Source organism: Muntiacus reevesi, chromosome 3 (genome assembly GCF_963930625.1).
Source record: "Muntiacus reevesi chromosome 3, mMunRee1.1, whole genome shotgun sequence".
In the NCBI taxonomy this organism is placed as follows: domain Eukaryota; kingdom Metazoa; phylum Chordata; class Mammalia; order Artiodactyla; family Cervidae; genus Muntiacus; species Muntiacus reevesi.
In genome coordinates, this window is record NC_089251.1 from 175,329,786 (window position 1) to 175,595,455 (window position 265,670).

The following is a 265,670-nucleotide window of genomic DNA, read 5'->3' on the forward strand; positions in this document are numbered from 1 at the left end:
GAAATTAGAAAATTTAAAACTCAAATAATAGCTTTCTGGGAAAAACCAATAAAGTTAACATCAAAACATGGAAACTAACTTCTAAGGTGGGAAAATGTCTGTTATTCAATTGACCTAACTTCTTATTTTTATCAACAGGCAAACTTAGAGATAATGAAAAACAGGTTTTTCTTCTCTGGAAGAAAGGTGGTGTTGGGCACGCCCTGGTCACTTTTTCTTCTCTTTCTTTTTTTTGTGTGTGTCGGGAGCTGGGACCTTCTTTTCTGGCTCCATCCGGCTTGCAGCTTCCTCCACAGCCTGAGCCTCCAGCTTTAGGCGCTCAGCTTCCAGTAATTTATTCCTATATTCTTCCCGGATGTTAAAGATCTTCTGCCGGGCCTCGTCTAAGGAGTCCTATTCCAAAATGAAACAAAATGAAGCGACAAAAACAAAAACAGCACACAAGTAAATAAGATCCACGGGTAGAGACTTATTAATGTTCCAGAAAAAAACTACACTCCCTTTCCTCATGCCAATAGCGTCCTGTAGGAAATTACTGAAAGAAGATGAAAGTTAGGGTGTGATCTCAAATGTTTATTAATGAACAAAACATGAGATACCAAAGGGCATGTGAGGTTTTGCAGAATGGTAAACAAAAGCACAAGTAGGAGAAAAATAAAGAGAAAGGTGAAGAAAGAGAGATGGATTTTGACCAAGCAACCACCTGCTTTAAATGAGTTCAGATATAATCTGTATAAAATATGCAGCCCAGCAACTGTACTCAGGAGATGACTAGCTCCCCACATATACTCAAGCCCTGACAAAATGTCTGAGTTGTGCTTGGGGAACTTCCTAATAATACCACTTCTTTTCTTCCTCTCTCTTCACCTTCACTTCTTAAGGTGGATGGTGCCACCAATTTCTGAGATTTTGAGGGATTCTGTGCAGCAGATTGGGTTGACTCTTTCTTTGCTGTTGTTGTTGGTTTTTTCTTTTAATTTATTTTTAAATTGGAATAAAATCGCTTAATAATGTTGTGTTGGTTTCTGCCTTACAACACAAATCAACCATAATAACACATATACCTCCTCCCTTCTCAGCCTCCCTCCCCTCCCCTCATCCCATCCTCTAGGTCATCGCAAACCGCCAGGCTGGGCCCCCGGGTATGCAGCAACTTCTCACCAGCTCTCTGTTTCACACATGGCAGTGTGTATATGTTGGCGTTATTTTCTCCATCCCTCCCACTCTCTCCTTCCCCCAACGTGTCCACAAGTCCATTCTCTGTATCTGCGTCTGCATTCCTTCCCTGCAAATATGTTCATCAATACCGTTTTTCTAGATTCCAGATATATATGTGTCATTCTATGATAACCCGTTTCTCTCTTTCTGACTTACTTCACTTTATGTATGACAGGCTCTAGGTTCAGTCTTAAGAGTTTTTGTACTGCTGGCTTAGGATTTGGCAGCCTCAAATCTGTTAATGCCATCTTCCTCCAGCTACTTTCCAAATTCACAGATGTTTTGCTATTGTTTTCTCTCCCATTCTTCCCATTTTGTGGGTCAGTTTCTAGTACTGTATTTAAGAGGGATTTCAGGGAATGAGTAAATTAGATGAATTTGCCAACTTTCTGAGAAGTTGGGAATGAAAGATTTCCAAGACTTCTTTCTACCTAGTTAAAATGTGATTCTATGATATCTTTTTAATATTACCAAAGAATCTGTCAACCGTGATCCAAGTGTATGCCCTTGTACACTCACCCGCATTTCTCCATACATTTCCAGCACTTCATCTTTCATTTTAAACCTTTTTTCTTGCTCGATATCACGCAGGCTAAGGAGTCGGTTCCGATATTGTCGAAACTGGTGGACCTCCTCTGCCTTTTGCATTGCCTGTTGTTGATTTAGCTCATCTGTTTGCAGCAGAGGTTCAATATTTGTTTTTCTTGATATAAAAACATCAAAAGAGAAACATAAGTCATTTGAGAACTCTGGAATGAACTTCAGCACTCAAATAATTTAAAATCTTATCAACAGAATAGTGATCTGAATCAAATCAAATATCAGAAAGAATAAACCACTATTTTTTCATGGACTAGGCTCCATTTGCTAAATCACTAATATTTTAGAAAAATAAATTATATGTACTATTTGAAGAGGTGTTTGTGGAATTGGTGTTTGAAACTACAAAATAATCTCATAAACACCAATTCCACAAATACCTCTTCAAATAGTACATCTAAAAAACTAGGTTTGAAAGTGTTTAGAAATGTGCTTTATAAAACTTATAGATGTGCTTGTACAATTGTCTCTATTAATTCTATTGTTTGGTTCCTAAGGAAATTCAATCTAATTAAATAACAGCAGCATGTATGATGGGGTTTTTCCATAGCTCAACTCACTTTAACCAGGCTACAAATTAAGTCCTTACAGAGAATATTTAAGTGCTTCTATAACTGACTTAATAAAACATTTGCTAAATTTAACATATAAGCTATATATTTCAAAAACTTCGAAGGCACTGAAAATATATTAGGCATTTAATTTCAAATTTTCAGTTGCTCAGCAACTGCCTATTGACAATATGTTCAAAATTCTATGAACACAGATGTCTACATTAATCATGCTTATTAAAACTTACCGTATATATTGATTTATGTCTACACATTCTAATTTCTTTCGAATAAGCAGTGGAGACATTTCCAAAATTGTTGGCGATCGTGAACGAGGCCCTATTTAAAAAAAAAAAGTCCTAGGCTTTCAAGAAAGAATCAACAATGACTAAGTAAATGATTGTATATCTTATTTAAATTGAAATATGTTGGTCTTACCATGTTTAATATGATTTAATGACTTTATTGAAGTATAATTATGCTTTATTGCTTATCCTCTAGCTAGTGTTACTATACTTGTAGTTAAATGGTGATACAAAAATTAATATAGAAGAAAATGAATATGCTCTATAGAAGAGTTACAAAATCACTCTATTTTAATAAAATGAAAGCAGAGACCAAAGAAGGTCATACTGTGTTACAAAATTTCATTATAAGCAAGTTAAATAATCTAATATTTAAAGAGTTTGATCTATCTGTGCAAGCTATACTAAGCACTATGGGGGTGGAATATAAAATTGTTTTTAAGACAGTAGCCAGGAAACGGAAACAACTGAAATGTCCAATGACAATTGAATGGATAAAGATGATGTGGTATATATATATATACATATATACACACAATGGAATATTAATCAGCCATAAAAGGAACATAATTGGGTCATTTACAGAGATGTGGATGGACCTAGAGTCTGTCATGTAGAGTTAAGTAAGTCAGAAAGAGAAAAACAAATATCATTTGTTAATGCAGATGTGGAGTCTAGAAAAATGGTACAGATGGACCTATTTCCCAAGCAGGAATAAAGATGCAGACACAGAGAATGGACATGTGGACACAGATGGGTAAGGGGAGGGTGGAATGAATTGGGAGACTAGGATTGACATATATCCACCACCATGTGTAAAATAGACAGTTAGTGGCAACCTGATGTATGGCACAGGAGGCTTAGCTTGGTGCTCTGTGATAACTAGAGGGGTGGGATGGAGGGTGGGAGGGAGATACAAGAGGGAGAGAATACACACATAAATATTATAAACATACAGCTGGTTCACTTCTTTGGATGGATGGGTGGGAATGCTTTGGGCTATAAGTCTCAATATACTGAGAGCACTTCTCCCTAAATTGACCCATAAATTCAGTGTAATTTCTGTCAAAATCTTAGTAGATATTTTACAAAATTTGACAAGCAGACCTCAAAACTTATATGAAAATGGAAATACCAAGAATAACCAAAATAATTTTGATAAAGGGGAAGGATTTCAACTTCATGATTTCAGAATTTATTACCAAGCTAACAATAATCAAAACATTATGACTTGACAGTTTCTTAAAAATTTAACCATAATTTTTTGATCCCTATTTGCATAAAATATCCAGGAATGGCAAATCTACATAGACAAAAAGACCGAGGCTGGTGGTGGGAATGCAGAGTGACTTTAAGAGGGCACAAAAGAATTTATTTGGATAAAAAGGAATGTTTTGAAACAATATTTGGTACTGGTGGCACAACTCTGTAAATTACTAAAGTGTATTGAATTATACTTTCAAAACTGGTAATTTGAAGTATGTAAATTACACATTAGTATTTTTTAAAAAGAGATTAAGTGATCTGGAAAGGCTGAATGGTTAATATCTTAGTCTCTAAAGTTTCTTTCTTGAATCTATTCTTGTGGGTTTATATGAGTCTGTGGGGGTAAAAAAAAAACAGTTACCTTTGATTTTCAGTGTTCACTTGCTATACATTAGCTACTCTACTGGACTAAAAGATACTGTATCTTTTTTGTTTTTCTTTGAGAATAATTGCTTTACAATGTTGTGTTAGTTTCTGCTATACAACAAAGTGAACCAGCTGTATGTTTATAATATTTATGTGTGTATTCTCTCCCTCTTGTATCTCCCTCCCATCCTCCAGCCCACCCCTCTAGATTATCACAGAGCACCAAGCTAATCCCCCTGTGCCATACACCAGGTTGCCACTAACTGTGTTTTACACATGGTGGTGGATATATGCCAATCCTAGTCTCCCAATTCATTCCACCCTCCCCTTACCCATCTGTGTCCACATGGCCATTCTCTGTGTCTGCACCTTTATTCCTGCTCTGGAAATAGGTCCATCTGTACCATTTTTCTAGATTCCACGTATCTGCATTAACAAATGATATTTGTTTTTCTCTTTCTGACTTACTTAACTCTATATGACAGACTCTGGGTCCATCCACTTCTCTGTAAATGACCCAGTTATGTTCCTTTTATGGCTGAGTAATATTCCATTGTGTATATGTGTATATATATATATATACCACATCATCTTTATTCATTCATCTATCATTGAACATTTCTGTTGTTTCCATTTCCTGGTTATTGTCTTAAAACATTTTTATATTCCACCCACATAGTGCTTAGTATGGCTTGAGCAGATAGATCAAGTGCAAGGATAGCTCCCCTCCCACTGAAAAAAGAAATTACACTGAATTTATGGGTCAATTTAGGGAGAATTACTATCTTAGTATACTGAGTCTTCTAGCTCTAAGAATCCCAACCTTCTATCCTTCCCCCCCCCCAAAAAAAAGATACCTCATGTCTAAAGGCAAAGGAGAAGCCCCAGCAAGATGGTAGGAGGGGCAAAATCATGTTTAGAATCAAACCCCATACCCACCAGAGACACTCAGAGACTTCAAACAAAACCTTAGCTCACCAGGATCCCAAAGCCCCGCAGAGACTGAGCCAGACCTGCGTGTGGGTCTCCTGCATCGGTGCAGGTCAGCAGGGGCCTACCAAGGAGGCAGGGGCTCTGGGTGCAGCTGCCTGGCCACACAGCCCGTGGCATAAGCCCTCTTGGAGGAGGTTGCCATTAGCTCCACCATAGGGCCACCGAGCAGATGACCCATAAGCTGCAGAACAATTGTATCAGAGAAATTCTTGCCCGTTAAGAAAGTTCTAGGGCCCACAACAGAATTCCCAAACTAGGGATCTGGCAAAGGAACTGAGAACCCCCAGGGAATGTGATTTTGGAGGCCAGTGGGAATTGATTACAGAACTTACACAGGGCTGGGGAAGCGGACTGTCAGAGGGCACAAACAAAACCCTGCATGAGGCAGGACCCAGGAGAAAGGAGCAGTGACCCCACAGGAGACTGGCCCAGACTTGCCTGTGAGTGTCCAGGAGTCTCTGGCAGAGACATGGGCTGGCAGTGGCCTGCCCCAGGCTTGGGGGCTCTGAGTGTGGCAGAGCGTGCCTGAGACCTTTGAAGGAGGTCGCCATTATCTTCATTACTTCCACCATGGTTTGGTCTCAGGTCAAACAACAGGGGGGAATCCCCACCCATCAACAGAAAACGGGGTTAAAGATTTAGAGTATGGCCCCCATCAGAAAGCTTCCATGAGTCTCTTATCCTTATCCATCAGAGGGCAATAGACTGAAAACCACAATCACAGAAAACTAACCAATCTGATCACATGGACCACAGCCTTGTCTAACTCAATGAAACAATGAGCCATGCCGTGTAGGGCACCCAAGACGGACGGGTCATGATGGAGAGGTCTGACAGAATGTGGCCCACTGAGGAAGGGAATGGCAAGCCACTTCAGTGTTCTTGCCTTGAGAACCCCATGAACAGAAAGAAAAGCAAAAAGATAGGACACTGAAAGATGAACTCCCCGGGTCAGTAGGTGCCCAATATGCTACTGGAGATCAGTAGAGAAAGAACTCCAGAAAGAATGAGGAGATGGAGACAAAGCAAAAACAACATCCAGTTGTAGATGTGACTGGTGATGGAAGTACAGTCTGATGCTATAAAAAGCAATATTGCATAGGAACCTGGAACGTTAGGTCCATGAATCAAGGCAAATTGGAAGTGGTCATATAGGAGATGGCAAGAGTGAACATCAACATTTTAGAAATCAGAGAACTAAAATGGACTAAAATTGGTGAATTTAACTCAGATGACCATTATATCTACTACTGTAGACAAGATCCCTTAGAAGAAATGGAGTAGCCATAGTCAACAAAAGAGTCCAAAATGCAGTCCTTGGATGCAATCTCAAAAATGACAGAATGATCTCTGTTCATTCCCAAAACAAATCATTCAATATCACAGTAATCCAAGTCTATGCCCCTACCAGTAATGCTGAAGAAGCTGAAGTTGAATGGTTCTATGAAGACCTATAAGACCTTCTAGAACGAACACCACAAAAAGATGTCCTTTTCATTATAGGGGACTGGAATGCAAAAATAGGAAGTCAAGAAATACCAGGAGTAACAGGCAAATTTGGTCTAGAGTACAGAATGAAGCAGGGCAAAGGCCACTAGAGTTTTGCTGAGAAATGCACTGGTCATAGCAAACAGCCTCTTTCCAACAACACAAAAGAAGACTCTACAAATAGATATCACCAGAAGGTCAATACTGAAATCAGATTGACTATATTCTTTGCAGTAAATGATGGAGAAGCTCCATACAGTCAGCAAAAACAAGACTGGGAGCTGACTGTGGCTCAGATCATGAACTCCTTATTGCAAAATTCAGAATTAAATTGAAGAAAGTGGGGAAAACCACTAAACCATTGAGATATGACCTAAATCAAATCCCTTATGACTATACAGTGGAAGTGAGAAATAGATTTAAGGGACTAGATCTGATAGACAGAGTGCCTGATGAACTACGGACAGAGGTTCATGACATTGTACAGGAGACAGGGATCAAGACCATCCCCAAGAAAAAGAAAAGCAAAAAAGCAAAGTGACTGTCTGAGGAGGCCTTACAAGTAGCTGTGAAAAGAAGAGAAGTGAAAAGCAAAAGAGAAAAGGAAAGACATACCCGTTTGAATGCAGAGTTCCAAAGAATAGCAAGGAGAGATAAGAAAGCCTTTCTCATCAATCAATGCAAAGAAACAGAGGAAAACAATAGAATGGGAAAGACTAGAGATCTCGTCAAGAAAATTAGAGACACTAAGGGAACATTTCAAGAAAAGATGGGCTCAATAAAGGATAGCAATGGTATGGACCTAAGGGAAGCAGAAGATATTATGAAGAAGTGGCAAGAATACACAGAAGAACTGTACAAAAAAGATCTTCATGACCCAGTTAATCACAATGGTGTGATCACTCACCTAGAGCCAGACATCCTGGAATGTGAAGTCAAGAAGGCCTTAGAAAGCATCACTATGAACAAAGCAAGCAGAGGTGATGGAAGCCCAGTTGAGCTATTTCAAATCCTGAAAGATGATGCTGTGAAAGTGCTGTACTCAATATGCCAGCAAATTTGGAAAACTCAGCAGTGGTCACAGGACTGGAAAATGTCAGTTTTCATTCCAATCCCAAAGAAAGAAAATGCGAAAGAATGCTCAAACTACTGCATAATTGCACTCATCTCGTACACTAGTAAAGTGATGCTCAAAATTCTCCAAGCCAGGCTTCAGTTATACGTGAACCGTGAACTTCCAGACATTCAAGCTGAATTTAGAAAAGGCAGAGGAACCAAAGATCAAATTGCCAACATCTTCTGGATCATCAAAAAAGCAAGAGAGGTCCAGAAAAACATCTACTTCTGCTTTATTGACTAAGCCAAAGCCTTTGACTGTGTGGATCACAATAAACTGTGGAAAATTCTTCAAGAGATGGAAATACCAGACCACCTGACCTGCCTCTTGAGAAACCTGTACGCAGGTCAGGAAGCAACAGTTAGAACTGAACATGGAACAACAGACTGGTTCCAAATAGGAAAAGGAGTATGTCAAGACTGTATATTGTCACCCTGCTTATTTAACTTATATGCAGAGTACACCATGAGAAACACTGGGCTGGAAGAAGCACAAGCTGGAATCAAGATTGCCGGGAGAAATATCAATAGCCTCAGATATGCAGATGACACCACCCTTATGGCAGAGAGTGAAGAACTAAAGAGCCTCTTGATGAAAGTGAAAGAAGAGAGTGAAAAAGTTGGCTTAAAGCCCAACATTCAGAAAACTAAGATCATGGCATCTGGTCCCATCACGTCATGGCAAATGGATGGGGAAACAGTGGATGACTTTATTTTTCTGGGCTTCAAAATCACTGCAGATGGTGATTGAAGCCTTGAAATTAAAAGACGCTTACTCCTTAGAAGGAAAGTTATGACCAATCTAGACCGCATATTAAAGAGACATTACTTTGCCAACAAAGGTCCGTCTAGTCAAGCCTACAGTTTTTCCATTGATCATGTATGGATGTGAGAGTCAGACTATAAAGAAAGATGAGCACCAAAGAATTGATGCTTTTGAATGGTGGTGTTGGAGAAGACTCTTGAGAGCCCCTTGAACTGCAAGAAGATCCAACCAGTCCATCCTAAAGGAGATCAGTCCTGGATGTTCATTGGAAGGACTGATGTTGAGGCTGAAACTCCAGTACTTTGGCCACTTGATGCGAAGAGCTGACTCATTTGAAAAGACCCTGATTTGGGGAAAGATTGAGGGCAGGAGGAAAAGGGAATGACAGTGGATGAGACAGCTGGATGGCATCACCGACTCAATGGACATGAGTTTGGGTAGACTCCAAGAGTTGGTGATGGATAGGGACGCCTGGCGTGCTGCAGTCCATGGGGTCACAAAGAGTAGGACATGACTGAGCAACTGAACTGAACTGAACTGAGAACTGCAGAAAGTTTGCATTGTTTTAAGTCACCAAGTTCATGATTATTTTTACAGGATAGGAACATCATACAGTTAAATCAATTTGTTTTTATTTTTATTAAATATTTTATTAGTTGTACACCTTGGGAATTTTGAAATGTTTCTAAATCAATCTTTTCCATTTTATCATTGTTTTTTGGGAGAGGCTATGTCAAGTTTTCACTGTGCCATGGAAAAAATCCCAATCTCCCATTGACCATTTAATCTTGATTTTCACATGTGGTTGTAAAAGTCTCCAGGAATATTGTAAAGTGATTAATTCATAACAACTTATTAAAAGGGATTATTCATTCATAAATGTAATCTAATGCAAAATTTTATAAGCATAAAAAACAATATCATCAAATTAGTTTTTCATTTTTCAAAAGTATGCCATTATCAGCAGGATACAAGTGAGAAAAAAGAATACCGTACTACAAACCCCAACTTTGCTCCATCATTAAAACAGAAATACAGTCATGTTTTTCACTTTATAACATTAAATAAAATATCCCTAAAATATTGGCATCTTATATACAATAGGACTCTTCTAGAAACCAGTGGTAAATAACTTATTTTTTTAATTATGGTTGGTCTGTGATCTTAGATTTCTAAAGTTCAAGTGTTTTTCTTAAGAACATATCTACTTTTGTTGCATTTATTTTTGGCATTCCAACTTGAATTGTTTCTATAAGACACCAACTCTGCTGACTCTGACTGGAAAGAAAATGTTTTTGATTAATTAGATGTATTCTTTTACATCCTTCCAAATAATATATATTTTAACAGAGAGGGTGTAAAAGGGGCCGAGAATGTTCATCTGTAAAACAGTTCTATCAGAATAAAGTGTACCCGAATAAGGGGCTTCCCAAGTGGCGCAGTGGTAAAGAATCTGCCTAACAGTGCAGGAGATGTAGGAGACGTGGGTTTGATCCCTGCATTGGGAAGATCCCTGGAGAAGGAAATGGCAACCCAGTATTCCTGGGTGGAAAATCCCACGGACAAAGGAACCTGGCAGGCTACAGTCCATGGGGTCACAAAAGAGTTGGATGCGACTGAGCATGTGAGCACAGAATTAGAGGTAAGCAGAGTATGGACTTGGACCTCCATAACAGTGTAGCTCAAAGAGAGAGAGAGAGAGAGAGAGAGAGTGTGTGTGTGTGTGTGTGTGTGTGTGTGTGTGTACGCGCATGTGTGCTGTCCTGTCTGCAAACAGGTACTCTATGGGATGAGTCCTGAGAGTATACATTTAGAAATATTTTTATAGCAATTACTCATCACTGGATCATTTTATTGTATCCTATAAAAGTTTCAGTTTGCAACAGAATCAGCAGAAAACTTTTCATTGTAGATAGTAAGAAAATAACCATTTAAAAGGCAGGGTGAAGAATGAGTGAGTGAAGTCGCTCAGTCGTGTCTGACTCTTTGCGACCCCATGGACTGTAGCTTACCAGGCTCCTCCGTCCATGGGATTTTCCAGGCAAGAACACTGGAGTGGGGTGCCATTTCCTTCTCCAGGAGATCTTCCTGACCCAGGGATTGAACCCGGGTCTCCTGCATTGTTGGCAGATTCTTTACCATCTTGAGCCACCAGGGAAGATCCATTCACTTATTGTAAAGCCTGGAGAGAAGTTTGGGAATAAAGACCAAGGCACTTTCCAAAGCCCCCAGAAATAATAGGGAAGTTGAAAGCCAAGACTGAGCTCGAACTTGTTGATGGCTTGGTGTTGCAAAAAAAATGCTTGGATGTGAAATCAATAATGATATTGTTTACATGTCCTCTGCCATTATGGAGGAAGTTGTTCTAAGTTACCTATTATATATGCAGATAGTAGCAAGAGTAGGGTAGTATTTGAAGAGTCACAAACAAATGAGTAAATAAATATACATACATGTATATGTATGTTGCTATTTGGGGATTCCCAGGTGGTGCTAGTGGTAAAGACCCTGCCTGCCAATGCAGAAGACATAAGAGATGTGGGTTTGATCCCTGAGTTGGGAAGATCCCCCCAAGTAGGGCATGGCGACCTACTCCAGCATCCTTGCCTGGAAGATCCCATGGACAGAGGAGCCTGGTGTGCTACCATCTACAGGGTTGCAAGATTTGGACGCAACTGAAGCAATGTGGCACACACATATATTGCTGTTCAGTGGCTAAGTCATGTCTGACTCTTCCGAGCCTGTGGACTGTAGCCCTCCAGGCTCCTGTCCATGGGATCCTCCAGGCAAGGATGCTGGAGCGGGCTGCCATTTCCTTCTCCAATGTATGTGTGTAGGTGCATACCAATGTAAAGCCCAGAGCACTTAAGGCTGACACAGGTCTACAATCTCCTATGGGTAAGGTGTCCTCAGGAGTGAGGGACAATTTGTGATGCACCAGCAGCAGAGGTGGGAGGAACCCACTAAGTCCCAGGGAAGAGCTGGATAACTGGACCTGTGGTTCTCAAGCAGGGCTGCTGCTATAGCAGCAGGATCTGGGGTACAAGCAGAGTTTCTGTGCCATATGAAGTCCTAGAACCACACGATAGCACATCCCTTTTTGGTGGGAGGGTAAGTAAATTTCATTTTGGTGGTGTATAATTAAACTTATCATTTTATATTAAAATGATAAGACATTTTATTTTATTATAACCTTATCATTTTATTTTAATATAAAATGATAAGACATATTTAAGAGTGCTTTGAAGAATTTTTTGCTTGAGGACAGGCTGCTTTGGTCTCTAGATCTGCCATCCCTACTCATTCTTACCTGTCCTCTCTGTTTTGTGACCCCTCCTTATTACCCAAAACTATATCCTCATAAGCGGCTAATATCTAAAATATATAAATAGCTCATACAACTCAATATCAAAAAAAAAAACCAATCTGATTAAAAATGGACAGAAGACCTGAATATACATTTTTCCAAAGAAGACATACAAATGACAAATAGGCACTTTAAAAAATGCTCAACATGCTAATCATCAGAGAAATGCCAGCCAAAACCACAATGAGGTATCACTTCACACCTTTGGAATGACTATTGTCAAAGAGACTATAAATAACAATTATTGGCAAGGGTGTGGAGAAAAGGGAACGCTTGTACACTGCTGGTGAGTATGCAAATTGTTGCAGCCACTGTGCAAAAGAGTCTGGAGGCTCTTTAAAACACTAAAAATAGAGCTACTATATGATCTACTCCAGGGTATATACCTGAATTCCACTCTTGGGTATATAGCTGAAGAAAATGGAAACTCTATTTCAAAAAAGATACATGCACCTCAAATGCACATGTTTCATAGTAGCACTATTTACCATAGTCAAAATATAGAAGCAACCTGAGTGTCATCAGCTGATGAATAGATAAATATGTTGTGTATACACACACACACACACACACACACACACACACACACACACACACATGTTTGGCCACCTGATGCAAAGAACTGACTCATTGGAAAAGACCCTGATGCTGGGCAAGATTGAGGGCAGGAGAGCAGGAGAGCAGGCGGTGACAGAGGATGAAATGGTTGGATGGCATCATTGACTCAATGGACATGAGTTTGAGCAAACTCCAGGAGATGGTGAAGGACAGGGAAGCCTGGCATGCTGCATTCCATGTGGTTGTAAAGAGTTGAACATGACTTAGCAACTGAATAATGAATCAATCTCTCTCTATATATAATATAATGGAATATATTGTAGTATATAGTGGAAAAATTTGTGTTAGAATAGAGGAACACAAATATTTAACATTGGTTATAAAAGATGTAGGACACTATAGATAAAACAAAAAAAAGAATCTATATTTAGTGACAATTGTATATGCTATCACTACAAAAAGAAATTTTCACTTTTATCTTTAAGTGTTTATTAATCAGGTCCTTGAGCAGATCACCACTCTAGTAATTAAAACGAAGACCTATGAATCCTATATGAATATTTTTCTGTGTTCAATCCTAGCCATCATATATGTTAACATAATATCTTTTCCAGAATCTCTATTTCAAAATATGGATTTATCTTACCAATAAGGGCAATACTTACTGATATTTTCCCTCCGTAAGCTCTGATCGCGCTCTTCCTTCCCTGCTGGGGAAGATCCTCCACTTTCACTGTTTGTTGACTTTGCTAGATCCTTCATGCCCTTGCCTACTTGCCACTTCTTCCACAGCATGCTCCCTGATGGGTATAGATTCTTTGTTATCAAAATTCATGGCACTCTTTTTATCTGACTCTTTCATGGCACTTGAAGATGTTACTACTATATGACATATGCAGCTCTAAAAAAAAACCTTGCATTCTATGAAATCACACACACAAAAATAACAAGACATATAGAATGCATAAATATGTAAAGTTCAAGAATGGGAAAAATTAATTCATTGTGATAGAGATCAGACAAATGGTTTCTGTGAGGAAGGAAAAGTCTGGGAAAGAGGATGAAGAGGACTACTGAGATGTTTTATCGTGATCTGAAGAGTGGCTCCTGAGTATACGTGAATGTGAAAATACACCAAGTCGCTCAATTAAAATATGTGTCTTTATTAACTGTAGTTTACATAAGGTCAGCCTTCTCTGAGCTCTGTTCTCCACTCGGCCTTGTCCTTAACTGGTGGTGAATCCCAGTTTTAGCAAAGAATCCAGCTAAACTAGTTTATTGAGAATCTCCCCACCACTGATATCCAATTAAACTTCTAATCCTCCTCACTTGATATTTAATCAAATTTCTCTTCCCTGGCCCTTGATACCTAAACAAATTCGTAGAAGTATTTTTTCACTAGTTCCCTGCTTGTTATAAATCTTCACTTGTTTCTGTTGTGTTCAGAACTGAGTTCACTCTCTCTCCTCCTACAACGGTCTTGAATTAAATCTTCTTTGCCATTTTTAAAAAGTATTCAGTGCAATAAATTTTCTTTTACATAAACTTAACATAAAATTAAAAAAATTAATAATAGAATCTAGAGCCTAATGAACAAGGACTATATTCTATTCACCTTTATTTCCTAACATTACATTGAAAAGAAAGTGAAAGTGTTAGTCACTCAGTCGTGTCCAACTCTGTGACCCCAAGGACTGCAGCCCACCAGGCGCCTCTGTCCATGGGATTCTCCAGGCAAGAATACTGGAGTGGGTGGCCATTCCCTTCTCCAGGGGATCTTCCCAACCCAGGAACTGAACCCAGGTCTCCTGCATTGCAGAAAGATTCTTTACTGTTTGAGCTACCCAGAAAGCCATTACATTAGACTCTACTTATTATAGGAGCGAGTACTTTAAGAGTTAGAAATATTTCAATTTTTGTCAATTTTTAGATATATGATGTAGGAAGAATAAGATGATCCTCTGAGTTTTTGCCTAAATGCTATAAAATAGGAATAAATAGTAAGGTTTACCTCATAGTTGCCTTGGGTTAAAGTCAGGTAATAAACAAAAGAACTTTGTGTCCACCCCAGAAAAACAGGATTAGGATGAAATTTATTGTTTATACTTTTCATATCAAAAGTTATGGAAAATTACTTTTATAACAGTTATTGAGTTATACTCTTGAAGATGTGAAAGTGGAAAAGCACAATTTGTGAAGTGAATGTCTTTAGCCTCCCTGGACAGTTCAGTGTGGTGATAGATGCAGGCAGATGAGTATTTGTGGGAGGACTCTCGGGTGATGAAGAGCACTGTCTGCATGCTGGCTGTTTCTTGGTAGCTTGTGAATTTAGAAAATTACTCTGGGTCTGTGTCCTGGTAAGTTGGAAATAATATTATGTATCAGTGGGATGATGTGAGTATTAGATGAGACAGAGGTAAAGAATCTGTCGGCCAATGCAGGAGATGCATGTTTGACCCTGGGTAGGGAAGATCCCCTGGAGAAGGAAATGGCAACCCATTCCATTGTTCTTGCCTAGAAAATCCTATGGTCAGAGGAACCTTGTGGGTTACAGTCCATGGGGTCACAAAGAGCTGGACAAGACTTAGCAACTAAACAATTGCACCTGATTAGTATTTCACAATCCCAGACCCAAGCAAGTTGCTCAATAAAAGTAGTTAACTTCATTACTATGATTCTTATTGCTATTATTTATTGTTACTGGGATTAGAAAAGTGCCAGATTTAAAGTTGTATCCCTGCCTTCGAGTTCATATACTGGTACTTTCTAGACTGCACCCTTATTTCTGGTTTCATCTTTTCTTAATTGGTAAAAATCATATCTACTTGGGGACAAAGTGAACATCTGCTTGGTAAGAAAATGTTTCAGAACCTATTTTCTTATTGAACAGTCCATGACTTTACAGTACTATAAGGAAACAGATGCTGAATCTTTTCTTTTTGGCAAGCATGGCTTGTTGACTAGCTCTTAAGAAGTGCAGGTAACGGCTCCATGCTTGGGGCAGCTGGGACAGGGCCCACTGACCTTCTTCCCCGGCTTTGGTTTGGCTTTCAGACACAGGCACGTACTCAGCATCAGGCGTTTTCCTAATGAACTGGCTGAGATAATGGAGACGAGCCTGGGCAGCCTAAAAGATAGACAGCATCAACACACAGTCCAGGAAGCACCATCTCAACAGTACTCGTGACAAGGGGAAATGTCAATGAATATGGCAGTCTGGTCCAGGCCAGCTCTTACCAATCATCAAAGAAAAAATTCTAAACCATTCGTGATTTTGACAGTGATTTGTGAGAACTAGTGAAGAAGCAGTCCTAAAACTTAGACACTGGGTAGGCCAGCTTAGATCCAGTTGCTCCTGAACTTTTTTCGTCTGTCTCAATAACCCTGAGTTGGGGATATGAAATATATGTAATAACAATGTTTCACTATGGCAGTGATTCCTATATAAAATAGAGAGAGGAGGAATCATGAAGTATGTGTATTTCACAAGGGCAGTGCATGCTTCCTCTTTATCTAAGGCATGTTCAGAGTACTTAAAAGCATGTATTAGACATTTCAATGCTTTTTTAGTTGGCAGTGTTAAGGACACAGAGTGTTAATCCCAGATGATGTGAAAGAACAAGGTGACCTAAGGTTTGGGCCATAAGTGGTACCATAATGTACTTTGCTTTCGCAAGTCATCTGGGTAGCCAGACAGTATTAATAACATTTCACAATGTGTCCAAATGTGGTCTTCATATTTAGTTAGCTGATGTCTGACAAAATTTCAGATATTTCCTAAAGTAGACTATGTGGTTTCACCAATATGGCTCTTCCTTCAGACCATGCCCAGGAGTGAAAGGTAAAGGATAATTTCTCAAACTCAGATAACCTTGATTGATCTTCCTGGCTCTGTCATCTCCCAGGCTTGCTTCATGGCTCGGATTTCATCTGCTCGTTCTGTATCTTTTTTCACTTCAAAAAAGTCTGCTTCATTGTGCTCAGTGACCAGCCTCAGAATCCAGTAGGGCTTATTTGGGTCTTCTTGTTGAGGGTGGACAGCGTACATCTGACAAGGCACAGTGACAGAGTTTGGGTCAGATGCTTTCTTCCTTTCAAAAGGGTCTAGATTTTACCTTATGATCCATAGTTTCACCATTAAGTATTTTACCCAAGAGAAATCAAAACATGTGTGCTCGCAAAAAGACTTGGAAAAGAACATTTATTTTAGCCTCATTCATTACAGCCAGAAAAAGGAAAACAATATAAACATCTGTCAATTGATGAATGGATAAACAAACTGCAGTATATTACTTTGTTGTTGTTGAGTTGGGAAGTTGTGTCAGACTCTTTGCGACCCTATGAACGGTAGCCCATCAGGCTCCTCTGTCCATGGGATTTCCCAGGCAAGAATACTGGAGTGGCTTGCTAATTCCTTCTCCAGGAGCTCTTCTCAATCCAGGGATCAAACCTATCTCTCCTGCTTGGAAGGCGGATTCTTTACCACTGAGCCGCCTGGGAAGCTCACATGGACTACTACTTAACATTAAAAAGTAATAAACTATTAATGCACACCATCATGTGATTGAAGTTCACACAGACTGAAATAAAGAAGTTGAGCATAGAATAGTATATCTTGTATGATTCATTTGTATGAAATTCCAGGACAGGCAAAACTTGCTTGTGGGAGAGGTATGGGGATGACAGAATCCACTGTGGGGAGGTTTAGGGGAATTGCTAAGCTTAGGGAAATGGGCTATAACCTAAACCTTGACAGAGACATGGGTTACATGATGAGTGCACTTGTCAAAATTCATCTCACTGAAGTATATATTTAATATTGCTGTATTTCACTGTATGCAAATCTCAACTAAAGACTATAAATAATTCTAAATTCCACTTAGGCTCATTTATACCATCTCTTTACATGAGGGCAGAAATAGTTATTTCCAAGCCTGAATATATTGATATACATTTGTTATGAAAGATAACATTTTGATGTCTTGTAGGATCACTTTCATGCACCTTAGACTGGGAGCTGATTGTCATAGGACTTGAAAATGTCTAGAAAACTGAGACTTATGGGTAGTAATCTGGTAGGTAGAGGAACTTGAATCTGATGTGGTTTCTAGCACTTTCCATAAGACTGACACAATGTCAATTATCCATATTACATAATGCAGATGGGGAAGTGGAGATTGGGTGGGGGGAGGACACTGAATAAAGTTTCATAAGCAGTTTGATTTTAATGTTACCAAAAAGATCTCCTAGCTTTCTACAATATTCCCTTACTACTCTGATGAAAATTTAAATCTCACAATTGGAAATTCTTTTATTTGTTCTTTCTAAAGCACAGCACATAAGCTCTTGCCATCTTTCATACTGCTTGATAAAGAAATATTTAAGAAACTTCTCCAGGATAAAGTTTTGATTAGGGAAGGGAACACTTTGAAGAACTAAGGGAAGGCCACATGTCTGTAAGAATTTATGGATTGAATTTAGCTTATTTGTTTTAACTTGGAATAGTTTCATTGTAATTGTTAATGACAGGACTATTTTCTCAGGAAATTCAAATAATTGATTTTATATCAGTGAAAGATAAACTGGAGTTACATTTAGAAAAGATAACACTAAACATTATCTTGAAGTTTCAAGGCAAAAAAAGTGGTTGATTGGAACTTCATCTATATTTTTGAGCCACATAATGTTACAATAAACACATTTTGAATAGAAAATATCATCTGATTCTTTCACATTTCAAACATAATTGTAATTTGATAAAGAATGTTCCATTTTTCTGCATTTTTTTCAGATGATATTACACTAAAAGGCAACATTTGGACTGTAGAATACAGCTAGTGAGAACATAAGTAATGTAAATTTAGGAAGAGATTAACTTCTTCATATGAAATAAGACCAGTGATCAAATAAATTCAACATGATTTTGGTGACTAAAGCAAAAATGCAAAGTATATGACATCTGGTTCATATGTTAACAAACTTTCAAACAACCAACAATATCATTCCAAAAGCTACTAAAATCAGCTAGTATAATATTAAGATTCCTAAAGCTTAGTTCATTATTATTGTCATAAAACCCAACTCCCATATGAATTCTGAAAGCAAACATACCCTTTGTGCCTCAGCTGATGGTCTAAACATCATCTTTTTCAGGATTCCCTAGAACTCTTGGGTGTTGAAAGTTACCTCATGCTGAATCCCACAATTCCATACTAAACTTAATGTATCTTCTAAACAGACTTTCATTTTGGAGAATATGCATGCATTCCTCACAGTTTGGAAAAGAAGAGAAGGCTTTCACACATGTCCATTTTTAGTTTTATCCAATCATTAGCTTTCTGAATAACTTTTCTGGACAATATTTTTTGCAAGTTTTTCCATTTTTTCCATATTTTCTTTCTATGGACTTCAACCCTTTTACCTGAATCTTATCCAGGTTTTCGTTTCAGCTTTCATCTAGAGGTAAGTGTCTGCACATTATGGGATTGAATCTAAAATGGGTAACAGGAAATAACAGAACGTCAAGTATTATACGGGTTTTTCTGTATCTGCAGCACTGTTGGTAACTTCAGCTTAGTTTTCAAGTGTGTGTCTGTCACAGTGTTTCTCACATCACTTTCATAACGTCCAATGTCCAACATTCAACGTCCTAGGCACACTAATGGGATGTCTGACCAAAGACATTTACACTCATTCATTCATTGCTGATACTGAAGGGTTTGTTGGAAGCAAACTTCCCTCTTGATGATCATTTTCCAAATGCACACTTTGCAAAGTAGCCTGGAGCAGCAGATGCAGCTCTGGTGGCCTACCACATCTTATACTGACAGCCTTCCAACTACTAAGAGCTAGTAGTAAAAGCTGTTTTGGGCATTATCCCTCTGTTTACCATGGTGCCTACTGCAGCTACCTTAAGACTTCTGGGATTTCTTGCTATTCCTATCATTAGTGTGTATCCCATTCTATCCTTGAGAATATTTCCCAAAGTTTGACTATCATAAAATGCAGGGCTCCAATTCATTTTGACAGTTCCAATGATGACATTTTGTGAAAACACATCTTATCTTCATTTTTGACAGAGTTCCTTACATTCACCCAAGGACATATGAAACGATTCCAACATGAAGCTATTATGGTGCCTGTACTTCCACCACAAATGAAGTCAAAGAATTGATAAACTGGTTTGTGTGTAAGTTCCACTGATTTCCATAATGTCTGAAGAGCTGTCACATCCCTTATTCCTCCATCATCAATTGTGCAAATTCTTCCTTTCACTGGATTCATGTAGCCAAAGTAAAGCCAACATTTTTCTAACTGCAGTCTGAAAAATGCCATCTTTAATTTGTCTCAGTCCTAAAAAATATGGAATAATTCTTTCTTTGGCAGCCACTCCTTTTCCCTGAGGAAATTTTTGAAGATGAAAGTCACTTCTTCAATCCATTAACGCAGAGCTTTGGGTCAGTTGTTCTTAATGCTTGAATGAATGCCCAGATTCTGTCATCAATACTTATCCTGGCAGTTTTTTCTTGTTGAAGAGGTAAATGTTTTTTCTTCTCTCCATTTTTGTCTTTGCTCCTAGTCTTGCTTACTTTTAACTTCCTCTTCCTGGAACTGAATCATACTTTAATTTGGTAACAAGTACACCAATGTAACTACCTACACTAAAGCTCATCCACCTTCATTGAAATGAGTAAGCGAATTTGCAGTACTTTGTTTAGTATTAATAGAAACCGGAGGAAGCTCAGGTGACCCACTTGGACTTACAGACTTGTCCCCAGCATATAAAGAAGATTCTGAGTCTAGCTTCTTGCAAGTCAGGACACCAGTAACTGAAGAATTGTATTTTCTCTTTTCAGTGTTTCTACTTTCAATTTATAATTTGTCTTGGAAATGTTTATTTCCTTTTTTCGAGACTTTCCCCCTCACCTTTCAAGTATGAATTAATATGATTTGATAAAAGGTAGAATGACTCTACAAATTGTGTGGGTAAACCATTTATGCTATGAAAATGACTTTGTTTACTCTTTCTCCATCTTTATACCCTGACTTCTCTTTTCTGCTGATTTAACACTATTTTTTCAGAGATTTGGCAGTTTGCTTAACATTTACCTGTTTTCATCGGCCACTATAGGATACTTTTCTTAATATTTGATAACTTGCCTTATTGAGCTAAAGAAATCACTTCATTCTGATTGCCAAAACAGTCTTTGAAACAAATTTCAAGGGTGACATATGAATGCTCACTTTTCTAAATCCCTTAGGAGCACAAATGCTAAATTTAAAAATTCTAATATATAAACCTTGGTTGCTTGTAGAGTACCAGTGTTACTTGAAGTATGTGCTTCATTTTGGTCTGTTTACATTTCATTTTGCTTATACAAAATCTTCTTTGTAGGCTGATGTGGCTTATCCTCCAATAATGCTGAGGTGGGCCTAAGAAATACAGTTGCTTGCTTCTCTACTTCTTCAAACAACCATTTGCATTATGGGATGCAGGCTGAAACTGCTTCTGTAGCAGTGGCAATTCTCCTCTTCCTGGCACTGACATTGGACTGGAGCTGTCTTGCAACAGCTGAGCTTTCAATGCAACAGATGAGCAGCACCCTGAACACCACCAGCCCCTCAACTTCTTCTTGCAGCCAGTGGAAGTTAAGTTAAGGTTATTTACCTTTCAATGTTTCCAAAGGCACACCCCAAGAGCTAAGAAATTACATCTTGAAAATGCAAGTGGACAGGTATTTCTATGACTGGAGTATGGGAAAATGGAGTCATCATCTTTGAATCTGTTCATTTTTCTTTAGTGTCTGTTTTACTACCAATATACTATTTGGTTAACCAAGCTGGGAGATACCCTTTGTTCCTTCTTGCTGTTTGTCATCCCTTTGGATTAATAACTACATCTTGAGTTTGTTTCTTAGCTAGTTCTTTGTCTTCTTCCTTTCTTTGACCTGTATCTGAAACAGCTTGTACTCTTTTGTCTGGACTATTGCACTGCTTTCTGATGGTCTTCCCATCTCTAGTCTTTTTGCCTTTAATTTCATACCCTTAAATGTCATCAAGGTATCTGAAATGTAAATCTCATCATGCCAATACACTTCTTAAAGGCCCCACCTCCCACCTCCCAGCCCTGCATAGCCTAAGCTGCAATCACCAATGACGGAAGATTTTGTCCTTACAGATTATTTGCCTTGAGTTCAGTGTTTAAACAGCTTGAATCTGAGTATCTTTAGGATTGTACTCATACTTCTCAAATTTCCCACCCACATACTCCTCCTTACCCCTAATCATTGGGATTACTTAACTGGCAGTGAAAAAATTTAGAATCAGATCCCTGGTTTATAGAGTCCCACCTTTCTAACCAAGCTTGAAGGCTCCTCTCCACTTGACCCTTACTTACCCTTCCAGCCTCTTACCTCATAACTTAGCGACTAAAAAACCAGATTGTGTTGGATTTTGCCTCAGCATGTCTTTGATCACTGACTCAGTTCAGGATTCCTCTAGGCAGAGGTACCTATCCTTTCTACCACTGTGCAGATCATACGTAACATCACAGCTCTCTTTTTTCCTTCAGTCTCCTCCATGAGACTGTGAGTTATTTGAAGGTAAGGGTTGTATAATATTAACATTAGAAATCCAAGTCCCCCAAACATCTTACCTATTAAAAGCTCAATTAATGATTTTTGATACTAAACTAAAGAAGACTGCTTACAGAAGATGTCCAAGGAATGTATTTAAAGTATCCAGATGATTGCTGGACATAAGGAGATGGAACTTTTCGATTTTTTTCCTTAAAAGATAAGGTTAAACAGTGACCCAATGAGCTTAAAGCTGTTAAGTGATTCTGATAAGAAAAAGCTTTGCACCCACCTGAGGCTCAAAGCGAGGTGCTTGTTTTTCTTTGGCTGTCTTTTCTTTCTCAGAAGACTTTTCTTTACCTTTTCTTGTTGCTTTAGAAGTTCCTGAAGATTTTTGTCCCTCACTAATAGTGTGGGAATCTGGACTTCCTAAGGTAATTAATTCCTCATGTTTCTCTCCATGTGCTAGCGGAAAAAAAAGGAAACCGGTGAGTCATGATATAACATATCATATAGGAAAAAGGGAAGAAGTCAAAGAAAAATGGTTAGTACAGACCTTTGGGTTTTTTTTCTTTTTTTAAACAAACAAGTAAGCAAATGAACAGAATTTTTATAACAACCTATGAGACTCACTTTTATACAATTGAGAGATAACTCACATACTATAAACCCCCCACTGAAATTATAAATCTGTAGTTTTGGTTTATTCATAAAGTTATGTAATGATCACTACTATCTGATTTATTCCTGATCTGGATGTTCTTAGGTCCTTTTCTTGCCTAATTGCCTTGACTAATATCTTCAGTACAATGTTGAATTGATTTATCTCTGCTTTAATATTTGTTAATCCCTTCCCACTGCCTATTTTGGGTTTAGTTTTTCTTTCTTTTCCAGTTTTCTAGTTTTTTTATTTTTAAGGTGGAAAGTTAGTTATTGATTTGAGATCTTTATTCATTTTAAATGCAAGCATTTATGGCTATAAATTTCCCTCTTAGTACTGCTTTCATTGGGTTTCCCAGGTGGTGCTAGTGGTAAACAACCCACCTGCCAACGCAGGAGACATAAGAGATATGGGTTCAATCCCTGGATAGGGAAGATCCTCTGGAAAAGGGCATGACAACTCATTCCAGTATTCTTGCCTGGAGAATTCCATGGACAGAGGAGCCTGTTGGGCCTTGGTCCACAGGGTCATAAAGAGTTGGACACGACTGAATTGACTTAGCACGCAGGCAGGCACTGCTTTCAAAGCATCTGGTACATTTTGCTATGTTGTTAATTGTTTTTCATTCATCTCTAAGTACTTTTAAACTTCCCTTATAGTGCACTTCATTTCTTCATGTGGATACGAGTTACTACCTAGTATCCTTTGATTTCAGCCTAAATGACTTCCTCCGGTGTTTCTCATAGAGCAGATTTGCTGGTAACACTTTTTTCAGTTTTTGTTTTTCTGGAAATGAGGCTTTGAAAGAGATTCAGTTCCAATTTCCTGTTCCAGGAACACAGACTTTTAGATTTCAAAGATACTGCTTTGCCGGAGAACATGGGATGGGACTGGGACAAGTAAAAATCTTATAAACCTTCCTGTCCTTAAAGAGATAGGGTCCTTTTTCTGGAAAAGAGCCTTTGGTGATTTCCAGAATTCTAAGAGATGATTCTGATAATCTCTGCTAGTTTTTTTTTTTTTAATTGTTTTTATGGAGGATTTAATTTTTTTAATCCTTTCTTTCTTTTTTTGGTATTTCCATTGATGTTCTCCTGGATTTCTTTTCTTCTTTTAAGCTTCTGAGTTATCTCTGCACGATGTTTGTCTGGAGCAGAATCCTGAGGGAATGGAGAGTTCACACAGGCCAGTTTTCTCACAGCTGCCTGGAGACCTTGTCATAAGAGCAAGAAATAGCAAAAAGCTCTGTGGAAGTAGGTGAGATTCCATTCCAAACAGCTCAGCTCTTGAATGTGATGAGTAGGCAAAGTAAAAAACGGACTGATTTAACTTGTGGGCAGAAAAGTGAAAATAATAAGACCACAGAAAGAAAATAAGGTTACCTAAATGAAAGTAAGAGTGAGGCACAAGGGTAGAGAAATGATGAATCATGGCAACTGAACCAAGAGACAAAGAAGAAAGGAAGACAAAGATTTTTATAGGAAGCCACACAATAAAATCACCTTCTATCAGAAACCCAGGAGAGAATGTAGAGACACTGCAAAGGGTATATTTTCTCTTTGGTTTTTTGAGACCTTTGGTTAGCCAAAAACTTTGAGGGTGAAAAAGCACTGCCCACACAGAAATGGGAGCCCATGTATTTCAGCACTGCTTCCCTGCAGAGCTCCTCATGGCGCCTCTGGTCCATACAGATGGTGCAGTACCAGCTCTCCACCTGTAGCCCAGGTATGAGAAAACTGGGCCTTGACCAGTCTCATTGGCTAGAGCTACCACCTCGGTTTCTTACCCCAGTAATATCCAGGTCCCAGAGGTCTCAGTGGCAGCAAAGTCAGGATTTATCTGGCCAGCGCTATATAACAGGGCCTCATAAAAGCTGGAGTAGAGGAAGTCATTCTTTTTATCTTGTGCTGCCAGACAACTCTGTTACCAGTAATGCTATGCTTATCGTAAAGCAGCAATTCACAATTGTAATGAATGTATGAATTACTCAGGGAGACTGAAAAATGTAGATCCTGAAGCTCAAACCTCAGAGAGTCAAACCCCTTAAAGTTTAATATTGTTGTGCTCACTTGCTCAGTTGTGTCCAATTCTTGCAACCCCATTGGACTACAGCACACTAGGTTTTCCTCTCCTTCACTGTCTCCTGGAGTTTTCTCAAACATATGCATTAAGCTGTTCATGCCATCCAACCTTCTCATCCTCTGTCACCCCCTTCTCCTCCTGCATTCATCTTTCCCAGCATCAGGGTCTTTTCCAATGAGCCAGTTCTTTGCATCAGGTGGCCAAAGTATTGGAGCTTCAGCTTCAGCATCAGTCCTTCCAATGAATATTCAGGATTGATTTCCTTTAGGATTACCTGGTTTGATCTCCTTGCAGTCCAAGGGACTCTCAAGAGTCTTCAGTCTTCTTCAACACCACAGTTCAAAAGCGTCAGTTCTTCAGGGCTCAGCCTTCTTTATGGTCCAACTCTCACATCTGTACATGACTACTGGAAAAACCATAGTTTCGACTATATAGACCTTTGACAGCAAAGTGATGTTTCTGCTTTTTAATAAACTGTCTAGGTTTGTCATAGCTCTTTTTCCAAGAAGCAAACATCTTTTAACTGATATGGAACCCAGGAATATATAGCTTTAAAACTACCTCAAGTAGTTCTGAGTCATATTTGAGAAAGACTTTTAAGCAGTGTATACAGCTTTTCCTTTTCATTGAAGCAAATGCTACAAAGAGCTGGGCTGAGGGGAAGGATACCACTATGTGAGAGTTCAATGAATCTGAAGGTACCTTTGGTTTTTATTCTTCTTTATTTATTTTATTTTTTAAAAAAATGTATTTATTTTAATTGGAGGCTAATTACAATATTGTAGTGGTTTTTGCCATACATTGACATGAATCCGCCATGGGTGCACATGTGTTCCCCATCCTGAACCCTCCTCCCACCTCCCTCCCCATCCCATCCCTCAGGGTCATCCCAGTGCACCAGCCCAGAGTACTTCGTTTCATGCATTGAACCTGGGCTGACAATCTGTTTCACCCTTGATAATATACATGTCTCAATGCTATTCACTCAAGTCATCCCACCCTCGCCTTCTCCCACAGAGTCCAAAAGACTGTTCTATACATCTGTGTCTCTTTTGCTGTCTCACATATAGGGTTATCATTACCATCTTTCTAAATTCCATATATATGTGTTAGTATACTGTATTGGTGTTTTTCTTTCTGACTTCACTCTGTATAATATGCTCCAGTTTCATCCACCTCATTAGAACTGATTCAAATGTATCATTTTTAACAGCTGAGTAATATTCCATGGTGTATATGTACCACAGCTTTCTTATCCATTCATCTGCTGATGGACATCTAGGTTGCTTCCATGTCCTGGCTATTATAAACAGTGCTGCGATGAACATTGGGGTGCACATGTCTCCCTCAACTCTGGATTCCTCAGTGTGTATGCCCAGAAGTGGGATTGCTGGGTCATATGGCAGTTCTATTTCCAGTTTTTAAAGGAATCTCCACACTGTTCTCCATAGTGGCTGTGCTAGTTTGCATTCCCACCAACACTGTAAGAGGGTTCCCTTTTCTCCACACCCTCTCCAGCATTTATTGTTTGTAGACTTTTGGATAGCAGCCATTCTGACCAGCGAGAGATGGTACCTCATTGGTTTAGATTTGCATTTCTCTGATAATGAATGATGTTGAGCATCTTTTCATGTGTTTGTTAGCCATCCATATGTCTTCTTTGGAGAAATGTCTGTTTAGTTCTTTGGCCCATTTTTGATTGGGTCATTTACTTTTCTGGAATTGAGCTGCAGGAGTTGCTTGTATATTTTTGAGATTAATTCTTTGTCAGCTGCTTTGTTTGCTATTATTTTCTCCCATTTGGAAGACTGTCTTTTTACCTTGCTTATAGTTTCCTTTATTGTGAAAAAGCTTTTAAGTTTAATTAGGTCCCATTTGCTTATTTTTGCTTTTATTTCCATTTATCTGGGAGGTGGGTCATAGAAGATTCTGCTGTGATTTATGTCAGAGAGTGTTTGCCTATGTTTTCCTCTAGGAGTTTTATAGTTTCTGGTCTTACATTTAGATCTTTAATCCATTTTGAGTTTATTTTTGTGTATGGTGTTAGAAAGTGTTCTAGTTTCATTCTTTTACAAGTGGTTGACCAGTTTTTCCAGCACCACTTGTTAAAGAGATTGTCTTTTCTCCATTGTATATTCTTGCTTCTTTTGTCAAAAATAAGGTGTCCATAGGTGCATGGATTTATCTCTCGGCTTTCTATTTTGTTCCATTGATCTATATTTCTGTCTTTGTGCCAGTATCATACTCTGTTGATGACTGTGGCTTTGTAGTGGAGCCTGAAGTCAGGTAGGTTGATTCCTCCAGCTCCATTCTTCTTTCTCAAGATTGCTTTGGCCTTTCAAGGTTTTTTGTATTTCCATAGAAATTGTGAAATTATTTGTTCTAGTTCCGTGAAAAATACTGTTGGTAGCTTGATAGGGATTGCATTGAAGCTATAGATTGCTTTGGGTAGTATACTCATTTTCACTATATTGATTTTTCCAACCATGAACATGATATATTTCTCCATCTATTTGTGTCCTCTTTGATTTCTTTCATCAGTGTTTTATAGTTTTCTATATATAGGTCTTTTGTTTCTTTAGGTAGATATATTCCTAAGTATTTTATTCTTTTCGTTGCAATGGTGAATGAAATTGTTTCCTTAATTTCTCTTTCTGTTTTCTCATTGTTAGTATACAGGAATGCAAGGGATTTCTGTGTGTTAATTTTATATCCTACAACTTTACTATATTCATTGATTAGCTTTAGTCATTTTCTGGTGGAATCTTTAGGGTTTTCTACATAGAGGATCATGTCATCTGCAAACAGTGAGAGTTTTACTTCTTTTCCTATCTGGATTCCTTTTATTTCTTTTTCTGCTCTGATTGTTGTGGCCAAAACTTCCAAAACTATGTTGAATAGTAGTGGTGAGAGTGGGCAACCTTGTCTTGTTCCTTACTTTAAGGGAAATGCTTTCAATTTTTCACCATTGAGGATAATATTTGCTGTGGGTTTGTCATATATAGCTTTTATTATGTTGAGGTATGTTCCTTCTGTGCCTGCTTTCTGAAGGGCTTTTATCAAAAATGGATGTTGAATTTTGTCAGAGGCTTTCTCTGCATCTATTGAGATAATCATATGGTTTTTATCTTTCAATTTGCTAATGTGGTGTATTACACTGATTGATTTGTGGATATTAAAGAATCCTTGCATCCCTGGGATAAAGCCCACTTGATCATGATGTATGACCTTTTTAATATGTTGTTGGATGTTGTTTGCTAGAATTTTGTTAAGGATTTTTGCATCTATGTTCATCAGTGATATTGGCCTGTAGTTTTCTTCTTTTGTGGCATTTTTGTCTGGTTTTGGTATTAGGGTGATGGTGGCCTCATAGAATGAGTTTGGAAGTTTACCTTTCTCCACAATTTTCTAAGAGTTTGAGTAGGATAGGTGTTAGCTCTTCTCTAAATTTTTGGTAGAATTCAGCTGTGAAGCCGTCTGGTCCTGGACTTTTGTTTGCTGGAAGATTTCTGATTATAGCTTCAATTTCCATGTTTGTGATGAGTCTGTTAAGATTTTATATTTCTTCCTGGTTTAGTTTTGGAAAGTTATACTTTTCTAAGAATTTTTCCATTTCTTCCTAGTTGTCCATTTTATTGGCATATAGTTGCTGATAGTATTCTCTTATGATATTTGGTATTTCTGTGTTGTCTGTTGTAATCTCTCCATTTTCATTTCTAATTTTGTTGCTTTGATTCTTCTCCCTTTGTTTCTTGATGAGTCTGGCTAATGGTTTGTCAATTTTATTTATCTTCTCAAGGAACCAGCTTTCAGCTTTGTTGATTTTTGCTATGGTCTCTTTTGTTTCTTTTGCATTTATTTCTGCCCTAATTTTTAAGATTTCTTTTCTTCTACTAACCCTGGGGTTCTTAATTTCTTCCTTTTCTAGTTGTTTTAGGTGTAGAATTAGATTATTTATTTGACTTCTTTCTTGTTTCTTGAGGTAAGCCTGTAATGCTATGAACCTTCCCCTTAGCACTGATTTTACAGTGTCCCATAGGTTTTGGGTTGTTGTGTTTTCATTTTCATTTGTTTCTATGCATATTTTGATTTCCTCTTTTTTATTTCTTCTGTGATTTGTTGGTTATTCAGAAGCGTGTTGTTTAGCCTCCATATGTCAGAATTTTTAATAGTTTTTTTCCTGTAATTGACATCTAATCTTACTGTGTTGTAGTCAGAAAAGATGCTTGGAATGATTTCAATTTTTTTGAATTTATCAAGGCTAGATTCATGGCCCAGGATGTGATCTATCCTGGAGAAGGTTCCATGTGCACTTGAGAAAAAGGTGAAATTCATTATTTTGGGGTGAAATGTCTTATAAATATCAATCAGGTCTAACTGGTCCATTGTATCATTTAAAGTTTGTGTTTCCTTGTTAGTTTTCTGTTTAGTTGATCTATCCATAGGTGTTAGTGGGGTATTAAAGACTCCCACTATTATTGTGTTATTGTTAATCTCCCCTTTCTTACTTGCTAGCATTTGCCTTACATATTGCAGTGCTCCTATGTCAGGTGCATATATATTTATTATTATTATATCTTCTTGGATTGATCCTTTGATCATTATGTAGTGTCCTTCTTTATCTCTTTTCACAGCCTTTATTTTAAAGTCTAATTTATCTGATATGAGTATTGCCACTCCTGCTTTCTTTTGGTCTCCATTTGCATGAAATATCTTTTTCCAGCACTTCACTTTCAGTCTGTATGTTTTCTTTGTTTTGAGTTGGGTCTCTTGTAGACAGCATATATAGGGGTCTTGTTTTTGTACCCATTCAGCCAGTCTTTGTCTTGTGGTTGGGGCATTCAACCCATTTACATTTAAGTTAATTACTGATAAGTATGATCCTGTTATCATTTAGTTTGTTCTTTTGGGTTCGAGTTTATACACCTTTTCTGTGTTTCTTGTCTAGAGAAGATCTTTTAGCATTTGCTGAAGAACTGGTTTGATGGTGCTGAATTCTCTGAGCTTATGCTTGTCTGTAAAGTTTTGATTTTTCCTTCATATTTGAATGAGATCCTTGCTGGGTATAGTAACCTCGGTTGTAGGTTTTTCTCTTTCATCACTTGAAGCATGTCCTGACATTCCTTCTGGCCTGAAGAGTTTCTATTGAAAGATCAGCTGTTATCCTTATGGGAATCCGTTTGTGTGTTATTTGTTGTTTTTCCCTTGCTGCTTTTAATAATTGTTCTTTGTGTCTGATTTTTGTTAATTTGATCAATATGTGTCTTGGGGTCTTTTGCCTTGGGTTTATCCTATTTGGGACTCTCTGGGTTTCTTGGACTTGGGTGACTATTTTTTTCCCCATTTTAGTTTTCAACTCTTATCTCCTCAAGTATTTTCTCGTGTCCTTTCTTTTTGTCTTCTTCTTCTGGGACTCCTATGATTTGAGGTCCCTGGGGTTGTCCTCATTTCTTTTAATTCTTTTTTCCTCTCTGCTTCATTTATTTGTTTCTACCATTCTATTTTCTACCTCACTTATCCTATCTTCTGCCTCCGTTATTCTACTGTTGATTCCCTCCAGAGTGTTTCTGGTCTCATTTATTGCATTATTCATTATTGATTGACTCTTTTATTTCTTCTAGGTCCTTGTTAAACATTTCTTGCATCTTCTCAATCATTGTCTCCAGGCTATTTATCTGTAACTCCATTTTGTTTTCAAGATTTTGGATCATTTTTACTATCATTATTCTGAATTCTTTTTCAGGTAGACTCCCTAGCTCCTCCTCTTTTGTTTGGTTTGGGGGGCATTTATCATGTTCCTTTACCTGCCGAGTATTTCTCTGCCTTTTCATCTTGTTTAGATTGCTGTGTTTGGGGTGGCCTTTCTGTAGTCTGGCAGTTTGTAGTTCCTCTTTATTGTGGAGGTTCCTCCCTATGGGTGGGGTTGGACGAGTGGCTTGTCAAGGTTGGGGAAGCTTGCATCAGTGTGCTGGTGGGTGGAGCTGGATTTCTTCTCTCTGGAGTACAATGAAGTGTCCAATAGTGAGTTTTGAGATGTCTATAGGTTTGGTGTGACTTTGGGTAGCCTGTATATTGACGCTCAGGGCTATGTTCCTCTGTTGCTGAAGAATTCGTGTGGTATGTCTTGCTCTGGAACTTGTTGGCTTTTGGGTGGTGCTTGGTTTCTGTGTAGGTATGGAGGCTTTTGGATGAGCACTTATGGATTAATGTTCCCTGGAGTCAGGAGTTCTCTGGTGTTTTCAGATTTTGGACTTAAGCCTCCTGCCTCTGGTTTTCAGTCTTCTTCTTACAATAGCCTCAAGACTACTCCATCCAATCATAAAACATCTAGGTTAATGGTGAAAAGATTCTCCACAGTGAGGGATACCAAGAGAGGTTCACAGAGTTACATGGAGAAGAGAAGAGGGAGGAGGGAGATAGAGGTGACCAGGAGGAGAAGAGGGGGAATCAAAAGGGGAGAGATAGATCTAGCCAGTAATCAGTTCCCTATGTGCTCTCCACAGTCTGGATCCCTCAGAGAGGTTCACGGAGTTACATAGAGAAGAGAAGAGGGAGGAAGGAGATAGAGGTGACCAGGAGGAGAAAAGTGGGAATCAAAAGGAGAGAGAGAGATCTAGCCAGTAATCAGTTCCCTAAGTGTTCTCCACATCCCGGAACACACAAAGAGATTCATAGAGTTGGGTAGAGAAGAGAAGGGCGGGGGGAGGAGATAGAAGTGACCTGGGGGAGAAAAAGGAGAGTCAGAAGGGGGAGGGGGAGAGAGTAATCAAGCCAGTTATCACACTCCTAAGTAAAAATGGGTACTGAAGATTGGATTCTTAAAGGTACAAAGTTGATAACAAATGCCAAAAAGCAAAGACTAAAAATCTAGAGTATTTAGACTCTTAATAATACAATATTAAAAAAAAATCACAAAAATTATAAAAAATATGTATGAAGTTTGCCTTAAAAACAGGGTCTTTTTTTTTTTTTTTTGCAAGGTAATAGTAGGTTATAAAAGTGAATATTAAAGGAGTAATAGAGGACTTAAAAATTTTAAAAATTAATTAAAAAATGGTAATGGTAAAAATATATTTAAGAATTTCTCTGAACCTGTTGTGGGCAGTGTGGGGCCAGTTCAGTTTCAGATAGTTCCTTGTTCCAGCTTATACTTCTCAAGACGTATAGGCCCCTTCCGACATAGTCAGTGCTAACTACAGGGTTTTAATCTGTTGCACCTGTCACTTCCAAAGCGGTTCCCTCTGTTTATTTTGACTTCTTCTGTTTGTAGGTCTCTTCAGTGTCTAATTTCTGCCGTGACACAAAGGGGTGAAGGTGGTCACTTATTTAGGCTCACTAGTTCGGTCGTGCTGTAGGGAGGGAGGAAGACTGCAAATAAATATCACTGGCGTGTGTGGGGAGTGCTCACATTATCTCAGCCACATTGGGTTTGCCCCCGCTCACGGTGTGTGTGCTTTCCCAGTCTACACTGCTCAGGCTCCAGGTTGCTCTGCCAAGGAACTGTCTAAAGCGGGCCCTGGGTTGCGTGCACTTCCCAGGTCTGAACCGCTCTGGCTCAGGGTCTCGGGTATTCCACAACGGCGCAGACTCGGTGGGCCTGCATTTTGTGCCCTTCCCAGGTCCGAGCAGCTCAGGCGACCAGGCGCTTGGCGAGTGCACTCTCCCCAGGTTGAGGGGTGCATCTTATGGCCTCCCCTGTCTCAACCACTCGGTTTCCTGGGTGCACAGTGGGAGCGCCGTCTCAGGTCTGCTGTGTGTCTCCTCTGGGGAGCTGATCTCTGGCTGCGACCCTCCAGAGGATGTCATCCGTCCAGAATCCCAGGAAGTCTTGGTTAGCGACTGGGAGCCTGCTCGCAGTTTGGTAGAGGGTACTGTCTCTGAGGACGAGATTGCCCCTTTCCAATTCTGGCCGCCGCCTCCCTGCCTCCCTGCCTCTGGCAGGGGATGGGCCGGTCCACAGCTGGCTACCTCTCCTCTGGTATTCGCTCAGTCCTTTGTTCTGTGAGCGGGCCAGCAGTGCCTTAGGTTAGGGCTTTTCATGGGATAGTTTTTTTTCTCTCTCTCTCTCTCTCCCTCTCTCTTTTCTCTCTCTCTCTGGCTATCCTACAGTTTGGGTTGCTATCTCACATTAGCTCCCTCAGATTGCCCTCAGGTCATTCAGGCCCGGTCCTTACCCTAAGAAATATAGCCTATGCCTCCCTGTTCAGCTTGCTGGTGGCAGATGTGAGTGTCTGGGCTACTTCTCTGCTGGGAGCTGCTGTTAAGGCATGTAATCTGTGGGTTTTATTTATTTATTTATTTTTCCTCCTGGTTATGTTGCCCTCTGAGATTCCAAAACTCCCCACAGACCCTCCCGTGAGAGGGTTTCCTTGTGTTTGGAAACCTCTCTTATAAGACTCCCTCCCAGGACAGGTCTCCACCCCTAACTCTTTTGTCTCTCTTTTTATCTTTTATATTTTGTCCTACTTTCTTTTGAAGACAATGGACTGCCTTTCTGGATGCCTGATGTCCTCTGCCAGCGTCCAGAAGTTGTTTTGTGGAATTTGCTCAGCATTCAGTGTTCTTTTGATGAATTTTTGGGGGAGAAAGTGATCTCCCTGTCCTATTCCTCTGCCATCTTAGGACCTCCCCCCTACCTTTGGTTTTTAGTTGTGTCTGATTCTCAGCCATGTCTGACTCTTTGCAACCCCATGGACTGAAGCACTCACTGATACTCTGTCCACGGGATTTTCTGGGCATGATTACTGGAGTGGGCAGCCAATTCCTACTCCAGAGAATCTTCCTGACACAGGGATCGAACCAATGTCTCTTAGTCAATTCAGTCGCTCAGTCGTGTCTGACTCTTTGCTAACCCATGGACTGCAGCACACCAGGCCTCCCTGTCCATCACCAACTCCAGCTTGTGCTCATTCAGCCTGGCATTTGTCATGAGGTATACTGCATATAAGTTAAATAAACAGGGTGACAATATACAGCCTTGATGTACTCTTTTCCCAATTCGGAACCAGTCTGTTGTTCCATGTCCAGTTCTAACTGTTACTTCTTGATCTCCATACAAATTCCTCAGGAGGCAGGTCAAGTGGTCTAGTATTTCCATCTCTTGAAGAATTTTCCACAGTTTGTTGTAATCCACACAGCCAAAGGCTTTGGCATAGTGAACAAAGCAGAAATAGATGTCTTTCTGGAACTCTCTTGCTTTTTTGATGATCCAGCAAATGTTGGCAATTTGATCTCTGGTTCCTCTGCCTTTTCCAAATCCAGCTTGAACATCTGGAAGTTCATGGTTCACATACTGTTGAAGTCTGGCTTGGAGAATATTGAGCATTACTTTCCTAGCATGGAATACAAGTGCAATTGTGTAGCAGTTTGAACATTCTTTGGCATTACCTTTCTTTGGGATTGGAATGAAATTAACCTTTTCCAGTCATGTGGCCACTGCTGAGTTTTCCAGATTTGCTGGCATATTGAGTGCAGAATTTAACAGCATCATCTTTTAGGATTTGATGATTCCAACTAGAATTCCATAACCTCCAATAGCTTTGTTCATAGTGATGCTTCCTAAAGCTCATTTGACTTCACATTCCAGGATGTCTGGCTCTAGGTGAGTGATCACAGCAGTGTGGTTATCTGGGTCATGAAGATCTTTTTTGTATAGTTCTTCTGTGTATTCTTGCCATCTCTTCTTAATATTTTGCTTTGGTTAGGTCCATACCATTTCTGTCCTTTATTGAGCCCATCTTTGTATGAAATGTTCCCTTAGTATCTCTAGTTTTCTTGAAGAGATCTCTAGTCTTTCCCATTCTGTTGTTTTCCTCTGTTTCTTTGCATTGATTGCTGAGGAAGGCTTTCTTATCTCTCCTTGCTATTCTTGGGAACTCTGCATTCAAATGGATGTATCTTTCTTTTTCTCCTTTCCCTTTCACTTCTCTTCTTTTCATAGCTGTTTGTAAGGCCTCCTCAGATCAACCTTTTCGCCTTTTTGCATTTCTTTTTCTTGGGGAAATGGCCTTGATCCATGCCTCCTCTACAATGTCATGAACCTCTGTCTGTAGTTCCTCAGACACTCTGTCTATCAGATCTAATCCTTTGAATCTATTTGTCACTTCCACTGTATAGTCGTAAAGGATTCCATTTAGGTCAAACCTGAATGGTCTAGTGGTTTTTCCTACTTTCTTCAATTTCAGTCTGAATTTGGCAATAAGGAGTTCATGATCTGAGCCACAGTCAGCTCCGGATCTTGTTTTGCTGAGTGTATAGAGCTTCTCCATCTTTGGCTGCAAAGAATATAATCAATCTGATTTCGGTATTTGCCATCTGGTGATGTCCATATGTAGAGTCTTCTTTTGTGTTGTTGGAAGAGGGTGTTTTCTATGACCAGTGCGTTCTTTTGGCAAAACTTTGTTACATCTCTTGCATAACATGTTTTTATGTCTCTTTTATTGGCAGGAGAGTTCTTTACCACTCTTGCCATCTTGAAAGCTCTGACACCATGCCCATAGACTTTAAATAACCAACAAAGAACATGTGAAATAAGATTATACCTATGAATAGTATCATACACCAGAGAAGGCAATGAAATCCCACTCCAGTAATCTTGCCTGGAAAATCCCACGGACGGAGGAGGGACTGCAGCTAGTAGGCTGCAGTCCACGGGGTAGCGAAGAGTCGGACACGACTGAGCAACTTCACTTTCACTTTTAACTTTCATGCATTGGAGAAGGAAATGGCAAGCCACTCCAGTGTTCTTGCCTGGAGAATCCTAGGGATGGTGGAGCCTGGTGGGCTGCCATCTATGGGGTCGCACAGAGTTGGACACGACTGAAGCGACTTAGCAGCAGCAGTATCATACACTCTACGTTTTTAAGATGTTAGCAAATGTCTGATGAAATGGAATCTCAAGCTGCCCCATTAGGTATTTCTGAGGCATTCTTTTCCTACCACTCATAGTTCTTAATGAGTCATACTGTTAGGCATATTTGATTCCACTCAAATTAGCATGTTCTAAGGAGGAGGGCATGGCAACCCACACCAGTATTCTTGTCTGGAGAATACCCATGGACAGAGGAGCCTGGCAGGCTACTGTCATGGGGTAGCAAAATCTGAAACGACTGAGTGACTAAGCACAGTTGACATACGTGAGCCTTACATAACTATATATATTTATATATTCATATATATGTATGGTATTTATATTTACCAAGTTTGATATTTACTTATATTTTATTTATTTATATTTATATTTACCATATATATTACCATATATAAATTTACCATTATATATACATATATAACATATATAGCATTACATAACTATATATATTTATATATTCATATATATGTATGGTATTTATATTTACCAAGTGTATATTTATATTTACCATATATATATATATGTAACACACAGACACCAATACAATTACAATCAAAGTGGTAAATATAAATATAAACTTGGTAAATATAAATACCATACATAACCATACATATATATATGTGTATATATATATATATATATATATATCTCTACAACATTTGGTTTCTTCAAAGACTCTGAACTGAAAATACACCATGCATATAGGTTTTTCTGTTCATATTTACCATGTGTGATTGTAATTGTATTGGTGTGTGCATGTGCTACATACATATGCGAATATATAAACATATATAGTATCTACAACCTTTGGTTTCTTTGCAGACCTTGAACTGGATACACCATGCATGTATTGTGTGTGAGAAAAAGCAATAATAATAATTATTTAAATTCAGGAAATTATTTTATATTTCTGCTAATAAAATTAGCACTGGGACTTGAAGACTTTTGAGAATGATAAAGCTTATGCTTATTGCAAATAGATTAGAACTTCAAATATGTAGGTCAGGAACATAAACAAAGGGCGTCCCAGGTGACTCAGTGGTAAAGAATCTGCCTGCCACTGCAGGCCATGTGTGTTTGATCCCTGATTCAGGAAGATCCCCTGGAGGAGGAAATGTCAACCCACTCCAGTATACTTGCCTGGGAAATCCCATGGACAGAGGAGCCTGATGGGCTATGGTCCATGGGGTCAGAAAAGAGTTGGACATGACTTATTGATTAAACAGCAGCAACAAACATAAAGACTTTAAAATAATGACTACTAATTATTATACATATAAAGGCAGATAATATCACCAAATATTACCTGCTCCATTTTCTATTTTCTTTTTTTTTTTCCTTCATTTATTTTTATTAGTTGGAGGCTAATTACTTCACAATATTGTTGTGGTTTTTGTCATACATTGACATGAATCAGCCATGGAGTTACATGTGTTCCCCATCCCGATCCCCCCTCCCACCTCCCTCTCCACACGATTCCTCTGGGTCTTCCCAGTGCACCAGGCCCGGGCACTTGTCTCATGCATCAGCCTGGGCTGGTGATCTGTTTCACCATAGATAATATACATGTTTCGATGCTGTTCTCTCGAAACATCCCACCCTCGCCTTCTCCCACAGAGTCCAAAATCTGTTCTGTACATCTGTGTCTTTTTTTCTGTTTTGCATATAAGGTTATCATTACCATCTTTCTAAATTCCATATATATGCGTTAGTATACTGTATTGGTCTTTATCTTTCTGGCTTACTTGACTCTGTATAATGGGCTCCAGTTTCATCCATCTCATTAGAACTGATTCAAATGAATTCTTTTTAATGGCTGAGTAATATTCCGTGGTGTATATGTACCACAGCTTTCTTATCCATTTGTCTGCTGATGGGCATCTAGGTTGCTTCCACGTCCTGGCTATTATAAACAGTGCTGCGATGAACATTGGGGTGCACGTGTCTCTTTCAGATCTGGTTTCCTCGGTGTGTATGCCCAGAAGTGGGATTGCTGGGCCATATGGCAGTTCTATTTCCAGTTTTTTAAGGAATCTCCACACTGTTCTCCATAGTGGCTGTACTAGTTTGCATTCCCACCAACAGTGTAAGAGGGTTCCCTTTTCTCCACACCCTGTCCAGTATTTATTGCTTGTAGACTTTTGGATAGCAGCCATCCTGACTGGCATGTAATGGTACCTCATTGTGGTTTTCATTTGCATTTCTCTGATAATGAGTGATGTTGAGCATCTTTTCATGTGTTTGTTAGCCATCTGTGTTTCTTCTTTGGAGAAATGTCTCTTTAGTTCTTTGGCCCATTTTTTGATTGGGTCATTTATTTTTCTGGAATTGAGCTGCAGGAGCTGCTTGTATCTTTTTGAGATTAATTCTTTGTCAGCTTCTTTGTTCGCTATTATTTTCTCCCAATCTGAGGGGTGTCTTTTCACCTTGCTTATAGTTTCCTTTGTTGCGCAAAAGCTTTTAAGTTTAATTAGGTCCCATTTGTTTATTTTTGCTTTTATTTCCAATATTCTGGGAGGGGGGTCATAGAGGATCCTGCTGTGATTTATGTCGGAGAGTGTTTTGCCTATGTTCTCCTCTAGGAGTTTTATAGTTTCTGGTCTTACATGGACAAATTCTTAGAAAAGTATAACTTTCCAAAACTGAACCAGAAAGAAATAGAAGATCTTAACAGACCCATCACAAGCAAGGAAATCAAACTGTAATCAGAAATCTTCCAGGAAACAAAAGCCCAGGACAAGATGGCTTCACAGCTGAATTCTACCAAAAATTTAGAGAAGAGCTAACACCTATCTTACTCAAACTCTTCCAGAAAATTGCAGAAGGTAAACTTCCAAACTCATTCTATGAGGCCACCATCACCCTAATTCCAAAACCAGACAAAGATGCCACAAAAAAAGAAAACTACAGGTCAATATCACTGATGAACATAGATGCAAAAATCCTTAACAAAATTCTAGCAAACAGCATCCAACAACATATTAAAAAAATCATACACCATAAACAAGTGGGTTTTATCCCAGGAATGCAAGGATTCTTTAATATTCACAAATCAATCAATGTAATACACCACATTAACAAATTGAAAGATAAAAACCATAAGATTATCTCAATAGATGCAGAAAAAGCCTTTGACAAAATTCAACATCCATTTATGATAAAAACTCTCCAGAAAGCAGGAATAGAAGGAACATACCTCAACATAATAAAAGCTATATATGACAAACCCACAGCAAGCATTACCCTCAATGGTGAAAAATTGAAAGCATTTCCCCTGAAATCAGGAACAAGACAAGGGTTCCCACTCTCACCACTACTATTCAACATTTTCTATTTTCTTAAGTGAAAGTAAGAAATTTTTACTAAATGTAAAGTATTGAAATTTACTAAAGGTGGCACTGTTGCTTCATGTTAACCAGAGGCCAAACTTTTTAAAGTTTTTAAATAGTTCTAGGCCTTACATTTTATCATGAGTTGTAACAAAGTAAATCTTTGAAAAAAATTAAACTAATATATTTTATTTCTCATATAAATTAAATATTGAGTTTAAATCAGTTAATGGGGCAACATTTCCATTTAATTTACATATAATTTTAAACTCTGTCACCAATGTATTAATGAAAGAAACGCTTGACCAATTTATATTTGATATATTTATAAATGAAAAGTAAGCTAAGTTAATAATTTCAAGACATTGATAACTTAATTACTCAAAAATATATCTCACTCTTAAGGTTATAGTTTGTAGGCTCTGGGTTGTAAATACAATTGACAAATGGAAGTGGACACATTGGCATTTTTTAATTTAAACAAATTGGCTACCCAAAAAAAGCACATTTATAAGCAAGAAATTACAGAATGATTATTCTGAATCCAAAAGCTATGTAATTTTCAAAAGATTGTCCAACATATTTTTCAAATAAAAAAATTTCCTAGCTCATTTTAAATACAATTCAATCCTGAATTTCTTTGCTACTTTCAGCAAAGGTGACACAAGGTGTCATTTAATTTTAGCAGCTGATCATTCACACTTAAAATTGTCAAATGTGATGTCAAAAAAGAAGACATGTAATTATTCCTAAAGACATTTTCTAGTTGGAACACACAATAATGATAAAACCATTTTTTGAAGTGCCCCTGGGTTGTAGGAACTTTATATATATTATCTTGGATCTTCATAACAACTCTGAAACAGACGAGTTATTATATAACACAGAAGTTATTCTAGTTTTACAGGTGATAAATAACCCAGTTTCTACTACTCAAATGTACAGTAGCTTAGCCACTCTACTGTATTTCTCCATTTAATGCTAACTTCCTGTAAAAAACTTAATTCATACTATTAATTTGTACCATAACCAAGATCTATATTTTACATTATTCCAGTTCTTAAATTATACTACTGTGTTCAGATACTGAAAATCCACCTGTGCTGGATTTTGAACTTAAGAAACATACACACTGTACATTACATCCCTGGGGGTTATTTATCTTATAACCAGAAGTTTGTGTATTTTGACCACATTTACTTATTTTATATAACCCCCAGCCTCCTCTTTGGCAACCACCAATCTGTTCAGCGTTTCTATGAGTTATCTTATTTCAGGTTCTGCATATAAGTGAGTTCATATAGCATTTGGCTTGCTCTGTCTGACTTTTTTTCCACTTTTCATAATATCCTCAAGCTTTATTTACGTTGTTGCAAAAGGCAGGTTTTCCTTATTTTCATTGCCGAATAATATTCCATTATATATGTATATGTCTATATATATATGTATGTATATGTCTTTACCCATTCATCAATCAATTAGCAATGAGGTTGTTTGCATGTCTTGGCTATTATAAATAATGCTGCCATGACCATGGAGGTACAGATATCTCTTGACAATAATGATTTCATTTCCTTAGAACCTATAGCCAGAAGTGGAAATTGCTGGATCTTATCGCAGTACTATTTCTAATTTTTTGAGGAATCTTCATCCTCTATCTATAGTGGCTGCACAAATATACATTTCCGTTAACAGTGTAATAATGGTTCCGCTTTTTCCATATTCTCTCCAATGTCCGCTATCTCTTATCTTTTTGGTAATAGCCATTCTAATAAAATATCTCATTGTGGTTTTGAATTATGTTTCCCCAATGATTAGTGACGTTGACCATCTCTTCATGTGTCTGTTGGCCATCTGTATGTGTTTCTTGGAAAAATGTTATTCAGATCCTTTGCCCATTTTTTAATTGCATTGTTTCTTTTCTTGATACTGAGTTAAATGATTTCTTTATATATATGTGTTTCATGTTTATATACATGTGTTTATTAACCATCAGATACCTGTTTTGCAAATATTTTCTCCCATTCCATAAGTTGCTTTTCATTAGGTCGATAGTTTCCCTTGACATATTATTGTCAGTTTACACAATCCAGATCTAAGTATCATCCTAGCCCTTTGCACCATCAAGAAGTAATGTCATCTTTTAGGAGTTGCCTTGTGGATGCTAGCAGAATGCTGCTTTTTATGGTGGAGTAGGTATTTCTGATGATGGAAGAAGGTGGTAGATGCAGGTACATAGTGCACAGCAGTGGAGAGACAGGAAGACACAGGACAGAGAATTTTTTTTTTAATATTTCAACTTAGCCAGTCTTGCCATAGTTGTGAACTTTATTTCACAGTAATAAGTGCATTTTTAGTTTTGTAAGAAATTGAAACTCTTCCAAGTTGACTGCACCATTTTGTATTCCTGTCATCAGTGTGTGAAAATTTCTTTTGCTCTGTACTCTGAGCAGCTTTTGGTATTGTATTATGCTCCTCTGTAGTGTACAATTTTATTTTTCAAATAATGTACATAGGATAATTTTATGATTGGGTAATCTTGCTTGAAATTTGAAAAGAATATACATTGAAAATATTCATTCCTTTAGATTTAATTATTGTATTTCATAAGGGTGGCTCAGTGGTAAAGAAACTGCCTGCAATGCAGGAGATGCAAGATGCAAGATGTTCTATCCCTGTACCTGGAAGATCACCAGGAATAGGAAATGGCAACCCACCCCACTATTCTTGCCTGGAAAATTCCACAGACTGAGGAGCCTGGCAGGCTGCAGTCCACAGGCTTGCAAAGAGTCAGATATGAGCATGCACACATGCAATATATGTTTAAGAGTAGAGGCTGTTTCAGATTTTTTAAAAATCTAAAGCATCATTCTATTTTTTCCTGTTCAGAAATATTGAGACTAGTTTACATTTTGAAAAAATAAACCTGAATTCTCTTTCAGTGGAAGATTCTTTTTCTCTTAAATATTTTAAAAACATATCTTTAAAGTTATATTTTTAACAACTTGGACAAAAATAATTTATAATTAGAAAAGTTTACAGTACCTTTGTTAGATAATCATCAAGTAATTTTTACTAACTGGACAAAATTTATTTAAACTTGACTAAACAATCATATATTTTTTGGTTTTCATAACCAAATAGTGAAAATGTTGAAACACATAATCAGTTAATAGAACAGGAAAAGACATGGCTTAAAGCATAAATTTTAAGCAATAATGTTTTAGTAATTATATGAAAAATTTACTGCTAAACATGTATAGATGATATAAAATGCAGGAATAGTATTTGGAGTGACATACCTTTGTTATCATTTTTCTCTAAGTCTTTTAGTGCTTGAACAAACATCTGTTGACTTTCAGTGAGAGTCCAACTGTTATATAACACTGAACACTGTATAATATACTTGTATACCTGGAAAAATGCAATATTTAAGTATAAACAATAAAAATAAACATAGTATATGCTTAATCATTTATTATTTTAGGCACATAATAAATGCATTTTTTTCTGGATCATACAATAATGATTTAATTAAATACTGTTAAATGGTCTCCAAAATTCTGTAATACCACAGTCTATAATATCCTCCCACCAGTACTATCACATATACTAGTATTTATAATTTTTGCATTTATGTTTATAAGATAAATTTATTTTAATTTTCTTACTCAGTTTTGGAATCTGAATTACATTAATCTGTTAAAAAAGACTGGAAGGTTTGTACTGTTTTTCTATTTTCTAGAATAATTTACTCCTCAAAAGTCTGTTAGATCTATCCTGTAAAGCCCCTAGGCCTATGCTTTTTGGAAAGGTATGACTTTGATTGTCATTTGTTTTATTATTTTTATTATTTCATATTTTCTACTTTTTGTGGAGCAGCTAGTCTCTTCTTCCTCCTATCCCAGGAATTTTACATTTAAAACAATTTTTCTAAGTTTTAAATCAGCTAGTATGTGTGTGTGTGTGATCAGTTGCTCAATTGTGGTCCAATTCTGTGGTCCCATGGACTGTAGCCTGCCAGGCTCCCCTGTCCATGGAATTTTCCAGTCAAGAATACTGGAGTCAGTTGCCATTTCCTCCTAGAGGAGATCTTCCCAACCCAGGGACTGAACCTGTCTCTTGTGTCTTGCATTGGCAGACAGATTCTTTACCACTAGCACCACCTGGGAAGCTCTAGCTAGTATAAAGTTGTATATAATACTTAAAAAAAATTTAAACCTGTTTGCATTTATACCTTCATCCTATTTTTTGTTCTATATTTGATTCATTTATATTTTCTTTCTTTTTTCTTAATTGATTGGTCTTACAAAAAGCACGTCATCTTTATTAATCTTAAAAAGCTTAGAGTTTAATTGTTGTAGATTTTGTTCCTTAAATTTTTACTCATTTTATCATTATTTTTTCTCCTTATTTTTGAGTTATTATTTTACTCATTCTCTAACTTTTTTGTTTCAATAGCTTAGTTCATTTGTTTGAATCATTCATATTTTCTGATGAATTAATTTAAAAATTCAACATTCCACTGAATGCTACTCTAGATGTGGTTTACAAATTTTGATTTGTAGTTTTCATTTTTATTGAGCCCTTTATATTTAATAGTTTCTTTTTAAAGGATTTTTAAGCTAAAGAATTATTTAGTATATTTACTCTGTTTTCACATTTATGTGATTTTAAGCTGATAATTATTAATTTCTATATTATTAAATTATGTTCAGATAACAATTACACAATATAGTTTGGGTTTTTTTGAGGCTTCTTGTGTGTTCTATGAAAAAGTATATTTACTCTTTATAAGGTGAAGTGTTCTATATAGATATCTAAAAGATTAAGCTTATACTTAATATTTCAAATCCTAATGATCAAATGTCTCTTGTTTTTCAACTTAATTTACTCTTTTCTGAAAAGTATGTGTTAAAATAATCAAGTATGAATTGCTAATTGATTTTTCTACGTAATCCTGTGTATGCTCAGTTGCTCAGTTGTGTCCGACTGTAGCCATGTGCCATGGACTGTAGCCCACCAGGCTCCTCTGTCCATGGAATTCTCCGGGCAAGAATACTGAAGGCTTGCCATTTCTTTTTCCAGGGGATCTCCCTGATCTGGGTATCAAACTTGAGTATCTACATTGACAGGTGGATTCTTTACTGCTGAGCCACCAGAGAAGCCCAATTACTATCATATTAGGACTTGGTTTTGACATTTTGTTTTTATTTCTTTTAATTAATTTATTTTCTTGATCTCCAATGGATAAATCATGTTTTTATTTGCTGCCTTAAATTATATACATTGTTCTTTATTTCTTCAATTTTAGGAAAAGAATTGTTATGATTTATGTTAAACTTTCAGGAGTAGTAAGTACAATTGAATAAATCTTCTAAATATTAATTACCTGCTGTGGTGTGCTAGCGTTTTCATCTATAGTGGGTATATAACTGGTTTCTTCATCCATAATAGGCTGACCAGTGTCTACTATTGCACTTCCAGGCCTCTTATAGGATTTCTGACCTCCTGCAGATTTTTTCTTGATGTATAAATCTTGCTCTTTCTTTAAAGCAGTATGAGTTGAAAGAATTTGCTTGCTGGCTGAATGTGAGAAATATTTTTTATGTTAAAATATGTGGAATACATAATCATTACTGTGTTATTTATTATATCCTCATAAAACACACTCAAAGGGACAGGTCAATTTATTTTGTTTTCATGAGATAAAAAACATCTCTGGCTTCTAGGAGATATCCTGGTCTTAAAGAAACACTGTAATGGTATATGACTTGGATAGAACAATGCATTTTCTGAGCAAACACTTATTGCTACAAGAATGTACAATTCAACAAATTCTCATTCATTCTGTGCCATTTGAATGACAATAAACTAATACCACATGTTCTGACTACTTCAGTGTTTCATACTACTTCAGTATGCAGTATTCATACTACTTCAGTATGCACATGCATGCTACTATAGTTTTTAATGTCTGTATTATTTCATAATTGACAAATCATATAAGTACCATTACAATACTCATGTGATTTGTTAATTAAATGCAGCTATCAAATGGTATAATTTACATAAGTTCCTAGTCCTAGATGGAGTTCCCATAAAAATAAATTTCTTACATAGAAATTTAATAAACTAGTTGTAAAATCTATACATTGAGGGTATAAAACATTGTGAGAGAAATTAAAGATATATGTTCATAGACCAGAAAACTCAATTTTGTTAAGATGCCAATGCTCCCCAAGTTTAACAAAATTCCAGTAAAAATCTAAAGCTATAAACCATATGGTATATCTATACAATGGAATAATACTCAACAATATAAAAAAGAATGGAGTATCAACAATATAGATGTACCTTAAAAACATGCTGAACGTGCTAAGTATTTACTTTTTATGAAGTTTTAGAAGATGCAAAACTAGTTTATTGTGACGGGAATGTTAACAGCGCTTGCCTCTTTGGGTGTTGGGAAATTGAATAGAAATAACCTGAGGGAATTTTTCCAGGTAACAGAAATGTTCCATATCTTGTTAAGAGTGTAGGTCACACTGATAGATAAACTTATCAAAACTCATCAACTTAGATTTATTTTTTTGCTCTATGTAGATTATACTTCAATAAAAATTAAAAATGAATCACAAAGTCCCTATCCTTTCCTTCATTACTTCCTTCAAATGTGTACTTAATCATTCATAACCACTGTTTTGAAAAATATTTGAGACAAATATAAAATAAGGAAAACATTTTCCTTAATATATGATAGTCTACACATAAATTAGAAAAAAACAACTGATTCCAATAAAAAAATGGGCAAAGTACTCAAAATTTTTTTCAAAGAAGGAAATATTAAAAGATGATATATAAAATACATAAAAATATGCTTAAACTGCTATAATGGTAAGCAAAATATAAATAAATCTTCAGCATTCAAATTGAAATCAGAAGTATGAAAAACCAAAAAATATGATAAAACTGTCATTCAGGAGAGTGGGTAAAAGAATATAAATTTATGCAAACTCAATGGAGGGTAATTTGGCAATATATACCAAAATCACTACTGTCTGTACCCAGTGACTCAACGGTTCTACTTCTAAGCATTTATCTAAATATGCATATTACATGCTTAGAAAAATGTCTATTCAGATTTCTTTAAAAAATTAAGTACTGTTTATATAAACTATTGATTAGATAAACATCACTATCAGTAGGAGACTGGTTGCATTAATTATGATAAATCATCAACAAATTTGAACGTTATACAACTATATGAAATAAAATGTTTTACTACTACTCATCCATATTTCTTCCTCAAATCCTCAATTGCTTAGATTTGAAGGAAAGTTATGACCAACCTAGACAGCATATTAAAATGCAGAGACCTTACTTCATCAACAAAGGTCCGTCTAGTCAAGGCCAAGCTTTTTCCAGTGGTCATGTATGGATGTGAGAGTTGGACTATAAAGAAAGCTGAGCACAGAAGAATTGATGCTTTTGAACTGTGGTGTTGGAGAAGACTCTTGAGAGTCCCTTGGACTGCAAGGAGATCCAACTCAATGGACATGGGTTTGGGTGGACGACAAGAGTTGGTGGTGGACAGGGAGGCCTGGTGTGCTGTGGTTCATGGGTTCGCAGAGTCAGACATGACTGAGCGACTGAACTGAACTGAAGAAAATTTTGTGGGAAATTATGAATTTTATAGTGCCCTTACAGCATGAATACTGATGTAAAATATTATTCCTAATAAGTATATGAAATATACAGACATGCTTTTAAAATGTCCATGAGATAGCAAAAAACCTAAAGAGGCTTAATATTTTTGTTCTTAGCTCATTTCAAAGCCTTCAATATCTTTGCAATGGAATTTATTCCTTCTCTAGTACCATATAATGCTTGTTTACAGGCTTCCCTGGTGGCTCAGATGGTAAAGAAACTTCCTGCGATGCAAGATCCCGGGTCTGGAAGATTCTCTGGAGAAGGGAATGGCAACCCACTCCAGTATTCTTGCCTGGAGAATCCCATGGACAGAGGAGCCTGGCGGGCTATAGTCTGTGGGGTCTCAAAGAGTCAGACACGGCTGAGCGACTTAACACTTTGCTTTTCTGTGTTTGCTTACAGAATATATAACTTAATCTGTCATGTCCCATTTCACTACAAATATAACACATATAAACACATTTCTTGGCATGTATTTTTGGTGAGGGCCTTCCAGAAATACACACAGTAAAAAATTCATAAATGGATATGTTTCCAAGAGAAGCACCTTAAAAAACCTTTAGAAAGGAAAAAAAATCAATATCTACTTATATGATTCATAAACATAAACTAATAGCATTCTTTAAAAATAAGAGTTTGTCTGACATCTAAATAAAGAAAATATCTAATCTATGATAGCTACCCTATCAACTTCTATGGAGAAAATTTTCAATCGTTTCTGTGAACCATAAAGAAGTCCTGAATAGATGGAAATAAATAGCCTTTACTTGCATAGAAATTCAATACTATGAAGGTATAATTAATCTATATATTCAAAGCAATCAGAAGGAAAATGATGTTTTGGTTTCAGGGGAAATTTAAAATATTGTATTTAAGTTCATTTAGAAATACAATTATGAAATAGGAGCATTTTGTAAAAGAAGAACATTCTTGGATAATGGCTCTAATTTGGGGTCAGTTTCTGAATTATGTTCTCATTATCTTTCTCCTTCATTGCTGTCACTTTCCTGGCCAGAAGTAAAAAAAAAAAAAAACAACCATTGTGTCAAATGTTTATGTGTGATTCTCTTGCTAAAGCTAACTTTTTAAAAAATTAATTAACTTTTTGAAGGATAATTGCTTTACAGAATTTTGTTGTTTTCTGTCAAACCTCAACATGAATCGGCCATAGGTATACTTATATCCCCTCCCTTTTGAAACTCCCTCCATCTCCCTACCCACCCCAACCCTTCTAGGTTGACACAGAGCCCCTGTTTGAGTTTCCTGAGCCATACAGCCAACTCCCATTGGCTATCTATTTTTACATATGGTAATGTAAATTTCCATGTTACTCTTTCCCTACGTCTCACCCTCTCTTCCCCTCTCCCCATGTCCATAAGTCTATTCTCCATGTCTGTTTCTCCAGTTACCCTGTAAGTAAATTCTTCAGTACCACTTTTCTAGATTCTGTATATATGTGTTAGAATACAGTATTTATCTTTCTCTTTCTGATTCACTTCACTCTGCATAATAGGTTCTAGGTTCATCCACCTCATTAGAACTGACTCAAATGCGTTCCTTTTTATGGCTGAGTAATGGCAACCCACTCCAGTATTCTTGCCTGGAGAATCCCATGGACGGAGGAGCCTGGTGGGCTACAGTCCACGGAGTCGCAAAGAGTCGGACACGACTGAAGGACTTCACTTCACTTTCACTTTACTATTACTCAGTCGCAAAGAGTTGGGCATGACTGAGTGACTGGACTGAACTGAACATTACTCAGCCATAAATTGCTAACTTTTAAAGTGAAATAATGATAAGTTATAAGAGCAGGAGGAGAAGGGGACGACAAAGATTGAGATGGTTGGATGGCATCACCGACTCAATGGACAGGAGTTTGAGTAGGCTCCAGGAGTTGGTGATGGACAGGGAAGCACAGCGTGCTGCAGTCCATGGGTTGCAAAGAGTCGGACACGACTGAGCGACTAAACTGAACTGAACTGATACGCTAAGCTAGTGTTTGCCTCTATAAATATAAATAAAAAATTTTGGAGAGTAACGTTAGGGGCAATTAAGTTACTTAAAGAAAAGATGTAAGGCTATAAACAGGATAGGAGAATCGCCCACAGTACCTGCTAAAGTTTTGGAATTATAGTATTCCTGCATGAAGTAAAGCAAAAAAAAAAAAAAAAAAAAAAAAGAAAAAAAAAAATTCTGTACAGCATGGATTAGAGAAAAGAAAACAAAGTCATGTTCAAGAGTAAGAGTGGCATTTGGACTAGCAAAACCTAATAGTACCCTTACTGGTCTTTACAGACTTGAAGAGAAATATGTATAAATATTATATTTTGTTATTTGGGCTTATCCAAATAAATATATAGAAATGGTGCAGGCAGATTGGCATGAAAAGGCAGAAAGACGAACTAGTACTGAAAATGATCTAGAGGATGTTCAGGGATGAAGGGAGAAAGATGGGAGGAAAGGCGACATGATCTGAATTAATTTGCTGTTTTAACTAAGCTCATTGTATTACTGATATAATAGGGAATTTCCCACCTTCCTATGTCTAAAGCATGACATTTGTGCCCTAATTGTGTCATTACAATGTAGTGTCTTCTCAATTCTCTGCTCCTCCAGATTTTCATTCATATTGGAAAGGAATGTCCCTGGACTGCAATAACAGTTTCCAGGGTCAATAAGAGAGAAGAAAAAGAGTCCTGATTTGGTTGCATTTATTTTAAAAAGGAGAAAGAAAAGAAAAGTGTGAATATTAGAAAATAGGTAACAGGTAAATTCTTTTTAGTAATTTGCCTATATACTTGAGATAATCAGCATAAACACTATTGGGAATAATAAGAGATCAGGAGAATGCCAGCCACCACATAGTTATGCAAAGATTAGCTAGACAGTAAAGTCAATTTTAAAATAAAGCATGAAGGCGGAAATCAGAAAAGGCAAGCTTATCAAAATAAATAAATATAAGTGGATTACATCACCCCATTTCAGAGATTAGAATCTTAGATTTAGTGGGGAAAAATACCCATTTATAAGAGAAAGGTTGAAAAGCTAAATGTGTGAACCAAAATGAACAGGCAAATGATAACAAATGAAGAACCAGCATTACTATCATACAATCTATTAAAATTGAAAAAATACTGCTGTATATTCATTTAAAAAATACAGCATATCAATAAATATAAAGCAAATATAGAACTTTTTTCAACTAACAATGTAACATATAGATATGTAAACTGGAAAATATTAGATATAAATTTGTACACATTTCACAATTAAAATGGATGCTAACATATTTTTTCAAAAAATTACAAGCCAATAAGATAAAATGTAAATGACAATTGAAATTTTAAATATTGAAACTAGCAAGTTTTCTTTTTATTATATATACATAGAGAGAATGTATGTGAGTGCACATGTATTTAGACATCAAATCATTTACCTCCAAAATAGAGAATAAGTGTTCTTTATAAAACTCAATGTAATACTAATCAAAACTGATTTGAATTAGGTCATAGTGAAAATATCTATCCAATGCTCAACACAGAAAATGTATAAATCATACTAACTCCAAAAGTTTAAGTAGATATAAACAACAGAAGACCAGTTAAAACAGTTATTTGGAAATTGTAAAAATATTACAATAGTTAAAAGTTAAAGGGAAAATATGACCTAACAAGCCAAATAAAAGAGTATATTCAAAACATAGGAATGTATTGAAACATCATGAATAAATAACTTTTATTTCAAGAATGTATTCCAAATTAAAAATTAATTTATGAGACTCAAAGCAATAAACTTTGATGATTTTTTATAAACAAAGAAGTAACCAATAAAGTTCCAAACTTATATTAAAATCCTTAGCCATCAATAGAAAAAAACTTTCTTAAATATTATAAAGGGTATTTATCAGAAGTCAACAACAAACATCACACTGAATGGTAAATGCTCTAAGCCTTCCTATTTAAGAATAACAAGTATATCATCATCACTCTTATTTAACATAGGTTTGAAGGCCCCAACCAATGTCACAAATAAGAAAAACAAATGTCAATTACCAAAACTGGTAATATTCTACTTTTGTTTAAAATGAGAATGTAAAAATGGACAGTAGAGGTGTAAAAGCTAATATACTAACAGTATTACTTTTTTCTGGGTTGTATGATTACAAAGGATTTCTTGCTGCCTTGTTTATAATTTTCTATTTTTCAGCTTTCTACATTGGGCATGTGCTACTTTTATAGTCATAACCAAGTTATTAAAATAAATGGATATATCTTACAGTATCACTGTTATTCCTTATTTCAGAAATAATTTTATTAATTAAAAGCTCTTGTGACTATTACATTGCAGGTAATAATTTCAACATTTTTATTAATTTTAATAAGTAGAATATTTTCTAAAAATAATAAATTTTGAATAAGAGTAAAAAAAGAGACACAGATGTAAAGGACAGTCTTTTGGACTCTGTGGGAAAAGGCGAGGGTGGGATGATTTGAGAGGGTAGCGTTGAGATGTGTATGTTATCATATGTGAAGCAGATCGCCGGTTCAGGTTCGATGCATGAAGCAGGACGCTCAGGGCTGGTGCACTGGGATGACCCTGGGGGATGGGATGCGGAGGAAGGTGGGAGAGGGGTTCAGGATGGGGAACACATGTGCACCCGTGGCTGATTCATGTTGATATTTGGCAAAAACCACTACAATACTGTAAAGTAATTAGCCTCCAATTAAAATAAATAAATTAATTAAAGATTATTTCAAAATAATAAAAATCTATTTCTTATTTGAAAATCTGAGAGAGCTCAAGTAATAAAGTCTTTAAAGTACAATTATAACAAATCTATCTTCAGGGACTAATGTCATGCACAAATGCAATAGTTTTCTAAAAATACTATGGTATCAAATTTTACCAATTTGCTATTTTATCTTAAAACATTTTAACCATCAGTTACATAAATATCTGTTTATGAATCTATGTACAACCAATTTTAAAAGCCACACTTACACTGGGAGCTCAAGTCTTTCTCATTCCCCAAGAAGTTAATTGCCGGTATGATAGCTTGACCCTTCCCGGTGGAGCTCACGATAACTTCTTCATTTTCTAAGATCTGTAGTTTGATGAATACATCTGATTTGGATGTGCGGACGTGTATTGTAACAGGATGTGGCAATGCAACTTTAACTGAATACCTGTAAAGAAAAACATTCATCTTTATCAACAGTCTTTTCTTCAAACCACTAAGGAAATCACATCATTTATTGATATGATAATCTACAAGTAAACCTACTTTATACAGTCAGTTAAAGTCCTGGAAATGTTAGTGCTATTATAGACTTTGGCAAAAGATCCCAGTATGCTCAGGTAAAATGAAATTACATAGGAGGTGTTTATTACTATCACATCCCAAGCAGAGATATGTAACATTTTATTTAGATATGATATGCACTCACTGATAAAATTTGATAGATTGCAAACTACTGCCACATCGCACCTTTCCACCACACCCTCCTCTCCAGTGGGACAAACAGCACGGCTGGCAGTAGCTTTCAAAACTTCACTGTCAAGTATTTTCTTTGAGCCCCAAAACTAGAAATCAAAAGAAGTACTTGTCACCTGTGCTCTCACCCTTTAACCAAGCCGGTTGGGAACCTCTTGGAAAAAGAATGAAAATATGCAGTCTAATTCCTTCCTAACTCTGTCCCTTAATGCCGTCTAAGATCTCTAGTCTTTTTGTTGGGGTTCTTTCCTACTTTAGATGAACCCTTGCAAATGCACAGGATTCTATAAACTTTCAGTTTCTCTCCGAATTTGCTTTTCTATCTTCTCTCTTCTGTATCTTAAGTTTCCCCACTTTACTACTTCTTGATTTTGGCTTCTGTACCCATGCAGGTCTCACCTGTTTAAAAACAGATCAAAACAAGACAAAAACCAAACTGAAAAATATCTTCACTCAACCCTGCTGTTCAGCCTCAGCTCTATTTTACTCCCCAGCTTACAGTCCAAGGAGAGTTGTCAACTTCTTTTGTCTCAGCTCATCACCTTCCACTCACTCACAACACCCTACTCTGCCCCCAGCAAGGTGCTAAATTTGCTCTTGCCGTGGTTTCGAGCAGCTTGTCACTACCCTAGTGAAATCTCAGTTCTCATCTTCGTTGACCTCTCAGGGGAATTTGACAGGGTTGAATCAACCCTCATTTCTTCTTTCTTCAAAAACCGTTCCCCATGGGCATAACAATTTTAGTACCTCCTATTTCAGGGGTGATTTTTTTAGACATCTCTCACATCGATATTCTCATAAATATCAGAGAATCTTAATATTCTGTCCGGTATCTAACTCTTTTTGTGCAAACTTTCCCAGTCACTTCAGTGGGCAGAAATAGAATAATCATTTCCAAATCCATGTTTCCAGTCCAGCGCCCCTATGCAATGTCCCTCAGACATTTCACTGGTCTACCAAGTTTAACAAGTAAAAATGAATTAATTGTCTTTCTGTTGCCCAATCAGCAAATAGAGTCCTCTTCCTGAAAACTCTATTTAAATAAACAACACTTACTCTCCAACAGTTTCCCAAGTCAAACCATAATCAGCCAACATTGTCCATTTCACTTCCTCAATATCTTAAAATCATTTATTTTCCCTCAAGATTCACTGTCACTGTTGGTTATAGGTTAAATTGTTTCCTCTCAAAAACCTGCTGGAGTCCTAACTGCTAGCACCTCACCATGCCCCCATTCTTGGAGATATTATCTTTCAGAAATCACCAAGTTCAAATGGGGACCTTATGAATAGGAGAAATCTGGAAAGAGAGAGACACAGGGAGAATGGTGCATGAAGAGGAATACAAAGACCAGGGTTATAAACCTACAAGCCAAAGAATGCCAGTGACCAGCAACCTCTAGAAGATAGAGAGAGCATGGGGTATTTTCTCCCTCACAGCCATCAGCAGGAATCAGTTCAGCTGACGCTTCAATCTCCCAAATTTCAATGAAAGAGAATCAAGTATTTAATCATGTGTGTTAGAAAGGTAACTATTCCAGTAGTAAAGGATGGATATGTAATGAATAGGGGCTTCCCTGGTGGCTCAGATGGTAAAGAACCTGCCTGCAATGTGGGAGACCCCACTTTGATCCTTGAGTCAGGAATATATCCTGGAGAAGGGCATGGCTACACACCCCAGTATTCTTGCCTGGAGAATTCCATGGACAAAGGAGTCTGGAGGGCTACAGTCCATGATGGTCACATGGAGTTGGGCACAACTGAGAGACTAACACACATGTAATGAATAAGGTGATAGAGAAAGAGAGAGAGAAATAGAGAATATAAAGAAAAAGAGTGAATATGATGGAGAAATATATTCCAGAAACACAGTGTTTCTGTAGATAAAATATAATGAGACTATGAAGTAGCGGAGGACACTTAGAATAAAGAGGAGGGCACAAAGATGAGAGGTGTGTGGGAATTAAAACCAAAAGCTCTGATACATGAGAGAGTGGAGTCCATGATGAGGACTACTTATCAATGTGTTCTAAGGGAGATGTGAGAAAACATAGACAAGTAAGAAAAGAAGGGTGAGTTGGCAGATAAGAAGAAATCTACACAAGAGAAAGTGAAAGAGGAGAGTGAAAAAGTTGGCTTAAAGCTCAACATTGAGAAAACTAAGACCATGGCATCCGGTCCCATCACTTCATGGCAAATAGATGGGGAAACAGTGGGAAAAGTGGCTGATTTTATTTTTGGGGGGCTCCAAAATCACTGTAGATGGTGATTGCAGCCATGAAATTAAAAGATGCTTGCTCCTTGAAAGAAAAGCTATGACAAACCTAGACAGTATATTAAAAAGCACAGACACTACTTTTCCATATAGGTCTGTATAGTCAAAGCTATGGTTTTTCCAGTGGTCATGTATGGATGTGAAAGTTGGACCAGGAAGAAGTCTGAGCATCAAAAAATTGATGCTTTTGATGTGGTGTTGGAGAAGACTCTTGAGAATCCCTTGGACTGCAAAGAGATCAAACAAGTTAATCCTAAAGGAAATCAATCCTTCAATCCTAAATATTCATTGTAAGGACTGATGCTGAAGCTGAAGCTTCAAAAATTTGGCCACCTGATGCAAAGAGCTGACTCATTAGAAAAGACCCTGATGCTGGGAAAGACTGAAGGCAGGGAGGAGAAGGGGATGACAGAGGAAGAGATGGTTGTATGGCATCACCGACATGGATGGTGATGGACTTGAGCTCAAACTCAATGGACATGAGTTTGAGCAAGCTCTGGGAGTTGGTAATGGACAGGGAAGCCTGGCATGCTGCAGTCCATGGGGTCATGAAGAGTTGGACACAACTGAGTGACTGAACAACAACAAAAATAGGATGAGGACTAAGAAACCACATGTGCAACATAGGCTGTATCTTACATAACATTTATACAATCATATTGCTCTGCATTTTCAAAGGAGTATAAAGTTGAAGTTCAAAATTAGGATTTTACCAAAAAAATTATTATTTTTGATAATATCAATATTTAAATAAAATATTTAAATATAAAGTCAACTATTTAACACAAGACATTAATATTTTAAAGGAATGCATCTCCTTTCTGTTACATACCTGAATATAATTTTCTTATCATTGGGAATGTAATAATCTCTGATTTCCTTTATGGCAAAGGTATTACATGGAGGGTCTCGAGACAGGCACGGGAGTGGATGATAAGAACCAATGAGGCGCAGTTTCCATCGTGAGGATGACACATACATGTCACCAGTATATGCTTCAGCCACAAATGTATAGCCTTTCTACAACAAAGAAGAATTACACTGAAGTAAGTAATATTTTATGACTAGTTTTCAAAGATACAATGTATGGTTTCACTAGGGTCGGTAGTATAGTGGTGAGCATAGCTGCCTTCCAATATATGGGTGGTGCTAAGTCACCCTTATGGCAGAAAGTGAAGATGAGCCAAAAAGCCTCTTGATGAAAGTGAAAGAGGAGAGGGAAAAAGTTGGCTTAAAGCTCAACATTCAGAAAACTAAAATCATGGCGTCTGGTCCCATCACTTCATGGGAAATAGATGGGGAGACAGTGGAAACAGTGTCAGACTTTATTTTTTGGGGCTCCAAAATCACTGCAGATGGTGATTGCAGCCATGAAATTAAAAGATGCCTACTCCTTGGAAGGAAAGTTATGACCAACCTAGATAGCATATTAAGAAGCAGAGACATTACTTTGCCAACAAAGGTCCATCTGGTCAAGGCTATGGTTTTTCCAGTGGTCATGTATGGATGTGAGAGTTGGACTGTGAGGAAAGCTGAGTGCAGAAAAATTGATGCTTTTGAACTATGTTGTTGGAGAAGACTCTTGAGAGTCCCTTGGACTGCAAGGAGATCCAACCAGTCCATCCTAAAGGAGATCAGTCCTGGGTGTTCATTGGAAGGACTGATGCTGAAGCTGAAACTCCAATACTTTGGCCACCTCATGTGAAGAGCTGACTCATTGGAAAAGACCCTGATGCTGGGAGGGACTGGGGGCAGGAGGAGAAGGGGACGACAGAGGATGAGATGGCTGGATGGCATCACCGACTCGATAGGCATGAGTTTGAGTAAACTCCGGGAGTTGGTGACGGACAGGGAGGTCTGGCATGTTGCGATTCATGGGGTTGCAAAGTGTCGGACACGACTGAGCGACTGAACTAAACTGAACTGAACTGAAGTCACCTCAGCTGTGTCCGAGTTTGTGAGATCCTATGGACTGTAGCCCGCCAGGCTCCTCTGTCTAATGGATTCTCCAGGCAAGAATACTGGAGTTGGATTGCCATACCCTCCTCCAGGGGATCTTCCTGACCCGGGTACTGAACCCATGTCTCTTATATCTCCTGAATTGGCAGGCAGGTTCTTTACTATTAGCACCACCTGGGAGGCCCCTTCCAGTATATGTTTTCACAGTACTAAAATGCTTTATCTTAATATACATAAAAATCTTCCAATCTCTTGATAAGTGACAAATCACTTAGTAGTATGTTTTGAAATCCCTCTTAAAAACTTCTAACTTACATGTTTTTGGAGAAAATGGAATACTCTAATATTTCTGTTTGTATGTTTCCCTAACCATTAAAAAATGCTTAACTGTGGTAGATGATTACTACATTTCCTTCTAATTCTTCTAATGCTACCTAAGACAAGTTATTATTATTATTTTGTAATCATTGCCTCCTGGATTAGCCCAATAGCTTCCTACTTGATTTTCTTGTCTTTTCAGAATCACCTTTCTAAATATAAGATGAAAAAAGCAGAAGAGTTTATGGAAATATAGTTCCCTTGGTATGACAAATGGCAAGTAAAGCTATTGAATTAGCAGAGGACTGGTTCCATGGAACCCACTTGTGAGCCTGGAGGTGAGCTCTTTAAATTGGAGAAAAGAAGTAATTAAGGAACCTGGGAAAGTGACAACACACAGAAGTTCAAAGCAGTTCTGAGTTTATAATTCCAGACATTTCTATCAAGGCAGGAAAATACAGGCTTTGTATTCCAGTTGCTCTCTGATGCAGAGAAAACTCTCTGATGTGTTTATGGTGGTTTAGCTGTATCTGACTCTTTGCAACCCCATGGACTGTAGTGCACCAGATTCCTCTGTCCATGGAACTCTCCAGGCAAGAATACCGGAGTTGGTTGTCATTTCCTTCTCCAGGGGATCTTCCCGACACAGGAATCAAACCCGGGTCTCCTGCACTGCAGGCAGATTCTTTACTGACTGAGCTATGAGGGAAGCTGATGTGTTTAGATTTCCAGAAACAAAAATTAGACATACACAAGACAGAATGAATTCATAACATTCCAATAAATGTCTTGGGATAGTAACTAAAATCCCAATACCTGTAATGAGCTCCAAATTGCAACACCCATAAAGACTTTCAATATTATGTTTGGGGCAAGTAGAAAAGGGAGATAAATCATGTATGCTAAAATATTTTTACCTGCAAAGTTTTTTTTACTGCTTTTATTATTTGAGCTTGTGGAACTAATGTATTAAAGAAGTCAAACAAAATTACATGACTCATTTCATGTTTGTCTAGACTCAGATAATTTTTTGAGAGAGAATAAAAGATTTATAAAATGGTAGGATAGATATATTGATAAGTGATAATCTGAAGCTAAACTAGTGATAGGATTTTAAGAGAGAACCTGGTAACTTTAAAGGATCTCAAGACTCTGGAATAAAAGTGTAACATAGCAGAGTATCTAGTACTGAGAAACCACACGGATTAAGTATTTCAAATCACAGTTTATGGTCTTTGAAAAATTACCAAAAAACATGTCTAATTATTCTGAAGGATTGACTGTGTAACCAGAATTTTTTTTTTTTTAAACTTAGACCCTAGTTCTATGGATATATATTAGAAAAAGTTGACCTAAAATAGGCTACATATGTGTCAAATGCCTTTGCAGGTGCCAAAATGCTATTGCAATCATAGACTAAAAACAATGGGGCAATGATTATACTTTAGGTGGGTTGGAAGTCTTTTTCAAGGCTGTTCTGTTCAAGCGAACTACATTGTAGAAGAGCTTAGTAACCTGGAGAAACATTTGAAGACCAAGAATCGTGATGAAAGGAAAACCATACCACAAAAAGGACAACAGAAGCTATTCTGCTATTCATACAGTTCTATACTTTCCTCCACATTCTCTCTATTTTGTTCTAAAAAACAAACACAAGATGAGAGGGTAGAAGATAGGAAATATTTGAGAGAGGGAATGGCTATGTTTGTTGCAATCCCAAATTTACAATTTAGAAATAATATTTAAATGGAGATAGAGTGTTGTCCTGAATAGTGACTCAATGGCATCATTTAAAGCTAAACCCCATATTAAGTTTACTCAAGGAAGGGAGGTTTACAGTGGAGCTACAAAGCAAAAGGTAAACCAAACCCAAAGTATGCTACATGTGAATAAGAATCAGAGTCTTGTGTGGTTCCAATGAAATACCCAACTAAAGATCTCTACCAAGAGTAGGTATCAATGACTAACATGATCAGTATTAGTATACTTATCTGGTGAAGTAAAGAGCTCATCTCTAGAATTTAATGACATCTGTGAACTTAGTAGAATATCCCTTTGAATGAAATCATCTTTTTCTTATGGATCTTTGAGACCTTTGGTTTCCAATTACAAATGTAAGAAATTTTTATATTCAAAAGGAAATCTAGGCCAAATCTGGTGAGTGGCTGTATAAACACAATCTTCAAACATATTTAGGAATCAAATAAAAAACCCTGCGAGAAACAGAGACAACCTAATGATGATTTGGTTTAGGGATAAGATTAAATGTGCTCTTTACCTCCATTTTCATTTTAAGGATTTGTATGATTTTATAATTTTAATAATGGGGATTTCTAACATTTTCCTTTTGTCATATTTTCTTTGGTGAAAAGATAAGAAGGGGACTAAAAGGCGAATGTTCTGGCACTCACATTAAGTATCTATTGCTGTCAGATACACGAGACTTCTCTGAAGAAAGACCAGGGCCTAATTATGGGCTGAAAACACATCTGTTCTACCTTTTGCTGGAAACTCTCAGATTGCTGTCTTCTCATTGCTATTTTATCAAATGAGGAGAATCAATTTAAACCTACCTTATTCTTGGTATAAAGATAAGGCACCACTTTTTGGAACACTTTTGGCACTTGTTCCATTGTGTCGTTGTTAACAATGTGGAGCATACAGACTGGAAGTGTAGTATATACTTTGGGAACCAAAATCATATCTTGAGGAACCAAAAATGTTTCTCTGTAATTACAAAAGAGTGAAGTTTCCCTTGGCATGAATCATAAAGAAAGTTTGAAATTAGGTTTGAAGCCAAGAAATAAAAAAATAAGTCTAAAAGTTGCAAATAACTTAAAGGTACACATATTGTTTTCCTTTAGAATTCTAATTAATACATTATGTTTTCATGCAAATGCTAACCTTTTAAGAAATACTATTTATAAATAATGTGTGACTAACATGCTATTGCTTGGAAGTGAAATGATTTATTTCTTTACTAAAAGCATATCAGTTTATTCTATTATGTGTGCATGGTTAGTCACTCAGTCGTGTCCAACTCTTGAGACCTCATGAACTGTAGCCCTCCAGGCTCCTCTATTCATGGGATTTTTCAGGCAAGACTACTCGAGTGGGTTGCTATTTCCTCCTCCAGGGGATCTTCCAGGCCCAGGTATTGAACCTGCATTTCCTGTATCTCCTGCATTGCAGGTGTATTCTTTACCTGCTGAACCATAGGAGTAGCCACATTCATCAAAAGATCTAATAGTTAACTTCATATTCTTCATATTTTGTTTAATGAAACATGGATAAAATTTCTATAATAGCTCATTTATTCACATCAGATATGGAAGGAATTTTAACTAAGTTCCGAAAGCAAGTTAAATGTTCATACTTTTACTACTATCACACATAAAACTCTCTATATATGAATATTTTATACCACTTAGGGGTGGTATAATTTGCCAATATATGAGAGCCTCACCTGAAAACTATAAACCAAGTATTTGGTGGCTGGTCTGTGTAAGTCACAGTATAGTCAGCAAAAGCAATCTTAGTTTCTTCATCTTGATAGCATGGATAAGATTCCATAGATTTGCACTTGCTTTTAAACATAAGTCTGGAAAGGTAAGAATAGTTTAAATACCAATGGCAAAAGCAATTTTTGAAACAAATTTTATTTATAAAAAAAAAGAACCAAAAAAAAAAAAAACCAAGACAGTATAAAATATTGCAGTCCACTGCTGGATGGATTGAGTACTTCATCAAATGAAGGCTCGTTGTATGTGGCTCAAAGGCAGAGGTGACCATTTTCAGGTCAACCATGATGTCTCTCAAAAGTGCCCAAAGTTATCTGAAGTTCTTAGTTGAAGGAGAACCGAATTCATGACTCTGGGAGTAATTGAAATTTACAGATGGGAAACCAGCACCAAAGATCAAGCTATAAGGGTGAGAAAATTAGAAGCAGGAAAATTAGCAATAAAACTGAATAGAAGCCACTGAAAGTCTGGGGATTTGATGTAGAGAATAAATAATAGAGTGTAGCTTACAGTGAGGAATTGATTTGAAAAAAAAAATTTAAAAATAAACCCTAAAAGCAAAGGCCATGAACAAGGGGAGGGTGCCAGAGTTTTCCTTGTACATGATTTCTAGTGCAATTAGGTTTCTCCATGATTGCCCTGCTGGAAGGATATTGTATATTCCAGAACACAATGGAAATGATCGGAGAGTTCCTGGGTCCTGTAGCTCCCACCAGCCAAGAACCAGAACCAGACTCAGTAGCATTAGGAGTCTTAGGATTTTTGTAAAATGTTGGATGTTAGCTGGGACAGAAGCTCTAATGGTTATAGACAGTGGTTCTCTGTAGAGGTCTAGACAGAGCTAGAGTTGTGTTTGACTTCCAGATGGTGGATGACTTGACTGTACTTCAGTGGGAAGCAAAGCCAGAGAGATCCTCAGGGAGGACAGGGTTCACCTGCTCTTTCTGATCACTGGTCTTTGGTAGTGGAAGGAAAATGATATGTTTATATTTGCACACCCGCGTCCTTGGTTGTGTCCACTCTTTGCGACCCTTTGGACGGTAGCTTGCCAGGCTCCTCTGTCTATGGGGTTTTCCAGGCAAGAATACTGGAGTGGGTTGCCATGCCCTCCTCCAGGGGATCTTCCTGATCTTCCTGACCAAGAGATTGAACTCACCGCCCCTGTGTCTCCTGCATCGCAGGCAGATTCTTTACCCTCTGAGCCATCAGGGAAGTAGGGCATAAAAAAACTTTTAAAAATAATTACAAGAACAAAGACCAGGTTGGTTATACCTTCTGGTTCATGTGGCATTTTTTTGTAGTTTCTATATACAGAACCATATTGCCTGTAAATGGTGGTTTTATTTCTTCCCTTCAAATTCTGCTGACACTTTTATTGCTTTATTACCTTTCTGCTATTTTTGGAATTTCAGGATTACCTTGAATAAAAGTGTTTGGGCAGGCATCTTTGTCTCAATCCCCAACTCAAGGAAAAGCTTTCAAATTTTCACCACTAATTATATTTACAGTAATTTAAAAAATATACTAGGTACCATAGCATATTAAGGAAAATCTTCTCTAAATTTAGTTAGCTAAAAATGTTTAAATTTTGAATTTGTGTTGCTTTTTTTCAAATGTTCTTTTCTGAACCTATCCGAAGGACCAAATGATTTGTTCCTTTTCCCTGTTAATGTGCCGAATTAATGCATTTTCTAATGTTAAACTACTCTTGCAAGTCTCAGAGTGGGAAACCCACTTAATTAAAAGATATTATTTTTTTATAGAATTCCAATTTTGATTTGCTACATTTTTTCATCTAATTTTAAGAGGGTGACTGGTTTGCAATTTCAGTTTTTTGTTTTTTTTTTACTATGTTTGCTGAGATTCTAAAATCAAGGTTTTGAATTGGTAAATGTTTCCTCTTCTTTTCTGTTCTCTAGAAAATGTGTAATATTAATCTTGTTTCTTAAATTGACTAGTTGATCCATTTAGCACATTGCTAGAGGATATATTATGCATTCTTGCCTTATTAGCATTTCATCTAGATTATTACTTTACCGTTTCTGCAGTAATGCCAGAACCTTAGAACTCTGTACCTCCATCTACCCAATTTCTGCATTTTGCTTTGCTAAGGTTAAGATTTTACTCCTACATGTAGCTATTAGTCTAATTGTCCTTTGAAAATAATATGTCTTATTTTTCTGGTAACTTTGAAGATTTTTCTTCTGGCCTTTGGTTTTTAGCAGTTTGACTATGATGAGTCTAGCTATGGTTTCCTTTGTGTCCTTTCTGCACAGACTCAGGAGGCAGAGTCTCTTGAAAATACAAGTTGATGTATTTTATCAGTTTTAGAAATTTATCAGCTATTATATTTTTATATTCTGGTACTATAATGATATAAATCCTGGACTTTCTAAGCATGCCCCACATTTTCCTTAGTTCTTTCCTTATTTTCCACTATTTTTCTATTGACCTATCTCCCAGTTCACTAATCTCTTCCTCTATTCTACCTGATATGCTGTTGAACTAAAACATTTTAAATTTCAGTTGTTAGAAATTATATTTATGTCACCTCTGTTTAACTGTGCTTTATTAATCTAAACTTTTCATCTATTTTCTCTTTATTCTTTATTTTTTTGAGCTTTTCCGTTATAGTCGCTGTTAGAGATTTGGTCTGCTAGCTCCTACATCAAAATGGTCTGCTCCTTTTATATATTTATTGTTGTTCAGTCATTAAATCGTGTCTGACTCTTTACAACCCCATGGACTGCAGCGTGCCAACCTTCCCCGTCCTTTCACTATCTCCCAGACTTTGTTCAAACTCATGTTCTTTGAGTCAGTGATGCCATCCAACCATCCTATCCTCTGTCTCCCCTTCTCCTCCTGCCTTCAGTCTTTCCTTGCATCAGATTCATTCCAAGAAGATTTGTGGTTAAAATGCAGTTTTCCTAAGGCCCACTTTACCTCACTGGTCCCTGTGTCTAGAGCGCTGTTCACCAGGGATTTCAAGTGATGACTTTCACTGTTGAAGCTTGGTGCGCTACAGTCCGTGGGATTGCCAAAGAGTAGGACGTAGATTAGCAATTGGACATCAAAAACAAAAATAGTCTCCCCTAGCAGGTCCTAAACTTTTAACTTTTGTCTCCTGAGCACCAAAAGACTTCAAGAAACTTTGCTTTGCTTTCAGAGCTTTCCTGCTTAGAATATTAGATAAGTGCAGTGAGAACAAACACGTATTAAGTGGGGAAGTTCAGAAGCCATGGGATGTTTCTAGTTGCAGTGATTAGGGAAAAATCCTACGAAGATGGTGTCATTTGAACTGGAACTTGGAGGATACCAAGATACTGCAATTAAAAAAAAATCATTATACTGCTTTACCTTAAGAGAGAAATTGCATACTGTTCTATATTCTGTTCCAACACAGCCCAAACTCTCTGAAGAGTATCTGCAACACTGGCATTTTCCTTCGTATCTAAAAATAACAATACAGAAACTGTAAGGTGCCTGAAAAATCATCTTGTTCTAAGCCCTCCTTTTACAGGTGAAGCACTTGAAACTCACAAGTAAGGTGATATCCAGAGTCAGAAGCTTTACTAGCAATAAAACCATGTTTAAAATACAAAGCTATGATCCTCTAGCTAAGAGTTCTGATCATCATTTTATGCTGTTTCCCTTCATATCTAGTTAAAAAATCATAAAATCTCTTTGATCTAACTGAATATACTCATCAAAGAGTTTACAACAAAAGATCACTTATCACAGCAAAAAAGTCCTTATGAACACTCTTGTATCAGAAACTATAATCCATCCATTTTTTTCCTAAAGAACAGTGGCTAATGGGATCTCACTGAAGCTTAACCTAAAGCATAATCCACAAAAGGCTTAAGAGGAGATGATCTGACAAAAAAATGTGAATCCATCATAAGCGTCTCAAATTTAACATGTCAGAAACTGACTTTTTTTTTTCTAATTATCTTAATTTCTTCATAGAACTTACTGGTATCTGAAGTCATTATCTTAATATATTTACTTTCCATTGCATGCCTGGGACCACTATAACACAAGATTCACCAGAGCAGAAACCTTGGAAGTTTTAGTAATTTCTGTAAGGCCAGAACATAGAATAGTTCTGCACACACAAGAATTATTCAATAATTATATGTTGATTGAGAACACAAATACTATTAAAAAGCTGCTCATTTTTGTCTTTATAAAGAGAAAAAAATATATTATATGATTATACTTTTTACAGTATATATGGACAAACAACAGGGATATTTTTCTATCACAAAACTATGCAATGCAGTTTATTTGTTTAACATTTATGGATCTATAGATTTTACTGCTTTGATGAACATTTTGATATTTCTCATTAAATATTTCAGAGATACTTTTACAACAAAATGTTTCAAAATACTCAAAGAATTCTATGGGAGGCAAGGCTTTTTACATAAAAATGTCAACAAAATTTGCAGAATGAAAATAATTGAATATCATTTTTTGCCTTTGCAGTGTTTTATTTTGAACTGATAAAACAGATCTTTTCACAAAATAGTTTCATATACAAAAATATATTTGATTTGATAAATATAATAATACACTTTGAATGCATTTTACGCTTTCTAAGTGTATGATGCCATAGACATACGTGAAATGTCTTCATTTAATTCGTTCATGCATTCACTTTGAAAAATGGCCTAGAAATGTAAAATTATCTATGACTTAGCTGAAACTGCTATGCATTCCGCTAGGCACTGGGGATGAATGGGGAAAAGGCAGTTTCCTGTTTTTAAAGAATTCACAAAAGACTGGGAAAATACAGATCATCATTCATTCAGCCAGTATTTGCTGTGTGCTCACTCTGTCAGACACAGACTAAAGCCACTCTGCACTAAATTGCAGGAACAAGAGCTTGAGCATAGCTACCTGCACCCTGAACTCAAGGAATTTCAATATTTATAGAATTACAAGCAATTAGCTGAGCCATAGAGTTGAATGAACCTAAAATACTTTTTGTTAGCATGTAAACAAATATTCATCTTTATTTATGCAGGGGCTTCCCTGGTGGCTCATATGGTAAGGAATCCTCCTGCAATGCAGGAGATCTGGGTTCAATCCATGGGTTGGGAAGATCTCCTGGAGAAGGGAATGGCTACCCATTCCAGTATTAAGACTACCATTCCAGTATTAATGACTACCATTCCAGAGGAGCCTGGCAGCCTACAGTCCATGGGGTTGCGAAGAGTCAGACATGATTGAACGACTTTCACTTCACTTATATATGCAAGTTCATTTTATAAATGATTGAAAGAATATACCTGGTGTTCTTGCTTTCATAAGCAATCTGACATATGTTCCTCTCCACATGGCTTGAATTTTAATTGCTGCTGCAATTTCCTCTGGAGAATACTCTTTATCGCTTGTTGGCACACTGTTCTTAACATCTACCCATTCCGCTAGAAAGAGAAAAACAAACTTTGGACTAAAAGTTAATCTAATCTCTATTTCAGTTTTCACTGCCTTTAACTTTTAAGGCCATATGATGGGTCAAGTGCCACAATGATAGATTTGTTCTTATATTTAACATTGCCTTCTGCGGGTGGTTCCTTTTTAGAATATAAACATTCTGGAGAAGGGAAATGCTAAATATTGACACTTCAGTGAAATACTGTTGAATTCCTCTGTGAAAATAGCAAGAAGGTTCTCCTAAAGTTGAAAAAAAAGTTAAAATCGTGGGAATAGAGCATTGGAAAAGGAAGAAATGAGGGTTACTGAGATCAGAATATTTTCCCAGAATTCCTCAAGTTGTACTATATAGATTAGTGACTGTCTGCTTTTTAAGGTCAGGAACAAATAAAACTGGGATATTTTGGGCTCCCCTGGAAATACGTGGAACAGGGGACACATGTCAGATCTTTGGAAACTTTTGCGCTTTCTCAGGGCAAAGCTTGAACCCTACAACTGTCAGTACTGACATATTCTATCTACGCCACAAAAATTTGGGATGCATTTTTCGCAAATTATGTGTCCTATATAAAGTTGGAATTTCTTGGTCATGGAAACACCTAAAATTAATCAGTACCTAAAGAAGCCTCTTCCAAAGAAGAATCGAGTAAATCCAAGTCCAAAACCATGGCACGGAATGCAAATTTGGTGTTGGGTGGAGGTTTTGTTATTTGAGCTTTTTTCATTACACGCCATAAAGAAATATGAAAAACCTGACAAAGATAAAATGTATTAGTATATTTTCTAAATCAAGAAAATACTCTTACCTAGTCAGAGAGGCTCTAAAAAGCTTTCTATTTCTCAGATATACACACCATCTAACAAAAGATTCTTTGAAGACTCCTTCCTCTAGTAAGAGACCAGATTTATTTAACATCTGATGAATTTTAACTTAATAAGATTTAATCAACACAATGTTTATAATATGTATTCAACCAAAATTAATATTAAATTAATTGAGGAGATACAGTGTAAGATAAAAAATAATGTTCTTATGCCTAAGCAACTTAAATACCAGTTTTCTCTTATTCTGAGATGCCATTTATTGTAAGATACACTATTACTTCACATGCTTCAAGAAATAAAACTTGCCACTCAAGGTTTTTATCACTTTCTATCACTTGTGAGTATTTATTTCCTATTGAAAAATCTCTTTTAAATTTATTTAGGCATAACTTTTCATCATGTATCACATTTAAACATATATGAAAAAGTAAAATAAACTATATATATTGATTAAGTATTCCAAAAACGTATTCGTGCTCAGACTCCTATTCTTGCAAATCACTTTTTGCAAGCACTTAACATGTGTGTTTTCTACACAGTTATGTCCTTTGTGTTGTCAAAAGATACACCATTGCTGAAAGAGCATTCTTTTGTCCCTGGGTTTTTTCTCAAGCCACTGACTCTCATTCAGGAAGTGTTGATGCCAATTCATTCTTTATTTCACCAAAGAGGGCTGATGGAAGGTTCCTAGACCACAACCAGAACAAATATTCCTTCTTTCAAGTTCTTCTGTTCAAGATTTTTATCCTGAAATGTGGACAGATTCCACATATCCAATCACACCATTGGTGATGATAACCAACCATGGCACATTTCTGCTTGTTTACTTGTGGCTATTTAATGTTCACAGGGAGTAAAGCACTTGATGGATGAGGTAGGGCTGAAGTGAAATGAAGTGAAAGTCGCTCAGTTGTGTCTGACTCTTTGCAACTCCACGGATGTACAGTCCATGGAATTCTCCAGGCCGGAATACTGGACTGGGTACCGTTCCCTTCTCCAGATGATTGTCCCAACCCAGTGATCGAACCCAGTCTCCCACATTGCAGGCAGATCCTTCACCAACTGAGTCACCAGTGAAACCCTAGGTAGGGCCCCCTGGGCACTGTTTGTGGTGATTTTCACCCAATCATACTCTCCCTCTCCTTGAGCTCTTAGGAAGTCTTTCTGGTCTGAGGAAAACCCCTTTCCCTTCATGCACATGGTGACCCCAAATGCCAGGTGAATTTAGGATTCACTATGTGTAACAATTGGTGCCATCAAATCCTTTTACTTAAGCACTATTTATCATTTATCTTGAGAATATATTATGTAATGGACTCTATCTGATGAACTATACAAAGAGAAACTTCCTTGGGTCTTTGCAATCTCTTTAGCAGATTGCCCTTGATGTGTATCACATTCTAGTCTAAGGTTTATGGAATGATTTTCTTTTTCTTCTGCCTTTGCGGAGTTTTTCTTGATTTGAAGATTGTTCTTAATTATCTTTCCCCAACAACACCTTATGCTCAGTTAAAGTGGAATAACAGGGAAATTAAATTTCTAGTATAAATAATTTCTAATATAATTGTATTTTATATATTGTACATACTGTTTGCTTATATGAAATTAAAAATTGGCTGAGTGAAATGTTTCTAGACAGAGACCATGCACCCTTCACAAAAGTTAATTCAAAATAAACAGTAGACTAAAATGCAAAATGTAAAAGTATAAAATTTCTGGAAGATGATATAGGATAATATCTAGATGACCTTGGGTAGGGCAGTGCCTTTATGTATTCATCACTAAAGCCGTGGCCCACAAGAGAAAGAATTGATAAGCTGGACTTCACTAAAATTAAAACTTCTGCTCTGTAAAGAAAATGTCAAGAGAATGAGAAGACTTTGACTTCTCTAATGACTTCATAGACTGAGAAAAAATATTTTCAAAAGAATACTTAAAACTCAATGATAAGAAAACAAACAACCTGATTAAAACTGGGCCAAAGACTTTAACAGACACCTCACCAAAATAGATATACAGATGGCAAATAAGCATATCAAAAGATGTTTCACATTGTACGTCATCAGGGATATGCAAATTAAAATGACTTACCGCTGTGCTTTTAGAAGAGTCCAAATCTGGAACACTGACAACATCAAATTCTGAGTAGAATATGGAATGTCAGAAACTCTCAATCATTTTGATGGGAATGAAAAATGGTACAACCACTCTTGAAGAGTCTGATGATTTTTATAAAGCTAAACATACTCTTGTTATATGATCCAGCAATTACACTCCTTTGTATTTACACAAGTGAATTGAAAATGTATGTCCACCAAAAAACTTGTACACAGTTGTTTATAGCTGTTTCATTCATAAATGCCAAAACTTGGAACCAACAAAGATGTTCTTCAGTAAGTGAATAAATAAACCGTGCTATATCCAGACAATGGAATATTGTTCAGAACTAAGAAGAAATGGGGCTTCCCAGGTGGTGCTGGTGGTAAAGAACCCTCCTGCCAATGCAGGAGACATAAAAGAAGTGGGTTCAGTCCCTGGTTGGGGAAGATCCCCTGGAGGAGGAAATGGCAACCCACTCCAGTATTCTTGCCTGGAGAATCCCATGGACATTGGAGCCTGGTGGGCTACAATCCATAGGGTCTCAGAGTTGGACATGACTGAAGCAACTTGGCACACAAGAAGAAATGACCTATGAAGTCATGAAAAGACAGGGAGGGAACTTAAGTACCTATTTCTAAGTCAAAGAAGCCAATCTGGAAAGACTACATTATGACATTTTGGAAAAGGCAAAACTATGGAGACAATAGAGAGATCAGTGTGTGCCAGGGCTTGGGGGAGGGAAGGGATGAGTAGGCAGAGCACTTAGGATTTTTAGGGCAGTGAAATTACTATGTATGATACTACAATGATAGATCTATGTCTTTATACTTTTGTCCAAGCCCACAGAACGTGTGCCAAGAGTGAATTCTAATGTAAACTGCAGACTTTGACTGGGCTCATCAGTTATAAGCAATGTACAACTCATGGGGGATGCTGGTAAGTAATGGGGGAGGTGTGTGTGTGGGGTAAGGGATATATGGGAAGTCTCCACACCTTCTGCCCAATTTTGTGATGAACCTGCAACCACTCTAAAAATTGTCCTTAATAAAACAAATTTTAACTGGGTATCCTGTGTTTTAATTTCTAACTCTAGCAACACTACTCCCCAGGGGCTATTTGACAATATCTGAAACCATTTTTAGTTGTCACAACTGGTGTTTAGAGGGTGTGGGCAAGCTATGATGCCACTGACAGTTCAGGACCACAACAAAAATCAACTGAAAGGTCAATAGTGAACAGGGGTACCAATCCCTGTTTTGTATCACTTCCTTAAGGCTTTCAGTAAAGGAGGATGACAAAAGTAGGAAGTCAATAAATACCTGGAGTAATGGGCAAATTTAGCCTTGGAGTACAGAATGACCAATAGAGTTTTATGAAGAGAATGCACTGGTCATAGCAAACACCCTCTTCCAACAACACAAGAGAAGACTTTACATATGGACATCACCAGATGGTAAATACCGAAATCAGATTGATTATATTCTTTGCAGCCAAAGATGGAGAAGCTTTATATAGTCAGCAAAAACAAGACCCAGAGTTGACTGTGACTCAGATCATGAACTCCTTATTGCCAAATTCATACTTAAATTGAAAAAAGTAGGGAAAACAACTAGACCATTCAGGTTTGACCTAAATGGAATCCTTTACGACTATACAGTGGAAGTAACAAATACATTCAAAGGATTAGATCTGATAGACAGAGTGTCTGAAGAACTGGAGACAGCGGTTCATGACATTGTAGAGGAGGCAGGGGTCAAGATTATTCCCCCAAGAAAAATAAATGTAAAAAGGCAAAAAGATTGATCTGAGGAGGCCTTACAAACAGCTATGAAAAGAAGAGAAGTGAAAGGGAAAGAAGAAAAGGAAAGATATACCCATTTGAATGTAGAGTTCTAAAGAATAGCAAGGAGAGATAAGAAAGCCTTCCTCAGTGATCAATGCAAAGAAATAGAGGAAAACAATAGAATGGGAAAGACTAAAGATCTCTTCAAGAAAATTAAGATAGCAAGGGAATTTTTTATGCAAAGATGGATACAATAAAGGACAGAAATGGTATGGACCTAACAGAAGCAGGAATACACAGAAGAACTATACAAAAAACATCTTAACGACCCAGATAATCACACTGCTGTGATCACTCACCTAGAGCCAGCCATCCTGGAACATGAAGTCAAGTGGACCTCAGGAAGCACCACTATGAACAGAGCTAGTGGAGGTGATGGAATTCTGGTTGAGCTATTTCAAATCCTAAAAGATGATGCTATGAAAGTGCTGCACTCAATATGCCAGCAAATTTGGGAAATTCAGCAGTGACCACAGGACTGGTAAAGGTCAGTTTTCATTCCAATTCCAAACAAAGGCAATACCAAAGAATGTTCAAACCACAGCACAAGTGCACTCATCTTACACGCTAGTGAAGTAATGCTCAAAATTCTCCAAGCCAGGCTTCAACAGTATGTGAACTGTGAACTTACAGATGTTCAACCTGGATTTAGAAAAGGCAGAAGAACCAGAGATCAAATTGCCAACATCCATTGGATCATCAAAAAAAGCAAGAAAACTCCAGAAAAACATCTACTTCTGCTTTATTGACTATGCTAAAGCCTTTGAATGTGTGGATCACAGCAAACTGTGAAAAATTCATCAAGAGATGGGAATATCAGACCACATGACTTGCCTCCTGAGAAATCTGTATGTTGGTCAGGAAGCAACAGTTAGAACTGAACATGGAACAACAGACTGGTTTCAAATCAAGAAAGGAGTATGTCAAGGCTGTATATTATATGACTGTATATATATGACTTATATGCAGAGTACCTCATGAGAAATGCTGGACTGGATGAAGCACAAGTTGGAATCAAACATTGCCAGGAGAAATATCAATAACCTCAGATATGCAGATGACACTACCCTTATGGCAGAAAGTGAAGAAGATCTAAAGAGTGTCTTGATGAAAGTGAAAGAGGAGAGTGAAGAAGTTGGCTTAAAACTCAACATTCAGAAAACTAAGATCATGGCATTTGGTCCCATTACTTCATGGCAAATAGATGGGGAAACAGTGGAAACAGTGAGAGACTTTATTTCTTGGGGCTCCAAAATCACTGCAGATAGTGATTGCAGCCATGAAATTAAAAGATGCTTGCTCCTTGGAAGAATCGCTATGACCAACCTAGACAGCACACTAAAAAGCAGAGACATTACTTTGCCAACAAAGGTCCATCTAGTCAAAGCTATGGTTTTTCCAGTCGTCATGTATGGATGTGAGAGTTGGACTATAAAGAAAGCTGAACGCTGAAGAATTGATGCTTTTGAACTGTGGTGTTGGAGAAGACTCTTGAGAGTTCCTTGGGCTGCAAGGAGATCCAACCAGTCCATCCTAAAGGAGATCAGTCCTGGGTGTTCGTTGGAAGGACTGATGCTGAAGCTGAAACCCTAATACTTTGTCCACCTGATGTGAAGAACTGACTCATTGGAAAAGACCCTGATGCTGGGAAAGATTAAAGGTGGGAGGAGAAGGGGACAACAGAGAATGAGATGGTTGGATGGTATCACTGACTCAATGGACATGAGTTTGAGTAAACTCCGGGAGTTGGTGATGGACAACAAAGGTCCGTCTAGTTCAGGCTATGGTTTTCCCAGTAGTCATGTATGGATGTGAGAGTTGGACTATAAAGAAAGCTGAGTGCCGAAGAATTGATGCTTTTAAACTGTGGTGTTGGAGAAGACTCTTGAGAGTCCCTTGGACTGCAAGGAGATCCAACCAGTCCATCCTAAAGGAGATCAGTCCTTGGTATTCATTGCGAGGATTGATGTTGCAGCTGAAACTCCAATACTTTGGCCACCTCATGCAAAGAGTTGACTCGTCTGAAAAGACCCTGATGCTGGGAAAGATTGAGGGTAGGAGGAGAAGGGGATGACAGAGGATGAGATGGTTGGATGGCATCATCGACTCGATAGTCATGGGTTTGGGTGAACTCCAGGAGTTGGTGATGGACAGGGAGGCCTGGCGTGCTGCAGTTCATGGGGTTGCAACGAGCTGGACATGACTGAGTGACTGAACTGAGCTGAACTGAAAGCCAGGATGCTCCTTAGCCCCAACAGTGTGAGGAAACATTGATACCTCGAGAGCATCCACCTATCAATGGGGAAGGAGTTGGTGGATAAATAGTACAGTCACCTCATCCTTTAGTAGGACATTTCTGAGGGATACCCTCCACAGTTCACCACAATCCCCTGGAGGACTGAGCCCCAGTAACCCACAGCAATCATTATCACATCCTTTAACAAATATGCTTTTCTTTCTCACTTCATTCTTCCTATTCTCTCATTTCTGCTTGCTGTCATCACTTTCCAAATTGTCTTCATCCAAAACATTTTCTCAGCTCTGGTTTAGGGGATCTTATCTAATATGAAATGTATTATTACAAATAGAACATGTTCTTCTAGGAACTGTATAGCCTGAACATACTTACCCTGAAGTGCTGTGCAGTTAGTTCTTTATCCCGGAGGGGGATAGGGTAGTGAGCTGTTTGTAGATCCTTCAGGGCTGCAGAAAGTTTAGCCTTATCTTTGAAATTAGCAATCACATGTCCAACAGCTTTCAAAATTGTTAAAGCCTGCTCTGTAAATCGGTAGCTCTCCTGTGAAGACCAAGCATAGTACTCAGATTCATTTTCATTTATTTAGGTGTAATTAGGTTTACAAAGATTTAGTTTCTGTATTAAAAATCTGTTATGGGACTGAATCAACAGTTATTTATGGAGGATTTACTTGATCAAAGTATTTCACCAGGAGTCATGGTCAGAGAGATGTTAAACAAGAAACTTGATTCTTGCTCTTGTAGGAACACACAGAAAGAACACGAACCCCACTGGGGGCCAGGGGCAATTTCTCCATAGTATTAATAGTCAACCTTTGTTCTGAAGAATGTCTAGGAATTAGTCTGACAGCTGTGTGGTATTTGATGACTGCAGGGCAGAGAAGAGTTCAGGGAGAGAGCCATTAAAAAAAAGAAAAGGCAAGAGGGTGAACTAGCCTGGGCTTCGGGGTTCCTTCTGCTATAAACTCTGAAGAAACAATAAAGCAAGAAGGAGACAGGGATATCAGGAAGGAACTTATTTTTAAAGAGGGAGAAAACCATGAGGTGTTGCAGATGATGGAGAAGTTGCGGAGCAGAGGGTGCTTACAGGCAGTCTGAAGAGGAAGAGGGTCATGCAGGAGGAAAGCTTTGTAAAGTCTGTTTTTGTCCCTTTCCTTAGGGGTGCTACCATCACTCCACAGTTCCCTGTAGAAATTCTAAGGACTAGTCCAGCAGGAATAGCATGAGAATGGAGTAAGAAGCTGATGAAAACAGAGGTAATCGACTCGCCATATTAATGCATTTACTTCCCCCTGACCTTCTCCCAATCCCCTCAAAGCTTTGGAAAAATCTCTTCTTAATAGTGTCTCCCTGAAATGAAACCATGACCAGAAAAGTCACCTGGTTAAGTGGTAGCGCTGGGAGTAATCAAGGATGGCTCTGAGAAGTTTGAGCCTCTCTGCTTTTGAACCAGTCTATATCCCCCTTTCCTTCTTGATTAGAAGTGAAGGCTACTGGGGCCTAAAAGTCAGTCCCAATAACTTTTATAAGATGGAGGAGTTGATAATCCCAGGAAAACATGAGTTCACAGACCCAAATAGTCTAACAATTAGGGAATTAAATCACCTGAAGAAAGAAACAAACTGCTTCCATTTCCTGACTATTGTAAACAGTTTTGCTATGAACATTGGGGTGCATACATCTTTTTGAATATATGCCCAGGACATATGTCCAGGAGCTGGATTGCTGGGTCACATGGTAGCCCTATTTTTAGTTTTTTTAGGGCTTCCCTTGTAGCTCAATTGGTAAAGGATCTTCCTGCAATGCAGGAGACCCAGGTTCAATTCCTGAGTCAGGAAGATGCCCTGGAGAAGAAAATCGGAACCCATTCCAGTTGTCTGGAGGATCCCATGGATAGAGGAGCCTGGCGGGCTACAGTCCATGGGGTCACAAGAGTTGGACATGAATTAGCAACTAAATCATCACCACCGTGGAACCTCCATACTATTCTACATAGTGGCTGTATCAATTTACATTCTAATCAACTGTGTAGGAAGGTTTCCTTTTCTCTGTACTCTCTCCAGCACTTAATTTTTGTAGATATTTTGATGATGGCCATTTTGACCCATGTGAGGTGACACCTCATTGTGGTTTTGCTTCACATTTCTCTAATAATTAACAGTGTTGAGCATCTTTTATTATACTTGTTAATCTTCTGAGTGTCTTCTTTGGAGAAATGTCTAATGAGGTCTTCTGCCCATTTTTTATTGGGATGTTTTTGACATTGAGTTGTATGAGCTGTTTGTATATTTTGGAAATTAACCCCTTGTCAGTCACATCATTTGCAAATATCTCCAATTCCATAGGCTGTCTTTTCGTTTTGCTGGTTTCTTTTGCTGTGCAAAAGCTTTTCAGTTCAATACATGCACCCCAGTGTTCATAGCACTATCTAGAGTTGCAGCCTAAATGTCCATCAGTCGATGCATGGATACAGTACTGGAGTATTACTCAGACATAAGAAGAATGAAAAGCTGCCATTTGCAGTAACATGGATGGGCCTACAGAATATCATAGTGATTAAGTACACAAAGACAAATACTGTGTGATATCATACATGGAATAAAATAAATAAGTACAAATGGATCTATTTACAAAACTGAAAGACTCATAGACGTAGAAAACAAACTATGACTAACCAGAGGCAAACAGGTATGGGAAGGAAAAATTAGGAGTATGGGTTTAACGGATACACACTGCTACGTATAAAATAGATAAGAAACAAAGATCTGCTATACAACACAGGGGACAATATTCAATATCTTCTAATTAATCTATACTGGAATATAATCTGAAAATATATATATTAGTAGCTGAAACACTTGGCTGAACAGCTGAAACTAACATGATACTGTAAATCAATTCTGCTTCAATTAAAAAAATAAAAAAGAAACAAACTAGATAAGCCATGCTATGTAAAAAAATTTTTTTTGTTTGTTTGGAGTTTGAAGCAGAGAAAGGTTTATTTCAGGGCCACACAAGGAGATGGTGGCTCATGCTCTAAAAATCCCCAAGTTCCCTGGAGGGTTGTTTTTTTTTTTTAATATTATAATATCATTATGTGTGCTCAGTCACTCAGTCTGGTCTGACTCTTTGAGGCCCCATGGATTGTATCTCACTGGGCTCCTCTGTCCATGGAATTTTCCAGGCAAGAATACTGGAGTGAGGTGCCATTTCCTCCACCAGGGGGTCTCCCCGACTCAGGGATCGAACCTTCGTCTCTTGTGTCTCTTACATTGGCAGGAGGATTCTTTACCACTTAAGCACATTTATTATTCATCTAAATCATGTCATTGTAGCAATTAAGTTGGCTGCCTTTCTTTTATAGTTATCTTGAAGAATCGGACATGACTGAGCAGCTAACACTTTCACTTTATGCAGCTTTATTTAGTACGATTTCTTTAAGATGACACTGATTTATTCAGGTAAAAATATTTTTTTTAAAGAAGAGAAAAAACAAGAATTTAAAGCAAGCAGGGTAAATCTAATTAAGGGTGTAAGGGACATAGAAAGTGGGCTGGATTATCTTCCTTCTGTGTCTATTGAGGAGGAGTTAGGTCTGATGAGAGATGATGCAGAAAGAGAGGAGGCAGCCAAAGGGCATCCTTCAGGACCACTGCCTGGAGAGGGAAGAACGCATGAATAGAGCCTATCTGGGCCATGAAAACATGAGCACGGGGATGGTTTTGACCCATCCACTACCGCTCTGGACAAGAGGTTTGCTGACTGGCTAAGTGGATCTCATCTCACTAATATGAATTTGTGATATATGGTGATAGATTGGAGGAGCAGGTAAAGCTGAATTATGCAGTAGAAAGGCCCTATAAATACTTGTCTCCCAAAATGCATATGCATATGTCTAAAGATGTCCTTGAGAGAACGTCTAAACCAAGACAGGACCTGAAGGAAGATTTATTTATCTCTCTTTTCTTTCAGACCCTGTCAGAGCTGAGGAGCTAGAAAAACCAAGAGGTTAAGAGCTGATGAAGAAATGACTGACCCTTTTGTGGATCCTCTCCCCCTGAATCCCAGAGTCCCTTCCTTAGGACAAAGAAGGGGGAAAGGAGCATATAAAATACTAAAAATTTAATCTGCATTGAAAAAGTCTGTACTGATCCTTTCTGTTTCTCGAGGGAACAATAATATTGATACTATGGGATCTGCCTTAGGTGTTAACAGATGTGTAAGGGAATTCAACAGAGCAGAGATGAGTAAACAAAATAAAATGAAATAAAATAATATATTTTTAAAATAAAATTATTTTATTTGTATCCCTACAGAGCTGACTACTTATTAACATGTATTTGAGAGTTTCTTAAAGAATATACTTAATAGTTTTAAAAAGTAAAAAAAATGAGTAAGTTGAATAAAAATTAGAAATATGATTTAGTTCAAGATCTTTGAAACTAAAGCACACACACACAAATCACAGTTGCTAACCAATTTACCGGCTCAAAGTTGGGTAGCACAACATCTTCATCCCCAATGACGAAGGTCACCATGCTGCAGATGTGTATGGAGTGGCCCATGGGGGAGTATGCAGTGAAGAGCAGCATGTGTCTCCTAGAGAGAGTGGACACAATATATAGATAGAGGGTCTCCTTTGTTGTAGTCCTTGCCTCTGTTAGCTTCTTGATGATACTTTGTGCACAAATGAAGTCAAAGGTTTGTATGGGCTGAAGTTTGTAACACACATGAGGTAATGGCTGATGAATTTTCACTCTGAAAGAACCCTCAGAGAGCTTGGAATCTATATTTCACTAACTATGTTGGATAAAAGCGGTCACACTAAATGGCAAAGTTGCACAGATTGGAGACATCTCCCATGCACTGCAGACATATTGCAAAAGACAGGTTCTGATTTTCCCCTCACAACAGTAATAATTCACATTGGCCCAGTGCTTTGTAGATTTCATAGTCATTTTCTCACAAATGCACAGCTTCACGTATGTTACTTATGTCTCTCCTACCAGGTTGTAGCACCATGGAGGGGACTGAGAGCATGTCTGAAGCCTTCCTGTTGGCTGCTTGGGTCCCTGTGGGGGGAAATGTGGATAGAAGTAGTAAATTGTGAAAGTGTTTAGCGGTTCAGTTGTATCCGACTCTTTGCGGCCCCATGGACTGTAGAGTAGTCTGCCAGGCTCCTCTGTCCATGGAATTCTCCAGGCAGGAATACTGGAGTGGGTTGCCATTCCCTTCTCCAGGGGATCTTCCTGACCCAGAGACTGAACCCAGGTCTCCTGCATTGCAGGCTGATTCTTTACTGTCTGAGCCACCAGGGAAGCCCAGATAAAAGCAGATTCTTTATCAGTTCCCTATCCTTGGTCATCTTGATGAATGAGCACTCAGACAGAAAAATGATTTCTGGGAGAATCTTTCCAAACTAGAGCTTTTAGGGGAGATGTGAAAAATACAGTATCTCTAAAATTCATTATTCCTCTAGGAATATTGGATGCTTGCCATAGATTATTTTAGCACTTTATTTTGTTGCTTGGATTTTGCTTTTTGAATAAGAGCCATAGCTTTTCATTAATCACATAGAATTATCATGATTGATCTTGGGAAGTTCAGCAAAATATTTATCTTATCTGAAATATGAGGTAATATTTTGAACTTTACTTATCAAAAATCATGAAAACTTTTCAATTATATATCTTTTCTTTAAAACAGAAAATGTGATGTGTTTAACCAACTGTATCTTAGTTTAAAATAAAACTACAGGTAAAATTAAAAATAACTACAGGTAAAACTATAGATTTATAGAAAAAATGCTGTTTTTCAACCTGTTTTTAAATAAAATCATGGTCCTTATTAAGAACTATGGTATAATAAAACAAAAAGATCATTTTGATAAATTAATTTTAGGAAATACTGGATTAAACACATTTAAAATGTAGTCTTTACTAAGGAAGTTTCAGATTCTTTGGCAATTATGCATCTTCCAAAAGGTATAGCGTTTCTTCAGTTTATTTGTTCCCAGAATTATTTTTCTCAAGAATCATGATGATAGGCCTATACTTTGTGAAATCACTTTAGGAAACAACATATTAGACTCCATATTATTTCATTATCTAGTAGTCAAAAGTTTACAAGTCTTCAAATAATTCTTAGTATGGGAAAAATAAAGTCACTCCATACCCAACAGGCAGGCGAACTACTGTAGCCTTGGTAGCAAAGGTGTGAATTGTCACAACAAGATGGCGAGGCCTCAGAGATTTCCAAGAAACCGCCTCAACTGTAAGTAGTCCAGGCTCTATGGGAGGGCTGTTCTTTGTTAAAGCTTTAGGAAAAGTTAAAAAAAAAAGATGTATATATATATATATTTATATAAATTCAATTGTGAGAGTTTAGTTGGCTATCACTAGTATTGCTTTTTTATCAATGTGACATTAATAATAATATAATTATAATAATATTAACAACAACCAAGAATTAGACATATTCTGAAAATGCTCATAAAACATTAGAAATTATGCTGGGTAAATAGTTATGGGAAATAATACCCGAGAGGAAGCAAGATCTCTGTTCCTATTCCTACTTCTCTCCTTGTAGTCACTCACCCAGCTGAAGAAACCAGGAATGGAAAAGAGGAAAAAAAAAAAGAAAGAAAACAAAGAAGAAAGAGCTTGTGATTTTAAATAGATTTTTGAAAGAATCAGCAATGATGGCATGTATAGGGGGAAAGAGAAACAGAGGGACTAGCTGTGCTAAAGAGGTAACCATATGACCAGATCAAAGAGAGAGATGGGTGGCAAGATTGAGCATACTCCTTGATGTCAGAGGAGCAGGAAGATCTTAGGAGGTCTGGAGAGGGAATAAGTTCCTTCATTCGGTGTCTAAAACGTGTAGTATACATTTTCCCTGAATGGAAAGTGAGCTGGGCTTTCAGACTGTAATTTTCTCATAGCCCTCTTACCTCCAGATTCTCCCCAGCGTACCAATGCAGAAAAGCAGATCAGCAGTTCAATGGGCTTTAAACTGTCCACGAATAGGTGATAGGACACACGTTCATCTGAAAACTGCAAGAAATAGACTAATTGTTGCATTTCATATCAGCCTGTTAATGCTGGTATTTCCCACTTCTAATGAAAGTATAATACCTGACATTCATAGAGCATTTAGTGTGCTGTAGACCCCACAACAAGTACTTTACAGATTTAATGAAAGGAAGAAAATCACACTGGTGCATACAGGCAGCAGTCCATGTGTCTGCAGACAGGCCAGATACCGTATCAGAGAGAGCCAAAGTTCTCCTCTGTGAGTAAAGAAAGGGGGTATGCTTGTTCCAGAAATGACAGTAGAGGAAGAAACTGAGCCCACAGCTGAGCAGTGTTCAGAAAATAGGTCCCTGATAAGTAAACAGGGAGAGAATAGAAATGTATTAAGGTAGTCTATTTGGGCTTCCCTCTTGGCTCAGACGGTAAAGAATCTGCCTGCAATGAGGGAGACCTGGGTTCAGTCCAATGGCTGGGAAGATCCCCTGGAGGAGGGCATGGCAACCCACTCCAGTATTCTTGCCTGGAGAATCCTATGGACAGAGGAGCCTGGCTACAGTCCTTGGGGGTCACAAAGAGTCACCCACAACTGAGTGACTGAGCACATGCTACTTGGTGGATTTTGCTATTACTCCTTCATTCTACAAGGTCTTCAGAACTATACCCACTGCATGCTAATGAACCAAACTGGGGGCTCCCCTTGTGACTCAGCTGGCAAAGAATCTGCCTGCAGTGTGGAAGACGTGGGTTTGTTCCCTGGGTTGGGAAGATCCCCTGGAGAAGTGAAAGGTTACCCACTCCAGAACAAAACTGGATTTTTGCTGGGGGCATGCAAGAAAGTACTGAGCGCAATTGGAATATCTCTTAGTGGACAGGCACATAAGGACTACATGAATATGATTTCAATCCATCTTAGGTGGGTACTATTAATATCTATCATTATGGATGAAGAAACTAAAATACAGACAGGGTAAGTAATTCGTCAAAGGTCACAGAGTTTGCAAGTAGCACAGTTGAGATTCAAAAGTAAGTCTGTCTATCTACTAATACTAACTAATACTAACTAACTAACTAATACTAATACTAACTAATATCTAACTAAGACTAACTCCAATGTTAGTCTTTCAATTATTGTGCTATTACTTCAATTTCCCAGTGCTTCAACATAATTTTGACTGATGGTATACAGTAAATGTGATAATTTAATTGTCATTATACTTTAAAGACTTTCTATATTATTTTACAATATTTAAATAACAAGTTGAAATGCAAAAAAAAACAAGTTATATTGTGAAAAAGAAATCCTTAATAATCAGGTATAATAAGATTTCTAGAAATGTTGATGCAATGTAACTATTTAAAATGACTGCGTCACTCAAAGTTTTCCAGTAGTTCGCATTTGACATTCTATTTTAGTTTTCTTTAGTTTTCTTTTGTCTGCAACATGTTGGTGATAGAGCAGTTGTTTCAAATACTCCCTGTCTAAAACTCTGAAGGACCCTGGATTTGCCAGTGTAGCCTGTGTGAGCAAGGAAGAGGCTCTACCTTGCTATTTGCCATCATTTTAAATTGTCTGAGAATTTGAAGACGAGGTGGCCCTGGAGGCCACATGCAGGGAATCTGCCCTGGTGCAGGCACGAGACATCTTTGCAAGTCCCCTGCCAGCCCCCATGACATCACCCATGGGGACAGCTAATGGACGTGCACAGGACAAGCCTCAGACTCTGTGTCCCAGTTCCACAGACAGTGCCTGTGGCCACTGAAATCAGGACTAAAAGGGAAAGTGTTAGTTGTTCAGTCGTGTCCGACTCTCTGGGACCTCATGGACTGTAGCCCGCCAGGCCCCTCTGTGTGTGGGGTTCTCCAGGCAAGAATACTGGATGGCTTGCCATGCCCTTCTCCAGAGGATCTTTCCTACTCAGGTATTGAACCCGGGTCTCCTGCATTGCAGGCAGATTCTTTCCCATCTGAGCCACCAGGGAAGCCTCTAAATCAGGACTGCCTAGCCTCAGATCATGGACCGTGCAAACTAAAGGCCGTTAATTTTGGGTACTAACAACATCCTCTAAGTCATCATTTTCTCAGACCATTGATGCTAAAAAAACAAAATCAGGGGGATGAAGGGACTCATAATGGATGCTGTCATTTTATTTTGCCAAGCTGAAAACTTTAAAAGGAAAATAAAATTCCGTATTTACTATCACTTCATAAAAATGTCCAAATACACACAGACACACATATATATTAGGGTGGCAATGTATAACAAAAACTCATGTGCCAAATGCTCTTAGTAATAATAATGACAGCCAGCATTTATTTTTCACTTACTAAGTATCAGGCATTCTTCTAAGTGTTTTACACACATTCTGTCATTCCTTTCTCAACTCTGATGTCGGTCTCTCATTGTCATTGTATAAATAAGTAAATCAAGGCAAAGAGTCCTATCCCAAGTGAAATTTGCATTCAAAACCAGGCAGTCTGGCTCCAGAGCCATGGATCTGCTTCCTCCGAAGGTGCTCTAGTGAGAAAGGCTTCACTGAGGACAAACCTGGTTCTCCTGTTGTTTGTGCCACTTACTAGTTTGGTGACCTTGGGCATTTTACCCAAACTTGGTCTGCCTCAGTTTCCTAATCTGAAAATCGATAATAATATTCTTTTCATTTGGTTTGCCTTGAAGAGTTGATGCAGGGATCGGGATGGGGAATACGTGTAACTCTATGGCTGATTCATATCAATGTATGACAAAACCCACTGAAATGTTGTGAAGTAATTAGCCTCCAACTAATAAAAAATAAAAAAAAGAAATAAAATCAAACTATTTTATTCAAAAAAAAAAAAGAGTTGATGCAATAAAGAACCTAGTTCAAGGCTGGGAACAGAGGGAGCATCTATAAATGTCTATCATTTAACTGTTGCCAGTAATTTGAATATGATGACATTCCTAAATTAACTATAAATGGTAAATAAATATCATACCACACACTGGGTTCTGCCATTCCAAATTAACAGTTTGGGTTTTGTTTGTTTGCTTTTGCTTTGTTGGCTTTTTTATCTTCATAAAGTCAAAGCATTCCTCTGGGTATTTTTTGTAGACAGACTTCTGAGCCAGGTCAATCATTCTGCCAGCCCCAGTCACTAGTAGGGAGCTGATTCGTACTTTCAGAACAGGCAACCAGCCACAAAGCACCTCTTGAGGGATGCTCAAAAAGGTTTTCTCTGTCTGCATTTTCATCTAGTACAAGTGCAAAGGGAGAAGTCATCTCCAAGCCTCCTTACTTCCCCCAACTCTGCATTAGCTCAGCAAGATGTGGAGTTATCACTGGGGCTTGCATGGCTTCATACAAGCAACAAGCATGTTTCAGTGTAATTTAGTTTCCCAGGATACATTTTATCATCTTCTCCAAAATTCTACCCCATGTGAGACTTGTTCATTAATTCATTCAACAATTTTTTTAAACCAAGTTTCTACTTCATGTCAGGGCCTCAACAGTAAAGAAAAGGACCGATTCCTCCTTAAGATGCTGACATGAAGTGGATAGGTAGGTGGAGGAACACCGAGGAATGACCATACAGTCAGGATGGAGGGAGGAAAGGGTTTGAATGTGGACAGTCACACGGAATGCGTGGAGAGAGCGTACTTGACTCAGACTCTATAGCCAGGGAAGGAGGTTTCACGGCATCCGTGCTGTTCTGAGGGACTTGCAGACATTGGTCAGAGGAAGGGGAGTGAACCTCAAGCAGTAGGAAGGACTAAGGTGAATTAATTTCAAGCAGAAGGAAGAATGTGGGCTGATATAGCAAAAATGACAGTGAAAATTATGTTTTAGAAATTATGTGCAAGTCAGTGAACATTAATTAGCAGAAGACATATGAGATGTGGGTTTGATCACTGGGTTGTGAAGATCCCTTGGAGAAGGGCAAGGCAATCCACTCCAGTATTCTTGCCCGGAGAATCCCGTGGGCAGAGGAGCCTGGTGGGCTACAGTCCATAGGGTTGCAAAGAGTTGGACACGACTGAAGCGACCTAGCATGCAAGCATGCAAAGTGAATTTTTTGTGCTTTTCCTCCCTTTGTTTATAAGTCAAAATTTCTTTAATGTGAATTTATAAAATAACGCATCTCAGGATTGAACTGCTGCAACATAACCAGATGGATCACACTTGGAAATACCAGGTAGCAGAATTTTGCTTGTTGTCTGGGTAGGAGATTAGTAGCAGACCCTAACAATTTTTTAAATGCAATTATATTAGAAGTTTAGAAATGCTTGATGAATTTGAACGTGTTTTTCACTAGCATGATTCCATCAAAAATTTAAGAAGTGAAAGAGAAGATAACAGAAGGCATTTACCTTGAATTCTGATTTTTGAAAGTTAAGGCAATATGAACTTGGTTTGTGGAAAATATATATAGTCCTGAAAAACAATTATAACAGGTTATTGTCATTATATGCAACAGACTAGTACTACATATTAAGTTTCTCAGACATGAATAATCATAGGCAAAACAGGTAAAGATAGACGAAAGTTACAAGAAATAATAACAACTCAGAGAGGAAAAACATGGTTGTCAGGGCTGGGGGTGGGGAAAAAAAGAAGAGATTGGTTAAAAAAAGAGTACAAACTTTCTGTTACAAGATGAATAAGGTGTTTGAAGATCTAATGTGAAACATGGTGAGTATTGTTGATAACACTACATTGTATAATTAAAATGTGCTCAAAGAACAGAACTTAAATGTTCTCACACAAAATAAAAAGATAAACATATGAGGTGAGAGATATGTTAATTAAATGGATGGGGGGATCTTTCACAATATGTATGTATTTTAATTCATCACCAGGTACACATTTTTTTTTTTTTTTGAGTACAGTTGCTTTACAAAGCTGTGTTAGTTTCTGCTATTACAATGAAGTGAAACAGCTCTATGTGTACATATCTCCCCTCCTTCTGGAGCCTCCCTCCCACTCCAGCCCTCTAGGTCATCACAGAGCACTCAGCTAAGCTCCCTTTACAATATAGCAGATTCCCACATCTATTTTACATATGAAACTGTATATATGTCAGTTTTAGTCTCCCAATTCATCCACCCTCCATGCATACTAACTATTTATCATTTTATCTGTCAATTGTGCATAAATAAAGCTGGGAAAAATAACAACTGTATTGAATTAGTTGCCTGACAGGGACACAAATGATCTCTCTCGGTGAATAAACTTAAACAAAAAATAAGTCTTTGAGAAGAGGCTGAAATTGGCCTGAGACTGGTACGGCTACTCAAGCTTCATGTGGACAATCAACTCATCCATATTTCCTTCTAATATTTTTGTGTACTATTAGATCAACACCAGACTAACTGGTGTTGGCTTAACTCTTTAAATGAAAGCTAAAAATCAAAGGCTTATATATCCATAATATTACACATACATAAAATTTATACTTACTGAAAACATACACAGAAGTCTTCAAAATCCAACCATATTTCTTTAGAAACACTGTTATTTATTGTTGTAAGTTCCTCCTGCGATTTTTCCTGTGTTGCTGTTGTCTGGCTGACCAAATCTTTTTCCAGACTGATTCCCTCAGCTGGATGGACTGTGTCATTGACTCCAAAGTCTGCTAATTCATCTGTGCAGAGCAGAAGACAACAGTATCAAACACACCTAGGTTGTTAAATACTAAGTTATTAAGGTATGGAAAACAGTAGAGGGGAGCTCACATACTGAAGTCTGTTTTTGAGAAAATATTTCCTGAGATAGTAGTTTCCATGCAGGCCTCAGATTTGTAGATGTCCATGCAGAAACCGATTTTCATATGCTCAGGAGAATTTAATCCTATCTTGTATGCAGTGTCCAGAAAATCTGAAAACTCTTTTGTAAATTTGTGCACACATTCTTTACAGATTGTGAAGTTATAACCAAATTTAGCTGCTTTATGCTTTATGTATGGTCAAACAAGTCACTCCTAAAGGAAATCAACCCTGAATATTCACTGGAAGGACTAATGCTGAAGCTGACGCTCCAATATGTTGGCCACCTAATGTGAAGAGATGACTCACTGGAAAAGACCCTGATGCTGGGAAAGATTGAAGGCAAGAGGAGAAGGGGACAACAGAGAATGAGATGGTTGGATGGCATCACTCACTCAATGGACATGAGTTTGCACAAACTCAGGGAAATAATGAAGGACAGGGAAGTTCATGCTACAGTTCATGGGGTCACAACTGAACAATGCATGTAAAATCTGCTATAAACTGACATTAAGAGATGGGATGGCCCAGACAATAGAAGAAACAAAAGCTTGAAGGATCTATGGTGACTGACATCTTTCTATAAGACAATTGATCTCCATAGTCAGTGATTCTGCAATCCTATTTTATGTTTATCAAGGCCATAAATTTCCCATATACTTTCTGGAACCACAATGTTATATATATATACATGCCACACAACACTGTTTTTGGAATGTGAGCCTTGGGAGTTCGCTCCCTGGGTCAGGGAGATCCCCTGGAGAAGGGAATGGCAACCCAGTCCAGTAATCTTGCCTGGAGAATCCCATGGACAGAGGCGCCTGGTGGCACTCCATGGGGTCACACAGAGTCAGGCAGGACCGAGAAACTGCAAGTCCGTGGGGTCACAGAGTCAGACACGACTGAGCAGCTAACACTTTTACACACACAAGTCATTATTTAGGAACTGAGGAATTTGCAGTGGTTTTAGTGCTTTGATCCTAATGTGCATGCATTAAAACACATGAGCATGACTCACGGGGCTTTAATCAGATTGTCTTTCATTTTGACTTTAAGCTTGAATTTAACAAGTGCGATTATCTGATTTTTCTAGCCGGGAGCAGATTAAACTCAACACATCAGAGGGGACCCTGGGGTGGGGGTGAGATGCTGAGAACAGAAGGGAGAGCAAGAAGCTGTCAGAAAGCAGAGACCCCTTTGTATTTTGATATCTGAGAAAAAAGTCATGAGAAGATTATTGATTTACCTTTTCCGAGTACAGGTTGTAAAGCAACATTTCCCTGTGAATTGAAAGGAACACACTGAGAAATCATTTATAAATTCAACAAAACATCACTGCTCTCTAAAGCACCACGGTTTTCAAAAAGGTTCATACAGTCTTCTAAACACTGGAGAAATCGAAATTTCTCTAAATCCTTAATAAAACATACAGCAAAATGGAATTTGTTTTCAATCTTAAAATCCAAAAGATGTGAATTTGACTGAGAGTTTACATTTGTGACATTAAAATACTGCTTATATGAGCTTATTACATGTTTGAATCTTATAAGAAAATTTAAATCAAAGCAATAATATCCCTGAGTAGATATGTTAGATGGTATGAGGCACTGATAATTTATAATTTATATGCTGATAATTTATACAGATTGACAAAAATGAGGTTATGATTAATAGTTAGTATACGGAAACTAGTGGGGCTTCTCTTGTAGCTCAGTCAGTAAAGAATCTGCCTGCAATGCAGGAGATCTGGGCTTGATTCCTGGGTCAGGAAGGTCCCCCAGAGAAGGAGATGGCAACCCACTCCAGTATTCTTGCCTAGAGAATCCCATGGACAGAGGAGACTGATGGGCTACAGTCTATGGGGTCGTAAGAGTTGGACATGACTGAGTGAATAAACACACATACAGAAACTAGAAAGGATTATTTCAAATTATAAAAAATCATTTCTCAAACTTTTAACAGGGAAAATACATTGAATGCACATGTAGTACTCTGCTATTTCTGGAATACAATTAAAATAATTTAGAAGATAAAATTGTATAAATTTATACTGTCTAGTGATGGGTGATGTTAACAATATTTTGGACGATGTAAAGTGGGGTGGAGAAGACAACAGAGTAGAGATAATTGAATATGAAGTGTTAGTGAGAAGCAAGCCCATCCAAGCCTTAGAAGCCCAGAAACAATTAGCAGGCATCTGAGAAGGAGAATACTCCAGTACTTTGGCCACCTGACACAAAGAACTGACTCATTCAAAAAGACCCCAAAGCTGGGAAAGATTGAAGGCGGAAGGAGAAGGGGACAACAGAGGATGAGATGGTTAGATGGAATCACCGACTCAACGGACATGAGTTTGAGTGAGCTCCAGGAGTTGGTGATGGACAGGGAAGACTGGAGTGCTATAGTCCATGGGGTCACAAAGAGTTGCACACGTCTGAGTGACTAAACTGGACTGAAAAGGAGGAAATGAGATACAGGCTGAAAATACAGGGGTGAGTGAATGTCTATATAAGGAACAGACTAGTCCCCACTTCTCCCTAATCCCTTCTGGTTTAGCATCTATCCTTCTTCAGCCTAAATAGGACACTGGAACTTGAGTCAAGTGGAGAAATTAAATGAAAAATCGCCAGATCTGGGTTCACAGACAGAGTGGGAATCAAGAAAGGCTACTACAAAGAGAGGAGCGGAATTAAGTGAACATCCACATGATGAACCTTGAGACTCTCAGGAACTCTGCTGCTTGGCTTTAATAACTCTGGTGGATAAGAGTATGACAATCCTTACCACCACATTCCACCCCAGTGGGGAGATTAGAGAACCCTTAACCTGAGAAACTGAACAGAGCTGGAGGAAAACCTCAGGGAATCTCATATTTGGAGCCAGTCCCACCCCCAAATGAAGCTCATTTATCCCCAATTATCTCAAATTAAAGCTACCAGCTGACAAGCTCTATCCATGCCATAGAACTTCTTCTAATCAGCAGCCCTTTAATGTCATAAACTCCTTATATGTGTGTAACAAAGTACTGCCAGGCAATTGAGGAAAGAGCCCCACATAAAAGAAAGAAACAAATGGATGTGGGTAGAGAGATTCATAGGAACCAGAAATAATAATATAGGGAGACTTTTAAAAGTTAGTATTATCAGAAAGTTAAGAAGACAGTAATTTATCAAATGGTAAACTTCTATAAAAATACACCGGGAACAAGGTAGAGCTCTTAGAATCTAAAAATAGGAAAGTGAAATACATTCAACAGAAAGTTTGAATGTAAAGTTGATTTTAAAAAAAGACAGACTAAAACTGCAAAAAACTTTTAAAGAAAACATAAGTGAAGAGCTTCGTGACTTTGGATTTGACACTGGTTTCTTAGATTTGACAACAAAAACAGAAAACAAAAGTAAAAAGAAATTGGACTATGCAGAAAATCTGTCATTCAAAAAGAGATCATCAACAGTGAAAACACAGCCTATGGGATGAGAGAAATTATTTGCAAATCGTATGTATAATAAAGGGTTAACATCAAGAATATACAAAGAACTTCTTGCTCTCATAATCTTCACTTTCCATACATCTTTCTCAGGGAGTATTAGAAGATGCGTGCCATTGAAATTAGAGTATAAAGTAGGAGGACAGCATAGTTTCCAAAAATTAGAAAATCCATCAGAGGAGAGAGAGAAGAGAAAGTCCCACGATGACAGTTGCGGGTTTCTATCAGTTTAACAAGAGCAAGAGAGCAAAGGATCCCAGGGATGATGTCTCCAGGAAAATTGTCGGCATTGATAGAGTAATCTCACTTGTTCGTGTGGTGAAGGTGTTCAGAGGGTGTTTGTTTAATGGTGTTTCTTTAAAAAAAAAAATCATTTGGGATAGCTTCCTAATGTGTCATAGAAAAAATAAGCAAGCAAAAAAAAAAAAAAAAGGAAGCAATTAGTTGTACAAAAAGTTGTATAAGAAAAAACGCCCAATCCTTCCAGCTAGAATATTTTTAAAAGATGAATATTTTTATCCCTTATCATCTTTCTTCCATTACAGTTGGAAGTAATGATGAAGGTGAAAGAAGAAAGTAAATAACTAATTCCTGACTTGTGCTAAATCTTCATTCCTAGGGAATATCTGAAAACAGCCCTGTTTTCCCTATCATGTGTATCTATTTTAAGAGGCAAAGGTAAGGCAGTTTTGCTGTTTAAAAACATGAACCATATAAGGCTGAGCTAGTCTGTGATAACAAACCAGTCCTGAAATCTCAATGGCTTTCACACATAGGGTTAATGTCTCTCTCAGATTCAGTTCATTTGGGGGGACCCCATTTGAAGGGTTCCTTTCCCAGCTGAGATATCCCAATATAAACCCTTGTATTTTGTAGCGCTGCCTCTGGGACACGTGGTTTCCTGATGATTGTGGGAGGAGCAGAGGGGTGCCTGTGTGGGGTACTGTGAAATGAGTACATAAGAAGCTTATTTTCAGTATTATTTATTGTGCTCAAATGCATTTATTACAATATATTTCACAGTTTAAGGGGAAAAAAAAACTTTCATAGTTAAGAACTGGGCTAATAATAAGAGTAACATAGTTACCTGAGACATATTTTTTGTCAGTTGGTTTAAGTCTATCTGGCTAAAGGTTGCAGTTTCATCATTTTCAGTAAGGGAAGATAAACCAGATCCTGGAACCAGACCTTTCTTAATAAAGGATCGTACAAAATGACTAATTAAAAAAAAAAAAAAGAACAATTTCTGTTAATCTTAATCTCTTGTTTAAAGCTACTAATAAATAACTGCAGTTTTTATTGAGATATAAGTGACATACAACATTATTATTAGTTTCAGGTATACAACATAACAATCAGTATTTGTATACATGGAAAATGGTAATCACAACTCTAAGAAATGTACATCACCACACATAGTTACAATTTTTCCCCCTTTTTATAAGAACTTTTAAGGCCTATTCTCTTAGTAATTTTCAAATATATAACAGCATTATTAACTATGGCTTCCCTGGTGACTCAGCAGTAGAGTCCACTGCATCGATGCAGGAGACATGGGTTCAATCCCTAGGTTGGGAAGATTCCCTGGAGGAGGAAATGGCAACCCTCTCCAATATTCTTGCCTGAGAAATCCCATGGACAGAGGAGCCTGGAAGGCTCCAAGGGGTTGCAAGAGTCAGACATGACTTAGCAACTAAAGCACCATCATTATTAACTATAGTTACCATGCTACACATTGCATTCCCAGGACTTATTTATTTTATAACTGGAAGTTTGTTTCTTTTGATTTCCTTCACCCATTTAATCCACCCTGACCCCCTGCCTCCGGCAGCCACCAGTCTGTTCTCCTGTATCTATGAGTTTGTTTATTTGCTTAGATACCACATTTAACACCACATATACCACATATATGGTATTTGTCTTCCTCATCTGCCTAATTTCACTCGACACAATGTCCTAAAGATCCATCTATATCATCACAAATAGCAAGATTTCCTTCTTGTCTTAGTAATTGAATAATATCCCTTTGTATTAATGTTTTGTCAACAATAGAAAGTCCTGATTTTGTTCATTTTATCAATCTCCTTCTTTCACAACCAATAGTATTTTTTTTTTTATGCTTTGTGTTAAAAACATGTAATTGCTTTCTATGCTACTGAAGCACCAGTCTCTGCCAATCACTGCAACGCTGTAAAACTTTTCTGGAACACGGTTTATTTTAAAGTTATGGTGGTCATCTTTGTTGATGATCAGAACACACAGGAATCTAACATTTGGAATTGATTTAATTAAGTATCAGAGCAATGTATCAGTGAAATGGGAATTGGAGTAAAACCTTTACTTACGGGTGTGTGATATTTATAGAAGCTACCCAAGTACACAGTATTTTCTTTCAGGTTATTACTGACATGACCCCCAAATCAACACTGCCAAAGCTAGGAGTCAATGGGTACACTATGATAGCATCACTGATTCAATGAACATGAACTTGAGCCAACTCTGGGAGATGGTGAGGGACGGGGAGGCCGGTGTGCTGCAGTCCATGAGGTTGCAGAGGTGGACACGGCTTAGCAACTGGACAACAACAACAGTAATCTATTTGTTACAGTACAAACATTTTAGGTATGTGTGTTTCAAAGATAAAATTAATTTTCATGTATACAGAACTTCCTTTACTTTTGGATTTTTCCTTGCTAGTGTTTGCTAAACCTTGCTGTACCTCAAGCTTTAGCTTTTTGTCTCAGATTTACCTGAAACTGCCACTAGAGGGTAGCGCAGACACTTGTGAGGCTCTGATTCTTGCAAACAAGGCCAGGAGCTGGGAACAGGCAAACCAGGCCTAAGGTTGCTAAGACAGTGTTCCAAGGAAGAGGAGTTGTGTAGCGGTCACACTCCAGGGCTCATTAAAAACAGACCAACCGACCAGCTTCCTCCTATGCTGACCTGAGAACTCTGACTAGCAGTCAGGTAGGAGGAAATGCCATTCACACCTATTTTTGCTTTTGTCTAGGGCAGGTACAAAGGATATACAAGGAAATCCGAAAGAGGTTCAAGCAGTGAATATGTTAACTGAATTCAATCACATGTTGAAGTCACCTAGACCTGGGTTACAGAATTTCATACACTATAATTAGGTAAAAAAAATTGATAAGAAAATCAAGTAAAGGAGTCACATGGGAAGTTCATGTTATGAAACCAACCCTTTTGTGGTCCCTCTTAGCATAGAGATTGTAGATGTCAATGTGTGAAACTCTGAATCCTGAAAAAATTAGTCCTGGTGGTCTGTAACTCCGGTTCATACAATCCACAAAATACTTGAGTAGTATGCAATCTCAATGAGCTGATAGATAATCAAAAACTATTTGGAATGATAAAATTATCATCTTAGTGGGTAACACTAACTATAAAATTAAGTAGAAAGATTACAAGGTTTACTATTTTTATGTTTAAGAAAATTCTGTCTCTACATGGTATTTTGTGTTTGCAAGAGATGAAAAAAATGTAGGATGTTGCATAATCTAACAAATCAGGCCATAAAATATAGCTTTAATTTTAGGCTTGTAATGAAGTTATGGAGTCTTCCCTGGTGGTTCAGCAGTAAAGAATCCACCTGCGATGCAGGAGACTCAGGTTCGATCCTTGGGTCAGGAAGGTCCTCTGGAGAAGGAAATGGCTACCCACTCCAGTATTCTTGCCTGGAGAATCCCATGGACAGAGGAGCCTGGTGGACTACAGTCCTTGGGATTGCAAAAGGTCAGACAAGACTGAGAGTTATAGGTATAAGAGAATTTTTGGTTTGTAAAATCTAATAGTTCAGTTCAGTTGCTCAGTCATGCCTGATTCTTTGTGACTCCATGGACTGCAGCATGCCAGGCCTCCCTGTCCATCACCAACTCCTGGAGTTTACCCAAGCTCACAACCATCGAGTTGGTGATGCCATTCAACCATCTCATCCTCTGTCATCCCCTTCTCCTTCTGCCTTCAATCTTTCCCAGCATCAGGGTCTTTTCCAATGAGTTAGCTCTTTGCATCAGGTGGCTAAAGTATTGGAGTTTCAGCTTCAACATCAGTCCTTCCAATGAACACCCAGGACTGATCTCCTTTAGGATGGACTGGTTGGATCTCCTTGGAGTCCAAGGGACTCTCAAGGGTCTTCTCCAACATCACAGTTCAAAAGCATCAATTCTTATGCATAGGAAAAATCAAGGTTCCCCAGAAATGTCATTTTGATTATTTGTATTTTTAATGATGATTTATTTAATTGGTAAGGGATTTTCCTGGTGGTTCAGACAGCAAGGAATCTGCCTGCAATGAGGGAGACCTGGATTCAATCCCTGGGTCGGGAAGATTTCCTGGAAAAGGGAATGGCAACCCACTCTAGTATTCTTTCTTGGAGAACTCCATGAACAGAGGGGCCTGGCAGACTACAGTACATGGGGTCGCAGAGAGTGGAACATGACTGAGTGACTAACATTTTCTTTCTCATATAATTGTTAAGAGTTTATTTGTTATTCTTTTTGGCTTTTAAAGTATTTAAAGAAAAATTAAATATGCCACTGTTGTAAATGCAATTTAAAATGTTTAAATAAATTCAGCTAACTTTTAAAACTTACTTAAAACTTTTATAGAAATTAATAATTTATAAGATTTTTTATAAGTTAAAATGAAAGTTTGTGGAAAACTAGATTTGCAAATATATAACAGAACAAATCTTTCAAACCAAAGTAGCAGCAAATTGATTTTTCTGTTTATAAGCGTCACATGGCTAACTATGTCTACTTTGCAGCCTAGCAGTCCCTCCTCACTCACTTTTCAGTGTTTAATCGCTGATGGCACAGAACTGCAGGAGCCTTACAAGTAAAAGATTTCAATAATATTTCTAATATTTTCAACTTAACTAGAATCCAGAAATTGTAGATTAACTGGCTATGATGCAAACAGGCTCTAGAAGTAGGAAAATACAATTAATAGACTTCTAATCTAAATTCTGACTGCTTTTATTCATCAGTTTATACTCATCATGGATTTTAATATATCCAAGAGAAGAATAAACCATATCTAGTGGTAATTGTATTCATGACATATATAAGCCATTTGTTTATATATACAAGCCATTCAAAAATTTTAATGGTTTAAAAAATTAGAAAAAGTACACACATCATAAATGTAAAACTTGATGAAAACCTACCAAGTAAACATGGCCATATCACCATTACTCAGATCGAGAGATATTGTCAGGCCCCAGAAATCCTGCCAGGTGTCCTTGCCCATCACAGCCAACACTCCTCCCCACAGGTAACTTCCCGACTATTGATTTCCAGCACCATATATTGCTTTGTTTTTCTTTTTAACATCTGTATTAGTAAAATAATTTTAAATAGACCATATATATTTTGTACCAGATTTCTTTGGTCTAATATTTTTGTATGTGACATTTATCCAGGCTGATTTTTGTTGCAGTATTTCTTTCACTTTTATATCTATATATTATCATGTTATATGTCTTAGGTTTTACTATGATATCCAGCTGCAGTTTTCTCTGTATTTACATTATATGAGTTTTCTTAGAAATTCCTGAATCTCGATGATTTTTCTTTAACTTCTGGGATAATTTTCCCATTATATTTTTATTTCGTGATTATTCCCCAAACTTTATCCTGTACTTCTAGGACCCATATACAAATATGTTGATCTTTATCAACTTGTCTTATAAGTCTTTTACTGTACTTTCCTTCATTTTTTTCTTTTTGGTTTTAGCTCTGAACATGTCTGGATATTGTCTTTTGACCTGTTTTTCATTTTTCAACTTGTCTTTTTCTTTGTTTTACCTAATCTGTGATTAAACACATCCACTGAATTCTAAAGTTATTTTGTCTTCCTTGGTTCTAGAATCCCATTTTTAAACCATTTTACATACTATTGAATATTATTTATTTTTATTTTTTACAACTTAATTGAGGGATTATTGAAGTACAGTTAACTGCACAAAGAATAAACTTGATAATCCTTGATATATGTATATATCCATTTGTTAGTTATCAATTGCTTCATAATGAATCACCACACTTTTAATGGTAAAATCATATCACCCACTACTCCTTTTCATTTCTGCTATCTGTAGACTTCATTTTCACCACGATGAACTTCCCAGGTGACACTAGTGATAAAGAATCTGCCTGCCAATTCAGAAGATGCAAGAGATGCAGATTCAATCCCTGGGTGGAGAAGAGCCTCTGGAGTAGGAAATGGCAACCTGCTCCAGCTCCAGTATTCTTGCCTGGAAGATTCCAAGGACAGAGGAGCCTGGCAGGCTGCAGTTCACAGGTTCACAAAGAGTCAGACACAACTGAGTGACTGAGAACATAAACATGAACTCATTAAAAACATTAGACCCGGGATCATAGGTTTTATTTCTATCCCTATTGTCACATTCAAATATTAGTAAATCCGGATTCTTCCTTCCCTTCTTTCTTTTCCTTCTTCATTGTCTTTGCTGTTATAGTTAGTTAGCTCTTTTTGTCTGTTTCCTTCTAAGGGTGACAGACTTCATCTTCCAGGTATTTCTGACAATTTGATCTTGTGGTTTAAATTACCAGGTAATAATCAAAAGTATTTCCCAATGCTAATAGTTAAAGTAAGACAAAATACTGTGTTGTTCTCAAACAGAAACCAAAGCTGTAAAGCCTCACATATTTAGGCCTTATTTTAACCAATTCAAAACTTATCTTAAATGTTTATTACTGTGAAATAGAAACTAAATTTTTGTTTTCCTATAATCACTGCATTTATACAAATTTTAATACATTTGCCACCAAACCATACATTTTTAACCACACTAATCACAGAATACTTCATCTGTTAACAAGAGGTGTTCATGGGAAAGACTTAAATACTTACGTTTCTGTCGGAATTGTAAATGGAGTCATTCTATAATTCAAAAATGGACTTGAAATCTCAAGAAATTGGTCAGGCTTCTTTATTACTATTTCTAAAAAGAGAAAGGTAGTGTTCTACACTTGTTAAAAGAAATATTCAAAGATTGTATGTAGAATTGAACATTTAATGCAATACTGATTAGATTATCTGTTTACTCAGCAAATTTCAATAGACTTAAATAGAAATGTATGTGATACATAAAGTTTTGCACTAAAAAAGCTTTATAGATCCTGCCAATTTGAGATTTCTTTAGACTTCCTTCAGTTGCTTTCCAGATTTACAACATGAAACAATGAAATCTCAAGGGAGAAAGTCAGCCATGTCTTCTAGAGTTATTACTGTACTTGGCATTTGCTGCTATTTCAAGTACACAAAAGACTTTCTATAGAGGGCTTTTACTAAAAAACGTTTTCTTGTGGTTAACCTCTAACAACGCAATTGCTCAAGACATGAAAAAAAAAGTGGGCTAAATACATGAAGTTAGTAGTAGAAGAACAGAAAATGTAACAAGTTAAGGTCAGAAGTAAAAAGAAAGCAATAGGTCAAGAAAAAAGTTATGGGTATTCCTAAAGGTGTCTGAAGCTGACACAGAAGTAACTTCTCAATGGCTAAGGCACACAGCCCATGCGCTAATATGGTGAACACTGAATTAAACATTAGGCATGATTATCTTAACAAAAGTTCCTATAGCAGTGGAAAAGATGCCCACAGGATGAAAAGAAATAAGAATATGACACAGTGCATATGACTTTTTCTGTGCTTGTTCTGTGATCATCTCTAAATTGATCTCTTTCTCTGTTCCCTGTTAATTTTCACTTGAAATACTACACCCAGTAAAGAGAGGAAAAACAGCGATGTGGTAAGCCTTGAAGTGGAAGATCTCAGTTCTGGAATCCCATCAAGCCTGAAGCTTTCTTCCACAGCTTACAACAGACACACAGAGTTATACAATAGTCAGTATCAAAATCAGAAAAGAGCTGTATGTTTAATATTTTTCCTTTCTTTCATCTATTTCAGATGTTCTGAAAGAATTGTTTTAAGTGTGACTCTATGCATTTAGGGTTTCCCAGGCGGTAAAGAATTCTTTCCCAGAGGTAAAGAATCCACCTGCCATTGGAGGAGATGCAGGAGACAGTTTTGATCCCTGAGTCAAGAAAATCCCCTGGAGGAGGAACTGGCAGCTCACGCCAGCATTCTTGCTGGGAAACTCCCGTGGACAGAGGAGCCTGGCGGGCTACAGTCCATGGGGTCACAGAGAGTCACAATGGAGCACAACAACCTATGCATTTAATTAAAATATAGCTTTGAATTAAATTAAAATATACCAAGATTTTTTCTCTCAAGCATCATGTGAATTCTGATTTTTGGAAAAACGAAAGTGGACAGGAAGGAAAGAGAGAGGGAGAAAGCTGGAAGGTTCCTGGAATCAAAATCAACAGTTGGCACCAGAGTGGCATCAACAGCCTGTTGCAGAAATGCAAGGAATGTAGGGAAATAGCTGAAATAATAGAAGCAGGTGGGAGAGAGGCAGACAAGGCTAGTTTAAAAAAAAAAAAAGAGCTGACCGTTTCTCCTTTACTTCTAAGCCAGATATTTCTTTAATCTTTGTTCTTTTCTGGCAAGGATAAAACATGTTGTGCTAGAAAATTTTTGCCACCAGCTGTATGGGTTGTATCAACGTAGGCAGAAAGCAAATGTGAGGAAAATTACATGGTTAACAGTTGTGATTTATATCTTAAAAACATGTAAATTATGGTTGGAAGTAGGAGGCAAGGAACAGGTAAATACTCCAATCCCTGTGGCTATTGTAGTTTTAGGATCCTGAGTACCACCGAGACTGATGTATTATTCTGGGGCTGAGATAGTTCTTTTGTCCCATGCACTGAAGCATCAGCAGAACTTGCATTGGTAACAGCAACACAGCAAGGACCATCATTAGGAGTATAAGACATGGTTCATGGGACCAACCACTTAAAGCTTATTTACATGCTTCTTAGGGATGCCTTTAATAAATTGACAGGAGGTATGTTCACTGTGCCTTTGTTTTCATTGTTCGTTCAAGGACAGGCCTACTGCAATAACCTCTAGAATGTGATGACCTGTTACTAGATGAATACAATTAGAAGATAATGAGGTACTGGAAAAGAAAAAGGAAGAAAATGAGAAAGCAAGGAAATGAGCACAAAAAGAGATAACAAAAAAGATAATTTAAGCTTTTTGGAATAGGAAATATACATATATATATACATATACACACACACACATATATATAAACCACAGCACTCCAATTCTTTATCAACTTTCACTAAAAGCTGCAAGTGTAAATTAGCTACAGAAAGGCCATATGCTTACTTTGAATCAACATAAACAAACTGAGCTATTCTGTTAGGCCATAACTTTTTAAGTTTTAGGTTTTGCTTTCTAATCCCCTCTGCTCATGATTTTTCATTTATGGTCTTGCTCATTTCTTCTCTCGCCATGTTGGTCTCTCTTCCATTCAAACATGGTGCTCACAGAAGGAGTGTAAAGGAAGACGTAGAGAAATGATTAAAGGAATAAAAAAATTAGACTTGGATTATAAGGAATTTAGAAATAAAAGGCAAGAATAAGAACCAGGTGGGAACAGACTCCTTCCATATTCTCAGCCTGTGTGAACCTATGTATTTCCGAGCACAATTGCCGTTCATTGGCTACAGGACAATATCGACAGGAGCTAGCCCAGGCAGAAGTCCTATTCCTATAGCAGTTTCAAATAGAATTCAGTCAATTCAAAGATGATGTCCTACGGGGTACCACAGAATGATCCCCATGTTTGAAATTCACCCCAGTGGGTTAACATATACGCTATTTAACTTTCTGTATTATTTGCTCCAAACCACTTTCCATCAGTTATAATCATAGTGCCATCACCCAAAGAATAGCCTTTATTTATCTGCTCAGTTTAGATGTGAACACCAAACTAATCAGAAGTCATCCTTTCAGACATAAAATTAGATGAAGTTTTTAAGTGTATGGTTGGATTGTTTTCTTAATGTCTCTCGCATTACAAATAGAACTATTAGAACTTCACAGAAATGTTGATTGGATTTTTGGACAATATGAACCATACCTTGAGCTTCATCTGTTATAACAGCTTCTTTTTTTTGACGAAAGAGTTTCCAGGGAGGTACTGGAGGTGGTTTTGGCGGTGCTATAAGGGGGCAGGATCTAGTTCTTGTGACCAGCACAGGATGGCTACAGATATGGGAAAGCCCATATTCTCTAAGCTTCTCAGCAGAATCAGCCTAAAAAGTGGAAGGCAGGGTTAAAAGGATTCTTGTATTTGCTTTATGCATTTAAGGTAACACTTTTCATCATTATAGAAATATTATCACCACTATTCTAGAGAGATATAGTGGTAATATTTCTGCATGCTTTAGCGTAAGCATTAGGGCTTCCCTGGTAGCTCGGATGGTAGAGAATGTGCCTGCAATGCAGGAGATCCAGCTTCGATCCCTGGGTCAGGAAGGTGCCCTGGAGAAGGAAATGGCAATCCACTCCAGAATTCTTGCCTGGAGAATCCCATGGACAGAGGAGCCTGGCGGGCTACAGTCCATGGAGTTGCAAAAAGTCGGACACAACTAAATTACTAACACACACACATAGTGTAAACGCTATTACTCTCTGTATTTCTTTCAATCTTTTAGGGTATCTGAGGCTCCTTTCTTTATTTACAAAATGAGGGACTAGAACTAGAAGTCAGTTTTCAGTCCTAAGATTTTGAGATTCTATGACATTGCAGAAGTCTCAGAATATCAGTTTTGGTCCAAAACTAATCAACTATTACTTTTGCTGGGCATCCCTGGAGTCTCAGATGGTAAAGAATCTGCCTGTAATGTAGGAGATCCAGGTTCAATCCCTGGGGTGGGAAGATCCCCTGGAGAAGGAAATGGCTACCCATTCCAGTATTCTTGCCTGGAAAATTCTATGGACAGAGGAGCCTGCTGGGCTACAGTCCATATGGGGTGACAAGGAGTTGGACACAACTGAGCGACTAACACTCTTTAAAGATTTGATACAAGTACTTAACATATAAAGTCTGTCAGTTTTTTTGTTAAATTAAGCACCAGCAATTGCTTGATAGTTTTCAAAAAACCCCACTGCCCTTAGTGTATTGGGTCCATAAGGGTAAGCAGTTGCCTTGTCTGTAGTTTATGTCCTCAGGCTTCCCTACACAAAATCCCCATGATCACTCCTGACAAAGGAGGCATTCACAGAAGGGCAGATGGTCCAGGCAAATCCAAATCAAGTCACTGGAAGAAATTCAAGTCATGGTAGAAATTCAGCTACTGACTATGGCTGAAAGATGCCATAAGAAATCAAAAGGTATGTGAAGGTTAAAGTAACATACCCTGTAGTCAAATTCTGACATTCATGGTCTAAACACTGACACATTTAAAGTAAAATAAAACATTAACTACATTAAAGTCAGTTTTGCCAATAACTGTTTTTCTTCTTAGTGATTTTCTATCATTGATTTCTGTGCAAATAGCAATGTTTGAAAATGAAAATTTACAAAGTAGTCATTTGAATTAGGATCAGAAGCTCACCTACTAGCCTACTGGAAATTATTGCCTCAGCTAGAACATGTATTATTAAGTTCAGTAGAGTCATTTAAAATCATTATAAATATATGGAATAAAGAGAAAAGTCGCTTCAATGTTTTAAATTTTTTTTTAAAAAAAGCACTAATTTAAGGAGAGGAAATTGTCATGCCCCTTTAATCCCATCTATATGTTGGCAATTCATTGAAAAAATCCAGAAACCTCTGAAATTATGCTTTAATAATTCAAGGTTAACTCTTTGCGACCCTTTGGACTGTAGCCTGCTAGGCTCCTCTGTCCGTTGAATTTCCCAGGCAAGAACATTGGAGTGGGTTGCCATTTTCCCCCTCCAGGGGATCTTCCTGACCCAGGGATTGAACCGGCATCTCTTGTACCTCCTGAATTGCAGGCAGATTCTTTACCCACTGAGCCACCGGGGAAGCCCTAAGTAGTATTTATAAGTTGAATAATTTCTGGATAGTTCATACATTTGCTCTACATATCTCAGTTCCTTCTTATAATTGCAACCAAAATTGTAGTCCATTTGCTTTCTCTTTTGAACAGTGGAACACCAGAAAACAAAACTATTCAATGCATTCAGAAAATGTAAGATATAGTATTAAATAATTATGTATGGTATTTTCATCTATTGTATTATTTAAATAATTCACAGAAGTATTAGCTTGATGTAAAGTATGGAACCCAGTTTCTCATACTTCATTTTATTTTCAACATACTACACAATACTTCTGAATAAGGTAAAGTAATGCTTAATAATTGTCATAGTTTGATATTGAAAAACTTTGTTGAAGGGTCCCAAATTTCCTTATATCAGAATTAGGGACAGAGAGTAATTTAAAATAGTGACACATTCTAGTGACATACTTAATAGGCCTCTTTGGGAAATATTTTTGAATAATTCATGTTTTTGTTGTTGTTTAATCACTAAGTTGTATCTGGCTTTTTGCGACCCCATATACTATAACCTGCCAGGTTCCTCTGTCCATGGGATTTCCCAGGCAAGAGTACTGGAGTGGGTTGCCATTTCCTTTTCCAGGGGAATCTTCCTGACCCAGGGATTGAACCTGCATCTCCTGCACTGGCAGGCAGACTCTTTACCACTGAGTCACAGGGAAGCCCAAACGTAAGACAAACCAGAAGTTTCCTTGCCCATAACACCCTTTCACTCCCTTACTCATTCCACCTCAGATATCCTAAAAGTAAGGGTTTGAGAAAGTAGACGAGGCTTTTTTAGAACTCCCAGTTAACATATTTAAATAAAACAAAAATAATAAATAAACAAGACTAAAATTTAGAAGACCCAGAAGTACTGAGATGGGGGGATAAGGTAGGGTAATTTGTGACACTGTCTCTTTCCAAGTTTGCTTTGTATTCTGGCATTCTTTACCAGTTCCTCACATAAAGGTAAAGTGTCGATTTTATTTTGCATGTTGGTCTTGTTGTCTTTGGGGCGAGCATTTTTTGCTATGTACTCCATTTAATAAAATTCCATTAGAAAAAATTTTCCTCTGTAGATTTATCTTCAAAACATGATATCATCTTTATATTCGGATTTGTACCAAGAGACCCTGCTTATCCTAATAGCTAATGTAAAAGAGTCAGCAGGAGACTGTAATGTTGGAGGCAGTTCATTACAGCTTGGAAGCTCATTTCATTACTAATACAGACTCTGGGCCGATTCCTGAACCACTGGGCCCTGTAAGACACTTCAACCCCCCCAGGGAGGATTTACAACACCCTGCATGTCCAGGCTCCCTCCCCCACCTCACACTGCCTCTAAAACTTCTTTTGCAATCTGTTCAAACTCTAGTAGTCCCTCGAACCCAGTGGGTTATCCTTCACCTCCAAACTTTCCAACATAAGCTCCCTTCTGCTTCACGCATATGCGTTTTCCTACTTTCCAGGCTAACTTTAAAGCCACTGCTTAAACAATTTTCTTTTTTTTTCCTTTGGGAAGACTTCCCTCAGTTCAGTTCAGCTGCTCAGTCATGTCCGACTCTGCGACCCCATGGACTGCAGCACACCAGGCTTCCCTGTCCATCACCAACTTCGGGCACTTGCTCAAACCCATGTCCATAGAATCTGTGATGCCATCCAACCATCTCATCCTCTGTCATCCCCTTCTCCTCCCATCTTCAATCTTTCCCAGCATCAGGGTCTTTTCCAATGAGTCAGTTCTTCGCATCAGGTGGCCAAAGTATTGGAGTTTCAGCTTCAGCATCAGTCCTTCCAATGAATATTCAGGACTGATTTCCTTTAGGACTGACTGGTTTGATGTCTTTGCAGTCTCCGCCAACACCACAGTTCAAAAGCATCAATTATTTGGTGCTCAGCTTTCTTTATGATCCAACTCTCACATCCATACTTGACTACTGGAAAAATGATAGCTTTGACTAGATGAACCTTTACTTTGTCAACAAAGTAATGTCTCTGCTCTTTAATGCGCTGCCTAGGTTTGTCATAGCTTTTCTTCCAAGGAGCAAGCGTTTTATAATTTAATGGCTACAGTCACCATCTGCAGTGATTTCCCTAGTCACCCACTAGACAGAAAGATGTGTTCCTGCTATGTGTTCCATATACATTTTTTTCACTCCTTCATTAATTCATTTATTTGGTTACTCATTCAATGCACATTCAATTATTTAAATGTTAGATCTACCATATTCCAAGCAACTTCTATTATGCCAGTATTCCAACATTTTCATTGTTTGCTTCTTTGCTTTTCTCATCAACTCTAAACTTTGTGAGGAGAGTCATTATTAACCATACTCAACATGGTGTCTTCCTCAGATTCCAGCCAGTTGTTTAGCAAAGAATAGTTAATTAACATCTGATGAATTAATGAATAAACATGTGCTTTTTTGGGGGGGCTTTTTAAATTAAAATTTTTTTTGTTTACCAGTTTTTCAGTAGGACAGACAAAATTTCAAGTGAATTTTTCTGTACCTTCTCTTTTGTATAATGAAGATGTAAATCTTATCTTTTTGTTTTTCAATTTTAAAAAATATTTAAGTACTTCCCATGGAACACTCCAGAAAGCATGGCTCATGGTCTTTTGTAGTCTACAGTATTAGAGGGTTTCATTTCTCTGGAATAGCTAAGGCAATGGCCAATGTCAGGTAGTAAGATTAAGAAAAAATAAAATCAGGGCTGATGTAGCCATCCTAAAAAGAGACTTAAGTTGAGGGGGGGGGCCTGCGAAGCACATTTGGATTTAACCATGGCTAAACTTGAATAACTTTTAATTAAAAACAGAGGAACTGCACTGTTCTCTACATTCATAATAGCACATTATGTCTAATTGTCTTGACAATATTACACTTGTTACAGTGCAGACTTTTGCAGTAAGGAATGTTTCCTATCTAAAAAAGAGAAGGAGAAGGTGGAGGCAAGAGGAAGGAAAGAAAAGGAAGAAGAAATGATAATATTTACGCTCTTTGGTCAAATCATCAAGAAGACAAATAAGTGCAGTAATCATACAATTGGTGTATTTACATTTCAACCAAATTTCCATTCAGTTTTTTAACAGTAAGCCAACTCACTGCAAAGGCCCTGATGCTGGGAAACACTGAAGGCAAAAGGAGAAGGGGACAGCAGAGGATGAGATGGTTGGATGGCATCTCAGACTCAGTGGACATGAATTGAGCAAACTCTAGGAGATAGTGGAGGACTGGCTTGCTGCATTCCATGGGGTCACAAAGAGTCAGACATGACTTGGAGATAAAAAAAACAACAGTTTACTACAACAAATGACCACAGACAGACACAAACACCATAAATTATACCGAGTTTCTTGGCCTTGAGTGCTTACCATCTTCTCTAATAAAAATATCTTCTTTTCAAACAAATAGAGAGGTGTAAAGGTTGCATATACTACCATCTGAGGGGACTGCATTGCTGAAGAACCTGTAAATCCAAACACATACTGTGTCATGGAAATTCTAGCCAAAATGGGTCTGGCAGGTCATGGTAGACCATTCAAATGTCTTAATGAACTTATCTTTGCTGATGAAAAATAAGTAAATGATTTTACATGCTTTTAAAAAATGTTAACTCTCAAATGTACATCTATTGTATAGAATGTCTCATTCGTTTTACTTTCATAATAGTACCATATAATTCATTAAGAAATCATTTTACTTCAATGTAAAAAAGTTATTACATAAACTCACTCTAGTTATCAGCCTATGTAACTTAACTTTCATAGAATCTTTAATTTGAATTTAAATAAGTCTGGGAATTTCTATGTCATTTCAAGGAGAAAGAAAACACAAATTAGTCCTCTCATGAGAAAGGGAAACTAAGAAGGTAATTTAGTTTGAAATGTATAATGCTTGTAGATTTGCTTCTGAGAATCAATATTTATTCCCTAATATCCCTGAAATTACTACATTTGATTCATGGTGTTTTTGTCCTTTAAAGATTCTGGTCAAAACAACAGAATTTATTTTCCTCTTGTTTTTATTTTTAATCGAAAAGTTTTGTTTTATTCCTTTAAAGTTCAAGCAGTTATATATAACTGCACTAGATAATATTTATTGAAGAATAATATCTTTAAAGCCACATTATGTAAATTAGATGTGAGCCCTGGCTCACTCCAGAATGGATTAGGATGTGAAATATGCCAAACTTATAAAAATATGTTTTCACATTTGAAAAGAAACTTTGTATATGTAGGGGAGCAAAATTTGTCACCCCAAAATGTATCTCCTTGGCATGAGGATTATTTTAGCCTGATGCTTTTTAAGAACAGAGAACCCAGGAATTCTTTCTTTTTACCACCCTCATAACTGTCTAAAAGAATTTAAATAAAAGGCCTGGTTCAGACAGAGCACTGTCACCAGAGAAGCTAGAAGAATGTGGGCCAGGTGTGTTTGGAGGGCACTCAGCCTGGCCTGGAGACCAGAGTCCTCTCTGTATTCTGCTGCCTCTGCCTGGCAAAGCAAACATTCGTTTTGCAAGCATTTGTTTTCCCATTTCCAGTGAATTGTTTTCCTCCCATTTTAAGTCACAACCCCTACCCCCTTTCTCCTCTCACATGGTAGATAAGCCTCAATTATCTAACCTGTCTTGGGTCTTATTTTTCTTATAAGGTCCCATACATAGTAATACATAATGATTATTGTTTTTTTCCCCTGTGAATATGCCTCATATCAATTTGATTCTTAGACCAGCTAGAAGAACCTGGAGAGATTAGAGGGAAATTTTTTCCTTCTCCAATACATATTTTTCATGGAGCAGAGATCTGAACCCAGGTAATTTTAGTCCACAGTCCAAACTTTGAACTATATTCTGTTTCTTGAGGTTGACCTTAACTATGAGTTTGGTAGGAAAAAAGGCATTGTTACCTTCCTTTTCACAAAGAAACTCAAAAAAAGGTTTTGCAATCTCACAAATATAAACAATTATCAGTAAATTTGGGGATGTTATGTCATCGACTATCAAAAAAGATTGCTTAAGGTATCAATATAAAAAAGTTTAATAGGAAATTAAAAATACAAAAAAAGGATTAGTGTTTGTATTTTCTTTACCAAACCACCAAATATCTTTGTGCAAAAATGCAAAGCCATAGCTATGAAGCTGTTCTCACAAAAGAACACAGCAATGTATTCAGAAAGAAGACAAAATGAAAAAAAAAATGATAAAGCAGAATACTGGGAGTAAATGGACATATTTTCATGTAAAGAGGAGTGAACTGAGCATTATACATTCTGGAAGCACCAAGATAGATGATTCAATGCTAGGACTATAAAGATTTTTTTAAAATATTTTATATATACATATATAGAGAGAATCTATATAGAGGAGGACATATACTAATATATATCAATATCTAATCAAATATTTATGTAAATATACTTATATATTTTATAATGTAAAATGTGTTATATATACTATAATAATATATATTAGTATATATCTTCATTCACGTAAACACTTCTGTGACTGTTGTACCATAAGTATTTTGATAATCTTGGCTTCTGTCTCATGTGTAGGATCTTGCTTCATTATGCACAACCATCTGAGAGCTTAACAATTATGGGCAACTCTGAAAAACTTATTTAGATATATCTGAATAGGAAATACATTTCTCTGCTCGAATGTTCTCCAGCATTTTAGGAAACATGTACAATAATTATTATTCTAGGAGACTGAGAGCTTACAATCTGACAGAGACTGTAGAGAATATTGTACATCTGATGAGGGTCTTGAACCATGTATTGACCATTTGAATTTTTCCCTTTCTCTTTCCTTCTCTCCATCTTTACTCCTCTTCTTTCCAAGGTCTTTTGCATCGGCTTTGTCTAACATGTTAAAAAAATACAATGCATCCTTTAACTACAAAATCTCAATCTATATTGCTTATTCAATTAGTGTTGAAAAAGAAAGCTAAAACAATAGTATTACTTAAGTGTTAAAAAAAAGCCACAAACTTCCCCAAATGCTACTCACCTCGAATTAGTAACATCAAAACAAAACAAAGCAAAAACTTTAAAAATCGACATATATTGTGAAAGACATGGCATTGATGACTACAAATAATTTTATGCTAAACGTAGATAACCAGGTGAATATAATTTATTTGTATAAAATCATGGTGCCAGGCTAGTCTCATTTTAAAAAGGAAAAAAATCAGGAAGAAATGTATCTAAAATTGAGTCCTAAATGTGGAGCCCTCTTAGACTTTCTTTATTTGGAGCCTGCATTTCAAGAAACTCAGCTTTCTGCCTCCAGAATATCTTCTGGTGGAGACTGGCCACCAACCAACATCCACACCAACATCGTATTGTCAACAAGATGTTCATAGTAAACCCAGTACCCAGAACCATCTACCACTTGAATTTCCATCCATATTTACATTTCTGTGAAACATGTTTTCCTTCATCTTAAAAAATTCCCTGGGATTTTTAATTTCCTAATAAATCCCTTCCAATTCTAAAACAGAAATTTCAAATTTCTGCCATTCATTCTTTTATCATTTGCTAAATTTGTAATCAGTATTGATCAGGTTGTTTTTTAAAAAAAATTGCATATATAAAAAAACTATAACATTAACACTGTGTGCTGTTTCTTAGCCTCTAAAATAAAACTATCTCGGATCTTAGCTTTATAGTAGATTTAACATCTATGTCAGATACAAAGAGATAACTATAAGTATAGGATGAAATATTTAATTTGAAAACAAGTATAAAAATAGATGATCAGAATTTCATTTTGTGGTTTTGACTTAAAACTAGTTACAGGTAATAATATATGACTTCATGTATGATTTTTAAAATAGGCTTCTCTGGTGGCTCTGACAGTAAAGAATCTGCCTGCAATACGAGATACCTGGGTTTAATCCCTGAGTCAGGAAGATCCCCTGGAGAAGGGAATGGCAACCCATTCCAGCATTATTGCCGGGAAAATTCCATGGACAGAGGAGCCTGGTGAGCTACAGTCCACGGGGTTGCAAAGAGTCAGAGATAACTGAGAGACTGATACTTTCACTTTCACTACACGCCTATTCAAAACCCATAACTTAAAATAATACATAATAAAATCTGTAAATAGGAAAAACACACTATTTCACATAGAAATTTGGAAAGTATGCAAAAATGTTTACCAAAGTGTGTTTTTGCCAATACCAAATAAATTTATTGTTCCTCTGTCGCTTCATTTCACCTATCTGGCCAACCCTTCTGAGTAAAATTAGCAGCTGAGTCCTACATCCTACTGGAGATAATCTTCCCCTAGTTCTGCAAGCTTCTGCCCTATTTTAAATAATCATGAGAACCTTCATCTCCACCTCTACTTCACTCTCAGCTCATAAATGGTCTGCTTATAAAGAGAGAGAATAGAAGTCTTTTTTCAGAAACCCTCAACTTCTCTCTCTCAAACCCACTCACCCACTGATATCTACATCTATCCTTTCTCTCATTCTCTGTGCCAATCTGTTAGGATGGAGGACACATTGCTCCCCAGGTTGGACCAATCCCTTCACTTTGGCTCTCTGGAAACCTGTGCTATGGCTGTCATCTCAACTACCTCTTCCAAATTGCCACTTAAAAATACTCGACCCTTCTTCGTTAGATAAAAGTTTAAATATTTTTCATGAATCCCCTGTTTTCCTTGACAGCTTCCACTTTTTCACTCTCCTATTCTTCACAGACAAATTTATAACAGGTTTGTTTATACATTATTTTACTTCCCACTTATATCTTAATCTCTCCATGTGTTTTCCACTTCCATCATTTACCAGTGCCCAGTGACCTCTGTATCATAAAATCTAACAGAGAAATTTGAATTCCCATCATATTTCAACTCTCAACACTGTTTGGAACATACAATCTCTCCGATTCTTGAAACATTCTTTTCCTTTGATTTTTCAACAGTGACCTGCTCAGCTGATCTTCCTATTTTCCTGGTCATTCTTTAACCTTGTTTGCCAGCTCATTATTTTGTACCAGCTCTCAGATATTTAGCTTCTTTCAGGCTTAGTCTTAAGGTTCCTAATCTTTTCACTTTACACCATCTCCTTGGGAATATCATTCATCATTTAATTTAGCATGCATTTGTCACTGATCCTCAAGGGTATATCAACAGCCTGGAACTCCTGACATGAAAAGTGCACTTGGTTTCTTAAAGGCACCTCAAACTCAATATGTCCTAAATCATTTTGTGATCTCTTCTCATAAAGCCATTCCTCTTTTTTGCATTACCCAGCTGCCTTAAACACACTACCATCCATCCAGTTCTGCAAGTAAGAATTCTACAAATTATCTTTGCCACATCCTGCTATTTTTTACTTCATAAGTATCTCTCAATAATTTACTGTGTCTGCTTCTCCACTATGACAATCCTATTAACCTGCTCCAAGCTACTGTCATCTCTAACATGAGTTGATACCACAGTCATCAAATTGTTTTTTCTGTGACTTCTCCTGCCACTGACCTTCCACCTCCATCTGCATTCCAAATTATTTTTTTCTCAGAGAACCAGAATATCCTTTTCAAAATGTGAAATAGATCATGATTCAACTCTAAATTCTTCATTAGCTGTCAACGGCTCTTTGGTAAAGATCAAATTTCTTAGCATGACCTAGAAGTTTTGACATGATCACTCTCCTACCTACTTCTTCAGGTTCTTCTTAAGCCACTTTATTTCTCACATCCTCTCTTCCAGTTGAGAACATCTACCAGGCCTTCCAAGTCACTGCCATTTCTGCAACTGCCTGATAATATTTATATATGCTCTCTCTTCTACCTAGAATTCTCTTCCCTTCACAGTCCATCATCTTCCTGCAGATATCCTTCTAATTTTTGTGAACACAGCTCAAAATTCCTTAAGGAATTCTTCCCTGGTGCCCCAGACTAGGTCTCCCATATGAACGACTTACAGTTTCCTGTATTTCCCTTCAAGACCCATGTCTTAGTATGTATTTATGATTTTTAAAATTAATGTTAGTCCTTCTCATGTTACTTAAGCTCTAAGAGGTGAGATCCACATCTGATTTTGTTCACGTTGCTGCTAATTCCTGGAACACTTATGGGTATTCTCAGCAAGTAGTACATTGATCTTTGTGACTCCATGGACTGTAGCCTGCCAGGCTCCTCTGTCCATGAAATTCTCCAGGCAATACTGGAGTGGGTTGCCATTGCTTTCTCCAGGGGATCTTTCCCACCCAGGGTTTGAACCCAAGTCTCCAGCATTGCAGGCAGACCTTTACCGACTGAGCTACCAGGGAAGCCCACGTGCATTGAATGAATGGTTAATTGGATGGATGGATGCTACTGTTGTTAAGTCTCTAAGTTATGTCAAACTCTTTGCAACCCCATGAACTGTAGCCGGCCAGGCTCCTCTGTCAATGGGGTTTCCTAGGCAAGAATACCGGAATGGGTTGCCATTTCCTTCTTCAGGCGATCTTCCCAACCCAGGGATCCTCTTTACCACTGAGCTGCCTGGGAAATCCAGATAAGATGGAGGATAGACAGATGTTAATTTGTGATACACAAGAAAGAGATTCCAGGTTCAAATTAATTTAGGATACACTGGGTAAAACAAATTTAACCTGGCTATTTTTTCATTTTTGCTTCCTTTTATAAACTAAAGCACATTAGATTATTTTAAGAGGGATCGATGATGGGGCAGAAATCACACATACTTAATTTTTTTGCTTATCTTTGAGGGATATTTACAGTAGTTATTTCAGGGCAGTATATGATTGGAAACGCTGATGTGCAAGATCTAAATAAGAATAAAACATCAATATCTTATAAAGCATAAATATCTGAAAGACTGTTATAGATGTTATCACAGCTATACAAAAAATTTAGCATTTTCTAGTATATTCAACTCTACTTGCAAGCATTATTGTTCATATGCATGGTATATGAAATATTTTAGAAAGTATAAAAATGACCACTTATTAAGTATATTTCTCACCTAAAGAAAAACACTTCTACACTTTGCAAAATAACTTGAAAAATATAATTTCTAGATTTTTAACTTTCACCTTAAGATAAACAACCTGCAAATCATAGTCTAATCTATGTCCATTTCACATTTTTTGAAATAGAACCACTTTTCAGGTTTGGTATTTTGGCTCATTCCACTCTACCTATGACATACAAGAAAGATGTGTTTAATGAAGTGAAACTGAAAACTTAATGTCTTTTTTCTATATTAATACTATATTAATTTAATATCATTAAAATATATAATTACCTTTTGACTATAAGGAGAGCAAAATATAGTGAAATAATTAACATAAATGCCACTGCAAGCTCTAGTATCCAGGAAATAGAGAAACTTGAATGACTGTTTTCACAACACTTAATAAATGACAATGCTTATAAATAGTCATTAAATCCAGCAATGATTATAAAGCATTTATATGCAATATCCATACTGGATAGCATTGTGATATAAATTGTCTTACCCTTTAAAGTCCTTTCACTTTTCTCAGGCAGTTTTAGTGTCGTTATTGAATTTTCAGGTTTGAATTCCTTGCCATCTTTCACTTCTTTCCCATCCTTCACTTCTTTCCCATTCTTCACTTCTTTTCCTTGTTCTTTTAATTTGGCCTCTATGTCAGTTATTTTGCTTTCAGAGCTGGACTCATCTGATAGCTTAAACTCGGGCAATATTTCTTTCAAGAGCTCCCAAACTTTGTCTGTATATCCTGGGCTTAGGTGAAAAACAAAATTAATTTCCAAATTAAACTTCTTACTCCACATCAAGAAATTACTGACAGAAAAAACATGAACTTGATTTCACAAGACCGATCAATAGTTACTTCACATTTTTATTAAAAACACCGCTATGTATTCATTCATTCAACAAGCATTGATTAAGTGCCTACTCTGTGCTAGGCTTTGCTGATGCAAAGAGACCAAACACAGAGTTCTAGTTAAGATGGTGATATAGGAGGATTCTAAACTTACTTCTTCCTAGGGACACAGCAAATTTACAGCTACATATAGAACAGTTTTCTTGGGGGGGGGGGGCGAGAAACTAGCTGAAGAATTCCTACGTATCTGGCAAACGAGAATGGATAGGAGAGGCTGAGAAACAGTCTTGCCATAAAACCCAACCAGTGCAATGACCCACAATTTGGAAAGAACTCACATTCTGAAGATTTTCCCTGAGGAGGCAAGGGTTTGCACCCTACATCATCTGGCATTCCAACTTTTAAGACCTGCAGATCAGAGAGAAGTTCCCCAAACACACAGTTTTGAAAGCCAGCAGGGTTTGCATCCATGAGGCCCACAAGGTTATAGCAAACTCAGAAAGTGGAAGTAAAGTGAAAGTTTTAGTCACTCAGTCATGTCTGACTCTTTGTGACCCCATCAACTATAGCCTGCCAGGCTTCTTTATCCATGGGATTCTCCAGGCAAGAATACTGGAGTGGGTTTCCAGTCCCTTCTCCAAGGGATCTTCCTAACCCAGGGATTGAAACCAGGTCTCCTGCATTTCAAGCAGGTTCTTTACTGTCTGAAACAGTTCTTAAAGGGCTTTCATGGACTCACCAATCCCAAGGCCAGTGTATAGAAGAGCACCCAATAGGAGACTTTAACACCCCACTTTCTTCAATAAATAGATCTTCCAGACAGAAAAGTGATAAGAAAACATTGATCTTGTGAAAGTCGCTCAGTCGTGTCTGACTCTGCAACCCCATGGACTGTAGCCTGCCAGTCTCCCGTGTCCATGGAATTCTCCAGGCAAGAATACTGGAGTGGGTAGCCTATCCCTTCTCCAGCGGATCTTCCCAACCCAGGCATCAAACCGGGTTCTCCTGCATGCAGGCGGATTCTTTACCAGCTGAGCTACCAGGGAAGCTCATTGGTCTTGAGAAACACATTAAATAAAATAGATTTAGACACATACAGAACATTCTATCTGAAACTAACAGAAGAAACATTTTTCTACATGGAGTATTCTCCAGAATAGATCATGTTAACTCACAAAAAATATTTTAATGAATTCAAGAAGATTGAAATCATAGCACCCACCTTTTCCAAGCACAACTTTTCTAGTATGAAACTAGAAATTAATTACAAGAAGAAAACTGGGAAATTCACAGCTATGTGGAGATTAAACAATATGCTACTGACCAACCAATGGTTCAAAGAAGAAATCAACAAAATGCTTTGAGATAAATAAAATGAAAGTACAGCATAACAAAAATACAACAGATACAACAACAGCAAATCAAATATAACAAGACAAAAGTAATTCTAAGAGGTACATCAAGAAGTCAGATCTTAAAAAAACTACCTAACTTCACGCCTTAAAGAACTGGAAAAGAAGAACAAATGAAGCCTAAATTTAGTAGAAGGAAGGTAATAACAAATGTGGTGGTGGTAAGTCACTTCAGTCATGTCTGACTCTTTGAGACCCTATGGACTGTAGCCCACCAGGCTCCTCTATTCATGGGATTCTCCAGGCAAGAGTATTGGAGTGGACTGCCATGCCCTCTTCCAGGAGATCTTCCCGAATAACAAATATCAGAGTTTAAATAAATGATTGAAAGACTAGAAAGACAATAGAAAAAAAATCAAAGAAACTAAGAGCTGGTTTTGTGAAAGGACAGACAAAACTGAAAAGCCCTTAACTAGACTCACCAACAAAAAACAAGTAAATAAAATCAGAAATGAAACAGACACATTGTACTTAATACACAAAATACAAAGAACCATAAAAGACTATGAGAAACAAACACACAACAAATTGGATAACCTAAAAGAAATGGATAAATTCCTAGAAACATACCACTTACTAATATAAAAAAAAAAACAAAAAACAGAAAATCTGAACAAACCAGGTTTTAATTTTAACTAATTCAAATTAAAATCTGAATTAATCAATAAAAAGATAATCCAGTTAATAAATGGGCAGAGGATCTGAACAGACATATTTGCAAGGAAGATAAACCAATGGTCCACAGTTACAACAAAATGCGCTAAACATCACTAAGCATCAGGTAAAATGTAAGTCAAGCCCACAATGAGTTACAACCTCACGTGCATACTAGTTATCATCAAAAAGACAAGAAATGACAAGCGTTGGCAAGGACATGGAGCAAAAGGAACCCTTGTGCACTGCTGGTAGGAACATACGTTGATATAGCCAGTATGGAAAACAGTATGGAATTTCCTCAAAAAATTAAAAATAGAACTATCACATAGTCCCACAATTCCACTTCTGGGTATTTATCCGTAGGAAATGAAAGCACTAACTCAAAAAGACAGAAGTTTGTCAAAAAGAACAATCTCATGTTCTCTGCAGTGTTATTTACAATAACCAAGATGTATGTGTCTATGGATGGATGGATGAATCAAGTGTAGCATTCATATTCACAATGTAACATTGTTTAGCCATAAAAAAAGGAAAGAAATCTTGCCATTTGAAACAATGTGGATGGACTTAGAGGACATTAGTAGTGGTGGTTTAGTTGCTCAGTTGTGTCTGCCTCTTGCAACCCCATGGACTGTAGCCGGCCAGGCTCCTCTGTCCATGGGATTTCTCAGACAAGAATAATGGAGTGGGTTGTCATTTCCTTTTCTAGGGGATCTTCCTGAACCAGGAATAGAACCTGGGCCTCCTGCATTGCAGATGGATTCTTTACTTGACTGAACTATGAAGGAAACCCCTTAGGGACATTATACTAAGTGAAATACATCAAAGAAAGACAAATACTGTATGATTTGCTTCAGTTATATATGGAATCTGAAAGCAAACACACTCATTGATATAGAGAACAGATTTGTGGTTGCCAGAGGCAAAGGGTGGGATTTGGGCAAAATAGTGAAGGCATTCCAAAAATACAAATTTCCAGTTATACAATAAATGAGTCAGAGCACTGTAATGCAGAGCAGGGTGACTGTGGTTAATAATACAGTAGTGTATAAGTAGATCTTAAAAGTTTTCACCGCAAGAAAAAAAAATAACCATGTGTGGTGATGCCTGTTAACTAGATCTGTGCTGACCATTTCTCAACATATAAAAACACTGAATTACTATGTTGTACGCATTCATGCTAAGTCGCTTCAGCTGTGTCTGACTCTGACCGCATGGACTGCAGCCCGCCAGACTCCTCTGTCCATGGGGATTCTCCAGGCAAGAATTATTGCGTATGGTGACTGCAGCCATGAAATTAAAAGAAGCTTTGCATCTTTTATTGCAAAAAAAAAAGCTATGACAAACTTAGATAGCATATTAAAAAGCAGAGACAGATTTTCTTTTCTTGGGCACCAAAATCACTGCAGACTGTGACTGCAGCCATGAACTTAACAGACGCTTGCTCCTTGGAAGAAAAGCTATGACAAACCTAGACAGCATATTCAAAAGCAGAGACATTACTTTGTCAGCAAATGTCTGTCTAGTCAAACCTATGGTTTTTCCAGTAGTCATGTATAGATGTGAGAGTTGGACCATAAAGAAAGCTTAGCACTGAAGAATTGATGCTTTTGAACTGTGGTGTTGGAGAAGATTGCAAGGAGATCAAATCAATCAACCCTAAAGGAAAATAACCCTGAATATTCATTGGAAGGACTGATGCTGAAACTCCAATACTTTGGCCACTTGATGGGAAGGACTGACTCATTAGAAAAGATCCTGATACTGGGAAAGATTGAAGGCAGGAGAAGAAGGGGATGACAGAGGATGAAATAGTTGAATGGAATCACCGACTCAATGGACATGAGTTTGAGCAAGCTCTGGGAGTTGGTGATGGACAGGGAAGCTTGGCATGCTGCAGTCCATGGGGTCACAAAGAGTCAGACACGACTGAGCGACTGAACTGACTGAACTCCATAGTTCTCCTCAGAATGCTCTTGCTATCCTATATCCTTTCCTCAGTGAGTGAATAAGCACAATCACATTTTGGGTTCACCTGTACGTGTATGTAACCCTCAACTCATAAGCTCCAGCTCAAACCTCTCTTCAGATAACCAGGCTCATGTGTACAACCATCTAACAGACAACTATCCAAAAACAAATCAATTGATCAACCAACAAAAACATCCTGTTACCATCTACTTTTCAGTCAACTTAGAAAAGTGAGAATGACCAAGCCTTTCACCTTGAAACTCTCCTCAAATAAAAAATATATCCCATTTATCCCTCTTCCTCCTACTGCAGTAGACAACTCTTTCTTTCAACATTCTTTTCTTTTTTTTTTGAACGTTCTCTTTTATCTTTTCTTTTTTAAACTTTTATTTATTTGGCTGCACCGGATCTTTGTTGCAGCACTTGGAATCTTCCATCTTCGTTATGGCATGCGGGATCTTCAGTTGATCCCTCGTATGAACTCTTAGTTGCAGCAGGTGGAATCTAGTTCCCTGACCAGGGATGGATCCGGGGCCCCCTGCATTGGGGATGTGGAGTTTTAGCCTCAGGACCACCAGGGAAGTCCCCCTTTCTCCATTTTTACCAGTTTTTTTTTCCATAGAAGCCCTTCTGCAATATTGCACAGACCAGTTTCCCTGCTCCAGTCCTCATATCTGTCCTCCTGCTCTGAGCAAGCCCCCAAACTCACAAGCCTGATTGAGATCATCCTCCTGTATAAAATCTCTCAGCGACATTCTGTTGCAAATTTCTTAACTTCCTCTGTTTTGCTCCTATACACCTCTCCACCCCCTACTCATCTCCCCTCTAGAATCCAGCAGCCAAAATCCACTCCTGCAGATTCATGTGCTTTTCTGGGAGTACACCATGCTGTCTTGCACTTCCATGCTATTCTTTCTTCTCTGAGTTGGCTTCCCTGCCCCAATAAGCCTCATTAGTTTCAACTAATCCTTTGAGATCACTTTAAGCATTACTTTCTGGGGAAATTAAGCTATATGTTCCTGCACTGGATTACCAAAGAATCTTTTGCACACTTCTGGTTTAGCCTTTTAAAGTATTTTTAAAATTATTCTATCAACAAACATTTATTCAGATCATACCATGTACCGGTCATGCAGTGTCATTTTTTTCTAAGCACTGGAAGTCTCAACATTGAGAAAGACAAAAAAGAGTTCCTGTTCTCATACACCATACCATCTCAGTGGAAGATGGAAGGCAGTGATAACTTCTCAGTGGAAGGCGGTGATAACTTTCATAATGAAAATAAAATAATAAAAAATGGGCTATGGAATCATTTGGGAAAGAAATTATTTAAACCTAGATGGCTGAAAAGACTTTTCTGAGGAGTTGATATTTAAACCTGGTGAGATCTAAGTGTTACGACATATCCAGCCAAGTAAATATCTGATGGAAGATCATTTAAGGCATAAAGAAAGAACAGTTCAGGTTAAGACCCTAGGGGGTAATGATTTTAGAACATTTGAGATGCGGAATGAAGATGTGGGTGGCCAGGTAGGGTTTTTTGTTTTGTTTTGTATTTTGCATTTAATCCCCCAAAGGCTCTGTAACCTAAGCAGTGCAATCATAATTGAGGTATAAGAGAAGGTTGCAAATTTTACCCAGTCACAAATGATAGACTGCTACTGCTAAGTCACTTCAGTTGTGTCCGACTCTGTGCGACCCCATCACTGGGATTCTCCAGGCAAGAACACTGGAGTGGGTTGCCATTTCCTTCTCCAATGCATAAAAGTGAAAAGTGAAAGTGAAGTCGTTCAGTCATGTCCGACTCTTTGTGACTCCATGGACTGCAGCCTACCAGGCTCCTCCGTCCATGGGATTTTCCAGGCAAGAGTACTGGAGTGGGGTGCCATTGCCTTCTCTGAAATGATAGACTAGGAAATACTAAAATCAGGATTAAAACAGATCTTTCTGAATCCAAAACCATGTGTTTTTTTCTACCTACAATGTAATAAATGTTATACTGTGAAAAAGAAATATTCAAACCCCACAGGATGAGACTATACAACTTCTTGAACAGTTAGACTTAAATGTGGGATGGTGGAGTGTTCCATTCTCAAATGAATTACATCAAGATCAGATAAATTTGTGGAGAAAAACATCATCTCTTCATTTGAAATTGGCAGATTTCTAATATCCACTCTGTATTTCTAGTATAATACAGAGAGTTACAACTTTTTGTTTTTTATTTTCAAATGATAAGACAGTGCTAACTGTAGGAAAACATGAGGCAAGGTCAACAATTGCAAATTTAGCAATGTCTCCCTTTGGTACTTCTATGCGAGAGGGAAGGGAAAGGGCTGTCTGTTGAAGACATCACAAAACACTTTTCACTCTACTGATTCTCATATGGAAAAAGTCAGCAGTGAACACAATTTGAAACTTTAATATTCTGATTCTACTGGACCTCTGTTAAATCATGACCATGAGCAAACCCAATGGAGTCCCTCAGGGGCTGTCTTCGCACATGGAATCCTTCGTAGTAAAAGAAACATCCAACTTCTGAACAGACCAATGGCTTTGATCTTACCATTCTCCTGCTTTCCATCCCCTTTCCCTCCCTTCTTCTCAAATCAAACCCAGCCAAGAGTAGAGGCTCTGATCAAATCAGAACTTTCTCCAGGAAGCCATGCCCAACCTCTCCCTGCATCCTCGGCAGACAGCGATTTCAAATTAAACATTTCCTAACAATCATTATTACAGTTCCATGACATTCTTTTCATTTAAAATTATACACGTATATACACATGAATTAACTTTGTGATTTTATAGTGTAATTGCAATTTTAAATTATATGAATAATGTGGCAGAGTATTCATAATAAAAAATCCTACACATTTGACATAAATCAAAGAGAGTACATATCTTTTACTTTTTTATTATATTTAGAAGTAAAATGATAAATTTGAACATCTGAGTCAGTCTCACTTATTTGTTTAGACTTTTCTCTGCTTCCAAAGGTTGATTGCTAGCTATCATACATATTTCTATATAATATTAAATAATCTAGTGATATGCATTAGGGGAAAGGAACTAGCACTAATTATCTTTCTACCATACATTAGCTACTTTTTCCAACACTCTCACCTTTTCAATCCCCAGAACAGCCAGATAGGATAGGAAATTTTTTACCCCTATTTTACATGTGGAAACTCTGGGCCCCCAAAATCATATTACTTGTAAAATTTACATAGCTTGAAGCAGGAAGTATAAAAATGCAAATCTGGATATACAGTTCTGAATCCAATGCTCAAGCTTCCCTCCCTTATATCATTATTATATACATTTTATAAGCAATCATATATTCATGCAAATTGAGCATCTAAAATACTACAATTTTTAAATTTAATTTAATTATTACACTGGTTTTATGATCATGAAAGTATATGAACATTGCTTTCAATTTTCATGCAAAATTTCACTGTATGATTCTAGCAAGAGCCTATTCACAGTTTTTAATTTAATAATTTCCTAGTCAAAAATTATTTTGATCTCCTGTTTCTTTACCACGCTCTGATAGATGTCTGATGTTTTAATGTCTCTGGTATCTTTATTGCAGGAAAAATTAAAGGAAAATTATAAGTATTCCATCAACATTGAAGATAAAAATTAGTAAAGTCCATGTTTATAAATCCCACCCTCTCTCTACTTCTCCTTACTAACATTGACCATATTATGCCAATAAATATTCTCTTAGGTATCAGAAAATGATCTTCCATGAGAAGATATAAAAGGCTGCCATCTGGACCTTTCTGAAGGCAAAAAGCAAGGTCAGTTCTCTTCCAGGAAAAGGTGTAAAGGAATTTGTCTACTCTCCTAATTTTTCCCTACAAATATTTTTATTTGAACTATGCAATGCCTAGCTCATCCTGCTGAAAGGATGTTTCAAATGATAGAATCCAAGTGACTAGAACCTGTCATCAATCTGCTTTAACCTGGACCTGAGAATGCTAGCTTTCTAACATCAGAGATCAGAGATGATCCAAACTGGTAACTGTACTGTGGATTTGATCTTGTAAAAATCAGCATTCTGATTGACAGTATGTTTAGATCTATTGATATAATTATCTCTATGCACCTTCAATTCAGTTCAGTTCAGTCGTTCAGTTGTGTCCGACTCTTTGCGACCCTGTGAATTGCAGCACGCCAGGCCTCCCTATCCATCACCAACTCCTGGTGTTTACTCAAATTCATGTCCAATCAAGTCGGTGATGACATCCAGCCATCTCATTCTCTGTCGTCCCCTTCTCCTCCTGCCTCCAATCCCTCCCAGCATCAGGATCTTTTCCAATGAGTCAACTCTTCACATGAGGTGGCCAGAGTATTGGAGTTTCAGCTTCAACATCAGTCCTTCCAGTGAACACCCAGGACTGATCTCCTTTAGGATGGACTGGATGGATCTCTTTGCAGTCCAAGGGACTCTCAAGAATCTTCTCCAACACCATAGTTCAAAAGCATCAATTTTTTGGCGCTCAGCTTTCTTCACAGTCCAACTCTCACATCCATACATGACTACTGGAAAAACCATAGCCTTGACTAGATGGACCTTTATTGGCAAAGTAATGTCTCTGCTTTTCAATATACTATCTAGGTTGGTCATAACTTTCCTTCCAAGGAGTAAGCATCTTTTAATTTCATGGCTGCAATTACCATCTGCAGTGATTTTAGAGCTCCAAAAAATAAAGTCTGACACTGCCTCCACTGTTTCCCCATCTATTTGCCATGAAGTGATGGGACCAGATGCCAGGATCTTAGTTCTCTGAATGTTGAGCTTTAAGCCAACTTTTTCACTCTCCTCTTTCACTTTCATCAAGAGGCTCTTTAGTTCTTCCTCACTTTCTGCCATAAGGGTGGTGTCATCTGCATATCTGAGGTTATTGATATTTCCCAGCAATCTTGATTCCAGCTTGTGCTTCCTCCAGCCTAGTGTTTCTCATGATGTACTCTGCATATAAGTTAAATAAGCAGGGTGACAATATATAGCCTTGATGGACTCCTTTTCCTATTTGGAACCAGTCTGTTGTTCATGTCCAGTTCTAACTGTTTCTTCCTGACCTGCATACAGGTTTCTCAAGAGGTGGGTCAGGTGGTCTGGTATTCCCATTTCTTTCAGAATTTTGCACAGTTTATTGTGATCCACACAGTCAAAGGCTTTGGCATAGTCAATAAAGCAGAAATAGATGTTTTTCCAGAACTCTCTTGCTTTTTCGATGATCCAGCAGATGTTGGCAATTTGATCTCTGGTTCCTCTGCCTTTTCTAAAACCTATGCACCTTAGTCTGATTAATTTTCAGTGTCAATGGTAATATGTTCAAATCATATGTCTATAACCTTTATGTATGAAACAAAAAATATTTGTGAAATTTTAAGTATGCTTTGCATTAAATGCTCTTTCTTTATACATAGGCAAACAATTTTTATATATCTAGAATCATATGAGAGAAACACTATGTGCTTTGGCTCCAGAAATATTTAGATTCAAATTTTACCTCTAGGTACAATGTACACAGCTTCAGGGAATTCAACTACTATGAGCTTCAGTTTTCTGATTTCTAATGATTTTCAACTCTGAGCTGATAAGGTCATACGGATGATCAAATAAGATCATCTTTTCAGGACTGTGAGTTTTAACTGGAATAATATATTAAAGTGCCTAAGGTCTAATAGGCATTTTAGTGTTATTTATTCCCTAGTATGGGTAGCTAATTAAAAGTTGCTTTCATTTTTCTGTGCTGAATAAATGTTATAAGAATAAAGGGGTCACCTGTAAATATTTTACCATAGTAAATAATTAGCATTGTTTTAATGCTTGTAATTCAAATATTTAAGGATTAAATTTATTATATATAAGTAAAAAGAATTAATCCTGCAATTCTCAATACATTGTATGTAATACTATAACATGCTATTTTCCAAACATTTTGTAAAATGTGGCAATGTTTGAAATTTTCTTTAAGACTAAGAATATTTTAGTTGAAGCAACTTTACTGAGGAAGAAACAAGAAAAATATATGAGTAATTTAAGGTCAAACATACTGGAGAGAAATGACTTCTGGTAACCAGCCTGTGAGTGCATGAATCACTGTGAACTCTCCCAGTTCTCTCCTCTCTGCCACATGGATGCTGAAAAAGCAAAACACAATAATACCGTCAATAACATTTGAAAACAGGGAGAGGTCTGTAAAAGACAGGAATCTCTTAACAAGCAGTGATAAAAGAATAAATGGGGCTCCCCAGATGGCTTAGTGGTAAAGAATCTGCCTGCTGAAGCAGGAGAAGTAGGAGATTTGGTTCAATCCCTGAGTCAGCAAGATCCCCTGGAGTGGAAATGGCACCCCACTTAAGTATCCTTGCCTGGAAAATTCCATGGACAGAGGAGCCTGGTGAGCTGCGGTCCATGGGGTCACCACGAGTCAGAACGACTGAGCAGACACACACACGCACGATAAGAATAAACGTAGGGGTCCCACTGGTTATAAATGACGGCATAAGAATATACTTTTCCAACAGTCAGATGACTTGTTTTGATAAGGCATTACCCTGGTAGCTCAGTTGGTAAAGAATCCACCCGCAATGCAGGAGACCCTGGTTCGATTCCTGGGTCAGGAAGATCCCCTCGAGAAGGGATAGGCTACTCCCTCCAGCATTCTTGGGCTTCCCTTGTGGCTTAGCTGGTAAAGAATCCTCCTGCAATGCAAGAGATCTGGGTTTGATGCCTGGGTTCGCTGCCTGGGTTGGGAAGACCCCCTGGAGTAGGGAATGGCTACCCACTCCAGTATTCTGGCCTGGAAAATTCCACGGGAAGAGCCTGGCAGTCTACAGTCCACGCGGTTGCATAGAGTTGGACACAACTGAGCTACTCACACTTCGCTTCACTTCATATATATAGATGATACATAATCTCTTCTGTATATTCCACGTATTATCACGTTCTTTTAAAAATAGGGCAGTGTCTTTCCTCTTTGGAGTTTCAGTAATTATCATAAGTTTCCTATGAGTCTGTATATTAAACCAGTCTCACACATGGCAGGACAAGACAGGCATCAGACATTTTTGATAAAATCCTTAAATAATTTTTGAGAAGCCGGAAACATCCATTCTATCTTGTACAAAAGAGTCGATCTGTCACTATGGCATAAAGTCAGTGAGACTGTGATTGATTAAATATCACTCTTCTTATTTTAATCCTTTACTTTTAATATTTTTCTGAAGTGATTAGTCTATTTTCAGTAACACGCACAAATGCTATATCTATATTTTGCTCAGGAATCAGAGCTTCAGTTCCATGTTATGCCAGTGGTGGTGACTGATGGTATTATTGGGATACAAGTTTTTTAATTCAGAAAGAAATCTTAGTCACACAGTCAATCATTTAGAAATTTATATTGGTTTTTTGTTTGCAGATTATAAACTGTGATGTGTCCACATATCTCCAAGATAACAAGTATCTATTGGAATAGATGTTCACAGTCTAACCTCCTCTTTGAATAATCATATTTAGGAGGTGACTGTGTGAAGCTCATTAAAGTAATGTTTTTTCCTCTGCACATGTCACAGTGATATTTAACTAACTACTAAATATTAATTTTTAGTGTAGAAAGCTAAAACTCACATTAAGAAACTCACTATCTACTGTAAATTCTGAGAAAAACTTTTGGACAAATATAAATTGGACCATGTAGTGATTTCCACTTCAAGGTCTAACAAGCATCCTACATTAAGTCTGGTCCTTTATTCACAAGTTGGATTTGTTTGTTTTTCAAAAATAACCATAATGCCATTTCTTGAGTTGCTTTAAAATTCTACTGTAGCTTTAAGAGAGATAAAAATGCCACTCCAATTATCCGGGTCATGCATTTACTGCTTCACTGGCCTGGTTGTTCTTCTCAGGACTTCAAGTTAGATCTGAGAATTAGGAACATTATTTCCTTTCAAAGATAAACAAACATAGTTGTTACCATTTTAAATACTTAGTAGTATTCAACTGTCTAAGTGCTTAGAGTGGAGCTTTTTAAAATGATTGAAATTAAGGGTTGCAAACTGGGTAACACAAATCCCAGATAGAAAATTGAGGGTTGGTAACAGAAAAGAGAGATGAAGAGGGTGGCGGTAGGAGGGGCTGTTTTTGTTTGTGTGGCTTTGGGAGAGAAAAAGGAAGCTGAGCCAAAAGAAAACCACAGAAAAGCAGACCAGGCTTCTGCCTGACATAGCTGTGTATAATAATAGAAGGGGAGGGGGCTGAGCTTGGAGCCAGTGGCTGGAGTGGCCTGTTAGAGCCAGCGGGTGTGTTCTGCTGAAAAGGCCCTGCTGTGATGAACTGCAGGAGGGGGAAGGGTAGCACATTCAAGCTGGTGCACTGTGTGTGAGAATTCTCCCACGGATTGCAGACGCACAGTTGCCTTGCATTGGCAGCTCAGGTATCAAAGCTTTTTGCATCACTCAGGCCAGAATAAAGCACTAGGGGTAAAGAACGCACCTACCAATGCAGGAGATATAAGAGATGCGGGTTCAATCCCTGCCTCAGGAAGATCCCCTGGAGAAGGAAATGGCAACCCACTCCAGTATTCTTGCCTGGAAAATTCCATGGACAGAGGAGCCTGGTGGGTTACAGTCCCTGGGGTTGCAAAGAGTCAAACACCACTCAGACAGCTTAGCACTGGCACAAGGACCAGAATAGAAGGACCACAGTCTGCAAGAGGAAGCTGAGACACGTCTTGCATAGGTTGGTGCAGGAATATAAGACACAAGCAGATTTCTCGGGAATATTGAAGGAAACATGCTAGCTTTCATTGTGAATGTATAAAAGGACCAGTGTTACCTAAACCATGAGGAACACATGGACATCCTTCAAAAGAGATTAGATTATCAAGATTAGCAAATGATGGCTGCATACACAGAGCCTAAGACTTTAACTGGACCCAGGATACACTGGAGTCAGAAATGGCAACCCGCTCCTGTTTTTCTTGGGAAAAATCCCATGGACAGAGAAGCCTGGTAGGCTACAGTCCATGGGGTTGCAAAAGAGTTGGACAGGACTTAGTTAGCAACTAAGCAACAACAACAGGACATATATTCAATAATTAGATGAACCAGTACTTCCCCCTACCAAATAACTTCTTTCTCTCGTTAAACCAAAACTTTACTTTCCATGACTGACTTTCCATTCATCATAAGAAAACACTGGATACAGAATCAGTTTTGAGCATTTTTCTTGGGGGAATTTTGTCTCATTGCTGGCTAACATAACACTTCAAATCAGTGGCTTTGGAATGTTTATTGCTATATTAGAAAGTTTACACTGTTTGGAGAAAATGCTTTTTAAAAATCATTTTTTGAAAAATAAAACTATGCAATATTGATGCATAGCTGTTGTTGCTGCTGCTTGCCATTTTTTTTTTTTACACGAGTGGGTGATAATTCTTTATTCTACTTACTCAACATTTGCCAGCTTAATGATAGCTTTACACAAAAGCATTGGCCAAAGTTCAAATTCATAGGTTGTAGCTGGAAGCAGTAGATTATTTACTTCATCAAAAGGCAGAAAGTCATCAATAGTTATCTTTCTCCAGCAACCCTAAAGATGAGAAGAAAGGAATATACCATCAGTAATTTACATTATTTTTTCACACACAATCTTGTAAACTGGTGACATTATTATTTATAATTTTTACAATTTTATTTTATTTTATAAAATTTATAATTTTATTTTATAATTGTTATTTTATTTTAGCATCTTATGTCTAATGACTCACCTACTAGTATTGTATACTACTCTGAGAATTTTAGCTTATTTTTTTCTTTATTGTAATTAACACGTCCATATCTATATCTATAGTGTTATTATTTATGAGGTCTTTTAGCACATTCTTGGATGCCCCATCCTACATAATGGAGTAAATTGAACTATTTCAAAAAGCAAAACCAAAACATCATGCAATCATGGATAAGTTTAGGCACAATTAAATAACTATTTGTAGTCAGAATGCAAATTCTCCAAATGTAACTTTAGTGATGATTTTTTATCCTCATAGGCTCAGTGAGATTATACTTCCAATTACATATACTCTTACTCCTAATTAAAGATATATTTTGAACATAAAGTTAGTTAATTCTTTATCTAATAAAATCATGATATATTTACCTATATATATCACTTCATACTTAAAAGTTTGAGATAAATGATAAAATTAATGATCGTGAGCTCAAACTCCTTTAAACTGGTTTTACATGTGAGATTTTATTTTGAATTCATTCCTTTTCCCAAGAAACATTTTTCCACAGTGATACAAGCCTTGTGAACTCAAAGATCTGCATAATACATGGCTTATACCTATACCATTGAACTGTTTATAGTCTAGAGAGGGAGGGCCTATAGGAAAATAATACAAAATGTAATATGTAATATGCTTCAAATGCTCTGGAATAAGATAGGAAAATGTGACTAATTTGCTCAGGAGATGTCTTCACAGGAAGTTGACATTTGAATTCAAGCCTCAACGAACAGTATACTTTTCCTAGGTAGATAGGAACAGTAGGGTGAAAATGTCTTCTTCTTATGACACTTGTAACTGAACTCACACTACACTGCTTAGTGGTTATGTGACTTTTTATTTCTTTCCTTGTGGATAAAGTAGAGCAAGACAGGTTTGAAGGAACAGGTATCTAGCTATTCTCTCTTCTAACTTCAGGTGAAACAACTCAAAGTAATACACAGTAAAACTGACTGGTTTGATCTCCTTGCTGTCCAAGGGATGAATACATAAATGAAATGTTACGTATATATAAATACAAATAATTTTTGCATGTGGTATTTTTTGGACCTAACATTTTTGCATTTGGTAATTTTTGGACCTATAAAAGTAGCAGATATTAAGAAGAGGTGGCAAGAATACCCAGAAGAACTATACAAAAAAGGTCTTCATGACCCAGATAATCACGATGGTATGATAATTCACCTAGTGCCAGAGATCCTGGAGTGTGGAGTCAAGTGGGCCTTAGGAAGCGTAACTATGAACAAAGCTAGTGGAGGTGATGGAACTCCAGTTGAGCTATTTCAAATATTAAAAGATGATGCTGTGAAAATGCTGCACTCAATATGCCAGCAAATTTGGAAAACTCAGCAGTGGCCACAGGACTGGAAAAGGTCAGTTTTCATTCCAGTCCCAAAGAAAGGCAATGCCAAAGAATGCTCAAGCTACTGCACAATTGCACTCATCTCACACGCTAGGAAAATAATGCTCAAAATTCTCCGGTCAGGCTTCAACAGTACATGAACCATGAACTTCCATATGTTCAAGCTGGATTTAGAAAAGGCAGAGGAATCAGAGATCAAATTGCCAACATTTCGGATCATCACCAAAGCAAGAGAGTTCCCGAAAAACATCTACATCTGCTTTATTGACTACGCCAAAGCCTTTGAATGTGTGGATCACAAAAAAATCTGAAACATTCTTCAAGCGATGGGAATACCAGACCACCTGACCTGCCTCTTGAGAAACCGGTATGCAGGTCAGGAAGCAACAGTTAGAACTGGACATGGAACAACAGACTGGTTCCAAATCGGGAAAGGAGTATGTCAAGACTGTATATTGTCACCCTGCTTATTTAACTTATATGCAGAGTACATCATGAGAAACGCTGGGCTGTAGGAAGCACAAATTGGAATCAAGATTGCTGGGAAATATCAATAACCTCAGATAATGCAGGTGACACCACGGTTATGGCAGAAAGTGAAGAAGAACTAAAGATCCTCTTGATGAAAGTGAAAGAGGAGAGTGAAAAAGTTGGCTTAAAGTTCAACACTCAGAAAACTAAGATCATGGCATTTAGTACCATCACCTCATCGCAAATAAATGGGGAAACAGTGGAAACAGTGAGAGACTTTAATTTTTTGGGCTCCAAAATCACTGCAAATGGTGACTGTAGCCATGAAATTAAAAGACTCTTGCTCCTTGGAAGAAAAGTTATGACCAACCTAGACAGCATATTAAAAAGCAGAGACATTACCAACAAATGTCTGTCTAGTCAAAGCTACGGTTTTTCCAGTAGTCATGTATGGATGTGAGAGTTGGACTACAAAGAAAGCTGAGCACCGAAGAATTGATGCTTTTGAAATATAGTGTTGGAGAAGACTCTTGAGAGTCCCTTGGACTGCAAGGAGATCCAACCAGTCCATCCTAAAGGAGATCAGTCCTGGGTGTTCATTGGAAGGACTGATGGTGAAGCAGAAACTCCAATACTTTGGCCACCTGATGTGAAGAACTGGCTCATTTGAAAAGACCCTGATGCTGGGAAAGATTGAAGGCAGGAGGAAAAGGAGATGACAGAGGATGAGATAGTTGGATGGCATCACCAACTCAATGGACATGAATTTGGGTAAACTCTGGGAGTTGGTGATGGATAGGGAGGCCTGGCATGCTGCAATCCATGGGGTTACAAAGAGTTGGACACAACTGAGCGATTGAACTGAACTGACTAAATTTTTGTCACTGCGTGTAAATGATGTATATAGGACATTTTTTTATTGAGTTTACTCTGTTAGTGCTGCATAATTTTAAAAGACCATCAAAATGTTTAATTATAGAATCCTTGTATAGAAAGATGCTTTTTTGTTAAGTTAAAGATAAGTTAATAAAAGCTACTTTAGAATATATATTGAAGTCACTCAGTCGTGTTCGACTCTTTGTGACCCCATGAACTGGGGCCTACCAGGCTTCTCTGTCCATGGGATTTTCCAGACAAGAATACTGGAGTGGATAGCCATTTCCTTCTCCAGGAGATCCTCCCGACTCAGGGATTGAACCTAGGTCTCCCGCATTGTAGGCAGACGCTTTACCATCTGAGCCACCAGAGAAGTCCACTTTAGAATAGTCATGCTCAAATTTTAATCTTTTCTGTACTTCAATTGCAGGTCATGATAACTATTGGCTATATATATATTTATACCCTCTTCCTCCTATCACCAAGCTGAATAGAAAATAAAAAATATGTTTAATAAATAATAGTTCAAATCACAATTATGAAAAAAATCAAGCAAAGTGTAATCAGAGACGAGAGATTTCAAAAAAAAATTTGAGTGGTCATAATTATATAAATGAGACTATTTCCCCCGATGTTTATATTTTCTCCTATTTATATAATTTTTAATTTCCCCTTATTTCTACTCTAGTAACAAGTGTGCTCTCCCCACTCAGGGCAGAGCTCTGACTTCCACACTTGATCCGAAGTAAACAAAGCAGTTTCTCTCCCCTGCAGAGTCAATGAGAAGAACTGACTTCCATCCTCCTTCCTTCCTTTTCTTCAGGAAACAGGAGATGTCTGGCCTGGAAGAAACTATTATTTCCATATCCTACCCATGCAGTAGAGCACATTTTCCCCTCCTTAGGTGGCAGCAAGGAGACTTGAGATGGTTAACAAAACAGCACTAGTCAGGTTTTATAAATTAAACTGAGATTTGAAAAAAAAGCTCACAAAAGTGATCCAGGGTGTACATTACAAATCTAAACAGGCTGACTACCTGCTAAAATAGAAATTTCAATTAGAAACCAAAGTCATTAAGATATAACAGCAGTAGTATCCAGGAAAACTCTCCAAAATGTCTCCTCATACCAAAACACAGGAATATCTTAATTTCAGTGAGAAAATACAATCTACAGACCAGAAAGTCAAAATGACAGAAAAGCTGGAATTTTTAGGCTTGAACTATAAATCTGCTGTTAAAATATGCTCCAACAAGTAATTATGAACACTCTTGAAACAAAAAAATGAAACTCTCAGCAAAGTGATAGAAAATATACAAGAGAACAAAATAGAAATTTTGAACTTAGTATTAAACAATAAATAAACCTGTTAATAGCAGAAAGCAAATTTCAGAGAAATTAGTGAACAGCAAGTTAAATCAATGGAAATTATGAGCAATAAGGGAAATACAGATTTAAAAATTAATATGAGCTTCAGGGACTTGTGAGACAATGGAAAATATATAATATGCTATTTGTGTCAAAACACACACACACACACACACACACACACACACACACACACACACACACACACAAAGGTACAAAGAATATGAATATGGAGCTGCAATAGGTTTGAGGAAAGATTGAAAACTCCCCAAATTTGTCACAACATAGTCTTATAGATTTAAGGGGCTCAGAATGTTCAAAACAGGATAATGTCAAAGAAATCAACACTGAGGAATCTATACACCTCAAATTCAAACTTCTAGAAACTCGAGACAAACACAAAGGCCTGAAAGCAGCCTATGAGAAGACTGCCTACAGGAGCAAAGCAGATTGCTTTCCAGAAACGACAGCGGCCAGAAGAAAGGAGCACACTTACTGCTGAAAGAAAAACAATTGCCGCCCCCGAATTCTGCACTGAGCGAAAATACTTTTAAAGACTAAAGGTGAAATAAAGGTGTTTTCAGATAAAGGGAAGAGAGAATGATTTGTCAGCAGGCAACTGGTTGAAAAAGAATGGCAAAAGGAAATTCCTCAAAGGCGAAAGAAAGAAAAATAAAAAGAAAATGGAACATTAGGCATGAAGAGAGAGTCAAGGAAAGAGTAAGCATATGATTAAATTATGGAGTATTCTTTCCCCCTTGAGCTTTTACAATTATATGTGACATTTAAAAGCAAAGGTTTTCATGAAGGTCTCAACAGATGTAGAGGAAACATTTAAGACAACTATGTTATGGATAGAGAGGTGTAAAGGAGTCTAAAGGTAGGTAAAATTATATTCCAATTTAAGCGGTAAAATGATATTACTGGACTATGTAATAAGCTATGTGTGTAGATTTTAATCCCTAGTGCTATCACTACCAAAAAAAATCCTCAAAAATACTAGGGATAATAATTCAAAAAGACACATGCAACCCAGTGTTCACAGCAGCATTATTCATAATAGCCAAGAAGACATGAAAATAGCCTAAGTGTCCATTGACATATGGATGGGTAAAGAAGATGAGGTATACATATATACAATGGAATATTATTCAATCATTAAAATGAAATACTGCCATTTGCAGACATAGGTGGACCTAGAGATTATTATACTAAGTGAAGTAAGTCAGACAAAAAAAAAATTACATGATATCACTTGTATGTGGAATCTACAAAATAATATAAATGAACTTACTCACAAAACAGAAACAGACTCACGGACATAGGGGGAAAAAAAGCAAAAAACTTATGGTTACCAAAGGGGAGAGAGGGTGAGGGGTAAATTGGGATCATGAGAATAACAGAAACACGCTACTGTATATAAATTAGATAAATAAGGATTTACTATACAGCACAGAGAATTATATTCAATTTCTTGTAATAACCTATAATGGAAAAGAATCTGAAAATTATATAGACATATATATATATATCCATAAAACTGAATCACTTTGGTAAAACTGGTCATAGCCTGAATGTCTGTCACTATGAAATTAGCAAAATATGTATCCAATTGTCTCCTGCTATGTGTAGGGGAACTGGTTCCAGAATCAGTCACATGTACCAAAATCTGGACACACTCAAGTCCTACAGTTGGCCCTCCTTCCTTATCTGAGGATTCAACCAAGGGCAGATCATAAATATATGGCTATATTTATTTTTAAAAAGTAGACTTTTAAGTGGACCTGGGCAATTCAAGCCTATGTTATTCCAAGGTCAACTGTAATTATTGTTATATTCAAGCAATGGAGTACAAGGTAGATCAACAAAAAATTAGCATAAAAAATGTCCATGGTTAGGGAAAACATACAGAATGATGAATACTATATGATCTTCTTGTTGGTACAGATTATATATAGTGTGTTTACATATATACTTTTAAGAAAAAAGCTTAAGAGGATAAACAGAGATCATTTACTATGATTGTCTAGGTAAGTAGACTCATAGGGACATTTCATTTACTAATTTAAACATTTTAATAGTGTTTGAATGTGTTTTAATAAAAGCATATATAGAGTTAATAATGGGTTTTCCTGGTGGCTCACTGGTAAAGAATCTGCCTACAATGCTGGAAACCCAGGTTTGATCCTTGAATAGGGAAGATCCCCTGGAGAAGGGGATGGCAACCCATTCCGGTATTCTTGCCTGGAGAATCCCATGGACAGAGGAGCCTGGTGGGCTATAGTCCATGGGGTCACAAAGAATTGGGCATATATTTTAATAAAAGCATATATAAAATTAATAATGATGAATTGAGAATAAAAAATTTCCATTTTGAAAATAAAAGTAATTGAATAATGGGAAAGCAATTTGTCATGGCATATGCCTTGAAAACACTGTTTAAAGAACAAAAGTGTCACTGGGTGTGAGAGACTTTGTTTCAAATGCTGACTGCAAACTCTGCCCAGACTGTGGGTTCGGGTATGAAAAACGCGATAGATAGGGTTTATGTGGGTGTGTCCTGCACCCACAGTTGAGTAAACTCCAAATTCTATAATAACATTGTGCTTAAAAAGTACAAAAGTTAATCAGAAATGAAAAATAGTATGCTTTTGTATGGAGAGAGAGATGACAATTGGGGAAAACCACTGGTCTCAATGTGTGTGTTTTCTTGCTTATTCGGAGATAAATGAAAGCACTCAGAGAAAGATTGCCAAGAGCAATACATATTTCAAGTGGAGAGCAATAATGTAATTGCTTTTTTCAAGGAGCCCAAGGAATGCTGACATTGGAAAGTACCGAGGAGACCACATGTAGCTCAGTAGCGGTGTTATCACTGCCAGGTGAAAGAAAAAAGAACTGTTTTGTGATACTGTTCTTCATGCTACCTAATCAATTTTTATCTGATTGATGTCAACGAACTTTGAGGCTATTCTCTTAGAATCCAAACTGGAAAAAAATGGGAATACTCTTACGGGAGAAACAATAGACTGGTATAAAAACCTGAACTTTAAGTGTCATGCCAAAAGTTTCTCTTTGGTTGGTTTACTTTGAAGAAGTGACTAAAAGTGAAAGTGTTAATCACTCAGTCCTGCCTGACTTTGCAACCCCATGGACTGTAGCCTGCCAGGCTTCTCTGTCCTTGGGATTCTGCAGGCAATAATACTGGAGTGGGTTACCATTCCCTTCTCCAGGGGATCTTCCCAACCCAGGAATCAAACTCAAGTTTCCTGCATTGCAGGCAGATTCTTTACCATCTCAGCCACATAAATGCTTCAAGGGGCAACAAGAAACAGGGAGAATGCATGTAAAAAGGCAGAAGGAGAAATCAATGCCCAGTAAGAAGCAAATAAGAAGGTGTCTATAAACGAAGGGGAAAAAAAGCAATTTGGAGCAGCCTTAAGGTGTACAAGACTGCACAGGGGAAGGAAAGCTGAGGTAGGGAAGAGAATGCATCTCCAGTACGTCATCGTGAATCACACAGTAGAAGGTGACAGAGAGTGTACGTATGAACACGTTTCTGAAATATCTGCAGTGAAAACTGAAGGATAGACACAAAAATACTGAATTAGAATTGGAAGAGGAAAAAGCCAGAAATTAAATTGTGTATGTCCAGAAAAGGAAATACATAGTGAAAATAACAATCCATTTTACCTTTTCAGAAATAATTTCCTCTAATTCTGTACTACACCTCATCTGGAAAGAGGTGTTGGCTCAGCCCTACCACCTGGGAATTAGGGGGAAAGAGGCCGAAATGTTTGCTCTTAGCCCAGAGAGAACAAGTGTCTACAGCTAGAAAACTAGGTGGCCATCTCTATTCCATCAACATGGTCTCTTAAACAGCAAAGTTCTTGTTTCTGTCTCTTTAAAAATTGCCTCTGTCTATCTATCCACTTTGCTGGTGGCTCAGACTATTAAGAATCTGCCTGCAGTTCGATCCTGGAGAAGGGAATGGCTACCCACTCCAGTACTCTTGCCTGGAGAATTCCATAGACAGAGGAGCCTGGCGGGCTACAGTCCATGGGGTTGCAAAGAGTAGGACATGACTGAGCCACTTTCACTTTTATCTATCCACTATCATCACTCAGTATTTTTCTATACCCTCTAGGGCTACAGTCCAACTTTAAAGAATGGATCAAAGTAGAAGAGAACTAGCAAGGGGTTATTGTAACTTGGCTTCTGTATTTACTTTACCAAAAAGAACTATAGATTGGGCCAACGGTGAAAGTAAGAATATATGTATGAACAAAAGCCCTGGGAAAATATAGCATCTAGAAAGCAATAGCTTAATATTCATATATATATGTGTGTGTGTGTGTGTGTGTGTGTGTGTATGTGTATCCTTGTATTAATGAACGCACTAAGTGGATACTTCATACTCAGCGCTATAGAGAAAAGTGAGGCAGATTCAGGGGAGACAGCATCAGGGTTTCGGGTAGGGTGGAGAGTGCTCAGAATGAGTGCCCGAAGTGTTAAACACAGGAGATACTTGGGCACTGGCTATTATATTCTAAAACAGGCTATCAGCTACTTTTTCCATATGTAAGCAAATGATCATTCACATAATCATGCATAAAGGAAAACAGACCTCAATATTGTTATGCCCAAAATTCACACATATATTCTAAGTAAATAAAATTTTGGAATGCATATTCCTTCTGAATGAAAGATGAATCAAAATAAAATGTTCAAGAGAATGGAAGATGTAGTAAAAACAAGCAAACAAAAAACAATGATGAGGGTTAAGGATTAACCCTTTTGTATATAGAATAAGGAATAAACAATTATAAATATGTGTTCAAAGATAAATACTAGTCGAAATGCTTACCCAGAAATGCTAAGAAAACATTGAAATGAGAGCAAGAGGTGCATTTTATTCTACAAAATCAAAGCAAACTATAAATTCCTTATAATAAAAGTAATATGGTATTGGAAGAGAACAAGGAAAACAAAAAGAAAAGAGAGTCCCAAATCAAACACAATTTCAAATTGGAAATTAGTGTATGATAAAAGCAGTTTTTAAAATAAATGGGTAAAAGGTAAAACAATGATATAAAATGCTGGGGCATCTGGCTGAGGTTTTTAAGTTAAAAAAAAAAAACAGTTCTTCATTTCTCACAGTAGATAAAACAAATGAAAGATCTAAACATTAAAATAAAACTAAAGGGAAATATTTTTTGTATTCTTGAAGTAATACCTTGTTTAAATGACAAATATCCTAGACTCTGTAAAGAAATATGATGACATAATTGACTACATAAAAATTACAAATCACAGTCAGGTGGAGGCCACATAGCTAAAAAGACTAATTTAAAAAGTGCTTCCTTTATATTCACATTTATTGTTACCTACAATGTATAAAGCCTTCCCAAGTGGCTCAGTGGTAAAGAATCTGCCTGCAATCAGGGGACAGAAGAGATATAGGAGACCATGGGTTCAATCCCTGGGTTGGGAAGATTCCCTGGAGAAGGAAATGGCAAAGTAAAGTTTGGGATGTAAATGGCCTGGGAAATCTCATGAACGGAGGAGCCTGGCAGGCTATAATCCATGGGCTTTCAAATAGTTGGAGACAGTTCAGCAGCTAAACAATAACAGTGTATAAAAGAATACAATTCCATAACAAAACTTCAAATAACCTGTTTTATAAGTAGGCATTAGGGAGATAACCAGAGGAACTAAGCAAGTTTGGGCAATTGAACCACAGCAGGGTCATATTGTGAGAGAATTGGGTGGAGAGGTGCCTGTGATCACTACATCCCCTCAAGTTTTGCATCTGAACTCAAGATGGGCAGGAGAGCATCTGGGAGGCTGACCGTGGGCTTCTCCCCCTGACTCTACCAAGGGTTAGGAGGAGGAAAGATCCATTCCTTTGGCTTCCACAATAGGAGGCAGCAGTGGGGAAAGAGAGGAGCAAAGAAAGAATACAGGAAAGAGGGGAGGAAACTAATAGTGTTGAGAATCTACTATTTGTCAGGACCTTGTCCGGTTCTTTTACATAATTACCACATTCTATCATTCCCTGTATTTGTTCCAGGACATACCGCAAGCCTATTCTCTTGAGGGAGATCGTCTCTCTGACTTTGTGTGCAAGGCACCCTGAGGGGTCCACGTGGCCCTAAGAATGGACCTGGAGATACTGAAGACGAGAAAAGCTTTCTGTCAAGTCTCATTGAGCACAAATAAGACCATGCCCTTCAGAGATGAGTGCCAGCAAGGGGCCTACCACATAAACACATGGAGCTAATCACATCTCAGTGCTCAGCAGTTTAGCATCATTCCCCACACGCCATTCCTCAGGTGAAACTGAAGAGGGACCAGAAGAAGTCACTGGACATGGGGTTGTCTTTCTGATTCCCAGCCCTCTTTCCCGAGAACTATACCATCTAAAGAGGCAGGTTAAATGACTGTGTCAGACTGACATTTCTAAATTGGATGAAATTCATTTTTAAAAAGCTTCTGAATTCAGGAAGGTGTAGGTTTCTGAGGAATCTGTACAGTTAAAGAGAAATCACATTTCCTTTGCAAAATGGTATATAGTGTTAATAAACATTGACCCCTATCCAGGAGGAAATTACAAAAGATAGAAGGATGTCAGCGAGCAGAGAGAGAGAGAAAGAAGCCAACAGGGTTAGTTTAGTGTTCTGCTGACGCTGTTTTGAAATTCTTGATAATTTTGAACTTCGTCCCAACTCAAGTTTGAGCAAATGTGCAGAAGTGGGGCTAAATACTCATGCATACGACCTCCTCACTCTTCCCGTGTTTACTTTCTTTCTGTAATCTTACACTGTCCTCTGTGTATCCACATTCTTAATGACATATCCTCCCTCTCACTCCTCTGTACACAAGTAATACTCTGAAGTCTGCTCTGTCAAATCTGCCTCCTGATTGGTCAACATAGAAGAATAAAGGGATTTAGGAAGTTATTTTCTCTAATAACACTTTGACTTTCAATGTCTCGAAAAAAAGGTCTTATTAAAAGGTCGTATAAAAAAAAAATAAATCCAAACTCCCATTTTGGATATCAAAGGCTAAGATTCCCTTCTCTACCTTCCTACTGTACATGCTCAATTGCTAGGTCATGTCTGACTGTTTTGCAACCCCACAGACTCCTCTCTCCATGGGATTTCCCAGGCAAGAATACTGGAGTGGGTTGCCATTTCCTTCTCCAGCGAATCTTCCCAACCAGGGATGGAACCCGCATCTCCTGCACTGGCAGGCAGATTCTTTACTGCTGAGTCACCTGGGAAGCCCCTTCCTACTGTAATAATCCTATTGATTCCTAGGCATTGACCTTTCAACTTTCCCCACCCTAGGAAGAATAGATGGCTCCGGCTCCTTAAGGAGAAAGCCATGTTCTTACAAATACACAATAGCATGATTTACTTTCCTCATTAACTCAAATGTTCAGGAATACTTTCCGTCTGTTACCAGGCCCAGCTTCATGGGTAAGTGACCTGTGCAGTCACATGGGACCCCACACTCTGAAGGACCTCATGCTTTACTTAAAGTGTTGATATCACCATCTTGAAACGGCTAATAACTTTTGAACAAGAGACTCTACAATCCCATAGCTGGGCTTGCCTGTGGCTCTGGGCCTTTAGAAAAGAGCATTCCACCATGATAAACCCAAAGGTACTTAATATAATCTAGCATTGCTCAGTGGGGTGTGAGTCTACTTTGTTGTGTTAATTAAGGGGTTTTGAATTCTCTATTTGTGTTTCTTACTATCCCATTTGCTTCGTTTCAGGCGAAAGCAAAATATTTCCTGTGTCAAAGTGAGATTTGTCAACATGAAAACAAATATCAAGTTCAGGGTAAAAAATGGATCAGATCAGGCCCTTCAGTAGTAGCAAAGAGAGGACTGGATCACATTTTAGCTCAGACACTGTTTCCTGCCCATGGCCTTGATGCCACATCAGAGAGGGCAGAGCCCTATGCATCCACCTGCCTAGCCAGCCCGCCCACCTGGGAGGTCAGAGGCAGCAGAGGACTGCCCCTCTGTGGTCCCAGCAGCACTAGCTTTAGAGAGGGAAGTAAGTCAGAAAGAGAAAGACAAATATCATATATTAATGCATATATGTGAAATCCAAAAAAAACACAATGGTATGGAAGATCTTATTTACAAAGTGGAAACAGAGACACAGACGTAGAGAACAAACATATGTATATCAAGGGGGGAGGGGTGGGGTGGGGTGAATTGGGAGATCGGGACTGGCATATATGCACTATTGTACTATGTGTAAAAGAGATAACTAACGAGAGCATACTGTACAGCCCAGGGAACTCCAAGTGCTCGGTGGTGACCTCAAATGGGAAGGAAATCTGAAACAAAGGGAATACATGTGTATGTATTGCTGATTCATTTTGCTATACAGTGGAAGCTAACCCAACATTGTAAAGTAACTATACTCCAATAAAAATTTTAAAAAATATATATAAACATTTAAAAAATAAATAGCACAGGGAACTGGTATCACAAAGGATGCAACTGTGTTCTTTGAAATCTCAAATTACATATGTAGGACTTTCCCCCCAGTAGGTACACAGTTGACAGCCTTTATAAACTGTCTCATCTTCTATTAGCTTCTTTAAAAACAGGTAAGAGAATATATTGCAATGTGAAAGACACACAAATGTTAACACATGTGTATAAGAACTTACCATCCAGTAAAGCTTCACTACATACTTTCCATAGCTATTAAACAAGGGCACGTGACCCTTCACAGCCTTGCATAGAGAGTATATGTGTTCCCAGGGCTTCCAGACCAGAAGAGGCGGTTCCCCTGTTGTTCCTTTAAAATAATTGGTCAAAGCACTCCCATTGAATATCTTCCACACAGCATAGATTTCGCTGATAATCCATCTCATTAGCTAGAGGTAAAAACCAGTAGTGTTCATTAGTTATTTTTCAATTGTTGGCACTGTAATTTTGGGAGTGGGTGGCATTTGAAAATCTACTTCCAGTAGTACTATTAGATTCTATGTGTAATATATTCTACATTTTTATTTCTGACCTACAGAATAAGGTCATATGTCTTGCTTTTGTTCTCAGAAAATATAGTCATAATACAAGCTAAAAATCCTTAGCTAAGAGCTGTCTTTCAGAGTAAATAGTCGGTGATTTGACACTGACCACCATGTTAGCTGTGTGTGTGTGTGTGTGTGTGTGTGTGTGTGTGTGTGTGTGTGTGACAGAAAAGGAGAGAGAAGGAAGGAAGGCTGAATGCTTCTGAGAGCAATGGTGGCTTTATTTTGAATTGTTATAAAAGATTAAGCTGTGAAAGTGAACACATTAGTTACTCAATAGTGTCCAACTCTTTGTGAGCCTATGAACTGCAGTTCACCAGGCTCCTTTGTTCATGGGATTCTCCAGACAAGAATACTGGAGTGGGTTGTCATGCCCTCCTCCAGGGGATCTTTTCAGCTCAGGTATCGAACCCAAGTCTTTTAAGTCTCTTGCATTGGCAGACAAGTTCTTTACCACTAGCGCCACCTTATTGAGCTGCTATTCTGTAAATGTGAGAATTTGAGAAGAAAATGATCCTTCTATGTCAATAAGATCAATTAGACAAGCAATGAGACATGAAAAAGAAGTAAAACTGAGCACACACTTGAATACACTCTAAGTCCCATATTCATGGAAAAATGAATGCTCCCAGTAAAACTCCCACCTGCAAGGTTTTCGCCAGGCAGCAAGGCACAGTAAAGAGTTGAACTTCAGAGTATGTTTCACTGCCTGGTTTGTAAGGAGATTCAATACTTGAGTCTGAAGTCATAAGATTTATATTTTTCTTAATTTGGTTATCTAGAAAGCTTCTTAAAGGTAGGTTAAGTTGAAAAAGGCAAATCAGATATCCTCCTATGTACCTGGAGATTTTACTATAGAATTATTTTATACTTCCTTTGTGGAATCCAAACTATGATACAAATGAACCTATCTACAAAACAGAAATAGACTGATAGACATAGAGACAGTCTTGTGGTTGCCAAGAAAGAAGGTGGGGGAGAAATGGGACTGGGTGTTTGGGATCAGCAGATGCAAACTATTATGTATATAATGGATAAATAACAAAGTCTTACTGTATAGTACAGTGAACTATATTTAATGTCTTGGGATAAACCATACAGAAAAAATATACAAAAGAATGTATATGTAATACATGTTGAATTGAATCACTTTGCTGTACATCAGAAATTAAGACAACATTGTAAATAAACTACACTTCAATAAAAATAAATAAATAAAACATTTTACATGTCCATGGAAAATATGCTAAAGCCTTTAGAATTCATAAAATATAAAACGATTCAGAGACAATTTTATACTACTCAGTACAACCTGACCAAAAAAATAAATATTTTGATTTTAGTATTGGGCAAGATGTTAAAGATAAGAAAGACAAAATGTTTGAATCAATAATAACTACACCCCTATGACTAGGTCTTTGGAGAAAATAATGAAAAAAAAAAAATCCCTGTTTCTGACCTAACTACCTCAGGGAAGTGGAACAGGTCTACTTATGATGGATAGAACCCAGGGTGGAGAGGGAGAAGGTGAGTTCCCACAGGCTGTAGGACTGCTGTGCTGAAAATCTGTCTTGTATAGGTGAGGTATTACGTTTGAACTGAATCTCCTGATTCCTCCACATTGGCAAGTCAAACACCACCAGACACCCTACTCTTGGGCATGAGGTAGGCTTAGACTGGCAATAACTTTATGTTAATTGCTAGGTACATGGATCCAGAAGAGAAATGCCCAATAAGAACCTGACTACCCTGGTCCATGGCACAGGCAGTGCTATTAACATCTCCTCCACTGACTCTCTTGCTAAACTCAAAGAGCTTCTCTTCCTCTTTGAGTGTCTGGATATGAAATATTCAGTTATACTAAAATTTAAAAGTGAGCAAGAGCACTGAAATTGACCACCCGGGAGTTGTTTAAGCAGGTCCAGAAGGCATTCTTCAAGGAGCTTTTTGGTTCATACTTCCCCAACCTACCTCACTGCAGAGTAAATGCTCATTGGCTGAAAACAAGTCAAATAGGATTTCATTTTTCACAACCACTGGAGCCTGAAATAAAAATATATAGAGAGAGATATTGCTCCTTGGGAAAAATAAAGGAAATTTAGTTTACTGATACAATTTGGCCTACATACAGGCCAAATTTGATTTCGTTTCTCACAGAGGAATTGGAAGAAATAAAAAAATAAACATATTATTCTATAAGATAACCTCTGATAGAGCTGTGACATTAATTTAATAATGTAATGCCTATAAAGTACAGTATTTTAACATAATAAAATGTTGTAAGATGTAACATATGCAGATAAATTTAGCATGCATACACACACACAGAGTTTAAAACCTGATTTGAAATTTAAATAAACCCTTCAAGTTAAACCTGAAGCTTACTTAACATCTGGTAGCTAGAAAAATCGCTTCATCTTAGATGAAAAATATTAACTGAGACAGCTTTTAAAAATCTTGTTTGACTTCAAATCTTGTAATAACTTTTAAAGTTAATTTTGCGGTCATTATTTAATTTGTATATATCTAAAGTTGCTTTTATATATTAAGATCAGTAAAGGAAAAAGATAATAGGGAAAAATATGACATGTAGCAAATTTTTTAAATTAGTTACAATTAATATCAACTTTATATATTTAACATACCAAATTAACATGCAAATGACTTTGATTAGCAAAGTAGATTTTTATAGAAACTCAATCATCTGTATAACTAGTACCTTGAAAACTCAATAAAGTACTTTCAAATGTCTGAGAGAAATTTACCTACAACTACCCTGAAGGCCGGAATTGACTCTTAAGTTCATAACTTACAAGCATAATTTATAAAATTACATACATATAAGGTGTCAAGAACATATATATATATATATATATATGAATATATATATATATGAACATATATATATATATATTTTTTTTAGTGGCTTCTCTGGCAACTCAGCAGTAAAGAATCTACACTGGAGACACAGGAGATATAGGTTCGATCCCTGGGTCAGGAAATGGCAACCTACTCCAGTATCCTTGCCTGGGAAATCCCACGAACAGATGAACCTGGCAGGCTACAGTTCATGAGGATGCAAAGAGTCAGATATGACTTGGTGACTAAACAACAATATATATTCAGTAAATTTTATATAGAAAGGTCATTATTGTTTTACAATATTTTTGTCTAAACTTTATGTATGTCCATATTTATTGGCTCAGGTGGTAAAGAATCTGCCAGCAACACAGGAGACCCAGGTTCGATCCCTGGGTCAGAAAGATCCCCTGGAGAAGGGAATGGCACCCCACTCCAGTATTCTTGCCTGGAGAATCCCATGGACAGAGGAGCCTGATGGGCTACAGTCCATGGGATCCCAAAGGGTTGGACACAGCTGGGTGACTAACACTTTCACCTTTTCTTGTCCATATTTAATGTCTCAAAATCAAATGTGTTTATCACTGTGGACTCAGCCAATACAACTTGGCCAGCACTATTCTAAAACTTAACTGCTTGGCTGGACTTTCAGTTCTGGTTGCTCTGGTCCACTCCCAGCATGACAGACCAAGAGAAGGGGTCAGTGCAAAGGGAGAGAGGTAAGGAGATGAAGGACAGTATTTCAATAAGGTGGAAGTGTCACTGTCAACAAAGAATACATTTATTTTTAGTACCAGTACCAGTATTTTTCTCTCAGACCTAAGGTATGCTAAAAAGGTAGAAAATTTTCCTACTTATTCAAACTTACAACACTCTCACTTCATGGAATTTATATTCTTCATTTGCTTGGAATGTAAATTCTGTACTTATAGTGAGTAGAGCCTGAGTATTACTAATAATACATACATATTAAGTGAATTGTATTAACATCACAGAATTTACATTCTTCATTTCAAAGTCACCTAACAATATAACTAATTTAAAAATATGGTTTGTATAAATTTGATTGATTTTATTTAAAGTGTTTTACAGACAGGCATTGAAAAAGTACTCTGATGGACAAAGATGTACTTTGTTATTTTCTTATTTTAATAAATATTTCAGATTTAGTGTTTCTGACTTTCTTAACTAATAATAATAATTGAAAATATGATGGATAAATTGTATTTTCTTCATTAGTAGCAGTGTTTCTAAAACGCTTAGAAATAAAATCACTTTGCATAGAAACAGATGCAATGAATTCCATAATCACAGAAGAATCTGCTCCATTTTAATCTTTTGACTAGCATTAAGTGCCTAATTTAGCCTACTAGTTTTCTATGCATTAAATGAAAGTGGGAAGATTCAAGAAGGGAAAAAAGACATTAGTGATAATTAAGCCCTTAAAAATACCAAATATGTTCAAACTAACATAGCTATTAATTAGGAAGATAGATCAATGTGTCTAAAGCTTTAATGTATATAAGCACTATTTAAAATGAAGTACTATTTAAAATGAAGTTTTCTTGGGTGATGTCCACATCAGTATAATTCAAATGGAGTTCAGATATGAAAGTGGCTCTTGGAAAATGCTTCAAAAATTCCTGGAAGAGAGAAATCCAAGTGCTATTCTCTTGGACTGGAAAATTAATGTTAATGAACTCTAACCTAAAAAGACCTTTACATAAGATAAGAAGCAGAGAGGAGAAAGTGTGTCAGGATTTAAGGAAAAACTTTGTGCAACATTTTAGGTTATAATTTGACATTATGCAGAGAAGAAGGAACCTGGGGGCCTTAAACAAATGTCAATATTCTTTCGGAAACCAGTACAAACTATATTGATACATACTTATTTCTAATTTAAATTCCAAAAGTAATTATCTTTTCTTGCTAGATACCACAGGAAAACTACCTTATTGTTTTTAAAATGCAAATTTCCAAAACTAGGATATTATATCTCATAGCTAATGCAAATTTTGTTTAATAGTAAAATTATCTCTTACCCGATTGATTAAAAAATCCTGTGGGCGTTTCCAGGAATAAATTTTCAATGATGATGGTAACTCAATTTTTCCTTCAGGGTCTTCAAAAAAATGCTACATAAAAAAATGTGTTAAGATTTTTCTCTACATAGTTTTATTAAAATAAAAACAACTCTATCCCAATAAAAATGAATATATCAAATGAACCTGAACAATAAAGAAGCATTTATAGAGGAATTTGTGTGACTGTTCTCAGAGCTAGTTCATAAAGTACTTAGAGAATATTGCATTAACATTGCTGTAATTAATTAATGAAACCTTGGCTATTACATAGCATTTTGATTGCGGAGGAAGTAGTCCAAACAAGCATGAGCTGCTTTGGAGTGTGAATTAGGTATGGTAGGGAGACAATTTTGAATGGGCCAGTAAGGCCATATTTTCCGCTGAAAATATTGGTTTTTTAAATCTAAGTAAAGAAGATTTAAAAAATATTTACTTATCTTTCAATGGTTAGAATCATAAAAAGGATTACATGTAAGTGAAATTTGTACCTTTGACTTGACTTTGATTTATTAATCATTTTAATTAAACTTATTATTTTGGTGTAATCACGATTCATAAACCATTGTATGAAATGATACAGAGAATTCTTTGGTTCTCCATCCAATTTCTCCAGTAGTAACACCTTAAAAAACTGTAGTACACAATTAGGATATTGACATTGACACAGACAAGATTACAGAAAAGTTCCATCAGTACAAGGAGCCTCGTTATATCTTTGTATAGCCACAGGCACCCTCCAACTCCCCAGTCTGTGTTTAATCCATACCACTTGGCAATTGCTAGTTTAGTCTTGACTTTTATAATTTTGTTATTTCAGTAATGTTATATGAATAGAACCAGATAGTCTGTAACCCTTTGGATTTATTTTATTTCTCTGCCTAATTCCCTGGAGATTCAATCCATTCAAGTTTTTGCATGTGTTAATAGTTCGTGGTTTATTGCTGAGTAATATTTCATGCTACAGATAGATATTTGTTCATTTACCATCAGCCCATTGAAAGACATCTGAGCTGTTTCCAGTTTCAGGTTGTTACTAATAAAGCTACAATGAACATTGTGTACAGGTAATTGTTTTTTGTGTGAACATAAGTTTCCATTTTTCTGGAACAAATGCACAGTAAGGAAATTAATTCATTAGTTTTTGACCCCCAACTATGGATCAATTGGTGAATTCTGGAGAAAGAATGGTGCCCAAACGCAAGCAGGCTAGTAAATTAGAGAGATTTCAAGTAACTGCTGTGTGAAAATTCTCAGGGCTCATGAGGTGGTGGGTGATGGGAGATCTTTATGAGAAATAAAGATTTATTGAGCTTTTTATGAGAAATAAAGATATGAAAATTTCTAGGAGTACAAACAAGATGCTAAAGCAATATAATCTATCTGTGGTGGGGGCAGAGATTAAATTTCCCCTCAGTTAATGGGGATGAATCAAATAAATACTGTTTTGATTTTCATTATATGTTTATCCTAACACTCATGTGGCTTGAGAAATAGGTTATATTTGAGGACATTGTCTGAGAGTTAAACCTAATACATTTCTGTGTATCTGAAGCATATGATTTATTGTCACATTTAACATACTGGAATAATTCAAATGAAGACAAAGGCAACTCCGACATCTAGTCAAAATGATAGAAGAATGAGTTTAAAAGATAGACTGATGTTTTTCCAAGAGAAGTACTAGACTTCTGGGGTTCCCTTACATTGCTTTTTTCCCCCTAAAATTATTAACTTAAAAATTTTAAGGCACCCTATCTGAAAATCCTGAGTTCCTTCTAAATCTGTTTCTATTATCTGTTTTTTTTCCTCTTGCTTTTTAGTCTCTTGATTTTTAGAAACTTGGTTCTGTTTTTCTACCTGTCTGGGAAATTTTGAGTGTACACTATATACTGGATATAAAAATATATACAAGTTCTAAATGATGATGTCTTCCTCCCAAGAGGAGGAATTTATTCCCTTCTGACAGTCAGAATGCAAGGTGAATTTGACCGTGTCAACACTGGGTCTTAGGATTTGGGAGGGCTGATGTTCTTTTGCTTATCCTTACTCACTATGGAATGCTGTAGCCATGTTGGGACACTAATGGAAAGTCTGGAGTGCTTATCAAGCTCACTTGGTGCACACGAAATTCCAATCTCTAGCTATCATTATGAAATTTTGTCTCAGTTATTTAGCTTCCAGACTGCTGTTTTTTACTCATTTGCCCTGCAGCAAAAGTTTCACATACATAGCTTATGAGGTACATAGATGTCTCAAGATAAAATTGTATGCAAAATTTTCAGATCACTTCTCCATAGTTAACCCTGGGATCTGGGTTCAAGGTCTGCTTTGGCAGCTTCAGACAATATCCTTCTTCACTTCAACCCAGAAAAACTGACACAAGCTCCAGGCCACTACTGTCTTCATGGTCTCTACTTTCCATACCTTGAATTAATGCATGACTTGGGGCTCATCTCATTGTGATTCCCTTTTCTCCAGGATTTGAGCCTCTCCTATTGTTAACGGTACTCTTTTCTTGTCATGTTGCTTTAGGTATATTTCTTACATCTACCTTGCTGTACTTTATCATACAATTCTCTATTTTGTTCACTCACCATATCCTTTCCTTCCAATCACTTAGGTGAGGAATTGAGACCTAACCATGGACTTACAGGAAATGGTCATCTCAGTTCAGTTCAGTTGCTCAGTCGTGTCCGACTCTTTGCAATCCCATGAACCACAGCATGCCAGGCCTCCCTGTCCATAACCAACTCCCGGAGTTACCAAATTCATGTCCATCGAGTCAGTGATGCCATCCAACCATCTCATCCTCTGTCATCCCCTTCTCCTCCTGCCTTCAATTTGTCCCAGCATCAAGGTCTTTTCCAATGAGTCAGCTCTTCACATCAAGTGGCCAAAGTATTGGAGTTTCAGCTTCAGTTTCAGTTTCAACATCAGTCCTTCCAATGAACACCCAGGACTGATCTTCTTTAGGATGGACTGGTTGGATCTCCTCGCAGTCCAAGGGACTCTCAAGAGTCTTCTCCAACACCACAGTTCAAAACCATCAATTCTTCCATGCTCAGCTTTCTTTATAGTCCAACTCGCACATCCATACATGACTACTGGAAAAACCATAGCCTTGACTAGATGGACCTTTGTTGGCAAAGTAATATCTCTGCTTTTTAATATGCTATCTAGGTTGGTCATAACTTTCCTTCCAAGGAATACGTGTCTTTTAATTTCATTGCTGTAATCACCATATGCAGTGATTTTGGAGCCCAAAAACATAAAATCAGCCACTGTTTCCACTGTTTCCCCATCTAATTGCCATGAAGTGATGGAAGTAGATGCCATGATCTTAATTTTCTGAATGGAGCTTTAAGCCAACTTTTTCACTCTCCTCTTTCACTTTCATCAAGAGGCTCATTAGTTCTTCTTCACTTTCTGCCATAAAAGTGGTGTCATCTGCATATCTGAGGTTATTGATATTTCTCCCAGCATCTTGATTCCAGCTTGTGCTTCTTCCAGCCCAGCGTTTCTCATGATGAACTCTGCATGTAAGTTAAATAAGCAGGGTGAAAATATACAGCCTTGACGTACTCCTTTTCCTATTTGGAACCAGTCTGTTGTTCATGTCCAGTTCCAACTGTTGCTCCTGACCTGCATACAGGTTTCTCAGGAGGCAGATCAGGTGGTCTGGTATTCCCATCTCTTTCAGAATTTTGCACAGTTTACTGTGATCCACACAGTCAAAGGCTTGGCATGGTCAATAAAGCAGAAATAGATGTTTTTCTGGAGCTCTCTTGGTTTTTCAATGATCCAACAGATGTTGGCAATTTGATGTCTGGTTCCTCTGCCTTTTCTAAAACCAGTCTGAACATCTAGAAGTTCACGGTTCATGTATTGCTGAAGCCTGGCTTGGAGAATTTTGAGCATTACTTTACTAGTATGTGAGATGAGTGCAATTATGCGGTAGTTTTCTTTGGCATTGCCTTTCTTTGGGATTGGAATGAGTTTATGTGCCACCATATCATAAAATGCAATCACAAGACTTGGTGTGTCCATGACTCACTCCAGTGGAGAAATTGTAGCTCCCTGAGCCATGAATGCTGAGCTTGTGGAACAGAACTGGGGGTGGAAGCAGGGTTCCATCTCAGATGGCACCGCTTTGCATTGTCATAACAACCAGGATTTGAGCTGTGCTTTCCTACCTTCTGAAAGTTGCATTGGAAGAATGGGGTACTGGCTAAGTTCTGAAATGTCAAGTTCCAGTGGAATAGCCTCTATTCACAGCAGTAGTATGAGGGGAGAGCTTCCCAAAGCATGCAGTTTCATACAGCATCCAGCAATAGTCCTATGTGTCACCCCCAAATAAAATGAACATCAAGTGACCAGCACACTTATTACCACTTCAGTCTCAGTGGTTTTCTTCTGATAAATTTTCTTTCAATAGACTTACCCTTGTCAATAACATTGAAAATTTTCAGAATTTAACACCTGACCTTCTAGAGATCTGCAAGAATTTTTCATAATCATCTGATAAAAGCATGCTTATATTGTAAGGTCTTTAAAATATTATTTTGTATCTCATTCCCTATTTCAGAGTTTTCAGGTGCTCTGTTCTTCTCTTCCCCATTGCTTCTTTATAATTTGGAGTGACTTATTTCTGAATTTTTCCCAGTGCTCAGCTGCTCAACTGAGAATTTGCAAAATCTATCTTGCCGATGAAAATTCCCAAACAATCCCTATAAGATCTGAATTTCTATTAAAATATGTAAAACATGACCGTTTTCATTTGAACCCAGAGAGTTCAAAAGTCCTTTGCATCTAAACATTTCATAATTACCTTAGGTATGGTGCAAAAAATACATTATCTCACACATTGTTATTTGAAATTGTTTAAATACTAACAATGTCAGAAGTTAATTATATTTACTGCCTTTTGTGTAAACAAATTACTGATATGAATCATGCAGTTTGTGATTTTGCACTTTGTGAACAAAATGTAAATGCTAATAAGTAGCATTTCTGAGAGTTCTTTGCAAATAAAGACAATAGAGTTCAACCTAGCCATTATGTCAATTTTGTGTTTTGAAAATTGTACTGTGTTCTAAAAGTACTTCTGTTGAATGAACTACTGCTTCAAATAAATGGGCCATATTTAAAATGAAACCCAGACTAGTATTTTCTACAAAGAGGATTTTAGAAATAAATATACTTAAGTAAGCGATTTAACTGGAAAATGTAGGAACTCAATTCTCAGATCCAATCTCAGGGACACACCATGTTTAAAAGCTACAGGTAGGAACTTTACTGGTGGTCAGGGGTTAAGACACTGCCTTCTAAGGCACGGGGTACAAGTTCGATCCCTAGTTAAGGAGTTAAGATCCCACGTCTCATGGCCAAAAAACAAAAAAAGCAAAAAATAAAACAGAATCCATACTGAAACAAAATCAATAAAGACTTTAAAAATGATCCACATTAAAAAAAATCTTAAAAAAAAATTCACAGGTAAATGAAGAGTGACCGAGATTTTTACCGGAATATCTTGGGGTACAGATATAAGAGGGATTCAATTCTTACCTCGTAACATCTCTTAAAAATTTATCTTCCCTATAATCTCTAAATAACAGCTCACAATTTCATGGGGGCTTCTTATTTCCTAAACCAACATCTCTAAATACCTGGTTCGGAAGTCTCTCGAAATCTATTAGCTAGCTTATTCTATTCCTTTCATTCTTATGAATTTTTGGTCATTCCTCTCCTCCCATTTCCTTAAATGCAATTCACCAAAGCTCAGGACTAAAGACCTGGAGAGACAAGGTAGGATGAGGGGAGTCAAGGTGGACAAAGACAAGATTTCTCTTTTTAATTGAGGTTGTGGAGAAGAGTGAGCACGTGCACAAGTTAACGAATCCTATTCCACTTACAATCAAAAAACAAACTGAAGTCCAGCCACATTCAAGCCTACTCACAAGTACAGGGCTCTTCCCCATCTTGTCCTTTTCTTTCGCTCCTTTCCCCGCATCCCACTTCTCAGCATTGATGTCAGCTTCGCTCCATTCTGGCCAGATCGGAAATTTCCCCTTCTTCTGTTCAGACTGTTGTACATTACTGCCAAAAGGGTACTGACTAGGGACAGAGAGGGGAGGTGGTTTGAATTCAAATCTCTGAGGTTAAAATACTAGATAATTTCATGAAATAAATTTAATTATCTTCTTAGCAAACATAACAAACGTATTTCTCAATACAGTCATACCTGTAGATAGACAACTTCTACATGTTAAGGGCTTAAAGACTGAAATGCCACAAAGAGATTATTCTGTAAGCAAATTTTGAGCATCAGCTCCTCTATAGCATCACTGACTCTATGGACATGAATTTGAGCAAACTCTAGGAGGTAGAGAAGGACAGGGGAGCCTGGTGTGCTGCAGTCCATGGGGTTGCAGAGTCAGATACAACTTAGCAACTGAACAACAAATCCTTACTTTCTGAGGCAGGACATTCATCATCAACATAGAAGGGGAACAACAATGAAGGGGAATGGTGATGGTTTAGTTGCTAAGTCATGTCTGACTTTTGCAACCCCATGGACTATAGCCCACCAGGCTCCTTTGTCCATGGGATTTCCCAGGCAAGAATACTGGAGTGGGTTGCCAACCCAGGGATCGAACCCAGGTCTCCTGCATTGGCAGGCAGATTCTTTATTTGACTGAGCCATCAGGGAATTTTTATACATAATTCACAGCCCCAAAAAATCCTTTACTTGTATAATAGTAATACATTAGTTATAGTAATAGCTTTCTGAAGAAGAGTGCAACTATAATTTGGATTTTTCCCAATATAAAATGTCCACTATGGTCATCATTTTAAAAGAAAATTTAGAAACACAAATCAGATAAATAAGAAAAGCATACTCACATCATTCTAGAAACCACATCATTAAAAAGTATTCATCCCCTCAGATTAATGTACAAGGATATACATCTTTCTTTTAAAATGATATTATTCATCATGTTCTCTTTTATAGATTGCTTTTTTCCACTTATCAGTATATTGTTGATAGTTTCCATGCAAATAAGTGTTTATGTATCTAAATACTAATTTAATGATTGCATAATATTCCATTGTATGATACATTGTCTTTCATTTAACTAACTTTCTTTATTTGGAAATTTGAAGCTTTTAATTTTTAAATTATTCCCAATTATAAGCAAGACTGTGATGGCTGCCCTTTTGCCAAATCTTTGCACATCTTGTCATTTCCTTAGGACAACCAATATTCTATCAATTACTGCATCTGTATATCTGCCCTTGTACTCCATACAAAGAGAAGAAGAAAAAACAGAAAACTGAGAAAAGCAATCAGGAAGTGTGGTTGTTGTTCAGTCACTAAGTCATATCCAACTCTGCACCCCCATGGACTGCAGCACTCCAGGCTTCCCTGTCCTCACTGTCTCCTGGAGTTTTCTCAGCCTCATGTCCATTGAGTTGATGATGTCATCCAACCATCTCATACTCCACTGCCCACTTCTCATCTTGCCCTCAATCTTTCCCGGCATCAGGGTTTTTTCCAGTGAGTCGGCTCTTCACATAAGGTGGCCAGAGTATTGGAGCTTTAGCTTCAGCATCAGTCCTTCCAATGAGTATTCAGGACTGATTTCTTTTAGGATTAACTGGCTTGATCTCCTTGCAATCCAAGGGACTCTCAAGAGTCTTCCCCAGCATAGCAATTTGAAAGCATCAATTCCTTGGCATTCAGCCTTCTTTATTGTCCAACTCTCACATCTGTACATGACTACTGGAAAAACCGTAGTTTTGACTAGACAGACCTTTGTCAGCAAAGTGGTATCTCTGCTTTTTAATAAACTACCTAGTTTTGTCATAGCTTTGCTCCAAAGGAGCAAGCGTCTTTTAATGTCACGGCTGCAGTCGCTGTCTGCAATTTGGGATGATGCAGATAAACCCATTCTTTATGTTAGCTAAAGTTAGTAATTAGCACTAGCTCTCTAGATCAGTTTCTCTGTGCTTGGGTGGATTTTCTCATTCACCTTTTTACAGAGGATTAAACTGGAAAGTCATGACTTTATCTAAGGTGAGAGCATTTCCTTTCCTCTGGGGATCAAGATCTTACCCTACATCTTTTTAAATAAAAGTTTCCACTTTCATAAACTGATAAGATTTCCCTGGCAATCCAGCTGTCATCCTGACTTTCAGTTCCCTTCTTATTTCTGGATCCTGAACATTTTTACTTCTTTATGTATGTGTTTTCAGATGTTATTATTTTTACAAATTGGAATCCACCATCTTGTTGGAAAAGAAAGTTTGATAATACATATGTTGTAAAGGGGTGGCTCTAAGTAGCATGTAAGAAAATATGAAAAGGATGACTCTGATAGTTATCAGGGAAAAGGGGCAATTTTTCACAATATTAATTTAAAAAAATCAAGGTATAAATTAGTGTATTATAGTACCTCTGTTTTACTCAATGTTGGTACAACCTTACAGATAAAAAGAAATTAGCAGTTTTTTATCCATTAAAACCATGGTAAAATTACCTCATTTAGGAAGTTCAAAAACCCTAAAAACTCATTTTGTAAAAGGAAGATTTAATTTAAACAAAAGGGTTCTATTGAGACAATGTTTTGCTTTCCTCTTCATTCTGTCAAGTGTAAGTAAATATATACTGGCTCCCTCCCTTAAGCTGTTAAGCCTTATCACTAATTGGCCTACTTTCCTTGTAACATGTCAAATTTATTTCCATCTATATTAAAGATCACTTAGAAAGAATCTCATTAGAGATATTTTATACTAGCTCAGTAGCTCCCTATTGTGCTAAACACACAATACAAGTAGTGGTCAAATACAGCCCAATGTCAAATATACCATAGACTTCCAATGATTGCGTACAAGTGTTGCTTTGGAAACTCTCAGCACATTATGTGCCTTTGAATATCATTGCCAGAATGTACCTACTGTGCTAGCAGAGTTGGGATCCTTTAAAATATTCAAAGCCCATTATTCCTGATTTCATCATTTCTGAGAATAAGATAATCCTTAAACACAAAAGTAACCCAGGACTTTTGAAGATTTAGGAACTGGTACTTTTGGGAAATAAATTTTAAAATAATTGAAGGGTGCAAAGAAATCAAACCTGCCCCTGAAAAAATCAAAGGTATATGCAGAGTTATTCTATGCATATAGCAATATACCCAATACTAGTAAGTGATTTAATTCATTAGAATTACAAGTTGTATAAAAGATTTTGAAGGTAAGTATTTTCTCTAGTTATATGACTAACTAGTTATATGACTAGTTATATAAAAGATGACTATATATATAAAAGATGACTAGTTATATAAAAGATGACTATAAAAGATTTTGAAGGTAAGTATTTTCTCTAGTTATATGACTAACTAAACACTTTCTTCTACACAGTTAATCTAAATATGCTATTGAGATAAGTGAACCATCCTGATCCTTTTATGAGAGGCCCCCAATTTATAAACAAAACATATCTGTGGAAATTTATTGTTTTAAAAAATAAATTAGCAAAAGTCAACAAGGATCGTTTATAGTATAAAATATGCTCAGACACTCAGTCATGTTCAACTCTTTGGGACCCGTATATATTCCAAATGCCAAATGATATTCCAAAGGAAACCAATGTTTAGAGGGAAGAAAATTCTAGAAAGCCAGGTGAGGGACTGGTTTCCAGAGCAGAAATACAAAATGTAAAGGTTCTCCTGGGGAAAAGAGAGCAAACACAAAAGAAGCAAATTTACAACAGAGGACCAAGTCAGACACCTGACATGAAAATGATACATAAAGTGGGCAACACATACAAAGGTGTTAAAATAATTGTATATTTCATTATTAAAATGAATTCACCATGATTGAAAGTTATTAAAAATATGAATGGCTGGTTGCTAGAGGCAGAGCGTGAGGGACGGGCAAAATGGATGTAAATGATCAAAACATGCAAACTTTCTACACAAAGTAAATGTCATGACCATGTATTGATTAACATGGTGACTGTAGTTAATAATACACTGCTGTAGCTTTGAAAGTTACCAACAATGTAGATCTTAAAAATTCACATCACAAGGAAAAATATGTACAACCATGTACTGTGACATGCTAACTAGACTTATTGTGGTTTTCATTCACAATGTATACAAATATCAAACCATGATGCTCATAGCTGAAACTAATATAATATTATATGTCAGTCATACCTCAAATTTTTTAAAAAAGTTAATGGACTAATTACAGAAAGAACTTCTAGTGGTGGTTTGAGGGCTGGAATAGTGTAATCCACAAGCAAGTACTGGGAACTGGAATTGAGTAAGCTTAAAAGTTTATTTTGGAAAAAGAGCTGAATTCACACTGCAAATGTCAGGAGACCAGAAACAGGCTTCTTGAATGAGCAAGTGGCTAGAGTGGGCTTCCCTGGTGGCTCAGTGGTAAAGAACATGTCTGCCAATGCAGAAGACATGGGTTCAATCTCTGGGTCAGGAAGATCCCCTGGAGGAGGAAATGACAACCCACTCCAGTATTCTTGCCTGGAGAATCCCATGGACAGAGGAGCCTGGTGGGCGACAGCTCATAGCTTACAAAGAATCGGACACGACTGAGCAACTGAGCATGCAGGCACAAGTGGCTAGAGTATTCATGAGCTCCCAGCTTTGAACTAAGTCTGGAATAACTCCCCTACAGTTTATGGTGTAAGAGGCAATACATCAATTTCCTGTGATTCCACAAGGAAATAGGCTGGCCAAAAGGGGGGAAATGGGGATGAAGTGGCTCTCTACCTCTATGAATGGGGTACCAGGAATAGCACTTCATTCATGGGAGAAAAGTCTTCCCATGGTAAGACTTGACTGGAAGCAAGGGTGTTGTAAGAATGCTCCCACTGATCGGAAAAGAGAAATATTCTTCAGGGAGTTCAGAAAAGCAGCTACTTGCCAATTGATGGAAAGTAGTTTAATAATGTAACAACTATTCTGTCCTTTTCACTAGAGCATCCCTGTGGAATGTCAGAATGGGTAGGAAGAGACTCATCCTAAAAACCATCCAAACCTAATGGCAGAAAATAGCATGGATTAGTTTAAAATATCTACAAAATATGAACAATACAAAGCAAAAAAAGAAAGAAGGAAACTTAAAACTCAAAGGACAGTCAGGAAATCACACTCAAGGAAAGATACTGTAGCAGATTTAAAAGATATTTAAAATGAATATATTTAGGATTACCAAAGAGATAAAGGAAGAAATGTTTCTGCTTTACAATGAGAACAAGAAGATACTAAACAAGCAAACAAAAAATAAGACCAATATAAAAAATAGACATTGGAAAGTTTTAGTAATGAAAACTTCAGATATTGAAAGAGTAGACTAAATAAAGCTGAAGAGGACTAATTATTTAGAAGGTAAAATTTTAAAAAAAATCAAGTTCTTGCATAGACAGATAAAGAGAAAATGTGAAATGACAAGTAGATAGATCATTCTCAGAAGGATGAAATGGTTAAAATTGTGGGGGGTGGGGGAGGGTGTTTAGGAGAAATATTTTATGATATTACTGCTCAAAAATGCTCAGAATTCAGAAAGACGTCTTCAGATTGGAAAAAGCACATCAACCAAAAACAAACCACAAGTGAGAGGTCAGGAGATGGAATTCTTAATCTAGGTTTATCAGCTGGAAATTATAGGCCAATGCTGAAAATGAAAATCTGAACAATTGAGCAGTTACCTAAAAATAAATCACAATCAAGTTGACAGCAAATAGTAGATGGTATAAAGCAGTGAAGTAATGTCTTCTAAGCTGAGGTAACATAACTGTCAACCTTGGAATTAAGACCCAATTAAACTCTTAGTCAAAAATAAGATAGAAACATTTATTTTAAATTAGATAAAAACATTTTTAATATGTGAATTTACCATAACAGATTCTCTCCCCCTCCCCCCCAAAAAGTAATGAAGGATTTATCTTTAGGAAAATAGACATGAATCTAGAAGTAAAGTGTGGAATACAAGTTTGCAATGGTAAATAAATGAATCACTGTAACATTTTGGTAAAATTCTAAACAGTTATTTCGTATAGACAAATAATGATGATAATGACTTCATGCTTTTGAAAGTATCCAAAATAAAAGAGATGGGAAAGGGAGGGAATTCTGACAGACACCAGTGTGCTTGAATTTTCTTTAGGAATAATACTAACTGTGGACTTCGTAGGAAAATACTTAAAAATGAGTGTATTTTAAAAGAACAAGGATTGTTAGAATTTCCCTGGAGGTTCAGTGGTTAAGGACTCTGCCTTCCATTGGTAGGGGAATTAAAATCCTACATGCCATGCAGTGTGGGGGGGAAAAAAACCAAATTGAGGAATGTCTTAGTCAATTTGGGCTGCTATAACATCATACCATAGAATCAGTGGTTTATGAACAATAGAAATATATTTTTCACAGTTCTGGAGTCTGGAAGTCTGACATCATGGTGCCAGCATGGTCAGGTTTTGATGAGAGCCTTCTTATGCTTTACAGATGACTGACTACTCATTGTGTCCTCATATGGAGCAAAGAGGTAGATAACTCTCCGGCTTCTTCTTATAAGGGCACTAATCCCAAGCATGACAGCTTCTCACTTATGACCTTATTACTTCCCAAAGCCTCAGCTCCAAATACCATCACAATGGGATAAGGGTTTCAACAGATGCATTTTGGGGTACACAGACATTCAGCCTATTGCAAGGGATATTTCAAGAAATAAAATATAAAACTTCCAAACTAGGAAGGGAACAGGAGTAGATCTGACATTAGGGAACAACTCACTATGCTTTGGGGCAGAAGGGAAATAGGGAACACAGAATTTTGAAAACTAAGATCAAATGAACAAATAAGACTGGAGAATAAAACATTTTAGAAAAAAACACTATTTCAGAACGAGAAAGGAATCTCAACCTACAGTTCGCTTATTTTTACCTCACATTTGTTGAACACCTGCTGTAAAACAAGCACTAGATGATGGGGTTACAGACGTGTAGATATATATCTGTGTTCTTGAGTTTATTTTGTAAGGCAAGCAGGTAAACAGAAAATTTCAGAATAATGTGCTATGTGCAGAGATGGAAGTATTCGCAGGTGGTAAAGAAGGGGTACTGTGCCCTATATGAGGCAATTAGGAGAAACTTCGTGCAATAAATAGCATCTAAACTGTCTTGAAAGATAACTACAAACTTTCCAGATTGAAAAAGGAGAAAGGACATCATGTGAAAGGAAAACAGCATGCAAGACAGACGCAAGAAATAGCAGTGTGGGTTCAGAGAATTACGAACTCTTGAGTATCTGAATGAGCATGTGGCACACGGCGAGGGGAAATCAGGTGGGAGAGAAACACGAGGTAGGCAGACTGCCTCTATCAAGGATTTTGTTGAGGCACTTGAACCTTATTTGTAGTTATTGGTGACTTGGCCACTATACCAAGAAAATGCTTTATTTTTAGAGACATGTTATTTAGCATTTACTCATAACAGACAACTGTTTAAGAGAGGAAGTTCAAGGAAGACTGAAGTTGCAATACAACTCAAAAGTGAGCACAATGTAATTAAGAATGTCTTTTTTTGAGGTAATCTTCATAATATCTGGAAGCTGCATTCTTTCAATTAAAACTTCTGTTATCATGATGTCTCCATTACATCAAAAGCCAATTTTAAAAAATATAATATCTTTGTGACCCAATGGACTGTAGTGCACCAGGCTCCTCTGTCCATGGAATTTTCCAAGCAAGAATACTGGAGTGGGGTGCCATTTCCTCCTCCAGGGATCTTCCTGACCCAGGGAGCGAACTTGTGTCTCTTGTGTCTCCTGCATTTGCAGGCAGATTCTTTACCAGTGTGTCCCTAGGAAGCAATATACACTGGCAAGTATACTCAATTTGGAATTTTATTTTAAAGTAAAGAATTCTATTCACAGTTACAATGTATTATTTGTGGATACATCTCTATCAGTTCAGTTCAGTCGCTCAGTCATGTCCGACTCTTTGCAAACCCATGAATCGCAGAACGCCAGGCCTCCCTGTCTACCACCAACTTCTGGAGTTTACCCAAACCCATGTCCATTGAGTCGGTGATGCCATCCAATCATCTCATCCTCTGTCGTCCCCTTCTCCTCCTGCCCTCAATCTTTCCCAGCATCAGGGTCTTTTCAAATGAGTCAGTTCTTCACATCAGGTGGATAAAGTATTGGAGTTTTAGCTTCAGCATCAGTCCTTCCAATGAACACCCAGGACTGATCTCCTTTAGGATGGACTGGTTGGATCTCCTTGCAGTCCAAGGGACCCTCAAGAGTCTTCTCCAACACCATATTTCAAAAGCATCAAATCTTCAGTGCTCAGCTTTCTTTATAGTCCAACTCTCACATCCATACATGACTACTGGGAAAACCATAGCCTTGACTAGACAAACCTTTGTTGGCAAAGTAATGTCTCTGCTTTTTAATATGCTATCTCTGTTGGTCATAACTTTCCTTCCAAGGAGTAAGCGTCTTTTAATTTTGTGGCTGCAATCACAATCTGCAGTGACTTTGGAGAGCCCCAAAATAAAGTCAGCTATTGTTTCCATTGTTTCCCCATCTAATTGCCATAAAGTGATGGGACCGGATGACATGATCTTAGTTTTCTGAATGTTGAGCTTTAGGCCAGTTTTTTCATTCTCCTCTTTCACTTTCATCAAGAGGCTCTTTAATTCTTCTTCACTTTCTGCCATAAGGGTGGTGTCATCTGCATATCTGAGGTTACTGATATTTCTCCCGGCAATCTTAATTCCAGCTTGTGCTTCTTCCAGCCCAGCGTTTCTCATGATGTACTCTGCATAGAAGTTAAATAAGCAGGGTGACAATATACAGCCTTGATGTACTCCTTTTCCTATTTGGAACCAATCTGTTGTTCCATGTCCAGTTCTAACTGTTGCTTCCTGACCTGCATACAGGTTTCTCAAGAGGCAGGTCAGGTGGTCTGGTATTCCCATCTCTTTCAGAATTTTCCACAGTTTATTGTGATCCATGCAGTCAAAGGCTTTGGCATAGTCAATAAAGCAGAAAGAGATGTTTTTTTGGAACTCTCTTACTTTTTCGATGATCCAACAGATGTTGGCAATTTGATCTCAGGTTCCTCTGCCTTTTCTAAAACCAGCTTGAGAATCTGGAAGTTCACAGTTCACGTATTGCTGAAGCCTGACTTGGAGAATTTTGAGCATTACTTTACTAGCGTGTGAGATGAGTGCAATTGTGCAGTAGTTTGAGCATTCTTTGGGATTGCCTTTCTTTGGGATTGGAATGAAAACTGACCTTTTCCAGTCCTGTGGCCACTGCTGAGTTTTCCAAATTTGCTGGCATATTGAGTGCAGCACTTTCACAGCATCATCTTTTAGGATTTGAAATAGCTCAACTGGAATTCCATCACCTCCACTAGCTTTGTTTCTAGTGATGCTTTCTAAGACCCACTTGACTTCACATTCCAGGATGTCTGGCTCTAGGTGAGTCATCATACATCATGATTATCTGGGTCGTGAAGATCTTTTTTGTGTAGTTCTTCTGTGTATTCTTGCCACCTCTTCTTAATATCTTCTGCTTCTGTTAAGTCCATACCATTTCTGTCCTTTATTGAGCCCATCTTTGCGTGAAATGTTCCCTTGGTATCTCTAATTTTCTTGAATAGATATGTAGTCTTTCCCATTCTATTGTTTTCCTCTATTTCTTTGTACCCCTATAAATACTGCTTTAAAACTTCTCACCTTAATAATTAAAAATAAAATGTAGAATTTAAGTAATAAACCTGAGGCATATGTCCACTTTAGTTGGTATAACAGATTTCAACTTAGCAATATTAGTAACTGCATTAAATGTAAGTAGTCTAGATACCAAAATTAAAAGAGACAGATTATAAGATTAGATAAAAATCAAGATCCTACTATATCTATAAGAAATGCTTTGTATATGTATAAACAAAGAATAAAGGGATGGAAGAACATGCTCACATTAATAAAAACAAATGCTTTAATAAAAAGATTTCAGAACAGCGAATATCATCAGGATTCAAAATTTTAATTTCATAATGTTAGAAAAAGAAAATTCATTGAGATGATGTAATAAACCTAAAGTTTTGTTAATATATGAATCAAAATCAGATAGACCTATAAGAATCAAAAGATAAATTCATAAATATAGTGGAAATTAGAACTATCATTCATAATATCTGATAGAACAAACTGATCAGTAGGGCTGTAGAAGATATAGAATATAGAATACTATCCATTAAAATTGACTTAATTGACATTTATATAACACTTCATCAAGACAGACACATCTTCTTTTCAAGAAAATATCATTTGTCAAATCAGATCATAATCTGAGACATCAAACAAGTCTCAATAAATTTAAAAGAATTCAAGTCATACAAAGTATGTTCTCTGGCCAATGGAAATTACATTAGAAATCTCTAGCCAAAAAAACCTGGAAATTTTTAAGATATTTGGAATGTAGATAAAATGTTTGTGATTAAACAATGTGCTAGAGAAGAAATCAAAAAGGTAGTTATGAAATACCTGGATTGAATAAAAATGAAAATATAACACATTAAAATGTACAGGATGCCACTAAAGCAATAGGGGAAATTTATAGTAAAAGATATTTATTTACATTAGAGAAGAGTCAAATCTTGGAACTATGTACTATTTCCACCTTAAGAAATGGGGAAGAAGTAGGCAAGTTAAATCTAAGATAAATTAACAATAAAACATGAGAGCAGATTAATAGAATCAGAAAACAACAAAATGATCAAGAAAAACCAGCAAATCAAAAAGCTAGTTCTTTGATTGATTAAACTCTAGTCAGATTGATCAGGAATATGAGAAGATACAAACTACCAATCAGAAATGGAAAGGTAGACATTACTATCAACCCCACAGACATTTAAAAGATAATAAAGAAATATTACAAACAATGTTATGTCCATATATTTGATAACTTAGATGAAATGGATCAGTTTCCTAAAGAATACAAACTAAGAATACTCTGTAAAAAGAGATAGATTGGATTGGAAATGTTGAGTATCCCTGTATTTATTTATTAACAAAGTGAATTTAGCATTAAACATATTCCCACAAAGAAAACTCCAAATAAAAAAAAAAAAAAAGAAAACTCCAAACCCAAATGGCTTCACTGGTGAAGTCTATGAAATATTTAAGAAAGAAATAATATTAATTCTGCACTAATTGTTGCCAATAACATGAATGAATATCAGAATAATTATGATGAGTGAAAGAAGCCATACAAAAGCTACACAAAAGGAGCTTTATAAATCCATTTATATGAAACTCCTGAAATTGCAAACTGATTGACAGAAAATAGGACAGTGATTGCCTGGAACTGAAGATAAGGAGGGACAGAAGGAAAGAATCACCACGAGATCAAGGAAAGCTTTTCAAATCACAGATCTGTTCATTATCTTGATTGTGTTGATGTTTTCGTATGTGTGGATGTATGTCCACATTTAGCAGAGTGCATTCTTTAAATATGTATGTCAAATACAATGCAATTTATTGCATGTCAAATTTATATCAGTAAACCTGCCTTTTAAACAGAAAGAAAAGCCTGGGGATTTTAAAAGGCAAATTTAGAAAAATCCAAACATCACTTTGTGATAGCAATATTACCTGTTATTAGAGTCATAATATATAATTAAATTAAATCTTGATCCTGTGACATATTTGACTGCCAAGTCATATGCAACAAAGTATATTTTGTCTACATATTCTGTCTTTCGTGTATACTGTTCCTGGCAAATTAAACCTTGTACAATTTGGAGTTGGGGAAAAAGTCAAAACTGTCCTTATATGTAATAGAAATAGTTCATATTTGCATTAATATATATTTGATAATCTGGTTATTAATAAAATGTCAATAAAACAACTTTTTAAAACTTAGAAGCACTTGTTAATCACCTACCTAGCAAAGATGACAAAATGATTAAAAAATTCTTAGGACACTTAACAAGATTATTTAATATAATGAAACACATATTAATGCATGAGTTGAAAACCAAAGAAAACTTTAGCTGACACAAAGTTATTAGAGACTTCTAAGACAAAATGTTTGAAAAGAAGCACTATCTTATTTACATACAAGCAGATACATTCTCCTATATATGTTTTATTTAGATTACTTCCACTGTAAGAATGTTAAAAGTTCAACAATGTGTGAGTCTGGAATTTTGCTATTATTTTCTTCGAGCATGCTGTTCAAGGTAAAGACATGATTTGATTCATAGTGGGAGGTAGTTTATTTATGCAATGTGCAATCAGCATGCCTTATTAAGTAGGATCAGGTAATACCCTGAAGAAATCAGAATATGAATAGAATACACAATTGACTTAATTTGCATTAGGGGCATTCTGAGCCATATTCTTCAGAAACATTAAATATGTGAAGAAATAAATTGGAACCTCTAAAAAATTTTTAAATTAAAAATAGTTAAAGCCAGATTGCTATGTCAACTTTTACTCACTTGGTTTGATGAAAATTATTTAATTGGACATTTAACTTTAAAAGTTCAACATTTATCTATTTTTTTAATACCCTGTACTTGTGTGTATATGAAAATAAATAGGTGAGGGAGATTGAGGTACAAACTTTCAATTACAAAATACATGAGCCAAAGGTAAGAAATGTACAGTGTAAGGAATACAGTCAATAATTATGTAACAATAATATCTTTGTATGGTGACAGCAATTAGACTCATCATGGTGATCATTTTGAAATATATAGACATAGCAAATCACTACTTTCTATACCAGGACCTAATGGAGTATTGCAAGTCAATTATACTTCAAAATCAAAGTAAACAAAACTCATAGAAAAAGAGGTCAGATTTGTAACTACCATAAATGGGAGTGAGGAGGTGGAATTGGATGAAGGTAGCCTAAAGTTATAAACTTCCAGTCATAAATGAGAACTAAGGATATAAAGTACAACATGATAAATATGCTTAATGCTGCTGTACATCATATATACAAAAGTTGTTAAAAGAATAAATCCTAAGAGTTCTTATCACAAGAAAATTTTTTTAAAATTCTTTACTGTTGTATCTACATGAGATGACAGATGTTCAGTAAACTTATTGTGGCAATTATTTCATGTGTATGTAAATAAAATCATCACAAAATGAATGCTGAGCCAAGGTAGAGAAACAATTTAAAGGGAAAATCAAAATAATATGGAAACCAACTACACATGATGGGCAAAGGTGGGTGAAGGTCAAAGATGACTGCTCTTGAAATTCAAGGTTACACAAAAGATGGTAATAAGATTCTCTAAAATGAACAGGGGAAATCTACACATTTGGGAGAGATAAAGATGACCTCCATCTTGGTCATATTTAACATGGAGTAAGAGCGTACTTCCAAGTGGATTTGTCCCCTTGAACTTGAGTTCAATTACATGATAAGAACCACAGGTGTTAATTCAGTCATCTTTAATCATCATTGTTTCAGATGATCAAAAGGGATGAAGGAGAAGAGAGTAAACTAAGACCATAGGAGAATGACTTAATTTGGGGGGTGGAAGAAACAAAACAGCAAGTCAGAGAGAAAGGAGAACTCTGGAAAGGGATAAGAGAGGGTAGATTTAGGTGGAGGGACACGTGTTCCTGAGAACCCTCCTGAGAGATGGGGAGAAACAAAGGGAGAGAAAGAATCGGAGGGGGCTACTCCTGCTGCTCGATCCCAGTGTACACAGGTCCCCAGGATCCCGAGCTTCTGCCACTTTCCAGGATCTAACACGGTTGAGCAGCAAAATTGATATTTTAAAGAGAAAAGACAAAACGTGGTGTGAAAATACATGAAATAAGGTCCTTAATGACTTTAGCCAAAATCCATGAGAGAAATGACAGGTCCATAGTACCCGTGGCCTAGTACACGGCAGGCTCCAATTAGCCTTATTTTTTCCCTTCCCTTTTAAACAACTCCAACTATTTTCTTCCTGAACTCATTCCTTGTCTGTAGTGCAAAGCAATCCCAAACCCCGCCTAGACTTTTACCCAGGGTGGAGCGAACATGTGCTGCGTCCCAAATTTATAGATAATTCATTACAACTGTGAGCACTTCGTACAGTACAGCCTTCACCTTCGACTGTGACCTCACCTGGTTAAACTCTTACTGTGCTTCTGGCTCAGACCTGGGGCAAAAGCTGGCAAAACAGAACATAATCCTTCCTGCTTCCTCTCCTTTTGCCTGTGTATCCACAAGGTTTGGTGAACTGTAGTAACCTTTTACATTAATTTATAACTAAATTAGACACAGGTGCCTCCTGAACTCAAGATTGAGTTGTAAAGAAATGGGAACAGAAATGGCACATTAACTGAAGCAAAATATGTAATTTTGCTACTTATCAGGTCAGAAGGATGAAATAAAAACAATCACCTATGGTCCAAATATTTGGCACCAGAAAAAAGTATGATTATATATATATATATTCACTTCCTAGACAAAGTTTACTTTTAATATGTACCATATGTTAATTAAACCATACAAATCAGCATGGCTATAGCCCTAGACCCTGGAATTAGCTAACCTGAACCTACCTTAGGAAAAACTATAACAAAATTTCAAAGCACCTAGTTGAATACTTCTGACAAGATATACATGTCTTATTGGCGAAGGGTCAAAGAGAGAAATATTAGTAATATTTCTATCCAATATTTCATCTTACATAAATTATATGAAATTACACAAATTATACCAAAGTTATATTTCTGATGTCTTAGATACATATTTTAGTCATTTTTATCTCACATTAATAGTTTATAGATTATTTAATTCCTTAATTTCAATAATCTTTTACTTGTAAATGTCAAAATAATAGTAAAGCCAACTAAAATATTTTTCAATAACCATTTTTGATTGAGTAATATTACTTTGTTCATTTAGAAGCACTAGCAACAGTGTTGTGAGTTTCAAAGTACAAATTTGATTTTGTTTTTAGGTAACCGTGAGGTACAAATTCCATGAGTTTGTACATTTAAAATCTTTTTTATTCTAATGTCTTCTACTCCTCTAATAATGGTGTAAACTGAGAAGGAACAATTTCTCCTCCAAAACTAAACAAAATAAAAACTGGTTGATTAAAAAAAAAAAAAGAAGTTCATTGCCAGAAATTATTATTAACCCATGTCAAGTTTCAACAAATTATTAAACAAATGCTCAGATTAATATTATTTCAAAGGGAGAACTAGTGGCGGACCCCACTAAAACTAACAGGGTATTCCTATCCTCATTGAGCAGGGCTTTTTAGCTGAGATACTTATATTTTTTAAATATACAACAGATATGTATATAGTGTCCTAATCTGCGCCAAGTGAGTGTCGCCCTGTGTCCCTGGGATAATTGACAGGGCGTCTTCCCTCTGGGTCTCGGAGTCTCTGATTCTGAGTCAGAGGGTTTTATGGCCAAGCTGCCACAACGGATTTCTGTTTTAACTAAAAGTTCACTCACCAGTGCTGTGCAGCGCTTAGTCATTCAGTCGTGTCTGACTCTTTGCAACCCTATGGACTGCAGCCCGCCAGGCTCCTCTGTAAATGGGGATTCTCCAGGCAAGAATACTGGAGTGAGTTGTCATGTCCTCCTCCAGGGGATCTTCCCAATCCAGGAATCGAACACAGGTCTCCCCTCATTGCAGGCAGATTTTTTACCATCTGAGCTACCAGGGAAGCCCCCTGTCACCAAAGGTCACCTTTTAAATTGCAAGTCCTTAAGACATTAGCTGGTGAGGTCCTCAGAGGTGACCTGGGAACCATAAAACTCACTGTGAATCTTGAGCTGTTTTCTTCTCTGCTTCTCTTCCTTCTCTGCCTTTTTCTGTGGAGCTGTAAGGACTAGACCTAGAGCTATAAAAACCATCTCTCTCTTTCTCTCTCTCGTTCTCACACAAGTTTTTTTTTTTGTTCCTTTTTGACTTCTGGTGGTAGAGGAATAGGTTATCTATTATCTATCAACCACTATTGCATGGTTTCATTTAAGCAGCTCTTTCTTGGACATGGTATAACCAATAAATCACTTAATTTAAACCTCAGTAAGATATGTATTCTTCTATTTTATCTTGCTTTCATGGTATTAACCATAATTCCACTCTTGCAATAGTCTTGTTTTCAATGTTTTGTATAAACACATATGTTGATCTTTTTTTGAGAATTCTATGAAATTTAAATGCACACTTCTGTAAGTATAGAAAAACTTGAGCTTTGAAACATATTTCACCCTGTTTTGAAAAGAAGTCTAACTATATTCAATACCCTATGACAAACCATAATGAAAAATAATATATATATATGTATAACTGAATCACTTTGCTATACAGCAAAAATTAATGCAACATTGTAAATCAACTATACTACAATAAAATACATTTTTTTAAAAAGGGGTCTAATGATATTCCATCATCTTTAAGAATCTGGAAGGTTGCATAATTCTTGTTAGTTCAACAAATTTTGTTTGTTTGATCTTGGTTTTGGTGTTCTAGTGGAAGTGGAACAAAATAATAGAAGCATAAGCACCAAATTGTATCCCTATCTCAAGCTTCTTGTTAAAGTTCTAAATATATTAGCATTTCAAGTGTAAGCATTAACACTTCTAATAACTTTTAATACTTAAATTGCATGGCTTTTTCTTTTTTTCAGTTGTCTGTCATCTACACCCAGACTTATATTCAGTACTTCTAAGAAGATCAAATATTTGGCTTCTGTCACTACAAATCCTTCCAGTGGCACCTAAGCAATGAAAGTAACTTTGCAGGGCATACTAGTTTTCATGCTAAGCTTCCCAGGTGGTTATATTAGTAAAGAACCTCTCTGCCAATGCAGGGTATATAAAAGATGCTGATTTGATTCCTGGGTCAAGAAGATACCCTGGAGGTGGAAATGGCAACCTACTCCAGTAGTTTCGCTGTAAAATCCCATGGACAGAGGAACCTGGCAAACTACTGTCCATAGAGTCCCAAAGAGTCAGACACAACTGTAGTGACTTAGCACATCACTAGTTTTCAAATTGATTAATTTAAGTTGGTTTGTAATTTCAAATTGTTATTAGGTACTAATAACGAAAGACATGGAAACCACTCCATGATTTTTGTCTGGGAAATACCATGGAGAGTCCTCATGATTGGCTACAGTCCATGCAGTCTCAAAGAGCTGGACATGACTGAAGTAACTTATCACACAAGCACAGAGTGTTAAAAAATCTGAAAGAATCATGGAAGTTTGGAGTTAGAGAAGAAAAAAAGGGCAGGGAGGACAAGGAATGTTGAAATGGGAGCAATTTCAAGTAGATGGCCCTTCATGTAAAGGAGAAAAACTTGAATACTGGAAGAGAAAAATGACATGTCCAATGTCAGAAAAAATGGTCCAAAGGTGAGCCCTATATCAGAGATTTTATTCTTGCTGATACAAAGAAATGGGGAATACATAAAGTAGAAATAAATTAATCTAATGTGAAAACTGACAGCTTAGTTACCTGGCATACTTATTCTTGGCGATTCAAAGTCATGTTTATTTATGAATTTGGTGACAACTGAACAAAACAGTGTTCTGCTTTTTCGGTTGAAACATTTCAGTTTTTGAATTTTGCCAACCAGATCAGCTTTGCCAACCAGTGGACCAGATCAGAAAGTAGGGAGAATTGGGGTTCCATCAAATTTAGAAGGAATGAAACCAAGCTAGGTAACTAAACTATGAACTCATTTAATAAACAAATGGCAAATGGTTATTACGTGCTAGCCACGCAGCTAGGCAAAAGCCAGACATGGTCCTGTCCCTAGTTTGACACTTAAGTTTAGAGAATACAAGAAATTTGCTACAGATGGCAGCTGTAGGACGATAAGGTTTAACGGGACAGCCGTTTTCAAAGCTCTGAATACATCTCTCACTTCTGTACTTGGGACCATGTCAGAGTTAGTTGCATTTGTTGGATGTATAACCATAAGGTGTGGTGAAATAATAGCATATAAAAACTTACACTGTCACCAGTATATTTCAAATGACAATGACATTGGAGCCTTGCTAGACTTTGATCCCTGGGCTACATACTACTGCGTGCTTAGTTGTTTGGTTGTGTCTGACTCTTTGTGACCCCATGGACTACAGCCCGCCAGGGTCCTCTGTCCGTGGGGATTCTCCAAGCAAGAATACTGGAGTGTGTTGCCCCTTCCAGAGATCTTTACAACCCAGGTATCAAACCCAGGTCTCTAGCATTGCAGGCAGATTCTTTACCAACGGAGCCACCAGGAAAGCCCATGCTAGGTGACACCTAAATCTATGAATTGCCCTGATGTCTATCATTAGTTCTTCAGTAAACTTAGAGGATAAACGTGATTTACAATGGACTTCACATCCTATTATATAATGTTACAGCAAACTCTAATGATTTAATATTTTATACACGATAGCTAGTTTCTAGCAAAGCCTAGATATTGTATAACTATTTGTCCTTACCTTTATTTTCATAAATATATACATATTTATGTACTTTTATTGCTATAATTCCATTCAGATATTTTCAGGAAAAAATAAGCATCATCTCAAAAAGAAATGGGATGCCTCAGAAAGGAAAGAGTTAACAGCTTATCTGCTGGGATCTTATCTCTATCATGTGATAGAATCACCGCAAAACTAAGCCAGGTACTGTGTTTTATGGTATCTGGTTTGAACAGTTGTTTTTTTTTTTCTAAATGAGAGTTAACAATCTCATCTCTTTCAGCATATAAACTCTCTAAAATCAAAGCTCCTTAAGAGCTGTGAGCCTTTAATGTGCATTAATTATAATCATCACTAAGTTTGCTTTCTTTTTTTGGTGTATTCAAAAACTCTTTTGCAATCCTGTTATTGTTTCTTATTTAATCACTGTCATTCACTCATTCATTAAATAAATATCTTTGAATGCCTACTATATATGACCCAAATATCACTCTAGGTACATAGGATTCAATAGTGTATAAAACAGAAGAAAAATTATTGCCTTTAGGGAACTCCTATTTTTATTAGGATGACATAGGGATAACCATAATTTTAAGGCAAAATATATAGCATGCTAATGAGAAAAATAATTAATGACAAAATAAAGTGCAAAGGAAAAACAGGGAGTTCTTGGTTTTGTCAGAAAAGTGGGGATTGCAACCTTAAACCAGATGGTTAAAAAAAGCTAACATGAACAAATGGTATTGAGCTAGATATCTAAAAGACATGAGGGAGAAAACCATATGGAAATGGCCTTCTAGCAGAGGAAATAGCTAGAGCAATGGCCCTGGGGTAGGTATTCCAGGATGTGAAAAGGATAGTATGTGAACAAGGGGGAAGTAAAGTCAGAAATGAACAGAGGAAAAAAGAAAAGACCCTGATTCTATACATAACAGTGTAGGACTGTCCTACACTGGTATGTATCACGAGAGCAATGCTGTTAAAAATGACTTATGTATGTAAAATAATAACTGAAATTTAAGCTACTAATAAAATGAATGGATTATCTGCCAGGAAACTGGAAGCCTGCTTATGAGAGAGAACAGAGTTAGGAACCAGAGAATCTCAGACATGAGAATGAATGTAGGAGAGGAGTTCAGGGAGAGAAAAAGTTTAAAGAGAAGGCATTAGTGAACAGAAGTTCAACACGGATTCTTCAGGTGAAGACAGAGATGAAGAACTGCTGCTGCTGCTAAGTCGCTCAGTCGTGTCCGACTCTGTGCGACCCCATGGACAGCAACCCACCAGGCTCCTCTGTCCACGGGATTCTCCAGGCAAGAACACTAGAGTGGGTTGCCATTTCCTTCTACAAGATGAAGAACTAGGCATCCAAAATCTAAGAGTTCAAGTAAAAATAATCTACAGTCAAAGACACAGTGAAAGACACAGTGAAAGAAACGTGAATGATCCCCCTGAAGTAGGTTTAGCAGCTGGCGCTCTCATAAATTTTGTAAGTTCAAATAATAATAACTAGGTATTAGTTAATACCTAGTTATAATAACTAGGTATTTGGTGGTGGGGGTGGGGGAGACCAAAGCGGGGGGTGGGGAGTGGGCATAATAAGGAGGTACATATACAGCAAAAACCACCCCAGATTAGAGGGGCATTGTTCAGATTCCATGAACTAGAGTCTGCACACTTAATTGGAGTAAACGTTAGTAACATGAATTACATATCTATATAGTTCTAACTTTTAATAACCATTTCAAGTCTGATAGAATCTGACTAAAGCTCTTCAGTTGTTGGATGGGGCAAATACAAACTAAGGATTCACCAGCGAGGTGAAAGGTCTGTCTGTCTGCTGAGGCTGGGCCCACGCAGATGTGGTCCTAACCTCGAGCCTTGCCCCTCTGGTAAGGAAGCTGCAGCCTTCCAAGTGCCTGGGTGGACCCTGAAGGAGAGGAGCGGCAGGAAAGGGTGGGAGGTCCGTGGACTGCAGCCAGAAGTGCCACCACCCCGCCAAGCAGCTGAAACAGGGAAACCAGGGGCGCTGGGAGGAAGTGGATCCGGGCAGGCATGGACGAAGAATGAGGGCAAGAGTCTCCCAGGTCCGGGCTCTTACGGACGGTAAAGAAGCTGGGGGAGGCCATCTAAACTCCTGCCTTGGCAGGGTTTGCTACAGGGAAGCAGAGTCAGAGTCGGGACAAGGGGAAAGGACAAAGGATCAAGCCCGCGGTGGGATGGGCCGACAGAGGTCCCTTACTCTTTAGATTTATCCGATCCGTGCGCGGAGTTGATACGAAGCACCTCTTTCTTCCTGGCTTGTTTGGTGGTCATGGCAGAGGCAGCCCCAGGCAGGAGCTGAGCTCTGAGCTAAGAGCCGCCTCTGCCGCCCAGGGTGCGCGTCTGCCGTTGCTAGGAGACGGCCAGCGCGCGTCCTGCAGCCGCGGTGCGGGGGCTGGTCAGGCTTTAGCTGGGGCGGCCCTAGCGAAGGCAGCTCTAAGGTTGCAAAGAGACAGCGAGCGTCCAAGAGCTCAGGTCTCCCCAGCGGGGTGGAAATCTAGGGGTTGGGTGTCGGAGGAAGCCGGCCCGGGCGTGGATTTGACCATAGGATTGATCGGTTTTGATAAACTGGAGTTTTTCTATCAGGTTGACTCTGCCAGGCTTTGCTCTTCGGAAGCATATACCTAGATTAACTCTTTTGGATTTGAAGACATACTATAAAAGTCTTCCAGGTGGCGCTAGTGATAAAGAACCAGTCTGCCAATGCAGGAGACTTTAGAGACCAGGGTTCCATCCCTGGGTGGGGAAGATCCCCTGGAGGAGGAAACAGTAACCCACTCCAGTATTCTTGTCTGGGAAATCCCATGGACAGAGGGGCCTAGGAGGCTACAGTCCATGGGGTGCCCAAGAGTGGGACAGGACTGAAGCGACTTAGCACACACTGTGCAAATCCCTTCCCCAGGTCTTTTTTTTTTTTAACCAGGAAAAAAACAGAAGTTTAATAGCATGGATACCTCCTGTGTATATGGAAGTTAACAAGAAAACTGAGTCACTCCCTTAAATATCCAAAGCCATCACCTTAAATGCCATCTTCAGACACAAACAAAAGACCTGGGGGTGGGGGGAGAGGGAAGTCAGTTATGGCAGCTATCACGCAAAACACAGTAAAGAAGGGTATGGTTGTTTGCAGATTGAAGTCAGGACTTGTCCATTGATAAGAGTTACTTGAGATTTAACCATCTGCCTATTTCTGGTGGGAAAAGGGACAGCCCTTAAATATAGAGATTTCTCTATTGTAAATGGCCTTCACAAAAAGACAGTTACTATTTAGCTTTCCAAGATTCCTTTAAAAAAAAAAAAAATTAGACCGAAGTAATCTTTATGCCAGAGAGTTGTATTTTGGAGTGGGATATTCTGCTTGCCTTAACATAGATGTACCCCCACTTTGCTTGTGTATTCATCTATTGAAGGATATCCTGATTTGCCCAGGTTTTCAGCTATTATGAATACTGCTGCTGTGCATAATTGTATCCTTGCTTGAATTTGGAAATAGATTTTCAAAACAGTTGACTAAATAACGAAAATGTGATTATGGATTCCATAGTTTAGCTGTAGAAAAAACTGCCCAGCTGTCTTACAAGGTGGTTGTGCATGTACACCACCAGTAGTGAGGGGGGTTCCCGTCATTTCTCACCTTCCAGCAGTTGGTACTGTCCCACATCTGGAGGCCTGGAGTCCTAATAGGTGTGGTGTGACATCTCATGCTTTTAATTTGTAATTCCCTAGTAGTGTTGAAGAGGAAAATTTATAATTTTACATAACCTCCTTCTCCTTTTGCCTCTGGAACTCAGTTTTCCCCTTGCAAAGTCTAGATCACATAGGTCATCTAGTCTCAGAAAGTGGGGACTTGCAATACTAGTGTTGTGATCCCACGTTCCGGGAATCAGACTCACTCAGAAGGACAATGCAGATAGTGCGGTGCATTTTGTACACCGGCGGGCCCAAGGCAGAGTCTCCTCTTAGCCAAGGACCCAGAACAGTTTTCGTGAAAACCTTATATACCCTAAGCATATGTGCTCAAACCCACCTCCCCAAATTCTCTGAAACTAGTGTGGACAAAGGAAAAGAAGGATACAATCAAAGCTAACCCGTGATTCATATGCCTTAAGCCTAGGTAGTTAACAGTGGACATTTATCAATAGGCCTGTGGTCACACCCTAAGAAGCATAATAGAATGTATGATTCTATTTGGTTACACAGATAATTAGGGTATTCTTTTAGGCAATGGAGAGTCTAAGTGTGGGCCCTGGGACTCTTTCATGAGGGCTGGGGGGTCTGGATTTCCCGTTGGTATGTCGTTTCCATAGATACTGGGCATATAGCTCAAAGTCCACAGTCTGGCCCAAGATGGAGTCCTGCTTTCAGGATGGAGCCTGTTCTGTCTGTTTCCTCCTTTGTTCCCCCCACTTGATGCTTTTAACTCATAGTATGAGCATCACTCGAAGGGATATATTGCACCCTGGCTCTCCAACTGCCAGTTTGCGAGAATGACACCAACCTTTGGGTTACAAAGTTCATAATACATTGTAAAATGCAGGGTCCACAAAGCAGAACTATCAAGGCAACTGTAACAATGATAAATGTAGTTTTCTGCCAATCACCCTTCACCCAAGATAGGACCGAAGTCCAAAAGGAATGTTTTCATTTGACATTGCTTTTACCTGGTTTTTATGTCATCTAAAGCAGCTGATACATTGCCAGATAAATCAGGAATATATATACAACATTCAACCTTGACTATAGCACAGGTCCCTCCTTGAGAAGCTGTGAGCATGTCCCAAGGCATTCTATTTTGAATTACCACTTCTTCTCTCATTTGGATTTGTTCTTCACCTAAGGCTTGGATGGTTTTCGCACTATTGAATTACCGCTTCTTCTCTCATTTGGATTTGTTCTTCACTTAAGGCTTGGATGGTTTTCACACTATCTAGGAAAGCCTGTTTTGTGAAATTAGTCAAGGCTTCTACTTTAATCATAATATTTTTTGTCCCTATAGAAGGTATGAATAAGGCAGCAATATACTCATACCATTGAAACGCAGACTTTGTCCACCTAGCATGTAAATAAGGTAGATTTACCAGGCCTTGTTGTAGGTTAGGCTTTATGCTGCCATGGGCAAAATCGAATCTCAGTGTGCAATGGCTTACCCAGCCAATTGGTAACCAAGGCCAAAGGTTAGGCCCACAAAGCCACTGCATTCCTTTGGGCGCCATCCAGCAGATTCCAGGGTTATATTTCCAATCAGAGCCTGGTCAATGGATGGACTGGTTGGGGTGGTATGTGACCTCGAATGTTCGTTTACATTGTTCAGGGGATAGGTACCCCATATATTTTAGTTCTTCTGGGTCTAATGGATAGTCACCAAACCCTACCCTTTGTTCTTTGTGTTCCCGGCATATAGCAGAGTAATTAACTGACCCTTTTCTGGGGTCATTCAGAAATATTCATCCCAGACTTGGTAGAATCACTCAACATACCTAGAGGCCTGTCCTCCCTTGCTGGTCAGGGAGCCTTTTTCCTTTTTGTTCTTTAAATATGAGGTATAGGCTTTTGGTACTCCTATGAAACTAGTATTTGCATCAAATGTAACCCCATGACCCGAGTCTATTGACTGTAGGTCTGGCTTACACCAGGAGAGCAGAGAGAGATTATGACTGACAAGAGAAAGGAAGTCTGTTTTTGTCATCTCAGTAAAGAGCAGAGTGGTTTAAAATCTTGGCGGAGTGGCGACACTCGCCAAGGAAGTCCATCCACCACAGACAGAGGCATAGCCCCATATACCCAGCAGTTGGAGGTGTTGTGGAAGTCCACGTAGGAATGTGCCCATGAGATGAAAACATTGTCTTGAGTTGAAACAGAAGTTAAATTCAAAATCACATTGACGAGGCCAAGCAGCAGCAGTTGATTATGTGGCTTCATCCTGAAGGGGTTCGTCCGGGATCTTCTTTTCCTTCTTCTTCTTAAGGATGATCTTATTAGTCTCTCGAGGGTCAGTGGGGTCCCTCTGTGCAGCCCACTCAGCGTTTTCTGGGTCTGCATAGTATGCTGTCTTCACCCTCATGTGGTGGATCCAGGGAGTGACACCTGCAACTTTAACTGCTAACGTGAAAGGTCCAGGTGTTGAGAAGCAGAATCCTTCCAGAAGGGCAAGGCGCCTTCTCCCCTCTAGAAGATTCAAGCTGCAAGGACTCGGAGAAGTCCCAACTGGGACTTGCCTCCTCAAAGTGAGTTTCCTGGCCAATGCACCAAATGTTTTAGCCACACGTTCTGGGAAACAAACTCACTCAGAAGGACAACGCAGATAGTGGAGTGCAGTTTATTACGCCAGCGGGCGCAAGGCAGAGTCTCCTCTAAGCCAAGGACCCCGACCAGTTTTTTTCCCCAGGTCCTTTCTCCTTTGAACAAGTTCCTCTACTAATAATTAAGGAGACATTGTGGACACAGTGAATTTGTCAATGGCTCAATCAAGGTTTCAATAATGAATACAGTGGGTGCAGGGGGATCTCTGCAGGGAAGGCAAGATCATGATCTTGGTCACTTAAGGTTTGATAATGATGATGTCTGTGATCAAATAAGTTGGGGGGGGTCTGGGTTGTTCACATGAAAGAATAAATCCAGGTCATGGAATGGAGTGGCCTTTGATAATTTACTTGAGAAGACCCAAACTGAAGTAAACCAAGACCAACTAAGCCTCTGGCTTAATAGTCATTCAGTCCTGCTGATATTTATAGTTATCTTGCCTTGGGCAAGTTCTTCCATTTAAGCCTCGTTTACTTACTTGTACTTAACTTGAGTTTCCCTCATAGCTCAGTTGATAAAGAATTTGCCTGCAATGCAGGAGACCTGGGTTCGATCCCTGGGTCAGGAAGATCCCCTGGAGGAGGAAATGGCAACCCACCTCCAGGCCTGAGGTTTAGAGCCCCTCATATTAGACAGCCTCATCCATTAGCCTAGAGATAATTGTGTGTGTGTGTGTGTTTAGTCGCTCAGTCATGTCCAACTCTTTGAGACCCCATGGACTGTAGCCTGCCAGGCTCCTCAGTCCATGGGGATTCTCCAGGCAAGAATCCTGGAGTGGGTTGCCATGCCCTCCTTGGTGGATCTTCCCAACCCATGTACTGAACCCAGGTCTCCCGCATTGCAGGAGGATTCTTTACTGTCTGAGCCATCTTGCTGCTGCTGCTGCTGCTAAGTCACTTCAGTTGTGTCCAACTCTGTGTGACCCCATCCCTGGGATTCTCCAGGCAAGAACACTGGAGTGGGTTGCCATTTCCTTCTCCAATGCATAAAAGTGAAAAGTGAAACTGAAGTCGCTCAGTCATGTCTGACTCTTCTCGACCCCATGGACTGCAGCCTACCAGGCTCCTCCGTCCATGGGATGAGCCATCTTACCCATCTTTAAATAAAGACATTCCCTCTGTTCTTGGAACTGTTCATTGGCCCAGCTCTACAGGAGAGAAGCAGGTTCCTGAAAAGCAAATCTTTCAACCGCTCTGAGGAATCAATGCCTTGACTTCTTCATTCAGCGTGGCTTTTGCTTTGTCAGACTGTTAGTCTTATTGGGGTTTACATAAGTGACAATTAGACAGCAACCTCTTTGTATTCTATCTGCAAGGTAAATGACTTCTATCAGCTCTGCTAATATTATGACTGCAGAAATGCCCTACGAACAGTTTATGTGTGAAGAGAATGAAGACATCTTGAGCACTCTGCCTCATTTATCACAGGGCTGAGATTTCCAGAGAACTCTCCTGAATGAAAGTAAAGGATCAAGCTTCATGAAAATAGTATTTTCATACTAAATCTGATTAGTGTCATCCGTGCAAAGCCATAAGCATATACGAAGACTATTGGGTAAAAATAGCACAGTTTTAAGCAACTAACCCATGGATGGGCGAATTTCCTCTTGAGCAAGGGCTGTCCCTGAAGCCATAGTTAGTTGCTGCAAGATGCCAAGGCCATTATAGAAGAGTCTGTCCTTCAGTTGGAAATCAGATGATCTGCAGCCCACACATGTTCTACAGATGAAAAACCCAAACCAAGAGAAGAGCAAATGTCCTGCAAAAAGGTGGTTGGCTTCTTGGTAGCAGAATTTGAACAAGAGTAAATAAATGGAGGAGCCCTGGTTTAAGCCAAACATATCAGTACTCCACCCAGAGACTGTTTTCTTATCTTTTGTGTGTGTGTGGATTAGTCACTCAGTCCTGTCCGACTCTTTGCCACCCCATTGACTGTAGTCTGCCAAGCTCCTCTGTCCATGGGATTCTCTAGGTGAGAATACTGGAGTAGGTAGCCATTCCCTACTCCAGGGGATCTTCCCAACCTAGGGATCAAACTCGGGTCTCCCACATTTCAGGCATTCTTTGTCATCTGAGTCACCAGGGAAGCCTTTTCCTATCTACTAAATTAGGATAAAAATAAAGGAGTTGATATCAGGATGGAATGAGATAATAAAAATCTGTTTTCAAAGTATAAAATCGTGCTTTAATTCTTTGTCCAACGTTCTTTCTCTTTTATAATATTATGTACATAGCATGCAAAAAAGGAATTTCTCTTTTTTTCTGAAGCCAAACTCTGGTCAGGTCATGATTTGAAGAGGTAAATATGCTCCTCTAAAAATTGTAAGATGGTGTTTGTATGTGCCAGTGCAAAAAGAACAATTAGTCCCACATATAACTTTTTTGCAAACCCATATTCTTATGTGCAGATGGTAATCCTGGTCGGTGTCATTTTGAAATTTTACTAATACCTGTGATTTACTGAGTTCCTGTGACTTGCCAGGCTTAGGGAGGGGAGCTAACTCCTTAGAGTATAGACAGGAGACACAGACTTGAATTTAAATACTGACTCTTATTAGTTGACTTGCCCTGGATAAGTCATTTAAATTCCCTGAATCCCATTTTCTTCATTTGCGAATAGGAAAGAGTGACACTTCCCTGAAATGTTGTGCTTGGACCATGATCAACACTCAAGTCATGACAGGTAACACTCCCCTTACTTCCCAGGTAAGGACACTGAAGTGCAGAGAGCTAAAGGGACTTTGCCTCTGACACAGGGCCAGTGGCAGAGCAGGACTGGCCCGCCTCCATGTCCTTGGCCTCTGGAATCCTCTGACCAGCTATACAGGCTATGGCCTTGCAGAGAGGCTCCCGGAAACAGCAAATCCAGACGACTGCCCTGCAGCTCAGCTTCGGGCTTTCCAAGTTCTCTTGCTGTTTAACAACTTTCAAGAAACAGGCCTTGTATTGCATTAGAGCTATCCTTTCTTCAGTCTGTATTTAACTTTTTGAGGAAGAGTTACAACTTCAGACAATAGTGACCCTGGCTCCATAGGGAAGTGGTTAGAAATACTTCCTCGTGCCCACAGAAACAGACCAAGCCGGGGTCCCTCTTTGGACTGCATGGGGAAGTGAGTTTCAGTAACCACTTCTCTACCTGGCACTGGGAGCCCCAGATGACAGGAACTGGGCGGGGAGAGTGGCAGCTTTTCTGGTTCTTAGAGCTGTAGCTCTGGGCAGCTTCCCACTTGGTCCCACGGCCACAGGACATGACGTAGAGGGTGCTGGTCAGCCACCGCTTTGCAGTTAGGTCAGTTATCAGCTTGCTCACCTTTAACCAAATCAGTGAGGAAGCATACATTCTACCTGTCCTGCTTGGGGCTCAGGTTAACTGCTCTTTCAACGTTCTGTCCTTCAGTAATCTCTTTTCCTTAGAAACCAGTATCCTTCTCCTTTATTTTCCATAGAGCTTTGTTTATTTAAAAAAAAAAAAATCCAATCATGTTGCACCTCAGTTTTATCATTACTTAGGCCCTGGCCTGTCTCATTTATAAACTGTAAGCATACTTAGAATTTGGTGAATCAAACTCACTTCAAACTCTGCAAACCTCTGCAACACTCCATAATCAGACCTTAACATTTATTGAGCACTGACTATATGCTTGGCATTGTACAAAACTGTGGTTCTATAATAACCCACTTAATTACCATAAACACCCTAGGGATGTGCTAGTATTACACCCTCTCTTTTGTAAATAAGAAAACAAGCAGAGGTTAAATTAAATTAGTAAGTATCAGGCAGCATTCAGGCCCAAGCAATCCGGTGCCACATCCATGTTTTTTATAAACACATTATTCTGCTTCAGATTCCCTCAGTAGTTGCAACCCTATGAAGTGTTGCTATCAGCCCATTTTGTAGAGAAGGAACACAAGTTTTAGAAAGCTCAACACCTTGCCCAAAGTCCAAAGCACACAGAGGGTGGAGCTGGAATGTAAAGGTGAACAGTCTGGTTTCAGAGTGCACGCTTTTGTTTTATTTCATTTCACTTCATTTCATTATTGTTGTAAGCAAGCAATACAAAATCTATGTATCTCATAATTCTTTTGGTGCATAACAGAGTGTTGCTGGGTTCCTGACATTGTACAGGAGGCAGTGATCAAGACCATTTTCAAGAAAAAGAAATGTAAAAAGATTGTCTGAGGAGGCCTTACAAATAGCTGAGAAAAGAAGAGAAGCTAAAGGCAAAGTAGAAAAGAAAAGACATACCCATTAGAATGCAGAGTTCCAAAGAATAGCAAGGAGAGATAAAAAAGCTTTCCTCAGTGATCAGTGCAAAGAAATAGAGGAAAACAATAGAAAGGGAAAGACTAGAGATCTCTTCAAGAAAATTAGAGACGCCAAGGGAACATTTCATGCAAAGATGGGCTCAATAAAGGACAGAAATGGTATGGACCTAACAGAAGCAGAATATATTAAGAAGAGGTGGCAAGAATACATAGAAGAACTATACAAAAAAGATCTTCACAACCCAGATAACCACGGTGGTGTGATCACTCACCTACAGCCAGACATCCTGGAATGTGAAGTCAAGTGGGCCTTAGGAAGCATCACTACAAAGAAAGCTAGTGGAGGTGATGGAATTCCAGTTGAGCTATTTCAAATCCTAAAAGATGATGCTGTGAAAGTGCTGCACTCAATATGCCAGCAAATTTGGAAAACTCAGCAGTGGCCACAGGACTGGAAAAGGTCCGTTTTCATTCCAATCCCAAAGAAAGGCAATGCCAAAGAATGCTCAAATTACTGCACAATTGCACTCATCTCACACGCTAGCAAAGTAATGCTCAAAATTCTCCAAGTCAAGCTTCAGCAATATGCGAACAATGAACTTCCAGATGTTCAAGCTGGTTTTAGAAAAGGCAAAGGAACCAGAGATCAAATTGCCAACATCTGTTGGATCATCAAACAAGCAAGAGAGTTCCAGAAAAACATCTGCTGCTGCTGCTGCTGTCGCTTCAGTCGTGTCCGACTCTGTGCAACCCCATAGACGGCAGCCCACCAGGCTTCTCTGTCTATGGGATTCTCTAGGCAAGAATACTGGAGTGGGTTGCCATTTCCCTCTCCAAGAAACACATCTACTTCTGCTTTATTGACTATACCAAAGCCTTTGTGTGGATCACCACAAACTGTGGAAAATTCTAAAAGAGATGGGAATATTAGACCACTTTACCTACCTCCTGAGAAATCTGTATGCAGGTCAAGAAGCAACAGTTAGAAGCAGATATGGAACAACAAACTGGTGCCATATTGGGAAAGGAGTATGTCAAGGCTGTATACTGTCACCCTGCTTATTTAACTCATATGCAGAGTACATCATGAGAAATGTCAGGCTGGATGAATCACAAGCTGGAATCAAGATTGCCGGGAGAAACATCAATAACCTCAGATATGGAGATGACACCACCCTTTGGCAGAAAGCGAAGAGGAACTAAAGAGCCTCTTGATGAAAGAGGAGAGTGAAAAAGTTGGCTTAAACTCAACATTCAAAAAACTAATATCATGGCATTCAGTCCCGTCACTTCATGGAAAATAGATGGGGAAACAACGGAAACAGTGACAGACTTTATTTTTGGGGGCTCCAAAATCACTGCAGATGGTGATTGCAGTCTTGAAATTAAAAGACGCTTACTCTTTTTTTTTTTTAGACGCTTACTCTTTGGAAGAAAAGCTAAGACCAATCTAGACAGCATATTCAAAAGCAGAGATGTTATTTTGGCAACAAAGTTCCGTCTAGTCAAAGCTATGGTTTTTCCAGCAGTCATGTATGGATGTGAGAGTTGGGCTATAAAGAAAGTTGAACACCGAAGAACTGATGCTTTTGAACTGTGGTGTTGGAGAAGACTCTTAAGAGTCCCTTGGACTGCAAGGAGAGCAAACCAGTCAATCTTCAAGGAAATCAGTCCTAAATATTCATTGGAAGAACTAATGCTGAAGCTGAAACTCCAATCCTTTGGCCACCTGATGGGAAGAACTGACTCATTGGAAAAGATCCTGATGCTGGGAAAGATTGAAGGTGGGAGAAGGGGATGACAGAAGATGAGATGGTTGGATGGCATCACTGACTTGATGGACATGAGTTTGCGCAAGCTCCGGGAATTGGTGATAGAGAAGCCTGGCGTGCTGCAGTCCATAGGGTCGCAAAGAGTTAGACACGACTGAGCGACTGAACTGAACTGAATGGCTTAGTGGTAAAGAATCTACCTGACAATGCACTAGACAGGGGTTCGATCCCTGGGTCGGGAAGATCCCCTGGAGAAGCAAATGGCAACCCACTCCAGGATTCTTGCCTGGAGAACCCCATGGACAGAGGAGCCTGGTGGGCTACAGTCCATGGGGTTGCGAAAGAGTGAGGCATGACTGAGTGACTAAACAAGTGTAGGCACAGTGTTGAAGAGCAGATGTCTAGAGCTTCTTCATCTTATTTAACTGAAACTTTTTACCTGTGTAAGCTCTCAAGGTGGGTGTTATACTGTCTGCTTTAAACAGAACAAGTACAGAACGTTCTGTACTACATGTCCTTGGAAAAATTGCTATAAATTGCAACTTAGATTCAGTTTTGAACCCTAACATCCAGTTTCTTTAGAACACACTAGTTCTGGAGGACTCGAAGCTGGCAGATATGAAACCAATTGTCCTTGCCAGAGAAAGCCTCATTATTTAGGACAAACCCTAATGTATAGTTTTGATTGTCTTTGAAAGGAAATTCTGAACGGAGATTCTTAACAAAAGTGGGATAATAAGGAAAGATATTTTCCTGAAACTAGCTGAAAAACAATTTTCATTTCAATAAGTTGTTTAAATAAGAAACAATAGTTTTTCTGACTGCAAAAAAGGAGAATTCATTAGGATGCAAACTGACCTGCATTAACATGAGGTGGCAATCACCTATGGAGGTGGTGGTTCTCAGACTGGACTGAGGCATTTCCTCCCCGACCAGAGAAAGCTCCTCCCTCAGAGAATCCCGAGAGCATCCCGCATCTCAGTGGTGTGTGTAAGGAGCGGGATATATGGGACAACTCTGACAGCTCTTTTTCTCTTCAGAGCTCCCTCATTATTGGCAGAGACGTCTCTCACAATAGCATTGCAGTTCAACCTCTGCTGCCCAATTCTTCTTGCCTTACCCTCTGAGACAGGCTTCTAAGAACCCTTACTAATAAACATCATGCACATAAGTCTCAGAGTGTGCGTCTGTTTCCTGGGAACTCGCCTACAACAGTCAATAGCAGATATGACTGTAGGAAGCAGACTCTAGAATGAGATATGGGAAGCCTTCTGCTTCCAAACAAGATGAAGGAACAGGGAGTGAATTTACATTCTCACAGGCAATAGCCAATACTGAATAAAATATATGAGGACATGGACTTTGAGGCAATGAATCAGTGATCCCAGAGATGAAAAGCAAACAAAGGTGAGCTTTTCAGAAATAACCATGCTTTTATGGACAAAGGAGGCAAGAATATACAATGGAGAAAAAGATAGTCTCTTTAATAAGTGATGCTGGGACAACTGGACAGCTACAACTAAAAGAATGAAATTAGGATGTTCTCTAATACATATACAAAAAAAACTCAAAATGGAATAAAGACCTACATATAAGCCTGGAAGCCATAAAACTCCTAGAGGAAAACATAGGCAGAACAGCCTTTGACATAAATCATAGCAATAATTTTTTTAATCTTTGTTCAAAAACAAAGGAAATAAAAGCAAAAATAAACAAACGGGACCTAATTAAACTTAGAAGCTTTTGCACAGCAAAGGAAAGCATCAACAAAATGAAAAGAACAACCTACCGAATGGCATAAAATACTTATGATATGACTGGTAAGGAATGAATATCCAAAATATATAAACAGCTCATACAACTTAATATCAAAAAGCAAACAAAAAAATTAAAAATGAATAAACATTTTTCCAAAGAGGACATGCAGATGGCCAATAGGCACATGAAAAGATGCTCAGCATTTCTCTTCAGGGAAACCAAATATAAACCACCATATCATTTATACCTGTCAGAAAGGCTTCAATGAAAAAGAACAGAAATAACAAATGTTGGCAAGGATTTGGAAAAAAGAGAGCCCTCCTGCACTGGTGGTGGGAATATAAATTGGAACAGATGCTAAGGAAAACAGTATGGGGGTTTCTCAAAAAACTAAAATAGAACTACCATATGATCCAGTATTTCACTCCTGGGTATATATCTGAAAAAAAAGACCACTAATTCAAAGAGCTGCATGCACACCAATGTTAATAGCAGTATTATTTACAATTGCTAAGATATGGAAATGACCTAAGTCTCTATCAATAGATGAATGGATAAAATGTGGTGTGTGTATATTTATCCATCATCTATCTATCTATCTATCTGTCATCTATCTATCTCTCTCTATCTGCACACACATACTGGAATACTACTCAGTCATAAAAGGGATGAAAATGTGTCATTTGCAGCAACGTGAATGGACTTGGAGGGTATTATGCTACATGAAATAATTCAGAAAAACTCAGATGCTCTATGATATCACTCATATGTGAAATCTAAAAAAATACAGCAAACTAGTGAATATAACAAAAAAGAAACAGATTTAGATAGAGAGAACAAATTTAGTGGTTACTGGGGGGAGAGGATGGGAGGTCAATATAGAGGTAGACGATTAAGAGGTACAAACTACTATGAATAAAGTAAGCTACATGGATATAAAATACAATAGGAAAAATATAGTCAATATTTTATAATAGCTATAGACATAGCATAAACTTGATAAGTTGTGAATCACAATATTGTACACCTGTAATTTACATAATGGGACTTCTCTGGTGTCTCAGTAGTAAAGAATCAGCCTGCCAATGCAGGAGACTCAGGTTCGATCCCTGGGTTGGGAACATCCCCTGAAGGAGGAAATAGCAACCTACTCCAGGATTCTTGCCTGGGCAATTCTATGGACAGAGGAGCCAGGCAGGCTGCAATCCATGGGGTTGCAAAAGAGTCAGATATGACTTAGCGACTGAACAACACAATTTATGTAATATTGTAAATCAACTATACTTCAGTTAAACAGACAACAAAAAGATGGGCTTTATAACTGTCTCAGCTCACTGTGAGGGCCTGGCACAGGGTGAGGAGCCCATGCAGAGCCCGATGGTGTCCCTGGTTTGGGGAGATGGAGCTGGAATCCAGGAGCGCTAGCAGGCTAAAGCTTCTAGATGAGAATCTGTCAAGGAGAGAGCAGCGCAGAGAGGAGAGCCTGAGAGTGGGGCCTCAGTGTCTGTCAGCGTGCTGGTCTGATCAGCTGGAGCACAGGTGGAACTGCCCCGAGGCATGCAAAGAACCCTGTGAAAGGTTTAGGAGCATGAGCTCCCCTGGGGCCTGTTCCCACCAGCATGACTGCAAAGACCTTAGAATTCACTGGAGATGGAATATGGAGCTTTGTTCCCTCAACAGTGGTGAAAATTTCACCCTCAACGAAACTCCTCGCTGTTCCCCCTAATAAAACTTAAAAGCAAGATCTGAAATGATCAAACTATTTCCAAGGAGGTTAACAGCTTCCCTGAACAAATTTAAGACTATTTATAGGAGTGCAAAAATAACCAGGACCCAACAGGTAAAATTCAAAAAGATTGGAATCCAATAAAATTTACTGACCATAAAAAAAGAAGCAGGAAAATATGTCCCATTAAAAGGAGGGAAAAAAATCAACCAATTGAAAATGACTCAGAATAAAACATGGATGATAGAATTAGCCGACAGGACATTGAAATAGCTGTTATCATGGTGTACCACATGTTCAAGAAGCTAAAGAAAGATTTAACTATGTTAATTTCTTCTTAAGAACACCTAAAACTGCACATTCGATGTCTATGTTGAAAAAATACACTGACTGGGATGAATGGCAGATTAGAGATTGCAGAACAGATCAGTTCATTTGAAGACATAGCAACAGAAACAATTCAACATGAAACAGAGGGGAAAAAAGAATAGAATCTCAGGGATCTGTGGAACAACTTTACATAGGCTAACACACATGCAACTAGCACATATGTGTGTGCTAAGTTGCTTCAATCATGTCCAACTTTGTAACTCTGTGGTCTAGCCCTCCAGGTTCCTCTGTCCATGGGATTCTCCAGGCACGAATCCTGGAGTGGGTTGGCATGCCCTCCTCCAGGGGATCTTCCTGACCCGGGGTCAAACCAGCATCTCTTATGTATCCTGAATTGGCAGGCAGATTCTTTACAACCAGGGCAACCTGTGAAGCCCCACATGAGACTCGAGTCCCTGAATAAATGAGCAAGGAGGGCAGGTGTGGGGGGTTGGGAGAAGAAGATCCAGAAAACATTAGATGGGAAAATAATGATGAGAATTTTTCCAAATTTTGTCAAAGCTGTAAATCTCAGAAACTCAATAAACTCTACTGCAAACAAACAAACAAACCAAAAAATCATGGAGAAAACTACACCCAGGGATACCATAACAAAGTTAAATAAAATCACTGTTCAAAGGAAGATCTTGAAATGGAACTTCATGGCTGAGCAGCAGGTAATGTGGAGCCCATCACTGGTGAGAGCTGGAGCACTGGAAACTCTTATGTGGGACTGCAATGCAATCGTTCAACATCGACTTGCATCAACTAGGGTAGATAATAGTGGAAGAGAATGCACCAACAGATATGTCTCAGGCCTATGGGAGGTCCAGGGAAACACTACTTAGAAAGACTAAGAAACTGGATAGCTTTTGCCGTCTTAAAACTATTACATATAGTTACAATAACTGTTTTAAGAACTTATTAAATTTGGCATCTATGTCAATGAATGTCATATATATCTAGGACAAGTTCAGTTGACTTAATTTTGTTTTTCCTCCTAATGGGATATATTTTTTATTTGTTGTGTTTTTATTATCATATTGTGAATTCTACTTTGTTTGGTGCTGGTAATGTATTCTCTGAAACAATGATTTGAATAATGATTTGAAACTAATTGTGTTTATTTGGAGGTTTAGCTTACCTAGACATTTCATTTTATGCATTGGGTAATGGCAACCCACTCCACTATACTTGCCTGGGAAATCCCATGGGCAGAGAAGCCTGGTGGGGTACAGTCCATGGGGTCACAAAGAGTCAGACACAACTTAGGGACTGAATAACAATAACAAATTTCTAAATATATGAAGAAAAATCGGTTCCTGCCCCTGAAAAACTAATAATCTTGTGGGGTGAACAAAAACTGGAATAATATTTATAAGACAATGCAATGAGTTCTATACAAAAGGTGTGAGTCAAGCATGGAGGCAACCCTGAGTGAGGATATCCAGAGGATGTCCTTAGGACGTTCTTCCGGAAACAAGTATCCAGCTGAGGTCAAGGCCATGTGTTCTCAGGCAAAGGACAGGTAGCTGGTGACAGGGGTGGAGTGACAACTGAGACCTGGGTCATGGAGCAGCCCTGGGCGACATACTGCGGTAAGCAGCTCTGGATACTCAGAGAGGGCGCTTTGGGGTGCCGAAGAGTGAAAGAGTAGGATAAACACCTCCACTTTCTCACTTGTGTGAAGAAATGCCACCACAGCAATATAGTAAATGTTAATATTACTAATAGTAATATTTATTATATTAAATATATTAATATATTTAATATATATTTAATATAAAATATATTTTATATATTAATATATTATATATTATATTATTTATTATATTTGTATATATTATATTATAACCATAATTATTATAATTATATAATTATATAATATAATTATAAATATTATTTTATAATTATATTTTATATTTATATATACATTATATATTTATATTTATATTAAATTTATATTTATAATTATATTATATATTATACAATTATATTATCTATAATTATATATAATTAATATAATATTAATATGTTATATATTAATATAATATATAATTTAATATAATATATTTAATATGATATATATTAAATATATTAATATTTACTATAATATTAATAGTATGATATTACTGTATATATTACAGTAATATAATACTACTGCAAATATAATACATATATTAATATTTACTATAAATATTACAGTATATAAATATTGCTATAAATATTTACTAATATTAAGTATAACATATAGTAAAATATTCTAATGATTGGATTAAAAAGATGTGGCATGTATATATATACAGACAACACAGCACATACACACAGGCATACACACAGAGGACTATCACTCGGCCCTGAGAAAAAGAAATCTTGCCACGTGCAGTAATGAGGATGGACTTTATTTCACTTATACTAAGTAAAATAAGTCAGACAGAGAAACAAATACTGCGTGATATCACTGATGTGTGAAATCTAAAAAAATAATATGAATGAATGTATATGCAAAACAGAAACACTCATAGATATAGAAAACAAGCTTGCTGTTACAAAGGAGAAGAGAGAATGGGGAAGGGACAAATTAGGGGTATGAGATTAACAAATACTATGTGTGAAATAGATAAGCAGCAAGGCTGTATTGTATGTATATATTGTGTATAGCAAGAGGATTATAGCTACTATCTTACAATAATTTATAATGGAGTATAATCTTCAAGGATAGTTAATCACTATGCTGTACATCTGAAACTAATGTAATATTGTAAATCAACTATACTTTAATAAAAATAAAATATAATATTCTGTATAAACAGTATTATGTGAGTTTATGGACATGTAGACTTGCATTTCAACCTAGCTCCATGACATCCTAGAAGTATGATGCTAAGCAAGTTATTTAGACTCTCTGAAGTCATTTTACTCATCTAAGCAATGGTTATAAACTGTGAAGACTGATTGAGGTTATTGTGAAGACTGATTGAGATGCATATGCTTCGAGAAACAAAAACAAAGTAAAATAAGCATAATCATTCCATGAAGATTCACTATTTTTCTACATGAAAGTTCTAAAATAACTTGGCAAAAACTATAGTTGCAAAGAAGAGACTAACAGAATTTCATGCTATGATGATTTATAAGGGTTTCAAGTAATTTTTAAAGTTTTTTGGAGGGTAAGAAAATAATTTTGCGTAATAAGGAAGTATAATCTTTAAACATGAAAATTGAACAGAAAAAAGTAAGGCTTCCTGATTATAACTAGCTATATTATTATCCTCCCCAAACCTTCACCTTATATACCTGTTTCAGATAGTTAGAAATCATTTTCTATTTTGACTTAACTGCTAGTAATTCTATAAATCTATAAAGTTTGTTGAATTTCCCAAACACTTATACATCACATAATCTTATGCATGCTATTTATAGAAGGAAAGTTAACACATAGACATATATTTCATTGTTTAAAAATGCACACCTTTAAGTTCACTGGATATGTGATGCAAGGGAAAACTTGAAAATGGATTTTTAATTAAAGGCATTTATTTTGGAATTATGAAAGTGGAAAAACAAGTTTAAAAAGTCTCTAATTCCATCTTCCAAAAGTAACCACTGATTTTTTTTTTTGATGTGTAGAGCCTTCTCATCATTTACACAACTATTTTGTATAACTGAGGTTATATTATTTGAAGTTTTGTTCCATTTAGCTATGCTGCCAATACTTTCCATGTCATTTAATGACTTTCTACATGATAATTTTTAAAGCTGGGTAGTAAGGTATCATATGAATATGTGTCACCATTGTTCAATTGTTGAACTTTCAGGTAATTTCCTGTATTTAATCAACATGAGTAACAGGCTGATGAAATACATTACAGTGTAGATTAACAGGGGCTTCCCAGGTAACACTAGTGGTGAAGAGCCTGCTTGCCAGTGCAGGAGATAGATGTGTTTTCAGTCCCTGGGTCAGCAAGATCCCCTGGAGAAAGAAATGGCAACCTCCTCCAGTATTCTTGTCTGGAGAATGCTATGGATTGAGGACCCTAGATTAATAAGAATGGGGAACTGGAGACTTGGACTCTGGGGCCATGTCTGAGTAGTTTTGGATAAGGTATTTCACTTCCCTGAGTTCCAGTTTCCTCATGTAGAAAACTGTCAGGCTGCACTAGATGGAATTCCAGATCCTCTGCAGTCCTACCATAGACACTGGAACTTCTGGGATTAATGAGCTCTGCGGTGGGGAAGGTCTTGCACAGGGTGTGGCCCTGGAGAATGCTGAACAACAAGAAATTTGTGTAAGGTCTACACTTTATGATTTGTAGAACTAAAGCAGCAAGAAGTGATTAGTGCACTGGAAAAACGTGGGAAAGAAACAACACATCTCTGATTCTGCCACACTTCCCCTCTCCCATGAGAGTTAAGAAAGATTGACATCCAACCTTGCCGTCCTTCTAGACTCCAAGTGCGTGTTGCTCAGTTGGAGGATGACGCATATGTTATTGGGCATTTTACACTATTTGCATTTGTGTATATTCTCAGCTTCATGTTCAAGCTGGATTTAGAAAAGGCAGAGGAACCAGAGATCAAATTGCCAACATCTGTTCGATCATAGAAAGAGCAAGAAGATTCCAGAAAAACATCTACTTCTGTTTCATTGACTACGCCAAAGTCTTTGACTGTATGGATCACAACAAACTGTAGAAAATTCTTAAAGAGAAGGGACTACCAGACCACGTGACCTGCCTCCTGAGACATCTATATGCAGGTCAAGAAGCAACAGTTAGAAGCAGACATGGAACAATAGACTGGTTCCAAATTGGGAAAGGAGTACGTCAAGGCTGTATATTGTCACTCTGCTTAATTAACTTATATGTAGAGTACATCATGTGAAATGCCAGACTGGATGAAGCACAAGCTGGAATCAAGATTGCTGGGAGAAATATCAATAACCTCAAATATGCACATGACACCACCCTTACGGCAGAAAGAGAAGAGGAACTAAATAACTTCTTGATGAAAGTGAAAGAAGAGAATGAAAAAGTTGGCTTAAAACTCAACATTCAAAAAACTAAAATCGAGGCATCCAGTCACATCACTTCATGCAAAATCGATGGGGAAACAAAGGAAACAGTGTCAGGCTTTACTTTTTTGGGCTCCAAAATCACTGCAGATGGTGACTGCAGCCATGAAATTAAAACGATTGCTCCTTGGAAGAAAAGCTATGACAAACCTAAACAGTAAATAAAACCAGACATCACTTTGCCAACAAAGGTCCGTCTAGTCAAGGCTATGGTTTTTCCAGTAGTCATGTATGGATGTGAGAGTTGGACCATAAAGAAAGCTGAGCGCCGAAGAATTGATGTTTTTGAACTGTGGTATCAGAGAAGACTCTTGAGAGTCCCTCGGACTACAAGAAGATCCAACCAGTCCATCCTAAAGGAGATCAGTCCTGGGTTTTCATTGGAAGGACTGATGCTGAAGCTGAAACTCCAATCCTTTGGCCACCTGATGTGAAGAACTGACTCATTGGAAAAGACTCTGATGCTGGGAAAGATTGAAGGCAGCAGGAGAAGGGGACGACAGAGGATAAGATGGTTGGATGGCATCACCGACTTGGTGGACATGGGTTTGAGCAAGCTCTGGGAGTTGGTAGTGGACAGGGAAGCCTGGCATGCTTCAATCCATGAGGTCGCAAAGAGTCGGACATGACTGAGTGTTGAACTGAACTCAGCTTGATAAACAATTTTTAAAACAATTTTTTGACCCCATCATGTGGCATTTGGGATCTTAATTCCCCAACCAGGGACTGAACCTACATCCTCTGCAGTGAAAGCACAGATTCTTAACCACTGGACTTCCAGGGTAGTCCTCAAATTCATTAACAAGTTTTTCAAACAGCTTCAAAACACACATCAATTTAAAAATAACTAACTTAAAATAAGTTAGCTTATTGCAACAAATTTATAGACCTTATGAACTTACATTCTATAAGAGGATAGACAAAAAACAATACATAGACTATATTATGTTGTTCCAGTATCTCAGGTGGGGCTAACTGCTAAGCAGAAAAAAGGAAGTAGGTTAAAGGAAACAGGAAATGTGGGAACTAAGGAGGATGTTGCTATATTATACGGAGGGCACAGGAATGGCCATTCTGATAATATGACATTTATGGAGAGACCTAAAGTAAGATATCAAGCCACATAGACCTCTGAGGGGAAGTGTATTCTAGGCAAGGTCAATAGCAAACATTTTTTTGAGGCGGGAGGGTATATGTTGTGTTCTCTGCCACTGTGACTAGAACAAACAGAACAAGAAGAAAAGCAGAAAAGATGAACTCAGAGATCTGGCTGAGTTGCAGATCCTATTGGCCCCTCTCAGAAACATGACATCCATTCTGAGTCAGATGGAAGCAATTAGAGGAATTGGAACAGAGAAGTGACATGATCTCGTTTAGGTTTTAAAATGATCTTTCAGGGTGCTTTATTGAAAATACACATGGGTGTGTATTGAGGGATGAGTAAGGCAGCAGCCAGTGAAAACTAGTTAAAACGTTATTGCAGTAATTCAGACCAATGCAGTGTTGGCTACACAAGGGCAAAAGTGTAGGGGGTGAGAACCAGTCAGAATCTTGGTGCATTTGAAAGAATAGCTAAAAGGATTTGCTGATAGATTGGATACCCAGTGTAAGATAAAGGAAGAATCAAGGATGACAGCGAGGATTTTAGCCTGAGCAACTGAAAAAATGGAACTTCCATCCACTGAAGTGAGAAAGACTTTGAGAGCAGAAAGTTTGGGGAGAAAATTAGTTCAGGTTTGAACATGTTCGGTTTGAGCTGCCAATTAGAAACACAAGCAGAAATTTCACAAGCATTTGGATAAAGGAGTTAGGGGTTCAAGGGACAAGTCTGGGCTACAGACAGAAAACTGGGGGGTCTTTATCATCATTTACCCATCCCGTAAGGAATATTTTTTAATATTACAAGAAATGTATGAAAAAACTCAACAAGGTCAGAAAATGATTAACAAGGATTTATGTTTGAGTCTTCCTGCAAGTTGTCACCAAGGTAATTATTTTTAAATCAAATCCATGCTGCTTAGATGAAATTCTGCTACAGAATGATGTCTTCTATGGCTTTAGATGATTATTCTAGCTTATAAAAATCATTGCTCTAGTGTTCTCCCTCTGCACTGTTGGCTTAAATGAAACTTGTATCAGAAAGGAATGAGGTTTTACAAGCAATCATTGTCTTTTAGAGTTGGAATGGCCTTAACAACCTCATTTAATCTAGGACTTCATTTTAAAGGAAGAAGAAAAAACAGAAGTTCAAACAGTTCCCAAATTCATTCATCTAGTACACTTATTAACTATTTACTTAACATGACAAATTAAGTTGGGTGATATTCAATGTGTTAGAGATAAAACAGTCAACAATAAAAATAAAGACTCTGTCACAATTTATACCCCCTTTTGGGGAACTAGAAAACAAACCTGTAAATATATAATATGACACATAATTGATAAGTACCCTGAGGAAAAATGAATCTAGGTGAGGACAGGGTGATAAATAATGTATTATTCAAATTAGGACACTTTCTACAATAAAAGGAATTGAAAACTAGAAGGGAAGCCATCTAGTTAGCAGGCATAAGCTCGGGCATCTAGCTTGGACAAAGGAAAATGTTAGGTCTCCCAGGTAAGCAGGATGGAGTGATGGTAAGGGGGTGAGTTAGGTTTATTTCATATAAAGTGATCAGGAGTCAGGTGATACAATGACCTCTGAGGAAAGGCCTGAAGACAGTGAAGGAAGAAGCCATGAACATATTTGGAATAGGCTGTGGCAGATGATGGAGGAGGGCATGACAACCCCCTCCAGTATTCTTGCCTGGAGAATACCATGGACAGAGAAGCCTGGTCCATAACCACAGAGGGCTATGGTCCATGAGGTCTCAAGCAGTTGCATGTGGCAGACGAAACAGCAACGAAGCCTCTACGGAGCAAAGCATTTGGAGAAAGAGCAAGGAGCTCAATGTGTTTGTTAAAGAGGGAACAAGGGAAATAATGGTAGGAAATGAGACAAAATGAACTTTTAGACTCTATATTAAGATGACTCTAGTGTTTATTAAGCTTAATAGAAGCAGCCATTTGTTTGTTATGATGTGAGGAGTGACATCTAATTTTATTTTTAATAACAATAATTTGGCTGTCCTATTGACTATAGACTGGCATGGGGATGGGAGTTTAAACCAATGTTACAATGCCTGCAAGAAAAGTACTTGGTTAATCATTTTAACAAAAGCTGTACAAGGCTCCTACCTGAAAATCCTACTGCTAAAATTAAAGAAGACCTTAGCAAATGAAGAAATACATCATCTTCAAAGGTTAGAAGACTTAATATTGTAAAAAAATGTCAATTTCCCCCAAATTCTACAGAATCAGTCCTTTCCAACCAAACTCAAGCAGGGTTTTTTTTTGGTTTATTTTTGGCATAAATTGACAATCTGCTACTATTTATAAAGAAATGCCAGTGACCTAGAAATAATTTTTTAAAATATTTAAATAGAACAAATTTGCAGGATTTACTTTTACAAATTTGAAAGAATTGCTATAAAGCTATAATAATTATTGATATGGAATAGAATAGTTTAATTAAAATAGGAAGTCAAAAATAGATGACATACACAAGAAAATGCAGTAATTTTAAAGGTGTTAATGAAACAATGTGGACAAAGAGATTATATGTGGTTTTTAATATACAGTGTCAGAAGAACTGGTTGTCTACGTGAGAAAAAAAAAAAAGAAACTTCAACCAATATCTCACTCCATATACAAAAATTAACTCAAGATGGGTTGTAGATCTAAACATAAAAATCTAAATCTCCTTAAAAGAATATTGGTGTATATCTTTGCAACTTTCAAATGTTCAATGATTTCTTAAAACATAGAGATCACAAACCATAGTAAAAATTTTAATAAACTGAATTTCATTAAAATTAAAAAACTTTTGTTCAAAAATAGTTATTACAAGAAAATTAGAAGGCAAGCCCCAATGGGATAAAATCATCACAATTTGTTTATACAACAAAAGATATGTATTTAGAATAGGAAAAGATTTTCTAAAACTCAATAATAAGAAAATAGCAAACCTAATAAAAGTTAGCACAAAACAGGGACAATCACAAGATAAGGAATATCAATAATCAATAAGTAGTCATTAGGGTAGTATAAATTAAAACACAGTGAGATATAATGAGTATGTATAATTCAGACCTAATATAATCCTGAAATCACAAAATAAAACTAACAGCAGTATACTGGATTTTTCTGTCAATCTGATTAAATTTAGGATTATCATTCCCAGATTTTTCTTTTCTGTTTTAGATTTGGCCAAAAGAGAAACTTGTGTATAATTTAAAGCATGTAAATAAACCATTACCCTCAGAAGTTTGTTGGTGTCTGATTTAGTGTCACACCAGTGCAGATCTATTCACTGAGTCATGGCATGATCACATTTCACAAGGTTGGCCAACTCATCTTCCAAGGTGATCAACAGCAGCCCCAGGTTTACGATCAGATGCTTGACTCTGGACTCACAAAAATGTTAGTGACAAAAAGACAGCAAATTCCCATAGAATTCACCAAGAACTTCCTGTTCTTGGTCCTGCTGCAACGGCTATTCAGTTTCTCAGGTTTCCCTGAAAACTCTAACTTGTCTACTTGCACCAGAACTTTGGGAAGACTCATAAATGACTCTTTTTATGAATCTCCAACAACCCTTCCAATTCACTCCATCTACTTTCACTTTCGTGTGAGGTCTAATTCCTACAATGAATCCCTTATTCCCCTAACACTCATGCTACATCTGTTTTCCTGACTAATTCTTGATGACTATAGTTCTTGTAACCTCATCTGTATTTGGATCTGATTTAGATAACTAGATCCTAAACTTTACGACGGATGCCAAAACTGAAATGAAACTTCAGGGAATTCTAGAACCAGGATTTTATTTTTTCATTTGAAGATACTGTAAAGGATTTGTGATCAAAGATTTCAGAAAGGTAGATTGCTAAAAGGCTTCAAACACTTCCTATTCCTGCAGCAATACTCCTTTCCAATGTGATTTTTCAGTTCTTCTGTTAAAGGTGGAGCCTAGTTCTTCATCTTTTAAATATGTTCTTGGCCACATGATTTTCTTTGGTTACTGGAACATTAACAAACATAAGCCAAGCAGAGGATTAGAAAGTGGAAGCAGGATGGAGTTTGTTTTTTCTTGCTGACTTTGTAACCAGCCAGCCATGTGGGTGAGTCTTGGTCAGCCTCTGAAACACACAAGGCCAAGTCATGCCTGTTATCCCAGTTGACAAAGGCACTATCACCAAAGATACAAGTGAGGCTATCCTCAGCCCTCAAGTCCCAGTGAATTGGCTCAGACTGGTGTTATTTTCTGGCACCAAGTTATGTATCAATTTGTTATAAAGCAAAAACTAACCAGTACACATATTAAATTTTGAGAGGATGCCAAGCAACACCAACTGTTAGTCACTGATGATGGGAAATGACTCTGAAAAACTGTTTGGCAGTTTCTTATAAAGTTAAGCATATACCTACTGTAATATCCAGTAATTCCAGTCTTAGATATTTACCTAAGAGAAATGAAAACACAGTCACATAAAGATCTGTAAAAGAAAATTCATAGCACCTTTATTCGAGATAGCACAAGTTGGAAATAACCTAAATGCCCATCAACAGGAGAACAAACAAAATGTGAATATTCAGTAATACCACTCAGGAATAAAAAGAAATGAGTAAAAGAGGCATACAGAGATAACTCATGACAACTTTGGACTTTGTGAATGGAGCAATATACAATTACCATGGAATTCCAAGCATATGAAGTGCCAAGAGAAACATACAAGGAAAAAGAGGCAGAGGATTAATGTGTATGTGACTAGAATGACAAACCATGGAATCTAAGCTGGGTGTGGAGAAAAACTGGGAACAGCTTAAAACAACCAGTTGATTACCCCTCACGTCCTGCCTGTTAATTGTGATTGCTGAGTGGTACTAGGTCAGAGCTGTCACAGTTGGGACCGCATTTATTGGGTGGCTCTATTGGGCTTGAACATCTAAGATGATTCACTCACCTGGCTGTCAGCTGATGTTGGCTGAAGCCTGGAAGCTCAGCTGGGCATACTGACCAAAGCGCCTCACAGAGACCCTTAGGTGGCTTGGACTTCTCACGGATGGCAGCTAGGTTCTAGAAGGCAGAGTTATAGGAATGAGTGTTCCCAGAGGACAGAGCAAAAGCTGCCTGTCAGTCCCCTAAAAGGCTCAGCCTACTTCCCTGGTGGTCCAGTGGCTGGCAGTCTGCCTTGCAGTGTGGGAGACCTGGATTGCACCCCTCCTTGGGAAGCTAAGATTCCACATGGTGCAGAGCAACTGGGCCCACGCTCTGGCTCTCTGGAATCCTCCTGCCACAACTAAAGTGTCCCCGCGCCACAGCAAAAGATCCCACATGATGCAACGCATATTTATTCCCAGTGCTGGGGCTAGGACCCAACACATCCAAATAAACAAAATTAAAAAAAAAAAAAAGGCTAAGCTTAGAACTGGCATGGTGTCACTTCTGCTATCTTAGTTAAGCAGCCATGGGATAAGACTAGATTCAGGTTGAGAGAAAATAAAATCTACTTCCTAAAGGGAGAGTTATAAAGAACTTGTGGCCATCCTTAATCCACCAAAAGAAAGGGAAAATGTTAGTCACTCAATCATGTCTGACTCTGCGACCCCATGGACTGTAGTCCATCAGGCTCCTCTGTTAATAGAAATCTCCAGGCAAGAATGCTGGAGTGGGTGGCCATTCCCTTCTCCAGGGGGCTCTTTCTGACCCAGGGATAGAATGTGGGTCTCCCATATTGCCGGGAGATTCTTGCCTGAGCCACCAGAAATCTCTTGTCAATAAAGCCATTAGTGTCAGCCACTCAGTTGTGTCCGACTCTTTGCGACTGCATTAACTATAGCCAACCATGGAGTTCTCCAGGAAAGAACACTGGAGTGGACTGTCATTCTGATCTGCAGGGGATCTTTCCCACACAGGGATAGAACCCAGGTCTCCTGCATTGCAGGTGGGCTCTTTACTGTCCGAGCTATCAGGGAAGACCCTCAATAAAGTTATGGATTACACAAAAGGTGGTTTGAGGAAAAACAATGCTTACATTTTCCATTTCTTCAATCTTTATCTCAATAATATAACAGATACAGGGCAAATAGTACCACATTCATAATCAACCTATAGTTCACATTCTGTGTTTTTTAAAAAAATTGGAGATTGTTTATTTATTTCTGTATAGTATAACTTTAAAAGCACAACTTTAGCAACCACATTTGTTCCTTATTTTCCTCATTTACTTTCATGAAAATAAAGTCAGAGCTGCCGGAGTTTCTTTCAGATCATAAAGCAAGATCTCTCTACCACTAGGTTATGTTTTCCCTCTCCACCAGCTACATCCCACACAGAGCATTAAATGTGAACCTGGATGACCTCCTTCATTATTTATTCCCGATTTCTAGCCTCTGCATGGTAAAATTATAACTGAGTGGGAAGCAATTTCTGTTCAGTTTAAGAATCTGTGGAAGTCATTCAAGTAACTTGCCCATAGCAACAGAGAGAAGCTAATGTCATACTTACAGCTTAATACTGAGCTCCGCACAAATATAATGTTCTTTTCTTTTTTACAAAAATGAGTACTTCAAGTGTCAGAGCAGGTATGTTCATATATGAGAAAGCTCAATATACAAAGTCATAAATGATAATTCTAAATTAAAGATTTAGTGTTTTTCTTTGAATTAACATTTACCTCATATTGAGAAGTTCAATTTTAAAATGTCTGTCACAGACCTCCAGAATACAGAAAGCCCATTCCAGACACAGCAATCTAAACAAGATGAAAAGGCAGAGAAATACTCAGCAGGTAAAGGAACATGAAAAGTGCCCACCAAGTCAAACAAAATAGGAGGAGATAGGGAATCTACCTGAAAAAGAATTTAGAATAATGATAAAATGTCTGTCAAACTGTTGTTGTGTTTAGTGTACAGAAACTTATTATATGACCTCGCATCTACTCCATGACTCTGTACTGAACCTATAACTGTCTTGATTGCTGTAACTATGGAGTGAATTTTAAAATCAGAAGGTGTAAGTCCTCCCACTTTTTTATCCTTCAAGATTGTTTTGGCTATTTGATGTCTCTTGCATTTCCATATGACTTCTAGGATTAACTTATTTCTTTCTGCAGAAAAAAAAAGACAATCAGGCATTTCATAGGGATTGTATTTAACCTGGGGACTATTGTCATTTTAACAATATTAAAAATTTCAATCCATGAACACAGGTGTCTTTCTATTTATTTAGATCTTCCATTTATTATTATTATTATTATTTTAAAAAGTCTTCCCTAGTAGTTCAGTTGGTAAAGAATCTGCCTGCAATGCAGGAGATCTGGGTTTGATCCTGGGGTCAGAAGATTGCCTGGAGAAGGAAATGGCAACCCACTCCAGTACTCTTGCTTGGAGAATTCCAAAGAGAGAGGAGCTTGGCGGGCTATAGTTCAAGGGATCACAAAGATTGGACATGACTGTACAACTAACTTTCACTTTTCATTTATTAAAATAATGTTTTGTTGCTTTTAGTTTAAATTGTATACTTCCTTGGTTAAATTTATTCCTAAGTATTTTGCTCTTTCTGATGGTATTGTGAATGGAACTGCTTTGTTAATTTCATTTTCAGATTGCTCATCACTAATGTACAGAAATATAACTATTTTTTTATGTTGCAAATTGATCTTGTTAATGCCACTTTGCTGAGCTAGTTTATGAAAAACTAAAGCTACTAGTGTTTGGGGCTTCCCTGGGAGGTCACCAGTAAAGAATCCACTAACCAGTACAGGAGACACAGGTTCAATCTGGGTTGGGAAGATCTCCTAGGGTAGGAAATGGCAACCCATTCCAGTGTTCTTGCCTGGAGAATCCCATGGACCAGGGAGTCCATACAGTCCCAAAGAGTTGTACGTGACTTAGCAGCTAAATAATAATAACTAGTGTTTTAGTGAATTCTTTAGGGTTTTCCATATATAATATCATGTTTTCTACAAATAGAGATAATTTTACTTTTCAATTTAGGTGTCTTAATTCTAGTCCTGCCACCCCCTCTGGAGTTACATGAACCTATACCTTAGTGAGGCTATTTCATCAGTATTGGTTACTCTTCATAAAGAATATTGACAATGAAGCCCAGTAGCTTGGTCTCCTACATGGTTCTCAAACAAAGTCTGATTTATCTGATTTATTTATGCCCTACTGTAGGCATACTATTCACCAGTTCCTTGAGTTAGTGTTTCAAGGAGGATTTGACCAAGGATTTCTCCAAGTCAGGCTTCAGCAGTATGTGAATCGTGAACTTCCAGATGCTCCAACTGGTTTTAGAAAAGGCAGAGGAACCAGAGGTCAAATTGCCAACATCCACCGGATCATTGAAAAAGCAAGAGAGTTCCAGAAAAACATCTATTTCTGCTTTATTGACTATGCCAAATCTTTGACTGTGTGGCTCACAATAAACTGTGGAAAATTCTGAAAGAGATGGAAATACCAGACCACCTGACCTGCCTCTTGAGAAACCTGTATGCAGGTCAGGAAGCAACAGTTAGAACTGGACATGGAACAACAGACTGGTTCCAAATAGGAAAAGGAGTACCTCAAGGCTGTGTATTGTCACCCTGCTTATTTAGCTTACATGCAGAGTACATCATGGGAAATGCTGGGTTGGAAGAAGCACAAGCTGGAATCAAGATTGCTGGGAGAAATACCAATAACCTCAGATACGCCGATGACATCACCCTTATGGCAGAAAGTGAAGAACTTAAAAGCCTCTTGATGAAAGTGAAAGAGGAGAATGAAAAAGTTGGCTTAAAGCTCAACATTCAGAAAACTAAGATCATGGCTTCTGCTTCCATAACTTCATGGCAAATATATGGGGAAACAGTGGAAACAGTGGCTGACTTTATTTATTTATTTTGGCTCCAAAATCACTGCAGATGGTGACTGCAGTCATGAAATTAAAAGACGCTTTCTCCTTGGAAGGAAAGTTATGACCAACCTAGACAGCATATTAAAAAGCAGAGACATTACTTTGCCAACAAAGGTCCATCTTGTCAAGGCAATAGTTTTTCCAGTAGTCATGTATGGATGTGAGAGTTGGACTGTGAAGAAAGCTGAGCACCAAAGAATTAACGCTTTTGAACTGTGGTGTTGGAGAAGACTCTTGAGAGTCTCTTGAACTGCAAGGAGATCCAACCAGTACATCAAAAGGAAATCAGTCCTGAGTGTTCATTGGAAGGACTGATGTTGAAGCTGAAACTCCAATACTTTGGCCACCTGATGGGAAGAGCTGGCTCATTTGAAAAGACCCTGATGCTAGGAAAGATTGAAGGCAGGAGGAAAGATTGAAGAAGATGAGATGGTTGAATGGCATCACTGACTTGATGGACATGAGTTTGGGTAAACTCCAGGAGTTGGTGATGGACAGGCAGACCTGGAGTGCTGCAGTCCATGGGGTCGCAAAGAGTCAGACATGACTGAGCGACTGCACTGAACTGAACTGAAAGTTATCATGTATTATCAAAGCCAGAAAAAAGGCTACCAAATCAGTGTTAACCTTTTGCTTCTAAAAGTCTATGCAGTCATATTAAATTTTACAAGTATTACATTAATAAGTATGCTGCCTCATATTACATTTTTTAAAATAAACACAGTACTTTAAAAAGGACACAGACCTTTTAGGTAAATATAGTCTTTTGATATTGGTCTTAACCATCAATCTATTTCTACATTTTAAGGACATTTATTTATAAATATTTTGTGCATAAGTGTTTTCACAGTAACTAGGTATGAGATGCTTAAATAGGACAGAAGCTAAAACACGCTCTCAAGGCAAGTTGAATGAGAGCCACCAAAAAAGTCCTAATTATTAAGTAAAGTACATTTCTCTGAAAGTCAATATTTGCTTGCAGAGAATGTAATCAATTAGTTGGAACCTGCTGAAGAAGTAACCAAACTAATATTCTTGAGAGTGCATACATGTCTTGCATGATAATTGCTCTAACAAACATTTAATCTACCAACTTCAGGAAAAATATCATTTTTTAAAATAATAAAATTATCTCAATTTTTATCTGCATCTCTAATATTGTGGATCCCACCAGTGTAAACATTTTCCCAGCTGTTAACTTTAGGGCACAGTAGTTAAAAAGCCATATTCAGGAAGTATCTACTTATTACTGCTTTTTTAAAGTTGCATTTGAGTTTTTTATTGAATGAAAGATTAATTACACTTAATTCTTATAAATTCTTTTTCAACATTTACAGAAAAATAACAGTATTTTGATCTTTTTTCATAGTAAATATCATTAATAGCTTTCCTAATAATTCTAACAGTAAACAACTGTATAAACCCATCCTGGGCATCTTATGTTGGTCTTTACTGTACTGTTGGTCTCATTTATTTATTTATTTTTTTGGTTGGTCTCATTTATTAATTATTTATAAAGGGTTTTGCCTCAATTTAAGGTTGGTAGCTAGTTGGCTACTTTCGTGCACTCTTGTCAGGTTTAGTATAAATATCATGCTAGCTTCATTTATATATATTATTTAATCCTGGAAAAATGTTTTGGTCATTTTTACTATAAAGGGCTTTCATTCTAACAAATAACATTTCTTGATGGTTGAGAGTTTTGATATTCATGTAATCGTCAACTCACAACAGTAGGCTGTTTCATTCTTAATAGTAAACTTGGAATTATAATAAAACACCAGCAAGATTGAATGGGAATTCATAGCGTTTGCGCCTCTGTTTTGTGCGCATGCTCAGTCGCTTCCATCATGCCTGACTGCGATCCTATGAACAGTAGCCGCCAGGCTCCTCTGTCCTTGGAATTCTCTAGGCAAGAATATTGGAGTGGGTTGTCATGCCCTCCTCTAGGGGCTTTCTCACCCAGGCATGGAACGCGGGTCTCCTGCATTGCAGGCAGATTTTTTTATCACTGAGCCACGGGGGAAAGCCCCTTGTCTTACCCCTTCCATTTCTAGAAAGTTCATTATTTCCTCTGATTCTGACATTGTACGGTAAGTGTGGGCGTGCAGGAGGTCAGGGTTCCTCAGGCCCAAGGGACCCACTTTGCATTGCCAAAATTACCTTGCAGCACTTCTCAGATTTCTTAATCACTAGTAACAAGTCTTTTTCTAGTTACAGTCTGGTAGAAACCATCCACAAACTGGCTAGTGAGTGAGTGTCATCACTTGCTCAGCTTTAGTCAGCAACAAGGTATTTTTCATGCTTTCAAAGCTAATTTCCTTTAAAATAAAGAGTTTTCTTTGTTCTACAGTTTGGAACAGTTTATATGGTATTGGAAAGATGAGTTCCTTGAAAGTTTCATTGAGTTCCCCATGATATATTCTAGACTTGGTGCAGTTTTTGGTGATACTAATTACAAAGAAGGCTGCCTTGGTGAGTTAGATTTTTTTGACCATTTATTTCTCAAATATAAAAACTGGATTAATTTTCTCCTTGAGGAAGTTTAAGAAATTTTTTTCCTTTGAGTTCACTTGCATAGGGTTGAACAAAATTTTCAATTGGGATCTTTTACTTTCTCATTTAAATTCCATTATTTTCTTTATACCATAATTTTTAGGCTTATATATTTTTATGCTCTCCCTTCAAAAAACTTTTCTGACAAAAATTGTTTTCTAGTAAACAAATATCTGCTATCAGTATTATTTTCTTCCTTGACTCCTCTTCTAAATTCTTGTATTGAAGGCTTATTCCATTCACTTTTATTCTTTAATCGTTACAAGGTAAGCATTTTGATTTTGGAATTGTTATCTGAAGTTTGGTGGTGGCTATGTATGATGTCTTCATCATAGTTATTTTCTAGACAGCCTATAATAATAGGTTTGATTTTCTCCTTGGTTTGAGATATATGTCCAGGTTAGTTTTTGTTTAGCTGGCTTATTTAGTGGGTTGTGTGCCTTCTGCTGTTTTCTGATCTAATTGCTTTTTGATGAATGTTGTCAACTCTTTTTTTAAGAATTTGAAGTTTCTTTATGGGTAGTCCAGTGATTTTTGTGATTGATTTTTCCATGATTACTGGAAAATAAGATACATCCTTTTGTGGGAGTGGGGAGTATGTGTGTTTGCAGAGAATCTATTTTATATTACTTCACAATTGATTGAGGAAAGTTTGACTGAATTCTAGTACTTGATTTTTTTCCCTGAATACTTCCTAGAATTTGTTTTATGAGTGTTGATGATAAACATATTTATTATTGTTAGATTCCCATTATGGATTTCTCTCTGTAATAAAATGTTCTCTTAAGTCTCATTTGGAGCATTTGCCCAACACTCATCTTGACTGATGTTTGTGCCTTTTTTTTTTTGGTTTGTTTGCATTGCCTTATCATGTCTTTAACATCTTATTATTTTCAAACTGTGAATCACTTTACTGTAGCATATTCTGAGCATACCAATTGTTAGAGCTCCATTGTCCATTTCCATTCCTTTTCTCTGGTTTTTAAAACAATTTTATTTCCATTTCTTTTGGCCTTGTTGAATTCCATACTCCTTACCAAGTTTTCTTCATTTTGTTCTTTGTATTGCTTCCAATTTGACCTTCATTTTTCCAATTTTTCCCACTTTCAGTAACTTCTTTGACTCATGAAGTAAGTACAGCTGGTACTAGAGTGTGTATTCATTTCCTAGGGTTACACTAACAAAGTACCCTGCGTTGGGTGGCTTTAAACAACAAAAATTCATCGTCTATAACTCTGGAGCCTGAAAGTTCAGAATCAAAGTTCCAGCAGTGTCATGCTCCCTCCAAAATCTATAGAAGAAGCCTTCCCTTATTCTAGTTTCTAGTGATTTTTCTGGCAGTCTCTGGTGTTCCTTAGCTTGTGGATGTCAAGAAATTCCAATCCTTTGTCTTCAAATGACATTCTACCTATGTCTTCACATGTCTTCTTATGAGGACACCAGACACATTGTATTGGGAGCCCATCCCACGCTAGTACCTCATCTGAACAAATTACATCTGCAACCACCCTGTTTCCAAATGTGGTCATATTCTGGGGTGCTGGGGGTTAGGACTTCAACATATCTCTTGCAGGGGACAGAATTCAATGGGTGACAGGATACAATCTGCCCTGAGTTCCTAATTCTGATTCATCTCTTGTTTTTTAAAAAAGTTTTGGAAGTATGGTTGGTTATATAGATGCTCCTTGGTAAATTTTCACTCTTGGGTCCCATTCCTGGCTTTTTTTCCCCTGATATCTTTGTATAAATTCTGATCTGGTTATAAAGCTGTGACATACTTAATGAAGTAATTTTTCTTAAAGATATCAACCTATTTTGTTGTACATCAAAGTGCTTTTTAAGAAGCAAATAATCATGGTTATTAAATAGGACAGTAATTTGAATTCAGCATACATTACCTCATTTTTATTTCAGATATTTTTTTCAGAGTTAAGTTTAGTTTCCTATATACTGATAGTGTTTTAGAAATAATGAACTCCACCGTTTTAAAGTGACTTCAAAATGAATATTAGAACAGAGTTAACCAGCCATGACATACTGGATATTTTATTTAAAACATGGGAACTAGGAAAAGAAAGAAAAATTACATAAGGACCCAGCAGGATTTGGCTAAATTTCCTTTCTAATGTAAGCAGGCTGAGTGGGTGGAGAAGTTCATAGGTAATTCCATTTGACAGACATGTTTCATTTTCTCTTTTAAGTTCACCATTAACCCTGGTTTGAAAAGAACAAGAAGTCTTCAAAAATGTACTTACAAATATGTCATTTAGTAAGGTTAAAAGACAGACTAACTCTTTCATAATGTGCAGTTCCAAAAATATCTCTACTAGAAGTAGTCATTTGGAAGCTTGTCCAAATCACTAAGAAGAAAATAAATATCGGTTTCCCTTCTTTACCTGTTGATTTAATATATTACATGAGGAATTAAAGGAGAGCAGAAAACCTTTACTTGTCTCCTATGAATTGTAAGTAGAGGATTCTGATGCTGACATCCCAATGGTAGCACATGCCCATGCATGATCATTGATTTGAATAATGTCTTAGTTGGATTATGTCTGGCACCCACAGTTCAAGATAGTCTTAAGTAACAATGAGTTAAAGAACTGGGTACAGGAGTTGATTTCATATACTCCTGATTCAGATTAGTTTGGTTCATCCCAGAGCTATCTTAAAATTTACATGAAGTAAATTCTTTGTGGTCCTTCACTGAGTCATGAAATGCCTTAAAACACTGCTACAGAATGAAGTATTCATTTCATGTTCCCTTTACAGTTTAAACAAAAATGTATGGTGAGAAAACATTGAAATATTATAATATATAATTTAAAAACATAAGAATGTAATATTTTACACTTAACACTGACTTAACCAGTCAGTCTTCATCTTCTACTGAAATGGGTCTTTAAGTGTTTGAATACAAGTGGATTTTTGTTCAACAATGACCATTACTTTAGAATATAATATGCTTAGCTTTGCATGTATTTGAAGAGTGCTTGTACATCCATCCTGTCATCAGTTCCTATTTTACTTATAATTAATTTCTGTGGAGAGACAACTGTTACACATATTACACATCATTTGCAACATGCGGTGAATTTATCATTAATCATCTTATTAGACAGAACTGAAAAGAAACATGCTCAGTTAGTAACACAAAAACATAAATCTAGAGTATATATATGCAATTTTAGAGCTGTTATGCTACAAAAATTAGATTCTACTCCCAGCTATTATAGTCATTCTGAATCACATTGGCTAGAAAATACTGTACTATTTTACAGTACTAACCTTCCATAAGAGAAAAAATTTGGAGAGTATTTCAGTTTGTAATCAATAAAACAAAGCCTCAGAATTTCATCTTTTAGCCACAGACAGACAGTGAAGTGGTATGTTGAATTGAAATTGAAGCCAGTTTCAACCAGTGTTATTATGGTTTCACTTAAAGCCATTATTGTATTTCTTTAAAGTGCTGTAGGCTCTCAAATTATAATTTAACAGCATGACTAAAGCTATACTAAGAACTCAAAAACAAAGTTTTCTTAAAGGGAGGCAAATGGCAGGTATAAATTTAGTGCAGTTCAAAAAATCAGCAAAATAATCCTACCACCAAAAGATAGCATTATATGTTAACTTAGAGTGAACATAAAATTTATAACATATGAACACGAAACCTCTAGAGCAGGTTTGGCGGTGAGAAGATTGAAAGATAATTGGTTTGATTGGGAAATGTTGATGAACTAGCAGGACAATGCCAGATGGTATTCGGGGGACTTTTCAGAGGCAATAGATTGATATACTAATCTATATATACTTCTAGCAGTATCTAATATGTAACTCCAACCAAATCACCTACATTCTACCTTCTCATCCCACCACACATACACAACTTGGAGAATCAGAAATAAAAAGACTGGTGATTTTCTATATTCATATTTCAAAAAAAAATCCTGTTTTGGAAAAGAAGTGGGTGGTTCTTATGATTGCACGTACAGATAAAGCCTGTTCTTTAAATTTCACAAATTGTTTATTCTTGGACACTGGCTAGAGTGAGCAACAAAATTTCACTCCATGCATTTTAAACTCTGAGCTGAATAAGTCTAGCTATTAATCTTAGGAAAATTAACTGCTTTAGTAAGTAAACTAATATGTGTAAGATCCAAGAACGGCCAAATCATAAAGGATGTTATTAAATGTAGTAAAAAGTAAAGATTGCAAAGATAATTCAAAGCAGTATATTTTTTTAAGTATTATGGTTTAAATGGAAATATTCCCGTTCATTTCAATAATTGCATAGGAAACATACTGATCAATGTAAAATGAACTGTACCATAAAAATGTTAAGTATTATCTGAAAAGCTCAAGTCAGCCTTGACCAAATTCCCCAATTCTAACCCTTCCCTGAGGCAGTTATAATCACGAATTTGGCATTTAGCTGTGCAAAGTCTTTAAATTCTTAATACATCTTTTTATGTATGTTACTGTAAAGAATCTACCTGCAATGCGGGAGACCAGGGTTCAATCATTGTGTTGGAAAGATTCCCTGGAGAAGATAATAGCAACCCACTCCAGTATTCTTGCCTGGAGAATTCTATGGGCAGAATCCTGGCAGGTTACAGTCCATGGGGTAGCAAAGAATTGGACAGGATTAAGTGACTAACGCTTTCACTGTTATTATACGACTGTACAGTTATCTCCCTGTATGGGTATTCAGTCACCCATATCATTTTTCCCCTATAGATAAGCATTTAGGTCACTTTTTCTTTTTTGCATGTTTATACAGTCAATGCTGGGCTTCTCAGGCGTGTCAGTGGTAAAGAACTCCCCTATAATGCAGGAGATGCAGGTTCTATCCCTGGGTTGGGAAGATCCCCTGGAGAAGGAAATGACAATCCACTCCAGTATTCTTGCCTGGGAAACCCCATGGACAGAGAAGCCTGGTCGGGCCACAGTCCATGGGGTCAGAAAGAGTCAGACACTACTTGGCGACTAAAGAGCAAGAAACCAATCAGTGCTGCAGTGAACAGGCTCCTCTATATTCTCTTCTGTGCGTATAAGCAAACGTTTACCCAGAGTTGACAATAAGGGCAAATACACATAAGAATTAAAAGGCTTAATTCTCCCTGTGAAAAATAAGGAAGGGATTCTCCTTGCTGCTACTTCCCCTTATTCTTTATAATATTTACATTTGGAAACTTAAGTTCTTTCTCTGTGTCTTTGAAATGTATGTAAATCATTTTTAAAGATAATAAGACTCTCATCAGCTTGCTCAAGGACCCAGGAGCCATCTTTCTGACATATGACATGTCTCATGACATCAAGGAATATAGGGTCCCATCTCCAAGTTTCTCTGGAAGCAGAGATGCCTAACATTGTTGGGAGCCTCACACCAAGTTGTGAAACTACTTCCTGCCATAAAGACAAAGGAAGCTTATTTTTCCTTTGGATAAACCCTGTTAGCTAACGCAAATGGTCATCCCAGTTATTAAATGAATTTTGGATTCAGTATGTGTGACCAATGGGGCTGATAAGCCCTCTTGCCTGAGGACTAATTATTGCGTACTTTGAGAACACCATGGAATGAGTTGGATCTGTTATCTATGTGAAAGGGTAAAATTCTTTTCTGTCTTTACAGTCACTTAGCATATTGCCTGTGATGAGCGTGTTCTAGTTTCATGCTTATTCAATAATAACTGCTTTCTCTCTGTTCTACCTTTGTGGAGGGGTTTCTGGGTTGGGAGGAGGTTTTGTTCTTAATTCTCTTTCCCCAACAATAGCAGTTCCACTTCTAGGCAAGATGTGGGACTAAGAGTCTAAAGTGAACAGCAAACGGGAAGAAAAACTTGGAGGTGTCTATCAAATCTAGTTAACAGTGGCTTATGAATATCTACATCCTGTATGTTCATCCAGATCAGGAATATAATCAAACTCATACAGTTTTTGCTAATTTTCCTGGATATTAAGATTTGATACATGAATTGTCTCTTCTGTAAGTGCTGCTGCTGCTAAGTCGCTTCAGTCATGTCTGACTCTGTGCGACCCCATAGACGGCAGCCCACCTGGCTCCACCGTCCTTGGGATTCTCCAGGCAAGAACACTGGAGTGGGTTGCCATTTCCCTTTCCAATACATCAAAGTGAAAAGTGAAAGTGAAGTCGCTCAGTCAAGTCCATCTCTTCTCGACCCCATGGACTGCAGCTTACCAGGCTCCTCCGCCCATGGGATTTTCCAGGCAAGAGTACTGGAGTGGGTAACCATTGCCTTCTCCACTGTAAATGCTGGTTTTATATTATTTGCTCATTTTTACTCATTGTCTTCTAGAATTTTTACTATTATTATTATCCAGTTTGTTAATCCTCGTTCAAGTTGAAAATATCTTCTTTGCTATATTTGCTATAATTTTACTTACATTATTTGCTATCCAAGATATATTACTGTAACAAAAAGCATCTGTTTTCCTCTTTGGCTCAAAGAATATGAAGATTTAAGGATTTTCTTTAGCCCAATGTCAATTTTTTTTTCAAACATGCTAAAGCTTTTGTAGTTTTATTTCTTGTTTTCACACTTATGTTATTCATTTACAGATTGTATCATTTTAGGGAACAGTGTAATAGAGGTAGGAACAGAGATATGACTTCCTTTTTCCAAATGGTTACCTTACTTGTAGATTAGTCCAGCCTTTCAAAACTTTTAGGTCTCCATTTTCTGTAGTGGATGAAAGCGACTTTATTCTGCTGGTCCACTGTTTAAGGGGTTCAGACTTTCAAGCAACACTAATTTATAAATGGAAATGCAAGTGCTATATTTTGGGCATGTTCATGGTTCATGTCAAACCATAGACATCAAACTAAATTACACTTTAACTATTGCTACCCAACTGATAGGGTTTTCAAAATGAACATCACCATGTTTTTTAAAAAAAAGCAGATTTCTGAGCGCTATCCTCAGAAAATTAAATCTGAAATGAACGCAGGCATTTTCAATTCACGATTAAGTGAATAAGGTTTCTCTTCTTTCTTTTAATCATTTAGGTAGCTTACCCTTGTAGGGGAGCAAAATTTTCCACCTCCAAATATGTCTTTGACATGAGGATTAGGTCAGGCTGATTATTTTTAAGAAACCCTAGACTCAGGAAGTCTTTTCTTTTTTTTCACCTCCACCTTAACTGCCTAAAAGGATTTAGATAAAAGGTCTGATTCAGGAAGAGAGTCACCAGAGAAACCTACGAAGAACCTGGGTCAGGTGTGGTGGGGGACACTCAGCAGGGCCTGGAGATCAGAGTACTCTATGTGTCACTGTCTCTGCTGGCAAAGCAACCCTTGTTTACCAAACATTTGTTTTTCCACCTGCATGTGAACTGCATTTCCCTTTGATATCACAGTCCTCACCCTCTTTTCTTTCTCTCAGATAGTAGATAAGCCTCAATTTCCTAAACAGTCCTTGGGTTTCCTTTTCCTGTGGGGCTCTGTTTGTATACAATTGAATTTGACTTTTTCTTATTAATGTCTCATGTCATTTAATTCGTAGACCAGCCAGAAGAACCTAGAAAGGGTGGAGAACATCTTTTATTTCCCTGACACCCTAAATTCAAGTTTTATGTATAAGTTGCAAAAACAAATTAAACTGAGAATTTAGGAGTAAAGCAAAAAAAAAAAAAAAGAAAATTACTCAGTTTTACTTCTACAGTGTATGGAATAATAAATAGAAAACTACCTCACACTGACGTACCCTGCTTGTTTGCAGAAAAACAATTTTTTTAAGGGGCTGTCAATCTTCAAAAGATGGATGGCAAATAGATGGGGAAACAATGGAATCAGTGACAGACTTTACTTTCTTGGGCTCCGAAATCCATGCAGATGGTGACTGTAGCCATGAAATTAACACTTGCTATGACAAACCTAGGTAACATATTCAAAAGCAGAGACATCACTTTGCCGACAAAAGTCCATGTAGCCAAGGTTATCATTTTTCCAGTAGTCATGCACAGATATGAGAGTTGGACCATAAAGAAAGCTGAGTGCCAAAGAATTGATGCTTTTGAACTGTGGTGTTCGAGAAGATGCTTGAGAGTTCCTTGGACAGCAAAGAGATCAAACCAGTCAATCCTAAAGGAAATCAATCCTGAATATTCATTGGAAGGGCTGGCTGATACTGAAGCTGAAGCTCCAAATGTGAAGAGCTGACTCATTTGAAAAGACCCTAATGCTGGGAAAGATTGAAGGCAGGAGGAGAAAGGGACAGAGGATGAGATGGTTGGATGGCATCACCAACTCGATGATCATGAGTTTGAGCAAGCTCTGAGAGTTGGTGATGGAGAGGGAAGCCTGGCATGCTGCAGTCCATGGGGTCGCAAAGAGTCAGACTCAACTGAGTGACTGAACTAACTGAATCTTTAAAATTATTCTAAGAGAAGAAAACAAATATGGTGAAAATGGGCAAAGAAAGTGCTATACTCATGATTTTGAATTTACTGCTAAATCAATTTAAATATGATGAATTTCCTGTAAAAAATAAAAATCAATATATGAAAAAAGAATATTCCAAGGAGACTTCAGTGACTGTCTAGAATAAGTTTTATATTGTTAATGTTTTGGTTTTGGCATGAATATTTCATAACACTTATACTATTGGACTCTGGAATTTAAGAAAGCTTAAAAAGTTGAACTTTGTGCCTAGACTAGAAAAAATTTATTTAAAGTATGACACGTATGTTTCCTAGAAAGGAAGACTTAAGGGTCGTATTAACTAAGTAGTGTTACTTAAATCAGGGTCTGCTTTCGATTCCTTGGCCGAAGGAAAATCTGATTCTGTAAAGAATACTTGTCCAAAGAGGTTAAGGATTTGATTTACTTAAATACATAACATATAAACCCACTGGTAATTCCTAGCCAAGGCTCAGGTTTAACACGGAAGATCAAGCTACATTTTACTGCTCACAACAATGAGTACTTATTCTCAGAATACACCTGTCAGAGCAAATGCAATTTGCTAGGATTTTTCCCCCTGCTAAATGAATGTATAGATCTTTCCTATTTGAGCTCAAGCTTAATATACCAGGCCTCATTGTGCACTGGTTTTGGGATGTCACAGATAACCTTTAAATTTCCTTTGAAAGAGATAAGTTGAACCTTTCACATGATATCAACTCCCTTAAAAATAAAGGGCAAAAGAAAAATAAAGGCAAAAGTAACAGACACAGACTTTTCTAAGGCAGAAAAGTAGACACCAAATGACCTTCCTATAACTACATGAATTCAAAACAAAAGTTTCAGTCAAAACATTTATTCTTTTCCTGAATTGGGTTAAATGACAATACAAATATTGTGACCCTGCTTTTAAGTTTTTCATGTACTATACTTTAAATGTTCAAAACTTTGTGTAAAACCACATGTGACCCAATTTCTTTCACAATGCCTGCTGTAGAAATCTTAATTGTACACACTTACTTAGAAATAAATGCTCTCCTAAAGCATTATTACAGATTTGAAAGGACTAGTTAGCACTGCAACAATAATGTCAATTGAGTTCTTAGTTATCAACAAACACAGAAAGAAGAGAGGAGAGAACTGACAAAGGAGAGAGGAGAGATGTCCATTTATATCGTTTCCATCTGGTAGCAACCAGATCAGAAAGCCAGGGTGGCGAGAGTGCTTCTTGAGTCCTTAGGAGGGGATTTGAAGGTATTTAAGGGGATTAACCACATGCTACACTAGCCAGGGCTAGTTAAATTATAGTATTTTCAGGATAACAATTTTACATGAAGTACCAAAGTTCTGGCTAGAAAAATAGATTGCTAAACAGAAACTTCCAGCTTTCCATGGCTAAGAGTCTAAAGTGATAGTGAAAGTGATAGTCGCTCAGTCGTGCCTGGCTCTCTGCGACCCCATGGACTGTAGCCCACCAGGCTCCTCTGTCTATGGGGATTCTCCAGGCAAGAATACTGGAGTGGGTAGCCATTCCTTTCTCCAGGGGATCTGCCCGACCCAGGGGTTGAACTCGGGTCTCTTGCATTACAGGCAGATTCTTTACCGTCTGAGCCACCAGGGGAAGCCCTAAGAGTCCAAAAGCCTCTCTCAAATATGGGGATGGGACAAAAATATAGACTCATGAAACTACAGTGAGGCTGCAGGGAAAGTTTATTACCACCCAGCTTTCACACTGACAGTCACAACTTGTAAATCTTAACAGATACTGAGCAACTGTTATTTTAAAAGTTGTTGAAAAGGACGTAAACATTATCCTGAATATGATGGCAACAACAGTAGAAACCTAAGTGCTCAGAGTGAAGGGGTGGAGCCATTGGCAGGACTCCTCGACCAGGGTCCGTTTCAGAAAGTCTCAGGATCCCAGGGTGGCGTCATTCATTTTCACGCGCAGCCCTGGGCAGATTCATAGAGCAGCGCATCCACCATCTGTAATCCAGTTTCAGGACCTTGCTACCAATCAGTCAGGCTGCGCCCGCAGGACAGAAGCAGACGCCAAGTCAGCAACACTGGGTCTTGCCCTCTTTTTTCACAGTCTCCTGGTCCAGTTTAATTCTGCCATCGTTTTCTTCGTTAGGGAAGCTTTGGTGGTTGGCAAGAATGTTCTCCACCAGGAAGCGGGCTGCTTCATCGATGTTGACATTATCCTATAGGGCAGAGACGAGGATTAATTCTTAGAGGAAAGCATGAAGAGTATTGCTAGGAACTAGGAAAGTGTGTCAGGGGGCACTGTAAGGACAGCTCCATCTCCTGCTCTGATACTAAAACTGTTTGATGAGAGTCCATATTATTGCCTAACAGGTCTGGGGAACCCTCTTCTTCCTACCAAGAATCCCTCTTTCTGATGTTCTTGTTTTTTAATGTTTTAAACTTTGGCACTGAAGTTCAGTGAACTATCTCCATGGTTGAAGATGAATCTTCATCCTGCTCTAGGTTGCCAGCCACATAAGTGAAAGCACAGATATAAAAAGGCTTCCCTGGTGGCTCAGAGGGTAAAGCATCTGCCTGCAATGCAAGAGACCCAGGTTCGATCCCTGGGTCGGGAAGATCCCCTGGAGAAGGAAATGGCAACCCACTCTGGTACTCTTGCCTGGAAAATCCCATGGACGGAGAAGCCTGGTAGGCTACAGTCCATGGGGTTGCAAAGAGTCAGACACGACTGAGCCACTTCACTTTCACTTTTCACTTTACAGATATCAAAACAAAACTCAATAATTTGTTCTTGAACATCTACTTCCAGTATTTGGGATACCTTGTGGAAAAAAATGTTATAGGGTTCAAACCACATTAAAATATGATAAATGCAGCATATCACTTCCCCACCCCTGACTGCAAATTATGACTTTTAGTTGATGTGTATAAACTGAGCCGAAACAATGTTGTGGGTGAGATGTTAAGGATGCTCTAAGGAACCACCGGCCATCATATTTGTGTGACTGATTCACATGCTCTCATTGCACATATAATAAGTAACACATAGCAAAAACTGTGCTTATTTACAAAGGACAGGTAGTAGGAGCTGTTAGACATTTCTAAAGCTATTGTGGAAAATACATAAACATATACTTATGAACTTCCCATGTGGCTCTGTGGTAAAGAAACTGCCTGGCAATATAAGAGACACAGGTTCCACCCTTGGGCCAGGAAGATTCCCTGGAGGAGGAAATGGCAACCCACTCCATTATTCTTGTCTGGAAAATCCCATGGACAGAGGAGCCATGGGGTTGCAAAGAGTCAGACACGACTGAGCGACTAAGCACAATGTACTCTGTTCAGCGTCTGAGGAGGCACACTTGCTTGAGTTCATGTCTGCCAGGCTTCTCCACTGAAAAGGGACTATTTTTCACTTTGCACTTAGTAAGTACAACTGTATAAATACCCTGTTTTTCACCATACTTTTCCCTACTCATTTTGACATCAGTTAAGTTTTTCCCTGGAACAAGTATTACTGTTACATTTAATGGTGACTTTCTATCTCCATCATTTCCTTTTCATTTATGACTTGGAATTCTACAGTGAGGAAGAATTTTTTCTCTTCTCCCCCATTTAGTCACTTGTTTGTCCATGTCATGGATCATTATTTTATTCTGTGGATTAGGTCCATTACAACAGTTTTCTCCTTTGCTGTTCAATCTACTGTCTTAGATTTTGGAGCTCCTACAAGCAGGCACCTGTGTGTTTTTGACATGTTTCCATCACTGTGTTGTTTCCTTAGCTTCTGGCACCACAGAATACCTCAGGCACATCTTTACTTTCCTTGTTCCACTACTTCCTGGATAATTGTACTTAAAAACCAGGTTCTGACGGACTTGTAAACTCATGAGTTCTGTGTCGTTCTGGCTTCTAAACATCTTCAGCAGACACACCCAGGAAATATGTGATGTTTCTGAACTGTGGTGCTGGAGAAGACTCTTGAGAGTCCCTTGGACTGCAAGGAGATCCAACCAGTCCATCCTAAAGGAAATCAACCCTGAATATTCATTGGAAGGACTGATGCTGAAGCTGAGGCTCCAATACTTTCGATACCTGATGTGAAGAGCCACTCATTGGAAAAGACCCTGATGCTGGGAAAGACTGAGGCTAAGAAGAGAAGGGGACGACAGAGGATGAGATGGTTGGATGGCATCATCGACTCAATGGACATGAGTTTGAGCAAACTCCAGTAGATAGTGAAGGACAGGGAAGCCTGGTGTGCTGTATCTATATGGTCTCAAAGAATCAGACAAGACTAAGTGACTGAACAACAATACATACATTGGTATCTGCTTCTATGTTTATCTGTTTATACATACATGTGTGTATGTGTGCATGTATGTGCATGTCTGTATATGTACACACACATATAGACACATAAACACAGGATTTATATATATCTATGTGTATATATATGTAAAATGTTAAGTTCATATGGACCTTTCCAATTCCAACCCAAAACCACAAGGTTCATTCTAGGCTTCTCCCTTATTTGTTATAACTTTCTCAGTGAAAACTCTGCCTGAGAAGTAAAGACCTCTGCTATTTATTCAGCTATCTTTTCTAGCACCAACACAAGCTTTTTTTTTTTACCTCTACCCCTAAGGTAAGTATAAACTTTAATTAAAGTATTGATCTTTAAATGCCCTAATGTCCCTCGGTCCCCACCATCCCCATATACCAAATAATTAAAAGATTCTCTAACTGCATCTAATTGTAACTCATTAAGAACAGAAAGTCCCATGCTATAGTGTAATTAGTCACACATTTTCATATTGGAAATCCATTATTTGCCATAAAGGTGAAGAGATGAAAATCATGAATTTAAACTTGCCTTTTGGCTGTGTTCTCATCAGAAATTCAGATCCCTGGAAGTCTAGCAGAAATCAGTTTGAAGCTAACTGCTGACCAGCTCAGAATCAGAGGTGTTAGTGGCATGTAGGCAGTACTTTAAGGCTTGACTAGAAATTTTAACCAAAATTTTTATTATATTTCTCTTGAAATACTCATCACTAAGGAAATCTCTAGGAAATATATTTGTAGGAAGGCACAGAACATATGAATATTTTCCTTTTTACCTCTACAAGCTACCCTGTCTATACATATAACAAAGCTGATGACTTACACAGTCTCCGGCTATATGCCACATGATGCTATTGTTTATGAATCTTCCATCTAGGTACTGGGGAGAAATTCGGATTTATTACCTTAACGATTAATTAAAAAAAAAAAGAGGAATTTTTATCTGTAATACATTCATCTTCTCTTGTCAAATCTCTTGCTCTAGTAAACATTTACACACACCACTAATTTTTTTCCAACAAAGCTGGAAAGTAAAGCAAATCCCTTGACAGATGCGGAGAGAAGACAGAGGGCATGGCTCCCAGAACAAATGCCTCTATGAAAAGCCATCCCTTCTGCAATCTCTTCCTTCCCATTTGGCTGAGTGCTCATGCAGTACACCTCTGGGCTTCATCTGTTCCACCACTACTTTTTAAATATGAAACTAAACTTTAATTTATAATATAGCAGATTATATAATAAATAGCCTTTAGCTTAGAAGTAAACACTTCTGCCTCTAGCAGACACTATCCTTCCCAATGACCCCTCCATCACAATATTTTCAGAGCACATTTTGTGTAGTCTCCCATAGGTTTGCTTTCATTATTCTCATCTTCAGTGGCAGCAAATAATCTTCCACTTTTAGGGTGGATTTCTAGTAAAGCTAAAAGTAACCTGGTAAGTAGGTGATTTGGAGGAAAAAAAAAAAAAATATATATATATATAAACCACTCTGGTAAATCCATCTAAATCCTTTCTATAAATAAGAAATTCACTGAAGTAAACTAAAAGCTAAAACTGTGTTAAAATTAAATCAGTTTGGTTTTGAGTTTGTCATCATCATAGAATTTCATCAACATTTCATCATCCTTCCACGTCTGATTGTTATTGGACCTCTAAAGTGAAACTTGCAATGCATATAAATACACTCCAGCACAATATTTTGTGTTTGGGATTTTCACCTTTGCTTTCCAGTATATCTAGACTATTAAGATTTTCATCAGCCAATCTGTAGTTTTCTTCAAAAAATATTTTATCCAGTTTTCCATCATGGTTGAAAGAACAATATCTTACTCTACTTACTGTTGATGACGAAATATGTCACAATTGTTGATGCTTTCCTTTTGCTCAAATTTTTCATACACATTTAATCTAAAATTCCTCCATCATCATCTGAATACATTATCTTCTCTCTGACGTTTTCAATGTCTTTGTTTGTCCTGCCCACGACTTACATCTTCACTAAGGACATCTATGTCCCTACGTTTTGTTAAGTCTTCTGTAAAAATCAAAATTAGTTGCGCTTGACAATATACTTCATACCCCATAAACTCCAGGATGTATGAAAAGTACTTTAAGGACTCAAACTCATATAACATATCATTTGTTCTTTGCTCAAATAATATTGATTTTTATTTTAATGTAAAATCTGCCCTTCTATTCACCTCCCTACTAGGCAATTCTGAAAGTATCCCTGCTGCTGACTGAAATAAGCTGTAACATATCCATGCTTCACCTTTCACTAGGCTTCCGAAAACCACTCGGGTAAATCCATCTAAATTCTTTACAGTTTCAGGTCAGATGTACGAGTTAACTACAGAGCAGATTCAAACACACAGCGGAGCTCACCTTTGCAGAGGTTTCAAACCATCCTGTGAAGCCATGGTCTTTGCAGAACTGGTCCATCTGGGAAGGAGTCTGGCCACTGTCCTTTTTCTGGTCACATTTGTTAGCTAAAAGGACAGCAGGAATAGGGCTGCCGTTTGGAAGATGTACTTTACTATCCAGATCACTTTTCCATTTTAAAACAGCATCAAACGTGGAACCTCTCGATATATCAAAGACAATGAAGGCACCGACAGCTTCTTTGTAATATACTCGAGTCATGTTGCCAAAACGTTCCTGTCCTAGAAATAAATATAGTGAGACATCAAAAACTTAAAATTCAGTCAGACGCTATATTTATACATAACCTTTTTTAACCCTAAGAATAATGTTGTAAACACATCTGTCATTCCAGAACAGAGATGGGTGGGATTAAGGACACACACACAGAACCACAGCCCATAGGGCAGAAGTGGCTGATCACCTGCTCTCAGAACACAGTTACCTAGTTTTATGTTCTCTGTGCATGTACACTACATTCTCCATAAACATCAAGATACCAGTTCTTACAGCTACAGAACCCAGTCCCCCCTCACTCGCCTTGGTCTAAGAGAGGTACCAAAGAAAAAAAAAAGAAAGTTGGGTGTGGAGAGAAGAGACAAGAATAGAAGAAAAGAGACTTGCAGGAAGAAGATAAGTGTGGTGGGTAAAACGCTAGTCAAAAAGATTAGGCCTGGACCTGAGATAAAGGAGCTCATGTTCTTAACTCCTCTTTTTTCACGTCTCCAGCGAAACCCACTTTCCGTTTCCTTTTTAACTTTTTTTATTTATTTTTTTATTTTTAGTGGAGTGCAGTTTATTACACCGGCGGGCCCAAGGCAGAGTCTCCTCTTAGCCAAGGACTTAACTTTTTTTAAAGGAGGACAATTACTCCACATCTTTGTGCTGGTTTCTGCAGTACAACAATGGGAATCAGTAGTCATACATATACTCCCTCCCTCCTGAGCCTCCCTCCCTTCTCCCATCCCACTTCTCAAGGAAGTCAGAGTGCCACGCTGGGCTCCCCATGTTAGACTGCACCTTCCCACTAGCCATCTTTTTAACACAGGATAGTATATATATATGTAAATGCCACTTTCTCACTTTTGACTCGAAATGCAAGACTGCCCTAAGAAGGTAGATGTGCAAACCCACTGCTTTAGTAAAACGTGGTACAACTGTGTTGTTAAAAGAAGGATCAACTACAGAGCTCTTTGGATATCATTGTACTTTTAAAATAGCTTAACATGTTAGCACTTTTTTGGGAAAAAAATCTACCATTAAACATACCATATAGGTCTTGGCAAAGCATTCGCTTACTATCTGATATTGACTTAGGAAGAATTCTTTTCTTCATCTGACAGATAGAAAAACATGCAAAGGCTGCTTGGCCAGGACTCCAACAGCTCCAATTAAAGAAGATGGGACTAAGACTGGATCTCCTGACTCCCGTATGTGTGTGGAAACACACCAGTCATTCTGACCTATCCTGCAGCTGCCCTGACTTCTAAAGCTCTTACCTTTAGTGGGCAAATTACTGACCACAGTGCTAAGGAAAAATGACTGCAAAAACTACAAATCTAAGATTTATAACTCTTTGTCTAATGATAAAAGCATGTGCTAGGATGGAACATTTTCCTATTAAAACATACAATGAAAAACAACCTTTTATATAATTTTACTGGTAGTTAAGAAAGCAAAGCTGTCCCCTAAATTAATCATTTTTCCCCTCCAAATTCTATGCCATCATACATTTTTTAGATATTATTAATGGCATAATTGCAGAAGAATGCAATAGTCAAGCTTAAATGGATAAATAGAGTTCATTTAGTTTATGACTGCTCCCCAGAGGGGCTTATCTGAAGTTGTATTGTGATAGCTCAGAGTTCCAAATTTTGTTATAATGAACAGTCACATGAGAAATCTCATTATCGTGTTCATATATTATTAGTGATGTAAATCTGACTAGCCAACTATTTAGTTTATTTGCTCACAATGCTGACATTTATAAAAAGTCCATGTTGTATCCTTTTCCATTAACATACATTTAATTATCACACAAGGCATGCTGGCAGAGAATAGACCAGCCACTCAAGGTCGGTATCACCATTTTGTAAACACTGCGCAGATGCATTAAGGTGCACCTAATTTCAAACAGAGAGCACACACTACCAATGATTTTGATTTTTTTCAATTTTAATTATTTTATATGAAACGACTACAGCAATAAGAGAAATCAGTACTGCTAACTTAGTCCAGATAACAAGATAGTTACATAATAATTATATGAAAACATTCCTTTGGGCTCCCCTTTAATTTAGAAGAGGGTAGGTGCCAAACTAACAAACGTATATAGAAATCCAGAGGTTATGAAGAACTACTGAGCTCTGTGACTTTTGTTTCTAGAATCATCTATAGATTCCCTCTCCAAATATTTCATTTTACCAGCTGTGTTAGTGAACATTCAAGTTTGTATTCATATAAAATTTCTGGTTAAACCATAAGAAAATAAGAAATGTATGAGACAAGGCATTTTTGAGGAGGATCTTGTGACTTAAAATACCCATTCCAGTTCCAGGGCCAGGATTCAATCCTTCCTGACATTCTCACAGCAGAGAGTGTGCTTTCTACCACCACCATATATGACAAATCTAAACGGTGCCAATTACACTGTTAAGCATTTCATGCAAAGATAAGATGGGCAACGTAAAGGACAGAAACAGCAATGACCTAACAGAATAATGTTAGTCACTCAGTCGTGTCCGACTCTGTGATCCCATGGATTGTAGCCTGCCAGGCTCCTCTGTCCATGGAATTCTCCAGGCAAGAATACTGGAGTGGGTGACCATTCCCTTCTCCCGGGGATCTTCCTGACCCAGAGATCAAACCTGGGTCTCCTTCATTGTGGGCAGATTCTTTACCAACTGAGACACCAGGGAAGCCCAAATACAAACAAAGCTAGTGGAGATGATGGAATTCCAGCTGAGTTATTTCGAATCCTAAAAGATGATGCTATCAAACTGCTGCAGTCAATATGTCAGCAAATTTGGAAAACTCAGCAGTGGCCACAGGACTGGAAAAGGTCAGTTTTCATTCCAATTCCAAAGAAAAGTCATGCCAATGAATGTTTCAATTATTGCACAATTGGGCACATTTCACATGCTAGTAAGGTAATGCTAAAAATCCTTCAAGTTGGGCTTCAGCAGTATGTGAAGCAAGAAATTCTAAGTGTACAAGCTGGATTTAGAAAAGGCAGAGGAACCAGAGATCAAATTGCCAATATCAGTTGTATCATAGAAGAAGCAAACAGAAAAACATCTGCTTCATTGACTATGGTAAAGCCTTTAACTGTGTGGATCACACAAATTGTGGGAAAACTTCAAAGCAATGGGAATACCAGACTACCTTACCTGCCTCTTGAGAAACCTGTATGCTGGACAAGAAGCAATAGTTAGAACCGGACATGGAACAATGGACTGGTTCCAAATTGGGAAAGGAGTGTGTCAAGGCTGTATACTGTTATGCTTCTTATTTAACTTATATGCAGAGTGCATCGTGTGAAATGCTGAGCTGGATGAATCACAAGCTAGATTCAAGATTTCTGGGAGAAATATCAATAACCTCAGATTCGCAGATGATACCACTCTAATGGCAGAAAGAGAAGGCTAAAGAGCCTCTTGATGAAAGTGAAAGAGGAGAGTGAAAAAGCTGGCTTAAAACTCAATATTCAAAAAATTAAGATCATAGCATCCTGTCCCATCACTTCATGGCAAATAGATGGGGAAAAAAGTAGAAATAGTGACAGACTTTATATTCCTGGGCTCCAAAAATCACTGCAGACAGTGACTGCAGCCATGAAATTAAAAGGCACTTGCTCCTTGGAAGAAATCTATGATAAACCTAGATAGTGTATTAAAAAGCAGAGACATAATTTTGCCAACAAGGGTCCATATAGTCAAAGTTATGGTTTTACCAGTTAAGTTCAGTTGCTTAGTCATGTCTGACTCTTTGCTACACCATGGACCACAGCACACCAGGCTTCTCTCTTCATCACCAACTCCCAGATCTAACTAAAATGCATGTCCACTGAGTTGGTGATGCCATCCAACCATCTCATCCTCTGGTGTCCCCTTCTCCTCCTACCTTGAATCATTCCCAGAATCAGGGTCTATTCCAATGAGTCAGTTCCTCACATCAGGTGGCCAAAGTATTGGAGTTTCAGCTTTAGCATCAGTCCTTTCAGTGAATATTCGGGACTGATTTCTTTTATGATGGACTGGTTGGATCTCCTTGCAATCCAAGCAACTCGCACGAGTCTTCTCCAATACTACAGTTCAAAAGCATCAATTCTTCAGTGCTCAGCTTTCTTTGTAGTCCAACTCTCACATCCGTACATGACTACTGGAAAAACCATGGCTTTGACTAGATGGACCTTTGTTGGTTTTACCAGTAGTCATGTACAGATGTGAGATTTGGACCATAAAGAAAGCTGAGTGTCGAAGAATTGATGCTTTCGAATTGTGGTACTAGAGAAGACACCTGAGAGTCCCTTGGACTGCAAGGAGATCAAACCTGTCAATCCTAAAGGAAATCAACTCTGAATATTCACTGAAAGAACTGATGCTGAAGTTGAAACTCTAATACTTTGCCATCTAATGTGAAAAGCCAATTCATTGGAAAAGACCCTGATGCTGGGAAAAATTGAGGCCAGTAGGAGAAGAGGGCAACAGAGGTGATTGGATGGCATCACAAACTCAATGGACATGAGTTTGAACAAATTCTAGGAGATAGCAAAGGACAAGGAAGCCTGACGTACTGCAGTCCATGGTGTTGCACAGAGTCAATCAGGACTGAGCAGGCTGAACAACAATAACACTGTTAAGCAAATGAAAAGTAAAGGCACAAACTGGGAGAAAAAAAAGTACATATATATCTGATTTAAAAAACATACTTAGAATATACAGAATTCTCAGAACTCCAAAATAAGAGAACAAAAAAGAATTTGATAGAATAAACAAAATATTAAAACACTTTACCAAAGAATTTATATGATGATAAATAAGCAAAAGAAATGATGCTCAAAACTATTAATCATTGGATTTAAACCACAATTGGGCTGATCCTTTATACCCACAAGAAAGTCTATAATGAAAAAGTCTGACTATACTAAGTGCTGGTGAAGCTGTGGAGCAACTGGAGCTCTCATACATAGCTGGTAAGAATAATACTTAAAAATAGTGTAACCATGTTGGAAAACAATTTGATACTTTCTCAAAAATGTAAGCATATATCTAGCACACAACCAAGCTATCCCACTCCTAGGTATTTGCTAACAAAATGAAGGCACGCATCTATACAAAGGCATGCTCATGACTGCCCAGAGGAGCTTGATTTTTAATAGCCCCAAACTGGAAGCAACCCAAATGTCTATTCACATAGTAATGAATAAATTACGGTATGTTCATACAATGGACCACAACTCAACAATAAAAAGGAAAGGAACAAATTATGAATAAATGTAACAACATGGAGGAATCTCAAAATAATTATGCTGAGCCAAAATAACCAGGCCAGAGGAGGAGGAGGTAATACTGTGAGTCTACTTATATCAAATACCAAAAAATCACAAACTATAGTAATACAGTAAGAGAAAGCAGATCAGTTGATTATGTTGGACAAGGGCAGGGAATGGGTTAGAGAAATTACATTTCAAATGATAAAAAATGCTTGCAATCTTGACTATGGTGATATTTCCCAAGTGTAAAAGTTATAAAATTGTACAGTTTACTCTATGTCAACTATATCACAATAAAACTATAAAAAATACCTATCGTATATACTACATACGGTCACCAGGAAGTTAAATGTAAAATGCCTGCCTGGGAGTATATTTAGGGCTGAGTTAGGCAGAACTCAGCTAAATAAAGTTTTATTGGAATATCACCCTCATCTATTTACATATTATATACCTGATTTCATTCTATAATGGTGGAGTTGAGTTGTTGCAATAGAGAGTAAATGGCTCACAAAGCCTAAAATAATTACTATCAGGAACTTTACAAAAATAGTTTAATGATTTCTGTGCTGAGGGTTTAGGAACAGTCTATATCTTTACTAGGAGTGGTATATAAAATTCATGAAGGTACACCCTTAACTTCTTTGTATGTAGGTTATACTTCAAGTTCAAAGAGTGTAAAATGCCAGGTCTATAAGTGAGCACTGAATAAATACTAGCTACGGACTATCACTGCGCTTCGCTGGTGGATCAGAGGTAAGGAATATGCCTGCCAATGCAGAAGACGTGAGTTCGATCCCTAGGTCAGGAAGATCTCTTGGAGAAGGAACTGGCAATCCACTCCAGTATTCTTGCCTGGAGAATCCCATAGACAGAGGAGCCTGGCAGGCTACAGTCCATGGTAAGCAAAGAGTTAGACACGACTGAGCAACTAATGCGTTCACTTTCACACATGGCAAAGCCTTAAATTATTAGGTAGGTAAGTGTTTTACCCCAAAGTGGTGAAAATGGTTTGCAAAGGAAAATAAACTTGAGAAAAGTACAACCATCCTAGAGAATCAAATATCAAGCACCCGACAGTCAAGCTACCCCAGGAAATAATGTCTGTTTAAATTAGCCAACTGTCTTTAGAGACCTTTAGAGATCATCAAAGTTCCTCCAAGCTCTCACTTCTGATATTTTAGAATATCAGAATTCTATGCTATATATCAGGAAATTATGCTATAATTTTAATGTTATAATGATTTTCTGACAATTCTGCAATCATCAAATCCAGAAGACAGCAATGGGGGTCAAATGTAAATGACCCACCATCAAAAAGCCAAGCCCATGTATTTATAGGAGTAGCTTATTCTCCAAAAGAATAAGGAAAATATACTTCCTACTATACTGGGTTCATAATCTCTTTTTTTAAAAATTCAAGAGTGCTTCAGAGATTTCCCGGAACTGGTAAAGACAAGTGAAAAACAAAAGTTTCTAAAACACGTGTCATTGAACTACGGAGTGATGAAAGATAAAAGGAGTTCATTTAGAATAATCATCTTAACATAAAATTAATGGAACTGTTCTCCAAAAATTGAACAAGGTGAAACTTAGATTTAGCTTTGTTGTTTTAAAGGTTTAAATGCACAGGGTTGCTAAGCTCTTTCGGTTGTTAAGCTGGAAAGTAAACTTTCCTACAAGAATAAGAATTGCAGCCTGTATCTTTGTTATGACTGCTCCTTGGGTAATTTTAGCTGTTCCCTTATTACTATCTAAAACAAGAAAGTCCAGTGGAAAACACAACTAATGTTCACGAATAATCCATTTTCCTCCACTTTTGAATACAGGGAGGACCACACTATCCTGTCCCGTCTAAACCAGCTGTGTTCACAGAACATGAACAGGAGTGTCCCTGCCCAGCAGAATCACTTGTCGGGTGGCAGCAAAGTTACCTCTACTTTGGGGTGACGGTATAAGACAGTAGGGCCTCTGTTAGCCTGAGTCTTCAAGGGGCTCCAATGAAAAACCACCCTCACATTCCTCACCATCCCCCCACTTCTGCTCCCTACTAAGGACATGCAGAAAGTGTGAAATGTGTCAGTCACTCAGTCATATCCGGCTCTTTGCGACCCCATGGACTGTAGCCTGCCAGGCTCCACTGTCCATAGGATTCTCCAGGCAAGAATACTGGAGTGGGTTGCCATGCCCTCCTCCAGGGGATCTTCCTCATTTTAAGGCTGCTGGCACCCTACCACAACCCAGCCTATCTTGACTGGTGCAACGCCCAAATATTTTTTTTACCTCTTATAGCTAGATTTGATCTCAACTAGAAAATAAGTATTAGGTTCCTCCTTGTACCAGGCACTGTGCTAGACACGGGTCAAACAATGACTAGGATCCTAAGACTCTCAGTCTATCTGAGGAAAGAAACCAAGTGATGCCACGATGTGTTAGGTGTAATCAGAGATACAAAGAGCATATTATGGTATTCAACAAGGGGATGTCATTCACTGAAGTAAGCTAATCTTACTAGTCTTTTTGAAAGATATATTATCAAAAAATGCCTTCCAAATGCTTATACTATGAAAATATAGTATCTTCATAAACTTTATTTCCATGCTGTGACTTTCAGTTTGCATGCCCCTGGGGGCAGCCAGCCTAGGCAGAGCCATGCTCACCATCCATGGATTAAAAGGCTAAGCTTTAACTGCTGGAGGCAGTTTCTCAGAAGCACTGAGTCATCACTAGGAGAAACACACATTCTACTTCCCCTTTTACAGCACTGCAGAAGCCAGCCCTTCCTAGCTTCAGAAAAGGGCTAAAGGATCAAACCGATGGGTAAGACTATCATATGCAAACTAGAACTGCATTAGCAATCCATGGAATCTTAACATTTTCTTTTTTTTAAATTTTGGAAAAGAAAAAAAAAAGTACTCTGAGGGGCAGCCAATCAACCATTTTAAGTTTAGTCTAAGAAATTTTTATTATTCTAGGACTCTACTTTCCACAAGCACATAAATAAAAGCAGGACATTTCTGCCAGGATGAATGCTCCTGGATTGTGTCCTGTGATGGAAGCGGACCGGTTAGAGGAGAAAGTATGCAGTTATTAAATATAAAGACAGCTGCATGGGTCTTGTTTCATGGTGTATGTGTGTGTGTGTGTGTGCCTGTGTGTGTGTGTGTGTGTGTAGAGTTAAAGTGTACAGCAATATGGAAACTCAGCAGAACCTGGGAGATCTTCCTCTTACATGGTCTGTAGTAGTAGCTCGGACGCCATGGGAGAACTCTGAGCAACAAACACCACCCTCCTAGACCAGAGCTGTAATCTCCTCTTACAGGAAGGACAGGGGCCACTTGACGCTTTTCTGATACTCTGACAGACAAGATTATAAACTAGAAGATGATGCTCCAGATTACCTCATCCATCCTCCCTTATTTTAAAGAGAAAATAAATCTCAGCGAGACAACATTACTCAAGTGCCTCAGGTTGATGTGCTGTCTGATCTGGTAGCCAAACATCTTCTGGAGTATACATTCTTCCCCATGGCCCCGTGTCTCCAAATAGATCCAAAGTAGCATGAGCCTGGCAAAGACACTCCCCAAGGACACACAACCCTGCCACAAAAGTTACAGGCTTGCTCTGTGACCCTGAGTGCCTGACCACAGCAGCTAAGGACATGCCTCACTGCTGAGTTCATTAGCTAGGCTGATACTAGGGACAGGCTTTTTCCACCATATTGCTGTGGGCATATTGCCTGAATATTCCAATGGCTCCTAAAATGTGTTATCCTTCCTTCTCTAGCGGAAGGAACCCTGATTATAGATAGATATCTTGGCAATGAGAAGGGGAAAAAAGCACAGTGCTAGTCATCTAGGCTCAATGACATTTAAAGATGCACGACTTGGTAATACATACTCTAATGGATGATGACCTGTAAGGTACACATGTTGGCAAAAGGATTAAAATGCTTCCCCAATATCTGGAGTACCCAACACTAATGACTTTGAGAAGGAGTTGAGACAACTTAATACATTTCCAAGAACATGTATTTTAATCAAGGAAAAGAAAACCACAAAACGGCTTGCCTTCTCTCTTTTTAGTGTAGGCAGATTTTCTAAAGGGAAATATTTGCTCTCAGATTTGAAAGTAAAATACTGCACTTTGAACATTTATCAGAAATACAGGCCAGAGATGCTTTATGGTTTTAATCACTTTTTTTTAATGTTTGTCTCAAAATTTTATGTTCATGTGCCCATTTGCCAAAAAATCTAAATATCTCTAAATGTTATTTGAAATTCAAAATATAAGTCAAACAATGAAAAATAAATCAGAGCAATAAGACAATCTTGCTTAGCTTTCCAAGTATAAATGCATATCCTTGCCCACCAATTAAGAATTATTGGGCTTCCCCGGTGGCTCAGAGGTAAAGAATCCACCTGCCAATGCAGGGAACATAGGGTTAGATCGCTGGGGCGGGAAGATCCATCCATCCCTCCCATCCAGTGTTCTTGCTTGGAGAATGGAAAGGCAACGCAGTCAGTATCTCCCTGGGAAATCCCATGGATAGAGGAGCATGGGCTATAGTCCATGGGGTTGCAAAAGGGTTGGACACGACTTGGCAACTAAACAACAAACAACAAGAATTATTGAGCTACATGTTCTTGCTTAAGGTGACTGGGCAAAAATGTAGTTTCTAGTGAGTGCATATAAACTTCTTTAAAAACATATCCTTGAAAAAAAAAAAAAACATATCCTTGAAGTTTAGTATGCATCTCAGAGATGAAGCATTTTTAACACGCTTGTGTGGTTGGTGGGTAATAGATCAAGACCCAGACAAAATATGTCCAGTCATTGGTTCTAGAAAGATATTTATCTAGCCACTAAAATTTTTTATAGCTTGATATAGATAATATGGTGATGTCATAAGGGTCTTAGGTTTTATATGTAAGAAGCTACAATTCATAGTCACACAGGTTTTGTCATTTTTAGGGCATATATTTAATGACTTTTTATACTACTACTTTATAAAGCCCTTATAAATGTGCCCCAGAATTACACTTAAATATTCAACATGCTAAAATTATAAGGCACTGTTAGAAGAAAAAAAAATTTCCTCACATTAAAAAACTACCATAATACTGACCAAGAAAACAATGTAACTAAAAACCTATCCCCCTCCTCACTGGTTTACATAATTTTCTATAAAACAAATGACTGTATTACCATCAAATAAAACAAGTCTAAAAGCTAATGCATCAAATTAGCACCATGTGAGGCTGGATTTTATATGTACTGAATTTCCTATTAATATTGTACCATGAAGAAGGTAAAAGGAGTCATGTGATTTTACATAATGCATTCATCTGCTTTTCTTTTCTATCATGTATAAAGCAGAAAGAGAGATACTGTAACATGACCATGAAACCTGTGCGATCAGAAACATCTGGATTCATGCCCTAACTGCAAGTTAGAGGGGTACAGGCCTTGGGGAAATCCATTAAGCTTCCTGAGTCTCACTTTACTCAACAGTAATTTCCCCAGAAACATATATGTTAACGTATGTAAAACACACAGCAAGTGGGACTGTGCCGTGTGACACAGGGAGCTCAGCCTAGTGCCACGAGACAACCTAGAAGCGTGGGGTTGGGAGGCAGACGGAGGGGGATTCAGGAGGGCGGCGACGTAGGTATACCTGCACCTGACCCTGAGAGCTGAGCTCCCCAGGTCGGTAGGTGCTCAATATGCTACTGGAGAAGATGGGAAAATACCTCCAGAAAGAAAGGGCCTGAGACGAAGTGAAAACAACGCCCAGTTGAGGATGTTACTGGTGATGGAAGTAAGGTCCGAAGCTGTAAAGAACAATGTCTCACAGGAACCTGGAATGTGAGGCCCATGAGTCAAGGCAAACTGCAAGTGGTCACACGGGAGATGGCAGGACTGAACACCGACACTGCAGGAATCAGAGAACTAAAATCAGAAAACGGAGATCATGGCATCCGGTCCCATCACTTCATGGCAAATAGATGGGGAAACAGTGGAAACAGTGGCTGACTTTATTTTTTTGGGTTCCAAAATCACTGCAGATGGTGACTGCAGCCATGAAATTAAAAGATGCTTACTCCTTGGAAGAAAAGTTATGACCAACCTAGACAGCATATTAAAAAGCAGAGACATTACTTTGCCAACAAAGGTCTGTCTAGTCAAGGCTATGGTTTTTCCAGTAGTCATGTATGGATGTGAGAGTTGGACTATATAGAAAGCTGAGCACCAAAGAATTGATGCTTTTGAACTGTGGTGTTGGAGAAGACTCTTGAGAGTCCCTTGGACTGCAAGGAGATCCAACCAGTCCATCCTAAAGGAGATCAGTCCTGAATGTTCATTGGAAGTACTGATGCTGAAGCTGAAACTCCAATACTTTGGCTACCTGATGCGAAGAGCTGACTCACTGGAAAAGACCCTGACGCTGGGAGGGATTGGGGGCAGGAGGAGAAGGGGACAACAGAGGATAAGATGGCTGGATGGCATCACCAACTAAATGGACGTGAGTTTGGGTAAACTCCGGGAGTTGGTGATGGACAGGGAGGCCTGGCATGCTGCAGTTCATGGGGTCGCAAAGAGTCAGACACAACTGAGCAACTGAACTGAACTGAACTAAAATGGACTGGATGGGCAAATTTAATTCAGATGACCATTATATCTACTACCGTGGGTAAGAATCCCGTAGAAGAAATGGAGTAGACCTCAGAGTCAACAAAAGAGCCTGAAATGCAGTACACGGGTGCAGCCTCAAAAACAACAGAACAATCTCTGTTCGTTTCCGAAGCAAACCATTCAATATCACAGTAATCTAAGTCTATGCCCTGACCATTAATGCCAAATAAGCTGAAGTTGAATGGTTCTATGAAGACCTACAAGATCTTCTAGAACTAACACCTAAAAAAGACATCCTTTTCATCATAGGGGACTGGAATGCAAAAGTAGGAAGTTAAGAGATACCTGGAGTAACAGGCAAGCCTTGGAGTACAAATTGAAGCAGAGCAAAGACTAACAGAGTTTTGCCAAGAGAATGCACTGGTCAAAGCAAACACCCTCTTCCCAACAACACAAGAGACTACTCTACACATGGACATCACCAGATGGTCAAGACCGAAATCAGACTGATTATATCTTTGCAGCCGAAGATGGAGAAGCTCTATACGGTCAGCAAAAACAAGACCCAGAGCTGACTGTGGCTCAGATCATGAACTCCTTATTGCCACATTCAGACTTAAATTGAAGAAAGTAGGGAAAACCACTAGACCATTTAGGTATGACCTAAATCAAATCCCTTATGATTACTTCCAAAGAACAGCAAGGAGAGATAAGAAAGCCTTTCTCAGTGATCAATGCAAAGAAATAGAGGAAAACAATAAAATGAGGAAGACTAGAGACCTCTTCAAGAAAATTAGATATACCAAGGGAACATTTCAAGCAAAAATGAGCACAATAAAGGACAGAAATGGTATAGACCTAACAGAAGCAGATAAGAAGAGGTGGCAAAAATACACAGAAGAATTATACCAAAAAAAGATCCTAACAGCCCAGATAACCATAATGGTGTGATCACTCACCTAGAGCCAGACATCTTGGAGTCTGAAGTCAAATGGGCCTTAGGAAGCATCACCACGAACAAAGCTACTGGAGGTGACTGAATTTCAGTTGAGCTACTTCAAATTCAAAAAATGATGCTGTGAAAGTGCTGCACTCAATATGCCAGCAATTTTGGAAGTCAGTAGTGACCACAGGACTGGAAAAGGTCAGTTTTCATTCCAGTCCCAAAGAAAGGCAATGCCAAAGAATGCTCAAACTACCACACAACTGCACTCATCTCACACACTAGCAAAGTAATGTACAAAATTCTCTAAAGTAGGTTTCAAAAGTATGTGAACTGAGAAATTCCTGATATTCAAGCTGGATTTTGAAAAGGTAGAGGAACCAGAGATCAAATTGCCAACATTCGTTTCATCATAGAAAAAGCAAGAGAATTCCAGAAAAACATCTACTTCTGTTTTATTGACTATGCTAAAGCCTTTGTGTGGATCACAACAAACTGTGGAAAATTCTTCAAGAGATGGAAATACCAGACCACCTGACCTGCCTCCTGAGAAACCTGTATGCAGGTCAGGAAGCAACAGTTAGAACTGGACATGGAACAACAGACTGGTTCCAAATAGGAAAAGGAGTACCTCAAGGCTGTATATTGTCACCCTGCTTATTTAACTTATATGCAGAGTACATCATGAGAAACGCTGGGCTGGAGGAAGCACAAGCTGGAATCAAGATTGCAGGGAGAAATATCAATAACCTCAGATATGCAGATGACACCACCCTTATGGCAGAAAGTGGAGAAGAACTAAAGAGTTTCTTGATGAAAGTGAAAGAAGAGAATGAAAAATCTGGTTTAAAACTCAACATTCAAAAAACTAAGATCATGGCGTCTGGTCCCATCACTTCATGGCAAATAGATGGGGAAATAATGGAAACAGTGAGGCTTTACTTTCCTGGGCTCCAAAATCACTGGAGATGGTGCCTGCTGCCACGAAACTTGGTCCCGGGGGGGGGGGGGGGGGGAAGCTATGAGCAACCTAGACAGCATATTAAAAACCAGAGACATTACTTTGCCAACAAAGTTCCATCCAATCAAAGCTATGGTTTTTCCAGTAGTCATGATGGATGTGAGTGTTGGACTATAAAAAAAGCTGAGCACCAAAGAATTGATGCTTTTGAATTGTGGTGTTGGAGAAGACTCTTGGGAGTCTCTTGTACTGCAAGGAGATCCAACCAGTCCATCCTAAAGGAAATCAGCCCTGAATATTCATTGGAAGGACTGATGTTGAAGCTGAAACTCCAATACTTTGGCCACCCGATGGGAAGAACTGACTCATTGAAAAAGACCCTGATTCTGGGAAATACTGAAGGTAGGAGAAGGGAATGACAGAGGATGAGATGGTTGGATGGCATCACCAACTCCATGGGCACGAGTTTGAGGAAGCTCCAGGAGTTGGTGATGGACAGGGAAATCTGGTGTGCTGCAGTCCACGGGGTCACAAAGTGTAGGCCACGGCTGAGACACTGAACTGGACTGATCTGATTCATGCTGCTGTTGGCAGTAACAAACACAATTCACGGTGCTGTAAAGCAATTATTCTTCAATTTAAAAAAAAGTAAATTGAGAGACAGTGACTAGAAAGCAGCTTTTCATAAATGTTAACTGTGATTACATGAAGGTTTTTTTTTTTTTTTTACCAAAACTTCCTACCTCTGAGATTCTATGCTTATATTTGGAAATATATTTCCACTTGGAAAAAAAAGCATTATAGGGGAAGAGGCAAAGTTGCTCTTTAAATCATGTACAAAGTACCGTTTGTGCCAATGACACCACCTTTTGAGGTTGAGATCAAACCTGTCTGTCACACACAAGAGTAACAAAACTGAACACAGAAAAAAAAAAAGTTAAAAAAATACCTAAACAAAAGAAAAACAAACTCCCTTTGAGATGGCAGCAGCAGTCTCAATAAGCAGCCTTCAAAATGACCTATTCCCAGATACACAACAGTTCAGAAACTGGATTTTTCTTTTTGCTAATTAGAGACGAGCAAGCTTTTGTGGTATTTAGGTCACAGTGTAAGGTCTGTTTTTATTCAACTATTTACATCTTCTGTGGTGAGTGTAAAAAGAACATCTGACTTTAGTCAATTTAAAGAGGGGAATAAAATCAAAATATCTTTTTGGTTTGTCTCCAAAGTCGGAATAGTTTTGGAAGTTTGTGATATTGGCTTTTACCTAAGTACAGCATTCAATGAGAGCAAGACAAGGCCCATCTCTGTCATGTGATTTATCTTGTCTCCTTACACCACCTCTTGAGACAGCAAAAGAGATAAGGAGCGGGTGATGCAAAACAGATGGGAACTTGGGGGCCAGGAAAGGTGGGTGTCAAGGAAGCCGGGGAGCAGCAGACTTGTTCAGTGGAGTGCAGTAAGAGGATGGGTCTGTTGGCAACAGTCAGCACAGGCAAGACAGAACCACTCTTCTCAGCTTGAGCATGGATCAGATCGCCCACGCTGTGTGCGCTCAGTCGCGTCCGATACTCTGTGACCCCATGGACTGTGGCCCACCAGGCTCCTCGGTCCGTGGGATTCTCCAGGCAAGAAGACTGGAGTGGGTGGCCATGCCCTCCTCCAGGGGATCTTCCTGACCCAGGGTCAAACCCGTGTCTCTATGTCTCCTGCACAGGTAGGTGGGGTCTTTACCACTAGCGCCACCCGGGAAAGAGTACCCGTGGTGCCTGGCAAATTACACACTTCCAGGCCCTCCCTCTAGGAACTCTGACTTGTTAAGCAGGGAGTATTGCTAGTTGCCTTTTCAGTGTCCCTTCACAGAATTTTATTTGCGGAAGCAGTGTGTCCAGTTTAAAAACAAACAGAAAAAGCCCTAGATTTCCCAGCTGCCCTTGCAACAAGCCATGGATGTCTGACTAGACCTAAAGGCAAAGAATACAGCCAGGAACAGCTGAGTGGTGAAATGTCAGCTTTGGTCCATGAAGAATGAATGGTTCTGTTCACCAGCCATGGACTGCTCAACCACAGACTTATTAGGTGAGGGACCTAACTTTTCTCTTGTTAAACCATGATTTATGGGGATGTTTGACAGATGAAGCCAGTTCTGCTTATAGCTGATGCTAAGGAAGATGCATTTAAGCAACTCAGATGAATCTGACAGAGCAGGTCCCATACAGTCACACTAAAAAACAAACAAACAAACAAACAAAAAAACACAAAACACCAAAAAATCCAATATATATTTAGCTTAATTTCAAAGCCATCAAAAATCACTCCAGAAAACGCTTAAGGAAAATATCTGGATAGAAGTGAGTGAAAAAAATGAGGAAGAAGAGAATGTAAGATCTCCTGTCAGAAAGACCAACACAAAGCCTTAAAGTAACCACCTCTATTCATTTATCTTTATGTGGTTTGTCACTCTCAAAATAAGAGTGAAGAAATCACACGTTTCTCCATGACTGTAAAAAGTGCAGAAGCTCTTTTTGAAAATATAATTGAATAAAATTCTAAACACCTTTTTCTTGATCATTTATCTCACCTCCAGAAATCTCCTCACATAAGTCAACACTGTTTCACCATCCAAGAGAAGATCTCTACAGCCATAGTGCAACTTAAACCTGTTGACTGAGCCCACTTTCTACTACTTAAGCGTTGATTAAGTGTGAAATCCTCACTATTTTGAGGATACGCTATTCTTGGACTCCAAATCTAAGGCCTTCAAAGTTTTTTTCTTTGGAAGATTACTTTTTCTCATCTCTTAGTCCATTTTAATAAGTGCCTAGAAATATGTATTCATCAGGTTTTTTTAAAAATATATTTTATGATACCTTGATATCTTGGGGCCTTGTAGACCAGGGGAGGGGCTGGACTGCCCACGCCCCCTACCCCACCCCCCACCGCCCAGGGTTATCTAGTTATTAGAGCAAACAACTTGCTGAGAGCATATCTTCAATATGCAAATCAATCAATCCTGAGTCCTTCTCCTCTACTTGCTTTCTTTTGTCAGGCTCTTGCAGTCTAGGTCAGAGACAACCAGGGACCATCCCTATAGCCCTCGGCAAACTGAAATCTTTCAAACTATCCTATCCTAAGCTTGCTCAGCTTGCCTATGCTGTGAGGTCTTTCTTCAAAAATCACTAAAAAGGCTGTAGTCCTTGCTCTGCTTTCTCCCAGCTCCTTCTTCCTCCTAAATGACCCTGGTGCTTCCCTGTGTGGTCCCACATGGCCTGACCTGGTCCCTCCTATAGGAACTATCAGTAACAAACTATCTCTTTTAATGGCAGTTGTCTCCTGATATGGTGATCTCATTTCACTTGAATAAAAACAAAACCTTGAGTACATGTTAAAAGGGAATAAGAAGATATCATAACATTGTTAATCGGCTATACAATACAAAATAAAAATATCTTTTAAAAAAGAAGAAGAATCATTGAAATTTACATATCAAAAGCTTAAGAAAGCTGGAAGGTCAGGAAGCTGCTGCTGCTGCTAAGTCACTAAGTCTCTGCAACCTGATGGACTGTAGCCAGCCAGGCTCCTCTGGCCATGGGATTCTCCAGGCAAGAACAGTGGAGTGGGCTGCCATTTTGGAAGGTCAGAATACCATATATACACACAAGGCTGAAATTCCTAAGATATATTTGAAAATAACACTGCACCTCTGGAATAATGCATAGCATACAGGTTTAATCTGTAGGATCACAGCGTAGTCCAGACAAACAGCTGTAATTATTACCTTGTTTTCCAGGGTGTGCTCTACAACCAAATACCAATAAAATAGCTTCATTAACTTCAGAGAAGTCAACAGTTTGGAGAATCTTTCAAAATGTACCAAAAAAAAAGAGAGAGAGAGAGAGATGCAGCCGATCAAAAAGTGTCTGCCTGGGAATCAGTATGCTTCATAATTAAGTGTAAGACCTAGAAATTCTGGACCGATGACATAAAGAGATGGTAATGATTACAATCAGTATGAAATATGAGTCACATGCTCCAAAACAGGGCTGACCAGAACGTTTGCAAATTTAGACAAAAGTTTACGTCACTCTTACGTTACCAAAAATCCACTCTGCTATTAGAGACACAAGACCTGTGCCATGGATTACCTGTGTTTTCTTGGTCAGCTTACCACAACTCCCTGGGTTTACACCATAGGGTCTCTAAAAGCCTTTAATGCTACTCAAACAATAGGCTGATTAAGCAAATGCCTAGCAGCCAAGTCAAATTTTAGTACTTCTTATCAGAACTTGGCTCTCTGCACCTCTAACCCCAGCAAGTTTTACCTGACCTGGAATTAAGAATGGTAACATATTCAAAAGAAGGAAAGGCAACAGGCACATTACCAGGGGAATTTTCTTCATGGCACTTACACAAATATGCTGTTATGTTGAAATTCCTGTCTGGGCATTTGTGAAAGCACAGTCCATACCGGGGAACCCAAAGGTTGTGTCAGGGCTTATGAAGTAAGGAAGATTTGAAGATGTAAAATGGGATGACAGTAGGCTTTGCTTGGAATTCAGCACAAAACTGAGCCGGAATAAGGCTGAAGATGGCAAGACTGTACAAGTCAGATGTAATAAAGACTTTATTTCAATCCTTTTAAATGAATTATAACTGACCCACAATAAGCCCTAAGAAAGTAACTGCAGGACTAAGAGACTACATATAACAGAGGCTAATTCCTCAAAGAACTGCTTCTTCATATTTGAACATCAACAATCCTTGACTGATAGACACTCTGAAGGTCAAGAAAGCGTGAGATAATATTCCAGGCTCTTGCTCATGAAGAGGTGGAGCATTATCAAAGAAAACAAGAAGAGACCACTAGTTACAGCAACTGGCAATATGCGAGAGAGAACAAAGAAGACAAGATCAACATTTTATTTTCAGATGGGAATCAAAAAACTCGAAAGTGAATCTAAGTATGGCTCAAAAGTCAATCTAAGTATGCTTTATGTAACTTATAAGGTCTTTCAAGCATGAATTTTATGCTCTGATAAGTCATATTTACATGAATTTCAGAGTACATTGTTTCTGATTTGTTCTCTGGCCCAAAGGAGTATACTCAGATTTTTTCTTCTTTTTTTTTTTTTACTCAGATTTTTATAAAGAAATTTTGATACTAAAAACTGAAGAGTGGTAGAATAGGCTTCCTGCCTATTCTAATGCCACTATGGCAAAAGTATTATTTGAACTAAGGGCATTTGAAAAACAAGGGCAAGATGGGTACTCCAACCTCCCCTTCTTCTTCCTTAAATCAGGAGATAAAGCTCCCATGTGAAAGATGTCCTCCCCAATAAGGAAGGAAGGAAGGAACTGTGCTCATCACCAGAGATGATCAAACTGAGAGAATTCTGCAGAAGCAGATCTCGTTAAAATAGCTCTTATCTTCCTTTAGTATCCTACAGAGTTTGGTTATTTTTCTATAGCTGCCTTTGTTCAACGCAGTATAAAAGCATTTATATTTTTGTACTTTTGGGGGTTCTTCCTTTCCTTATGAGGGCTCCTGTGTTACATAAAGCTTCCCTGATAGCTCAGTTGGTAAAGAATTCGCCTGCAATGCAGGAGACGTCAGTTCGATTTCTGGGTTGGGAAGATCTGCTGAAGGGATAGGCTACCCACTCCAGTATTCTCTCATCTGGAGAATGCCATGGGCTACATAGCCCAAAGGGTCACAAAGAGTCAGACATGACTGAGTGACTTTCACTGTCAAATAAATTTCAGCTATTAATCTGTCTTACATTAATTTAATTCTCAGGACCAGCTGAAAGTTCTAAGAAGGTAGAGATAAAATTTTGCCTTCCCTATAAAAGCAAATCACTGCAATGAATGCATGCAGACTAAATTATACTAGATCTAAATGGACAAGCTTGAAAAAAAAAAAAGATTTAGCCTAGACCAACCATTCAATCTACTTGGAAAATTCTACAGTTGCTAATAAGCTTATAATAAGTAGTGAGCCAAATACTCAATTCATCTATAATACATGTTAAAAGGAAGATCAGATATTGCATCCTAATTTAGTATACATTTATTAAACTCTCTCTTTAGAATCTTATCAAAGACTTCAATATTTCAGTATATCTCAGTAATGTGTTGAGCAGCAGTCTCAAAGCAGATATGAACTAAAAGAAAGGAATTGCCTAACACAAAATTGTGTTAAATTGCATCTGTACTTTAAAGTTGCATTCATTTGATGTAATAAGGATTTAAAAGGCCTGTATCCATGAGTCACTATGGTTCTCAATTTGAAGAGTTTAGCTTAAACTGCTTGGCTATATTTACAGAAAACATTTGGGTAATCCCGGCCTGTTATGCTTACCAGAGCTTTCCAGTATAGAGACCTGACAGAATTTCTTTACACCTTTCCCACTTCTAAAGCAGCAACAAAAGTCTAACCAGTAATAACAGCACACCTTAAGTTAGTCATGTCCAGTGGCTAACTCCACCTACTATTTTGCAATCAAGGAATACCTCCCCTCTTTGAGAATTGAATACAAATCAACTTTGTTGCTACACAAGGCAAATATGTTTAGCCATGGGGAACTATTTGGAGTGACCTTCACTTTGCCTCCATTACATCATGACTACTTAATTCAAATGGTATGAGCCAGGATTCACTAGTAGCTCAAATATTCAAACCAAACCTTGGTTTGCTAATGATAGAGTTAATGATAGAGCTCCCTAAACCTTAAGTTAAAGCCACATTATTTTTTGCTCTTCGTTTCCTTATATACTGAAAACCTTATTTAAAAGATGAACCTTATAATTTCCAATCATCTCATAAGTTTACCTCTAATCTTGTTAATTGTTGGTGTGTACTTGCTGGATGGAATCCCTTTTGGAGATTCTGAAAGGTCTGCTTTCCTTCCTGGAAAGGCTCAAGCTTTGCATTTAGGCAAAACTGCAAGAAAATTCCACCTAGGCCGATATGTACCAGAGTCTGGTAGAGACTGAATACGTTCCCCTCCTGATAAAATAGGTCTGATTAAGCAGGATGAAAAAGGGGAAGAAAACTCTAACTCATGCTTCTGCTTTCCCAAGTCTCCAAACAGAAGCATTTTTCCTTGAAGCTTACAAAAACACAACTGTGCCATTAAAAAAATCTTTTATTTACCTGCAGAAGGACCCAATCACAATTTAATTGCTAAACACCACACTATTTTACATGAAGAATAAAGCAAACTCAACAATCCTCCCAGGCAGAGATTTAAAATCATCTTCATGGAAATTCACAGCTACACTCAAGATTTCGGTAGAATGATTATCACATGGTAAGGCAACCTTTAGAATCCACGGCTTTGTCAAGGAGCAATACTCTTACTCACAAGTGCTCTGTGAAAAAGCAGGAAGTGTTTCGAAAGAAGCCTCTAGCTTCAAAAGATGACTTTTCAAAACTTTTCAAACGAACATTTGGTTTTCTGTAACCGAAAAAAAAAAAAAAAACCCAAAAAACAAAACAAGCTGAGCCCAAAGGCTGACTATCCCCCTTTCTTAGAGGTGACATACATCACTTTATTTTCCTATCGGAGGTTGAGAAGCCTCGTCTTAAATAAATGAGTATATATGTGATATTTCTTCAATATCATCTCATATGTAATAAGCTGTCGATGAAAAGAGCACTCCCCAGCAGACAGACCTGGGTCCCTGACTCTTCACCAGTTGGGTGACCACACCTTTTACAGGCTTCAGTCATACAAGTGGAGGATGAAGGAGGGGCTCTTTGACCCTGAACATGCCCCCATCTCGAAGGCAGACTGAATGTAACACCCATAATGACTGAACAGGGTAATTCCTGGTACCTCTTCCATATTTCAACTTTCCCAAAGTTAATGGCGTATTAAATGCACACATCCAACCCACCATACCAGCCGGAGTTCAAGTTTTCATACATTAGAGTAAGGAGAATCTGTACCCTCCTCACACAGGGGTACTATGCTCCAAAATGGCAATGGAAAGCATCGGGAAATGCCAGGGAAATAATATTACACATTGGGTGTGGGGAGGCAGGAGAGGGGCTAGGTGCTGGTTCACGGGAGGGAAGAGGAGCATAAGGTTTCAAAAGTTTTCCCCCATCTTTGTCTGGGTGGCCTCCCCTAGGAACGCGGGCACGACGTACAAAGAACGGGGTTTCGCTCCCAAGGAAGGGTCTCAGACTCAAGGTGGATGATGAAGATGAAAACCCTTCTGAAAAGAAACCCTGGTTTCTAGTTTGGGGGTGCCCCTAACTAGGAGTGTAACTTTGTGTGAGTTGTTCAACCACTCTGAATCTCTGTTCTTATCTGTAAAATGTTAAAGCGAATGAGAGGAGCCAGCCCCTTCCCCTCCCTCGTCCTCGTCGAGATTCAGAATGAAAACTTTCGGGGAAAGCCTCCGTGGCTTTCTCACCTCTGGTCAGGTGAGAGCGCCAAAGCAGAGGGCCTCCGACCTCTTAAAAACACCAGCGCTTTCCCCAGACCGAGCTGAGGCGTCTAAGCAGGGTTATTTTCTCTACGCATTTATTTATCCTGTTCTGCTTTTAAATTCTTCGACTACCCTCGCCTGTTCCACTGTGCTGATTCCCCCTGGAGTCCAGCATCCCCTTCCATCTTTCCAGGTGGTTTCGCCCCTTTCTTTTAAACTTACTCGGGCAGGCAAGTCCTGGCAGAGGACAGAGAAAGCAGTGAGACCGAGGGCGGCTGAGCGCTCCCCCCCATCCCCGAGGCTTCCGACGGCGGGGAAGCCCCGCGGGCGCTCCCTGCCCGGAGGCCGCCGCCCGCCCGCCTCGGGGTCCCCGCACGTCCCCGGCTCCGGCCGCCCGCTTACCCGCGATGTCCCACAGCTGCAGGCGCACCAGCGTCCTGCTGTCCCAGTTGAGGACCTTGAGGGCGAAGTCCACCCCGATGGTGGCCCGGTAGTGCTGGGAGAAGAGCTGGTGGACGTAGCGCTTGATGATGCTGGTCTTGCCCACGCCGAGCTCGCCGATGACCAGCACCTTGAAGAGGTGCTCGCTGGTCTCCGGCGGCGCCGCGGCGGCGGCCGCCCCCCGGCCCGGGTCCCCGGCTCCGCCGCCCGCCATGAGCGCCCCGGACCCCGCTCCGCCGGCCGGCCGCTCTCGGCGAGCTCGGGGGCCCCGCCCGGCCGCGCCCTCCCCGCGGCGCCCCGGGAGCCCCGCCGGCCGTCGAAACTTTGCTCCGAGACCGGCCGCCCTTCCCGCCGCGCCGCCTGACGGGTCACAGGACCCGGAACCCGCCGCCGCTGGCAGCCCGCGCGGGGCGGGGAAAGGCCGCGGGGGACTGGCCTGGCGGGGGAGGCCCGGGCGAGAGGCCGCAGCTCGCCGCCGCCTGCGCTCTGCGCGGGCCGGGCCAGAACTCGCGGCACTTCCTCTCCCCGGGCGTCCCCTCCTCGCGGCGGCGCCGACCTCGGCCGCCCCCTGGTGGCCGCGGAGGGTAGCTGAGCGCCCGACGGCGAGGGGGACCAGGCGGGTCAAGGTCAGACCACCCAGCCAGGTGGTGAAAGGCCCTAGACAGAGCGCGCGGAGGGGCCAGAAGCGGTGGTCCAGAAGGGACCCCAGCCTGGAAGGAGCGGGTCTGGGAATCAATCTCCTTCCCTGGCTCTGCCCCGAGGGAGGTTAGCACGTGGAGATCCTTGCCTTTGATTGATCGCCAGTGGATGGGTGACTGAACTTGAGAAAGGACTGAAAACGCTTTTGTATCGATGAAGGAGGGAATCTGAGGAAGAAGACACATGGCCACTAAAACGATCTTATTTTAATTCCCCAACAAACCATGAATGTCTTAAATTTTAAGCGTTTCCGTGGTAGAGACTGAGTTAGATGCTAGGAATTGATTGAAAAACAGTATTGAGGGCTTTCATTTAAAAGAAGAAAGATGGGAGGCCTTATCTTGCCTGCTGTGTTTGTAACATCCAGGGTTGTCTCCCCCCCCCCCCCCAATAATATTTAGAAACACCTGGGGCTGAAATCTTCTGGTAGCTTCTTTAAGTAAACTAAAGCCTGCCGCTCAGCCTAGCCTCTGACAATCACTGAAAAATGTTTTTCAGAAGTGGAGGCGGTTTAAAATTGACTTCTAAATCAAGGTGGAATAAAATCTTTAATAGAATAGCTACTGAAAAATCATGGCTATATCTCTAAAGATGTTTTATGGCCAGCTGGCTTACAGCTTTTATGTTCACTCAACTGAGAGCCCTTTCAATAGTCTTCAGCTTGAGGAAAGAGAAGTTTTCCCTTACTGCCTTAGTACAATATATTGTTTCATACCTACAGATTACCATAGATTTTTATGAGTTTCTTTTTTCTTTCACCTTCCTAGGTTTCCACTGGCGTTAAAAATAGAACTGTGGTGCTAAAAAAAAAAGCACATGTGAATGATTTAAAATTAGAAGTGGTCCCAGCTAAAGGAAGGGTAATGGCTTGGATCTGGTGGTTCTCAATCTTAAGTGAACAAGGTTTGTTAAAACAGATTACACACTAGGCCCATCTCCAAAGAGGTTCTGAGTCTTGTGACTGAATAAATAAAACTCTATTTTAAACAAACATTTCCATTTACTGCCTAGAGAGTTGGCCTCTTTAGAAAGTCACCCTGTAATACCCTCTTACATTTACTCACACTTGGTATGTACTATACTCCCCATCTGGAATATATTCCAAACCTTTACTCCACCCCAGCCTCTTCCAAAGGCTTCTCCAAGTGACGCTAGTGGTAAAGAACCTGCATGCCGACGCAGGAGACATGAGACGTGGGTTTGATCCCTGTGTCGGGAAGACCCTCTTGGGCATGGCAACCCACTCCAGTATTTTCGCCTGAAGAATCTCCGTAGACAGAGCAGCCTGAGGAGTTACAGTCCATAGGGTTGCAAAGAGTCAGACACGACTCAAGCAACTTAGCACGCAGGCTCTCCCAAGTAAACTCTGTCTCGACATTCAAGTGCCAGATCAAGGGATTACCTGCTATTCTCATGCCAAATTTTCCTGGCAGATTTATGAATTCATTTATTTATTAAAAAGCTTCTGATGGTGCCAAGAAATGTTCTAGATATTCCAAGTACACTGGTTTCAGCAGAGCAGAGAAGATTCTTTTTTCAAGGACTTTATGCAATACTGGAAACAAGACAGATAATTAAAAAGCCAATAAGTGAAATAATTCAGATAGTTATAAATTTTATGAATAAAACAGGAAAATGCCATTTAGGAAGTAATCATTGAATGAACAACAAAAACTACACTAATCAGCTGGCCTACTCTAAAGGAAATATTGAAAGTAGGTGCCAGGTTGCATTTGTTTACTATGTGGATAGCCAGTGGACCCAGGGCTGTTTATTGAAAAGACCATCACTTTCTCATTCCTCTGCAGTGCCACCTTAGTCTTAATTCCAATGGTCATATAAGAGTAGGTTTGTTTCTGCACTCTCATCTCTTCCATTAGTCTATGTCTCTGCCTCCACCAATGACTTGCCTTAGCTGTTGTTTAGTCGCTACATATGTCCAACTTTTCTGGAACCCCATGGACTATGACCCACCAGGCTCCTCTGTCCATGGAATTCTCCAGGCAAGAATACTGGAGTGGGTTGCTGTTTCCTTCTCCAGGGGATCTTCCCGACCTAGGGATCAAACCCAGGTCTCCTGCATTGCAGGGGAGTTCTTTACTGCTGAGCCACCAGGGAAACCCTCACCTGCCTTAGTTATTCTGTAATTCTTTTTCAGGTTTTTTGTTATAGCCTTTCCTGTTCCTTTGCATTTCCATATACATCTTAGAATCAGCATCTCATTGTTCACAAACATGCCTGCTGGGACTTGCATGGAATCATATTGAGTCCCTAAATCAATTTGAGGAGAACTGAAAAACCGAGTCTTCAAAAATATTTACATGGTATATCTATCATTTATGTAGATCTTAATATCTTTCAGTCATATGAAGAGGTCTTGAATTGTGTGTAGCTGGCTTATAAAAATAAAGTTGATTTGTGTAGAATGAATTTAGATTCAAAGACCCTGATAATTCTAAAATTTTATAGAATTGCATTTTCTATGTATAGAAACATTTTTTCTTTTCAATCATACATCTTATTTTTCATATTTTATTTCACTGACTAGAGCTGCCAATAAAATTTTGAATAAAAATGGAGGAGTAGGAAAACCCAGTTTTTGAGAGGAGGTTTTCAACATATACCTATTAAGTTTTTTAATAAACTTTTAATTTTAGAATAGCATTAGATTTACAGAAAAATTCAAAAATAGTACAGCGAGTTCTTATGTACCTCATACCTGCTTTCCCCTTTTGTTAATATCTTACATTAATATTGTATGTTTGTTACAACTAATGAACTGGTATTGATACAATTAACTGAAGTCTATACTTTATTCAGATATCCTGTGTTTTGACTTAATGCCCTTTTTCTGTTACAGAATCTCATTCAGGATGCCACACTATATGTAGTGGACATGTCTTCTTAGGCTCTTTTTGGCTCTGATAGTTTCTCAGACGTTTCACATTTCTGATGGCCTTAACAATTTTGAGAAGTACTGGCTAAGTACTTCTATAAAGAAAGTTGAGCACCGAAGAATTGATGCTTTTGAACTGTGGTGTTGGAGAAGACTCTTGAGAGTCCCTTGGACTGCAAGGAGATCCCACCAGTCCATCCTAAAGGAGATCAGTCCTGGGTGTTCATTGGAACGACTGATGCTGAAGGTGAAACTCCAATACTTTGGCCACGTGATGCGAAGTGTTGACTCATTTGGAAAGACTCTGATGCTGGGAGGGATTGGGGGCAGGAGGAGAAGGGGATGACAGAGGATGAGATGGTTGGATGGCATCACTGACTCAATGGACGTGAGTTTGAGTAAACTCCAGGAGTTGGTGATGGACAGGGAGGCCTGGTGTGCTGCAGTCCACTGGGTCACAAAAAGTTGGATACGACTGAGCAACTGAATGGAACCGAACTGGCTAAGTTCAGTTGACCTTTGAACAAAAGGGATTTGAAATGTGAGGGCAGAATCACTACATAAACTATTTTGAATTCTTCTGCATGTAGATTTGTCTTTTCTCCCATTTATTTATCTATCCAGTTATTTATAACAATATCAGGAATTGATAATACCATAATTCTGGACTTAGAGAATGGGCTTCCCTTTAATGGGCATTAATGGTAAAGAACCCACCGGTCAGTGCAGAAGACATAAAAGATGTGATTTTGATCCCTGGGTCAGGAAGATCCCCCAGAGGAGGGTGTGGTAACCCGCTCCAGTAGTCTTGCTACAGCCCATGGGATCTCAAAGAGTCAGACACAACTGAGTGACTTGTTTTGACCCATAGATTATTTAAAGTATATTAATTCAGAAATATTTTGGGATTTCCCAACTATTCTGTTACTGATTTCTAGTTTAATCCTATTATAGTCTGAGAACCCAATTGAATAATTTCTATCCAATGTAGCAGCCACTGGCCATATGCAGCAATTTAAACTAAATTAAAAATTTTAAAGTATTTCCTTGGTCACAACAGCTATATTTTAAGTTCTCAATAGCCATATGTGGTCTAGTGGTGACCATATTGGTTAACACAACTAAAGAACTTCTACATCATTGCTGAAAATTCCTTTAATTTTTTCCCCAGCTTTATTGAGATAAAATTGACATTGTGTAAGTTTAAGGTACACACTGCGCTGATTTGATTACACTTACATACACTGCGTAATAATCACCACCATTGCCTTAACTAACATTTCCATCACATCCTATAATTACCACTTCTTCTTCGTGGTGAGAACATCTGACTTACTCTTAGCAACTTTCAAAAATATAATACAGTATTGCTAATTACAGTTATCATGTTGTACATTAGATCCCCAGAACTTATCCACCTTAGCTGGGAGTTCGTACCCTTCAATTGACATCTCCCCATTTCCCCCACCCTCAGCCCCAGTAATCATCATCATATTCAGTTTTTATGAGTCTGGTCTTTCTAGATTCCACATTTAAGTAACACCATGCAGTCTTTCTCCGACTTCTTTCACTTAGCATAATGCCCACAATCTTCATCCATGTTGTCACAGATTACAGGATTTCCTTCTTCCCCTGGTCTGAATAATATTTTGTTGTGTATATACCACATCTTTATCCATTCATCCATTGATGGACACTTATGTTGTTTCCAGTCTTGCTCTTGTGAATAATACTGCAGTGAATATGCGAATGCAGGTACCTATGTGTGATAGCCTGTATCCCATATGGTAGTTCTATTTCAGACAGCCCCTGTTATAGAACATGGCATAGAAAAATATCTTTATGATTTCAGAATAAGTTAGGATTTTTAAAGCATTCACAAAAACCATCATGGCAAAGGACAATAGGCTAAGTTGGACTACATAAAACTTAAAAAAATTTCCCTTTAGGAGACTGAAAGTTAAGAGGGAAATATATGTGCTATGCAATTTTTAAAAAACTTGATTTTGAAGCATATAATTAATAAAAATTGTTAAGAAAATATATATGACAAAATAGAAGAATGAGAGAAAAAGACTAAAAAAGATTTCACAAAAGAGGATTCAAATAGCCCACAAACATATGCAGATATGACCAGCCTCATTAGTCATCAGGGAAATGATAATTTAAACCATAAATCAATGTGAAATCTTTTCACACCTTCTAGATTGACTAAAATTAAAAAGTGCTGACAAACACCAATTGCTGGCAAAGATGTGGAGCAATTAGAGCTCACATACACTAAAAATATAAAAAGAGTGAGAGAGATTCCTTAATTTTAAGAAATTGCCTTATGTCATGATTATAGAGGTTGGCAAGTCCAAAATGTGTGGGACAGGCTGGGAGGATAGAGACCTGGAAAGCGGGGATGCTGCAGCTTAACCCTGAAGACAGCCTGCTGAGAATTCCCTCTCCCTCATGGGAGGTCAGTCTTTTACTCAAGGCTTTCAACTATTTAAATGAGGACCAACTACATTATGAGGGTGATCTGCTTTACTCGAAGTTTACTGATTTAAATGTTAGATTCATCTAAAAAAAAATCTTCAAAACAATATCCAGATATGTTTGACCAGTGTCTGGGTACTGTGGCCTCCGTGAGTTGACTCATAACATAAACAGTCACACCTAGTAATCCCATATCTATGCTAAAAACAAAAACCAAAGCCAAAAACAAAGCTCAACTTTTTACAGATGCTCACAAGGTCACGTACAATGCACCATCATTGACTGTAAGGGGAAAAAGTAGAAACAAAAGAAAAGGAAAAAATGAGCTATGGTTTGTATATGTAAATAGTGTGGTAACTCACTGGAGATAAGGTAAATGAATCCTACATGAATACATGGAGAAATCTATAAAATATTGGGTAAAAACAGTTGATTTTAAAGTTATATTGATGGTATGAAGACTTTTGGGATACAGAAGGCAGTTTGCAGTTACTTTTTGGCTTCCCTTGTTTTGTGAGCTTTTCTTTCCTCTCACCTCCTTGTTCCCATGCCAGTGTCTCCTTTACTTTCCAAATAAACTACTTACACTTGAAACTATTTTTGAGTGAATTTCTGAAGAAATCAAACTAAGTCATGTGGCATGCATAATTCAAATATGAAGTAAAAATATTATGTGTGTAAAATGCTTAATGAAATATAGTATATTTCCAATGGGTTTCCCAGGTGGTACTAGCAGTAAAGAACCCACCTCCCAATGCAGGAGACCTAAGAGATGTGGGTTCGATCCCTGGGTGGGGAATATCCTCTGGAGGAGTGAATGGCCACCCACTCCAGTACCTTGCCTGGAGAATCCCATGGATAGAGGAACTTACAGTCCATAAAGTTGCAAAGAGTTCAACACGACTGAAGTGACTTAGAACACATATTTCCAATACAGTCCTTTCAAAAGGATCTTGGTTTCTTTTTCCTTATAAGTAATAATTTATTGCTTCTTCTTTATGTTCTGTCTTTGTTCTGATATCTCCCCTAAACTCTCAAAGAGACCTGTAAAATATCTCATAAAATAGTATATCAGGTAAACTATTAGTTCCATGATTTTCCATGAAGATATTCATGCTGGATATTCATCCTTTCCCTAATTTGGGGAATTAGGGAATTAGTCAAATTTCAGTCAAATTCCCTAATTTGACTGAAAGCTTTTAGACTGGTTGCACAGCTATTGTTCTAGAATTTTCCTTTGCTGTTATTCTGGAAACTTCCTTCATTTCTTTTATACGTTGGAACTCTGACATCTTGGACCCCAAGTCTACCTCATCTTAATTGGAGCATGTTTTTTAGTAACTTCTGAGAGAAGGTGCTTTGAAAGTAGATATTTAAGTCCTTACATGCCTGAAAATGCTATTATTATACTCTTATATTTGATTTAATGGTTGAATAGTTATGATTCTAGATTAGGATTTTTATCCTCTCAATTTTAATTTCAAAGGCATTTGTTTATTGAATTCTTGCTTTCAGCATTGCTTTATCAAATCCAATGCCTTTCTGCTCAACCTTTTTTGTAATGTAAACTATTTATTTTGTATGAAAAATTTTAGCCTACTCTTTATTCTTGATTTTCTGAAATTCCATATCTGCACTGGTGTGAATATTTTTGTAATCATTGAGCTCTGTCAAGATGGAAATTTGTGTCAATCAGTTCTGGAAATTTTTCTCGTATTATTGCTTTTCTAAATTCTCTCCCTTTATTTTCTTTGTTTTCTTGTTGTGAGACTTTTAGTATTTGGCTACTTAAAATCTTAGACTGAGTCTTTTTGGTTTCTTTTGATTTTTGTATTTTCATCTTGTACTAGTTATTATTATGACAATAATGCTGCATAACAAACTTCTTTAGAGCTCAGCATTATGCAAAAACAAGTATTCGTTTTCTTGCTCACTAGGCTGTAACTGGCTGGGGCTCCATAAGGTTTGACTGGAGTCGGCTGGACTTGGCAGATCTTTTTATTTAAAATGAAAATAATCCTGTTATAAAGTGGAGCAAAAAGCAAAGAATGTCTTGGAAATAAAAAATATATTTGCAAAAAATAGCAATAGAAAATCATCCAGAAAGAGGCCCCTGTGAAATGAAATATAGCATAAGTATGAAAAATTAGATTTTATTTTCAGAAAATATTTCTTCCTTTCCCCCTGGAAAGTGGAGGATATTTTCCCACTCCACTGATATTGGACTTGGACCAATATCAAGAATGTGTGACCTGGAAAAAAACGAAACCAAAAGAATGTGTGCCTGGAAAAAACACATGCACCCCAATGTTCATAGCAGCGTTATTTATAATAGCCAACACATTAAAGCAACCTAAATGTCCATCAACAGATGAATACATATCACATGTGTGTATGCTCAGTCTTGTCTTCGCAACCCATGGACTGTAGCTTGCCAGGTTCCTCTGTTCATGGGATTGCTTAGGCAAGAATACTGGAGTGGGTTGCCATTTCCTCCTCCAGGGGATTGTCTGACCCAGGGACGGAACTCACGTCTCTTGCGTCTCCTACATTTTCAGGTGGATTTTTTACCACTACACCACCTGGGAAGCCCTTACACATATGTATACACATACAGTAGAAAATATACTACTGTATATATACTCAGCTATAAAAAAAGAACAAAGTAATGACATTTGCAGCAACGTGGATGGACCTAGAGGTTATTATTACTAAGTGAAGTAAGTCAGAAAGAGAAAGACAAATGCCATATCACTTCTAGGTGGACTCTAAAATACGATACAAATGAAACAAATTCATTGACATAGTAAAAAAAAAATACTTATAGTTACCAGAGGGGAAAGGGGGTGGGGGAAGTATAAATTAGAAGTTTGAGATTAGCAGATACAAACTACAGTATATAAACTAGATAAACAACAAGGTCCTACCTACTGTATAGCACAGGGAAATATATTCACTATCCTATAATAAACCATAATGGAAAAGAATATGAAAAAGAATACATGCATATATCACGGAACATTGCTGTATACCACAAACTAACACAACATTATAAATCAACTATAATTCAATAAAAAATTCTTCATGAGTCAGTATTGAAAGACCACTAGACCCTATTCCAAGACTTGAGTTCACGTTTTAGATTTATCCATTGACTAAATTTGTGATCTTTTAAGAAACAAAGACATAAGATTTAGAGAAATTTCTAGTTGTGTCACTTCTCAAGTGATCTCAATGATCACAACATCTCAGTCTGTGTTCTCTCAGGTTTAAATGGAGTTAAAAATAGATGCCCTGCTTTCTGCACAATGTGATAGAAAGATAATATTCATAAATATGCAGTACATTTGATAAATGTATAAAATGTGCTAAAAATAGAGCTTACCTTAAGGAGCTATTGAATAGCTAGTACTGTGTTCCCTTCTTGTCAGTTTCTTTGCTGTGCATGTGTAAGCAATTTTTCTGTCTGCACTTCCATTTAAATTCTCAGTCTCTCATTTTTCTTAAATGTCTATAGTAATATAATATGATTAGAACAAAAGCACAAAGCGCCCTTATTATTAGCATAATTTTAAGTAATTGTAAATGTAACAAATATTTTAGGTGTATCAATGAAATTTTTCATTATTTTCCCATAGGTTATATACTGCTATGTAACCATTATAATTTTAATTCTATGTTTCTTTCATACAATTTTCAATGGTTATTGTAGAATAGCTTGGCAAAATATAAATGAAATTCTAGCTAGTTTGGACAATTCTCCTTACTGCATTCTGTTTCTATATTGTGCAGGATAATCTAGTATTCATGAGATCATAGAGCCAAATGCAATTATAATCTTTTCTCAGTTTGTAGGAGATTTCTGGTACTTTACATTGACGACTCTTGTGGAGGCCCTACAGTTGTGTGCGGGCAGGAATAAACTTTTTTTTTTTTTTTTTAATATTATTTTATTAGTTGGAGGCCAATCACTTTACAACATTTCAGTGGGTTTTGTCATACATTGACATGAATCAGCCATATAGTTACATGTATTCCCCATCCCGATCCCCCCTCCCACCTCCCTCTCCACCCGACTCCTCAGGGTCCTCCCAGTGCACCAGGCCCGAGCACTTGACTCATGTATCCCACCTGGGCTGGTGGTCTGTTTCACCATAGATAATATACATGCTGTTCTTTCAAAACATCCCACCCTCACGTTCTCCCCCAGAGTTCAAAAGTCTGTTCTGTATTTCTGTGTCTCTTTTTCTGTTTTGCATATAGGGTTATCGCCACCATCTATCTAAATTCCATATATATGTGTTAGTATACTGTAATGTTCTTTATCTTTCTGACTTACTTCACTCTGTATAATGGGCTCCAGTTTCATCCATCTCATTAGAACTGATTCAAATGAATTCTTTTTAACAGCTGAGTAATATTCCATGGTGTATATGTACCACAGCTTCCTTATCCATTCATCTGCTGATGGGCATCTAGGTTGCTTCCATGTCCTGGCTATTATAAACAGTGCTGCGATGAACATTGGGGTGCACGTGTCTCTTTCAGATCTGGATTCCTCAAAGACAGAAATATAGATCAATGGAACAGAATAGAAAGCCCAGAGATAAATCCACGAACCTATGGACAGCTTATCTTTGACAAAGGAGGCAAGGATATACAATGGAAAAAAGACAATCTCTTTAACAAGTGGTGCTGGGAAAACTGGTTAACCACTTGTAAAAGAATGAAACTAGAACACTTCCTAACACCATACACAAAAATAAACTCAAAATGGATTAAAGAACTAAATGTAAGACCAGAAACTATAAAACTCCTAGAGGAGAACATAGGCAAAACACTCTCCGACATAAATCACAGGAATAAACTTTTAACTATTTCTTCACAGAGTTAGTTGACACAGTCTTCCAAGGAAAGTACCATCATCAGCTTTATGACTGATCCTTATATTGAATTGGATATCTACTTTGAATCCACCAAAGGCCATTTTTAAATCAATTTATCTGCTTTTTAAATTTTCAGTATGATTTTCATGTCTAAACTAGTCATTCCAATTTTTATTCAATTGCCTGGAGATTTTAAAAGGAAATGGAAATGATAAGAGAAAGATTATTTATCAAATGCTTCTTTTCTGGCATTTTGTTAAATATTCTGAACCATTCATTTGAGAAAATATGAATATACAAATTTTGCCTTCTCCTGTCTTCATGGTTTAATAGAAAATTTTACAACAGAAAAGGCACATTTCAACACAGTTTATGCTATGTTTTTAAACTCTTTATCCTTTGAATACATTTTGAAATGTTCAGTTGGTAAAGCATAGAACCCCCTTGAGAATAGCAATTGCTTGTCTAGTTAATGCATGAAGCACTTTGAAGAAACTATTTGTGGATACTAGTTCAAAGTTATTGTAGATAATGTAAGTTCACCTTAATTGAGCATTTGCTCTTGATAAATATTATTGTAAACCATATAACACCTATTTGGGGCTTCTGAGGTGGTGCAAGTGGGTAAAGGATCTGTCTGCTAATGCAGGAGACACAAGAGACCCAGGTTCAATCCCTGGGTTGGTGAGATCCTCTGGAGAAGGAAATGTCAACCCACTCCAGTATTTCTTGCCTGGGAAATCCCATGGACAGAGGAGCCTGGCGGGCTACAGTCCATGGGGTCGCAAAGAGTTGGACACGACTGAGTGCACACCCATATATTAACTATTTAGCTGCCCAGCTCTATAATATGGGTACTTTTACTATCCATATTTTACAGATGAGGGGATAAGCCCTAATTGATACAGGTAAGAGGTGGTAGTTTCCAGATGTCTGATTCCAGAGTCCCTGCTACTCACACTTCAGTACTTAAGTTAGTAGCTTAAAGGGGGCAAGTAAATAATCCTCTATCACCTATAACAACTGAAACTGTTTGACTGCAAGAGAGCAAACTTTGAGAATTCCTTCCAACTCAACAGGGACACAAATACATCCTGGAATTCACAGCTAATTAATCCAGGAGTTTTCTTGTAGCAAAAGACCTTGTCTCAGCAGTGGATTGTCCAGGATCTGCAGTTATGACATTTTGAGTCAGTGAGAATTTCAAATGACTTTCAAGATTTGCTACACATTATTTAAATATGTGTTGGTGGTTGAAGGATTACATATCACAAAATACCTTAGTCAAAATTTCTAGACTCTGACCTTTGAAAACAAACCATGAGTCTGGAACTAGTGTATTTGACATAACTGGACATGGCTGGGGCTTCCCTGGTGGCTCAGACGCTAAAGAATCTGATCTGCTTACAATGCAGGAGACCTGAGTTTGATCCATGGGTTCGGAAGATCCCCTGGAGAAGGGAATGGCTAACCACGCCAATATCCTTGCCTGAAAAATCCCATGGACAGAGTTTCCTGGAGGGCTGCAGACCATGCGATCACAAACAGTCAGATAGGGCTAGTGACTAACACTTCCACTTTTCACTTTCACTCTGAAAAGCAAGACAGTAGGACGATGATTTTCTTTTTCTTTCTTCCAACAATTATGCATTAAAATAATGACTGAGGTCAAGCTCTATTCCAGTAATGGTTCAAGTTGAGTATAAAGTGCTCGATACAACCAAGACTGTTCTCAGCTTCACTAGTGTGGTAGTCATGTGTCTCTGAGTTAAATTTCTTTAACAAATAAGCCTCAAATGGTAGTGGCTTAACCTAGAAAAGGTTTATTTTTGCTCATGTAAAATCTGACGTGAATCTGGGTGAGTTTCTGGGCAGCTGTCTACCATGTGAGGTTCTGGAATCCAGGCTGCTTCTGTAATCACCAGACCAGAGCAGAAGAGAACAGGGTGGTTTTCTGACAGCTGTTCAAAGCTTTGGTCCTAAGGGAGTCACATAACTTCTATTCACAAAGCACTGGCTGAAACCAGTCAGCAAGGCCTGTCTGTATATAAGAGGACCAGGAACGTATAAGCCCATTGTGTGCTTAAAGAAAGAGAAAACCGAAAGTTCCTCCCATGTGTAGATGACTGTTTCTAGGAGACTAAACAAAGAGTAAGCAAACACACTTATATTATAAAAGATAGTTTTAAATATTTATAAATACTTTAACATGAGGAGTCCTATTTATGCATAAGACAGCCTAAAAACTCAGGCAATTGTCTAGCAGCAGATATATTAAGAAAAGTGTTTTACCTATCATGTGTTTTGAAGTTTGACCCAGGGTTTCTAGGCCTTGGCCCTTTTGACAACTTGTGTGGTGACTCTTTATTGTGGGGGCTTTTCAATGCATCGTATGATATGTAGCTGCATCCCTGGCTCCTAATCATTAGGTGCCAGTAGCCAGTACTCTTCCCTCACCCAGAGGTGAGAACCAAATATCCCTCCAGACATTCCCAGGTGACCCTGTGAAGGCAAAATCGCCCTGGTGTGGCAACCACCGGTTTGCACTATTCCTCTTATTTTTTCCAATATCAAACCTAGAGTTAACACAGTAGCATGAATGTTTATGTATTTTATTTACATCAGGGGCCCCCAACCTCTGCGGACAAATGCCTGATGATCTGAGGTGGAACTGATGTAATATTAATAGAAATAAAGTGCACAATAAATGTAATACACTTGAATCATCCTGACCCACCCATTACCCTGCCCATGGAAAAAGTGTCTTCCATGACACCAGTCCCCGGTGCCAAAAATGTTGGGGACTGCTGCTTTACAGTATACAAAGCACTTTACACAACTTCATCTCAATCAAAATAACTACAAGAGAATGTGAAGAAACAAGTTGGAAAAAGACAAAATGCTTTGTCTATATCACAAGGGAGGCAACTCACCCAAAGCCCTTTCACTCTGGATTCATAAATGTTCCTAAGTGTTTATTGCTAACCTCCTGTGTTACAGCATTGTTCCAGTTATGGAGGATATAAAAATAAAAGATCGGCTCCTGCTCTCAGGAGACTCACAGTCTACTGAATCAAAGAGACAATTTAATATGAAATTACATAGGAGGTAATTAAACTAAGTGCTGGATAGAAGGGCTTACAGCTCTTCAGAGGGAGGTACTTCACCCACTGAACTATCAGAAAAGAGATAGAAATTCTCAACAGAAAGGAAGGAATAATAGGAAGCTATGGAGCAGAGACTGCCGAATTTCATTTGAGTCACCATGGGGGAAAAATGAACTAAAATATAAAGAAGCACAGAGCAGATCAAGAGGAAAGAAAATAATATTCTGAGCTGTGGGAGGGAAAAATTGTGAAAAAGTGCCGCTAAGTCCTCAACCTGCAGACAAGTGTTCCCTGAATGGTTGCAAGACCCAGAAACACCTTCACCTTGCAGGTTTTCTACAATGTTGATCCAAATGAATCATATCAAACCCAAAGAAGAAATCCTACTGTAGGAGATCATTAAAAATTAAAAAAAAAAAAAGATAAAGCTTTAACAGTACGTTTCTGAGGCAGAAAAAAAAGCGAATGATTAAGATTAGGTTTAAAGAAGGGCGTCTTTCATACAAATGACAAGCAATATAACTTCTGAAAAATGAAGCCTCATGGAAGGTCATTGGGCAGGTCATTCACTCAAGATTTGAGCTGTAAGCACTTGGAATGAACTTGTTCTAACCTTCTGATTTATGTCTTCATATTTAAATATCTTAATTGTTTTTCAGTTTAAGAATAATATTTTTTTAAATGTGTATATTCATTAGCCTGAGTCTGATTCTCCATCAGTGTGTCATCTCATAATTTGGCCAAACAAATAACTATAAGCTACATAAATATGCTTATTCTTTAGAATACCCACTTGTGATACTGGGGATAGTTACTGAGTTAAACACGTTTTAATTCCTTGTTGGGAAAGCAGAGAGGGTGCAAAGTTTACTTTCTCAAACAGGAACGTCTAGGGTCTCAGTGCTCTTTATGCTTCCACTTCAATCAACTCAGTTCAGTTCAGTCACTCAGTTGTCTCCGACTCTGTGCGACCCCATGAATCACAGCACACCAGGCCTTCCTGTCCATCACCAACTCCAGGAGTTTACCCAAACTTATGTCCATCAAGTCGGTGATGCCATCCAGCCATCTCATCCTCCGTTGTCCCCTTCTCCTCCTGCCCCCAATCCCTCCCAACAACAGGGTCTTTTCCAATGAGTCAACACTTCGCATGAGGTGGCCAAAGTATTGGAGTTTTAGCTTCTACATCAGTCCTTCCAATGAACACCCAGGACTGATCTCCTTGAGGATGAACTGGTTGGATCTCCTTGCAGTCCAAGGGACTCTCAAGAGTCTTCTCCAACACCACAGTTCAAAAGCATCAATTCTTTGGTGTTCAGCTTTCTTTACAGTCCAACTCTCACATCCATACATGACTACTGGAAAAACCATAGCCTTGACTAGATGGACCTTTTTTGGCAAAGTAATGTCTCTGCTTTTTAATATGCTATCTAGCTTGATCATAACTTTCCTTCCAAGGAGTAAGTGTCTTTTAATTTCATGGCTGCAATCACCATCTGCAGTGATTTTGGAGCCCCCAAAAATAAAGTCTGTCACTGTTTCCCCAGCTATTTCCCATGAAGTGATGAGACCAAATGCCATGATCTTAGTTTTCTGAATGTTAAGCTTTAAGCCAACTTTTCCACTCTCCTCTTTCACTTTCATCAAGAGGCTTTATTGTTCCTCTTCACTTTCTGCCATAAGGATGGTGTCATCTCCATATCTGAGGTTATTGATATTTCTCCCAGCAATCTTGATTTCAGCTTGTGCTTCATCCAGTCCAGCGTTTCTCATGATGTACTCTGCATGTAAGTTAAATAAGCAGGGTGACAATATACAGCCTTGACGCACCCCATTTCCTATTTGGAACCAGTCTGTTGTTCCATGTCTGCTTCTAACTGTTGCTTCCTGACCTGCATACAGGTTTCTCAAGAGGCAGGTCAGGTGGTCTGGTATTTCCATCTCTTTCAGAATTTTCCACAGTTTATTGTGATCCACACAGTTGAAGGCTTTGGCGTAGTCAATAAGGCAGAAATAGATGTTTTTCTGGAACTCTCTTGCTTTTTTGATGATCCAGCAGATGTTCACAATTTGATCTCTGGTTCCTCTGTTTTTTCTAAAACCAGCTTGAACATCTGAAGTTCACAGTTCACGTATTGCTGAAGCCTGGCTTGGAGAATTTTGAGCACTACTTTACTAGCGTGTGAGATGAGTGCAATTGTGCGGTAGTTTGAGCATTCTTTGGGATTGCCTTTCTTTGGGATTGGAATGAAAACGGACATTTTCCAGTCCTGTGGCCACTGCTGAGTTTTCCAAATTTGCTGGCATATTGAGTGCGGCACTTTCATAGCATCACCTTTCAGGATTTGAAATAGCTCAACTGGGCTTCCATCACTTCCACTAGCTTTGTCCATAGTGATGCTTTCTAAGGCCCACTTGACTTCACATTCCAGGATGTCTGGCTCTAGGTGAATGATCACACCATTGTGCTTATCTGGGTCATGAAGATATTTTTTGTACAGTTCTTTTGTGTATTCTTGCCACCTCTTCTTAATATCTTCTGCTTCTGTTAGATCCATACCATTTCTATCCTTTATTGAGCCTATCTTTGCATGAAATATTCCCTTGGTAGCTCTAATTTTCTGGAAGAGATCTCTAGTCTTTCCCATTCTGTTGTTTTCCTCTATTTCTTTGCATTGAAATAGAAAAAAAAAAAAAAAAGCAAATAGCCTTGCATTGCTGAGGAAGGCTTCTTATCTCTCCTTGCTATTCTTTGGAACTCTGCATTCAAATGGGAATATCTTTCCTTTTCTCCTTTGCTTTTCGCTTCCCTTCTTTCCACAGCTATTTGTAAGGCCTCCTCAGGCTGCCATATTGCTTTTTTGCATTTCTTTTCCATGGGGATGGTCTTAATTCCTGTCTCCTGTACAATGTCACAAACCTCCATCCGTAGTTCATCAGGCTCTCTGTCTATCAGATCTAGTCCTTTAAATATATTTCTCACTTCCACTGTATGGTCATAAGGGATTTGATTTAGGTCATACCTGAATGATCTAGTGGTTTTCCCTACTTTCTTCAGTTTAAGTCTGAATTTGGCAATAAGGAGTTCATGATCTGAGCCACAGTCAGCTCCAGGTCTTGTTTTTGCTGACTGTATAGAGCTTCTCCATCTTTGGCTGCAAAGACTATAATCAATCTGATTTTGGTGTTGACCATCTGGTGGTGTCCATGTGTAGAGTCTTCTCTGGTGTTGTTGGCAGAGGGTGTTTGCTATGACCAGTGTGTTCTCTTGGAAAAACTCTATTAGCCTTTGCCCTGCTTCATTCCATACTCCAAGGCCAAATTTGCCTGTTACTCTGGGCATTTCTTGACTTCCTACTTTTGCATTCCAGTCCCCTATGATGAAAAGGACATCTTTTTCGTGTTTTGGATCTAAAAGGTTTTGTAGGTCTTCATAGAACTGTTCAACTTCAGCTTCTTCAGCATTACTGGTTGGGTCATAGGCTTGGATTACTGTGATATTGAATGATTTGCCTTGGAAACGAACAGAAATTATTCTGTCATTTTTGAGATTGCATCCAAGTACTGCATTTCGGACTCTTTTATTGACCATGATGGCTACTCCATTTCTTCTAAGGGATTCCTGCCCACAGTAGTAGATATAATGGTCATCTGAGTTAAATTCACCCATTTCAGTCCATTTTAGTTCGCTGATTCCTAGGATGTTGATGTTCACTCTTGCCATCTCCTGTTTGACCACTTCCAATTTGCCTTGATTCATGGAACTAACATTCCAGGTTCCTATGCAATATTGCTCTTTACAGCATCAGACCTTGCTTCTATCACCAGTTACATCCACAACTGGGTATTGTTTTTGCTTTGGCTCCATCCCTTCATTGTTTCTGGAGTTATTTCTTCTCTGGTCTTTCTTTAAGAAAATTATATAATGAATAGGGCATGTGTGCTAAGTCACTTCAGTCATATCCGACTGTTTGGACTTTAGCCTGCCAGCTTCCTCTGTCCATTGAATTCTCCAGGCAAGAATACTGGAATCAGTTGCCATTTCCTACTCCAGGGGGATCTTCTGACTCAAGGATTGATTGACCCACGTCTCTTACATCTTCAGCATTGGCACTAGTACTTCACCACTAGTTCACCTGGGAAGCTCAATGAATAGGGCACAATCTGAAAACTTAGTTGGAAGAATCTTGCAAAAGTAAAATTTGAAAGAACAGTAAAAAGGAAAAATAAAATCTATGAGGAAAAGAGCAGTTTAAAGAGAGGTAAATTGAAGGAAAAAAATGAAACTGTAAGAAATAAAAATGCATGGAGGTTAAACAATATGCTACTAAAGAGAGATGCAAATTTGGGGGAGGAACTGAGGGGAGAAAGTTTCAGTTTCTTTATGATTTAGGTAGGGAGGAAGTAGAGGTGTGTAATTCGAGGGGGACAACAGCCTCTGGGTTGAATTCCCCAGAGGCACCCCCATTGAGTGCCTGGAAGTCCACAGTTGGTCTTCTTCCCAGTTTCTGGCACAGACATCCTGAAACCTTTGGAATTTCTTAAGTGATAAGAGCAGTAAAAGTGTCTATTGTTAAATTAATGAGATGGCTTTTGGAAAACTCCTAAGGTTGAAGGCTGGTTGCCAGGGGAGTAAACCAAAAGATTAGAGGACTGGAACTTTCCATTCTAACCCAACCTCTCGGGAGAGAAAGAGGCTGGAGATTGATTTCAGTCATCAATTGATTCAATCAATGATGTCTGTGTAATGAAGCCTCTGAACTTCCCTGGAGGCTCAGTGGTAAAGCAGCCGCCTGCCAATGCAAGGGCTCGATCCATGAGTCAGGAAGATCCCCTGGAGAAGGGTCTGGCAACCCACTCCAGTATTCTTGCCTGGAAAATCCCAAGGACAGAGGAGCCTGGCAGGCTACAGTCTATTAGGTTGCCAAAGAGTCCAACACAACTTAACGACTAAAACAACATGAAGCCCCCATAAATACCCCAAAGCACAGTGTTAGGAGAGCTTCAGCACTGGTGAACTTGTGGACAATTGGAGAGAGTGTTGAGCCCAGAGAGAGCTTGGAAATATACCCTTTCCTGTGTGCCTTTCCCTGTGTGTCTCTTCCACTGGGCTCTTCCTAGTTATGTTTTTTTATAATAAACCAGTGACCCAGTAGGTAAAATGTTTCTCTGTGTCTGTGAGTTGCTCTAGCAAATTAATTGAATTCAAAGAAGGAGTCGTTGGAACCCAGCCAATCAGTCAAAAGCCCAGGTTGTCACATGGGCTTTTGACTGGCATCTGAAGTTGGGCTGAGGACAGTCTTGTGGGACTGAGTTCTTAACCTGTGAACCCTGATGCTGTCTTCTGGTAGACAATAGTCATGTATGGTTGTGAGAACTGGACCGTAAAGAAGGCTGAGCACTGAAGAACTGATGCTTTCAAACTGTGGTGCTGAAAAAGACTCTTGAGAGTCCCTTAGACAGCAAGAAGATCAAACCAGTCAAGCCTAAAGAAAATCAACCTTGAATATTCATCTGAAGGACTGATGCTTAAGCTGAAGCTCTGATCCTTTGGCCACCTGATGCAAAGAGTTGACTCATTGGAAAAGACCCTGATGCTGGGAAAGATTGAAGGCAAGAGGAGAAGTGGACGACAGAGGATGAGATGGTTGGATGGCATCACCAATTCAATGGACATGAGTTTGAGCAAACTCTGGGAGATAATGAAGGATTGGGAAGATTGGATGTCGCAGTCCATGGGGTCACAAAGTGTTGGACATGATTGAGTGACTGGACAACAACCACAGCTGGTGTCAGAAAATTGCTTGGTCATGAGGGGGAAACCCTCCAAAACACATTGTTACTGATTGAAAACCTTTCTTCCCCTGCATCCAGAGAAGGGAAGCCTTGAGCTATTATGGGAATGGAGGTGGGAAAGACCTCAGCCTTAGTGTCTAAAGTCTTAATGAACTGTCCTTGTTAGCCTAGGGTTGAAATCTCAGCTCTGCCACTTCTAGCTATACAATCTTGAACAATTTACTTACACTCTTTAAGCCTCTTTGAGTTTATCCCCTGAAAGTTTTATAAGCATTTTATGAAATAAAAGGGATTGAGCAATTGCACAATTTCTGATATGACATAGATACTCAATAGATGACAAGCTCCTCCCATTTCTCACCATGATTGGAAACTTGAATAGTGGGTAAAGCACTGAGTTAGATAAAACTAGATTCAAGTCCACACTGATTTAGACCTAGGCTATATTCAGACTTACCCCTTGCAAATGTGGAATCTTGATCATGTTAAGTAACATTTACTACCCTCACTTTTCTCAGTTTTAGAAGAAACTTAATAAAATACATCTCCAAGAGGTCTTGTGAGGATGAAAGTAAGGATCAGACCTACTGTTTATATAGCCTTAGCATAGTTGCTGGCCTGGACTAAATTGAATAAATTCTAGCCAATATTATCAGTACTCCAGCAATTATTTAGGTTTCTTGTCCTTCATTAAGCTTTCTCAGGCTGATGATCAATGAAATAATTTAGTTCACAAAAATACATTTCATTCTCATTATGGGCTAGGCACTAGGCTAGACGCTGTGGGGAATCACAGAAAAATAAAATATCATGCCTGTCTTCAAAGTATTCACAGTCTTATGGAGTGAACAGATATGTACTTATTAGCAGGAAAATGATAAATAGTTGCAAAATGAGAGGAGAAAGGGTTAATTCTTAACATAGAGATCCAAAGTTCCCCAGAAAGCTGAGTTTGTAAGGTTGAGTAGCATTCCAAAGACAGAGGGTTAGAGAAAGGGTGACAGGAATTTTTAAAGACTTTGTAGCAATACTAAATATGAAATGCTTAATGTGTTTGGAGAGTAACTGATTCTTGGGGTGTGTGTATGTGTTGCAGGTTGTTTTCAATAATCATATACTTAGTTTTTTTCTTTTTCAATGGTGGGAGTTGCTTCTTATTCAATTATATATTTCACACAACCCCTCATGATATCTTGCACAAAGTAAAGTTCAACGAAATGAATTAAATTGAAGATACTTTCACATTAGATTTTAATTTCCCAAATATCCTAGGGTTTATTGCCTTTTTTGCATAATGTTTATTTTATAGAGTCATCCCAATTAATGTGCTTAGGTATCTCTACTGACAGTGTTTCAGAAATAATAACAGCTAGAATTTTAAAATTTTCCTAGCCATTTACTTGACTTGAAATTGTTCAGCCTTCATACTAACTTCTGTAAAAAAAAAACTGCAACAATTTAGACACCACCCTGTCTTTTGATTCGTGCTGATAATTATGAGATTTCTTCTAGTCAAGGAGCAGTAACCAAGGAGTACTGTCTCTTTGAGTGAAAGGACCTGGAGGTGGAGATGGAGAGAAGCGGACATTCCCTAGCAAAGAGCTGGCTTATCCAGAGATGCACAAATGTTAAAACAGGAGTGAGCAAAAGACCAGTGAGCCATGTCCTCATCAAATGAACTCAGCTGGATTATTCACTGCTGACCTACCCTACCTATGAATGAAGGGAGGAGGGAGAAATGAGAGTGAATGCAAAGAAGGGCATGATAATGCTGTTTGTTTTAGGTGTTTAGGTAGGCAAGAACACACTTTAGAATTAGGGGTATTGCCAGAGGCAATCAATCCTCAAATGTATTTGAATCAATTTTGTTTTATTAAGAGCATAATTTAAAAAAAGGATTATGAGAGTCAAAGAATTATTATTTCAATGTTTACTTTATATTATGCATGAAGCATTACCTTGTCAGCTGACCTTGAATTTTATCTAGCGTGTCCTTCGATCATCAAGTTTTTCCTCACTCCTGGACCACACTCTCCTTCAGTTACCACCTTTTCTCTCTTTCCATTTCCTCCCCTCCCCTGCTCATTTATAGGAAAAAATTACAAAAGTTGTCTCTCCTTAGTTCTCCTCCACTGGTAAAGACAACAGTGTTCTTCCCAGAATTGGTCCACTGGGCAGCTCTGGGTTCTCATCTCACTGGATCTCTCGCTGATACATGCTTGTCTCTTCCTACTGATCTGTTTCTCTCTGGTTGCTCTCCTCCCTCTTCAGTTGCTCTTTCTCAGACTGTTGTGATTCTCCATCACCCTCAATAACCACAATATGGTGATGTTTCTTGGAGATCCTGGTTCTCTTCTTTACCTACACGACTCCCTAGGTAATATCAAGACTTAACGGTTTTATAGGTTGTCTATATTTTTTTGACACTGAAATGTTCATCTTTGATATGTCTCTGAACTCCACTCCTTTATATCCACCCACCTACTTACCATGGCCTAAACCAAACTCTCAGTTCCCACCCACAGTTTGTTCTTCCGTAATGTTTCACCATCTCAACAATCATCTCCACTTTTCTGTTGTTCTTGCCCCAAATCTTGGAGCTATCCTTGACTCTGTGCCTTCTCTTACTCCCCACATCTAGTCTGCCAGTCATTACCTTTACTTAGTCTTTTAAAATATTTTCTAAAAAAAAAAAAAAATAAAATAAAATATTTTCTAATTGCCTGCTATATATCTGCTACTGGGAGCTGCAGATACAGAAGAGAATAAAGCAGACAAAAGCCCTGCCCTCAAGTTTTGGTGACTTAAAATGGATCCATAGTCCAGTCAACATTTGTCTCCCACACATCACCATCACTATCACCCTAGAAAAAACCACCCACATCTCCCTGGGTTAGTACAAGAGCCTCATGCTTCCACTTGTGTCTCCCATAGTTCTCTTCTCTCCACACCAGTCAGAATGATCCCAAGGAGTGCTCAGTCACTCAGTCGTGCTATTGCTCTGATGTTCCGTCCTGTGGCTGTTCCAGTCACATTAGCCTCCTTGCTCTTCCTTTCAACACTTTAAACCACTTAGGACACATGACTTTATTCATGCTATTTGGCACATGTCTACACTTCAGATGGTCCCTAAACCATCACCTTTCTGAGCAGACCTTCCCTGATCTTTAATATAAAAGAGCATTCGTACGTTCATCACTCTGTATTCCCCTCTCCTGTTTTATGTCTGTCTGTATGAATGTATGTCTTAGCAGCCTCTTCCATCTAGAATGTATGTCTTTGAAAGGACTTTGTTTAGCTCGCTGCTGTATCTCCATCTCCCAGAGCAGTGCCTGGAAAATACTATGCACCCAATAAATATTTACTGAGTTATATTTGGTCCCGGGATTCTATAATTGGTTAATTTACAAGTATGCTAACATAAAGTCCCTTTGGATCAAGTTTCTGCATTTGCAAGTCAACAAACACCAGATAAGTGTGCAGTTCATGGCCCAGGAGCAGAGTGACTCAGCTGCCCTGTGACCCCATAACATTTTGTTCTATCAAAATTAATCATAAACTTTCAAATCTGAAAGGGAAGTATCCCATCACTTTGTTATGACTAGTTTCTCATATTTGTTAAACTATGAAACAGAGAGCCTGTTGTAAATAGGCAGTGACAAAAGTCCCTGGGAGGTGGTACAGGTAACCATCAGCCAGTGATTTATAATCCTTTATATCAAATTAATCATCTGGAAATTAGGCATGTGGATACACAATGAAGACAGCTGATCTATGTACAAGGGGTGAGGGGGGTGGTAAAGGCATGCACTTTGATTCTTAGTGAACTCTGTAGAACACCACTTCAGTCTATCATGAAGGCAAGAGCAGTTGAGAAATCCTGGATAAAAGGCCCACATGCAGGTACTTTCAGAAAGAAACAAAACAAAAAGCCAAAACAGTAATGTGGGTGCCCTAAAAGGACTTATTTAAATAAAAGACGAGTATTCGTGCAATCAGACCATTGATCTCTTATTCAGCTGCTACTACCCAATTCACCTCCACCTCAATCCAGCCATGTGGGATGTTTTACCATTCTACGTCTTTGGTAGCTCTGAGCTTCTATGTGTAATTTTATGTGGTTAGTCTTCTCTTGCCCCATAAATTGCACACCCCAAATTCTGTCTGTGAGATCCAGTTCCAATCCAAAATTCTTGATAAACTCTCTTCTGACTCTTATGATCAACTTGGTTGCTTTTTCTCCTCTATCCATTTGTACAACATGCCTGTTATAGAACCTCAGTGCGTTAACTGGCTTGTGGCTTTAACCCATGTCTGTTGGCTTCTTGAAGATAAGAAATATTTTCATTATTGTTGGGCCTCTAGCACCTAACCTAATGTCCTCTCATAGTGAAATACCTTCTCACAACTTTGCTGAAATTAAGAAAATAGCCTTAAGTATTATGACTTCTATAATGTGTATTTTAAACTTTCAAAGCTACCATAATGCAAATCTATTTGTATCAAACATGATATATAAAAATGATCTTTTTTTATTTATCTCAGAAACACAGACTAGTGTAGTAGACCACGTTATTTTTTAATGTTGGGAAGCACCTGTTTACAATAACAGAATGCATTTTCATTGCTTTTTCTGTAGAAGAGCACAGAACATCGTATTGGGATCAATTCAGTCATCTTCAAAAGATTCTCTACTAAATAGGAAGAAAATGGTGATTTCCAGATTGATTTTCATCTTATGTTGGGTTTATAAATGCTAGAACTGAAGCATTGACTGGTAGAATGGCTTACTCAGTTATTAAGTATGATATAATTACCTATCTATTTTATGTACTTTTATTTCCCTTTTAGAACTTCATCCTTAGTTTTGTACCTCTCTTGGTAATTTCTGGATATTGAAAAAGCTTTTAGTTTTAAAACAACAATCATTCACTGTTCCTCAAATGTGTTAGAATTAATCTCTTCCATATCTCTTTTTTTCCCCTTTTTTTTAAACAATGACCAGATTCTGCTTCGTATTATTATTATAACTATTAGCTTTTCAACTCTTATCTGTGAATCTGATCTCATTTTTAGATGTTTACGAATCTGACACTGGAAGAGAGAGCTTTCAGGACAAGGACTGTTGTTCATTTTTATAAACTCCTCATTCTAGAAGGTGCTTCCCCTTTGTAAGCTGCCTGTATGAGATATCCATTCTTGGCTTCTTTCGGATCTTGATGGGACAGGAATGTCAGGACATTAAAAGAAAAACAAGGCCTATATTCCCCTTTTATTGCCCATTAACCATGATGCTAAATACTCACAGCCAGCCCCTGCAATGCTGTCAGCCCCTGTGTGGGTGAGATTTTTCCAAGCTCATAAGTGCTTAGACACCCAGGGTGGGTGGAGCTGCTGTGGATAAAGCTGTCGCTATGTTCTCAGTCCGTAGCCAAGCCACAGGGAAGCCCACTAGTAGATCCAGCAGGGGGAGGATGTT

At 38.1% G+C, this 265,670-nt stretch overlaps 2 protein-coding genes and 2 pseudogenes across 2 annotated transcripts; all 4 read right to left on the reverse strand.

The window, feature by feature from the left end:
* Window positions 1-207: 207 nt before the first annotated feature.
* On the reverse strand, window positions 208-170,679 carry ADGB (androglobin). The gene is made up of 36 exons (XM_065927758.1): window positions 170,606-170,679; window positions 149,822-149,978; window positions 143,823-143,915; window positions 140,893-140,964; window positions 138,556-138,765; window positions 125,443-125,582; window positions 122,045-122,131; window positions 111,582-111,829; window positions 106,825-106,965; window positions 104,472-104,566; window positions 99,166-99,340; window positions 96,018-96,108; window positions 90,208-90,337; window positions 86,876-86,913; window positions 85,329-85,514; window positions 84,239-84,302; window positions 79,812-79,914; window positions 79,034-79,175; window positions 77,344-77,458; window positions 73,233-73,400; window positions 66,452-66,587; window positions 65,688-65,825; window positions 63,748-63,841; window positions 60,336-60,470; window positions 59,443-59,596; window positions 55,425-55,612; window positions 51,826-52,010; window positions 44,504-44,697; window positions 42,414-42,525; window positions 22,462-22,634; window positions 16,466-16,642; window positions 15,619-15,721; window positions 13,260-13,394; window positions 2,618-2,708; window positions 1,738-1,921; window positions 208-393 (listed from the first exon to the last, which is right to left on the reverse strand). The coding sequence occupies exons 1-36, from the start codon at window positions 170,677-170,679 to the stop codon at window positions 208-210; spliced, it is 4,914 nt and encodes a 1,637-aa protein (XP_065783830.1).
* Window positions 18,864-22,175, reverse strand: LOC136162910 (calcium-independent phospholipase A2-gamma pseudogene; annotated as a pseudogene).
* A 2,142-nt stretch (window positions 170,680-172,821) lies between the features above and the next one.
* On the reverse strand, window positions 172,822-174,324 carry LOC136163319 (endogenous retrovirus group PABLB member 1 Env polyprotein-like; annotated as a pseudogene).
* Window positions 174,325-211,490: 37,166 nt separating this feature from the next.
* On the reverse strand, window positions 211,491-240,822 carry RAB32 (RAB32, member RAS oncogene family). The gene is made up of 3 exons (XM_065931190.1): window positions 240,285-240,822; window positions 217,371-217,648; window positions 211,491-212,854 (listed from the first exon to the last, which is right to left on the reverse strand). The coding sequence occupies exons 1-3, from the start codon at window positions 240,535-240,537 to the stop codon at window positions 212,708-212,710; spliced, it is 678 nt and encodes a 225-aa protein (XP_065787262.1). The 5' UTR covers window positions 240,538-240,822; the 3' UTR covers window positions 211,491-212,707.
* Between the last annotated feature and the right edge of the window lie 24,848 nt (window positions 240,823-265,670).

Coding starts and splice junctions, on each gene's coding strand:
- ADGB (XM_065927758.1), bottom strand. CDS start 170,679: ATGACCACCAAACAAGCCAGGAAGAAAGAGGTGCTTCGTATCAACTCC. Junction 84,303..85,328: donor GACTTCTGTGTATGTTTTCA/GTAAGTATAAAT, acceptor ATTGTTTTTCAG/GACTATATATATTTTCCACA. Junction 22,635..42,413: donor AGAGAAAAATGATAACAAAG/GTATGTCACTCC, acceptor TTTTTCCGCTAG/CACATGGAGAGAAACATGAG.
- RAB32 (XM_065931190.1), bottom strand. CDS start 240,537: ATGGCGGGCGGCGGAGCCGGGGACCCGGGCCGGGGGGCGGCCGCCGCC. Junction 217,649..240,284: donor GCAGCTGTGGGACATCGCGG/GTAAGCGGGCGG, acceptor ATTTATTTCTAG/GACAGGAACGTTTTGGCAAC. Junction 212,855..217,370: donor GGTTTGAAACCTCTGCAAAG/GTGAGCTCCGCT, acceptor TCTGCCCTATAG/GATAATGTCAACATCGATGA.